Source organism: Candoia aspera, chromosome 5 (genome assembly GCF_035149785.1).
Source record: "Candoia aspera isolate rCanAsp1 chromosome 5, rCanAsp1.hap2, whole genome shotgun sequence".
NCBI classification, from domain to species: domain Eukaryota; kingdom Metazoa; phylum Chordata; class Lepidosauria; order Squamata; family Boidae; genus Candoia; species Candoia aspera.
This window is the reverse complement of record NC_086157.1, coordinates 86,257,830-86,466,087: the sequence shown is the minus strand read 5'-3', so window position 1 is coordinate 86,466,087 and position 208,258 is coordinate 86,257,830. Positions and strand designations below refer to the sequence as shown.

At 38.6% G+C, this 208,258-nt stretch overlaps 4 protein-coding genes across 5 annotated transcripts; 1 reads left to right on the top strand and 3 right to left on the bottom strand.

Moving 5' to 3' along the window:
- Positions 1-2,974: 2,974 nt before the first annotated feature.
- Positions 2,975-8,659, bottom strand: LOC134499112 (apovitellenin-1-like). Its single transcript, XM_063305667.1, has 4 exons — positions 8,077-8,659; positions 6,497-6,604; positions 4,516-4,678; positions 2,975-3,406 (listed from the first exon to the last, which is right to left on the bottom strand). Exons 2-4 carry the CDS (start codon positions 6,555-6,557, stop codon positions 3,298-3,300), a joined length of 333 nt encoding a protein of 110 aa, XP_063161737.1. The 5' UTR covers positions 6,558-6,604; positions 8,077-8,659; the 3' UTR covers positions 2,975-3,297.
- Positions 8,660-13,064: 4,405 nt separating this feature from the next.
- Positions 13,065-31,374, bottom strand: ILDR1 (immunoglobulin like domain containing receptor 1). The gene is made up of 8 exons (XM_063305666.1): positions 31,015-31,374; positions 28,048-28,218; positions 24,638-24,787; positions 23,940-24,059; positions 22,368-22,514; positions 17,650-17,754; positions 15,473-16,296; positions 13,065-14,855 (listed from the first exon to the last, which is right to left on the bottom strand). Exons 1-8 carry the CDS (start codon positions 31,070-31,072, stop codon positions 14,814-14,816), a joined length of 1,617 nt encoding a protein of 538 aa, XP_063161736.1. The 5' UTR covers positions 31,073-31,374; the 3' UTR covers positions 13,065-14,813.
- A 1,625-nt stretch (positions 31,375-32,999) lies between these two features.
- Positions 33,000-101,038, top strand: CFAP44 (cilia and flagella associated protein 44). Its single transcript, XM_063304722.1, has 35 exons — positions 33,000-33,039; positions 37,048-37,146; positions 38,185-38,268; positions 38,889-39,060; positions 45,550-45,712; positions 48,415-48,517; positions 49,836-50,052; positions 51,986-52,100; positions 53,539-53,703; positions 54,585-54,740; positions 55,824-55,871; positions 57,108-57,207; positions 58,296-58,390; positions 60,337-60,546; positions 60,938-61,048; positions 69,807-69,959; positions 70,689-70,916; positions 71,675-71,820; positions 73,258-73,528; positions 73,844-73,899; positions 74,842-75,004; positions 77,254-77,384; positions 78,035-78,237; positions 79,581-79,773; positions 82,292-82,469; positions 84,304-84,819; positions 85,651-85,854; positions 88,905-89,100; positions 89,646-89,756; positions 94,860-94,990; positions 95,682-95,798; positions 96,114-96,315; positions 97,124-97,284; positions 99,355-99,489; positions 99,968-101,038. Exons 1-35 carry the CDS (start codon positions 33,000-33,002, stop codon positions 100,151-100,153), a joined length of 5,559 nt encoding a protein of 1,852 aa, XP_063160792.1. The 3' UTR covers positions 100,154-101,038.
- Positions 101,039-102,461: 1,423 nt separating this feature from the next.
- Positions 102,462-177,459, bottom strand: BOC (BOC cell adhesion associated, oncogene regulated). 2 transcript variants are annotated; one of them, XM_063305663.1, is made up of 19 exons: positions 177,253-177,459; positions 144,159-144,339; positions 143,358-143,636; positions 132,172-132,318; positions 129,600-129,743; positions 128,537-128,830; positions 127,699-127,971; positions 126,808-127,106; positions 123,916-124,075; positions 121,520-121,630; positions 119,775-119,981; positions 118,617-118,798; positions 117,832-117,937; positions 117,150-117,272; positions 114,951-115,172; positions 105,722-105,924; positions 105,107-105,177; positions 103,844-104,052; positions 102,462-103,108 (listed from the first exon to the last, which is right to left on the bottom strand). In XM_063305663.1, exons 2-19 carry the CDS (start codon positions 144,241-144,243, stop codon positions 102,927-102,929), a joined length of 3,297 nt encoding a protein of 1,098 aa, XP_063161733.1. In that variant the 5' UTR covers positions 144,244-144,339; positions 177,253-177,459; the 3' UTR covers positions 102,462-102,926. The 2 variants fall into 2 exon arrangements, with proteins under 2 accessions (XP_063161733.1, XP_063161734.1); XM_063305664.1 differs by lacking the exon at positions 102,462-103,108 and having other exon boundaries at positions 103,915-104,002.
- Between the last annotated feature and the right edge of the window lie 30,799 nt (positions 177,460-208,258).

Below are 208,258 nucleotides of genomic sequence, written 5' to 3'. Positions count from 1 at the left end.
CTTGGTATGTCCATGTGATACCACTGCTTAATGAGCTTCACTGAATGCTCATGTGCAATTCAAGGTGTTGGTTATCACCTATAAAGCCCAACATGGCATAGGGCCAGGTTATTTGAGGGACTGCCTGTCTCCCATGGTTTCTGCCTGTCCAGTAAGAGCTGGCAGAATTGCTGCATTTTTTGTTACCTTGATTAAACCATGCCATACAGGAGGACCCAGGAAGTGTACCTTCTCAGTCACGGTGCCTGCCCTCTAGAATGAGATTCCCCGAGATTCTACCATGGGAGACAAGCAATGAAAAAAATGAACATTCCAGACAAATGCTAGTTTGAGCTTTCTGAAGGAAAATAAAAACAAAAACCATTAAACACCTGCATGTAAACATTTAACTACAGGTCTGCAACTGAGAAGAGGCATACTTTCACAATTGCAGAGCATATCTACACAAGGAGGTCAGTTACATGTCACTTAGCAGAGGGGGCATTGGTTGTATGTCCTGAGATGTCTGGACATTTGATTTTGGCATTTGATTTTGACTTTTAAAGTTCTGGGCTTTTGAAAAATGAAAGCCTGTGACTTCGAAGAATGCAACCTCAGATACCAAAGAGGACCTGAAAGATTCTACAACTCTTTTCACAAGATTGGAGATACCTTCCAGTATCAAGAGCAACTCAAAGTTATGCATCACAGGGCTTCTGAGGCACGGCATCTGCAGACAGAGAGACTGCTGACAAACTGCTATAAAATCTGTTGGAGTTTTAATGAAGAAAACAGTTTCTTCAGACCAATTATTTCTGGGCCGTTGTAATGATTTTGCAGTTCTGAAGAAGCTAATGAGGAACAGAAGAAAACTGAGGGCATAGCATGTAACACATACCAGGCAGCCTGTGAAATGGTGAATGGCCATTTTGATCCCTGTAAAGTACTCCTGGAGGATAAGTAATTGATTTTTATTTCTTGTTATCTAAATACCAGTGGTTGGACATCACCCTAAAGGATTTTATTTATATTTTGCAGTCTCTGAATTAACTGCAGTTAGAGCAGTTCAAGGAAAGCCATATTTATATTACTGTGATGACTGTTGCTGTCACACATCTTCTAACGATTTTTCTGATCTGCCTTAACAAGTGGGCAGTCTCTAATCTGAATAAATTGGAGAAGATGGTTCTTCTATTCTTGTCATAAAGCAATTAGGGCATTTCAGATCAACCCAATGTTTTGGATTCAGTCCATAAATACCTACTGATTTGGGAAAAAGAAACCTAAGTAATGACTAAAATTCTAACTAAAATACATGGCATATAAAGGAATTAAACGCTTGTTTTCCTACATTAGATGCAGTGGTTTTATTTTGCTGCGAAAAAGAACTTATACAGTAGCCTTAAACCCCAACAGCACATATTAAACATCCTTTAAAAGACATTTCATCAACAAAGCAGTCTTTGGATGAAGGGTGGAATATAAATGTAACAAATAAATGAACTTCTGAAAGTGTTTTTTGAGTTGCAGTGGCCCTTCCACACCTCCAACCTACTGAGCACAAAGGACAGGGAGGTTTCAATGGAAATTTCCTGTTCCCTCTTTATCTCTTACTCTGGCTGATCCACATGTCCTCTTTGCCCCACAAAGACAGCCCACTAGTTCTTTCTCAAAGACCATCGTGTGTAATATAAGGCTCCACCTGCCTAGCCCACTGCAAAGGCAACTTCTGGTCTTTTCTTGCTCTGCATCCAAAGTAAGCTTTCTGACTTCTGCTGGCACAAGTGATACTATGTAGTTTGCCACTGCACTTCATTTCAAACACTTCTGCTCCAACGGGCCAATGTGTGCTGTGGCAAGAATGTCTCTGATCCTCTGGTCATTGCATGCCGCCCTCCATGACTGTTTATGGACAGCCTGCCCCCTTGTGAAGGAATCTTCCCCCACTGGACCAATGAAACACTGCACTTTAAAAAAAAAAAAAAAAGGTTCACCAGTGGATTGGTGAATGGCTGAATCATTTTTAACAAGTTCACTGGTGGACTGGTGAAATGAGTGTGTTCTTTCTTAGCTAAAGTTGACGAGAGTTTTGCCAGTTTCTCCTTCTAACCTAAATGACAAGAAAAGTAAAATAGTAGGTTCTTTCCACCACTGGCTCACTGAGGGGCATGCTAGACAGGAAAGCATCAAGTACAAGGGGGAGTCAACAGAGCGAGACTCATACAGGTAGTCCTCACTTAATGATCATTTGTTTCGTGATGGTTCAGACTTACAACAGTGCTGAAAAAAACAACTTACAACCGGTGTTCACACTTATGACCGTCACAGCATCCCTGTGGTCATGTGATCACAATTTGGGCGCTTGGCAACTGGTTCACATTTATGACAACTGCAGCATTGTTGTCACATGATCACCATTTTCGACCTTCCTGGCCAGCTTCTGGCAAGTAAAATCAATGGGGAACTGTGTGATTTGCTTAACAACCACGGTGATTCACTTAATGACCGCCACAAAAAAGGTCATAAAATCAGGTCAGTTTTGCTGAATGACCGCGTGGCTTAGCAGCCAAAATTCTGGTCTCAGTTGTTGTCATTAAGTGAGGACTATCTGTACAAAAGTCTATCAATAGAAATCGCATGCCCTTAGTAACCTGCCCTTGGATAGAAAAGTGATTGGTGCTTGCTTTCTTGTCAAGGACAGGAGGAATTGACCAATTGGGGGCCGTGATAACCTACATCTGGACAGTCCTGTTGCCAAAGCTGGGATACAAATAGAAATCTGGACAGCAATTTCTTAATTGTTTAGCATGAGAGACAAGTATGTTAAGGCTGGTGTGCAGAAGACAGGAAGCTGTGTTTCCAATTCACTTACACTCTGAATCCCTGCCTGACAGGATGTAATTGGCTAGGAACTAGGCACTGCCTATTTTCTCTTTGTATTTCCAGAGGGTTAGCCATTTGTTCTTTTGCAACGAAGTCAATAAAAGATTGATAGTATCTTAAAGCTGACAGATTTATTTAGCATGGCCATGGATAAGCTTTCATGAACCACAATCATTCAAATGCATGAAATGTTTGCCATAACTGGAAAGGATGTGCACATACATACACACACAAACACAGGAGTCAAGAGTTAATGAAATGAGTTAAGTGTTCTATTGTGATTATTCCCAATATTTGTAATGAAAAAAAAAGCTTTATAATTTATTCTTGCTGAGCATAGGATATTCACCAAAACCTAGCTTTACAGTACTGATTTTTTAAAATCTCTTGTACATGCAAAAAAAGAAGGAAATAATTCACAGATTCATGAAGGGGTTATTGTTCTGATGATTCTTTCAATCCTTCTTTCCATAATCCAGATAACTTTGCTGCCAGTTGTTCGACCAGTATATTGATTTTAGCGGTTTCTTTTATCAGGAAGTTCCTGCCATAAAGAGATACCTACGTTAGTGAGTATAGAATGACTGTGGCATATCTACTGGCAAAATGGCTGTATGAAAGATGTTTTAAAACTGCCCTGTACAATAAACTTCCATTGTCTGGTACCCTCCAGATGTGCTAATTTACATACAGTATATGTATTTCTTCTTTGGCTGATTGAGCAGCACACTGAAATCTAAAAAGGGAAGGGACTCCGAAACATGGAGGTGCAGCAGCAACAAGATTGCAAAAGGATCAATAGCAAGATCACTATAAATATTTAAGTCCGCTATTGCGACTGAAGCATGCAATGGTAGCGGTGATCTTCCTGACATGGCTGCTGCTTCTCCTCCATCCAGTGGCTGTCTCTATATAAGCACAAACCAAATTGTAAGGGATGGTAGCAGAGCCCAGTGACTGAGAGGGGATGGTTATGTTGTTGCAGAAATAGGAGTCAATAGAAGGTGGGCACATCCTATTCCCCAATACAACCTGCCATGGTCACTGCCAAAGTGCCACATGCTGTGAAAATAGCAAGGTCTGTGTTGGGAAAAGATGGAAAGCAGAGATAAATCCAAAGTTAGATGGCCTTGGATGGAGACGAGATGAGGGCTACATCATGAGGATGGAAGCTTAAACAATGGTTAATGAAGTGTCTTCAAGCCAAAATTAGGGGGATGTGTGGATGTGCCCTAAGAAAAGTAATTGGTTAATAAGAGGGGCAATGAAGACCATTTGCTGCTTGAGTTGAGGTCAATATAGTTCACAGAACACCCATAGTTCTATGTGCAGAAATTGATCAGCTGATTTTTATTGAATAAATATTGTTTCAGTATTGAGAAAAGGACTTTTTTATCACATCTTTGGGCTGCAGGCTTAATCAGGCAAAGCAGAACAGGCTATGTGGCACCCACAACTCTGCCATTCAATGTCTCACTGCCACTTATGGCTTCTCAGTATCCACCAACTGTGACAAGCAGTTTTCTCTGCCAAATGGTTTATTGGCCCTGGAGCTAGTTTACTCCCTTACTCTCAATCTTGCCTTTCATACCAATCCATGCACCTCCACAAATGATCTAGGAAGCTGAGGATGGCAATTATCACCTGACATACCTCGTTTCAAGAATAATTGGTGTCTGGACAACATTATACAAATACTCAGCAGTTTTAGGTGACACTTCATTTACTAACTCAAATATCTTTAACGCAAATGCATCAGGAATAATCATCCAATCATGACGAACATGCCTCTTTGAGATGGCTTTGGCATCAGTTTCTGGAAAAGAGAAAATTAAAAACTCATCTGAATTCTTGTGTATAATTTAGCATCCATTAGAAAGCTAATATTTTCCACTAAGGTATATAACTTCTGATATATTTAGGCAAATGCATGCACGCTTATCTTTCTACAGCTTTGATTTGACCCTTATGCAGTATGGATTGAGAGAATTATATATCCATTTTGCTACTACAGTACTGTAACAACTGGGAAGCAGTTTGGTGGCATGCATGTATCTATTTTTAAAACCCATCCTTCTGATGAACTGACAATGCAGAAATTGGTCTAAGTTTGATTACATTAGTGGCAGAAACTTGATTATTTGTCTGTAAAATGGGATGAAAACGGCTTATTTCACAAGGCTTCTCTGGCTAACAATTTGCAAATTTTACTGATACACAAATTAATACAACATTTAATTAGGGCTGTAAGCAACTGAGCAAACTTTTACTGCAAACTAAAAATTGCATCCCATAAAGTTCTCCAAATCAATCAAGTGTATCAGTCAATCAAATAAGAAAGCATTAACCGTGCAACAAAATCTTGACCAGGACTAAACTTTCATTGTGAATCCTTCATTCTGTGCAAGTTTGCAGCAATAATCAACATCATTCTTCATACTCAATATTTATTGGAAAAAAAAATGAAATGTGTCCCATTTTTCAAGACATTAAATTCTTCAAAGATATAATACAATAAACTTAAAATAAAAACAAGTGAAATGGTCTTTATCTGACTATTGAAAAGCTATCTATCAGGATAAGTGCATTTTCCTAATAAGAAACTGTCTTCCAAGCAGCGTGATATAGGATTTAACAGCAGGAAATGAGAAAAGAAGCTCAAGATGTGTGGACTTCCTGAAAAGTAGATGATAAAATTACAGTTGCAAACAATTCCAAGAAAAAGGAAAAGAAAGAGGGGGAGGAAGATAACAGACACATTTGTCTTATGAGAAGCACACTTCAAATCTAACATTCCCAGCTGGCCAATCCAAATGACAGAAACCTAGCATGTGATATGAATATACACATTTATCTCAGGAGCTTTGGCATATACAGTAGATGCAGCCAAATTCCCCAAAATCCCCCAGAGAGGAAGCTTTGTTCCAGTGAAAACCAGAAACAGAGCACAAAGCTGTCTGCCAACATGGAAAGAAAGGTAAACAGCTACTTTTTTCCTCCAACATCTGATGGAAGTGGAATTTCCAGGTAACAGTTGGAACAGACATAGCTTCTGTTCCTGGGTTGTCTACTCTCTACAGCAGTGTTTCTCAACCTGCAGGCTGGGGAATTCTGGGAGCTGAAGTCCATACATCTTAGTTGCCAAGGCTGAGAAACTGCTCTACAAGAACAGGAACAAACATTCCAGGAAGAACTTTTTTAGCAACTTTTATTTACTTTTATTTATTTTTAACTTTCTCTGAGTGGTACTATTATCTCTAATTTTTCTCTACAATTTAAGGAAAATATTATTTTGTTTACTGAGAATTTTCAGAGAATGTACTAATTTTGGATCCTGTTCTACCCTTTTTACAGCAAGTTTCCTTTTATTCTGTAACAGATTGGTGCCATCTTGTGGTCTGCAGAATCCTTATATTTACGTTTATATGTTATTTTCTTGTTCCATTTGTTTGCAGTTACTGAATTCCCAGATTGGAACAGCATTGTAATTAGTTCATCAGTAACTAGGAATAGCAACAACAATAAATCACATACATTCCACACTTAATACTAGGACTAAACTTTAGCTGAAAGCTGGGGCAAGCATACATTCAGCAAGCAAAACAACTATGAATGGAAGGATCCTAGATCTTACCAGTCATCATATTTCCAAGAAAAAGGGTAAGAGCAACGGATAAAGGTTTGAGCTGGAGCATGATTTCAATCTGTTTCGGTAGAGGCTGATAAATAGTTTTGCAGAGTTCTGGAAAAAACGGTTTTAATGCTTTGCTATTTTGTAAGGATAATATAACATCCATAGGCAATATAGAGGCCAGTACTTTACTGAAACAAGACAGTATGATTTTGTATTATCTTCTCCTCATTCAAATTATATCCACCGATGGATTTTGTTTCCTCACAATTTATACTGGAACCTAGTGCTTCTCCCCATTTGCACTAGCTGATATATACCACTATCATAACATACATTGGAGGAAAATGGACTTTCAGTTTGTTTACGTTCTATGCTGCTTAGGGTTAAGGCTATCTACCAATTCTGCTAGAGCAGCCTTTCTCAACCTCTTGACCCTGCAGGAACCCTTGAAATATTTTTCAGGCCTCGGGGAACCCCTGCACATTCAGGCTCAAATATAGGCCAGAAGTTACAAAATTATTCAATTTGTTTCATGTGTAGGCCTGTATATATGCATTAATGGTGTTCTTAAACTACAGAATAAAACTTACCTCTTTCATGTGAAGTTGCCTGAATTTGAAATAGTTTTTTAAATAAATCATGATCTCCCAGGGAACCCCTAATGACCTCTCGCAGAACCCTTGGGGTTCCACAGAACCCTGGTTGAGAAACCCTGTGCTAGAGTATAGGAAGTAATGTTCTCTAAACATCTACAGCATTTAGGAGGTTAAATCCTAAGGTATAATGCAAATTGGCAAGACTTCCACTATTCTTTGTTGATTTCACAACTACTATAATAATTAAAGGCGGGCTCCCATAATTCAGCACTGTGAAATAAGAGATGACATCTCTACCATATAAATTTAAATTCATACTGTAGTTAAATTAGCTCTGTTACATATATTTTGAAAAACACCAGCAAATAAAATTCTGTGAAGCACTTGAAAGCCTAGTACACTTACAATGCTAAAAGCTTTAATTTTTTTTTTACAAGAATCTATTTTATCAGATACATGAACTATTTCAACTTTTTCTCCTGTAAAATCATGATTCTGGAAGGGCAAAAAGTTGGTAGCAATAAAGGTTAAGGGAAGTAAAATGTAAAACTCATAGATGGCAATACATGTTTGGTATTCAACTAAGATTACTGTATCTTTCTTATTTCTCCAAGTAAGTCAAAGACTATATAGGCTGTTCCCCAATTTTATCCTCTGAATAATTCTGTGAGGTGTTTTAGAGAAGAACTGTTGGCTTGAGATCAATACCCTGGGATAACAATGTCTGGGATTGAAAGATTATCTGAACCTAGATCATCCTAGTTCCAATTTAAGTGCTACATCCCAGGATGCAGATATATCATAATTCAAACTGAGTATTTGGGATTGTTACCATTCTGTTCACTCCCTCTCTCACCCAATGTGAACAAGAATGGGGCATCCACGTAAAGAGAATTGAATGTTAAGAGTTCAGTTTAAAGTTCCCTTTGTTAAGTCTACTCATTTGACGTATTCCATTTACTCAGAGCTAGAATTGTCACCTACCTCTTCACGGGCTGCTGTCACTTCTGATTCTGAAATATCAGCAGTCTCCCAGTCCTAATATAGTTGCACTCAAGAGGACGTAGGTCTTGGTTTGTTTCTCATCTGCTGTTTCACAATAGACAGAGATAGTTAAGCTTCAACAAAAGTACTGTTGGACTTAATATGGTGCCAAAAAGCTTAACCAAATTAGGGTATTAGAACATCTTCCCTTTGCAAAAAGTACAAAAGTAACTCCCCTATGAGCAGGGGGAAGTTTTCAGGCTACAAAAAGGGTAAGAAGGGACATGATAGAGGTAAATAAATTTTTGTCTGGTGTAGGAAGAACAGGGAGAAGATTATTACCTCGATTATTACCCCCTTCTCTTTCTTAATATTAAAATCAAGTTATATCTAGTAAACAAATTTTTAAAATATAGTGGATAGTTAAGTTATGGAGTAAGATTTCTTAACATAAAGTGGTTGAACCAAACCTAAGTGGCTTAAAGGAACAGGAAGACGTCAGGAAATGTGGGAGATCAATGACTTCTAATCATAAGTGTATAATACTTTAGTAATGGAAATTTACATGCTGAGAAAAAGATTGAGAAAGTACTATGTTGCTATGGGGGGGACCAGTTCAGATTTTTAAATTTTTAAAATCATTTTTATATAATGATTTATGTTTATACAGTTAAATTACCTCACTACAAATGGAGTATTTACTTTCCCTTTTAAATTTAGTGAATTAGAACATGAATTAGTTCTAAGTATGTACTTATTTTGTTTATTCACACCATATTTGTACACCTGATTTCTTGACCTTTTTTTTTCTCCTTTTAAGCCAGTCTCTGAAATTAATAAAATCTAATCTAATCTACAGTGGGAACCAAATCTTGGACTGGATAGGTCTTTGGGCTGTTCCCCCACAGGTCTTATGTTACATAAAGCTCAAGGTCTGCCTTGTCCATTTATTTCCCTAATATATGTTTTGAGAGCAGAGGCTATACTTGCCCTGCACACTAAGATTTGGCTAATGGCTATTTCTGAGCAGATCCCCATAACACTAACTTTGTTAATGTTTCAATGCTACATAAAGCCATATTCTTGGAATAAGGACACTGTGACTTGCATACATCTTAAAACTGTATGTTAGAACTGTTTTATCCCTGAGGATTAAAAAAAATGGTTTTTGGTATTTTAAACTGCAGTTGTGGTTATGTATTTGTGTGTCATCCCAATCACTTTACTTATAAGGTGAAATAAAAGTTAAATAATTAAAATATCCCTTTACTTAATAATCCTTGTGTTCATAATTGAATGTAACAAAGATAGCACTCACCAATCTAGCATCCTCCTGAAGTCCTGAAATTGCAATTCTAAAAATTATAGAATTTTGAAAGGCTTAGCCTAAGATTTAGGTTTTCTATGCTGTTTTCAACAAAGGCACGTGGGGATTTGAGATGATATGAATTGTTTTGCAAAGAAATTTGAAGCTGATCATTTCAAAGAGGTAGATTTGCCTTTACAAGGCTGATATAATGAATCACATCTCAGATAAGGCTATTTCCCCCAAGTTCAGAAAGTTGTTTTCATGAGGTGGGGGGGGGGACTGTAGAAACAAAAATGGAGAACTTTATGGAATTATATGAAACAGTATTATGTAAAAACTGATTCAGTGGATTACAATGAACTCCATCTAATCCAATATTGTTTTCAAGCCACTGCAACCCAGATGTTTTTGAATTTCATTAACATTTAACCATTTATAGAACTTACATGGCCACCTATCTCACAGTGATTTTGGGTGGCTCACAACTGATTAAAAACTAGATTAAAAAGCATGGCATTAAAAGCAGAGCAGGCTTCTGTAGTGTCTCCTGGTAGTCTCATTGCTGTGCTGATGCCTTTACCTGGAGATGACTGCCAAATTGGCAGGAGCAGCAGCACTCAAAGGGGGGCTAGAAGCTACTGTCAGCCTACAAATATTCCCAGGGCACATGGAACTTTTCAATTGTCACTCTGAACTTAAATGGCAAGCAGCACTACCAACCTCTCTAAAATACCAAATGGTAGTGTTTCCAGATATATTCTTTATTACCCTTGAATGGGAAGATTTAATAGATGAAATATCACTCTTGTGCGCTAGACAGAAATTATGCATATGTACAAGATGGTGACTTCAATGCTCTTTAAAAAACTGTTTCATATCTAGATCTGCTTTATGCAGATGTTTCAAAACCTAATCCAAACACATTTGGATTTTGTTAGCTATATTTTACATTTCCTTAACACACCAGTTAGCTAGCAATGTCAAAATGTGGGCTTTTTATGATGTGAGATCAAAACAAAATTGGCTGTGTGAAAGCTAATTCTGTTGGTATACAGAAATATATGAAGCAGGCAATGCTTCATTCTGATATATATCTGAGAAGAGGCAGCTTTTATGATAAAGATGGAAGATTTTTTTCTATATATTCATTATAAACAAGATTCAAAATGTCTTTTTGCTTGTTCAGGGCTGCCTCATATATGTTGTTCATTATGCCTATCATCTTAATCAATAGCATACATATGAGGTAAACACACACACCCTTTCCTAGAAGCGACCCAGGACAGTGTAGCTGAGTACACACTTTTTAACTACAAAACTTTATTAGCCAGAGAGAGATAGTGACTGACATAATTTTGCCTCTTGGACAGAACTTCCACATCTCCTGATGCCAAATTAAACTGAACTGTTTCTAGACTGCATGCTAATGATCAAGTGATACATACAGTACATAAGACACATGTGAACCAATTTCCAACAAATAGTGATGAAACTGCAAAATCTTTTATTTGGTTAAATTGAATTTGAAAACTTCCATCATTATTGTACCGTTTTACATAGTTCATTTAATAACTGCTTATACAGATATTACTTGGAAGGTGTCCAGCAATCCAGCACTGCTTTTACCAGGTTATATGCCAAAGAAATTCAGTACATATTAACTTTGAGTGCATAGTTCATTTGTAGTATTTGCTTTTTACAGAGGACTTGTATTAAACTGCTCTTTCCTAGTTGTCTTGCAGCAGAGAGAATTAATGATTCATACTCGTAAAATTGTTTCCCACAAGAATTGTACATTACTCCCATTATAATGTAGATATCCAGAGTTCAATTCATTTATGCAAAAATCTTCAAGTGAAGACTTAGTACTGGACCTAAGTCACTCTGAAGCTATCCACCCTTAAGTAGTATTAAGTAGTAATATTCCATTAATAAGATAAGTAGGTGCATATGAACATGCTGGGCCAGTTTCATTTTTGTGACATAGAGCCTGCAGTCAGCCCCCCACATCATCTTTTGAAGCCCACAACAGTAAGTAGAGCATAGAGTAAGCCCTGTGGGACATGCATCTCCTAGCTGGCAAGCTAAAAGGCACTGCTCCCTACCCATTTCAGTGGATATAACACATGAAGCAAGAGCAAACTAGATGGATGGACTAATGGAAAAGGAGGGTGCTGGCACATTCCTGCCCCAGAATAGAAAGCTCCTCACTCATCGCACCCAGCAGGAGACAACTAACAGAAATAGGCCGCAGCTTCTGGATTCTCCCCAGGGCCACAGCTGAACACCAGGTGACTGGTGATGTACAATGCTGTAGCATTCACTGGGTTCACCATGAATGTTGAGCTAAAAAGGTACACTTCTGTTTGGGAATGGGAGGGGCAGCTTCACTTCCAGCCACTGCATTGAGGTGCTGTAATAAGGTCTGCTCTTCCTCATTTGCCTACTCATCTCCAACCACTGACATACCTTTGCCTTGCTAACAGCACAGGGACAACTCTATTGACAAGAGACTTTTTTATATTAATGTACACAAATGGCTTTAGTGTTAACAGCCTTCAGGCTAATGAACTAGTTCTTATGTGGCACTTGTGACAATCTGAGTTAGACTAACCATGTCAGATATTGCAGAGAGGGGCTATTTCTATATCAGGAACTCATCATTTCAGCTCAAATGCTTGTCCTCATGTGGCCAAAATGGATCTATGCACAGACAAAAGAGAAGCATCAACAGTCTTAAGAAAACCCTAGATTTGCAGACATAAAATATTTTAGGGGGAGAAAACAAAATGACATTTTTCCAGGCTTATTTTTTCTGCCTTTTATTTTGTACTGAAGTTCTGAACAGACAGCTCCTAAATGAAATAATTACATAGTAGGCTTTTGTTATGCAGGGTGATTAGAAAGATTAGACTACCATTTGTAGAGACCTCCTAAAGGTAAAGGTAAAGGTTTCCCTTGACATTAAGTCCAGTCGTGTCTGACTCTAGGGGGCGGTGCTCATCTCAATTTCAAAGCCGAAGAGCCGGCGTTTGTCCATAGACACTTCTGTGGTCATGTGGCCGGCATGATTAAACGGAACACCGTTACCTGCCCACAGAAGCGGTACCTATTAACCTACTCACATTTGCATGTTTTCAAACTGCTACTAGGTAAAAAAAAAATCTCCAGGTAACCAAATAGCCACCAATATTCTTCTGGTAGGCCTACTCTGCTCACCAAAATGAAAAAGGAAAGGGAAATTCCAGTTGCATCTCCTTGACAGCCTACACACACTTGCAAGGATCAGATCCCTGCTCCCCTCTGGGGACCGATCAAGAGGCCAGCAAGACCGGACAACGATATTGGTGAAATTATTTATGAGATTCTTCCCACAAATAGTTAGCCTGATGCAGCCAACTCTCAAGTGTTGTCACACCAGCCTCTGTCTTTGCTTCCTGGCTGAAACACCATCCCAGCTAACTAACCAAGAACAGAGTCACTGCCACCACCAGAACCAGAACCAGCTTCAGGAGTGAGAGGGAGGGAGGTAAAGGTAAGGTGAAAGTTCCCTTTCAGTGGACACACAATGAGCAAAAAATGTCGCATCCCCTATTTATTAAAAAGTTCATTCAAAATCCACATGAAAAACAGTCACCTCAACACTAGGTGTCACTAAATACAAGCCTTCTAGACACCATATTTCAGATGGTTTATTTAATCCTCCTTTCAAACATGGCTGTGTTTAAATTGACAAATGATAAAAGCCAATTTCCACAGTGCAGAATGTTACAATACTGTACATCTGTTTATAACCCCAGATAGATGTTACATCTATAATTAAGATAAATTAATACAAGAGGGATGAGGCCCTATATGTTCTCTAACCCCCCCCCCCATTCTTGACTCCCCTTTCCCATTGTAAATTTTATTGTGATTAGAGACCTCCACATAATCAGGAATCCTGCTTTATCAAGACCCCTGACTTCATAAACTACTTCCTACTGTCTTGCTGACTTTCCTGCTCAATCTAGAGAAGGTAGGGATATCAAAGGAGGCATGGTGGATGCAAAGATCTTGAGAGCAGAGTGTTAATCACATTCATGTACTCTGTCCAGGTACAACAGCCTAGGACCCAAGTTCTTTGGCCCCTCTTTGTAAGACTTAGTTTCTAGACCCCTCATCACCCTCATTGACTTTCTCTGGTCCTATTTCAGCTTCTCTGAATCTTTTGTAAAACACAGTGCCCAAACTGAACAGAGCAATCAAGATGGAGTCTGATCAATGCAATGTAACAAAATAAGTAAATCTCGTGATTTGGAAACTATACTTCCCTTAATGAAGCTTAAAATCAGTTTTGCAACTGAATCACACTGCTGACTCATAATTAGATTTTAATCAACTACTACTCCAAGATCTTTTGCACAAGTATTTCTATCAACCTCAGTATCACCTATCTTATACTCATGCATTTGATTTGTTTCATAATAACTTTGCATTTACCATCATTCAGTTTCATTGTTCTCTAGCTTTACATTACTATAAAAATAATTTTGAGTTTTCACTTTTAGCATATTAGCAATCCCCACCTAGTTTTGTATCATTTGCAAATCTGATAAGCATTCTCATCTTCTCATGTAAATCATTAATAAAAAAGTTGAAGTATCAATCCAACAATTATACCCAGCAATATCCCACTTTATACCTTATTTCCAAGTAGTTCGAGCAGTTCTGAGTATCTGCCTCAGACTGAAAATGATTCAGTCTGAGTGTGAGTGGACATGCTTGATGCTCATTAGAAGAGAGTCCAACACTGTCCTTCAAGCTGCTTTCCTTGATGTACTAGAAGTACCCTACAATTGTTATTTTTATTGCCTATTGCCCAACATTGTTTCCAACATTACAGTAAAAATATTTTTTTCACTTATCAACTTTTTAATTTCGTTGAATGTTCAAACCTCATGAAATAGGCTAGATTTAATGCTTTTTGACATCAAATAATGTAGCTCAAAGACTTGTGCAGACTATGGATACTAGATAAATACACTAGTATCTGAAGGTTTTCTGACTCAAAATTTTCTAGAAATCTTTTGACTCAATATGTATAATAAGCAAGATTGAATTCTGTAATTCATTATCCAAGGTTAAAAGTTTTATCTTTTGGAGTAACAGAAACTACCCCACCAATTAATGAACTGCTGCAGATTTGTACTCTTATTAATACCTCAAGATCCAGATTAGGAAATCATCTACACAACGTTCCAGTATTTAGTTTGTAAAATAAAAAATCTTACTGCGTTTTTCAAAGTGCAAAAACGGTTAGAAACTTTTAACACAACAAACTGCAGGCTGCTGTTGATGATCTGCTTTGCTTAGTGAGTAATATTGAAAGCCAGAATGCAAATCTGTTCAGGCAGACACAGAAATCTCATATGCAGTGGCAGAGTGGCTAAATGACAACACTCATCCCACTGCGAGAACTGCCTTTTTCCTAGAAGGAAAAAAAAAGAAAAAGAAAACTGCTATTAGTAAGAGGCCAGAAAAGATGACAGGGCAACAGCCATTTGTAGTTCACTTCATTATTTAGGACTATTAATTTTAAATACATTTTACACTAGCATGATTTGAGGCTGTCCAATCCTTGGCACATTGGCGTGAAGGGTGCTATTCAAAAGTTGCTGAATTCTGAGCTTTAATACAAGCTGTTTGAATTGACAGCATCAAAGAGCCTCTCTTTGATTCAGACGTAACGTATTATAGAACTTTACAATATGGCATGCACTGCCAGTTCTCTTGAAGGTGCGGGTTATTACTTGTAAAGCCCTACATGGTATAGGGTCAGTCTATTTGTGGGATCGCCTTTCTCCCCTGTTTCTGCTTGTCCCACAGTATCTAGTAGAGAGGTCATGCTCTGGGTCCCTTCTATCAAACAATACCATCTTGTTGGACCCTGTAGTTGTGCCCTCTCAGTGGCAGCACCTCCCCAATGAAACAGCATCCCCCCATCTAGTATATCCCATTCTCTATTTCCTGTCTCTAAACCAGCACATGTATATCAGGACAGAATAATGCATGCAATCATGAAAGCTAGGTTTAATCACAATTTACCGACTGTTGCTCTGTTGACTTTTTGGGTTTCTTGTTCTTGGCTGGGATAACTTCAACAGAGCAATAACTAGGTGGTTTCTCATCTGGCCAGTCCGGGGAATGGTGCTTACGATGTGGCCTGTTGTTTCTCCGGGAGCACTCTTGTTCTCCAGATGAGCTCCATGACTCCCAGGAGGATGGTGGAGAATAGCTGCGATGTCGTCGATGGTCCTGGCGACCAAAGTTATTGTTCTGTTGATATGTTCGCCGTTGTGAATGGAGGTTCTTTCTCTCAGAGTGGCACTGTCCAGAATACCCTCTTCTGGACTCAAGATAGGAATCAAGACTATTTCTGCCATGTGAGATGGGTACTACATCTGTTGTAGAGCTCCGGTACCTATCATGATGGCTGCCATCCCTCTGTGATTCAATTCTGTGATCTCTATACCTATCCCATAGCTCCTGATCATAGCTGGAAGGGGAATCATCATCCAAAGATGAACGACATCTCCATCTCCTCTCCTCTCTCTCGTCTTCATTTCTGCTGTTCCGAGGTCTTGAAGTACGTGTAGACCTCCCCAGCTGTGATGAACTGCTAGTTCTCTGAGAGGATGGGATACGCTCAATGATAGGAGGCAACTGGATTACTCTCCGTTCCACAATCTCTGAACCCAGAGAAGAAAGGATGCTAGGATGCTGACTGCTTCCAACATGATGTGAAGGTAGTACAGGCTGAGAAATATTAAGGTTCCTGATCTCAGACTCAAGATGGTCCAAGATCTTGTTGTTAGAGGGCACTTGGGCAAGTGGTGGCATCAATGGCTGGCTGCTTTGGAGAGATACATCTACATAACAAATTATAGAAAACATAATATAAAATGTTCCAATTAATTACTACAGGGAGTGCCTTTGGATAGAAAAGCAAGATAGAGTATTTGAAAAATCAAATCATCTTTCTCCTGTTTTGATAGTTGGTGTGCTCTTGAATACAACACACTTAAGTAAGGAATTACTTTCACAAAGAGCACAAAGGACCTTTACAATACAAGGCACTTTTATAACACAAACTGAAAAGGGCAGCTTCTCTCAACTGATTCAGCATTGGGCTACTTATTACGGTGTATGGCCAAGTCTCAAAGGAAACAAATTTTCAAAAAATTTATATAAAACACAAGAACATGTGGTATTGGTGCGCAGTAAGCCAATACCAAGATCACTGGCTGGAGAGGAATACTTAACCAACCACCAGAAAAAGTTGCATCCTCACTGGTAGAGACAGGGCTTCCATAGCCAAATACAGAAAGCTACTGAAAACTGTGGACTATTGATTCAGTGTGTCCTTTCTGATGCAATCATTATTATTTAAATCTTTTGCCAGGGGGTGCGGTGGGGGAATTTTTGACTTTGAGATGACTTCAGGAACATTAGTAACTCATAATAAATCAGAGATTGAGAAAAGCTTGTGAGAGAATGGAATGCAGGTTTGGCTGCGGAGGCATTTGCCCAAACCAACCAACTGCCACTGATTATTACTAATATTGAGAATGCTTTATGCTAGCCCTGCCAACAAAGTAAAAAAATTCCTACAACTGAAAATAAAGAAGCGAATAAGTATATATTTACATTTTGCATAATATATTCAGTAGGAATATGCAATGTTTCAAAATTAACACTGCGGTCTGTTTCAAGCCTGGAACACTTCCAAAATGATTGGAAGAACCCATTTTGAATGTGAAATGATTGAATTTGAACCATTTTGTATAAAGAACATTTTGCAGTTCCCCAACAGTACATGACCATTTTTAATCAGGATCAAGGAACAATGTAGAGCATACACACATCTCCCACCTCCTGCCAAGATCCAGTTCTTTGGCTGGATATTTTCTGGTCATATTCAAGCTTAATAGTCATAAAAGCTAGAAATTTAGTTCAGGAAAAAGAAAGCCAATGCTCAAGGCAATGATAAGCTGTCCCAGATAGCAAACTGATGTTTAGCATTATCTGATTCCCAATAGCCCCAAACGATAAAAACAATGCAAACTTCTGAATGATTAGTTCTCCATCATTGTATTCTTTTGTGCCTCTGGGAAAATCAGCTTCATGAAGTCCTAGAGCAAACACTCTAAGTCAAGTGAAGAACCAAATGCTACACTAAAGGGGCAGCCTCCTATCCCTTGGACCTCTGACCACAGTCCTACCTCTCTGTAATAGTGGGTTTAGTTGGTATGAAGATGACTGGGAGTGGTGTGTCATCCATGGAAGAAGTTGTTGAGCCTGTTTCATGAAGCGGTGTCGTTCCAGGACTAGAGAATAGAAAAATAATCAATATTATACCTGAAGTACGTTTAAATGCCCTCACCTACCCGTCAAGTTGATTGAATTGTTTTGTATTTTGTAGAGTTACAATAATAAACCACTGCATGTCAAACTTAATGACGATCAGGTTCCTTCTCACTTATTTTAAAGTAGATTTAAGAATCGTTTGTAATGTTCATTTTATCAACAGGAAGGTGACATGTCCTTCAATCTTTGCATTCCAGCCGAAGTCCCTTACATTCGTTTTCACAGAAATCCACCTAACTGAAGGAACAAAGCAATTATTCTTATGTGATAGGAACGCCAGAAAATACAGTCTAGGGTTCTGTGAGAGGTTGGTAGGGGTTCCATGAGAGTTAGTGATTGAACCCAACCCCCAACATCACTTTTTGAACGTCATCTGCTGTGCAATGCTAGTGCTCGCAGTGGCGAGAATTTTTACATGCTGCAACTCAGCCACCGGCCTTTCACTTTCTTGTTATTGCAAATGGTATAAAGCATGGACGGTGTAGGTTGAAGTACATTGTACTGTGAAGTTTTCATGTTTTTTGCAACTTTTATGTGGAGGTTCCTGAGGCCTGAAAAGTATTTCAAGGATTCCTCCAGGGTAAAAAGGTTGAGAAAGGCTGTCCCATACATGTCAGGATTGAGGGAAGTGCAGGTGTCACGTTACAGGATCTCTGAGGCTTTGGCAACCGTTTCTTCTGAGATTCTCAGTGTGTCCATATAATAACCTTGGTTACCCTGCTGTGTTTCTTCTATGCTAATACTGAAAACTCACTCACCACCAAGCAAGTTTAGGAAAAATTATAACAGCAACGGTAAAGCAGCCTCACAGCTGAGGAAACTCATCCTGAACTGGCTCTGGCTTACATCTGTAAATGGCATAAATATATGGAGAAAGGGAATAGCAAACGAAAGCATGGATTCTAGGTATAGGGATCAAGTCACTGAAAAACTGCCTTCATTTCACTTGTCTACACTTTAAAATCTGTAGAAATCCTCTTCACGTGCCTGTCTGACTTAGATTGGTGGACGCAGAGATTAAAGCCTTTTCTGGAGTGGCCAAACTTTTATTATACGAAGTTTATTGTTACTGGTATTTTTATGGGGGATACTTTTTAAAAAAAACACTTAAGGGTGTTCTGTTCTAAATTGTCGCTTATTCGTTTAGTCGCTTCCAACTCTTCGTGACTTCATGGACCAGCCCACACCAGAGCTTCCTGTCGGTCGTCAACACCCCCAGCTCCCCCAGGGACGAATCCATCACCTCTAGAATATCATCTATCCATCTTGCCCTTGGTTGGCCCCTCTTCCTTTTGTCTTCCACTCTCCCTAGCATCAGCATCTTCTCCAGGGTGTCCTGTCTTCTCATTATGTGGCCAAAGTATTTCAGTTTGGCCTTTAATATCATTCCCTCAAGTGAGCAGTCTGGCTTTATGTCCTGGAGTAAGGACTGGTTTGATCTTCTTGCAGTCCAAGGCACTCTCAGAATTTTCCTCCAACACCACAGTTCAAAAGCATCTATTTTCCTTCTCTCAGTCTTCCTTATGGTCCAGCTCTCGCAGCCATATGTTACTACGGGGAACACCATTGCTTTAACTATGCGGACCTTTGTTGTCAGTGTGATGTCTCTGCTCTTAACTATTTTATCAAGATTTGTCATTGCTCTTCTCCCAAGGATTAAGCATCTTCTGATTTCCTGACTGCAGTCAGCATGCGCAGTAATCTTCGCACCTAGAAATACAAAGTCTTTCACTGCTTCTACATTTTCTCCCTCTATTTGCCAGTTATCAATCCAGCTGGTTGCCATAATCTTGTTTTTTTTGAGGTTTATCTGCAAGCCAGCTTTTGCACATTCTTCTTCCACCTTCATCATAAGGCTCCTCAGTTCCTCTTCACTTTCAGCCATCAAATGGTATCATCTGCATATCTGAGATTGTTAATGTTTCTTCTAGAGATTTTAACTCCAGCCTTGGATTCCTCAAGGCCAGCTTGTCGCATGATGTGTTCTGCATACAAGTTGAATAGGTAGGATATACAGCCCTGCCATACTCCTTTCCCAGTCTTAAACCAGTCCGTTGTTCCATGGTCTGTTCTTACTGTTGCTACTTGGTCGTTATACAGATTCTTCATGAGGCATACAAGGTGACTTGGTATCCCCATACCGCTAAGAACTTGCCACAATTTGTTATGGTCCACACAGTCAAAGGCTTTAGAATAGTCAATAAAACAGAAATAGATGTTTTTCTGAAACTCCCTGGCTTTTTCCATTATCCAGCAGATATTGGCAATTTGGTCCCTAGTTCCTCTGCCTTTTCTAAACCCAGCTTGTACATCTGGCAATTCTCGCTCCATGAATTGAAGTCTACCTTGCAGGATCTTGAGCATTACCTTATTGGCATGTGAAATGAGTGCCACTGTTCGATAGTTTGAACATTCTTTAGTGTTTCCCTTTTTTGGTATGGGGATATAAGTTGATTTTTTCCGATCTGATGGCCATTCTTGTGTTTTCCAAATTTGCTGGCATATAGCATGCATTACCTTGACAGCATCATCTCGCAAGATTTTGAACAGTTCAGCTGGGATGCCGTCTCCTGCTGCCTTGTTATTAGCAATGCTTCTCAAGGCCCATTCAACCTCACTCTTCAGGATGTCTGGCTCTAGCTCCCTGACCACACCGTCAAAGCTATCCCCAATATTGTTGTCCTTCCTATACAGGTCTTCCGTATATTCTTGCCACCTTTTCTTGATCTCTTCTTCTTCTGTTAGGTCCTCGCCATCTTTGTTTTTGATCATACCCATTTTGGCCTGGAATTTACCTCCAATGTTTCTAATTTTCTGGAAGAGGTCTCTTGTCCTTCCTATTCTATTGTCTTCTTCCACTTCCACGCATTGCTTGTTTAAAAATAAGTCCTTATCTCTTCTGGCTAGCCTCTGGAATTTTGCATTTAATTGGGCATATCTCCCCCTATCACTGTTGCCTTTTGCTTTCCTTCTTTCTTGGGCTACTTCTAGCGTCTCAGCAGACAGCCATTTTGCCTTCTTGGTTTTCTCTTTCTTTGGGATGTATTTTGTTGCCGCCTCCTGAACAATGTTGCAAACTTCTGTCCATAGTTCTTCCGGGACCGTATCTACTAAGTCCAGTCCCTTAAATCTATTCTTCGCCTCCACTGCATATTCCTTAGGAATATTAGTGAGCTCATATCTAGCTGATCTGTGGGTCTTCCCTAATCTCTTGAGTCTGATCCTAAATTGTGCAATAAGAAGTTCGTGATCGGAACTACAGTCAGCTCCAGGTCTTGTTTTTACCGACTGTATAGATGTCCGCCACCTTTGGCTGCAAAGGATGTAGTCAATCTGATGTCAGTGTTGTCCATCTGGGGAAATCCATGTATAAAGCCGTCTCTTAGCTTGTTGGAAGAGAGTGTTTGTTATGCAGAGTGAGTTGTCTTGGCAAAATTCTATCAGCCTATGTCCTGCTTCGTTTTGTTCTCCCAGGCCATACTTACCTGTAATTCCAGGTGTCATTTGACTGCCCACCTTAGCATTCCAGTCTCCTGTGATGAAAATAACATCTCTTTTAGGCGTGCTGTCCAGTAGGTGCTGCAGATCCTCATAGAACTGCTCTACTTCAGCTTCTTCAGCATTTGTGGTTGGGGCGTATATTTGGATCACTGTGATGTTAGATGGCTTGCCCTGAATTCGAATTGAGATCATTCTATCGTTTTTTGGAGTGTATCCAAGCACTGCTTTAGCCACTTTACTATTAATTATGAAAGCTACTCCATTTCTTCTGTGGTCCTCTTGTCCACAGTAGTAGATCTGGTGGTCATTTGATGTGAAGTGGCCCATTCCAGTCCATTTCAGTTCACTGACAACCAAAATGTCTATCTTTAATCTTGACATCTCACCAATAACCACATCCAATTTGCCCTGGCTCATAGATCTTACATTCCAGGTTCCAGTGGTCCGTTGATCCTTAGAACATCGGATTCGCCGTTCACCACCAGCACCGTCGGCCGCTAGCCATCCTTTCGGCTTTGAGCTAGCTGCGTCATCACATCTGGGGCTAGTTGAACTCATCCTCTGTCCCTCCCCAGTAGCATTTTGACCACCTTCCGACCTGGGGGTCTCATCTTCCGATGGTATACCGACATATCTCTGGTTGTACTGATCCATTTAGTTTTTATGGCAAGAATACTGGGGTGGGTTGCCATTACCTTCCCCAGGGATCGCATTTAGTCTGACCTCTCTGTCATGACCTTCCCGTCTTGGGTGGCCCTTCACGGTTTAGCTCATGGCATCATTGAGGTGCTCAAGCTCCAGCACCACGACAAGGTAACGATCCTTTGCTGCAGTCTGTTCTAAATACCTTTTTAAAAAAACACAAAACAACTAGACAAATTAAACATTGAGGGACACTAAATTTGGAATAATTTATGTTCTTATCATGCTTAATATTGGGTTGTATTTCTTTTGGCTCTGACATCCTGAAGTCAATGAAGTACATATGGAAACAGCCTACATTTAGTACACCTCTTTTGTTGATTATGTACAGTATCAATGCCCAGGACAGAAATCTTGTTTTCTGGATTACCTTTTTCATTGCAGCAGCAACGAGTTGGGCAGCAGGCACAGCGCACATGGCAGCAACAATGTTGAGGACAGCACTGGCACCAGCATATTCCAATTAACATGAAGAGGAGGAGGCCGCCAAGAATGATGAAGATTACCGTCAGCCAGTCTGCATCAAGTAGAAGAGGGACCATTCAAATTATTATTCAGTATTTGTTGGTTTTTCCATTCCTAGGTATCTGCAGATCATCTTGCAGTCGAAGATAAACTTTTTCCCAATTTTTCCTGATGTTGTCTTTGATATCAAGTTTTTTTTTTAATCGTATGGCATAGCAGTTTGGGGTTCATGCTGCTTTTTCTTGCTGGGAAATCCTTGTGAGGCCCAGCAGCCAGATGTGTCGACTATTTAGCCGTGACAAGTCACGTTACCAAGGGTGCACCACAAGGAGGCTAGTCTACATGCACTGAGTTGTGCTGAAAGAAAGTGACTGCCCAAGGCCACCCAGCCGGCTTTCATGCCTAAGGTGGGACTAGAACTCACAGACTCCTGGTTTCTAGTCCAGAACCTTAACCACTAGACCAAACTGGCTCTCTGATAAGTAATTGAAAAAGGAAGGAAAAGCTTTCATTATCTTCCTTATAGCCACACTGAAAGATATGAACTAGATTTGTGCACAGTCTAGTAAACAAGAATTAATCATATGTAAGCACCTGATATCAAGTGCTTACATATGATTAATTCTGGTTTACTAGACTGTGCACAAATCCAGTTCATTCATATCTTTCAGTGTGACTGTAAGGAAGAGAATGAAAGCTTTTCCTTCCTTTTTCAATTACATACAGTTTAGTATTATTGAAATTAGCTAGTTTGATAAACCAACATTTGAAGTTACAAATGTTTAAGACAAACTACAAATGGGGTATGATGCTAATAGCAACATATATAGGATATTAGAAACAAAAAACTCTTGTAATTATATAGAAGAAAAGAGGAAGGAAGGTGTTTGAGGGGAAGGAAAATATTGTCACACTTTCAAGTTTTTGTCATTACAGCCTTTATCAATGAAGTAGAGTTCCAGTATTTCTTGGGGAGTCCACTTCCTGACCTGGCCTCAAAGGGCTGACAAGAGTTTTGTTGACTAACAGACATACATTGATTACATCAGAATTATAATATAGAGGAATTGTGACATAAACTGTGGAAAGGAGGGAAGTTTGCGATCCTATCTGCACACTATTTTTAACATCAGAGAATCCACCCATAGTTATTCTTTCTCTGTGTTTGGAAAAAGTACATGGTAAAACACATTATTGCTGCTATCACTTCTATTTGGGATCATTTTCACACATATACATACACACACACACACACATACATACATTCACACAAACACATACATACACACACAGTTAATCTAATGCTGCAGTCCAACTGTACTCATCAGGAATTTCTAGCTGAACTCAGTAGCATGCATCTTGAGGATCAGTGTACAATCCTCTTGTTACTTCCATTATTTATTCCAAAACACCATAGTTGGCACTGAAAAAAAGAAAATTATCCTAAAATTTGACCCCCAGAAATGATGCTACATACTCAAAACAATGAGCTTGACCTCTTTGTCTGGATCACCAGTTGTGTCACCTGGAGCTTCAACAGTACAATAATAGACTCCATGGTCCCACCACATCACCTCATTAATCACAAGATCTGCTCCTATAAATGGAAAACACCATAACGAAACCTTACCAATGCTGATATCAGACAATGACATAAATTTCTGAATAACAAAAATAATTATTTTGAATAATAGGAAGTCAGTAACTGTAATCTTCCATGGTGCTTAGGCATGGCAAGACTCAATGCAATTGGATGTTTATCTTACACTGTGCTAGTCCCCCAAAGTGAGATTAATGCAGACAAAGAAAACAATCCTAAGGACAGTCTATTGGACAATGCATGATTGGAGACATAATGGTGCTACAGAATTCTCCTGAACCGCATAAATTCTGATTTGGTACATTCTTACTGGTAACAATCATTCAAACATAGCTTATTCTTTTTTTAACCTGGTGCCCTTCAGATTTATTAGACTAGAAATTCAAATATCCCTATACATCATGGTATGATGACAGAATCAAATCTGGACTGCAATTCAAGTTCATAAAGCATTAGACAGAAGGAATGTCAAAAACATACTGTACTATATAATATGCACAATTTGTTACACTATGTTGGAAGGGATTTTTGAGAATGCTAACATATCTTCCCCTAGTATCCCAAAGATCACTTACTATTCTGAATTGTGATCTTTCGCTGCCTGTAATCGACACCCAGCACTGGTTCATTCTGACCTCTTTTCTGAGCAACAATGCGTACTTCCCGTTGGTTGTCATTGCAGTCATTGGAAGGATCCTGGCCAAGATCTAGGTTTGCCTGATAGGCTGCAAATAAAATGTCAAATTGTTTAAAATCCTTGGGAACCAACTTCCCCATTCTCCCTGTACTACTGTATAATTTCCTTTAATAGGGGAAGCAATAAAAATGGATTACATTACATAACAAAAACTTCTGAAGAAGTTTTGATAGTTTGTGTCCTTTAGGGTTTTTTTAGTTTTGATTTTTAGTTCTGATTGCAGCAAGTTCTAATATTTAGATTTAGAACAGAGACAAACTGGTTTTTGTTCCTTTTCTGCCCATACTAGCATTAAAATCTGACATCCAAAACATTTTTGCCCACTGTGGAAGTAATTAGTTGGTGCAATATCCTTGTGATTATGATATAGGTACATATGTTTTCAGAGAAAACAGTCAACCAATGATTGATATCCCTAACCCTAACCCATTTGTCAGGAAAAAAAAGCACAAGACAGCTGAAAAAGCAGATGTAATCAACTAGTGAGCCAAACTGACTGGTAGGCAAAACAGGAACAAGAGCAGGCAAACTCATAACAAAATAACTAAGTCCTATGTATCACAATAAGTCATACATTTAAACCATGACTTACTGAATAAACAAGTGATGGGTTCGCAGAGCAAATCAAACCACAATCAAGCAAATACATTATGGTACAGTGTGTTACGGTATGTTAACCAGGCCAATATCTGAATAAAGGCATAGCTCTTGGGATTTGTCAATAAATGGGAATGGAAAATGATAGATCCTAGGCTCTTTAACAGAAATAAACAATGACAAAAACAATTCTAAGTAATAATATACAATGAGTTCCATTTTAATTTTAATCCGTTACCCGTGAAGTTCAGATTTCTGACTTGGAAATTTTGGATAGAGATGGGATCCTACACCCTGCATGCGAGTTGGCAGAGTTTGGAGGGGGAGTGATTTGTTGTGGGGGGGATGTAGCATTCTGGTTATGACAGGCAGACACAGATGTAATGGGAGATCCCCTGTGCACAGGCTGCTCTGAAGAAAGGCACTCTTGGTGTCTCCTACGATTCTACCTTCTAGCCCCCTATTCTCAACTCCAAGGAATAGCCATTAGATTCTTGGCAGCCCTGGCCTCAGGCTGCTGCTGCTTAATGTCAGGCAGGCTTGTAATAAAGCTGTCCTCATTCAAGATCTCATTCTGAAGGACAGAGACAATCTGGCTTGTATTACCAAAACCTGGCTGGATGCAGAATGGCGACTTCTTAATCTCAATCCAGGAAAGGGGTGGGGAAGTGGCTATTCTTTTTTAACAGTTAGCAATAATACAGCAAAGACAGATAGACATATATTCATTTCCCTCTTTTAAAGAAAAAGTGCATCAACAGTACTCTGCGCTTACTATTTTTAAAATCTTATAATTCTTTTATTTAAAACATAGGTGTGTTTTCCAAAAAAGATATCATCTGTGAATAAACACATAATTACTGGTTATACAATTGCTCAATGTAACTTTAGTAAAAGATACCAAGCAGAGTGTATTGTTTTTATGATATAAAAAAGTATAAATTTTTGAACTTAATGCCAAAATTCTACTATATTGTTTATAAATGTTAAAAAAGAAAAAAAACACTCCTAAAAATAATATACGGTAGTTAATTTCTGACATCTCCCTTCTTTGTACTCCAGCTGATTTGCAGTAACTGTTGGCATAAGCTTTAGAAACCATATTCTAAATGTTTGTATTTACTTTGCTGTGTAATATGTAATATATATATATACACACACACACACAAACATATGTAGAACCCATTCTTGCTTAAATTTAAATTTCTATTATGTATATATACTGTTAATTTTGCCATTGCTGCATATTCTCCAAAATTAAATCCCCGATCTGATATTGCCGGTACTATGTTTTCTTTCCAGTGTTGTGCAAAGTTTGTCCTTACAGCCATAAGCATGCATTTTAATAAATTATTTTTTTATTGATGTGTTCTGGAATTATACCTAATAAAAAAAAATTGTGGTTTCATTTTGAATTTGATCCCTAAAATTCTCTGAATAGTGCTGTGTATATCTTTCTAATACTTTTGGGATTTTTTACATATCCATCACATACAGCAGAATGTTCTTTGTTTCGTGGCATTTCCAACATTTATTACTGTATGATTCCTCTATTTTGGCAATTATTGACAGAGTTGTATACCATCTGTAAAGCATTTTATACCAGTTCTCTCTCAAACCATAGCTTGGAGTGAATTTTATTTTATAGATTTGTTCCACAGTTCTTCCCATCACTGTATTAGCACTGTGACTTTGAAGTTTTGCATCCAATTTATCATACAAGTTTTATTTGTTCTGTCTCCATATCATATCCAATCAGTTTACATCAGTGGCCTAACAGGTGATTGATTCTGTCATTTCAATTTTTTTCATTTTTCTTAATTTCTCCTCATTTTTGAGGTCAGATTTTATTCTTCCAGCAATCTGTATATACATCACCATGGTATGTTCCGGCCCTGAGAAGCAGCTGTTGGCGACTGTCGCCTATGAGACTTTGACAGTTTTCAGAGGCTCTGCCCCACAGATAACTGGATGTGAGACCCTATTTGTGAGGCTGTGCTCTAGGAAACAGATGGGATTGCTGCTTCTGGACTGACTTCCTGCTGTGGAGTGGCATCCTTGCCTGGCCTGTTTGATTTGGTTACCAGGCTGGCAGCAGAGTTTTCTGTGCTAATGATCCTGGGGAACTTTAATCTGCCATCCTTGGGTGCTGAGTATGGGATGGCTCAGGAGTTCATGACCACCACTGCAACTGTGGATCTGTTCTAAGTCACTGAGGCCTGATACATGTTGGACCTGGGTTTTGTCTTGGGGCAATGGTGACGTAATCTGGAGTTAGTGGATGTTTCTGTTTGGTTACATCTCTTTTTGATTGCTTTGGAGTTCTCTCTACCTACTACCCACTGCAGGGAGACAGAACCTATTAACCTGGTCTGAAGGAATATATCTTGCACAATAGAAGGCTCCCTTCATAAAATTACAAAGATACCTTCTCAAGGTTCTGTGTTTAAGAAATGCAGGATGTGTAGGATAGAAGCTAAATAGTCAGCAAAAGCATAGATAACTATTTGCACAATTTACTAGATTGGACTAGAATCCAACGGTTGTTATTTCAGAGACTGAAGAAACACAGTACCACTGTTTGGAAGTTTTGTGAAGGGGAAAAAAAAATCTATTGCCTTCCCTACATCATGCTGCCTTTCTTAGTTTGTAGATAGTAATTCCTGGCAGATCCTTAGCAGAAGTACTCACCAATAGTATAGTAATCAAGAATGGGGTCCTTGCAAAAAGATTTATAGCGCCAGGTAACAACTACATCCTGCAGTGGTGCTGAAGTGCTATAGTCACATCGGAGGGTCACAGAAGCAAATAAAGTTGTGTATCGCTCAGTATCTGGCACAGTCACCAGAACAGAGAAGCAACCTGCAAGGACAAACAAAAACCCCACATGGTACTCTAGGACATTAATTGAATATTATAGTTCCAGTATAGGAAATAGGTGGGAAGAAGAGAAAGTGGAGATGAGGTCAGAGTTTTAGTGAGTGTCTGCAAAAAAAAAGATTCAAATATTTGTCTCCATATATTGCCCACAACGTATTTAACAAGGGCAGTGGAACAGTTGTTAAACCTTTGATCTACCACTTGATCTCCCCCTATATATTTTTTTGTTACACTGCATATGCTTCCAACAGTAACTATGTGATCTGTTCTGATGGCTTGTAATGGATGCATAGACTGACACTACAATCAATCTTTCTGGAACTTTCTAACCTCATGACAATCCAAAAATTACATGCATATAACCATTACTGCTGGCCAAATTTCATGATTTAGTATGGAAAAAGCTGTTACATGTATAATTTATTTAAGGAATTTATATTCTATATATCTAGCACAAATACTTTCATGGCAACAATTAAAAAACAAATAACACAGAAAGAAAATAACATACAGCAGTAGTTAAAATATTTTCACTTTCAAGAAATAATGTAAAAAAGGGAATGCTTTAAACTTGCAATGTCTTAAAAGATCTTAAAATCCCAGCACAGCCTTTTTTTTTTGGTTTTATTGATGCATACCACCCAGAGTCCTAAAGTATGAGTTTGGTGGTCTTATAAATTCTTTAAATAAGTGAAATTATTAATACTTGTACAGTTATGATATACTGTACCTGTTACATTAACTATAATCCTGTGATTTCATTATCATGTAGGTATACAAGATAACATAGAAGAAATATTCTAGTGTGAAAGATATCACAGTACTTGTGATAATGTAACATAAATATACACTGCCTTAGATAGAATAACTCAAATACTACCTACTACCCAGAGTGGAATGAAGGAAGAGAATTTCATTTTATTTCAGCAGTTTTGCTCCTTTGAATTCCAAACAGTGCTTAGAGTAATTATTTGTGAGAAATATTAAAGCAGTTCTGCAGTATGCTTCCTCTATGGACTATACCACCCTTCTCCAATGGAATGGGTGTCCATTACATCAGTTGCACTGGAACATCTGCATATCTCAATAGCCTGGTCTTTGCATATGACTGAGTCTAATACATTTGGAGAGTACCTGATCTAAGTATTACACTTGCAGGGAAATTTTAGTGAATTAGGGAAAAAAAACAAATTGTTTTTCAAGGTGGAGCTAAAAAATTTAATCATTTTGAAGAGATTATCTGTGTCAAATATATATTATTGTGGTAGACTGGAACATGATTTGAAAAACTGAGGCTCCCAAATAGGAAACCTGCACCTTCCAGACACTGTTGATCTACCAGCATCCTTCACTACTGGAACTACAGCTGTTGGAACTTACAATTCTGTAGCCTCAAGCCCCCAGATCTGATCTAAGAAATCAATCCCACAGAGGATATCCCTGAAAGAATAGAATATAGTGATACTCTAGGCTGAGATGGAAGTCCATCCATGGACTGTTTATTCTCATTTAGGTAACTTTCCCATTTTCTACACTTAAGACGTTAATCTTGAATTGGCAATCCTTGGCATCTAGGATTAACCAACTATGGGGCCAAAGGAGGAACACCAGGGCAACGATACAAAAGGTAACTTTCCTGCTTTCTGCACTTAAGATGTCAATCTTGGAATTGACCTCCCTTAACCTTGGAATAGAACTTACTGCATCACTCAACCATTGCTATGGTAACAAATCACTAACAAACATAGATTTTATATCACAATAGCAATAGGCCAGTGACACTGTAAGACATTATTGAGGAAATGGCCCCAGAGACCTCTTTGTGGCAACTCTGAAAAAATTGGTAGCTTTTAGTCCTCCAACAAGATAATAGTCAGAAAGAAGTCATTTCTCAAAGCTTTCCTGTTTTATTGATATTCCTCTCAGAATGGAAGAAAGACGTACAGTACAGCAGCTTTGGAACTGACATACTGTACTTTGTTTTCCTACTACTTGGCAAGGCATGATACCCTGAAACATAAACTAGTCGCACTAACCACAATGAAACTTTAACCTATGTTTTATATGAACCCTTTTGCATGTTATGTTTGCAAATGGGGTGTATGTGTAAGCATGAATTTGTGAAAGAGAGGAAATATAAAATTGATGCATGTGAATTAGAAGGATATGTGACTTTGGTTATTTTACTATTGAGTGAAGCACAGAGTTTTCCTTAAACAAACTACTGTATAGTCCTCAAGGTGAAAAAAGGTTTCACCCATGAGTAATAAACTACAGTTGGATTCACACAACAAAATAAACTGCAGACAAGCAAACTATTTTCTGTGAAACTAGAGTTATGCATTCAGATAAATCACAATTTTCATCCAATGAAAAGTAACTATATGTGAATTTCTAACAATTCTGACCTGGACAATACTGCTACATATGTGTACAAATCTCTACATACATGCAAGTTTACAAATAAAATATAGGAAGGTGAGACTAAACATTCCTAGCTAAACATCTTCCTGCCCTAAAACTGTGATTTCACATCAGAAACATTTCCCTTCTCCCAAGGAAAGTTTAATAATTTAATAATTTAAAACAGCTGAGAAACATCTGAATATGGTTGATCAGCTGCACAGCCTCGAGGCTGTCTGATCAGGAAATTGCTTTAAAAAAAAAGCGAGAAAGAACCAGGTGAGGGGGCACCAATTTACTAGGTAAAAGCAAGAGAAGATCTAGGTTACTCCGTTCTCTCTAGCTACCAGCTTCTCTCCCCTCTTGCCGACTCACCTGTCGCGGTAAGGCCGATGAAGAGCGCTTGGAGTTGCCACTGCCAGATCCAGGCCATGGCGTCTCCTCCCACTGTCCGGAGCCTCTAGGTAAACCTCAGTCCGCACTTCCCTAACTCTTAATTGCACGCGGCGTTTCCTTCTCTGTTTTTCTGCAGCCGAGGAAGGGAGCCTAGAGCCTTTCCCCCCGGGAGAGGAGCGGCCGAGCTCAAGCAAGCGCTCACTTCCTCCGCTTAGTCTCCGCAGGCACCTGTTGCTGAGGCACTTTCCCATTTCCTCTAGGAGTACTCCGCGGCGAATACCTGCAGGTGCCGCGCTTGCCTTTCCCTCCCTCCAGCTCGCTACCGAACCGCGCGCGGAGACCTCTGCTGAACCAGACCAAAGGCCGCCGTCCATAAGTCTGTCCCAGCCACGTCTAGCCAGATGCCGAAAAAGAAGCTAGCAAGCAAGATTTGAATAGTACCGTCCTCGCTTGCTTTCCCTGTAACTGGAATTCATGCCGGCGGTGTTCTCACGACATACTACGATGAACTGGACCGCGGTTATTAAATTAGCTCGATTGCCGCGACCCAATACACCGTTAAGGTAATCACACTGGTTAGATTCACATAAGGTAATGAGTCGCAAACTGTATGGATACAGCCATTATTTCTGGTACTGCTCAATATGTCAGCTCTGATCACGCCATTCCTCCTATCCACCTTCCTAATGCCGTCTTATTACAAAGGGTATACACGAAGCAGTCCTAGGAGTTTGATGGAACTGGATGCTAAGTGCGCAAAGAGCTGCATCCTTAGCAAGCGTTCAATAAAATGGTGTCGCTTTGAAAATTTATTCCACACTGACGTTTTAACAAAAGGTAGATAGGCACACGCTCACTTTCCCCTTACTGTGCCTGATGGGACAATTTACAAATTGAGCACGTATTTGCAAGATTGTGGCCCGATCCTATCTAGACTAGGTGTGTTCAATTCAGAAACACTAAACGAAGTATTACTGATTTTTTGAAAACTCGATAATTAACACCAAACTGGGCAGTTTGTGACTCTACTGCGGCGCATATGACTCCGCTTAAGAACCTATTAGTATTTTCTCAACTACCATAAAGCCGTAACTAGTACAGTTAAAAACACACAATTAGCAACGCAGTTGCAGCGGCCACGCCTTTGGCAACTGTAGAAGAGATGAGTAAGTTGTTTTATTTGATCCTCCCGCCCTGCTTTTAAGTTTCCAGCATGTATAACTCAGTGAAGAAATCAACAGGTGCGGCTGTTTTTCCCATCACTGCATTTGCATTGCTGAATATCGCACAGCTCTTGAAAGCTTACGAGCCTGTCGACTGGAAAATGGCGGCAACCCTCGTGACAGGCGGGAATTAATAAGGGAGGCGGGTCTTTCTTAGGAATGGGTTGGGACTTTTCTTCCAGTTCGGCAACTGTTAAAACCGGGAGACTTCGGTTGTCGGCGGTATATCGCAAGAGTAATAAACACCCTCTTTTAACACGACGTTAAGAGGAAACTCATTGAACGCGGAAGCATTTTCGGATTAATGAAACAATTTAGTCTCCGCCCTTCCGTAATTCTCAATGAATGAGAGCAGCGGCTCGCGACTACGCCAGTTGCAGTTCAGCAAAGCTAAAAAATAAACAAGAACGACCTCAACCTACAAACTGATTCCTACTTGCTCCGTATCGCTCAATCTTCAATAATTTATCCACACCACTCCAAACCTGCTTATTTTAAGAACACATTTCTTTCGTCTCCTTCCTGTACAAAATAACTTCCAATACCCGCCCTTTAATACAGAAACAAAGTTTACGGGGACAGAATCACTACAGGAAAATACCAACTACTGTACTATAAAGCCACCACCAGGATCCTATTACTCCACGCAGGCGCCGTAAGCACGCGCAGTTTTGAAACTCAATTTCCCAGACCTCTTCGCGCGCCTGTCTTTGGTTGCTGGGCGACCAGGACCAACCAACTATGGAGCCGAAGGAGGAACATGAGGGTGAAGATGCAAAAGGTAACTTTCCCGCTTTCTGCTCTTAAGACTTGGAATTGACCTTTCTTAATCTTGGAATACCTCCCCCCGAAACTGTCCTTTTCTCAGAGCAACACTTCAGTACGAGTTGCTCACTGTTACATTAAGAGCACGCAGATGCTTTTATTGGAATGGTAAATGGCTTCAGACTCATTGGAGTATACTGTTCAAACTGGAAGGGGGGAGAATGCTAAATATGATCAAGTACCATCGATTTGCAACCCCTTCCTCCCATTTTGGGGGCACAGATTCCAGAAAGAAGCATGTTTCTCAGATTTGCTGTAAAAAGCAAGGTGGTGTTAACTGTTAAATTTCTTGCTCTTGCTTTTCGACTTTCCCTGAATGCAACACTTGGTACTTCCACTTTTTATTATAATTTTTAATTTTTAATTTTTAATATATATATGAATGCCATTTCAAGGAAGTAACTGCAGTTGCTGTCCTGAGGTGTACCACTCCATTCACTAGCCTTTTAAAATTTTGATTTTTATTGCTATAATGTGCAAGGAAGGAAAGAAAAAGATAAAACATACAACAAAATACAGAATACAAAACGCAAAGTATAAAGTATAAAAAAGAAAAACATAATGTGTAAAAGCAACTCAGTTTTTAAACTACAAGTTAAGCATTGCCCACATAGAATCATATTAACCTGTCTTTCCATTTTGTCTATGGACAGCTAATTCAATGGCTGAAATGTGAACACATTTCTTCAATATAGGATTTTAAGTCCATAATGATAATTTTCCTCCTGTGCAGAATTTTTTTGTGTGTATTCCAAGCACACAATAAATCCACAGAGGTCTTCATAAATTTTTGGTGTATAATTCAATGTCACTCTTACATCTTGAAATCTCATTTTTGCTTCCCAAATCTTTTAACAGGATGAATATTGAACCAGTGAGACAGCCAAAGAACACCCAAATCTTGTGTGTCAGAGTCCCCTCAAATATATTACATCTCCAGCATAAAAACATTGATACCTAAGCCTTCCTAAATATCCACTGAGGTGGGCAATACATATGCAAATAATTCAATGAATTCATCTCATGATCATAAGAAATGTATTTTACATTTTTAAAAGACAAGACTATAAATTTGTCATTTTGACCCTATATTCTAAAGTTCTTGCAAGTTACCAATATTTGTAATTACTATATTATTCAACCTGCCATTAAATTCAATTCATACGTGACTATAGTAGAAATCCCTTTAATGGAGAGTAGTATACAGAACAGTGGAAAAAATTGCGAATGAAAGTTCCTGCATTTTCCCCAAGTTAAACAACCCAGTGAGTTCAAACCCCCTCTGTTTCTCAGGCATGCCAGCCCCCCTCTTTGTGCCAGTCAGTTCAGCTCCAACAGCTTCAGATGTCTCCAACAGCTTGGCAGCTTGACCTTGGATACCAGAGACAGTCCAAATAAGATGCTTTCACACTCCTGGCATGTTCCCCCTCCCAATTCTAGTGACCCACAAGTCCCAACACATGTTAACTCCATTCATGCACGCGAATCCAATCAGATGTTCTGGGAACGTTTGATCGGGGAGCATGACATATAACTCTATAAAAATAAATAAACTGTCTATAAAAATAAAGTGGACACTTAGACTCTTTCAAAGCAGTTTCCAACATAACAAGTAATTTGGGACTTTCAGAAATTGTTGTTACACCACATCCAAGTCAGGAAGTCAAAAGTCTAGCCATCAAGATTTTACAGTAAAAATAACAGCATGCAGAAGAGTTTCTTTGGAGTTTCTGCACTTTGTGACTAATTTTGATTAATATTGTTCCTATAGTTAGGAACCCATTGTTGTAAAATTTTAAAGATTGAAATTACATACTGTACATGCAAAACTATACAACAACAGCCTGCTTAGAAATAAGTATACAAGTAGTCCAATTTAACCCAAGAAAAAGCAATTCAGTAGTTTTTCATTCAAAAGAAAATTTACAGTTTGTGTTTGAAATTTTATGATTAACCACTCTAATTCCCTAGCTCCCTGAGATGCTGAATACATACCCTTCTGCTGACAAGCAACAGTGCAATGTAGCAATAACTAGCTTATAAATTGTAGCTTGAAGGTCATATCACTGTACAGTACAGTAAGAACAATGTAAATGTACAAATGTAGCAAAATCTCATGATACAATAATTTATTAATTCAGTCAGTTAATTTATATGGCTGCCCATCTCAAACAAGTGACTTTGAGGAACTAACAATTAAAAAAAACAGCAAAAATGAAAGACAATTGGCAACAGATTTTTTTTTAAAGCATCAGTACAGATATAAAACAAATATTTCAATAAAGCAAATTTGCAGGCTCCAACAGACACTCTGACCCCCAGGCTCCAACAGACACTTTGATCCCCATGTCTTCAGGGTCTTGTGAAAGGCCAACAGGGTTGAGGCCAATCTGATATCTGAGGGGTGATGTTCCACAGGCCAGGTGCAGTGACAGAAAAGGTTCTTTTCTTGGGTCCGGCTAGGTGCACTCTTTAATGATTGGGACCTCTTCTCCTGCTGGACCTGATGAAACAGGTAGACATGATTGGGCAGAGGTGGTCCTTCAAATAACCTGGCCCATGCCATGGAGAGCTTTATAGGTAACCACTAGCACCTTGGATGGAACCCAGAAGCATAATGACACTAATTCAGCTCACAGAGCAGAAGTGTAATAAGCAAATCAAGAAGCATTCATAACTGCCAGTACTACTTTTTGCATCAACTGCAGCTTCTGGATGCCCTTCAAAGGCAGCCTCATGTAGAGTGCATTGCAATAGTCCATCCATGAGGTAACTAAGGCGTGAGTGACAGTGAGAAGATCCTCCTGATCCAGGAGAGCGCAATTAGCACACAACATGAAGCTATGCAAAGTCTCTTCTGGTCATGTCTGCTACCAGTTCTTCAAACAGAAGCCGTGAGTTAAGGAGGACTCCCAAATTGTGTACTGGTTCTATTTGGGGTAGTGCAAAACCCCATCCAGAACAAGAGATGGACATCCACCCCAGCCTCCAGACACCACACCTCCATAGCACCATTTGGATGGCCTGGGGTGGAAATGCAAAGCTGGGTATCATCAGCATAGTGATTATACCTCACCCCGTGGCTTCATGTAGATGCCAGCGGATGACCTCACCTAGTGGCTTCATGTAGATGTTAAACAGAAGTGGGAAGAGTGTCAAGTCCTGCTTTACCCTGCAAAGCAAGGGCCATGGGCAGGACTGAATAGAACCATCCCTGGAGGAAGGAAGAAAACCAGCATGACATTAGCACCACCCGCTCCCAACCCCTGGAGTTGATCTAGAAGGATGCCATGTTTGATAGTATCAAAAGCTATTGAGAGTTCAAGAAGAGCAAAGGTGGATTCCCCCACCCCCATCCTGCTTCCACCAGAGATCATCTACTAGTGTGATCAATGCAGTTTGGTCTCATGCCCTGAAAATTGGAAGGGGGCCAGATAATCTACCTCATCCAGAGTTTTTCACTGAAACTATTAAAAATAAATTTTCTCCCAGGTTTTATGTATGGAAATAATTTCCTATGTCTTCAAATGTTTGTCTATTTATGTCTGAAAAACCTTGGGCAAGAAATGCTGAGTGGATTTAACCATTACTGTAATTATACAAAACCTTAGTCTAAAAACATACTTCTGGGTTTCATAGAATTGAAAGTACAAAGCTATGAATTTCTATCAATAAAGCAGTGAATATATGTAAATTTCAAGTTATGCAACTAGAATCACATTGTGAATGAAAAAATACATAAATTGTTAATGCAAATATATTAATATTCCTTCAACTTGATTGAAAAGTGATTTTAAAAGGTTCCACATTAACATAACTAATAACTTGTAAATACAGTAAAATTGTCATATATCATACATATATTTCTCAGCTCCCTAGGAGAAATTGGAAAGTTAAATGTGGAATTCATGCATTAGATTATCAAAATATTTCTTATTGAAGGAGTTTGTGATGTTGCTTACAGGCAAAACTGTGGTAAAAGAAGAACCAGAAGAAAAAGCACCAGAAGAAGAGGTATCAGCTGTAGCAGAACAGCAGAAAGACATCAAACAAGTATCAGTTGGTGAGCACTGCTTACCAATTAATACTGGCAAGTGCCATTTTAAGTGACATTTGCTACTAAGACATACTACTTGATAGATAGAAAAAGCAATAATTTCTGTGCTTTAGGAATAATTTGTAAACAGATGACAGATAATAGAGCTTGCTTGTTTAAATGTGTCTTTATCTTGTAAGTCTATTTAGTCTCCTAGAAAAATTCAGAAAGCTGAACTGTATTGCTTTTATCATTGTTTTTAAACAAAATAATTGTGATTTTGGTGTAGGTGCAGGTATTTGTGTGCATACTGATTCAGTAATAGGAATCAGTAGAATTTTACTTGCTGTACTGTAGTTCTTATGAATATGCTTTGGGGTCACCAACCTTCTCAAATTATCATTCAGTTTATAAAGACATACTTGCAATGTTATTTAATTTAGCCAGAATATATCTGGAATGTGGTACCAATTGCTGCAGATTTTGTTTGGATGGAAAAGCTTAGGCACAAATATTTTTTTAAAGAAAAATTAACCCAGGATTTGATTTTTCAGCTAAGTATATGTCATAGACAGCCTATACTAGGATCATGTGGATTTTTTTTAGTGTGATGTCTATTATTTGCTCTATTATTTTCTCATATGTGCATTGACTATGTCCATAAATTAGGCATAGGTATTTTTTTTTTATTTTCAAGCAAAGCAGATAAAACGTTCTAGCGTTGCTGTTCCTATATCCTACCACCAAGTAAAGCTGGATTGCTATAAGTATGGGGCAGAACTTTTTCTATGATGGTACCTTGGTTGGTAGAATAAATTTTCTAAAGAAAGTGAACCAGGACCTACTACTTAACCACTGAATGACTTCAAATGCACTGAGCCTTCTCTGGGTGTTTTTTAAAAGTATTTTGCCACTCATGCTTTTCTGAATGTGAAAATTGTTTTAATTTTTTGCATTGTTTAATGTTTTACAATATAAGGCACTTTAGGACCCCATTTGGGCTGAAAGGTGACTGAAAAATCTTTGTGTGTCTGTGTATATATAACATAATTTTCTTATTTGCAGAAAAGAAATCATCTCCTGAAGGTGAGGAAGAAGAAAAGCCAGCTGAAGATGATTATGGGGATGTGGGAAGCTCTGCAAGTGAAGGTAAGTGTTGTTAGCAATCTGTGGATTTGAAATGTGTATTTTTACATCACTCTCTGTTTGGCTCTCTTGTGCGATTACTTTCATAAGCTAAGTAATGAAAAAAAAAGTAATGAAATTAACATCTGGGATTTGGGCATGTATTCCTGATAATCTGCCTGGTATCTGCCCATCCTACTAGTTTAGATAGGGTGAGTGTGCTCCAGGTCTCCTCCCTTAAATGTTGCCACCTGCTGGGACCTTGAAGATATGTCTCAGCCCTTTGGAATAGCATCTCATCTGAGATCCAAGGGATCACTACCCTTTTAGCCTTCTGGAGAGCTGTGAAGACCTGGCTTTTCCCCCAAGCATTGGGATGGGATGGGGGTTAAACTGGCAGGCTGTTTGATCTGGCACCTGGGGGGAAGGTTATTTTTGTTTTTAGCTATAGATAGTTCTTGTTTAGTGACTGCCTCGTTTAGCAAACATTCACAGTTACAATGGTAATGACATAGTAACTTTACAACCAATCTAAGTAACTTTACAACCAAACCAAGCAAATACATATATCCATTGTCACACATTTCTAGCATTGTTTTGAAGTATACATGCTGTTTTTTTATGATGGCATATTTGAAATCCAGAAGAAGAAGAACCACCACCAGAACCTGAAAAACCACCAGAACCAGTGAAGAAGAAAAAAGTAGTAGTAGAGAAGAAGATCTCTGAAAATTTCTACTATAACTATGAAGAACTTTGCTCATATCCATATGTGACTCCAGATTCTGGCATACCAGTGAACCTGCTCTCTCTTATGTATCCATTTTTGCCAGAGCTCCATGTATTTAGGATTTGAATTTCCTATCATAAAGCAAAGTAAGAAACAAATATATTTGTTTTTTTAAATCAATATTGGAAATAATACATTCAGTACATTAATGATGGAATGGTTTAGTGATTTAGTAAATAAGGTGTTGGATTTGTTTTGAAGGAACGGGGGTTCAATTTATTCCATAGCCTTGGAAGGCTTTAAAAGGTGATCTTTTCCAGCCAAATTTATTTCACTGAGTTGTGCAAGTAAAAAGAAAGAAAAACAAATGTATAGTAATCTTCATTGAGATGCAATGAGAGACAATAACTGTGTTCCTTTCTTTCATATTTAGCTGCTTTAAATATGGATATGCTTTTAAATGTAGGCACAATAAATTCTTCATAAAGTAGTAGCTGGATGCTAAATCTCAAGTCATAAGTTATAGACCACAACATAGAAACCAGTGTTTAAGGTGCTAAGACTTAAGTCATGGCTAATAAACCACAATGGCTGGATTTAACAAATACACAAATTCAAAACAAAGCAATCATAACTTAGAACAATCTATGAACATTATCAATGGCTGCACTTCCATATAAGAAAATTATTTGCAAATATTTGAGTTTGAAGGAAAGTGAAACAAATTTTGTTTACTTAGGGAAGGACATTTTTTTCCAAGTGTTTTAATTCATGACACATAGACTTTACATATTTGCCTTTGTTCAGATTTTTAAAAATTATTACTTCACTACATGCAAAACCATTTTGGCCAGAGATGACTGTAAAATGAACTTTTACATGAACACTGTTGATTAGTGAAACCTTGATTAAATTGCTTCCCGGGTTCAGATGTCTTGTGAACTACTTGGTAGTCCTTGGGTTTTGATGGCAATTGGGGCCAGAATTTCCATTGCTAAGTGATGCAGTCTGCCATGCACGGTTTTTTAAGGAAAACCTGTCTTCTTGGCAACTTTCTCCTTTGGAGAGTAAAGAAGGACACACAAGGAAAGGCTGTTCTATTCCTGAGTAAGTCAAGGAAGTAGTAATAGCATGAACATTGGAGGAAACTGACCCTATAATGCTGAAATTCTAATTTTGTAAGGAAAATATATCTGAATGTAGTTGGATGCACAACTTTGGTTTAAAAAAAAAGATTTTAACAGACTCAGAATAATGATAATAAAAGGAGAAGCCAGTGGGAACAGGAGGTCAAGATCAGTGGAATTTCCTAAAAAAAAAGAGATTCTAAAGGACAATTGGAAACAATCCCAATGAGAAGAAGGAAGGTAGCAGATGAAACTATTGCACAAAAACTTAATGAAGAATGGAAAACTGAGGACACACACAGTGGAAAGAGGAAACGTTTGCCAAAGGATGCTAAGGAAAGGGCTTCTTTAGATATGTTTCACATAAAAGGAAGAGAAAAAAAATCAGTATATTAACTGCTTCATAGAAATGGCAAAACACTAATGGAGAACAAAGAAGAGCAGAGCTTTTCAATTCCTATTTTGTCTGTCTTCAACAGGAAAGTAAGTGTTCCACCAGGCAACTGCAAAGAGAAGAATGAAGTAGCAGGATTAATGCTTCAGATTGGTCAGGGAATATCTGCTTACAGTACTTTGAATGAGTTTGAATCTCCAGGGTGATACAAATTGCATCGTAGATTACAGAAGGAATTTGCTGATATTTTGGGCAAACCTTTATCTATTATCTTTAAGAAATCCTTGAGAATGAGTGAAGTGGCAGATGATTTTGTTGCTTATTCGTTCAGTCGCTTCCAACTCTTCGTGACTTCATGGACCAGCCCACACCAGAGCTTCCTGTCAGTCATCAACAGCCCCAGCTCCCCCAGGGACGAGTCTGTCACCTCTAGAATATCATCCATCCATCCTGCCCTTGGTCGGCCCCTCTTCCTTTTGCCTTCCACTCTCTCTAGCATCAGCATCTTCTCCAGGGTGTCCTGTCTTCTCATTATGTGGCCAAAGTATTTCAGTTTTGCCTTTCATATCATTCCCTCAAATGAGCGGTCTGGCTTTATTTCCTGGAGGACGGACTGGTTTGATCTTCTTGTAGTCCAAGGCACTCTCAGAATTTTCCTCCAACACCACAGTTCAAAAGCATCTATCTTCCTTCTCTCAGCCTTCCGTACGGTCCAGCTCTCGCAGGCATATGTTACTACGGGGAACACCATTGCTTTAACTATGTGGACCTTTGTTGTCAGTGTGATGTCTCTGCTCTTAACTATTTTATCGAGATTTGTCATTGCTCTTCTCCCAAGGATTAAACATCTTCTGATTTCCTGACTGCAATCAGCATCTGCAGTAATCTTCGCACCTAGAAATACAAAGTCCTTCACTGCTTCTACATTTTCTCCTTCTATTTGCCAGTTATCAATCAGGCAGGTTGCCATAATCTTGTTTTTTTTGAGGTTTAGCTGCAAGCCAGCTTTTGCACTTTCTTCTTTCACCTTCATCATAAGGCTCCTCAGTTCCTCTTTGCTTTCAGCCATCAAAGTGGTATCATCTGCATATCTGAGATTGTTAATGTTTCTTCTAGCAATTTTAACTCCAGCCTTTGATTCCTCAAGCCCAGCATGTCACATGATGTGTTCTGCGTACAACTTGAATAGGTAGGGTGAGAGTATACAACCCTGCCGTACTCCTTTCCCAATCTTAAACCAGTCCGTTCCGTGGTCTGTTCTTACTGTTGCTACTTGGTCATTATACAGATTCTTCAGGAGGCATACAAGATAACTTGGTATCCCCATACCTCTAAGAACTTGCCACAATTTGTTATGGTCCACACAATCAAAGGCTTTAGAATAGTCAATAAAATAGAAATAGATGTTTTTCTGAAACTCCCTGGCTTTTTCCATTATCCATCGGATATTGGCAATTTGGTCCCTAGTTCCTCTGCCTTTTCTAAACCCAGCTTGTACATCTGGCAATTCTCGCTCCATGAATTGCTGAAGTCTACCTTGCAGGATCTTGAGCATTACCTTACTGGCATGTGAAATGAGTGCCACTGTTCGATACTTTGAACATTCTTAATGTTTCTCATTTTTGATATGGGGATATAAGTTGATTTTTTCCAATCTGATGGCCATTCTTGTGTTTTCCAAATTTGCTGGCATATAGCATGCATTACCTTGACAGCATCATCTTGCAAGATTTTGAACAGTTCAGCTGGGATGCCGTCGTCTCCTGCTGCCTTCTTATTAGCAATGCTTCTTAAGGCCCATTAAACCTCACTCTTCAGGATGTCTGGCTCTAGTTCACTAACCACACCATCAAAGCTATCCCCGATATTGTTATCCTTCCTATACAGGTCTTCCGTATATTCTTGCCACCTTTTCTTGATCTCTTCTTCTTCTGTTAGGTCCCTGCCATCTTTGTTTTTGATCATACCCATTTTTGCCTGGAATTTACCTCCAATGTTTCCAATTTTCTGGAAGAGGTCTCTTGTCCTTCCTATTCTATTGTCTTCTTCCACTTCCGCGCATTGCTTGTTTAAAAATAAGTCCTTCTCTCTTCTGGCTAACCTCTGGAATTTTGCATTTAATTGGGCACATCTCCCCCTATCACTGTTGCCTTTTGCTTTCCTTCTTTCTTGGGCTACTTCTAGCGTCTCAGCAGACAGCCATTTTGCCTTCTTGGTTTTCTCTTTCTTTGGGATGTATTTTGTTGCCGCCTCCTGAACAATGTTGCGAACTTCTGTCCATAGTTCTTCTGGGACCCTATCTACTAAGTCCAGTCCCTTAAATCGATTCTTCACCTCCACTGCATATTCCTTAGGAATATTAGTGAGCTCATATCTAGCTGATCTGTGGGTCTTCCGTAATCTCTTGAGTCTGATCCTAAATTGTGCAATAAGAAGTTCGTGATCTGAACTACAGTCAGCTCCAGGTCTTGTTTTTACCGACTGTACAGATGTCCGCCACCTTTGGCTGCAAAGGATGTAGTCAATCTGATTTCGGTGTTGTCCATCTGGTGAAGTCCATTTATAAAGCCATCTCTTAGGTTGTTGGAAGAGAGTGTTTGTTATGCAGAGTGAGTTGTCTTGGCAAAATTCTATCAGCCTATGTCCTGCTTCGTTTTGTTCTCCCAGGCCATGCTTACCTGTAATTCCAGGTGTCATTTGACTGCCCACCTTAGCATTCCAGTCTCCTGTGATGAAAATAACATCTCTTTTAAGCGTGCTGTCCAGTAGGTGCTGCAGATCCTCATAGAACTGCTCTACTTCAGCTTCTTCAGCATCTGTGGTTGGGGCGTATATTTGGATCATTGTGATGTTAGATGGCTTGCCCTGAATTCGAATTGAGATCATTCTATCGTTTTTTGGAGTGTATCCAAGCTCTGCTTTAATTATGAAGGCTACTCCATTTCTTCTGTGGTCCTCTTGTCCACAGTAGTAGATCTGGTGGTCATTTGATGTGAAGTGGCCCATTCCAGTCCATTTCAGTTCACTGACGCCCAAAATGTCTATCTTTAATCTTGACATCTCACCAATAACCATATCCAATTTGCCTTGGCTCATAGATCTTACATTCCAGGTTCCAATGGTGTGTAGATCCTTAGAACATCAGATTCGCCGTTCACCACCAGCACCGTCGGCCGCTAGCCGTCCTTTCGGCTTTGAGCTAGCTGTGTCATCACGTCTGGGGCTAGTTGAGCTCATCCTCTGTTCCTCCCCAGTAGCATTTTGACCATCTTCTGACCTGGGAGCCTCATCTTCCGATGGTGTACCGACATATCTCTGGTTGTACTGATCCATTTAGTTTTCACGGCAAGAATACTGGGGTGGGTTGCCATTACCTTCCCCAGGGATCGCATTTAGTCTGACCTCTCTGTCATGACCTTCCCGTCTTGGGTGGCCCTTCATGGTTTAGCTCATGGCATCATTGAGGTGCTCAAGCTCTAGCACCACGACAAGGTAATGATCCTTTGCTGAAGGGCAGATGATTGGAAGAAAACAAATGTTATATTTATGTTCAAAAAGGAGAAAAAGGAGGATCCAGGGAGCTACAGAATAGTATTCTGACATTAGCACCAGGGACATTTGTAATGACATCCATTTGTAAGCAATTTGAAGAAATTAGCAGAAGACAATATAGATTTGTCAAAAACAAGTCTTGCCATGCTAACACTGTCTCATTTTTAGTGAGTAGCTTCCTTCAGTATATGCTATAGATGTAATGTATCAAAGCATTTAACAAAAATACCCCATGCAATTCTGATTAGCAAGCTAATTAAGTGTGGGCTTAATGATAGGACAATTAGCTGGATAGGTAATTGGCTCAAAAATCATACAGCATGAGTGCTCATATAGGTGTCTTTATCAAATTGGAATGAGATACTGAGCACGGTGCCCCAGTGGTCAAGCTTTGGCCCAGTGCTCTAACATTTTTATTAATGACTGCATTAATAAATGGAGGGAATGCTTATCAAATTTGGAGATGACACAAAATTGGATGGGATAAAATAGAATTTAGAGCAATAGGTTATAAAAATGGGGTGAAAAGAATAGAAATATGTGTCAGGCAGAGGAGGGAATACCTTGCTTGGTGATAATAATTGCAGGAAAGGTCTTGGAATAGTAGTTGATTGTTTAATTGAATATGAGTGAGCAGTGTAATCTGCAAAAAAAAAAGCAATTATAAGCTGCAGGAATGCAAGCATCGTTTCCAAGCATAGTGCTCAAGGTGAAGGCTGACAAAGCAGTATAGAGTAGAACAAATTGCTTACAATTCGTTCCATTCTATTCTGCTTTGTCAGCCTCCACCTTGAGTACTTTGTGATCAGAGGACTAGAATCTAAGTCCTATAAAAAGAGAAAGAATTGGGAATGTTTAGCTTTGAGAAAAGATTATTGAGGGAGGATATTATAATTTCAAATATGTGAAAGTACATAATGCCCTTCAGATGTCTGAATAGATTTGAAGAAGGCAAAACCTATTCCCCGTGGTTTTAAAGTATTTGAAGAAAAGAATTTAAGTGATCAGAAAACAACTATATGTTAGGGGGAAAAAAACTAGTAGTAAGAGCATTTCAGTGGTGGAACAATTACCACGAGAAGTATTGAGGTCCCCTTCATTGGATGTATTTAGGTAGAGGCTAAGCAACCATCTGGGAGATTATTTAATTTGGATTCTTGCACTGAGCTACTGGATCGGATTGAATGATCCATTCAAACTCTATGACTCTAGAACATAGCATTCCCTTACTCAGCTTTTGCCAAGTACAACAACCCTATACTGCAGACTGAGCTAAAAGTGAGTGACCAGCTGAAATTCACCAAGTGAATTTTCCAGATTATGGTGAACTAGAGCTTGGAATTTCCCTATCGTAATCTAGTCCTTTAACCAGCACACTACGCTGTCTTTTCTCATTATGCAAAGTATATTGCTGTCTTTCATTAATGGTACATTTATTATTATACGGAGGAAATAAACCTAGGTCACATCATCATTTATTTTCCTTAGTGAGCATTCCTCAGGCATTCTTTTGGATATGACTGTACTAGACGGGCAAACCTCCAGATGCTGGATAGTCAGATTCTCCTCTACATAGCTGGCAATCAGCTAGTTATTCTGGATTTGAAATTGAGCTATCAGAGATACCTTCGAAGCACAGGTGGTGGAGGGATTGGCATAATCACGGTATGTCATATATGTTATAAGGATTTTTGCTTAAGTTCTTACTGGCAGAAAAATATGCAGCATTTTTAATGGGGTTTGCTCCCTTTTTATTTTTGCTTTTGTTTAACAGAACAAACAAAAAAGGAAAAATATATAATAGCATCTCATGCATGTATATGTAGGTAGAGTTTTACACAACAGTTTCAGTAGAGGATGGCTATATTTCAATAAAATCTTCCATATGTATCCTTTACTTCTGTAAGGATATCATTCAAAAGTTACAAGTAACATCAGATTGATTACTTATCTTTCTGCTGGAGAATAAGTTCTTAACAGTAAGAAGGACACGGAGAACCCAGTTCTGTTGTCCAGCTATCAATTTCTATGTAGTAAGAATGTAATTCAAAAGAATGCAGACATCCAAAAATATTAAAAACTGTTTCAAAGTCAATATATGTATATATTTTTTCCAGAATATAATGATTTTAGGACATCTGTTTGAATGAAGCATTAGTCTTAATGCATTTACAACAACATGATTTACTCATTCCCTTTTTTGTACCAACAGGTCCAGTAAGTCCAAAATACTACTTTTTGGTTGAATAAGTTGTAGCCACTAAAATCTTTGTTATAGACATTAAGATATTGTCCCATTTTTAAGACAAAAGGGGATCTCCAATTGCTTATTTAATTCAGTCTTTAAACTTTGCATATTTATTAATAACAAGTATTTAGAAGCCTAATTGTGGGATTTTTAGTCTCATAAGATTGGTAATTATTTCTCAAATAATTACATTAAGTATGAATGAGATATATAAAGAGTTTTATTTGGATTTTGTTTGATTAGAGTTTAAATTTTACTCTTCGGATAGATAAACACTGTTATAATGAATATAATTCCTAGAATATATTTTGCATAGAATTCAAAATATTTACAGGAAACATTCTGAGTTTTTGAAAACTTACACACAAACATGGAAGACATTTTCAAAAATTCAGTACATTGTCTGTAAATGTCTGTGGGGTTCTTGAGTTCCAAATTTATGTTTGAAAAAATGCAATTGCCATTTAAAGATAGGAATTTGATTTTCTGAATGTTGCATTATACTATTATGCATATATCCTGGCTAGTATCAAAGTTTGGATGCCCTTACTCAGCATAGATTTTCCTTCCTGAGCTCTTTGGGAATATACACACATAGCATCTTTAGTTAAGTAGCTTGTTTTGAGTTCGATATAATTGTATAGTAACTAACTCCTGACCCTGTTATATCAATTTGAATAGTGGTACATTTTTAGAAAATTGCATTTTATTCATTTGTTTCATGATAAATTAATACTATGGGATAGTGAACACCTTAAAATTTATTTAAAAACTGCTATATGGGAGATTTGGATAGACACTGAGATTTTAACTTTAGGCTAATTATTGAATGATGATGAGTTTTTATCATTTTATTTGTTTGTTTATTTCAAATTTCGTCACCACCCATCTCCCTCAAAAGAGGGACTCTAGGTGGTTTTCAATAAAACTAAAACTAAATACAGATTAAAATACAATTAAAACAGTACCTCTTCAATAAAAACATAAATATAAATATATTTTGTTTGTTAAAGGACAAATATTTGTATTTTGCTGTCCACTGGCAATATTTACAAGTACCACCTCTATTGACATCTCAGTTTTGACCAGCATTTTCAATTGTAGAGACATATAAATTATTAGAAGGATTTTCTTCCTTTTTAAGAAGTATTTTGGCCTGCAATGCTCATACTTTGGACAGCTGTATGTTCTACTTCCCTGTTTGAATCTATTTGTGTGGAGTGAAATGATTTCTTTTTCATGAGTTTTCCTGTTTATCCAGATACCCTATTGATCTGTCTTCCTTTTCCAACATTTCTAGCATTCCCCTTCCCCTCCCTCCCTCCCTTCCTTCCTCCCTTCCTTCCTTCCTTTTTGTTATACACTGCCTCAAACCAATCCATCTATAGGCAGTTTATAATATGTCTACTAAAATATTGTAATTATTCAATATATATATTTTTGGTGCCTTCCAGTCAGTGTTGACTCCTGGCAACTGCCTGGCCTAGGTCCTACAGTTTTCTTGGCAAGATTTTGGAAGTGGTTTGCCATTGCCTTCTTCCTAGGGCTGAGAGAGAGTGACTGGCCCAGGGTCACCCAGTTGGCTTCGTGCCAGAGATGGTACTAGAACTCATGCTTTCCTGGTTTCTAGCCTGGTGCCTTAACCACTACACCAAACTGGCTCTCTAATTATACAGTAGAAGAGAAGAGAAGGCCAAAACCATTGGTGTTTTTATGTGTACACTGAGGTTTGATCTCTAATTGCCAATCATGGATATGTGATAACTAGGATCACCTCTATTTCTAAATGCTGCTGGTATCCAGAATTCATTTCATAATTGTACAGTACCTATTTTAGAATGAGGCACAGTAGAAGGCCAAGTGTTTTTGGGGGTTTTTTGTCCTTGGGATTGCAGGTCCTGGAGGGAAGAAGTTTGTGCTTAATGGTAGTTCAGGATTGTACTGGTTTCTGAAGGAATAAAGGCACAGTTTGGTTTTGTTGGTTTTATTGTTGTAAATAAGCTACATATGAGACCCTTTCAGACTGAAAGATGGGAAACAAATCAAAACAGCTAAGTATGTACTTCAGTGGAGGACTTCTAATAAGATTATTATTAAGTGAAAAAATATCTTTTATTAGGCACATCCTGACAGAACTCATTTTGCAGTAGGAGAAAAAGGTTGGAAGCCCAACATGGTTATCTATGAGTATCCTTCTTTAAGGCCATACAGAATATTACGAGGTAGGTTAAAATGTATTGGCTTTCACAGTTTCATATGATACAGAAAAATTAAATGTCTTAGAACTGAAAGCAATATTATATTTTATTTTTTTCTGTAAATATATGTTCTGTTGCAAAGAGCAGCCATCTTTCTTTTCAAGGCACATAACATAATTTCATTTTTAAAAAATCATTTGCCCCAAACTCTTCTTTCTTTGTGCTAAAGTAAAAAAAATGGAGATTGGGTAAAAAACTAAATACTGAAAGAATGGCAATAAATTAAGAAATAGCCCTATGTTTTCAAAGTATATTTTCTGTTATTTGAGCTGCCTATTACCATAAAGAGAGAGAGAGAGTACATGTGTGTAATTTCATTTCATTTCATTTTTCTGGTGTGTTCTAAATTTAGAATATAAGAATGTTACAGCTGATTTGTTCCAGCTGACAAATCATGTTTTGTAGCATCTTCTACAAATTATTACATTTACTTTTATTTAAATATTTGTATTCTACAATTATATTAGTATATAGAACCAAACACAAATTATATCACGTTGCATAATTTGTGTTCAGTTCTATATACTAATAGTGAACTCATTTTCCAAGTGCTGGTCTTTATGTAATAAAGATGGCACCAACTCTGTGCAGGAACCAAAGGCTTCTAGACCTACAGAGAAAGCTCAGAAAGTAAACCCAACACACACAATTCAGTAATGACTGAGCATTCTCCATTGCTACAGAAAGCTGAGTCTGTCGGGGAGATCTGGGTAGGAGGAAGGAGGATGGGAATAGATTGTATTATTGTGGGAAAAATCATAGCTAAAACTTCTGGCAAGAACTTTGAGCAAGAGTGCTCTTATTGCCAACAGTTAATTGAAGGTTCTTCTCGTAACTCTTCTAATCTGTATAGCATGAATTCACAAATAACTGGAAGGAGTTTTAATTTAAAATAGAGTTCTGTGGGATATCCTTTGAATGTTGATTCTGTTAAGAAGTGTAAAAACCAGGCCATGCCAAGGCTTCAAGCTATACTTGCTTTATAGCATCAAGGGACCAAGGGTAGATCATTTGCATGGCTCTAATAAAAACACATGCTTTTAATTCATATGCATATGTATGTATATATGAATGGACATGTGTGGATGCATGCATGCATGCCTTGGAAGCAAGCGACACTTTTCATTTTATGGCTTATTTGTATTTTAAAAATTCTTATTTCAAGATTGTATCTGCCATTTATAAAGCCTAGTTGCTGATAGGGCTAATGGGTGGAAAATTGGGATGTTTTCTTGGTTATGCACACTGCACTGAGAAACTGGTTATCTTGCCTTATTTCCAGGTGGAACAGAAGAGGCATATGCATTTGCTGACTTTAACCGTTCTGGCACCCTGATAGCTACTGTAGGGAGTAGCCCTGACTATACATTGACAGTCTGGGACTGGAAACAGGAAAAGATTATATTGAGATCAAAAGCATTTTCACAAGATGTTTATAAAGTCACTTTTTCTCCAGAAAATGAAGAACAACTTACCACATCTGGTTCAGGCCACATCAAGTAAGCCAAGTACCATTGGTTTATTTTTAAAAAAAAGATTATCAAAAGGGTATCGATATGAGGAAAGTACTAATAGGGAACTGATTCAGTGGCTGCAGGCTTTGTCCCTCCAGCATAATACTTTTTGCACTGCTGCACAGTTACCCCAAATGACCCCACAAACCACCAATTACTAGCAGTGGTCAGTAGTTCTTTTACCAAGCCAGTCAGCAAAAGCCAAAACAGAATCTCACACTAGTCACTGCTTTTTATCTTGTCATGTTACTGTTTTGCACTCAGGGTTGGGGAGGAGAGAAAAAAATAAAGCCTGCTGACAAGCAACTGCCAGGGAAATGGAAGAACCGTTCTGCTGTTCACTGAGAAGGAGGGGGGACAGAAAGTGCTGTGGGGAAGTGAAGATGCAGTATAATTATCTTCAGGAAGTGGGAATCCCAGAAGTAGTACAAAGCAGGAATGCTTGCTAACAGGAAGCCTTAGTCCACCCACCCAACTCCAAAGGAAACTTTGCACAATTATTGTTTTAGTGCTTCCTCTGTAGCAGGAATATAGCTAATTAACGGTGTATGTTAATCAGCTGGGCTTTCTAAGATGACTGGAAACCCATTGGTTTTGTGGAGATATTCAAGGACAGTGTCAGCATCAGATCAAATTATCTTTTGTGTATAGAATAAGCTGGACTGTTTCCTGATTTTTTAAAGAAATCGCTTTGCCTATTCAGTGCAGATCATGGCAAAAAAATTTGTGCAGATGTGTGAGTGGCAGTATCATGAATATAAAGCATCCTGAATCATGACAAAATGATAACCTATGATTTAAAATAATATAAAGTGTTTAAATCCATAAAGACATTACAATTTTGATCCATTTTGAAAACATTTCCAGATGTCCTGTGTTTCCCTGACGTAGGCCCTGTTGGAGACCTGAGTGAAGCTAGGTTTTGGTTTAGTTTGAGATAGTGTGGCTCATGGAAAAGAGCTTGTGCCTCAGTCTTCCAACTCCTGAGCTTCATGTACTGTGAATAAAATGCTCCCTTGCAGCTCTCTCTCAGTAGCCCAAAGGAAAAAGCAGAAGTGGAATTGAGAAGAATTTTGTCAGTTTCCTTGCTGTTTTCTTGCTGGTAGTAAAGAGTGCAAAATGCCACACTGCTTAGCTTTTTTGTTTTTAACTTTCTTAGACCTTGTCAGCAGTGAGAATTGGCAGGTGAGGAGATTTTTATTTCTGTGGAATTTGCAGTAACTGGGGTAGACAGTGATTTTGCTCTTTGTTCTTAGCATCTCAAATTGGCAAAAGTGAGGACAATCGTAGACTGCCTTCAAACTGCTTCTGAGAGCAGTTTCTGGGAGTGAAAATGATGGTGGTATGGCACTACCCATAGGTATAAGTTACACGCATTGTACTCAATCAGCACTAAAATATAAGATGCAAATGAAAATGCTCTTAATTCCAATTGATTGGTGACAAACATATGCAATAGGTTATATTCATTTTTTTTGTGTGTACAGTGGTAAAGATCAGTTCTGAACTTGTGCTCTTAAGCTCTCTTTTCACTTATTTGTTTTAGTTTTAATTAACTGTGGTTGCTTGTTAGTCTGATCCTAGACACACTGTAGTTATCTTTAGCAATAATTTGGAAAAACAAAGCTACTTTAGTAGTTTAAAATTTTGGATTGTTTTCCCAAATCAGATTTTAACCACATTTAACCACTAACCACATTTATTGATTTGGCTTGAAAGAATATAGTGGTTGGCTAAAACCTAAAAACTTTTATCACTCCTCACAACTGTATTGAAGTATTTGGAAGAGACAGGAACAGTTAGGGTTGTTCTGTAAACAGTGATCTATCTTTACGGTTGTTTTGGTGCCTATGAAAAGGCTGACATAATTCTACTGGAAAAACTAATTAGAACATAATTTTGATGGTTGTGTATCCAGGTTTTGGAGGATGGCTCTCACTTTTACTGGCTTGAAATTACAAGGGGCATTGGGTAGGTTTGGAAAAACATCTCTGACAGATATTGAAGGATATGTGGAGCTTCCCGATGGTAAGGTGAGAAGCATTTTCCACCCTTAAACTTTTCCACATGATAAAATGAATCCCTTAGAGCTCTATTAATGTTTAGTCTGTTCCAGATTTATGTGAAGTTATAACATTTCTGTTTTCTGGCATTGCTAAAAATTAGATTTAAACAATGTAAGCTTTAAAAAAAAGTCCTATAGTATAATTTTTGGGTGAGGAATCATTTATTTTATTTATTTAAATGATTTATGTACCACTTGAAACCTAGTGGACTCCAGTCAGAAATTATGTTGCCTGGTACTACTGATGGCACTCCCATAATACAGTATTTATTTTATTGTTAATTTTCTCCCATTTACTATTGCTTTCCAAAGCAAGGGCTGCTGAAGTTCATTCAATATCACAGAAGTGGCTGCAGTAAGTAAGGAGGATTGACACCACATTGCATGGTGTACCTTGCATGACTGGATGTACTGTCTGATATGGTAATGCCACTGTTGGATACAGCCGCATATTTATACAATATGCTTGTTTTCAGTGCAGACATTTTCATGCAGAAACAATAAAAATGACACTAAATAATAGTATTCCAGTCCATCAGCAGTAATACAGTAACTTCCCAGGAAATGAAAACTAGTTTGCCTAATTAGTTTGCCTAATAAGCCTTCCTAGTGAAAAGAATCCTTTTTAGGGCTCTACAATAGAAGAGGTTATTGCCACATTCATCAACACCCATTCCATTTCTGAAGGTAGGAACACCTATAGAAGAAACTCAGATAATAATCTCAGGTCATTAGTAGAGTGCCGTGGAGGTTCATATTACTGCAGGTATTCTTTCTCCCATATAATATCAGATTGCATAGCAGATACGGGGCACCTTCAGTCCATAGACCAGATCTGCCCCTTGGAGTTTCCCCATATATCCTCCTTTAGAATGATGTATTTGACAAATCATATTTACAAAATGCTGATAGTAATGCAATATGAAGTTCTTCTGTTTATATTTCCAGCTATTTCCTTCCAACCTTCAGACCTGTGGGGAAGACTGCTATTACATATACTTTTGTAGAAATGCAGCAACTTAAACCAAATAAATATATTCTAAAACTGGGGGAATTTCCAAAGCAGGTTGTCTTATGATATGGGGTGAACAAATCATGGGGAAAAATTGAAAATATTCCACTGGGTATATCCAAGGTCTTTGATATACTTGGCAGCTGTTTGCATCATGGCCGATATCAGCTATTCATGGTATTGAACAGGACATATCTGTGGTGCTTTGCCAGGTATGCTCTTCATCAGCACAAAATTGTCGTCTTAGAATTTCTCAGTAGCACACAAAGACAGAATTCCTATTTATAGGAAAAGTGGTTCAGCTATTATAGAAAGTATGTTGTTTACTGGGTCCCTACTGGTAAACACATTTGCATTTATGATACCAATTAATATTGTTTCATCTGCATTCAAGGTACTTTCAGGTTCAGAATGGGGTAATTTGCTTCTTTGGGAAGGGGGACTCATAAAAGTGGAACTCTGTCGACCTGGCCATAAAAATTGTCACAATGGCTCTATTAATCAGTTAATTCTGGATGAGGGAGAGGTGATTACTGTTGGATCAGATGGATACATCCGGGTGAGTTTTCTTTTCAAAACAAGTGTACTAAATTTGCAAATAAATCTTGCACCCTAGCTTATTCATGACTTAAAGGCAGTATTTATTATTCTACATGCTGAATAGAGGTATTTATAGTGACTGCTGTTTATTAATAAATTCTATGGAAATATTGTTCATTAATCTGGTACCTGGGAGTTAATAACACTGATCCCAAGTGTTTCTTGGAGAAGTATTTTACAGGGTAGATGCCACCATAGAAAAGATCCTTGTTCCAATTTCAGTAATAGTTAGGACTAACTCTGAGGGGTGAGAAGGCAGATCTTAATTGTTTCTCTGCCAGTATTCTGGCAAAATATGACATCTCAAAAGCTGTTATTAGCATATTAAGGATATGCATTTTAACATTTTTGTTACTGTCCCTGATAGCTTCCCTTGAAATACAAATAGCTGCAGAGAGATTTATTTGTCAGACTGTACCATGGAGAAAGCTGAGTTTCAAGGCTGCTCATATTTTCTCAGGGCCTTATTTAAAACTGCATGTTATTTACCTGAATGCAAATAATATTGCTGTTTTAAATCAGTAGTCATATCAATAACATTTATTTGTCTGTTGGTTTGCTTATTTTATTTCTGTACAGCAGGCCCACAACTAGGGTCTGTGTCAGCCGGGGCAAACATGGATTCTGCGCCCATTTTGGCGCCCACCCAGCACTCATTTTGGTGCCCCTCCAGCGTGGTGCCCGGGGCACATGCCCCACTTGCCCTCCCCCAGTTGCGGCCCTGCTGTACAGCTTTTCATAGTAGAAAAAAGTCCTTTTGAAATGTCCATTTTTCTCTCATGATGCTTTAGCATTTTGAAACAATAACAAACCTCTTTCCCCCCCTAAACTTTTGTGAAGGTTTGGGATTTTGAAACAATAGACACGGCTGATATTGTGGATGATACTGGACTTGTGGAGATGGAACACATAAATGAACTTTTAGTTGGTAAAAATGTCAATCTGAATTTTATGATGAAAATTCATGAACGGGGAGAACCATATTGGTATGCCCAGGTGAGAGCTATTCTAATCATTAGTGAATATGGTAATTATCATCAGTATTCATTCTCATATGAAGTATGAAAAATGGTTCTGTATTCTGTATCTTAGAAAGGAAATGCTAAATTGGAAGGACGAGGTATAAGACAAGATTTTTTACTCTCACTTTAATAACTTTAATAATAAGCTTAAATGCTGCTTCAGTGTTTGTGAGATGATATTTCTGTATTTTCCTATAGTTTAAATTGCTAATACTGTTTAAGTATACAGTATGGTAAAATTCTTAAAACCTTACATGCTTCTAAAATTTAAAATATAGTCCACTCACCTGAGTTTCGCAGGAAATGACAGCTGAGTCAGTGTTCAGTTTATAGAAGTTAATGTGTTTTTTCCTCTTGTGAATTCAAGATAAATAGTTGTTCACCCATGCTTGAGGGATATTTTTTATATTGTAGAAGGGAAACTTGATTTTCATCCTTGTTCAAGTGTCAGATCAAAAAAACCCCACACTTCAAAACTCTATGTCATCTGTTGTTTGGAGTGATTATATTAACTAAATACAAATAGAGCAATACCAACTTCCTTATTACAATAGTGTTACAGTATATTGGAAAAATCCCTCTTATAATCAAACAATATATTTGTCAATGAGTACTTAAAATGATCATTATTCGGATTCAGGATTGCGCAGATGGAGATGCGGTTTATTCATTTTTGTGTTACAGTCTTGGAAAATCCTGAAATGCTGCTGTTAGCCTCAAGAGGAAAGCTCCCATTGGTGCCAAGGGGAATTTCCCCTTTTGGGCCAATGGAGGGAAGGGTTAATGATTTTTGTTGGAAGAGGAATTTACTAAGTTCTGCACATAGCATGATTCTGATCCTTGTCCTTTCTGTTTAATCTGTAAAAAAATTTAAAGTTATGCAGCACTTCTAATGTCTTTAGCATTATATGCACCTTGGCATTTAAGTCCAAATAAAATTGGACAAATTGTTGATTTTGGTGGAAAAGGCATAGCTAATTTTCTCTAAATCAGAGCTATGGTTTTAAGACAGAAAAAAATGGATTAATAACCAAGTATTATAATTATTCTGTTTTAGGATTCCAATGGAGCTATATGGAAGCTTGATTTGAGTTTCTCAAATGTTGTAAGTTTTATTTACTTCATATTCCCTTTTTCTGCTGTACCCTTCCATTATATGATATATGTGATGAATAAACAGAAACTACTTTTACAGAATCACTAGTAACTAGTGATAATTCAAACTATACTTAAAATGTCACTAGTGATTTTAAGTGACCTGACTAGTATTTCATATTTCTATTTATAGTATAAAGAGGGAAAAAAGTAATAGAAGTTAGGAGTGCCAGATTTGAACCTATGCACTGTCAAGTACATTACAATGTGCCATGAAAAGGACAAAATTAAAAGAAAAATCAGGGTTCTTTGTAGAGCAACTATATTGTAACATGAACATAGATTCTTAGTGCCCTCTGGGTACAAAGGTAAGATGTAAATAGTAATAAATAGATACTATTTTATAATTGATATTTTTACTTTAACAGTATAGAATAAATATCAAACCAGCCAAAGCTCCAGTTGCAATAATTATATGCAATGTGGAATTCAGTAAGAATAGTAATTTATGAGATATTTAATGACAGAAATACATGTTTAGCTATACAAACATGGAACATGTTTCTGGCTATATGAAGAATGAATCTACAGTTGAAGTATTTGACAGGGCATTAACTAATTGAGTGAAGATAAAATGACTTAAGATAAAATGTATATGTTTTAAGAGACTGTATAACTTTGAATACATGCATGCCCATATGTGCATAGTACATGCAATATGTAATGCCTCAATATGTAAGAAGTATGAATAATCTTTTATTTATTTGATTTTTATCCAACCTTTATTTTTGGTCAACTTGAGGTGGTATACATACTTAAAGATCCAGCCTCTTATTTTCTCCACAAGAGCCCTATGAGGTGAGTTGGGCTAAGAGAAACAACTCACCCAAAGTCACCCAGCTGGCTTCCATGCCTAAGGGAGAATGGAACTCAGGGTCTCTTGGTTTCTAGCTCAGCATCTTAGCCACTATACGAAAACAAATTAAGAATTCTAGGTTACAATAGACTCATGATATGGGAAATATAATAATTCTTGAGAAAATCTTGTTCTAATTGTCACAGTGTTTGTGTGTAATGAAAACGTGGGGGGAAATATGTCCAGACAGTAAACAAATAGAAACTTTGATAATAAATACTAAAAGTTCAGTATCTGATAGACCAAAACAACTGAAAGAGAATACATGTACCTTGTTAAATCATTTTATCAGTAGCCCTTTGACAGGCTTTTTAATGATTTCCATTATAGACTCACGATCCAGAATGCCTGTTTACTTTTCATTCCGGAAAGATAGAAGCCATAAGTGTCTCTCCAGTCACATATATCTTGGCAACTACTGCTCTTGACCGTAAGTATACCTTTCTCCTTCTATTTTTGCTTTTAGTTCCTCTTCTCATGGATTTAAAGGTAAAGATTAGTTATATGAATTAGTTGTGTTGAGGAGGACCGTTCCCTGTTTAATAGTGTAATTAAATTCCACCTTCTCCAATTCTTCAACACCTAAATGTGTTGGATTACAATTTTCATTATCCCCAGGCAGACTGACCACTGTCTAAAAAGCATAGAACTGGAGAAGGAAGGCTACAAACCCACAAGAGCCAGGTTAATTTTTTTTTTCATATCCAACTTCGTAGTATTCGAAGCAGTAGTTTATGTTTGCTCTGCAGTGTGTACTCTTTATGGGAATATATAATTGTAATGACCAGATTTATTTAACTTTGGAAAAAAAAGTCAAATTTTTAATATCAGTATGTTTGACCAAAGAGTGTTTCTAAATAAACCTTGAAATTTATTAGGCATTTAATAGTAATAATAATTTCTACAAGCACTTAAAAGGCAACAAGTTAAACAGTCTTTGAGTTTTACGATCCATGTGACACATATTTCTGTAACTCTCTTTTTGTTCATGAGAAAATTGAGTGGATTTGAACCAAAGATTCCTTTCTGTGAATGGCAGAAATCTTTCTGCAGTAGAAAGATTCCTCCCCTAGAAGCAAAAGATAGCAATTGTACCTTCTAGAGGGATATAGATGATATACTATAAATATACTCAGGTTTTCTGGAACTACCTTTCTGAGTAAGCTGTCTTGACTTCTGAATCAGGCTATCTCTAGAAATTATTCTGAACAGTTTTAAAAATGTGAAATTAGGATATTATGAGAATTTTAATGGAGAAAAAAACAGGAAAGAAAGATGATGTGTGGCAATGTATTACTATTGTAATTGTACATAAGTACTGCACTTAGTATTACTATGTATTACTACTCTATTTTATTATTTTATTATTGTTTTAGTCCTAATGTGTAAGCCAACTATAGTTATTTTGATAATTGAGGCAACATATACTTTTATAGATAGATAATAAATAATTCAGATTTCACTCTAATGTTTAATCTTTCCTTCCTCTTTTCCTGATCTGTCAACTATCTAACTCAGGTTCAGTGCGCATCTATGATTTCATTGGCAAAGTGCAGTTGGCTGAGATGAAGTTTAAACAGGGAGGAACAGCACTTACCTGGGCTCCAACAGTGGTAAGTACAAACAAGAAAAAGGAGTACATGAATTAAATCTGGTTGATGTAAAGTGTCAAAAATGAATTGTTTATAGTGATGATGCTCAATGAAATCGAAAAAGCGACTGCTTGAGTTTTTCTCCGATCCATGTTCTTCTTATTGACTGGGTCTAGGAACTTTTGTACCTTGATTTTAGATAAATGTGCACACTTTCAGACAATGAATGAATAAATTTATTAGTGACTGGAAACCTTTTATGGACTTTTTGCTGAAAATGGAAAAAAAATGAACTGGTGATTTATGGATTTGATGATTAGAAAGGGAACAATATGGGAAGAAAGGAATTATGATATAACCTGAAAGAGGGAGGATAGATGATAAATTTGTTTGTAACTCTGTAAAGAAGTTGGAAGCCGATCGTTTATATATTTTCTTTTTTCTTCTTTTTCTCTTCTTTTCTTTCCTCTATTTTATACTTATCCACTTCCTTTGTTTTCCTTTTCTTTAAATGTATATTGTATGGTTGCTTTTACTATTGCATGAAATCTCTCTCTCTCTCTCTCCATCTATGTATGTATGTATGTGAGACTAAGTATGTCTTTGAAGAAGAAAAAGGGTGGTGCTTGAAAAAGTAAAAATGAAGATCAACATACAAGTGTCACAGTTGTGACATGCAGTGCTGTTGTAAGTTTGTATTCCAACCTGAGGAGAACCTTCATATCTTTGCAATAGATACAAACTCATAGCAGTCCTTAAAGGAAAAAGTCGAAGGAAAACAGGAAATCAGGAAAAAGTGAAAGACTGGAGTACAGAGTAGCCACACCTCAGCTGCTGAGAGGATCAAGATTTATTAGTTCCAAGAAAAGAGGCTCTACAAGAGAAACTGACAATGAAATCAACTTTCCTAAGGAAGACGTCAAACAAAAGAGCAAATCCAAGAGACTAGAATAACAAGGAGAAGAAAAGATAATAGGAGATAGTTTGCATAAATGGAACTCAGAAACAGTTTTCAGGCCTTTGCCGAAGAAACTAGCTCTGCAAATTCTCAGAGAAGAAACTGTAGAACAGGAGATAGTGGATCCTCAAAGGGCAGAGAGGATGCATCTGCATACTATACTAAGACAAAGAGAAGAGTTGTAATAGTTGGTGATGCATGGTAACAACAAATAAAACTCCAATTCACAAGTATAGAATAAAGCTAGGTGATAGTACTGGCTAAGTAATAATGCTTTTAAAAATCTTGGAACAGTAATTGATCACAAACTGAATAAGAGTCAACAGTCTGATGTGTCTGCTGAAGAACTGAACATGTTTTTAGGTTACATCAGTATTTGGAAGCTAGAAGTATAGCTTCTAAATTACAGAAAGTAATTGTTTCTCCCTGTTCTCTGTTGCTGGGTATCACGTTTTGAGAAAGATTCTGTAATGAGGATGATCACGAAACTAGTTTCTATAAAGAGAGGTTGAAGGAATTGGAGATGTTTAGTTTTGAGAAGACTGTCGGAGAATAGGATGACACGCATCAAATACCTGAAAGGATGTTGCATAGAAGAGGTTCAAGATCTGTTTTCTGTATAGAACTATAGAATGCAGGACATGGAATAATGGATTTAAGTTGCAGGAAAGCAGATTCCATTTGAATGTTTTTAAAAAATGATATTAAGAGCAATTTGATAACAGAACCAATGATCCAGAGAAGGAGTGGACTCCCATCCACTGAATGTATTCGAACAGAGGCTACCTAGCCATTTGTCAGGAGTGCTTTGATTTATATTTCTGCAGAGTAGAGCTTGTATTCCACATTATATTTCAATATAATACTGCCTTTGGAAATAAAATGTCAATCACAATTATGTGAAATTGTTCTTTATGCATATCAGCTAGCTTTATGTATCATAAATTTGTCACAGATTTAGGAGACGTCTGTAGGTATCTTATATTAATGCAATTTTTTTTTGTCTAAGGTGAATCCCAAAGGAGGTATAATTGCTGTAGGTTTTCAGGATGGCATTGTTCGCATAATTGAACTTTATAATCCAAAAGGACTCCCTGTCATTGCTGGACGGGAAAATGTAGGAGATGCAGCCTTGCGTCTGAAACAGGCTTTTAAACCTCATGTATCTGTAGTTACAGCTTTGGCCTATGAACGTAATGGCGAAGTGCTAGCCACAGGGGTATGTATTGACTTTTCTATGATTACTTGTTAATAGGCCACATGAATTCAAAAAGAACATGAAGAGAGCAGCAGGACTTGGTATCTTTGCCTTACAACCAAGTTCTAGAAGTAGGATCAGTACCCTTGGACCTAATCTAAGTTGATTATTTGGTGGATCCAAGACTTCAGGTGATAAAACGTTTGGCCTGAAATGAATTTGAGGGAAGCAGTGAGTTCCTATGTATTACTTTAAAGTTTGATAAAGATGGTGGATGCATATTTCTGATGACCCTCTGTTGCAAAACAAATTGGGTAATGGTTGAAAAGGATCCTGTGTCTGTGGACATACAGTACATGTGGCTACCTTTGCAATGCATGACTTTGCTAATACCCCATTTTTTCTCTTTCAGAGTAAAGATAAAACTGTTTTCTTCTTTACTGTTGAAGACAAATATGATCCTATTGGATTCATTAGTGTTCCAGGACCAGTGCAGGCATTGCAGTGGTCTCCCCATTCTCATGTGAGTAGCTAATTTGTTTTTGTAGTCCATGTACTTCATGTTTGTTTAATTTTGCTCTGTACAATTATCTAGTGTTGTAGGATTTAAGTTATATTATTTAAATAAGCATGTATTTAAATATTGATCTAAATAATATATTCTAAGTGATTTGATGAACATTTTAATAGTAGTAAAGAGTATAATTTTTGGACTAATGTGCATTTATTTCCATGTGCTTTTATATCTCATCTGCCTTTTTTTCCCATTTACTTAATTGTGAGAGATCTGTTTCTTTTTAATTTCACTATCATTGTCATGCTAAAAAAAGACTGTGCCTGGAAACTGCACCTATGAAGATACAGAAATAAACATAATCAAAAGTTGTTATTTCAGATCCAAGAAATAGGAAAATTCTGTCAGATCTAATGTCTTACATGTCATATTATTAAGTAAGAAACAAAACAGTATATTGATGGACAGAACAAAGTGGAAAGTAAGACTGGAAAGGGTTTGGGTAAAAATTGTGATGATGTGGAAGTGCTTGTGTAAGTTAATCATAGTGCTTTGAGATAAAGACTATTTTAAAAAATTGAACATTCTGTAATGTATTTATTAGTGCATTGTTTTAATTTGTAAATGAATTACATTGATACAATTCATTTTTAATCATTCTGAAAGACTATTATATTGCCAGTAAGTTTGTCGAGTCTATATTTGAAGTATACATTCTGTTTTCTACAGCAAACAAACTTTATTATTAACATTTCAAACAATCTGACCCTGGACATTCTTACATATAATTATCCACCTGTGAACATTGACATTTGTACATAAAGCATAACATTACTTAGGTTTGTTTTTATTTTTTATTATGTCATTCCCAATGCTGACTTTTTAGGAAACTGCCATCAGTACCTTTTAAAAACTGAAGCTGATTTTAAGGAAGCCCTCTTAGCATTTCTAGAATTATGGAATGTAACAACTGGAAGGGATCTTGTAGATCATCTAATTCAGGTCCCTGCCCACTGCAAATATTCTTTATTACAATTTTTTTTACTTGTGGCCGCTGTTCAAATACCTCTAAAGAAGGAGAGTCTACCATCTCCCAAGGCAGGCACGCATCTGTTGAATAACATAGCATTAGAACATTTTTCCTGATACCTAATTGAAATCTACCTCTTTGTAATTTAAATCCATTATTTCTTGCCATGTCTTCTGTACCAGTTTGAACAGTTCTGTCCAGTCTTCTAAGTTTTAAATAACACCCCTTCAGTTATTGAGGGATAACTATAATGTTTCCTGAAATCTTTCTTCAGGCTAATAATTCCCAGTGCCCATTTACAGTAACTGTAAAATGCTCTGAGTTGTTTTGTTTGGAATAGCATAGAAGCCTATGTAATATAACAATAATAATAAGCACAGTACAGAATAACTTTATTGATTAGTCAAATGACCATATCAGAAAGTTGGACATCAGCCACTATAAAATATAAAATATAATACCATAAAACAGCTAAAAACAGCAAAATTAACTAGAATATACTATGGTGAGATAAAATATGATAAAATACGGTAGGATAAAATAGAGATAAAATTGTAAGATAAGAATGCAGGATGTGATAAAACAAGTGATAAAATACAGAAATAATGTGAGTTTAAATGAATTCGTCACCTTTACATGCCACCCCAATGCGTTCTCAGTTGGACAGCCCTAACTATAAACTTAACAGTTCTATTGACCACATACGTGCCCTGGAGAAAGTAACATAGTCTTTTGTTACGATCCCAGTATGTGGTTCTGTTAATTAGTGTCTGAAGGTACTGAACCCTTGCTGGGGCATATAGTTGGCAGTTAAATAGGACATGTGCAATGTCTTCTACTTTGGGCGCTCCACAAACACATGTCCTCTCAAGGTAAGGCACTTGGTGAAATCGTCCGTATTTGACCATAGAATCTAACTGCTCAAATCTTGCTCTAGTAAGAGCTATCCTATGGTATTGCATCAGGTACTTTTCTATTTGAAAGGACAGTTTATGTTTGGCCAGCCATTTCGATGACCTATTGTGTGCAAATGACTCAATGTCTGTTTGGGCATTAACATCCAAGACTCTTTGTTTGAATATTGCTTTGGCCTGGTCTCTGGCTGAAAGTAAGTATTGTGATGAAAAGCCGAGGAATGCGATCGTTTGGAGGAGTTGGTTGATCCATGTGGAGGGTTGAGGTGTGCCCATCTATTCTTCAAGGCACATTTTTGGTAATTTATCATGTTCCATTGGGAGAATCCTCCACCAGTAGTTGAAGACTTTGGTTACTGATTGACTATAGATGGAATGGGTGCCTGTTTCAGCTCTTACTGCTGCTGCAGGTGTATTCCTGTCAGTCCCCAGAATAGTTCTTAAGAAGCGTGCTTGATTTTGTTCAAGTAAGGAGGCCTTTGATAGGCCCCAGAATTCGGCACCATTTGTTAGCACGGGTACAACTTTTGCCTTATGGACCTTCAGAATGGAGAGCAGAGAGCAAGGGTGATTGTAGCTAAGTAGTTTAATTAGTGTTTTAGAACTTGCTGTGGCCTTTGCAGAACTTTGCTTGTAATGATTAGCCCAAGGCCCTGTATCTGTAAAAACCACCCCTAAATATGAAAAAGAGTCTATTTGTTTTATAGGCTCCCCATCCAAGTGCCAATTGTATTTGGCCCGTCTTTCCCCAAAAACCACCACTTTGGATTTGGACTTGTTAATGTTAAAGAAGTTTGTAGCGCAGTAAGCACTAAATTTCCCCATCAATCTTCTCAGGCCTACTTGGGAATATGCCATCAAAACCATGTCATCTGCATACAAGAGGATATTGATATGTCTGTTGAGGATCTTTGGCATGTGAACATCCGTAGAACGGAGAAATCCTGGGATGTCGTTAACATAGGGATTAGACAACATCGGGGTCAAGATACATCCTTGTCTGACACCTTTGTGGGTGGGTATGCTCTGTGTAAGAGAGCCATTGACTCCGGTACGGACTTTCAAGTGTGTATTTGTGTAGAGGGCCTTTATCAAATATAAAAGTCTAGGTTCCATATTTAACTTGGCCAGCTTCTTCCATAAGATATCTCTATTTATGGAGTCAAATGCCGCGCTAAGATCAATAAAAGATGTAAACAGGTGCCTTCCATCAGTTGTATATTTAGTGATAAGATGGTGTAAAACAAAGCAATTGTCTGTTGTGGAGTGCCCATGTCTAAACCCAGCCTGTTCTTCCACTAGTATATTTTTCTCGATTGCCCAGTCCTCTATTTTTCTCAGGAGGTGTTTTGCATACATCTTAGCTGTTATGTCAGTAAGGCTTATGAGTCTGTAATTTTTAGGGTCTTCCTTGTCTCCTTTTTTGTGTATGGGGACTATGATGGAAAGTTCCCATCCTGCTGGAATATGACCGGTGTTGTCTATGTATGTAAAGAGTCCTGCCAATAGTGGAGCCCATCAGTCAGTGTGTGTCCTGAAAAGTTCTGGTGGTAGGAAGTCTTCGCCAGGTGCCTTATTGGGTTTCAGTGAGTGGATGATGTGTTTAATTTCTGTCACTGTCACTGGTAGCCGAGGAGGAAGATTATCAAGGGTCAGAGGCTCAGTAGTCATCTTTTCAGGATAGTCCTGCTTGGAGCTGGCAAATAGGGTAGTATAGAAATTCTCCCAGACTGAAGCTGAAATGGGGATATCAAGTAGAAGCTTACGCTGCTTCAAGATGCCAGATACGATATTCCAAAATATGACTGGATTAGACCCTTTTGCTGACTTTTCTAGATCAGACCAAACTGTAGCTGTATATTGAGCCTTCTTTTTGGCTGTTAGTTTCTTATAATTGCGTCTGAGCTTTAACATCTTGGCGTGGTTGTTTGGGGTGGGGTTTCTTTGAACCAGACGCATAGCTGCTCTTAGGGTCTTCCTTGAGTGAGAGCAATCAAGATCGAACAAATTAGATCTTATGGGCTATTGGTTCTTAACTGGCAGTTTATCTATTAAAAAGTTTCTTAATGTGCTGCACAAATTGGCATATCCAGTAAGGATTCTATTTTGGTCTTGAGTAGTTGCAACAACCATGTTCACCCAAGACTGGGCCCTCTCAGAGTTCATAAAATTAGAAATTGCCTTAGTATCCACCTTAGTCCATTTAAGCTTCCTGTCTTGCCTCACTTCAAGGTTAGTAAGTAACCTCTTGTGTGTTGTTGGCGATCATAAATCGGAGTTACCGTAGAATTTAACTGCAATTGGTTGATGATTGCTGTCCTCCCTCACGTGAACTTGAATGAGAATAAGTTTGTTTTGTCTGTTGAGACACATATGTAATCCAAAACACTGCTAGCATTCCCAGGATGGAAGGTAAAGGGATATGTGAAGCAGCTGCCTTTGCCTCCTAGGATGTGAAGGTTGCATGTATATATCAAAGAGATCAGTTTGGAGCCAGTCATGTTCCTTTTAGAGTCTCTGGAGTGCCAGGGTGGGTCGTTTGTTAAGTAGCTCTCAGGTATGATGCCCAAGTGTACGTAATCATACAAAGAAGCCTCCACCCTAGCATTGAAGTCTCCCAGTAGGATCACAGTGGCTTTGAGATGGACTGTCTTTTCTAATTGCACCCAAACAGAGAGGAGTATGGTGGTATGTATACATTTAGCAGCACCACTTCAAATAATTTGTATTTGAATTGGATAGCTAGGAGATAGAAGGGGTCTTCTCTGAGGACCAATTGCTGCCCTTGCCAACCCAGCTCTGCCTTAGCAAGTACACATAATCCCCCTGAGACCCGCCCTTTTGAATAAAATTTGCACACTGGTATAGACCAGGATCTGAAGCCTGTTAAGTGAGCTTCCTCATCACTGGTGGTTAGCCATGTCTCTTGGAGTGCTATGATGTCAAATTTGGAGAGGAATTCCAACAGATCTCCATCTGACATTCTATTCTTCCATCCAGCTATATTCCATGTCAATATCCGAATAGAACTTCCTTGTTTGATGTCAGGAGGGATAACTGGCATTGTGCTGAGATCTGTAGTTGGATGGTGTGGCTCATGCAGTTATTCTACAGGTAGGATAAGATCCAGCATTCCTTCAGTATCTAGAAAGACACACTGGTTGAGATTTAGCCTTCCTTCAACCCCCTCTTGCTGCTGTGTGGGTTCAGGTGAATTGTGTGGTGGCTTACACATAGGGTGGTAAGCATCAACAGGTTGTTGTTTCATATCTGTGTCAGTGGCCAGAGGGGTTGTCTCAGTCTCAGGTGGTGGTCTTCTACCTCAGGGACTGCCTTTACCATAATTTCCTCTGGTACCTGAGGCAGAGGTCTGCCTGGAGAGCTGGAAGAGGTGCCAATTTTTGAGTGAGCTAGACTGCTGTTATCTGTCTCAAATTCCTGGTGTGAGGGATTTGGATCTGCTCCAGGGGCCTCTGTATTGATGATCTGCATATTTGAGTTCCACCTGGTAAAGGAAGGGACACAAGTGCCAATAAGATCTTTCTCAAAGTTATTACAATTGCCTTGGGTAGTTGGCAAAATTAGATTAACAATCTCAGATATGCAGATGATACCACTTTGATGGCTGAAAGCGAAGAGGAACTGAGGAGCCTTATGATGAAGGTGAAAGAAGAAAGTGCAAAAGCTGGCTTGCAGCTAAACCTCAAAAAAACCAAGATTATGGCAACCAGCTTGATTGATAACTGGCAAATAGAGGGAGAAAATGTAGAAGCAGTGAAAGACTTTGTATTTCTAGGTGCAAAGATTACTGCAGATGCTGACTGCAGTCAGGAAATCAGAAGACGCTTAATCCTTGGGAGAAGAGCAATGACCAATCTCAATAAAATAGTTAAGAGCAGAGACATCACACTGACAACAAAGGTCCACATAGTTAAAGCAATGGTGTTCCCCGTAGTAACATATGGCTGCGAGAGCTGGACCATAAGGAAGGCTGAGAGAAGGAAGATCGATGCTTTTGAACTGTGGTGTTGGAGGAAAATTCTGAGAGTGCCTTGGACTGCAAGAAGATCAAACCAGTCCATCCTCCAGGAAATAAAGCCAGACTGCTCACTTGAGGGAATGATATTCAAGGCAAAACTGAAATACTTTGGCCACATAATGAGAAGACAGGACACCCTGGAGAAGATGCTGATGCTAGGGAGAGTGGAAGGCAAAAGGAAGAGGGGCCGACCAAGGGCAAGGTGGATGGATGATATTCTAGAGGTGACGGACTTGTCCCTGGGGGAGCTGGGGGTGTTGATGACCGACAGGAAGCTCTGGCGTGGGCTGGTCCATGAAGTCACGAAGAGTCAGAAGCGACTAAACGAATAAACAACAAACAGAGATTATGGGCTGCCTGAATGTAAGTAAAATTCGCTTGCAGCCTCTGCTGAATGGCAGCCATTCAGCTTTTTCCAAATCGACCAGCTACCTTTTGCATTGTAGTATCTGGCTTAAAGATAAAGTAATTGCTCTTTTGGATCTCCATCATCCTCTGTTTACACTGTTGTTTAATATTTTTAGGGTAATTTGATTAGGCTGTAAGTAATATTTACACTTTAACTGTCTCCTTCCCTTGTTTGCGTGGCCAATAGGCACTTGTTTCTTGCCCTTCTCCAGCTGTGTAATCATCTCTCTCGGATTGCTAGCTGTCTTTCTTTTTCTTAATATGGGGGAAGGGTTACCTGTGACTTCCCTGCTAACTGCCTTTGTGTCACACTTTGTATGGGAAATCTGTGCTTCAGCAATGTTGTCATTTGTTTGATTTTCATTAAACTTCTCAAAAGCTTCCCTCAAGGAAACCACCATGTTCTTAATTGTTGTCAGCAGCTTGAAGATGGAAATAATAGTTTGTGCTGTCAGCTGGCTTTGTCTGGTTAAAAAGTCAGTTATATTTTGGTTCTTTAAATTTATCAAGTTTGTATTCTCACTCCTATCCTGTAAAAGCTGTGCAGCTGCTGAACAGATAGCAGCAGTCTGTTCAAGTGGGGAGGGTGCGTCCTCTTCCATAGAGGAGGAGAAATCTATGAGTTGTTGGCTTTCAGTCTCTGCTTGTAAATCCCACTTTCGTGCATCATGTCAATCAGGGAGATTGGAGGGGATTAGATTACTTATAGGAGATGGCTGCCTGCTTGTTAGGTAGCTGTCGACTTTCAGCTGTTTCATGGGCTTGGGAGCAGCCTGTGTTCCGGAATGTGTGCGGCATCTCTTCGTTCTTTTTCCCATGATGATTAATAGTGTCCCAGAATTTTCCTCCACTCTGTCTGCACGTTGAGGGCTCCAATAAAACAGCACCAGGTTGTCGCACCAGCGGGTAAGTGTGGAAGATATTGAACAATAAAAAGTAATTCTTGGAGGAGCTCCTTACAGCAGTTGCTGCCTCATCGCCATCTTGGCTCCACCTCCTCACAATAATAATAACAACAACAACAACCCAAACCATTTCACATAAGTTACCTTCAAGGCCTCTTGTTACCTTGATTGTTCTCTTCTGGACATGCATCAGTTTGTCAATATACTTCCTAAAATGTGTTATCCTGAACTGGACATAATATTCTAGGATCTAACCGATGCAGAAAGGACAGTAATTACGAATTGAGAAGTTGTATTACAGTATATTTGACCAATAATACCCTCTGTAATTATTGTATGCACATAAAAATAGGGTTTTTAAAAAATAATTTTTATTAAAGAAGTTTTCAACAGAATAAAAACAATACAAATTTTGAATTGAAGAGAAAAAGAATAGGGAGAAGTAATAAGGTGAAAAAGAAAAAAAAGTAATAAAGAAGTGGCTTCTGATCTTCTTAACAGCAGTTACAAGTACATTTATATTTTACCCTCTTTCTCTTAAGTTACATCATAATTTCCTTCATTCCATAATCTACCCTTTCTAATAATGAAATCCATAAATCACCAGTTCATTTTTTTTTCAGCCAAAAGTCCATAAGGGATTTCCAATCACTAATAAATTTAGTCATTGATCTTTCTCTAAACAAGCAAGTTAATTTTGCCATCTTTGCTAGTTCTGTCATCTTTACCAACCATTCCTCTGTTGTGGGGGTTTCAGAATCTTTCCATTTTTGTGCATATAGTAATCTCACCGCAGTGATCATATATAAAAATAATATTCCATGGCTCTTTTCCAATTGTCCATTAGTTCCAGCAAAAAAAGTTCTGGATTCAGTTGAATATTAGTCTTTAAAATTCTTTGTATCATTGTATGTATTTGAATCTAAAATGTTTTGGCTTCTTCAGAGGTCCACCAGGCATGATAAAATGACCCTTCATGTTGTCCATATTTCCAACATAAATCTGAAGTACCTTTATACATTCTAAATAATTTTTATGGAATCATATACCAATGGTACATCATTTTATAAAAATTCTCTACAAAGAGCCAGCATGGTGTAGTGGTTAAGGTAGTGGGCTAGGAGTTGGGAAGCCCAGGTTCTAATTCTTCCTTAGGCACAGAAACCAGTTGGGTGACCTTGGGCCTGTCACTCCCTTTCAGCCCAAATCGGCATCAGGCTTTGCAACAACCCCACTAAAAAACAAACTCTGTTGTTGCATTGTGCACTGATAGCTTTGCTGTAAGAAGTAGGTAAACACAGTATAAAGACAAGTGGAACCTGCAGTGATGCAGACAAATGCAAAAAAGAACAACAACATAATGGTAGGTTTTCTTCGTTAAGTGAAGCCTATTTTTATTTTTTTTCCCTATTTTTCAAAATCTAGTACCATACATATGCATCCTATTTTTGTTTCATATTCTAATCTGCAGCCAGAGAGCAAGCTCCTTATCCTCTGTCAGAATGGCATTGTTGTCCAGGTTCCTGCTCCAAACCCTATGGCTTATAATGCAGTATCTACCTATAGAATCAAAGATCTACCTGCAGAATATTTTCGCTTCTGGAGCATCAAATCTCGGATTTTGGTAAAGTATGGTGCTAAAACTGTGGAAAAGCTTCCATGCTAGAGTAATCTGCTTTGGGAACATTCTGTTTGCCTTCCAGACAGTACCAGCTCAAAGGTATATGGTGCTCTTAGGACACATTGGCAGATGGCGCCACCTCCCACCAATGTGAAGACCTGCATATTTAGAATGATTCAGGAGGGATGGCATTGGCATCCCCTAAGCTTTGGCACCCTAGGGCAGTGCCTACTTAGCCTTCGCCTAAAGCCAGCCTTGCTTCCAGAACATTCTTTCCTACCCCATACATACATCAAAACAGACTGATTCAAGAATTCTGGAGGTGATTTATGTAGTTAAAATGTAGTGTAAAGACATAACTTTTTCAGTTTTGTCTAATAGATTGGGAACTTATTTTTTGAAATTATAACAGATTAAAAAATAGGACTATATAAAATATAAACAGGAGTTATATGTGGAATTAATATGGCTTAATCATTCTAAATATTTGGTTTTTGGCATAGACGCAATTTAAGATCCAAAGATTGTATTTCACATGAAGATGGGATCTTCCATTCAGAGGAGGAATATTTTATATTTTTTACCAAAGTAAACAAAGATGCTTATGCAACATCTTCCATAAGTGAAGTTCACTGTTATTTATTCTTTAAGTATATGTGGAACTGTAGTAGATATTACGTTTTTCCTTCTCTTGAGCCTAATCTTACACTGAATTTTATTGGTTCTATAAAGAGAGAAGAGGAAATTAAACGCAGAGAAAAAATTGAAGAACAGAAGGAGAAAGAAAAGCAGCAATGGATCAAACAGCAGCTGGATCAGGGGAAAACACTAGAAGAAATAGAACTGCCAGAAGAAGTACCTGTTGAAGAGGAACCACTTCCAGAAATCTACATCCCAGAAACCCCAAGTCCCATCCTTTGTGGATTTTACTCTGATTCAGGGAAATTTTGGTTATCTCTGGTAAATATATTTTTATTTCTCCTTTCATGGGAAGGCATAAATTATAAATTAAATAATGCCAAATCTATATTTGGTATTCAAGTATTTTTCTTAAGTAAACCCAAATATCACAAAATAGCATACAAGCTTATAAATTCTTCAGACCTCTTCAACAGGCTTGCATGTAAATTGAGAAGGGGTGGAAGATGTGGGAAAAAGCTGACTTGAAGCTCAAGCCAGCAAGTTTACCTAAATATCAACTATGTGGGATGAGACATTTACATTAATCTCAATTGGGTGCTGTAATTGCTTCATGCTGCACCCAGAACAATCTTGAGTTTTCTTAGCAGCATTATTTCCATTGCTGATTTGACACTGCACTTTTCCACACAACCTCCAATATAGGTTTAATATTTGAATGGAAAGATGCAAAAGGCAAAAGCCATTAAGTGTGAACATATGTTTCAGATATATAAGAGTTGCCCCATATCTTTCTATCCTATAGGGCCAACTCTCTTTTGGTTTTAGCAGAGCTGAAAAGTTCCTTTACAAAGAAAACATACTTTTTCTTTGCAGCTGGAATGGAAGAGTATTTATGTATTAGATAGTGTGAAATATTACCTTTGATGGAGCCCTTTTGTGAAAACGCAGAGAACTGGACTTAACTGTAGTAGGTTTATTCCCATCAGGGAATAGAATGAATGCATAAATATGAAACAATTGTACATATTTTCACAAAATTATTCCAATAACTTTTCACAATGTTGTCTTTTTTCCAGGGAGAATATGACACAGGATTTTTGTATCACTGTGCATTTTCTTCTGTGCAGCAGCAAAAAGATCCTGAGACTCGGCAGGATGAACCCTTTGATATTATCCCCATTGAAGATGCAGATGACAACCCCATTAAGTGCATCTCATTTTGGTAATAAGGCCTTTTCAGCCTGTAACACGAGAAGAAATTTTATGGCTGATGTTTAAAAACATGTTTGTTTTGGGGTTTATTTTAAGCATTATATATTCATTATAATGTTCAGTAGGGTATACACTGCTAAATAATGTAAAAATACATTAAAGTACAATGGAAGATACATTAACATAAAAACAAAACCATAACTGATTTTGGTGTGGGTATTTATATGTTTCCAAAAATGGACATTCTTGATACTCTGATTGGGTACTGTCCTTCTTTTCCCTTGCTCCCAAATTTTTTAAACCTCAGCAAAGTATAGTTATTATGAAATCACTAATTATTTTATCAGTTCTGCTTCTTTGACTGAGCCTACAGAAGGGCAAAATATACCTTTCCCCTTTTCATACTGTATATAAATCCAAGTCTCTTAGTTGTATATGATTCAAATTCATTTCATCTATTAAGAGCAAATATCAAAACTGGCTTCTGTTTTTTTTCCCACCCCAATTAATCTCTCTCTCTCGTGATGCATGTACTAACATGGAGGTGGTCTCATTGTTCCCCCCAAGATATATTTTTGCATGTATAGGTCTGTCTGTGGAACCCAGAGAAGATGTAGTGAAGTTCAGAATGGGTCTTGAATTGAAGAGGGGGCATGAGGGGATAGTACATTTTTGCATGCACATAGACATAAGAGAGACAGAGTGAATGAGTCCTCAGAAGAAGAGGAGTAATGAGACAGTAGGAACAGTCATTATTTTCTGTAAGCAGTGGGCTCCTTGCCATGTCACAGATTTTAAGTCTCTATTTGACCAACTATTTATACCAGGAGAGACAAATAAAAGTAGTGAATTAATAGTGTTTGTATACTTGATATCAATTGTATATGGGAATGAAGAGTTTTTGAAGGTTCCAGAAACTTCCAGTCTGCTCCTAAGTTACTCAAGTGACATCCCTAAAAAATGGCAACATGTTGCTTGGCAGAGAAATAATGTTCCTGTTTCCTATCAAGAGCCACAATGAAGTTCTCTGCCAGTTTTATCATCAAAAGGCCTATTAGGACATTTCTGTGTCCCATATGCTGTGGAGAGTAAGGAAGATGACTTTGATGGAAATATGCAAGAACTGTTACCTAGGCAAAGGGGGCTGAAACATTCTTAAGCCCTGAGAAACAACATTTGGAAGTGGCTCAGGCAGACATCTCTCTGATTCACTGGGTATAACAAGGTTGTGTGTTGGGGGGGGGAGCTACAACTCAATCAGACATACAAGATTCTGTTATTATAGGTAATCTAAATAAAGTAGTTCTAGTCTTCCTGTGAATTTCCTGATCCGGTCCCCCTAGTGGGGCTGACATATTCCTTCTGCTTTATCCCCAGCATAAACAGATTTAGATATCAGTAAAATATATGAAGAAAAACCATGTTCATGTTTTGATTACTTTTGCAGCTCCACAGGTTTACTGATGTTTTGTGGGATGCAGAAAGGAACAGTGAGGATTTACGCCCTACATAGTAAAAATCTCTGTGTGGACAACATAGCTGGATATTGGTCATTTAGTTTGCATGATAATGACTATGGACAAATTCAAGGGATATACTCAAGTTTTGATGATCGATTTCTAGTAACTTGTGGAGCAGATGGCAACATCTTTGCATATAACATCCTTTCTGCTGAGGATGTTCAGAAAGTCCTGAAGACTAAAGTGCCCTCTCCTAGAGTAAGTAACAATCAGTAATGCATTACTCTGTAAATTTTGTTGATTGGGAAATGCTCACAGCTTTCCTCCATAATCTTCCAAATATATATTACATATACATATACATACACACACACACACACACAAACTTATATCCATATCCATATCCATATCCATATCAGCCTCCTTTGAAAGTAGGAAGAGACAAGATTAGAAGAAAAATGCTATGAGTGATAAAACATTGTGAGAAGCTATGTGGAATTCCATCTTAGCTTTAGTGAAATCCATGCCAGCTATAGAGAGTGCCACTGATTATTTAATTTTATTCTTCTGCAGGGAGGACTTGACAAAGAGAAAGCAGCAGATGATATTGAAGATATTTATGCCTACAGGTAAGGCTGCTAAAAGTGAGACATTAAGCTTTATTTTTGGATACTTGGTTTTCTGTGCTGCTTTTTATAGATACATTTTTCATCATGCCCTTGAGAAAGCAATACATTTCCAAAATGATCTGACTTTAATAAAATCATTTTTACTGGCACTTGGGTTTCCTGCCTCTGTTTTTTATGTGCCTGGAACATTACATTTTCTTTTGCAATTTTCTTTGAAGATAGCATCTGGTGATTTCAGCAGCTCTGTACCTATAATTTCCAGCACTGAACATTTGCATTTTAATATTGAAAAGTTAAGATTTTTTTTTTACATTTTAGCTTTTTAATTTTTTTTTATTTGGGTCTATCTCCAAGAATGGAAAGGTAAGTGCTGAATCTTTTAGCCACACACCTATACACTATATGGCCAGGAACTAACATTATAAAACTTCTACTTTTGTCTTTTGACCATTTAATTACCAGAAATACAGTACAGGCTATGACAGTCCTATTTCTCTCAAATGCCAAGGTTAGTGAGTGGATGCCAAGTGAGATGCATCCCCAGGAGATTACCAAGCCACTGTCCCCAGAAGGAAGGACCAGGGTGTGAAGATCCAGAATGCTGCTGGGAGACCTCTGGCCTTCCGTTCTGTGGGCTAAGCGGTTTTCCACAATCACTTTTGATTATGTTAACTACGTTCATGTGTTAATGCCTAGCTAATGAACCAATACTATTAAAAAAACACATTTTTTTGTTTCTACATTGTTAATATATCTAATGCTTTATAGATATATTAATATATTAAATAAATAAATAAATAAATAAGTCTCTGTCCAAAAGATTCCCTTCAACATAATAATACTTTGCTTCTCTTCAGCCAAGCTTCATAATTTCACTGTATATTGGTTCTTGGAAAGGTTAATTGTTTTGTCTCCTCTTCATGTTTTTTCTCACATTCCTAGTATTGAGAATGCCAAGCAAAAAAAAGAATATGATCAGATAATGAGAGCTGCAGAACATAAGAAATATTTGAAGAGACAAGAACTGATTGCTCTGAGGCATGAGTTTCAGGAATTGCTCCAGATCAATAGTGAATTGCCTGAACACATGCAGCTCCTCAGAGAAGTATGTATGTTGATTTATTTCCTTCATGAGGCATAAGGGTTATTCCTTGAGTTTTACGATGGGTTCGTACTTATTTTTTATTACTGGGTTTATGTTCTAATTGCTTACATTGGTTTTCAGCACACATAAAACAACCAACCTTACTATTGTTGGACAAAGTTGCTCAGATTTGTTCCACACAGACAGAACTGGTATGCAGCTTGGATGTCCTAGATCCAGCCCTTGCTCAAAGGCAGCTGTGGCCAGGAGGCACAGCTGCCTTTGTACAATATGTACAAATATATATTGGGCACCAATTGTGCCTATTTCTAGTCCTTCTCATAGTAACTCATGCATTGGTCACTTCCTATCTGGATTATTGCAATGTGTTCACTATGGGGCAACCCTTAAAGACACTCAGAAACTGCAGCTGATCCAGAATGTGGTGGCATGGGTAGTCATGGGTGCACCTTAGTACACCATGTAACATTACTATTGTGAGAGCTGCATTGGCTTCCAATAAGTATCCAGGTACAATTCAGGGTGCTGGTCATCACCTATAAAGCCCTTCATAGCACAGGCAAGGTTATTCCAAGGATTGTCTGTCTCTATTTCTGCCTTCCCCAGGGGATCTGACATTGACATCTGGGTTCCTTCAGTTAAACAATGCTATCAGTTGGGATCTAGGAAAGTATGCTTCCTCTGTTGTTGTACCTGTCTCATGGAACAGCATACCTGAGATTCAGATGGCACCAATCCTGTTGGTCTTCCCTAAGGCATTAAAAATGTAGATTTTCCCCCAGGACACTGGGCCAGGAAGCTAAGGGAGACTGTTTATTTGTGGGTTTGATAAGGACATGTCTGGTGCCCAAGCATGATTTGTTTTGGTTTTTTATTGATGTTTTATTGCTGTTTTTAATTTGTTGTTCATTACACAGAACCTTCTTAAGAAGAAAAAGAATTTCTATTTGTGATTGCATAGTTAAATGCATTTTTGTCAAGCTTTGACAGATATATTTATTTGAATTGCTTTATCATATAACATATAATCTATCAAATTATTGGTTGCTTAAGCATTTAATGAAAGCAGGCCAAAGAATAGCTCTTTGGAAATACAAATACAAATATAAATATATCAGTATGTAATTCACAGTATGCAATTCACTTTCAGAGGAGCCTGATATAATTCAAGTCATCTGCATGATGACATAGTGACTTCCTTCCCCTGTGGATGCCCATGGTCTTTTTAACCATACTTGCAAAGCAAAATGTACATTATGAATTTTGAAAGATAATAATAGGGAAATAATGGGAGATAATAGGCTAGCTTGGCAGTCTGACTTGAATATTTAGTGAGATACTTCTAAAGCTTTGGAGAAGGTGATAATCTTGTTGAGGAAGGGAAACAGCAAAAGAAAGAAGAAGAAAAACACTAGCAGGTATAGTTTGATTAAATCAAGAGATGAGACAAGGCAGATAGTGAATAAGTCTCCCATAGTCTTTTGCCCAAATAAAACTAAATCCTGTAATAGAACACCTAAGAACATCTCAAGACTTGGGAAAATGGGAAGCACATAACAGTAATGCTGAAAGATTTCTGTTCAATTACTATGTATTAATGGACCTTTCATGTGAGCTTTTGAACTATAAAGCAGTCTTCCCTAGCATGGGTCTTTCAGAGGTTTGGATCACAACACCCATCTTCCATTACTATTGGCTTTTCTTGCTGGATGACAGAAAAACCATATAAGTACCAAATTGGGAAGATATCTCTAAAACAAAGCCTGACAAAAATATGTTAATACATTTTAAGGGTTTAAGGTGGCCAAAGAATATCTCTTTACTTTTTAACTTAAAACCCATCAAAGTTTTTAAGAGGATGACATACTTGATAGCTCCAGCTGTAGAAAAGGGGGACTGATATGCAGTGGGTGAATGAGACACAGAATATAAAAAGCAGTTTGAAATGTAGAATTACCTTCCCATAGTGTGAGATCCAAATGCTGGGATAAAGGATTTCTTTCTCTGAAAATCACATATGCAGTAACCAAAACCTTGTCTTCTGTGTATGCATGCACAGTAAAGCAAAAATTATAAAATTCTACAAGACTCCAGTTATTATTTATTTATTTAAATTTGTTATAGCTGCCTACTCTGGTAGACTCAGGGCAGCTTACAAAATCCAACGACAATAAAAACAGTGCATGCTTTCCACCAAGATAAACTAGGAAGTGGTAAACAAGTATGATTTTATCTTTTAAAATGTACAGCAGTTTGAAATGGACCACAGAATTCGTGCAGAAATGGACAGAAAGACTGCAAAAACTATCAGGCTAGTAATGAAAGAGCTGGCCTGGGAAGAGGAAAAACATCGCATTGGGCTGCGAAAAGTACAGGAACGGTAAGAGCCATTTTCTTTTTTTCCTTGAGATGTTTTTATTTCCTAAGCTTTTTCTGCTAAGGAAAAAGAAGGGGTGCTATGTACACTGCTTTGTACAAAAGGTGGGATATAAATCTTAACAATAACAACTTTAATAAATAAAGCAGAAATTTTCAACTTTTCCCAGTTTTGAAAGTCATTGGACAATACACTCCAAACGGTAGTAACGTGTTTTTGTTTTATTATTTGCTTTCTGCTATTCTGTAATCTCTGATTTCTACTGATATTTTAAGCTGTATTAGCAGCCAAGAGTTGCTGTGGCGAGATGGGCAACCATATATATAAAATGAAATAAATAATAAATAAATAAAATCTGATCAAAAATTAAATTAAACTTACATTTACTTAAAATTAAATACAATGTTATTACTTTTAAGTCGAGTATTTAATAATTGTATCTTTTCTCACATCAACACTGTAATAATTTGGTAACTAATTGGAGATCACTGGATATTGCAACTTGAGCTTTTGGGAAACACATGTGACCCAGGTCCTCTGTTTACGTACCTTTGCTATTTAGACTCTTGTTAAATTGATACAACCAAGACTGCTTAAAAATGTAAGGAGCACATAATAATGTTAAAATTGCTATCTTTGCTTTGATCCTACAGATTCCGGGGCAATTTGGAATATGACCACATTGTGGTCTGTGCCATGAGAAGTACTCATCGAATCTCCACGTACAGACTACTGGCAATCTCAGAGAGTTTCTACAAAGCCAAAAAAAAGGGTCAGGCAGGGAAAAGGAGAATGGGCAAATATGAATGGAAAGGAAAAGAAGGAGAGCAAAGAAAAGAGAGCCAAAGAGATCTCAGTAAGGGTTTACAAAACTTTGGCAGCAATACCGCCGTCATAATGCACGCATAGCCTTGCGTTCTTCTTTATGGTTCTGTATCATCAGAAGTTTTGTCAGATGGTACCTTTGCCCTGCCCTGCAACTTTTCTCTAACATTGCCCAGAACACAGTTTCCCATGCAGAAGTATTAACTACAAATCTTAACGTTTGGTATTTATTCAAACCTTGATTAATGTGTGCTGCTTCCTACAAATGTCTACTGAGATAACAAGTTGTGGTTCCTAATTATATTTTCCTAATCACATGCTTATCAATGCCTTCTTAATTTTTATTATGATGGGGAACTTTTAGCTTTTATTGCATTATAATTATTTTAATAATTGCCTGCATAAGATTTGCAAGGATAAATGGCAGTTTAAGGTGCATTAATCCATCATGGAATAGGTAATAATAAATTACTTCAAGAATTCTCTCTATAACAAAAGAAAGAAAGAGGGAGAGAGGGAAGGAAATTAATTTTGCTAATATAGAGGAATAGTATTTTTAAGCAAAATGATAAATGGATGTGGGGGGCTGTTTGTGTTGGGGGGATTGTTGCTATTTTTGAAGCTTTATTAGGTCTACCAGTTGGAAAGAAATTTATTTTTGGCAAACTATGAGCTGGAAATAACTTTTTGCTAAAATTAGTACATCTGTATTCAGGGTAAAAGTGGGAGGAACTTCTTGCCAAATCTCATCCATGGATGAATTTGTCAAAGCATTGTGGAATTGTACATTGCAGGCAGATTGATAATTATTGCTGCAGCAACTGTGTAACTTTATTTATTCAGGAAATGCCTTGTTTGGGAATGGGAGCTAAAGACTAAGTAATATTTTGAGATCTATACTAAGTGTATGAACTGGAGAGGGCATATGTTTATAAATATGTTCATATGTTTATAAAAAGAGTAGAGGTATTAGGTATGGGGCGTGCAAAAGGTTGAAAGGATTTGAGATGCTGAAGGCACTCAGAGGAGTACTTTTGGGCAGTAGATCTGCCTGGGAAGAAAGCATATTTGGTTTGCTTTCATTTAAATTATATATATTATAAAAACCCACATATCCTCCAGCGCTCTGTTCTATAAAGGAAACCAAACCAAACCCAGATAGTACTATCTCTGAAATAGGGAAGGCAGTAATGGACACCTAGTTATAATATTACTTTAGTTTGGTAGAACCAATAGACCTGCTTGGTTTTCTTTTTAAGATTAATTCTAAGAATAGCCCCTCTTAACCTTTAAAATAATACTAAATGGTCTCTTAAGTTTTGGGGGATGCCTACAAAAGCACCTTACATTACTTTTTAAAATGTATTTGTACAGGAACAATATTTTCAGCCCAGACTACCATTACTGAGGAAGAACCTGAAACTGAAAGAATAAGAAAAAAGTCCCATTCACATTCAGCAGCGAGCCGTATTGTTGAAAATCGAATGGAAAAACTTAGGAAAATCATTGAGAAAGCAGATAGAGCCAAAGCTAAAATCCAACAAAGAAAGATGGAGTGGGATGAATTGTGAGTCAACCAAGACATAAGCATAATCTTCTCTGTGAGGCATGATTAAAAACATTTTTTAAAGTAGGAATAGTTTCTGATTTACTTATTATATATAATTATATTGAAACACAATCATTGCCAATCTGGTAGTTTGTTCTGGAGTGATTTGATCTGGAGCACTTAATGACTTGCAAGTGCTCTGTTTCAACATACAGCTCTAAATATAGCTGAGCTCTGGTATTTATATTAATTTATTTTATTTGTATTTATTTAAGATTTTTTTATGTGACTCTGGGTGGTTCACAACAATTAAAAACAACAGCAATAAAACACAATAAAATATAAATAAATGCCCCAAACATAGAACCACATTAAAACCACCATTAAAAGCTCAGTTAAAGACAAAACATAATCACAGCAGGTGAATACAACCATGCATCCCACTCAGTACAACCATTGAAAAGACTCATCCCCACAACTGGATCTTAAAGCATGATGACATAGCCATGTTTTCAGGCCTTTCCTAAAGGCCAGAAGGCTAGGGGACAGTCTAAGTTCTGGGGGAATGATGTTCCAAAGGGCAGGTGCCACAGCAGAAAAGGCTGTCTTCCAGGGTCCTGTCAGATGACATTTCTTAGCGGACAGGACCTGTAACATGCTTCTCCTGCCAGATATGATGGGATGGGATGTAACCAGGAAGAAGTAGTCCCTGGTCCCATGCCATGTAGGGCATTATAGGTCATTGCCAGCACCATGAATTGCATCCAGAGGCATACTGGTAGCCAATGCAGTTCACGGAGCAGAGGTGTAAAGTGCATTGCTTGAGTGCACAAAACTGCCCATGCGGCTGCATTTTGCACCAGCTGCAGCTTCCAAGTGTTCTTCAAGAGCAGCCCAATATAGAGCACATGACAGTAATCCATTTGGGAGGTAACCTGGCCATGAGTGGCTGAGACCAGAGCCTTCAGTCCAAGAAAGGGCACGACTGGCACACAATACGAAGCTATGCAAAGGCCCTCCTAGCCAGAGCTGCCACCTGCTCTTAGAGCAGGAATCATGAGTCCAGGAGGCCTCCAGATTGTGCACAAGGTCTGTTTGGGGCAGTGCCATGTCATCCAGAACAAAAGATGGTAAATCCAGGAACCAGAAGGCCCCAAATCCAAAGCTACTCAGTCTTATCAGGGTTGAGCTGAATCCTGTGTTCCCCATCCAACCCCTCACAGCCTCCAGACACTGAGACAGGGCATCAGCAGCATTTAGTTAGCCAGGGGCAGAGATGTAAAGCAGGTATGGCAATGGATGATCTCACCCAGTGGCTTCATGTAGTTGAACAGGAGTGGAGAGAGTGCTGAACCCTACAGAACCCATAAAGCAGGGATTGAGGGTAGGACCTCTCACTTCCAGTCAATACCAATTGGAACAGGCCTTGGAGGAAGTAGGAGAACCAGCACAATGCAGTGCCGCCCACCTGCAACCCCCAAAGCCAATTCAGAAGGAGAATGTGGTTGGTGATATAGAAGGCTGCCAAGAGGTCAAGAAGAGCAAGGATGGATGTGCTACCCCAATACCACTCCTGTCAAAGGCCATCCAGAAGTTTGACCAATGCTGTTTCAGTCCTATACCCAGGTCTGAAACTGAACTGAAAGGGGTCCAGATAATCTGCTTCCTCCAGGAACCCCTGAAGCTATTGTGCAACCACCTTCTCAACAAGTTTAATGCCAATATTCACTAGTATATTCTCTAACTTATAACCTTTTACTAAGTTAACTGAAGAGCATTAACATTTCTTTCTGGGAAACAAAAGTTCCTGATTTTCTTACATATACACTCACATTGCTCACCCCACCTTATTGCTTCCAAATTCTGATTTATTAATGGAAATAATGTTTATATCTTGGTTGTCTTGTAGACATAGAAGTGATGGTATATTGTGTGAGCTGCTTAAGCACAGTGATAGGGACAGAGATGACCAAGTTACAAAGTGATAGCACCACATGCCTGATCCACTAAACCACACATGGTAATTGATCAGCTCCACACAACATTAACCAAGTTTGAAGAGTTCTTTATAGTTATTTCTGTCACTCAAATGCAGAATGGCCACCATTTTGGGTTAACATAAATTGAAAATAGTTTTACTGAGCATGGGAAATCATAGAGAAGCCTTTGGCTCTGGTTAAAGACCTGTATACTGTAGGGCTGGATATAGCATAGCAGTTAACCACCCTATGTGGTGTAGCATGTCAGACTGTGTATTTTGGATGGTAGTATATTTTGAGTGGGAACAGATAGTTCCAATAAATCAGAATTTGACCAACTGAGATGTTTGTCTGTACAGACTTCATTGGGATTTCTCTTTCATTTCCATGGGTCTGGCAGAAGAAGATTCAACTATTTTCTGCTTTGAGCATCAATATGGTTTCAATATGGACTTAAGGGAGAACTGGGTACTTATAATAGTTCCGTTTCTTTGCTGATTGAAAAATATCAGAACAGATGAATTATTGTTATGTAATATTTTATTGATACTTGGCAGATTCAAGAGCAAACCAAGTGATAACTATGAGGATCCTCAAGATGTAGCAAATATCAAAATAGCTCAAGAGAACATGGGGGACTTCAAATTAAAAACTGCCACTAACTACAAAATTCCTGAACATATGAGAATGAATGCTGATAAAAAAACAAATCAGCTGCAAGCTTTAGAAGTGGCCGTAAGTAAAAGGGTTGGCCTGAATCATATGATTACTCTTCTTCTCCCAGGAAGGCATTTACTGTCGCAAAATTAAGCTGTAGCACATGTTTGCTTATTGACTATTTTATAGTTCAAGTTTTGGCCCAGAAAACTTTGAAAGGTAATTTAACAATTGCCAGAACTGAATCTGTCCATCTGGTCTTTTAATTGAGAGAGGGGCTGCTGAAAATTCCCTTCTGTTATAAGGTTTGGGGGGCGGGGAGCAGGACTTCTCTGTACTTGCCCCCTCCTTCTGGAATATTCCTCCTCCACCAATATCTGCAGCCCTCTCCTTGCTGTAGTTCCATAAACAGGTTTAAGGTATTAAGTGCTTTTTCTCTCAACTGACTAACTCTGGGTGCCTATTTTGGGTTGTATTCGGGTTTTGTCTTTACTTTCTGAGAGAGTTCTTTGTTTTTGATACTGTTCTGGGTTTATTTATTTATTTTTTAATGTTGTATGGTCCCCCAAAGGCCTTTGGGATTGGGGTTGGTTATAAGTACTTAAAAAGAAAAAAGAATGAAGCAAATGCATTTAAAATAACTAAAGTAATAGAATTAAATAAATATAGTTGAAAAGGTGCCAAGAAGGTGCCTAGGGAACAATATGGTTTCAGTTAATAGCTGTCTTTTGATGACATGCTTAGTTAATAAGTATCATCACCTTAATATCCTGTACTTTAACCAACTCTAGCGACTTACCATTTTGTCTGAATCTGAAACAATTGTCATTCAGAAGTGCCAGATACCAAGATCTTAATTCAGAATACTGCACTCTATATTCCAAGTGTACATCTTACTAAGATCAACATATTTTCTGCCTGTAAGATGTCATAGCTCTTATAAAGGAAATCAGTACAAATATATCTGGTACATTAACTGTAGAGACATAGTTTGGTGTAGCGGTTAAGGCATCAGTCTAGAAACCGGGTGTCAGGCTCTGCCTGCTAACCAGTAAAGATACAGACGCTAGCGTAGGCTTAGGTTCTGGCTTTATTGAGAAAACAGCATGCATGCCTTTAAAAAGCTGAGAGTGAGGGGAGCGCACCGGAACGGGATTTAAATAGCCCGCGCCGGTCAGCGCTCCACCCCACCTTATTCCAGGTGCGTCCCACGAGTCCCACCGGTTTCGTCCTTGTCAGGTGAGAGGTCGTTCAGCCCCCCTGTGCCCCGGGCGTCGCCTCGATCGCCTTCCTGAATGGTAATGATTCATTGCTGGGCGATCAGGCTCTTAATCTCTTTTGACAGCTCGGGCACGCCTCTCCTGTTGTCTTGTCAATTACCTCCTTTTGGCAACTTTGTATCTTTGTCTTCCGAGCCACCGGCTTTGGTTGTTACTTAGTTTCCAGCACCTGTTGCTTTCTTTTTGTTTCATGGTTGCCTTTTGCCTTAATCCGCCAGGGACCCATTTCCCTGTATTGTCATGCGAGCCGTTGCGATGTCACAAGCATCGCAATGGTGATAATGACACCGGGAGAACGGAGCTGAGTGACCTTGGGCCAGTCTCTCATTCTCCGCCCTAGGAAGGAGGTAATGGCAAACCACTTCTGAAATCTTGTCAAGAAAACTGTATGAACTAGATCATGCAGTCATCAGGAGTGAAAAACTGACTTGAAGGCACCAACCCCCGCCCCCCACCATATTAAATGTAGCAGCTACGTACACGGACTTTCTGTGGTATCCAACAGCAACAGTGGTTTCATTTGCATAGTGTTTTGATTATTTAGGTTTAGATTACTGCATTTTGGAAAAACTATCCAATTATTAATAAAGCATTTGCTACCTAATGGAAGTGACCTGTTCTCTACTTTTCAGATGCATGAGAAAAAGCTGACGATGAACAAATGGATAGTGTCTCTCCGAGATCTTAAAGTTGCTATTATAGAAGAGATTCAATGTGTAGTACAAGAACTGAAAGATATACAATCATCTCTGGATCCATCCAAACATCTGCCTATACCTCCAGTTCCTCAACTTCTTCCAGAAGAGACACCAGAAAAAAATTTCCAGTATGACCATGACATGCTTTTGAAGTTCAAACAAGAAGCAGAAGACCAAGAGAAGCTCAAAAAAAGAATATCATTGATTCCTCCAGTAGTGTCTGCAAGTTCAGGGGGATTTGGAGGAAGATTTCTTCATGTCTCTTCAGTCAAGGAAATGGATACTGGTCGGACTACAGGTTTAAAACCAGGGAAATCACCATCTGGAGTTGCTACAGTATCACCTAAAATATTTGAGATTGTGCAGGTAGAACCAATGGATCTGGAACTGGAAATCATACAGAGGGAGGAGATAAGAAATGTTCAACTGCAGGAGACTTTGATCAAGAGGGTAAGAGGTGACAGAAATGGTTTTGAAGCTATTATGCAAGCAAAATTGTTTCCCATAATTTCTCATGTTTCTATATTCTTTCTGCTAATTAAAATATTAGAATAACAACACTTATTGTATACATTTTGAAGCAGAATTGCTTAAAACAATATTATAAAATAAAGACATCCCATAAATTATGTCAGCAATTGGTCCATTTCTAATAAGATTTTCTAATAAGAAAAACAAGATTCATATAGTATCTCATTCACATTCAACCTTTGTATGCAATATTCACATTTTTGCCGTTCAGTTTCTAACAGAAAGTAGGATTACATCAACAACACTAAATAGTTCTTAAATTTGGAATTAAGACCAAACTTCCCTAATTTGATGTCCTCCAGATGTATACAGTTGGAGCACCCATAATCATTATCAGATAGGCATGCTGGCAAGGGATTATAATAGCTGAAATTGTACAAATCTGGGTTTCATCTTATTGGGGAAGGCTGCCCTAGATCAATCTTGTCACTAGACCAGAGAGAATTTGTAATATTGCAGCAAACATCAATCAGATTGTGTTTTAGAATAATTTAAACCCTTATATTATTTTTCCTTGAGAAAAGCCAGATTGGAGTGAAATGTTTGCAGACAAAGTAAACAATTTAAACATAAATACAAGAAATAAATACAATACAAATTGATAAATACAAATAGTAAATACAAATAATAAATGTAATTAAGTTCAGATAATCCTGTTTGAAACTATTAGCTTCATAGAATGCAGTTTTTATGTTGCCTATTTTTTACTGTTAGTTTCTCCCATGATTTCTGTCTTAACTTGCTTTTCAGATTGATGAGCTTATGATCACCTTTGATGCTGAGCTTCGCCTTCTCCGTCATCAAAAGCTGAAGCTGGACATACTAATGAAAACTGCTGATCTGCGCCACATCACTTGGTTTGAAGAATTGCTTCTCCTGAAGAATTTTGAAAAACATGAGGACATTCTCCAGGAACGTGTCAACAGCCTTGTCAGTGAAGAGGAGGAAATGCAAGTATGTAACCTACATCCATATAGGCCTTCTTCCTATCCTATTGGTAAGATAGCTAATTTCTGCAAAAAATGTGTATATTGTTGAGATAATATTGTTGGAACACTTCTTTTAAACCGATGGTCGTAATTGGACTGGGGATTTTCCTCAAACGAGGGTGAGAGGTGCTTTACCTGGGAACACAATAAAGTAAGGAGTTGTGCTTACTAGCAATCCAGCATGAACTGTTTTTATTTTTTAAACTATATCATAGAATCATAGCACCATAGAATTGTAGAGGTGGAAGGGATCACAAAAGTTATGTAGTCGAACTCTCTGTAATTTTTAGGAAAACCAGTTAAAGAATCCATGTTGGGTGACTCTCCAGCCTCTTCTTTAAAACCTCCAGAGACGGGGAACCCATAACCTCCATAGGCAGACAGTTTCAGTATCATACAATCATTACAATTAAACAAAATCTAGGTAGCTACAACTTATATCTGTTATTTCTGCTCCTGGGGGGAGGTGACAGCTTAGACTCCTCATCTTTGGAGATGGCAGCTGCTCCTATTGATGACCCTGCCTCAACCTTCTGCAGATCCTCAGGTGGTAGTTCATCCAGCAACTCTGGAGCAGGCTGCTCATTGTCAGTCTCCTTGTCTGAGTCCGAGCTCACCATGACACTTCTAGCAACTGACTGACATTGCTCACTCGTGTTCAGCTTGTTGTCAATGACTACACCTTTCCCTCATCTTGTATGTGTGTCCTATGTATTTTTTTCTTGTTAAAGGACATATTGTTCCTCTCAGCCCAGTCTTCCAACCTGTCCAGATTAGACTACAGTCTTGTTCTGTCATTCTGGGTGTTGGCCAGACATCCCAATTTTGTGTTGTTCACAAATTTGATAAGCAGCTGATCAATTCCATCATCAAGGCTATGAATAAAATATTGAATAATACTAGCTTCAGACTGATCCCTGTGAAACCTTACTAGTTACTTTCTTCAACTTGATGTAAAACCATTAATGCTGACTCTCTGAGTGTGGTTAGCTAGCCTGTTGGAGACCTACTTTACTGTAGTGCCATCCAAACCACAATGTGTCAGTAAGAATGACATGTGGAACTGTGTCAAAAATGTTGCTGAAATCAAGGTTGATTATATCCACAATATTCCCTTTGTCACCTAGACTTGTCTAATTAGACCTGTTTGTAAAATGTTTACAAATGGCCTGGGATCCCAAATCCTGGCAACAAAAATATTATAGTACCTAAACAACTAACGATTCACTACTCTTTTGTGGCTCTCAAAGCCTGCGGTTTATGGTGACTACGTCACTCTGCCTGAGAGTAGGGCTTCCCTGTTTTATTGGGTTTGACAGTCTATGTGTTTTTTTTAAGTTATCTTTTAATTTCTGCTTTTCCAAACATAAGTTAATTACTGGCTGTCTACAGCTGGCCCAAATCAGCTAGATAACACCTCTGTTTGGAAACAGATAAAAAAGGCTAAACATGGAGCATCCACCATAGTGAATGGAATTAAAAATAAAAGTAATGAAATTCTTTAAGATGAAACCGAAGGGAGGATATACTGGGAAATCTACTTTAAAGCTCTCCATGGGTATGATTATGTCTAAGAATGGAATTGAAATTAATGCTTTTGGGAAAGGGCAGCCTTGCCTGTGTCTCACTTGTGATCATCTTTCTGCATGTAGGAAGTGGAGCTGATGGTTATTAAATAGAATATGGAACAGTTAGGATGGAGTTAAGCTGTTTGTTAAAGAATGGGCTGCTGTTTGTTTAATAAACATTGCTTTTTAATAAAAGTCATATGTCCAGCTGGGTTGCCACCATTCCTTAAGAAAGGAACTATGGCCTTGGTGTGTGAGTCTTTATGTGTATATAATGCAATAAGGATCTGAAAATAAATGTATCAGAGACCAAGGTAGTTGTGTTAGGAAAAGTGGGAAGGAATGATTGCAAATTATATATACTGTACATAGTGAAAAACTAGAGCAAGTAGATGAGTCTATACCTTGCAAGACAGAAGAATGTTGATCAAATACAGTAGGTAGTTTGTGGTCAGTTGTAAGGAACAGATGTTTGTTGGAAAAGGTGAAAGTGGCTATGTACTCTGCCCCTTTTGTTATATGAATGTGACAAGGGTATGTCAGGAAAAAGTAAAACTAAATTGAACACAATGGGAATGGAATACTTGAGAAATGTGTTTGATAAAACAAGAGCTAGGGTTCTGGGATGAGTGGGTGTTGAATGAATGTAGATTGAATACAAAAGTGAATTATCAGTAGAAAGAAATACTTTGCAATAGTTTGGTCATTTAGAGAGGATTGATTGATTGATTGATTTGATTTTGGTGCTGGCCAACTCCAGACCAACTCTGGGCAGCTGAATAAGGATTGCATTCCAAAATATATATGAAGGAATAGTGAAAAGGTAGACAGGAAGATTTGATGGAGTTGATGAGTTTCTCAAAAAGAGATAGGTGAGAAGTTTAAAGAACAAAAATTGATGTATAAATTGGTGTATGGGCATGCTAGAAGCAAGAATGGTTTGGAAGGATAGGAAGGGATACAGAAGTATGGCATTTATATAAACTAAATTTAGCTTTTTTTTCTTTTTCTTTTCTCTTTTGTTTAATTTCTTTTGCTTACTACTTTTTACTCTTTTTATGGGCTTGTATAACATTGCTTATCCCAAAAGATAATTACGTGATTGGCATGTATGTATGTATATGTTGCATCATTGTGGTTTACATACAGAAGACTGAATGTACAGAGGCTGTTCTTACATGGGCAGAAAAGATGGGGATAGTATACTGGTGGTAGTGATGTCCAGCACTGTCTGGATTTATTTCCTTAATGCATTCTGAGTAGAATTCTCACACTGTAATTCAAGGTTGGAGGACTTGTTCCAGGTCCCCACTCCTTGTGTTAATATTTTTGGGTAGAGAATAGTAGTGACATTTTCACTTTAAGTATTTAAATCAAGTTCTGTGTATATCATATTGTTAATATTAACATCAATATTAATTATTTTTATGTTTTTATGTTTTTAAAGAATAAATTAAATAGCTGGCTTGCACTAATAGAGGATAAAAAAGCAGAAATTGCAAAGCTCCAAGAGAGAGAGAAAGTCCTCTATGCCACTTTTCAAGCATCCTTGGGAGAAAATAACAAGTTTGCTGTATTCCTCACTAAAGTTCTCAAGAAGAAGATCAAACGTGTTAAGAAGAAAGAAGTAGAAGGTGAAGGAGGTAAGTCAGAAGCATTGTTTCTTGATTATTTTTTTACTTTTTAGAAAATTCTATATTATAGTGCAGGTGAAAGTAAACACTGCATGTTTCACCTAGTAACTCTACTATGTATCTTAAGTTACTAGGAAAGAGAGTCTGTACTGGTCTTTTTTCCAGAGGAAAGTTAGAGAAATTATAGTAAGTAATATTATTAAAACATTACTTTTTATTATTTTCTCTCACACACATCCACTTAGACACATCACTAATACAAGTTAATATGATCCATGATATACCACATCGTGTATGTGGATCCTGTTGCTCGTCTTGCTTCCAGCTCCCTATGTAAAGTGAAAGCAAATTCTTTGGTAAGTGGCATGAAAAAGGAAGCAAATGACAAGCTCCAAGTTTTGCAAGAATCTGTTACTTATTGTTTTTTTCTTTCATATTCTTGGTAATATTTGCCATGTTTTTGAACTTTTCTTAATTGAAAAGTTAATCCAACTATCACCAATAAATTAGATTCTGTGGATTTTCTGTGCCATGAACACACTTCTTCATTCCAGATGAAGACGAAGAAAGTGAGGAAGAGAGTGAAGAGGAGTCTAGTCTAGAGAGTGATGAAGGGGAATCCGGATCTGAGGATGAAGTCTTTGATGATTCTGTTTGTCCGAAAAGTAAGTAGCGCAATATCTTCTGCAAGTCAGTAATTTCAGACAACTTTTGGAAACAATATACTTTTTTCCAAAAACTGAAACTTCAAATTTTAGATGTTGATAATATGTAAGCCAGCTTCATCTGTATTATCAGAATGTGCTTGTGTATCAGGAGCACATAACATTCCCAAAGTTTAGTTTCATTCATCTTTACCTTTGCAATACAGATGTAAGGAAATAGGGCAAAGAACCACACTGAGTCAGGAATTGTACTCTAGTATGTCTTGTTCTACCCTAATAAACAGAACCCTGCTAAACTGAAACAGAACTAGCAAACTCTAAAGGAAAAACCCCAGGACACTCAGGCGGTTCTTTTCTGATTTTCTTGGCTGGGAGCCCAAGGGTTTCCACACTGTGCCTGCACTTTTTTTCCCTGGAGAGGGCCCGCTCCTTCTTCGCCAGTGATCCCCATGACATCAGATTACAGCCCTACTTGCTTAGATATGTATACTGCCCAGAGTCCCCCTTTTGGGGGGAGATGGGCGGTGATAGCAATTTGAAAATAAATAAATAAATAATAAATAATGTTGTGCTGATACAGTTGTGCTAATAAATATTCTTATTAATTATGTGGAGCAATTAATGCAGAACAAGTATCAGCCTTACCAGGTAGACCAGACAGGAAACATGATCCTAACCCCACCCACTATCCAGCTGCAGAGTATACTGTCTCTTACCTGCCATTCCGTAGGCAGCATCTCGACCCAATCTCCCAAGGCCATTCACACATACCATTAGAACAAGTACCAAGCTATCTGTGATATGAAGCCTTGATGTCTTTTCCTAAGAGAACAGAAAAGCCCCTAGGAAGAATTCCATATTGTTCTGGATTTTAATCTTCTAAATGTTACCAGAATAGAACCCCCTTTGGGGTCAAAGTTTGAGACAAGCTTTTTGCTGCCATCTTTTTTGCAATACAGATTACTGCTATAGTGAAATCTAGTGATTTCAATCAATAACATCCCATTAACAGACTTAATTTTAGTTTCTAGGAACAGATTTAGAAATCTCCATAATGAGGGCTAATGCACTGAGGCACATATCTATTTCAGAACTATGTTCTGTAGAATAATTTTTAAAAATGAACCAGAGAGAACTATGAGCTCTTACAAATACTTCTCTGTGACATTCTGCTGTGATTTGCATTTGCAATTTTCAGTTTATAGCAGTGTGTGAGGAATGCCTAAGCTAAATAGAAGACTCAGACTATAAGCAAAGTTAAGTTCTGGCTTTTATTCAGAATAGAGTGCACACCAGTAGAAAGCTGAGAGTGAGAGAAGCGCGCCAAAAGTTGAATTAAATAGCCTTGCGCCAATTAGCGCTCCACCCCCACATTCCCCGGGTGTGCCCCACGAGTTCCACGGGGTGACCGGCCATCCATGCTTGCTAGGTGAGGGGTCGTCCAGCCCCAATCGCCTCAGGCATTGCTTCGTCTTTCTTTCTGCGGCATAATGGCTCGTTACTGGGCAATTAGGCTTTGGAATTCCTCGAAAGCGTCCGGACGCGCCCTTCCGATCTTCGCCCTGATTTTCCCCTTGCTAATGGTGTTAATTGCCGATTACCGGGCGATGAGGGCTTGTAGATCTCCTAGACCCATTACTGTCTTTGTCCTGTTTTATCACCCATCCCTCTCCAGTCATTAGCAAGCCTCCGTGCTTTGTCATGCGAGCCGTTGCGATGTCGCCAACATCACACCGGCGATCATGACACAGTGTTTTTCAACCCTAGCAATTTTAAGACATGTGGACTTCAACTCCCAGAATTCCCCAGCATGCCACAAGAATTCTGGGAGCTGAAGTCCATATAGCTTAAAGTTGCCCAGGTTAAAAAACACTGGTTTATAGACAGAATGAGCCTATTGAACTTTCCCTGGAACCAAAGTGATAGTGAGAATTCCCAATATTAAACTACAGTATTTCATTATAGGTGGGTGCCCGTATGTCTACCTTGTCACACAGGGTTTGATAGCTTAATATCTTGAATTAATATTTAGGAAACTTGCAAATAGGGTACTAGTTTCATCAGGGAGGCTACACTAAATTTGGGAGAGAGGATGCTTTTGGAGGAATTTTGCAGATTAGCCTGATAATGTAATAACCTCAAAAGTACAGTAGAACAGATGCACTTGTGTTTGCAGATAAGGATCTTTCAAGGAATCTAAGCGAAAGCCTGAAGAATCAAAGCTAGGCTAGTGTCAGGGCAAGAATCTCCTCTCATTGTTGTTCCCCATATTTGGTTCTCAGCAACAGACTGCCTCTGATTCCAGAAGCAACATCTTGACTAGAAGTCAATGACAGCATTATCCTCTATATAGATGCCCAATCCCTGTCTGAAGCCATCTAATTAGGTGGCCATTGTATGGTGTATGAAGAAATGAGAGTGCTACAATAAGGCTTGATTGGATTCACACAATCGATTTGGGATTACTATTTTAGAACATTTCCATACTGAGTACTTTTTCTATTTGCCTGGGATTTGTCTTTTCTTCAAATATAAGAAAGCAGTCCATTTATTATTATTCTTGTGGTGATACCAAGGAATAATACAATAATTATATTAATTCATGATGTGTTGAATGTTATTGACATGTTCAATTTCAATTAAAAGGTCAGCAAATAACAGAGGAAAATCCCTGAAAAAAGTATAACTGCGGCAAAAACCCTCTGCTGGTGGATCTTGTATATCAGTTATTTGGGGATTTTTCCTTTGTAGATTAGGTTCTAAAACAGTAGTACAAGAACTCAAAGCATTATGATTTGTCAGCATTGCAATGTCTTGCACCTCAAATGATCCTCAAGATTGTTGGCCTTATTTTCTATCTGCTTCATAGAGTTACTAATTTCCACAGCAGCTGTCTGAAGTGATGAAATAGATTCTTAAATAGGCTTCAGAACCTTTAATTTGGAAAGAAAGTATTTCAATATAGCCATTGTAGACTCCTTGTACAGAGAAGGAGATGAAACTGAGATTTTCTTGGTTTGAGCAGATATATTTAAAGCAAAAGTCGCAAATGTAATGAAAATTATAGTTGCCAGATTAATGAAGCATTGATCCCACAGCACAGATTGCAGTGTAGCTTAAGCAGATAATTAGTAGAGCCTCCAGAAAGATATTTTCAATATGATTGCTCCCTCTCTTTCTCTCTCTCTCTCTCTCCATCCATCTTTAATTGTTTTTGTCCTGTTATATAATAATAGCAATAAGGATGGTGATAATTATTATTACTGATGGAACATGCAGAATATTTTACTATGTGAAAAAAGAATAGATTGTAGATGAAAATAATTTCTGTCCTTTTATTCCTTTCTTTTTCATATATTACCCAATGTGGAATTTGAGATGTATTTATTTATTTGCAATATCTATAGGCTCTGAGCAGTGTACAACACAGCAAGAAAAATAAAACAATCAAAATAAAACAGAACAAGACAAACACACTAAGACAGAATGTGCACAGTCAGTTAGGACTAACTGTGTAGTGGAATAACAATGATTCATTGCCTTGTAGTATGTGAGGAGGAAGAGCACTATAAGTAGTTCTACTACTCTGTAAGTACTATGTTCCAGGGCATGGGACCACTACAGAGAACCAACACCATATTGAGGACTTTACTCCATTTACAGTAATTACCAGAATTACTGTATACTATCCAATCATTCTGATGTTTATTGATGGAATGCAATTCAGTCTTGGTTGAATTTAGTCTGATCTTGATCCATCCCATCTAGGTCCTGATAGACTCTAGATACCAATTCAAGCTTTCTACAGCATCTCCAGCTTGGCCTAGCACGGCAATGTACACTGATGAGATCTCACCCCATACCAATGGATGACTTCTCCTAGTGACTTCTTACAGGTGTTAAATAACCTAGGGGAGAACACTGACTCCTGTAGCCTCTCACACTAGGGCAACTATGAACTCAAGCACTGCTCCCCCGTGTTTACTGACTGGAAAGGATAGGAGTAGAGCCACTGTAAAATGATGCCCCCAGCTCTCAACCTTTAAAGACAACGTGTCAGCCCCACTGGGTACATCAGAGCAGAAAATCAGCCTATGTCAGCATTACTTGGATCTCATCTAAGTAACATGCTTCCATTAATCCCAATCAGTCCAGTCCAGTCCTCCTCAGTGTTTTTCCAGGAGTCCCAAAGTAACCTCTAGCACAATCTGTTACAAGTATCTGCAAGGCACTGCTTCTCCATTATCCTGCTCTAGTGCCAGCGGTTGCTATGTTCTCTCTGTGTATGCAATTCTGGGTACTTTGAGGCACTTCTCACTGATCTCATCCAGAGCCAAACGATCAGCAACCAGGGGCCACACTTTAGTCCCTTCATATCACTGCCCAGCTCATAAGAGCTATGGTGATGGTTCTCTCCTGAAATTTCACACTGTCACCAATGCAGCTCAGATCTAGCTGTGCTAGCAGTCACTTTTTGGGGATACAGCTCTCTGTACAGTAGAGCACAGAAAGGGATGAAGGTTGACCCCAGTATTGGGTCTTTTTAGTTCCTCCATTAGTATCATCCCACCATCAGTATGTTCTACTCCCTTCTTCTTTGTCATAAGACTTCCAATTCCACAACCATCACAGCCTCTGCAATCAGCTTTGATTGTTGCTGATTTCTACTTCCACTCTACCACTTTCACGCACACTGTCACTTTCTCTTTCCTTCTTAATCCTAACAAACTGCTTTTTCCCAATTTACTAACTAGGACTCCAGGGATTTCCAAATCCACCCTTCCTAGGTGAGAGAGTAGGATTTCATTTTTCTGTCATTTCTCTTGATACTTTTATTTCAGAGCAGGAACTGTAAAACGTATAATTAAAGTAATATTGATCCACATGGCTGGTATTTGTGCAGTTCAAAAATATGCGTATTTATTTACTGTAGAAGTGTATTCCAGAATCTGTGGAAGTATTCGTAGCAGGACAGTTCTAAATAACTGTGCACAAGATACATCTTTAAGCTGTCTAATTCTTAGGTTGCCCTTTTAAAATAACTGAAGTCCAAACCAGTTAAAATTGTAGCAGTTATTTAACTTGAATTCTTTCTTGTGTCAGACTGTGATGAGGCACTCTTTGAGAGCACACTGCAGCTCCGAGAGAAGCGACTAGATATTGAGGAGGCTTTAGCTGAGGAGAAAAAAGCTATTGAAAATGCCAGGAAAGAATATGAAGCATTGACAAAGAAGGTACAATGACTTTTTCAACTTGTCCCCAGGAATCAAGCTTGAGCTAGTAATACATTTCTGAAAGCCTACCTTTGCTGTTTACTTAGGTGTGGGTTAGAATATCAATGTGCTCAGAGGATGGAACAGTTACTTCGTTGGAGCAGCAGTTCTATAAAACCCTGGACAAATTTTGGACATAATTACTGTAATTCTTCTACTCACTGAAGTTTAGAATCATAATCTGAAATAACAGATGAGATGTACAGTGGTGACTTAATGTTATGCTTTGATATCTTTATTGCATAAATTAACTTTTCTTAATATGGACTATATTGGACATATAGTAGACATCCAACTGGCTGCATGACAACATATTTGTTCCTAGTCAGAAAATGGCTCTTGAAAACAAAAGTAGCAATGAAGAGGCTTGTTTTGGACTACTGTTGCTGACAGGGAGGGCAAGGTCCTCCGACTGTATCTTGGGAGCAGGGGACATGTTGCCTGGTAATGTTCTCTGCTTTGCAGATACTATCATTCTCTTATCCACTCACCGGAAAAACTGACAAAAAGAAAAAAAATGGTTTTGTATAACAAAAAAAAATTAATAGATCACTTCCTCTTGTTTTACCTTAATCTAATAAACTGTTTTGTGTTGGTCAGGCCTGCCTGCATTATAAGATCTCTCTTTTGTAATATGGCTGTTTTTTAACAGGTGAAAGTAGTCGCAGCCAGCCTAGATACTGCAGATTGGGAACTTGAGGCCTATCAGAGAGAAAAGCAGCAGAGGCTGAATGAGCTGCACGTCGTAGTGCCTCTAAAACTTCACCAGGTGATGACTCAGCCAGATTTTACTGTTGCTGATTTTGGTTTCTTGGTTCCTAAAATTGGAGTTTTGAATGATCTTTGTTATTATATAACATGGCTTTTCCTTTATTGCTGCTAGGATACAGCTGAAGTATTTTTCTACCCATCTTCATAACTGATCCATTTGAAACATTTTGGACAACATTATTTTATTTCTCTAGGCTCACTATGCATCTAGAGGCATAGGAACACCTCTTGGATACTCTGGAACAAATTCAGTGAGAATTAGCAAAGCAATACACTGTTTTCCAGATTTAAGTACATTCTACTTTTTTTGCAGGTAGAATATATGTTGAATGGAGAAATTCCCTCTGACTTCTCACAAGCTTTGGTATTTACCAGTCTGTCTTTGGTGAGCTTGCAGCAAAGAATTATGACCTTGCAGCAGGAAAAATTAGAACAGAGGGAACTTTATAAGAAGGCCCGGGAACAGCATAAACAACTAATTCGAGACAGGAGAGAAATAGCACATAAGATTGAGCGTGAGTTGCTAAATTTCAACTTAATTTGTATGTGAAGGTGTCTCATATTGATCCAGGGCGAACATATGATGGCTACTATTTCCTGCAGGTGTATATTTTGTACTCTACCTACTTTCTAGAAATGCTGACGCTGACACAGAAAGGTGGAAATGTCTTACAATGTTGCTTCTACAATTCAATACACTCTTAGATATTGTATGGCTTTGGAAGCACCTAAGCCAGACTTAGCATTAGGAATGTGAGGTAACAAATACTAACAATATTTAACAAATAGTGATGCTAAGAAGATATTGGAGCACAGTGCTATGTATCCTCTGGCCTGCCTTGCACCTTCTAATCAAGCATGTTGACCTCACTTATCACATTTGCTTAGGTCTAGTGAGAGCTTGTCTGGTCCTGCCCTGTCTACTGCGCTTTAAAGGAATGAAAGCTGTTGGGTGATTTTGGGCCAATCACTGTGACTCAACCTAACTTAAGCCTCTCATCAAACTTGCTGATCTCACTTCTTCAAAGTAAGATATAGCTGCCTGTCTGGTTCAATTTCTATACTAGGCTTAGGAAGAGATGCAATGTTGTACTTAGCCTCTGGCAATAAAATGCTACAGCATATAGTAAGCTGTAGGTGTCCTTTTCTACTTTTTTACAATGAGAACTGCAGTTTGAGGCATGATATGTTAGTGTGCACCTTGCAGTATTTACTGAAAATGTAATATTGGGCTTTGGTATTTCAAGACAATATAGTTTTTGCTAAAAAGTGGTAAAAACAGAATGCACAAATGGCTTCAATCCAAAGCTTCCATCTTTTCAGAACTGGAAGAGAAATGCAATCAGCTGATGATGATGAAATTTGGCCGGATTGTTGACTTGGAAGCCCTTCAGACTCTTTCTGTTAACACAAACCTGGAAGAACTCAGGATGAAAGTAATGGAGAAAGAGCAAGTTCAAGCCATAGAATTAAAAAAGTGGGAGGTAAGGCTTGATACTGAAGCAATACTGATACTGAAGCAATCAGCCTATGTAAGTGTCATCTGGGTTGACCTTGGGAGCAGCTAGGGGCATGGTTAGATAAAACAGAAAAGCCAAAAATTGCTTGGAGCCAGAAAACAGTTCAAACTCTGTATTATATGCAATCTATTCATGCAGTCTATTTCCTTATTTTGTAGAAATTATCTGCAAAGTTCAGAAACAATGTTAGCAATATTTTTAGTGGTGAACTACTGGCCCAGAGAAAATGCTAGAACTGCTGTTAGGAAAGTGAGAGACAATATATACATACTGTATACCTCAGGAATAGCAACTTTGAAAATTTTTACTTTTTGCTGACATTGCATATTGCAAAAATGGAGAGAAACTTAATTAACCTTGACTATTCCTCATTTTAGTCACATCATGCCTCCTTTGCTTTTATAGTTTTCTAAAAAGGAAACAACTCAGAGACCTGTCTATAGTTTGTACCCTCTCTCGGCCTAAAGAAACTGTTCATGAGTACTCTTTTGTAGCTGAAGTTCATGTTCCACATTCATACTATAAATAGAACATGCTGGGAACCTTCATAAACTCTTTGGAGCTGACATACAGGTAGACCTCATTTAGTGACTGCCTTGTACAACAACCATTCGCAGTTGGGATGGTGATGAAAAAGTAACTTTGTGACCAATCCTTGCATTTATGACTGCAGGTCTGTAAAGCAAAGGAAAGCTGAAGTAAGATTGTAAGCACAGTTGCGGTTCCACTTAGCAACCACTTCACCTACTGACCAAGTTGCTGGTCCCAATTCTAATTGCTAAACGAGGACTACCTGTACTGTTATCATCTTCTTGACTGACTATACATTTCATAGATCCACTTCTGAACAGCTACAAAATAATTTGCCTTGTCCTCTGTGGGTAATTTTTCTTGAACTGGATGCTTCCCACATCCTGTTGGCTTTCTCCCTAAAAATAGTTAAAAACTGCTCTAGCATATTCTTGATTTATGCATCATATGACTGGTATTCTGGTCTGTGTGCCACCCAATCCTTTTATATAGACTTGACTTGTTCCAAGAACTATCCTGGTGCCCCACAAATCTGAACCCATGGCACTATTACTTAATCCCTGCAATGTGACTACTCACTGCCTGACATGGAACAGATAGCATTTCCCAGAAAGATACCTCTGTGGTCCTGGATTTTAATATCCTGCCTAAACCTGAAATTTGGCTTCTGGGACCACTTTTTCCCCATGTCATTAATTCCAACATGCTGCATGACCAGTGGCTCCTCTGTAGCACTACCTACTAGAATCTAGATGGCAAGTATGGTCTACAACCTATGCATCTGGCACACCTGTAATACACTGAGCATATGGTGCTTCTAATAATATTCCCCTCCTCTTAGAAACGTATCTTTAATATGAAAATATATCATACTATTCATCCTCCCAGGATAGGGGCAATTTCTCTCTTCCTTGGTGTGATGTCCCCCTGCCCTGACAGCTTAGTCTCTGTGACTGCCAAGGTGTCACAATTGGACTAAGACTGTTATCTCATTCTCAGAGTTTTGTGTCCTCTCTGTCTCACACAGCTTCTATACTTCAGCTACCTTGGCCTTAAGGAGATATTTCCTTCCTGAAAACTAGAGACTTATTGCATCAACAGCATATCTGTGGCTTCTGCCCAGTCATACATATGATGCCTTCTCACATTTCTCCCGATTATTTGACTGCATATCTGTATTGATTTATTACAGTTTATTTCAAAAGATAAATTCCTTGAAGTATCAAGAGGGTCAAATGCCCTGGCCTTTGCCCTGTTGCCAAAATCACATGAATGCTTAACTCTCAAGTCGACTTCATTGTAATTTATAAGTATAGACACTTTGTTGTTGAGCGTATGGTGCTTCATCACATCCCTATCTAAGCAGTGGTGCTCACTGGTTGAGTTCTCAGTCAAAACTAAATTGGTTGTTAGGATAAATGAGAGGAAATGAGCTCTCAAGTGGAAATATGAGATACAAATGCAATTATTAATAAATTCATTAATATCCTGGCTCTCTTCTAGGATAAGATCCTTGAGATGCGTCAGCAGCTGATGATGGTAACAAAAGAAAATACTAGTAAACTGAAGCAAATGAATGCATTTTGCATAGAAAAGATGAAACTTGAAACTAAATTGGATGCACTGCAGAACAACCTGGTATGTGTAGATTCAGTTAGTGGTTCATGATTAGTAAGCCCAAAAGCATTTACTTTTATCTTTTAAGGTCTCTATGGAGGTTGTAACACTAGGCTGATCATTACTAGTTATGCTGTATATGCAGCTACTATACAGGTCTCTCAATTTAAGTTATGACCTTTATTGAATATGAGACCACAGTTCAATCACCATATTTAATTAAGAGATTTAATCCAGTTATGCATTGTACTTTTTATCTAGGTTGCAAGCAAACAAGAACATAATTTTCATCAAACCAAGAAGGGAATAGTATCCCTGGATAGTTTTGTTCTGAAGAGTGTGTATTTATCTCATTATTATTATGGTTGGTCGCACAGTCAACCAGATGTTTAGACTGGATTTGGCATTTTTATCCACCTACTGAATCCTTCCCAAGGACCTAAGATAGGCATATTACTACTACTGTGATTAAGGAAAGTTTCTGGCTTGTGTTTTACAGGGAGCAGAATTCCAAGGACCTCGTAAAGCAGATATTGAGGAAAAGGAGAAATTAATTGCACTTGTTCAGCTGCAAGCCCAAGAAGCTGAAGTCTTGAAAGAGGAAATAACTCTCCTGAGTAGAAAGGATGGTCGTATCTTCCCACCCTCTCAAGGTCTTTTCCAGACAGAGGAGATTATAGATTAAACAGTTCCCTTTTCCTGCGTTTATAAAGATCAGTCTCACTTCATGTGTATAAGCAGCAAAGTGGCTCTTGAAAGTTAACCTTTATTTTATTTCCAGAAGAAATTCTCTGCTTTGAACTGTGGTTTAGGTTGAACTTTTAAGAGTATAACTTCTCCTGAGGTAGAGATGCATTGATTGACTGTTTCCTACAGTTATTAAAGGTATAGAACCATTCTTGAGCAAATACACTGTATCTCCCATTCTCTTAATCAGTCCAGTTGCCTTGGATATATGAAGGGTCTCTTTTTAAAAATCTTTGAAAATCTTCTATGTTCTATTTCCTAACCCAACATACATGCTTGTACATGCCAAAACAGGCAATAGTGTGCAAACGGGAGCTTGTTCTCCTAGCATGCTGGTACATCTGCACCTGTTCACAATATGAAATAATAATGTACTACTACCTGGTGGCATGTGCATGATGCTGCACATGAGGAACTTTGGCCCAAGCCAGATTCAAAGTAGCCACCAGTAACCTGGAAAATTTGGGCAAACCTTTGCACCTTGTCAAGAATGCAGTTGGCTGAGAAAATTTTTTTAAACAGGGTTCTCATGTCCTCACTGTTCCTTTGGCAAAGCTACAGACTTTGAAATTGGCAGTGTCACTCTCTGGCTGCTGAGCTATCTCAACTGCTTATAATTTTCATGGCTAACGTGGACATATTTTCAGATTGTAATTTAACTTTCATACTATGTGAATAATTAAATTTGAAACACACTATTGAGCCTAAGTCTCACCATATTCCTTGCTTCTTTATAGTAATCTGACTTTGAAACAGCAGATTCTTGTAGTACTCTATAAAGCTGGTGTAAGTGGGCTGTGGGCATACTTGGTGCTCACTAAAGTTTACCATTTAAAAAAAATTAAAACTCTTTTTTTTGAGTGACTGGAAAGCAGTGACAGACTACAGTAGCTACTTTCCGCATTTCTTCCCCTTCTCCTTTCTGATTATGAATGGTCCCATGTTGGTCCAGAATATTTTTCAGAAAAACAGGACAGGTGGAAGTCAGAGCTCTGTTTCTCTCGAGGCCCTTATCTTACAAACTGAAAGGAAGAAAGAGAAACCAATGTTGGGTAAGCTTGGAAAGGAGAGCAGATAGCTTAGAGAACCAGAGTTGCACAGCGATTGAGATGGAATAGGTCTAGCAAACTGAGCAAGTATTGGAGGTGGGGGACAGCAAGAGGGAGCAACTTTGGCATGGTGAGAGATTAGAGACGTCAGCTGGCCCCAAAATAAGACTCTTAGATGGGAGCCCCTAAGCGAGAGAGCCTCAGGTGCCAACCCCTTCCCCCCTCCAACTTGAGCAGATAGGAGAAAGGAAGGAAGACTGGGCCATTTGTTCCCCACTGCTGGTACAACACAAACCTGAGCCCTATAAGGGTCCTTATAATGGTTCCTAGACTGACAAAGACTCGGGAGGCAGCTAGCTGCATTCTTCTGTTAGTAAAAGGTCCTGCTTCCTCACTAAAGCCTCCACCTGACTATTTTAGGAAATAAATTGGTTCTAAATAGGAAAGAGTTTAGTTGTTGAATTAATGTAACTCCATCTCCATAAGTCTTGCTAAAGAACACTCTAAAAATTTTGCTGGGAAAGAATTACTTGCAGTTTGCGACGGCTGCAAAAGAGCCTGACAAGTGCTCTGGAGGAGAGGGAGGAGGGAGGGGAGGGAGGGAGAAAAAGCACCCAGTAATGGGCATGGGGAGCACTTCTATCATGTGGCTTGGTCCTTCCTTTCCCCATTTCTGGCCTATCCTTTGCAACAGCAGTTGCCTCCTGGCCTTCACATTACTGTATGCGATTGCAGAATGGGGCACGAGTTTATTATTTGACTGGATTGGGTGCATGTGTTTAGGGTAATCTAGAGGAAGAGGAATTTATGTTTGGGGGCAATATACTAAGGAAGAAGCTGTGAATGCTAGCAATATGATATTTTTGTAAGTTTGAGGCAAAATGATATGGGATATTAATTTTAAAAGAAATTATTTGGACATAATAAAGAGAAATTTGCTTGCCTTTCTGTGAAAAGCCTTTTTGGGAGTAGAAAACTCTGGATTCAGCAATAATGCATTTGTGTTCTAGTCAGTGTGTTGCCATGCAGTATACCTATAAAATACAGTGGCTTCCTTTTCTTGAACGACTCTACATCTTGTTGGTTCCTAATTGAAACAGTTCAGTGAACTTTTTAAATTAAAAGAATGGTAGGGATCATTTTGCAGTTGTCAAGATTTAAAAAGCAAACAAATATTTCCAAAGACAAGTTCAGTAAAAAAAAAGGAGAAATGCTTTATTTACTTCTGAAGCATGGCATTTTTTTTCATTACTGGCACATAACCTATATATTGTTTTTAATGCAGGTAAATTGTCCATTAACTTTTGTATTTGGCATTCTGCAGTGAAATTCCTCCAACAGGATTATAGAAAAAAGATTTTCCCATATTTTCACCATTAGAAACACAACTCTAGTAACTGGAGAATGAAGCAAGCTCCAATGCCTTTTTAAGACATAAAGCAGAAATCTGTTTTTTCGAGTCCATGAACTGATGAAAATATATGTGGTCGACTTGGTCTTGGTTTATTCCCTGCTGTATTTTTCACATGATATCATCTTCTCTGTAATTAGAAGGCACATGTACATCTATTTACAAGTGCATAAATATATAAATAAAAATGTAATACAAAAATAAATAACCTTTTCTCTGTTTAGAATAATCTTTGTAAGGCAGCTTGTTCCTTATCTGATGCTGGAACAAGTATCTGAGGAAATATGCACCGGCAGGCTATTCAAATACTTCTCTGAGCTTTCTCCTGAAGAAACATCCACTGGATTTGTGGGCCATACATGTCTTCTATTTTGGCAGAAATCTGTTCTCTCTATGTGTTCAACAGGTACTAGACCAAGGCAGCAAGTGGAATCTGACAATACAAAGAATAAGAATCAAACTGCATCCTGTATCAGAACCTTCTATTCAAAACATTTTGAAGGGAAATCACAAAAACATAGAGAGCTCTGAGGACCTGCATAATTTTTCAGGAAACTAGATAGAAATATATATTTATACTATTATACATGAGAAGACATAAGCTAAAAATTTTAAGAATTACTGGTAAACGTAGATAAATTTCAGTAATTTCCACTGATATTTGATTAATAAACCAATTTCATCTACATTTCTATATCTTACTAAGGAGATGCATATTAGTAAAAGCTTCCTGACAATCACTGTTGACATTTCAGTCTTTTCAGAGCTATACCAATCCATCCACATGTTTTTGGAGGCCAAACAGATGGTGTAAGAATCAAAGAAGCCTTCACTGGTAGTCTGCTTTTAGCATTTTCTAAACACAATTTAACAGGAAAATCCATTGTCTGACATTTTGTGGTACTGATAAAGTATACAGATTTTAGCTAGCAATAGAGAAATAATACAAGAAAGATGAATGTGCTGTATCTAATGACCAAGTCTGATTATTAATACATATTATCTCTAGCAAATGCTTAACATTTAATAAATATGTAACACAGAACTCTGAGTGAATAGAAGTGTCCTGTGAATACCGATCTTCCCTTATTCTGGTTTATATTGCTTCTTCAAAGCAATACTTTTTCTCCTGATTTTAAAGAATACCTAAGGTCTCTTTGGTACTGACCTGTATGGAAGGCAGGATTCCTCATGTCTTCTTCCATAGTGGAATTTCCCATCTTGCTTTGTGATGTTGAGTGACACAGGCTAAGGAGTTGTTCATGGTGGTGGTGGTGGTGGTGGTGGTGGTTGTCATGCTGCTGTAACAGTTGGCTTGTGGAGTCATCTGGAAGACCACAAAGTAAAGAACTGTGTTCTAGTCCAGGGCTGGTAAGCCTAAATATAAGAGACAGAAGCAGTTTGAGGCCATCAATGTTCCAATTACTGAATTTCTTATATATGCAGTTTGCAGAAATAAGACAGAATTTGTCAACTGCTTAATTTTCTTTTCACATTTGAGGTTCCAAATGGAATGTAATCTTATGTACTAATATAAGATAGGGATATTCATTAAGTATTAAAATGCCAAAGAGGACCAGATTCTATGCACTGTAGAGCAGATGATTTGAGTAGTATACGTGAATGCTCTCTATATAATTAAATATACTCTAAATATTCAGATGCCAGGATGTGTCTATATCTACAAAGATCAGAATCATGCAGAAAATGGTTTTCTTTGTGATACTCTATGGAAGCAAAAGTTGGAGAAGCTGGATACAAACAGTATTAATGCTTTTGAACTTTGGTGTTTAAGAAGACCCACTGAGAATATCATGGTTAGCCAGGAAGACAAAGACAGGTCAGTCCACAGTTCTCACTTGAGGCACAAATGACCAGACTCAAATTATCATATTTTGAACACATTATATGAAGATGTAGCTCTCTAGAGAAGTCTATAATTCTGGGAAAGATGGAAGGAAAGAGAAGAGGATGACCAGTAGCAAGGTGGATGGACATAATTATAGCAGAAATGGATGTACCACTGGAAGAGCTGAAGGGTCAGGTTGGGACAGATCATCCTGGAGAAAAATCTATGTAGTTGCCAAGAGTTGACACCGACTTGATGGCACATAATCAAATAAGTTCTATTTATATTCAGAATCCACTTAATTATTATTTTTTGCTTTGTTGTGAAATAAATCTTATAGATAACCAAAACCTAACACTATGCATTGGTTATTTTGCTGCTGTATTTTACTGATACTACTTGTGGTTGCATACCTTCATGTTAAAATCTGAGAAGAATCAAATGATGTTTCAAGAATTTAATTTTTCCGTCTAGATTTTAAAAAAAGACTTCACAGAAAGAGGATGCCAAATAAAGTATAGAATAGCATCCTGTTCTCCATCAAACTAAAGGGGGAAAATATCTCACAGAAATAAACCCTACCTTTGAGGTTCAGGTGGAGTGCTTCCATTTTGTAGTGCCCTCCTTTGCAGAAAAGCATTGGTTTCATTTTGCTGAGAACAGAAAAAAAAAGCACATTAAAAAATAAACATCAGAGGTTAAGGGTTAGATGCCTAGTCAGTTCAAGAAGTGATGCAGCAGGCACTCAGTTTTAAGAATTTAGCATCAAGACTGGATCCAGCATTACAAAAATTAAGCTGATTTGGATAGCTGGACTCAGTATCCATTCAAAACACTGAAATTTTGTGTCTCTGAGTCTTGGCGTATAAATACATAGCCCTTTTATTATTTACAGTATAGAAAGAGTGAATTTGGGGCTTGTTTCTCCAGCTATATACTCCAAGATTCTATTTTAATCACCCAGTCAGAATTTTTAAGTACAAAACTTACTTGCTTAGTGAAAATACCACTGAATCCCCCTTTAGTTTCACACCCTAAGTAGGAAATTGGTATTTCTAGCAAACATTTCCCTTCCACTTCTATCCTGTAAGGTAAACTAGTTGTAGAAACATCCCACAAGGAATGCTAGCCACAGTGTTATGAGAGCTATGAGAAGTAAGTTACCTAACAGTTTCCAAAGTTGCACGAACAGTTTACCTGATGAGCCTCCTCTGAGTGGCAATCATACGGCTTTGCACAAGAATATCCAACTGTAGCTGAGGGGAAATGACCACTGCCACCATTTGTATAATGTAGCCCATTAACTTGAGGAGTAGAAACACCTTGCAAAGGCACCATGGTATACTGGCAAGATGGTACTAGCAGTCCTGCTCCAGGAAAGCCCAAATCTACGGTCTGCTCTGAAAGAAAGAAATATATACACTAGACTGGGAATACAGGATAAATGTTAACTAGCACAATTGGGAGCAAAAGATTTGGACTGGATCTAGATTTTGTGTTTGTTCCCACAGTTAGATTTCCTTCTTTCCTCCTCACAGTATGCTCTCTAACTCTTCAAGTATGCAGTTAGGAGATCGGGGGCTATGTTGCAGAGATTACAAAGAATTTGCAACAGCTAAATCCTACCTTTCTGCTCATACCACACCTTGCCCCATTCAATACTCCTACCCATTGGAGTTGGCACATAATATCTTTGGGTCTTAGAGTACAATTCAAACAATTTCACAGGTAGTCCCTGCTTACTGACTGCCCTGTTTAGCAACTGTTTGAAGTTACGACAGTGATGAAAAAGTAACTTTATGACTGGTCCTTGCACTTATGACTGTTGCAGCGTCCCTGTGGTCATGTGATTGAGATTCGGGCACTACACAACCGATGGGCATTTACACCATTTGCACACTCTACAGCTGGCTTCTGACAAGCACAGTCAATGGAAAAGCCGACAGTAAAATCGCAAGTCATGGTCATGTGATGTCTTGCTTAATGACTGTGTTGCTTAGTAAAGGAGGTGCCGGTCCCAATTGTGGTTGTTAAGCTAAGACTACCTGTATTGCCATACAAGAACACTGTGTTAGACCCTGATCATATATGTATGCAGTCATGCAGTTGAAAGTTTAATCAATCACATTACTTGTGATATGAAAAAGTGTGACGAACCTGACTCCATTACTGCACAGCTAGATTGCATGTCTCTCACGTAGCCTCAGAATGCTGTATATTCCCTTATAAGGGCATGACTTGTATTTCCCTATTCTCTTTGTACTCACTCCCCCGCCCTGATAGAACTGCGGAATAAAAGGAGGTGGGGGCGTGGCACCAGGAGGCAGTACCAGCAATCTCCTGAGGTGTAGCGTCTCTCGCCACAAAAGAATCCTGTGCCTGCCGTTGTCTTTTCGACCTCACCCTTGCGAGGGCATCGTTGGCTCATTCCCCCCCAGGGAATCCCATAGACCGAAGGGCGAAGGACTGGTCGCGCGACGCGACAACTGGGGGCTCGTCCGGGATCCCTTCGGTCTCACAGTGTGATCTCTGTCTAGAGGTGCACTGCCTTCACTCTCGTTACTACGCACCTGGAAAAGGCTCTGCAATCGTAAGTAATGGGCTCCCCACTCTCCAAAGTTTCGTCAGTTCATAGGGACGAACTTTATGATTTAGTGAAGAAGGCTAACTCTTGTCAAAAGGCTAACGGTACGACCATCTTTCCCATTTCAAAAAATTCGGTGACTCAACTCCTACTGTACATGGAGAGACACTGCCCTGTCTATCCTTCAGAGGGGTCGCTCAAAGCATCCACTTGGGAAAGGATAGGAAAATATTTTCATGATACCCCACGAGCACCCGTGCCTATTCTGACTGCCTGGAAGGCTGTTATGGCGGCCATCAACACTCTTTACCCTCCCCCGTCTTCCCCGGAAACTTGCCCTTCTCCTCCCGGCCCAAAAACCCCACCCCCTCTTGCCGCCCATCTCGATGCTGCCTCACCACCACCCCCTCCATACCCAGCCGTTCCTCCTCCCCCTTCAGCTCCAACCCCCGACTCCCCTCGACACCACCCCCTAGGAGGCGCCATCACTGAACTCCTCTCCTCCCCCCTCTCATTGGAAATGGAGAGTCCCTCTGCCTTTCCCATGACCATCGGCCTAGGGGCGGCGGGAGGAAATTTGTATAACAATATTGAACTTAAGGTTTTGAAACAAATCAAAGATGCTGTAACCACCTACGGCTTGCACTCTCCTTTTACTAGGGGAGTTTTAGACTCTTTAGTTACTGCTAACACTGTTATGTTATTGTATGATTGGAAAATGCTTTTTTCTATGCTTATGACCCCGGCGCAATACGTTGTGTGGCAATCTGAATACGACAAAGGGGTGGAAGTAGAAATTAGAAGAGGTCTTCCCGCAGGGGTGACCGCAGATCAATTATTAGGAAAGGGACAATTCGCAACCTTAGTCCAGCAACAGAACTCCCCCCGTCGTTGTTTTGCTATTATTCACATGTGCGCCATGAATGCTCTCAAAAGAGTGGATGATTCCGACTCTCAATCCACCCAAACGTTTTTGAAAATAATGCAAGAACCAAATGAACCATATGCTTCCTTCATAAGTCGCCTTCAGATTGCTTTAGACCGACAAATTGATAATGCCACGGCTAAACAAGAGCTGCTAATGAAACTTGCTTTCTCTAACGCTAATCATGACTGCCAGACCATTCTGCAACCCGCAGTCAATCAACCGGGTGTAAAGCTTGCAGACTTCCTGCAACTCTGCAGAATCGTTGGTACCACCTCTCATAAAGTGAGCGCTCTCGCTGCCGCCATTACCACCTCGCTACCTTCTACTAACCCCTCCCCTCAGCTCCATTCCCCGGAAGCCCTCGCAGTCACTCGTCATGGAAATTGCTTCAATTGTGGGAAGCCGGGCCACTTTAAGAATCAATGCCGTGCACCCGGGGGAGGTGGGGCGCCCCCTTCCACTCAAAGGGGGCCGCCCCCCCCCTCCAAACCTAAAACTCCTTGTCCCAGGTGCCGCAAAGGCTATCATTGGGCCTCGCAATGTCGCAACAACTCCTCCCCTCACCAGCCTTCGGAAAACTAGATCGGGGGTTGTCAGCTAACCCCGCCCCAAAGGCTGAATTACCCATCACCAGCTTCCCTGTGGAGTTGGCAGAGGATCTTTTGTATGACGATCCGGGGGCTGTCCTTTCCCTTCCTCTTGTTGTCACGCTGCATAAACCCCTCCCTCCTCTTACCCCTGCTTTGCTTATTCCCAACTCCTCGCTCACGCTTGAGGGAATGGTTGCTGCTCCCTATTTGTATGACTCGTCAGATTTGACACAAATTGCTCTGGCAGGAGTGGGAGATAGGTGCTTTTCCTTAGATAAAGGAACAGTTGTCGCCACGCTCATACTTCTCCCTTCTCCTGATATGCCATCATTGTTTGCCTTGCAGCAACCAGTCCAAACCTCTAAACCCACCCTCCTTGTCACACTAAATGGTCGCTCTTTCGAAGGCTTGATTGACACCGGCGCCGACGTCTCTGTCATTCGTTCCGCTGAATGGCCCTCTTCCTGGCCTATCGCCGAAGCCTCCTCGGTGCAAGGAGTAGGCGGAGCACAGGCCGCTAAGGTCAGCTCTCATTGGCTTTCTGCTGTGACTGCTCATTCTCATATTACAGCTTATCTAAAGCCTTATATCTTGCCTTTGCACTGTAACCTATGGGGCCGTGACTTGCTTTCACAGTTCCACGCTTTTATTCAACTTCCCTAATGGCTTTACAGGACCCTTTAGGGTCTCTCTCTCTCTCTCTCAAAACCTCTGTGCCGGTATGGGTTGATCAATGGCCACTCACCAAAGAGAAACTGGACGCCTTACATATCTTGGTCCAACAGCAGTTAATTGAAGGCCATATCGAAACCTCCACCAGCCCATACAATACTCCGGTATTTGTCATCAAAAAGAAGTCTGGCAAATGGCGCCTCCTACAGGATCTTAGGGCTATCAACACCATCCTTCAGCCCATGGGACCTTTGCAGTGTGGACTTCCCAACCCCAACTTGATTCCGGAAGGACACGACCTTATTATAATAGACCTCAAGGATTGTTTTTTTTCCATACCTTTGGCACAAAAGGACAGAATTATTTTCGCATTTACGGTACCGGAACTTAACAATTCAAAGCCTACTGCTCGGTACCAGTGGAAGGTCCTCCCACAAGGCATGTTGAACTCACCCACAATGTGCCAATTTTTTGTTGATAAAGCATTGCAACCCTATAGATCCCAATTTCCGCATTTTCTTGTGTATCATTATATGGATGACATTTTAGTCGCTGCTGAGGGCCCGAAAGGGACAGTTCAAAAAACTTTTCCTACTCTTTTAGCCACCCTAGCAACGGCAGGGTTACACGTTGCACCAGAAAAGGTCCAGTCTCGTTACCCAATGCAATATCTAGGCCACAAAGTTTTAGCCTCCACAGCTGCCCCACTTCTACCTATGCTCACGCTTCCCCAGCCGACCACTTTGGTCCAATTACAACAATGTCTGGGGGTCATTAACTGGGCCCGCGCATACCTCGCTTTAACTACACCCATGTTATCACCTTTATTCCAAGCGTTAGTGGGTTTGACAAACCCAGCTGACAAGGTGTACCTTACAGAACAACAATTGCATGCCTTACAACAGGTCAATGCCGTCCTTACGACCCAATGGGTGGACCGTGCGCTCACTGACAAACCACACTCTCTTGCCATTCTTTCAACACATCAATTATTAACTGCCATCATTGTCCAAACGTCTGATAACAAACATCTACATATTTTAGAATGGCTACACTTGCCACACACACCTAAGACATCCATCATCACCAGAGCAGCACAAATGGCCTCTCTTGTTGAGAAAGGCCGGAAGAGGATTAGAGCCCTAATGGGACTGGATGTTTCCACCCTGTACATTCCCCTTAAGGTTACTCAATGGGAACCCCTCCTACAAAACTCCACTGCACTGCAGGATGCCTTGGAGGACTGGTGTGGCCAGGTGTCATGCCATCTTCCCCCTGATCCTCGATTGCAACTGTTGCGAACAGTACCCTTCACACTAACCTCGCCGTTCGTTCAGCAGCCACTCAAGGAAGCCCTCACTGTTTTTACAGACGGCTCCAAAACCATAGGGGCTTGTACATGGCAAAATAATTGCAAATGGCATAAACGCCTAACAGGCCCACAAGCATCCGCCCAACAGGCTGAGTTAGCCGCTTTTCTGTTAGCCTTGTCCCTTTTCCCAGAACAGCCTTTGAATGTTATATTAGATAGTATGTATGTCACTCAAATGGCTGTGGCCATGTTTGATGCATATATTTCCCCTGTTACCCCCCCCTCTCTCATGACGCTTTTTTTGCAGCTTCAAACTCTCCTGAAGGACAGAACATCCCCTTTATTTGTAGCGCATATTAGAAGCCACCAACAGCTACCCGGTTTCCTGTCCGAAGGCAACCACATGGCAGATGAGGCTTGCAAAATTATGGCCTCTTCCCCTCTTCCTCCGCAGCTTTTAGCAGGGGACAGCCATGCTTATTTCCACCAAAATAAAAAAGCATTGGTGCGCCAATTTGGCATTACATATCAAGAAGCTACCGCCATTCTTCAACAATGTCCAACCTGCAGTTTGCAGGCAAAGTGCATCCCTGAGGGAGTTAATCCCAGGGGTATCCAAGCTTGTGACACATGGCAGATGGATGTCACTCATTATCCCTCTTTTGCACCTTGGAAGTATATCCATGTATCTGTGGATACTTATTCGGGATTCATCCTGGCAACTTTGCAAAGAGGAGAAGCCACGAAAAACGTAATCAATCATTGTATTCGCACTTTCGTCACATCGGGATGTCCCAAAACTTTGAAAACTGACAATGGCCCTGCTTACGTCAGCACTCCCTTTGCTGAGTTTTGCCGTAAGTGGTCCATTACCCACAGATTCGGTATACCATTCAACAGCCAAGGTCAGGCTATTGTGGAAAGGGCTAACCAGACCCTAAAGAATGCCCTTGATCGGCAAACGGGGAAAAAGGCCTTAGGCCCCCCAAGCCTCCCGATGTTACAAAATATCCTTAATCTCACCTTGTTTACCTTGAATTTCCTTAATCTTACCGGTACCCCCCCTGCTACGGCTGCATCTCGACACTTTTCTAAGCCAGTAGTTCCCTCTTCCCGTCCCCTTGTTTATTTTAGGCAACTGCCCAGCCCTGAGTGGAAAGGCCCTGCGCAACTCGTCACCTGGGGAAAAGGCTACGCTGCTGTGCAACTTCCTGATCGAGTGCTCTGGGTTCCTGCTCGCTGTATCCGGCCATATCATGGGCAGTCTCCTGACAAGCACCTCCTTGACCCTCCTTCTCTGTTATCTCTCTTCCATCTCTGCTCCCCTCACAACGAACCCTAAAACAACCTCTCTCATTCGAACCCATCGTTTACGCTACCCTGCCACCGTCGGCCGCAGCTCAGCATCCAACGCCATGGAATGTCTTCAACGCTCTCCCATCAAAAGAAAAGGCACCTTCTGGCGCTGGTTTCGCAACAACACTCTTCTCCAAGATGGCGATTCCTACTCCATCACTTATCACTTTCGCCAAACTACCCTTGCTATCACCAACGTACAGTTGACCGATCTAGGACAATATCACTGTGAAATAACAAAATTAATTAAGGGGTTCGCCACCTCATCTCGCCTTACGCTCACCTTGTTTCAACTCTCCCTTCCTGAGCCCGCCCGTTGGCAGGGACGACGCCTGCTGGCATCTGACGCCCAGGGATCGCATCGCCCTTACAATATCACCTGGACAATCCGCGATGCCTTGGGACAGATCCTGAATACCTCCTTTTGTTATAGCCCAATTGTATCTTGTTTCCCTAACCTGTATTTTGACTTTTCAGAAATGCTTTTAGGAGTGACAGCCTACAGGAAGCTAGACGGCTTCCCACAGCCCACCCACTCCATCGTTAAAAGCCATCCCCTCTACGTATGCCCAGGACATGACACCCGCCCTGACCACGTGCACGACTGCGGAGGCTTAGCAGATTACTTTTGCAAGTCTTGGTCCTGCGTTTCCACCGGCCACATCTACTGGACCCCTCCGTATAAGACCGATTACATCACTCTCACTCGGTTGAGAGAGGACATTGAGTGCACCGCGACCAGAAAGGGTGCGGCAGGACAGGGGGGCTGGAATAAATGTAATCCGGTTATTGTACAATTCACTGCTGCAGGAAAAGCTCAGGGGAATGCCTGGGACTCAGGTGTAAAATGGGGAGGTCGCATATATCCCGGATGGCCCGCATATCATTACGGCAACATATTCTATATTCAACGACAGGTCACTCTCCCTCGGTCCCCACCTGTTGGGCCCAATGCCGACGACATTCACTCCACCTTTCTTAAACCCCTCACCAAACAAAAAAAACCCCTTGTCTCTCTTCTTAACTCCTCCTTTTCCCTTGTTCACACCGCTTCTAACACATCTCGATGTTGGCTTTGTTTGTCTTCCTCTCCACCATTCTATGAAGCAGTCGGTTCTCCTGACCCTATCCGAAACTCTACCTCAGCCTCCTCCTGCCGCTGGCAAAACACCACGTTGACTATCACCTCTATAATAGGGCAGGGCTGCTGCCTTGGCCGTGTTCCTGCTAACTATACTCAATATTGCCTTAATTCTTCTCATGATCACTGTGCCCTCTATCTTCCAAAAACTCGCTTGAACATCAACGGTTACACCGGCCATGGTGGCTACGGTGTACTCTACACTACCTCTGGTAATATCTCTGCCCGATTGACAGGGCAATACTTTATCCCTGGGAACAACTCTGTTTGGGCATGTTCTTCTGGCCTCACCGCATGTGTATACGGTGATACTTTGTTACGAACTAACGCCTTTTGTATTCAGGTGCTCCTACTCCCCAAGATCTCTATCTATTCCCCTGACGAACTTCTCTCCATTTTAGAGCCCCCTCATTACCCCCTCAAGGCTAAGCGCGAAGTAGTGACTGCTGTAACTTTATCAGTCCTACTGGGCTTAGGTGCGGCCGGAGCCGCCACCGGTGTGTCAGCCCTTGTTGTCAATGATCAGAACCTGCGTCACCTTAGTGCTATCATTGACACTGACCTTCGCGCCATCGAACAATCTATTGTGGCGCTACAAGATTCCCTTACCTCTCTATCCGAAGTGGTTTTGCAAAATCGTAGGGGTCTCGACCTTCTGTTCCTCAAACAAGGGGGACTGTGTGTTGCTCTAAAGGAAGACTGCTGTTTTTATGCCGACAACTCAGGAGTAGTATTGGACTCTATGAAAGAGCTCAATTCCCGTTTAAAAACAAGGGAATTGGAGCGCCAACAATCCATGTCATGGTATCAAAATATGTTTAGCATTTCTCCATGGCTAACCACACTGTTGTCCACTCTGTTGGGGCCCCTCCTGTTATTGATTCTCGTATGCACCATAGGCCCCTGTGTGCTGGGTCGCGTTCTCCGCTTCTTAAAGCAGAGACTTCATACATTGGACTCAGAGGTATCCGAGACAAAGCTTGCTGTTCAACACCTGGTCACTGCTGTAGGTATGGAGAAAACACCACTCTTGGGATGGTCCTCTGATAGTGAATCGGAAATGGACAAGGACCCCCAGTCACACTACCCCCCGAGAGAGGACGCTGGGATGGGTCTCCTTGGACTGAAGAGTCCCTGGCTCCCCAACTCAGACCCTCTGGGGGGAGGACAAAATTAAATAAAAAAGGTGGAAATGTGACGAACCTGACTCCATTACTGCACAGCTAGATTGCATGTCTCTCACGTAGCCTCAGAATGCTGTATATTCCCTTATAAGGGCATGACTTGTATTTCCCTATTCTCTTTGTACTCACTCCCCCGCCCTGATAGAACTGCGGAATAAAAGGAGGTGGGGGCGTGGCACCAGGAGGCAGTACCAGCAATCTCCTGAGGTGTAGCGTCTCTCGCCACAAAAGAATCCTGTGCCTGCCGTTGTCTTTTCGACCTCACCCTTGCGAGGGCATCGTTGGCTCATTCCCCCCCAGGGAATCCCATAGACCGAAGGGCGAAGGACTGGTCGCGCGACGCGACAAAAAAGAATATGAAATCCCCTTATTACAAACTAGTGGAGGACACCTTGGTGTCCTCAGGATATATCAGTCCCTCCAGTGGGAGGAGACAGGCGGTGACAAATTTGATAGATGATAGATAGATAAATTTTGGATTATCACTGCCATAAGTTCCAGGCAATCAAATTTGGGAACTGGATATGGCTCAAAACATTTTAACCTGCTGCCTTTTCCTGTTACGAGTCCATAAATTTTAAATCAAACATGTTCAGTACAAGCAGAAAGAAACCCCTCTGTGGAAAAAGTTAGACCCTTTGGCTCTTGGAGGTACTTACTTTGCTTAGACCAAGCTCTCCAAAGGCAAAATGGAATGAAAACCACAATAATGAGAACGATGGAGCACAGTACCACACCTACAATCAAATATGATAGATCACTGGAGCGGGCCACCATGGCCCCTGCCCCTAAGACAGTATGGCCACTATTGAGTGGTGGGTGCTGTATTGTAGATACTGTAGATTGTGGAAGACGACCAGGCAGTCCTGCTGATTTTCGAGCTTCAGGAAAAGGAAAAGCATTGTTAGAGTCTCATGTTACATAAGGCCTTCTACACTCCTCAATTTCTCCCTGCCCAATCCTTCTATCTCAGCCTCTCTTTCTATTTGTGTAATATGTTATTTTATATTATAGCGACAAAATGTCCATTCCCTCCTAGCACAAACACTGACGATTGGGATGATGGGAGTTATAGTCAACTTCCCATAATGCTATATTACTATCTATAGTGATTGATTCTTTCCAAGTGTGGCAGGTCGAGTTGCCCTGATGGATTCTGGATGATGCAATGGTCTCAAGATTAGAGGTTTTTTCCTTTGGACCAAAGTCAGGCTCAGCGTCATGCAAACCCCAAGAAGCTTTGTGCCTGATTAAAACACTTGCCTCATAGCTGTAAGCATACAGAAGGACAAAAGCCTTAAGTAATGGAGAGGGAGGTTGTTGGGTATTCCTAGTGAACTGGCTGGTGGAAGGGACTGCACTTTTCGAAGAAAAGACCAGAGGTCAACAAAGACAGCTTGAAAAAAGTGCTGGAATCCCAAAAGCCAAGAAAAGGGTTATTTTTCCCTTTATCCCTCTCCTCCCTCTACAGAACCGAGCCTTGCAGTGACAACACAGAAGTAGCTGCAGGAGAGAGGGAGGGAAACAGATAAGAAACTGTATGGAGTTCCATTTGAAATTTTATAGAACTATACATGTATAGTTTGCTAAGCTAAAGCCACTGTATACTGTATATTTAATATCACTGTAAATCAAGAAGAATTGTGTGTACATGTCTGGACATTTCTGTCTGCCTTTCCCACTCTTTGAAACCAAGCTTCTAGTCAAGTCCAAGCTGTCATCTTTCTTGCTGCTCCCTTTCATTGTATGCCCAGATCATGAAAACTTTGTTTTGAGTATTCAGATCACAATCCTCAAAGAGCTCTGTAGTCTTGTTATTTTAACCATTTCTGCTATTCATTACTAAGGTCAACAACAAGAAATCATCTCTAACTTAATAAACTGCTTCTCTTTCTCAGATTCTACATCTGCATTACAGATTTAATCTTAACTGTTCTGTAGGCAAATCTGTTAATATTAGTGCTGATCACTTAACAGTTACCTTCTACTTAGGTAAAGGTAAAGGTTTCCCTTGACATTAAGTCCAGTCGTGTCCGACTCTAGGGGGTGGTGCTCATCTCCGTTTCAAAGCCGAAGAGCCGGCGTTTGTCCGTAGACACTTCCGTGGTCATGTGGCCAGCATGACTACATGGAACGCCGTTACCTGCCTGCCGAAGTGGTACCTATTAATCTACTCACATTTGCATGTTTTCGAACTGCTAGGTTGGCAGGAGCTGGGACTAGCACAGGGAGCTCACCCCGTCACGTGGATTCGAACCGCTGACCTTCCAATCAGCAAGCTCAGCAGCTCAGCAGTTTAACTTCTACTTACAATGATATTAAACTGTAAGTCTGTTTACTACAGAAGTGGGAATCTGTGGCTTGCCAGATGTTGCTAAAACCTATTCCCAAAAGCTCTAGCCAGCATGGCTAATACTAGGACTGCTGGAACCTGGACTTCAGGCAGATCAGTAAGGCCACAAATCCTACAAACCATATTTATTCAATGGGACCTCTATGAGGTCACTTGGAAAAAAAACCAAACATCATCTATTCCATTAAGCCATCTTTGTGATCCGTAATATATATTTTAAAAACTTTGCTTTTGGGTTTTATACTGCTATTTCCATCAACTAGGCAGAAATGTCTAGATATTTCCTCTCTTGCTTGCTTTTCTGTCATCTGGTATCAGTAGAGGCTTATTCCTGATCCTCAAGTTGTGCACATAATACGTTTATACTTGAACTCTTGTCTCTGTTAGTTTTATACCATTTGCTCAGCAGCACAGTGTATTTTGGGACTTTTCTATTAAAAAATTATTAGTGTTACAGATTAATCAGTGATTACAGATTCTCTGAAGGTACTTGAGCACTAATTACCTTTAGTTTCACACATCATAACATTACTAAATTCACTCTCTCCACCTTCATTGAAGCACTGCATTTTAATGTCATATGAAGTCTCTGGCTGGAGGTGGCTGATAGAATGCCAGTACCGATCACCTGAACAACAGCAACATACACAACTGTTACTTTTCTGTCTGCTCATCCATCCTAAAACTATACAGTAAATGGGTGTTTATATTATCAAAGGCTAACATAACCATTATATTCTACAGTAATCAGTGAAAACAACAGAATTTTTCTTCCTCACTTATTTGAACCTACATACCCACCACACTATTCCCTTTCAGGGTAAGCAATTTCACTCAGATTGCAATAAAGGAGTAACAAATACGAAGACAACGAAATTAAGCTTGAGATAAAAGAAATAAAAAGAAACATAGATAACAGTAGTTTACATCAATGCTATTCCCTGCATCTCTGCATAGCTTTCTATCGCTAAAATATTCTTGTTTTCACCATATCTACACATTGTTTCACATCTACACATAGTTTCATGTTCTCTTATTTGAAAACTGGCTCTTTTATATCAGCTGATTTTATTTTATGCTACTTTCTATTTTATTATTTTAAACAGATCTTCTCCTTAGTGAATGACAAAATAAAGGCATCTTGTAGAAAGTAATCAATAAAATCTAATCCACTGATAATTCCTTACCTTCTACCACATCTTTCTTATAATCACTATCATTATCACTGTCAGTTGGTCGATAATAGATGTAAAATCCATGAATTGGTGTATTGTTATTGCTGGCTGAGATATACTGCAAAAAACAGCAAAATGCAGAAATGAATAAAAACAGAGGTAGTGATCAAAGCTACTCTTGTAATAGAATAACTATAAGGAAAAGATGATAAGACTGTTAATTCGGGGGGATATTTTCTTGTTTTTCTAGAACTTGCCTATCAAATAGTCAATGCAAAATAGCTGCCATGGTGAAACCAGAAAGAAAGTGGGGACTTTGTTGTGGATCTAATTGGCATCCCTATGCCAAATGCTGAGATGAGACTACCTCCACATGCAAGTGCAAATTTACCCCTGACTTACCAGCTAACCTGCAGAAAGTTCTGATAAAAGATAATCAATTGATAGGTGTGGAAGGCTGAGGGATAAGTTATTAGCACAGAAGATTACTTTCCTTTACATATTCTGTTTTGATATATTTTCATATTCAGTTCATTTTGCTTATTTTTATATTTTTCATCCCAATTAATCTTGTCAGAATGTTGACTTGCAATTTTTTTAATGAATTGGACATAATTCAAAAAATGAGAGAAATTTAAGGTGCTACTAGTAATACAATATGCATTAACCATATTAATAATGTCATAGGAATTATCTTCTGAGAAATATTGTGCAATTTTAATTAGATAAAGTCTACTGCAGCTTTAAAAAAGTCCCATCTTTGCATGCTAATTCTACATCTTCCGTCTCATGCTTACCATCCACTTTAGCATGATGGTTGTCTCATTAATGGCATCAGTGAAAGTGATATATGGACCTGCAACAGGACGCTCATATGCACGATTACTATAACCTGATACAACATATGGTTTAGATGCAGCACTAGGTTCACTCTCCCCCAGTATGTTCAACGCTCGCACCCGGAATTTGTAAGATGTGCCTAAAGGATTAGATAAAAAGCAATAGAGAAAAATGAAGAGCAGAGGAATGACATCTGACCAAGGTAATACTTTCGTTAATTTCCTCCAGAAACCTGGGCATTTTATTCTATTGGCATTTCTTTAATTCACTGACCTAACAACATAGCAAAAAATCTATTTTTCAATATTTTTTCCTTCAGGCAATGAAGAAAAATTCTCTGTCCTAATACTCAGATAATCACAGTTGATATCTCCTACAGTATTAGAGAAACGAAAAAGACCGTATCTTACATGCCATTGAAGTGTCAAAGGTACTTCAGTGACTATTTTATTTTTTGCCCAAAAACCAGGTTCTTGAAGAAATATTTAGAAGTAAGGGGAAAAAAAACACAAGTGGGGAATATGTTTGCTTGTAGGAGAAGAAACAAAAGGTTCATTCTTCCAAACAGGGATGTATATCCTTCAATAGAGAGAAATAACCCATCTTTCATGTTTCTACACCACCACCAGATGCTCATGATATCACTAGGTGCCAGCTTTTTCCCACTTTATCCACAGCTTTGGAGAAGACAGAGAACTTCCATTTGCCCAACACCATGTGACTAATGGAGGAAAAAGCTGGAAGGTGCAATCACATATGACTGATAGCAGTATTTAAAGGATGTTGGGGGGGGCAGTGTCATCTCACTTAATTGAGGGATTTAAACCCTCTCCTGCTCTGAAGAGCCACTGTAGTGAAAAAGGAGCAGACTGGCAATTCTTAGGTTTTTATACGAAAAAGAGATTGGGCTATCCTTACATGTAGCACACAGTTTAAGGAAGCTATTCAAGAGCAGCCTTAGGCAGAATAAAATGATTGCAGAAATTTACATCTCTCTAGAAAATGAATTATTACCTTTCTCCTTGGTATGGATAATGAAATGTTCTGTTTTAAGCATATTATAAGCCACTACAGAATGCACAGAAAAGTATGCATGTTGCGAAGGGTAAATCTACCTTTTTCTAGGTCTCTAATTTCCACAGAGAGACGAGAAGGGGGGATGTCACTTCTGGCTAGCACCCAGTCACCAGGTTTCTTCAGTTTCTTATACTCCACTCTGAATGACTGAATAGGGAACCCACCATTCCCACGTGGGATCCAAGTCACATAGGCAGATGTCTCAGATGCTACTGAAATAGTGGGACGATCTGGAGCCTCAGGAGCTGTAAAGAATAGGAAGATTATGTAACAGATATGAAATTAATCTCAATTTCAGACTGGAAGAATAAAGCTGAAGCCACCTTTGTTTCTTCTGGTGTTTAAAATCTCTAAATGGGATTCAACATTTATTAATGGAAAATCAATAATTTCCTCATAAAAATCAGACATATCCTCAACTGTTTCTCTGCTTTGTTGGATTTCACCAACTTACTATTTTATTTTACTTTTTTAAATATTATTGTTTCTTTCTACTACCACCCATAAAAAGAAGATTGTTTCCCTCCAATAGTTACCAATGAATGGAGGGAGAAGGGAATTCAGCCAGTCCAGTTCATGGAAACCAGTTGTTAAAAAAATGAAGTCCTAAATCCTAAGCAGAGGAGGGCAGTGATCCAGTATCTAGCCACATCCAGACTCGGGCTCTCTGCAAATGATGGCTTCTCTGCTCAGCCTTTAGTGGATGTGGTGGTTATCATGCTTAGAAGGGGGAAAGGGCAGTTGCACAGCCCACAAAAGATCCCTGACATTGCCAACCCAGAAACAGTGGTGATTAAGTGTGAGCAGAAGCACTAGGTCCCACCACCCAGAGAGCTGAGTGGGAAGGGGAGTTGAGCCTTGTGCTGCATCTCTGAGCTCACATGTTCCATACCTGCTCAAGAAGTGCTTGTTACCTAAATCAGAGAACACCTGGAGGGAAAGGGCATCTTATACTGGCTGAAAAATATACAAAAGCTATTGAAAACTAACAAATGCAGAGGACTTGCAAATGTCTTTGTATATTAGTAAATACCTCTTTTTGACACTGCCCTCCTTTGAAGCATGGTATCTACCAAGGACTTAGATAATCACATGTGCCTTCTTACACACACACACAAACAGATCTTTATTTGGGGGGCAGCGAGAGAATCTCCAGGTTTGGTTTTAGCTGGAATTTACAAACTTAGATTGACAAGATGGAAAGCTGGACATTGTGCAGGATTTTTATCTGTATTTATATATTTTTTCTGTTTATCTTTTTTGGGCAAGATTGTCTTAAATGTAGAGTTCTCTTCCTTTGGAGGAAATATGGTATATTAGTAACAAGGGATTGTTAGGGTCAGAAATGTGTATGCTGAATAAGAATTGTTTTTAAAGTTTCCACTTATAGCCAATATTTGCCCTAAATTCATAAAATGCTCAATCAGCCCATGTAAACAGAACTGGTGTGCTCACGGAACAGCTTGAAATCCTCATTGTTGATTTTATTTTAAAATATCCTTTTAATTAAAAACAATATATTAATTTTTTAAATATCAAAACATTGTTCCTAAAGACTATATATTGTTGGCATTTCTATGGCAGGTACTTGATGCCAAAAAAACACTCTGGAGAGAGATGTGACCTAATAAGGACTTGAGAGAAGTGAGGGATAAATAACACCTCTTTTGCTATTTGTATAGTCTTGTCTTTAAAATCAGCTCTCTGATCATTTCTCATTCTTCAAATAAACTGGCTTCTAGACCACAAAAAACTTTGTTGCTACAATTCTGAGATGACCTACGGGATAGGCGATTGTGTTCTGATTGGTTGCTACTTCGAGATCCAGTGCCTGGGTCATCCTTCTGGAACTGCTGTTCTTTACTGGCAACAATATCTGGTTTTGGTCGTCGTCCTGAGCAAGACAAAAATAATTAGTTAATGAGGATTCTATTAATTGGCTATTGCTGTTAAATAAATTCACCACTCTGCGGGAGTTTGCATTCCAAGGAATTATGTACATTGCTTTAGTTAACATGAATATAGCAAACTGCATGCTTTTTTTGTGAGAAAATGTTTTTCAGTTAACTTTTCCATTTTAAATTTTTCTAAGAATATGACTGCTTTGATGAATTCCATTCTAGACAGAAAGTTTGCATATGAAATGGGCATGACATTACAAGAATCAAGACCATCTTGGGAATTCTAACCACCCAGAATTTGGTTTCATAATACGTGTACTCTAAAACACATTATTAAGTACCTACCAAAAGGTACATTATTGATCACTAGAAAAGCAACTATTTATAGAAAGAAAGCACAGATAACTAAATGTAAAAGGTAGGGCAAGTAACACAGCTTTTTCCAATATGGAATCACTAGCATGGTTGTTGAGGAATTGCAGTCCATCACATCAGGAGAGCACCAGCCTAGAGCTTCCAGTGGGGAATGGCAGACTGTGCAACTGTGCCCGTGGGTTAAGTGGGTGGAACTGACAATGCGGCAACTTTTTTCGGGCTCAGACAGGTTTTCCTAAAGCCCAGAAACGTTCTCCAGATAAAGGAGAATGCCTGGAATCATCCCATTTGTCCTCCGGACAGCTGCTGGAAGCCAGAAGATTGCAAACAGTGTTTCACGTTCGACTGGTAAGAGCTTTTAGCTAGGAGGTGGGGCCGTCATCATTCTCCAAGCTGCTGTAGCTTTAAAGGAACACTAAGACCGGCCACCCCATTTCTAAATCACACACACACACGTACATACATACATACATAAAGTATGTGTACCCTAAGAGAGGCTTTCTATAGCAAGGAGAAGCTGGCTCTCTTGGTGCTTATTGTTATTTTTGGGATTACTTTTTAAAAATTCCTTTTTAAGTTTTGGACTTCGTTTTCCTTCCAAATACAAAGGAGGATTTAGAGTAACAATTGTCTTCCTGTTATTATTTTTGCATTAAAGTTGAAGATATTAGCATTATCCTAAACGGTGAATCGGCTGATTTGAACCTTCAGCTTTCTGTTTTTACTTTCCCTTGGGAACTGTCTGCTTATCTCACTTTCACTTGCGTAAATACATTTCGGAACTTTTCCATGTCTTCAACTTTCACTGGTTAAGTTCTTAGAGGGCGCCATAATCTACTGCGTGAGACATGGAAGGTTTTAAACAATTTTTTTCTTACTTCCACCAAGATTTTAAACAGATTTCTTCTGACTTCTTCCAAGCTTTGATGCAAGATATTCAGGACATTGTGGAAAATATGAGATCTAAAATGTGCTATCAGGTTGGGGATGTGGTGGATGAAATCAAGGAATTCAAAAGTGATAGAAATGTTTCTTCTAAGAGTGAGATTGGGATTTCTACTGAGATGCTGGATGAAGATTGGATAGTGGAGTTAGAGAAATTTAAGGGAGAGAGAGATCTGCAAGCAATAAATGAAATTGACTTTCTGATGGAATGCCATGAAGAAGAAGGGGTTATTATGTATGGGAGGGTTTTTGAGGAGAAGCTGGAATTTTTGAGGGGGGCAGTTAGGCTGTTTGATTTTTTAAAGAGAAAAGCTCTGTGCACATTGTGGGGATATGAAAATACTCTAGTTTATTTTGAAGATGGGTAAGGGTTAAAGAATGTTTATTTGGTTTGCTTTAAGGGTTTGACTGATGTTAATTATTAAGTATAATGGCAGACAAGTTAAGTGCTTTTTAATTTGATTTTTATTATAGTGGACAGAAATGTATAGAGTAGTAGTAGGAAGGGAATAATTAAGTATGTGTTATCCTTGGGGGGGGAGTTGTTTAAGAGGTCGATATGAATTTTTTTTTAATATACTGTAAGGGGGAGGAGTAACTGTACTTTTATTTATGTGCTAAAGTGGAATGACTTATAGAAATAATGTGGTTTTGATTTAATATAGAGTAAGAGATTATGGAAATTTTTGTATATCCTTGCTGTTAAAAGTTGGAAGCCACGTCTTTTTGTAATTTTGAAAAAAAAATTCTCTCTTGTGTTTTCACACCTTTTTAGTTTCTTTTTTTTTGTAGTCGTTTGTTTTTTCATAGCTTTTATCTTTGTCTTGAAACTAAATAAAATTTTATTAAAAAAAAAAGAGAGCACGCACGTGCACCAGCCCGGTGAAGGTGACCTTAGCACCAGGACAAGCCAACCACTTTCCATGCAATTGTATCCTAAAAGACAGTTATTCATTACCAGTTCTGAAGGTCACCATGGCTGTCTGGCCCTCTCCAGCACAGTTATAAGCAGCCATCTCCACTTCATATAAGCTTCCTGGATCCAGTTTAGTTAGACTCAAATGATACTGGCTGGCAGGGACATCTCGGATTATCCAGCTTTCTGAAGAATTCATTACCTGTTAAAAAAAAGATGAACACAATGATCAGTGGATACAATGTGCTTAATGAAGGGTAAAAGGCTATAAAAAGATTGTGGCTAAAGATGAATATATAGATTGTGGCTAAAGATGAATATATAGCACATACTTCAATCTTTGACTATGCTATCTAGCAATTATGGGCTTTATAATCCAACATATCTGGAGGGCACCAAGTTGTGGAAGTCCAATCTAAAAGTAACAAAGTTTAAATTGATCTCTGAAAAGTTAAAGAAGCTTGTCTTAATGCAGATAAATCTCAGTATTTACAAGCCCATGTATATAAAAAATAAAATATCAGTGGAAAAACAGATCAAGAGAAGCAGAAATGTTGGTAGTTAAAATTACTACTACTAATATTATGTTACTATTACAATATTAATAATATTGTAATATAATAGTACTATCAATATACATTAATATTGATAATAGTAATATTGATAGCCAATATTATTCTATGTATTCAAGGTGTAACACTATGTTTAAAAACTAAGCTTTTATATGCATTATAATACAGGTAGTCCTCATTTAGTGACTGCCTCAGACAGCCACCGTTCACAGTTATGACAGTGATGAAAAAGTAACTTCGTGACCAATGCCTGCATTTATGACCTTGGCAGTGTCTCCCTCTCTCTCTCAGTCATGTATTTGCCATTATAGTTAGTTAGTACACGTCCTGTGCCTGACCCATTTTTTTGTCTTTTTTCTCCTCCTTGCAGAGCAGAGAGATTACCTAAACAAGCTATCTCTTCCTGAGCTGCTTTTCTCCCCAGCTTAGCGCATCCCTAAAAAGTGCACACAGGAAGTTAACAAGCTCAGCTCTGTGACCTTTATTAGTTGATTAGAACCCTCCAGTTGGTCTGCAGCTGCTGCCTGACACTGAAAAGACCCTAATCAATTTCACACTGAAGGATTTTTTGCCTCCCAAGCAGGAGTACACTAGGCAAACAGCCAGTGCTAGTGCATTCATTTCAATGTGTATTCCCCATTGTGGGCCTGCTGATTGTCTTGTAATCCCTTCCTCTCCAAATGTAAACATTAATTCCCTTCTTGCTAATTATCCCAGCACTGGGGTGAGCGTTCCAAAGGGCAGAGGCATGGGGGGAAAGGGCTTTAAGATTTGCTCTTTTACCCAGCTTCCTCGTGAGTCGAGGTACAGAAACCTTCCCTGCCATTTGGGGCATATCCTTCTGAGGCTGTAAAGCAAAGGAAAGCTGAAGTAAAATTGTAAGCAGTTGCGGTCATGTGATTTTTCACTTAGCAATCACTTTGCTTAACAACTAAATTGTTGCTCCTAATTGTGGTCACTAAATGAGGACTACCTGTATTGTCATCATGTTTGTGTTTGTTCTCCTTATTTCCATTTCCCCTTCCTTTTGTGTATTAAGGCAATAAACTAAAAAAGATAGTCATAACTCAGAAAAGGTTTAGACAAAGTTTCACATAGCAAAATAATATTCATTTTTCTTTTTCCTCATCTCTGTGGATAACCCACAGCTCCTAATACGTCATCTTTCTTTGTCTTACATTAATTTTGTGGACTTCTTCTGTTTTAATTTGAGCTTTTTGTCTTTTTCTCATAAGATGGAAAAAATTAGTGATTCTAAATTCCTTGTAGTTTAGCAGCTTATACCTACATTTGTAACAAAAATTAGACACATATAAAAGTACAGTTGATTAATGTAATTGTTTGCTATATACACTATATTTTTAAATTCAGGATACTAAACTTGAAAAGTTATGGGTATACCAAATTGTGCATAATGTATTTTACATGAACTTATATTCATTATGTAAAAATGCTAAAAATTAAGTGCTGACATTGTTAAAAATACAGTTATGTTTGTGGAGAAAAGAGGCGAGATGGAAAGGCTCTGTTCACAACATGAACATTTCTGCAAGAAATGTGTTCTGTGAACATATATAAGTGGGAGTTCAAGCTGCTTTGATATAAATCAATGTCTAAAAGTATTCACTTCACATACCAAACTGCATAAGCTTAACAAGCTTTTCAGTGCGATCGTTCATCAAATGATAACAAACCAGTCCACATTATTTTGATAGCATTCCTGGATATTCCCTAAACTGTGACACCAAACCCTGTCTCAAGTGAACACACAAGCTCTGGGATGAGCTCTGATGAAGTTATGACAATTGCAGGCTTGCTATAACCAGTTTCTGTATTACATGAAAACCTTAGTTCAAGGCATTGGGTTACCAATCAAAGAAATGGAGGAATTAACAGGAAGAACTCTCCCACCCCTATGTATAAAGGGCTTTAATATACAAATATTTCCAGTCAAAAATTTGTCCTGTACTAAAGTTGTGTTAATGCTAAGTGCAAAGGCCAGTGGTGACTTCTTCTGACCTAAGAATTTTCAAGAAGCGTTTGAAAAACAGACTGTTCCAATCAACCAGAACCACAAAGAAATGACAAGCTGCAAGCAGAGATTGTGTGCAAATTACCCCTTGGCATGTGATTGGAGGCTGCAGTCTGCCTCCCTGAGAAGAATAAATGCAATGTAAAAGCAATGCACTAATTCTGAATTCTTTGCTCTTAAGAGACAAAATCTAGTGTCTCTCTCATTTTATCTCTTTTTATTAATTTACAGTTTCCATATATATGTGGAACTTTCCATGGAAACTGTAGATTAATATTGCTGTTAGTACAGATGGAACATAAGTAAAAAAAATAATTGGAATATGCTAACCTTGCGATACTTCACAATATAGTAGAGGATAGGTGTTTTGTTATCCTGCCGTGGTCGCCACAACAGTTCATATCCATCAGTTTTGGTAGTTCGAGGAGAACTAAGGATGACTGGGGCCTCAGCTGGAGAAACCAGTTCTTTTGAGGTACACTGGACAGATGCTGCTGGAACTGTAGGTTTTGATTTTAAAAGGACAGCTTTCTCTTTCAGCATTTTTTCACTACTGGTAAACCTAGTAGGTGAGGTGGCAGACTGTGCTGAATCACCAACAGGTCTCTGCTGTGACATCTGACTCGTTGCTGGAAGATAAGAGGAAGACAACTGCCCTGTTTAATACTTGCACAAACACAAATATTGGCACATCCAACCAATTTTTATAATGGACATCTCATCACTCCCAATGATCAAGAAGAATTAAACTTCAATATCCCATGAAACGTCAGCATGCATTAGAATATTTCTCCTTAATTTGATATCCAAAATCAGGGAGACAGCAAGGAGCTTAACACTGAAAAGATAAAGAATCATAGGATTGGGACACTCGAGGTCTCCACCCCTTGTTCAGAAATCCTCAGACCATCCTAGACAAATGGTCCAACATTTGATTGAAAAACTCCAGTGATGGAGCACCCACAACTCCGGGAGGCAGGCTGTTTTACTGCCTAACAGCTCTCACAGTCAGGAAATCCCTTTATATTTTGAGTTTGGAACTCCCTCTGTAAAGCTTCCACCCACTGGCCCTTGTCCTTCCCCTATGGAGGATAAAGCCACACCCACTTCCCTATGACAGCCCAAGTATTGGAAGACTGTTAAATCTACTCTTAGTCTTATGGAAGAGACAGATCTCAAACATGATTGTTCTGTTATCTGAACTTCACTAACAAGACTTACCTGGTTGGGAAATTCTCAGCTGTATCATAGCTTGTGCACTCCCAACTTCATTTTCTGCCATGCACTGGTATATTCCTTCATCCTCAGGCCCTACGCTAGAAACACGAAGAGCCTTACGAGAGAGCTGCATTCGATGGCTGGAAAAGAGAGGAACTGCATTGCGTAGCCACACCACTGAAGGCTGGGGATTCCCTCGAACTCTGCAGGTAAACTTTGCACTCTGTCCCCAAGCAATGATCTGCTGGGATAGTTCCATACTAACCTCTGGAGGTTCTGAAAAGGGGATAGAATTATACTGCCAGTCATTTGGAGATTGGTATAAGAAAGGCTGTCTCTGAAACAGAGATCTCTGTAATCTCTGTGAAATATTTATAGCTATCCTTACTAATGTTATAAACACAGGGATATGACGACAGCTATAACTGAAACTATACTTGCATATTTGTGCATTTTACTGAAGTTAGAGTCTCTCAAGAGATAGGGAGTAGCTTTATACTAGGAGATCAAAGGAACGAAGGAACACTATATTCAGCTCCAGCACAGCCACAGAAACACTTCCTTCCCTCTTTAATCCTCTCCAGCCAACAGACTCAGAAGTCAGAACTCCTCTGAAAATTACAGTAGCCAATAAGGTGAAAGACTGCATGTTCAAGACTAGAATCACAGATTATGGAGAGGATGTTGTGTCCAATGCCCTGCTCTGTACAAAAATCCAAATTAAGGTGTCACAGACAAGCGGTTGTCCGGCTTTTGTCTGAAATATACTATCATATACAATCTATACAACCATATATAATATAATAGAACAAAACAGAAAAGAAATTGCAACTGTCCGCACCAAATACTTGAACATTGTAGAGAATGACAGCTGCTGCAGCTTTCCTCACACCATTGTCAGCCATGCAGCTGTAAGTGCCTGAGTCTTCCTCACTGATTGCATCTATCAGAAGATTGCTGAGAAGGAACCGAGTTTTATTGTAGCCAAAGACATTGGAGCCATCCTTAGTCCATGTAACACGTGGAGGTGGAATCCCACTAGCTACACATTCAAGGATGAGGCTTTGGCCCTTGGTGATAATGATGGTCTGGGCCTCTGTGGGATAAATTATACGAGCAGCCTCAGCTGTTGAGCCTAATGCAAAAAGAAGTCAGATAAAGGAAGTAATTCTGATAAAATAGGAATAGCCACAAGAAATGGTTGCCTCTTAAAAATGTACTACATAAAATGTTATACCATGATTACGGAGTTTCAGCATCTTACTCTTTAAAACTTTATCACTAAAGATCTAAAAATTGGAAAATGTATCTTGGGATCATTTGCCTCAATAAATCAATGATCAAGTATGTTTTTGACTCATTTGTTTAACTGGGTTCTCTTTATTTAGTTTTACCCCTGCAGCCAAATGGTTTAGAAATTAGGACTGCTTCTGTTAGTTACTTTTTCCAGCAATAACTAGTCTAGGAATATTTGCTTAAAACTGGTAAAAAGAAATGCAGAAGCATCTTTATAGTTTCTCTTTTCCCTGAGGCATGGAGACTGTATTGTGACAGTCCAGGAATGCACAGTGAAAAGCAGGAAGCATATGTAAAAATAAGAGGTCTCTTGAGACAACTTGATGTGATACTACAAGGAGCAACAGAAAAGGAGAGGAATGGCTGTAACTTGGAGAAATACAAAAATAAAGCTCTTTATTTAGCATGACTCTTTATAAATAAGTCATACTAAATGCAACAGTCTTGCACAAAAAACCCCATGAAAACAAGATCTCAAAAGAAGGTGCTGTGCATAAAGCAAGATAGCTTACACTGAATGCTACTGGAAACATTCATTACAGATTAGAAATGCCATCATTCAACAGTTTCGAGCCAAAGAACCCAAATATTCAGAAGTTGTGTCTTACGTCTCACACGGAGTCTCTCACTAGACACAGATGTTTTCACTTCCTGGGTGACAGGGTTGTAGGCTGCACATTTGTAAGTTCCTTCATCATCCTGGCTGGCATTGACTATCTGAAGATTCCCAGATGGCATGATCAAGTAGTTGTCTATTAAAATAAATAAATGACTCAGAACTATTTTCTGAGAAAAGAAACATTTCTACTGTGCAGCTTTACCATGTTATGGATAGAAAATGAAACTTTTTGGCTGAGCTTACACAACATACTTAACTGACTCATTTCTATTTCAAACATATGTTCTAAATCCAAAAAGCTGGTTAATTCAGAATGAGACCATTCTTTTATCACAAAATACTATAGATAAACTTCTAATCAGAGAACCTTCCCTGAATCAGGCCACATTGTGCAAACCAAGATTTGATTTAATTTAATATAATTATTTGATTTAGGTGCTACCCAACTTCAAATAACTTCAGTAGTCCTCTACTGCCCAATCAATTTTCCAAAGTGCTTCATAACAAGCTCTCTACTCAGGATTGGCATTCATATAACACTTTACAAACCTTGAGTGGCTTCTGTATCTAGGCCATGCCTGTTACTTGCCTAGCTAATGGAGAAGGAAGGGGACACTGAAGAAGTGAAGCTTTTACAATGCTTTGCCAACACAAGAGCTCATGGGATAAAGGATAGGACTATAAATATGAATGGGGTTCTGTATTCTCCAAAATGGTGGCCACTGACCAGTTAGGGTAATTGTATGTTGTCAGATCCAGATCCAGCAGGAAGGATCTGTGAATAGGTTAGCAGCTGTCAGGGTTTAAGTATGTTGTAACAATGTACATTATAATATTAAAAGTAGATTTTAACCAAGTTTATCAGAAGAGAAAAAAATAGTGAACAGTTGGAAGAGAAGAATAAAAGTAACTGAGGTAAATTTTAAAAAAGTAACAGCTGCAGTTAGACATATGAGTTTGGATATGATAATTAAAACCTATGTTTGTTTAATCGGGATTAAATTCTAATGTATATAATGAAAGTTACTCCACAGTACAGGTAGTCCTTGAGTTAAAACCATTCGTTCAGCATCCATTCAAAGTTAATGTCATGTGATTGCAATCTTGGTGCTCAGCATCCAGCTCACAATTATGTCATTGCAGGGTCCCACGGTCATGTGACTGCAATTTGTAACCTTCCCTGCCAGCGTCCCACAAGCAAAGTCACTGGGGAAACTGGCAGGAAGCTGGAAATCATGGTCATGTGAGGTCCTTGTTTTAATGATCTGCATGGTCCTCGCTTAATAATGGCAACTGGGACTGCCATAATTGCCATTGCTAAGTGGCATGGTCACATAACATCAGGCTTTATGGCCGCATTGCTTAGTGATAGCAATTCCCATCCCAAATGCCACTGTAAGCTGAAGACTACCTGTAAATGTCTTTAGGACTGCAGCTGAAGACCCAAAGTCAAAGCAGACTCTTTGATATTAAAAACTGCGGCAAAAGATATGTTGTTTGAAAATTCTTAACTTGAAAATCTCAGGAAAACAAGCAGCAGAGAAATATGGCTTAGAACTGGAACACTGCAGTCTATCTCAAATCAATTTATCCTTATTTTAAAATGGACCAAGGTGGAGCAGTTCTCATGCTATTGTGGAAGTGTATAACTTTTGCCTCAAAGATAATTAAAAGGAAAAGAAAATGGGGGAAATGCACAGAAACTTCCTAAAGCCTTGAACTCCATAAAGTAAGAAGGTTTAGAAGGTTTATCTAATGTACATGTAATGTACAGCCACTTGCAAATTTGAGACACTACATGTCTTTTTCGAAAATCAGTGTCGTTAGGGTATCTAAATACATTTTTAATTGGAATTATACTGATCTTTCCACCAGCCCTTGTATCTGGCTGTGTGCATGTATTTGTGCAGTTCAGCCAAGAAATGATTGGAACAGCTGTCATATTCCCAACTTAGTATTTTCATATACACTTATTTCCAACTAAAATATTCCCTCCCATTACTTGATATATCTGCTGTAGATTGGTAGAATGGAAGAAATCTTGGCTTAAAAATGACTCAATAAACAATCACAATGATCTAACATCTCTTAAGATTCCTTATGCTTCTCCTGACACCAGACATATGTATGACATGATCCACTCATTCCCAAAGGTTTCTGGTATTCATGTCTACTTTTTACAGGCTATGTTTAACAAGAGAATGTGATAAATCTAACAGTAAAGTTATGAAATGGCTACTGGATAATAGACAAAAATGTGTAGCCATGGAATCTTGTGTATAACATCTAGAATATCCTTTTAAGACCTCAGAACAACTGCACAGATAAACAAGAAAACATAGGGACATGCTAAAATTGATCAGAAGATAAGAACAGAACAATCTTCCCTAATTTGGATGCCTTCTAAATGTGTAGACCTCCAGAATTCTATAGCCAGCATGTCACTGCTTAGAATTTTGAAAACTGAAATCCACTTATTTGCAAGTCACCTGGGCTGAAATAGGACAAAACAAAAAGCATTAATTCAGTTGCTTCTCTTTCCACCATCAATCACAGCTCACCTCTAGAGGCCTCCAGCCATTCTTGCTTCACGCTGTAGCGAACCTGGGCTTTTGGATGGCTTTCAGGAAGGTCACATGCAATCACAGCTGTATTTCCCTCATCAACTTCTATTACATGCTGACCATCATGCTTAAAGTCTTTGAGTTCTATTAAAATTACAGTAAAAAGTATTATCAATTAATAGTTTACACCTAACAGCAGTAATATGTTTATTTGGTATGCACTTATACCTAAGTGCACTACAAGCAAAGCAATAAAAATATAACAGTACAGACCAGTGTCAGTAGTAGAACAATGTAATCATTTTAAAACATTTACTAATAGCAGCACAACCATAATTTGAAATGATCCAATGGATTTATATTTTTTATTTAAGGCTAGCCAGTTAAACTATAAATCCAAGAGTTATATCAGTCTTTTGGGTGTCTGATACATTCCTTTCTGGACACATACCCCGCAGAAAAGGAAAACACACATTCACACATCTCCCTCTCCCTCTCCATGCCTTCCTATGTAGTGAGAACAATGTAAGGTGGCCCAAATAGACATTTTGTCTCTCATGTTCAAAGTCTTAAAATGGTCCTGATAAGAACATAACAAAAATTTGGTCAAGCCAAAAGCTCATACAGTTGACTAGATGTATCTGAAAAGACTGCAAGCAAAACATAATGATATGTTCATTTCTTGCTTCCTAGCAACCTGTATATCAGGGCAACTCATGCTGTCTTTGATTCTGGGTGTAGTATGCAGGCTTCAAAAAGAGCACCTATTGATTGCAAGAAGAGAACTCTACTCTGCACCTTATACAGTAGGTGCCAACCCAAAAATTTGCTAAGAAAGCTACCTCAAATAATTTGTCCTCAAAGGTGCTTTGTCAAACTCCAACCAAACGTGTGACACTGTATGCATTAAGTTTAAAATTTAGTCTCAATACCACTAATAATTTTTTTCAGTTTATTAGAGTATAGCCAAATAATAGAATTAGAAGGAACAACAAGATATTCTAAAAGTGGGACAAATGAATATTACAGCAAGTGTTGCTGTTACTTTACTCTGCCATTCTTTAAATGCAGATTCACTTCAACCTAAAGACTGCCATTTTGCAACCAATTTTCTAAAATATACCTAACTATATTCATTTCAAAATTATAACATTATACTCTTCCAGAAGAATTTTATTAATTTAGGAGTAAGAGGAGGTTTTAAACTATGACACAAATGCCTAGTAGTATGTATAGAAGAATGCAACAAAATAAAGCAATGTAACTATAACTATTGAATAAACATTCCCAAATATATACTTAATTTAATCCAGGGAATCTTGAAAGCCATTTGGCTAGACATACTGTTCTAATAAAACAGATACATATTTTTGGATGCTGTAGACTCTCAGTTAACCAGAACTCAAGCAACCAGCACAAAAATCGAACCAGAAAAAACCCGGCACTCTCAAGCAACCAGCAAAAAAATCTGTATCTCTCTGTTGCTATCTAGTGGATATTAGGGTTTAATAGTAACTCTCAAGCAACCAGAAACTACATTTATCTGGCATCCACCAATCCCCATGGGTGCCGGTTAACCGAGAGTCTATGGTTGGTGCATTTTTTGTTTAGAAAACCTTAGTGGAACACCTTCTTTTTCTAGGAACTGATCAACTAGAGTATGCAAAGCATTTTGAAATGCTTCAACCATACAGTTTAGTGAAATGACTTGTTTAGGATATTTAATACATTTTTAAAGTATTTTGAGCTAAAGCTTCAAATGCTGAAAATAGCCTATTTTGCAGTTAGGGTAAGATATTTCAAGTTCCAGATTTCATGAAACATTTCAAGATAAAGGCAAACCTCTACCATAAATCATGACTGCAGTCATAATATATGCTCCAATGAAGTAGGTTAGCAAGATCTTAAAAATCTGGCTTTTCACTTTCCACATAATTTATAAAGAATTAACTTCTATTGGTAGGTTTCAACAGTATTCCTTGTGGAGTTCTCTTCCCCAACAGCCAAGTCTTCGGTTAAGATTCACTAGCTCACATTGGTTTTGTCTGGGTAACAGCACTTTTCTGAATATGAATAAAAACAAGAGTTCAAAAAGAGATGCTATTCCTGTGTGAGGGCCAAAGATTCCCTGTACTGGCCTTCTTCTGATGTCTGTGTGGAATTTTTAGATTTTATCCAAATTCCCAGATCTTTGCCTGCAGCTGTAGGGTTTATGCATACAAGCATGTGCATAGAAAACTGAACATTGATCTGAAGATTAGATGATAATTTTTTGGTTGAGAGTTGCCACATGCTAGTTACATGTTTAGAAGGGGAGAATGCAAGTTCAAAAAAGCTTGAGAGATGATGCTATAAACAGAACTTCATGCAAAAGGACTATTTCCCCATGTCTCAATTTGAAATCATAGGATTACCAGCTTCAAAGCCTGAGTGGGGCACTTTATATTTGAGCATAAGTTACACTGAAAGATAAATTCCGTATCAGTTGTTTCCTTACTGTAGCACTGTGAAAATAAAAACTCATCCAATATTATTTTAGGTTTCTGTTTCTAAATCACAACTTCTCATCTCCAATCCATATTCTGAAAACAAAGAATTCCTTCCAAAAATTAGACAATTTTAAAATTGGTATTTTCTCCTTGTTTTTATAGTTGGGAGAATCTGGAACATTTGCTTGGAAATTTTATAACGATGAATGAACTCCCTTCATATTCCTGGAGTAAGACGATGTTACTATCCCGAGATGGACTAGCTCAGGGCAAGTTTCTAGGGAGTTTGGACAGCAGAAACCAGAAAAGACTGCAAACTAGGAATTACAGCCAAGTCTCTATTGGCAGAATGGGAGAGTGGAAAAATATGTTTTCATTCTCTGGGATTTATATCAGCTCTCCAACAGTAAAAGACAGATCTGGCTCCAAGGTTCTCCCACCCACGCTCATGGAAAAGTGACATGAAATTTCTCAAACAGGCTAATTAAAGCAAGATTGCTTCAAAAACATTTTAAAATAAAAAACAGCTCCCTTGGCAGCATAGCAAAAAGCCTTCCAAAATGTAAAACGTATTAGCTGTCAGGAGACTATTTCAGTGCTAGTGCCTGGATTCAAGAAAAGAGGGAGGGGAAAGGCTTAACAAAGACAAAAAAAATGATTTGGAACGAACGTGTTTAATACTTTAGGAATGTCTTGGCATCATACAACTGAAAATAATTAATATATGCAAAAGAAGAGAAGATGTTATGGGTAAACTTCAGTTAAAGTAATTAATCCTTTAAAGACAAATTTAGGAGTGAAAGACATGTTTCCATGGGATACCACAGATAGATTAAGGTTAATTCTTTTCTTGCAAGATCTCTAAAGAACTTTCCATTCCTCCTAATATGAAAATTGTGTTTGGGAAGAGAAGGCTGCTGGAATTATTCTCTCATTTCCCTCTTTTCATGACATAAAGTATTAAAAAAGGCTAAGAGAAGAGACTAAAAAGTAATGATAGAGCTTAGCTGCTCACAGCACACATTTCTCCGATCAACAACATGTGAGCTGGAATCAGAATAAAATAATGTGAATCCTGGTGGTCCAAATTCATCACAGCAGTAGTTGAACCCTGCAACTATTATGAAGGCTTCAGAATTACTGGCAAAAAAAGTTTATGTCCACAAAAATAGATAAATTTCTTTCTTCTTAAGCATTTGAATCCATGAGCAAAAGAGAATAGTCCCACAGTTCTGCAATCCAATTTCTTGAGAATTTTCTTTGTAGAAGAAAAATTGTATTTTTTGCAATTAGAAGACATTTGTAGGTCTAGAGAGAGAAAATACAGTTTCACGATAATAAAACAGTCTTGTAACTATAAAATAGTTCCTGGAATGAAATCATGTCTTTGTTCTTTGTTCTCCTTTCCCCCTCCAAATAGTTCATCAGTACAATAGAGATTTTTTTTTCATCAAGTCCATAAAAAGATGTGGAGTCCCTGGTGCTCTCTGAGCCTTGTTGTTTTCTTGTAGATATTTCATTGCCAGACTAGGCAACATCTTCAGTCTAACTCAACCCTAGTTTCAACTGGGAAACGATGAGCATCCTAAGCCAAGCCAAATCCAAAAACACCAGAGAATTCCTGGAAGCCTGGCACTCAGACAAAGCAGCCATCAGCAGACACATAGAGGTAAACAACATTTACATACCATTCAAAAGAGACAACAGAAAAGCCAAAAGACCAGTACACTCCCTTGCCAGCAATCAACACCCATATATGCAAAAATCAACACTAGGATTAACACCAGATGAACAATACACCTTAATCAAGGAACTATTAACTCAGGCAATCAACCAAGCAGCAAACAACAGCCCAATCAAAGAACTCCCAAGGAGAGAACAACACCCTACCAACACAAACAGGGCAAGCCATGGTATATAAACTGAGAGCAAGGCCCTCTCCCTCTTTGCACTGAAGATGTTGCCAAGTCTGGCAATGAAACGTCTGCAAGAAAACAACAAGGCTCATAGAGCACCAAGGGCTCCACAGTTCAACCTTGAGCTACAAATATTAGCTTCGATTGGTACCATAAAAAGATATCTGGCTAAGCCACTACTAAGCATACAAAAAGATCCTAGAGGAGATTAAAGGAATCCTAGCATAATTCAGATCCCAAAGAAAACCATCTGGAGAAGCATCACAGATTAGTAATTTTAAAGGTAAACTTTTCCAGAAGTAGCAGCACATGAAGCAGCCTTTAAATCACACAACTGGAAAGAACCAGTTAAGTCACTGAGCCCTATTTCTTGCCCATGCAGGAATCCAAATTAAAGCATGCAGAATAGATGGCTGTCTAGCCTTTACCTGTACATATCCAGTAAAGGGAAACCTACCACCTATCTGGGTAATTGGTTCTACAGTTGCATATTGTTCATTGTTTGGAAATTTTTCTGATCATTCAATTGGAATTAGCTTTCCTATAACTGCAATCCATTATTCTATGACCTGACTCCTGGGGTAAGAGAGAACATACATCACATCCTTTCAGATATTTGAAGAGTGCTAACATATCTTTCTCAACAGCAACATCTGTAACAAACAACAAAAGCTGCAATTACCTACTTTAGTCACAACATCTGACCCAAGTATATAAGTCACAGCATTTGTGTGATCTCATCACATTATTTGCTCTCTTTTGCCATCTCATGGACACCTATGGCCTCAGTCTTCTCTTCTCATGTTCCCAGTTTCTTCAATCTCTCCTTATAGGACTTAGTTTATAACCACTTGATCATTCTCACTGCCCTTCTCTAATCCTCTTCCAGTTTCTCTGAATCCTTCTTAGCATGTGGTGTCCAAAACTGGATACCATCCTAGATATGGAGTCTAACCCACACTGTTCTGCTTCTTCTGGAGCTTTCAGCCACATCTTTGAAAGTAAGGTGTAATTCCATACTGACCCAGAAAAAAACAATTTTTGGGGACAGAACCCAGTTTTCAACACACATGTGAAACTTGAAAGGAGATGCACCTACTTGAATTTCTGCTACCTATTGATAAGAAATGTGAAAAGTGGGTGACAGGTAGCAATCTTGCTCACCCTTCTTCTGATAGGTATTTTATGACTATGTCTACCACGGTAGCTTTTTGTGAATAGGAAAGATTCTAATGACAGCCATTTTATGAGACTAGTTTTGATATGAACTTCACAATTCCAACCAGTGACTACTGGTTCAAAAAGCTACCATCCCTGAACTAGAGTCTTAAAGAGCTGACTTGAAAGAAAGTGGACTACAGCAAAGAAAGCCTGCCAACTTTTACATGAGTTTCAGAGATCAATAGTCTAGAACCATCTAGGAGGCATTCTTAAGTGTTATGTCATTGGAAATGGCAGGAATAGAATTTCTTTTCAATTTCAGTTAACTTACACTGACACTGTTAATTCATCTCACTAAAAATATGGGATTTTTCCAAATTTCTTTTTAAATTGCTTTATTTCATCATGGACTCAACTTGTAAGAGTGGAAAGTAACATCAGATGGAAGAATATGAATTGGACTGAGAGAACTGCTCCTAAAGAAATAAAGTCACCAGATTTCCAAATATATCACAACACTGAGAACAGTAAAAGGCCACTTTGGAAAGGTAAAGCTTACAAGAATGGGAACTGAAAAAGATTTAAGAGCAGGATATGAGATATTCCACTATAATCTCCATCCAAACAGCATTTAAACAGTATGGGGAAACTTTCTGCCTGGCTTCCATTAAACTTTGTCTTAGTTGTTGTCTTCACATAATTAAATCTCAAGTTGAAATGGCTGCAAAGCTTCGGCACAGGATATTTATTTATAAACATGAATTTGAGTAAACTCTGGGAGACAGTAGAAGACAGGAAGGCCTGGCATGCTATGGTCCATGGGGTCAAGAAGGGTCAGACACGACTTAACGACTGAACAACAACAACAAAAGTTATGATACTAACTGAAACAGGAAGCCTGAAGAAAGAAATACTTCCTATTGCACCTTTCTAAACCTTTCATTGCTGTTTCGGCCTAAGAGTTCTTATATAACAATACTGATTCTATAACTTTTGTAGGCTAACTGCAGCTTATTTATTTATTTATTTATTCAATTTATATGGCTGACCATCTCAAACTCTTGCACAGAGATCAGTCTCTGAACATGAGGATTATAGGTGACCATTATCTTGATATACCATAAAATACTGTGACTGGAAGCCCGTCCCGATTTTGCATATTTCTCCTATACCTCCATCCAGTTATTTTTGCTCTGTTCTGTTGAAGTGTCAAGTATCCAAACTGAACTTTATCAGAGTACATAATTTTCCTTGTATTCACACATACATACTAAATGAAAAAAAGTTATATAGCCACAGTTATTTCATACGTATTTCTTCACCTTGCATATGCACCTCTTCATTCTACACTGGAAATACCTGATTTATTGTAGCATCTACTTGATAAGAATAACACACCTTTGTTTTGATTTCCATCTCTCCTCATTATAATTCTATTCTGAAACTTCTTAGGGGATGAAAATGGCTTTTCAACATGGAACCAAAACCTGCATCAAGGGACTGATTAGAGGCCCTGACAGAAGCAAAATGAAGAATGAGGCATTTTGTTGTCATTGAAAAGACAGCTGCAAATACACATAGGTCCCCAAAGGTATCCCTGAGTAAGGGTCACTGCCCATTGGCATTTTGCAAAAGAAAAAAAAAAGTTGAATTGAATATTGCTTTGTAGGTATGTTTTTGAATCTGAGCACCAGAATGTAGAACTTCGCTATCATATTGTAACTGTGCACATAATTAAAAACAATAGATGATGGGTGATTACAAATGTAATATTTTAGGTTAACATTAAAGATAGCTGGCAACATTTTTTAACCATACAAATACAATGCTATTTCCCTTGGTATGAATTAAAGTGGTTTATTGTCTTCAAAATCAGCTGTTCTTACTTATGCTGTAACTGGTCTGTTTTAAGCGGAGTGATAAATATGTCAATTACATACTTACTGAGTTCATTTAAGTTTTACCATAGATTTCTTGCCTGAACTTGTATTAATATCAGGCAGTTTTGAGATGCAACAGCTTTCAAAAAAAATTTGAAATGGGATTTTCCTATACTAGTTAGCTAAAGGCAATAAAATGCATCCTGGGAAAGAGGAATGTTACTGACGAATATATAATGTTTACTTCAACAAATATTTATCATATTTTGAATGCATCAGGTAACATAATTTCTCTAAGCAGATTACAAAACTATTAAAAGGATTTAAAATAACAATATATACATACATACATACATACATACATATATATATAATAAAATACACTAAATATAAAAGCCACAATTCCAGTATAAAATAGGGACTTAAAATTCCAAATCCTATTGATTGATTGATTGATTGATTGAATTTTGCTACCGCCCATCTCCCCCAAAAGAGGGACTCTGGGCAGTTTACAATAAAGTTAAAACTATAATAATAAACAATTAAAATTCTATAAAAATAAAACAATTTACAAATATAAAATACAATATACATAAATGTAAAATCCAAGAGGCTAGAAAATTTTTGTTAAAATTTTTATTTAAAAATTTGAAATGAAAATAAAGATTGACAGTAAGATAGCAGCATAGGTGCTCTCTCTATTGTCTGAGGAAGAGGGACATCAGCAAGGACACCTGGAGGAAGGTCTCCAAAGATCACTGACGGACTCAGATGGATAGATTCGTAGCTGCAGTCTGTACAATTTGAAAGCTTTCATTCATTCCATTTTGGTCAAAGACTGAACAATATTGAGACTTAACTGTGAATACTTCCATGGATTGAATTCTGCCAGTCTGAAAACAGCTCTACACCTCTGTGCAACTAGCCCCAGTCCTAAATATTATGCAATGGGAGGGAGTATACAATAGAGAGAAGGAAGATAGTGTAGAGAGAGGTAGAGATAGTGAAGGAATGCAAAAGCTGTCAACAGATAAGAGATAGGAAACAAAATCTCAGCCCTAGGAAAGAACTAAATGTAAGAGACTCAAAAGAAACCTACCTTGATTCTGCGTGGTCTAAGAGGGGACAAACCATAGCAGCTCTCAAGATTCTGTTCTAATACCCTGCAACAATATAGTTCTAACAGTCCTTGTGGTGTCTGCTTCCTGACCTGGACTACCTTAAAGGGCTAACATTAGTCTTGAAAGCCTCCCTAGTCTCAGAAAGGCATCAAAATCTTGCCTTTGATCCAGAGGTGGCATCACATCCTCAGGGCACCCCACTGTTTGCCAGACAGCTTGCTGCCTGTTGCAGCATCAACAAGGGGATTTACAAATATCAAACTTGTACAGTGCCATAGTATAACTAACACAGCAGTTGGGACAAGGCTTGTATCAGCCAGTAACAGCTCAGTTGCCTGCAGTCCAACCAGTATTTCTTTGCTGTCATGGGAGTTTGCTAGAAAAGTTTAGAGGAGCTCAGGATTAGTTTCTTATTGTAAATTGTTTATGACAAGTCAGCTAGCAGAATTTCTTACAGATTGCTCCAGGGTGAGTTTTCTGAAAGAAGGGCAGAAAGAATTTAGGGCAATGATCAGTTGTTGGATTATTATCATAATTTCAATGCAAAGATTTAGAATTGCATTTTGGAATTCTAGGAAAGCAATGGTAAACTGAGAAATTTGGAAGCTGAAAGAAGGCAACCAAATGTCAGTACATACTGGATTTTCAGTTATATGTGGGGCGAAATTATCTTGCGTGACTGACCAGTTTTCAGGCTTTGCTGATGAACTGAGAGATGAAACAAGGGACACTAGAATATTTGGAAGAACTGTTCTAACTCTGCATGTTAATCAATGGGTAATTGAAGGAGTTGAGACCTCTCTTCACCCCTGCCCTCCACATGGCCTCCTTAGATGCCTGTACCAGAGAACCCAAGCAAATAGGAGCAGAAAAAGATTCCTGTCAAGAGCAAAGAAGAGACCTAAGTATATGTTTCTACTGTGGAGCCCCAGGACACCAAGCCAAGACTTGCACCACTGAAGTTCAGAGCTCTGAGTCAACTACAAATTGCTGTACCTGTGGAACTGCAGGGTATATAGTAACAAAGTGCCCAAATCACTTCAAAGTCTTGTCTTTGGGAAACTTCACAACTCCCCTCCAAGAGCTTGGCAGGAGTGCCCTCAGACAATTAAGCTGACATCAGATTACAGGCAAATGTATTTCATTATCCTTGTTACTCTTCATTCAATCTCTGGTTTTCAAACACTACTCCCAGCTCTTGTAGATTTGGGTGCATTAGCCAATTTCATAGATGAGACACAGTGCAATGTTTAAATTGCCTACATAGTAATTAGAGAAACCAATGCTTGTGGAAACGATTTACAGGCAAGTGCTCTGAGCTGGGAAAGTGGAAGGCAAAAGGAAGAGGGGCCAACCAAGGGCAAGATGGATGGATGATATTCTAGAGGTGACGGACTCGACCTTGGGGATGCTGGGGGTGGTGACGACTGACAAGAAGCTCTGGCGTGGGCTGGTCCATGAAGTCTCAGAGTCGGAAGTGACTGAATGAACAACAAAGCTCTGAGCTGGTCTTGTTTTGCAACACACAACATATCTGAAACTGACAATAAATGATCATACAGAATTCTTGCCACTCTGTGTCACAGCTTCTTTACTTGTTTCCAAGCCAGGTAGGCTAAACAATTACTGTTTTTCCAAATTAAAAAGCCACTGACTACTAAGGAGACCCATAAGCAAAACAACTGTATTAAGAGGAAAGGCAAGCAGCACTTTCTACATCTCTCTTAAATAAAAACCATGTTCTCTGAAACTTAACGTAGCTGCAGAGCTCAGTCCAAATCCCCCAAAGGCTTCAATCCAATAGTGGGCCTCTCCCACAGAGCTTTAGAGCTGCTCTTTCACTCTTTTCTGTTTCTCCTTTTCTATCCCAGCCCAGCCTAAACATTTCATTTCTGATTAATATTTTGATAGCAAGCCAATATTTTTTGGCTTTGCAACAAAACCAGGCCCATTTTATAAACATATTTCCTTCAAACTTTTTAAAAGTAAATCTTCTTTCTGTATTCCCAGTTTATCCTCTGTTACCCTAAAGACCTCCTCCTGTTTCTAACTGAGACATGGAAACTTTGTCAGCTCACTAATGCAGGTAATAGCACTTACCCCACGGGTCTGTTCTCTCAGAACTCTTGACCCTTGAACCATGTCCATAACCCAATTTGATTACATAATTTAATCAATAGGAAGCATACCCTAATTTGGAAGTGTTGATGTAAGCTAAATTCTAGGTCCCGTCTTCGTTACAAGCAGGTGTTTTCATAAAATCCTAAAATTGGAAGAGGCTATTTAGGTCAACAAATTCAACACCCTGCTCAGTACAGGAGTTGCCCATGTTATGAAGTTTTTCCTAATATTCAACTGGAATATTTCCATAAATAAGATTATCATTGTTACATTACTATTGGCAGTGAAGTTATTCCTATGGTCAAAGTGATAAGCATCTCTGACAGAAGCCATACTCTGGCATGAATATCAATCCAGCAGAAGGACAGAATTCAAATACCTCCTCCATGTACAAGAGATACCTATTTCACCTAACTAACTTGAGCATATAACTATGCTGCCTTGTAGAGGCAAAGTAATGTAGTTTGAGAAGAAAAAAAAATCAAAGCTACTTACTGGCTAATGTTACCATGGCAGGAACACTGGCAACAACACCTTCAGACATGCGGGCTATGCACTGGTATCGACCCACTGTGTGATTGTTTAAGGCAGCAATGGTGAGTAGTCTTTGATCAATATGGATCCCCAGAATATAATCTGATTGGAGCAGCTCCCTTCCATTCAGTCTCCAGGTGACATTTATTTCCAAAGGCTCAACCACACATCCCAGAGTAACCAAGCCACCATGCTTTTGGACAATAGAATCAGGTTGGACAGAGACATGAAGAGATTCACCTACAAAGGAAGACAGTCCCAAAATCTTCATAAATCCATAAAGTAGACGGCCAGCTTCTTCCACTTTAAATACTTAATTGACTTAACTACTTGACTTCCATATACATGAAATTACATGTTGAAGGCTTATGGCATTCAAGAGCTACTTATCTCTCGGCAAGAAAATGTGAATGTATTCTATTTAAATACTATACTTTCAGATATATATGATCCTAATCTAAATAAGACTGTAATGCTGAATGTCTCTGCAAGTAAATAATGGTGTGTTCAGCTATCTCCTGTTCCATTGTTCTGTCTCTCTGTCCTGACTTAACCAACCATCTTTGCATGTGAGTCCACTCTAAATATTTAGGAAGAGAAAGAACATGATGCTCCACAATAATCACATTTGTTTCCATGTCAAGTCAAGCAAACATGGAGTAATAGAGGTCATAAAAGGCAAATAAAGAATTGCAAATAAAATCAAGAAACTGAAAATGCATCAGCTACATAGATAAAAAGTAGCGGAAACAAATTACTCACCCAAATTTATAATGCAGTTAGCAGATGCCAAAAGCAAACAAGCAATAGCAGTCATTGGTCTTTTCCCCTCTGATATCATTGTCATCCCATGCAGAGAAATATGGAGCAAAAAATACCAACCGGAGTTCCCATAAGCTACCCCAGAGCACTTAAGAATGGAAATTCAACTTCATGGATCAACCTGAATAACAGTGGAAAAGAGAAAATAAAGCAATATATTATATAAAATGTAGGAGAATAGTATAGCTGATCTATATCCATATGTGCCCATACAAATTGGGTGCGGTCTTCCAGGATCCTTCCAAGATGTGCTGCCAATTTGAAATAGGATTTAGAATATAATGAAAGGAAACAGTAGTTAAGAATGTAAGAATAATGAACCACAATTATTTAATTATTTAATCATTACAAATATAATGTGATAATTATGCATAAGTCAAATTTCACTTTTGTCCTGCCTCACCTCACTTCTTTGCCCTTTCTCTCCTGCTTTTTGAAGTGTAGCATCCAACATGTCATATAAAGACACATCCCTGCTCCATCAGATGTCTACTAAGATCATAAGAATGTTATGTTTCTATGTTTCTCATAGTGGCCAACCAAGTGCCTTTGGGGTGCCCACAAGCCAGAGATGGAAACATATCTTAATGGTGTTCTCCTGCAACTGGTATTTGGAATTGTGTTACCTGAAAGCAAGAAGTGCCACTGACTTTTCAAGACAAAAACCCTTGATAGGGAGGATTTATTCAATCTTTCTCTGAAGCCATCCAATTAGTAGCCAAGACCACATCTTGCAGCAATGAATTCTATAGATAAGTTATGCATTGTGCAAGTGTGCATTCTTTTGACAGTTCTAAATCTCCTTCCACTCAACTTTGTTAAATGATCCTTCCCTGTGTTTACTTTGTCCATGCCATACATGATTTTGCATACCTTGATCATATCCTACACAGCTGTTTTTACACCCTAGAGAGATCTTGTAATAGCTGCATCCTCAATTCAAATCTGTATTTTCTTGGAATGTGTGTAGCTTATATGTCAGCCCAAGAATAGGAATGGCTTCTTCAAGGAGTTGTTGACATGAGCAGAAAGCATGCCTTTACCCACTCCAAAATACTTTTTCCATTTCAGTACAAACAGCTGCACATCTCTGGTTGAGGTAATTAACAAGTTAAAAAAGTAGTGGTCCCAACCAGGGACAACAGCAAGCTGACCATATGACAAAACACGCATCACTATGTCATAAATAAACTCCACTACTTACATACTTGTATAAAATGTTATGACACACATTTTGTCATTTGCTCCTTGTCCTCCTGCAGATACTCATGGTCCAGTACAGATCCTTGAGGAATTCTACTTCTCTCCACTAAGAAAACTGCTCTTTTATTCCTATTTTTTTTTTGGTTTCTCTTAGCAATCCATTAAAAAATTAGGTCCTGTTATCCCACAGTTGCTAAATATACTTAAGACTCTTTAATAAAGAACTCTGTCAAAGATTTAAGATTTATTGTGAAGCAATATTTATCTTTGCAGAATCCATGCCGATTTTCCTTCAGCAAGGCTTATTCTTCTACATGCTTAGTTCAAGTTCTTTGATGGGCAAGCTGACTGGCCTCTAATTTCTTGAATCTCCCCTCAGTCCTTTTTTTTTTAGGAATTGTTGTTACATTGGCTATCTTCCAGTCCTCCAGCACCAAGCCTGATTTGAGGGTTAGATATTTTTTGCTAAGAGAATTAGCAATTTCATGTCTGAGTTCTTTAAGAACTGTTGAGTGGATGCCAACAGGGCTTGGTGATTTGTAACTATGTAGTATTTCAAGTTGTCTTGCAATATCTTCTCTTGTAAACTTAACTTGCTTTGACTGTTCTAATTCCCTCCCTGAGAAAGTCAGTACAGGCCAGATATCACTCCTTTATCTTCTGTAGTAAAGGCAAAAAACAAATTATTTATTCAATTTCTCTGAAATCATCTTATCCCAACTCCTTTGTTGTCTAATTGCTTCCCTGTCTGATTTGGGAGTATGACAGAAGAAATACAGAATTGAATTTAGTGGGATTATATGTGGTAAAATAACATGGGCAGGGTCTAGAATGAGTGTATGATGAATAAGACTGAATAAAAATGTGAGGACCTGGTATAAAAGAGATACAGTGAGGTGGTTTGGTCATACAGAAAGAATGAAGAAAGATCTGTAAAAGGAAATATATGAAGGAAAACTGAATGGGTTGAAAAGAAGAGAAAGGCCAAGAAAGTTGTGATGGGATCTTCAAAAACAGCTCAGAAGTTTAAAGAATAAAGTCAGGACCTGAATTGGTGTATCAATGTGATGGAAGCAAAGGCGGTCTGAAGAATAGAAAAGTATGGAAAGGCATAGTGAATGATATTGGTGTAAAGTAGTTCTAGTTAAATTTCCTTATCTCTTCCTCTATCTCCTGCGTTTAATTTATTTTGCATAATGCTGCTTACCCTGAGAAGAATAGCATGATGGATATTGTATAATTGTATGTATAATCCTTAAACATCTAGAAATAGCTATAGTAGTATTTCGTTAATTTAACAAATGTTTATTACATGCATACATGTACATGTATGTATGTAAATGTTTATCACGTATGTATGTATGTATGTATGTAATAAACAGTTGTTAATATTTGTTAAATTAACAAAGTACCGCTATAGCTATTTCCAGATATTTAAGAATTATACAATAGTACAAGATATTTGGAAAATACATTTTGATGTTTTGAGCATTCTAAGTCACAACTTAACTTTGATCACTAACAGTAAATATGGTATTGTTCTTGACTTCTGCTCATTTATTTAAGTCTTTTTAAATCAACTTTATCTTATATGCTCTGCTTTTAGCAATTTTCCAAAAATCAGTCCAGTGCTATATAAAAAAAGATATTCACTTTTCCTCACATTATTTCACAATGAGTATGTGGATAGATATGATACCATATATTTATTACTTATATAATATACTACCTATGTATCACAAATGAAATATCCTACTGAACAAATATGTAAATAAGGATATTTTCAGACTATGAATGAGAACATGTCTAATCAAGCACAGTATAACAATGTTTGCCAAGTTTTGTTACCTTTTTATTTGGCTGTGGTTATAAAAAACACAGAAAGACAAATGAAAATATTTCCTCAGCCCTTAAGCTCTTTTTTTATTCAGAGAGGAGGAGGAAAAAAGAAAAAATAGAATCCTGGAGAGAAGAGTACTTGAAATTAGAATAGAATCCTGGAGAGAAGAGTACTTAAAGGGACCAGAAAAGAGTGACCTAAGGACTAAACCTTCTCCAACAGGAGCACCCTTAGTGACAGTCAGTGTGGGCATGACCAGGCAATGTGCTACCCCTTTTTAACAATTGCATGCATGTAAAAAGGTGAGGCTTTGCTCACCCAGGTGTGCCCAAAATTTTGAAGTCAGTGATTATTCCTGCAGGTGCCCTTGTGTCTCCAACCAGGTGCTCTACAGGTATGTTGAACTATTCTCATAAATCCTAGGCAGCTACTGGAAAAGGCCACATTAAACAGACCATCACTGTTTGTTTACCAATGTACATACCAAACTATAATATGATTGACATGTACTGGATTTAACTAAGTTAGTTTTATACACACACAGACACACACACACACACACTGTATACAGTATGTATGTATAAAATCATTGGGGCAAGTTAGTTGCAATTTAAATCCCACTTATATCAACAAATATACAATGCCAATAAACTGCATATTTACATTTACATTTATTTACAGATGTAAGTTGTTCATTGGAGCTTATTCCTAGTACACAACCAAAGGCTGGTAATCTTAGTTTCAATCCATGTCTTTTCCAGATATCTCACTGTATTTATTACCATGTAACATATTGGTGGCGCTGCGGGTTAAACCGCTGAGCTGTCGATCGGAAGGTCGGCGGTTCGAAACCGCACGGCGGGGTGAGCTCCCGTTGCTCGTCCCAGCTCCTGCACACCAAGCAGTTCGAAAACATGCAAATGTGAGTAGATTAATTGGTACCGCTTCGGCGGGAAGGTAACGGCGTTCCGTGAGTCATGCTGGCCACATGACCCGGAAGTGTCCTATGGACAACGCCGGCTCCAAGGCTTTGAAACGGAGATGAGCACCGCCCCCTAGAGTCGGACACGACTGGACTTTACGTCAAGGGAAACCTTTACCTTTACCTAACATATTGGTTACCTAACGTTGGCTACCTATATAACCCTGCTACATTCCTTCATTAGATTTTAACCTTCCCACCCCTTTGACATGTGTTCTGAGGTATCTGGGTGTGGCTATTTTCCCAGATAAAGAATTTCCACCTGGAGTGATGGTTAAATTGCCATCACCTTAACCAGGATTTTGAATGGGGCAGAACAAGAGATCCCTCTTAGAACTAAATAAATGGCACCACTTTTTCCTTTTAATCAGGAATATCATGTCAAGGGGCTTAGAGTGTGTGGTGCTAGTATAAACCAAACCTTGAAATAAAAAAGAATATAAGGATCTTCATGTTTAACAAATCCAGCAAATTAAGTACTCAAGGAATAGGATAGCTGTACCACATTAAAAGAACTACACTGATATCCAAAACCCAATAATTCATCAACCAGCAAATAAAATAATGAAGAAACAGTCAGAAAATACAAATTACAGTAAAATCACTATAATTAATTGTTATAATATTCCATTGTGTATGAATTTACATTTTGAACTCAGAAGGAGGTTCCAACGTGGAATTGGTATGCTAAAGGAGGCCAATGGACAGACAGTGATTCAAAGAAGATCAAAGATCGAAGGTGTATACTGAAATACTGTAAAGATGTCAACATCCAAGATAACTTAGTAGATTTTCCCTAAGGCAATTTATCATAGTGTACAAACTATCATACGATATCCTTAACTTCATATGCTAGCAAAATGCTTAAGTTCATTCAAAGCAGATTAGAGCCCTACATGGAAAAGGAGATGCAGGATGTTCAAGCTGGCTTTATAAAAGGACAAGGAACACAAGGGATTGTTGCTGATGCATGTTAGATAACTGAAAAAGCCAAAGAATACCAAAAAGTCAGTATATGCATCATTGATTATAGAAAGAGCTTTGATTGTATTGATCATGTCAAGCTGTAGAATATGCTTAGAAAAATGGGAATCCCAGAATATCTCACTGTCCTCATATGAAACCTACATGAAGGTCAGGAAGCCACAGTATGGACAGAACATAGTGAAACTTGCTCCAGGTTGGCAAAGGAGTGAGACAAGGCTGTATTCTCTCCCCTTATTTATTCAATATATATGCTGAATTAGTAAGGGAAGCTAAACTGGAAGATGATGAGTATATTTTTAAAACTGGAGGAAGAAACATCAATAACCTGTGCTAGGCTAATGACACTACTCTGATATCTGAAAATGCAAAGGATCTGCAAGCTCCAGTAACGATCTGCAAGCTCTAGTAACAAAAGTCAAGGAGCACAGTGGAAAAAAAAGGGACTAATGTTAAATATAAAGAAGACCAAACTAATGACCACAGATAGACCAACCAGCCTTAGAATTGACAATGAAGATATTGAAGTGATAGTTTCTGCCTTTTAGGGTCAACCAACAACAGTAAACCTTTGTATACCTACAAAGATCAGACTCATGGAGGCAAAGGTATTCCGTGTGACACTCTATGGAAGCTTGAAATTTGGACTTGGAAGAAGCAGGATAGAAAGAGTACTGATGCTTTTGAAATTTGGTGTTGGAGAAGACTCCTGAGAATACTATGGAGAGCCAGGAAAACAAACAAACAAATTATCAAACAAATCAACCCAGAGTTCTCACTTGATGCACAAATGATCAGGCTCAAATTATCTTACTTCAGACACATTATGCAAAGACTTCTCTCTGGAGAAGTTTCTAATGCTGGGAAAGGTAGAGCGAAAGAGATGAAGAGGACAATCAGCACCAAGGTGGATGGACTCTGTTACAGTGGTATTGGGTGCACTGTTGAGACTCGAAGGACCAGGTTAGGAACAGATTGTCATGGCAAAAATCTATGTGACTGCTAAGAATCAACACCAACTTGACAGCACATAATAAAAAAATTTACAGGACAATTCAAAGGATTCTGGGAGTGTCATATATAATTATTAAATATACACCTTGATTTTTGCTCCATCATTTTAAGTCTCATCTTTTCCAAAGAAACATGTTTAGCACATTCTTAAAATTTCCATTCAAATCAACAGACTTTTAAAATGTTTAACTGGTTGGGGTGTGTCTTTCTTTAATTATTATCAGTAGAAATCTGAAGTTAAGCCTTAATGTGATAGCTTTTTGATTTAGCGCCCAGTGTAATTTAATCCATTATGGTTTAGGATTATCTGCAAATCAGATTATGTCTTATTCAAAATATCATGGTTAAAAAAAATTGGTGCAGTGATATATGTAGACATAGATTGAGAGTTTTTCATCAAAATTTATAAAGGCTGGTTGATAAAAATGAAGAATTTATGAAAAGTCTAGATACTTGCAATCAAATGGAATGTTTCAATGAATTCCTACATGAACAGAAGCTGACACAATATCTACATGTAACAAAGTTAAACATGGTATCTTTCTGCAAATTTGAATGCATGCTTACTATTTATGTGCAGCTGTTTACAGATTCAGAATAAGATAGCAGTAAAATAGCAAGTGCAAACAGTTGGACAGTTGTCAGGCACTACTTTAGCAGAAAGTAACATCTTCTATTCTTAGATTTCCTTGCATGCATGGCATGTTTGAGATCTTCCCATAGATCTTCAATAATATTCAAATCTGGGAACTCTGAAGGCCATTCCAAAACCTTTATCTTTCTTTCTTATATGGACATCATGGTTGATTTTGGATGTTTCAGATGTTTCAGTTTGTTATTTTGCTGAAACATTCAACCTCTTTTCAGCTTCAGTTCTTCACTGTCAACAAGGAAGAGTGGGAAAAATTCCGAAAGCAGAAATAGACTCTTGTGAATCATATAAATAAAATGTAAAAGAGCAAAGTTGCTCAATCTCGTTAAGAACAAATGTCTGCAAGAAAACAAGTTGAACAAAATGGAATACAAAAAGGAAGATGGAAGGAATCCTGTGATTTGGACAGTGATACCAGGTGAGATGTTGGTTTATCAGAAGCTGAAGATTTTATTGAGGAAATGAGGTCTGCAGCTCCAGACTTCCTAGATTAACCATGCAATTGTTATTACTACACTATCTGAATGAAACAGCCCTTGTTTCAGCTGCTAACTACCACCAGGTCCTTTTATTCACTGAGAGAAAATTATGAAAGTAAGTAGAGAGAGTGAAAGGAGAAATGAAAGGAGTCTCAGTGGGGCAGGTCTGTCAAAACTTCTAAGAGTAAGGCTACCAGATCTGGGCTGCAAAAATCTGGGTAACTACCATAGGACAACAAAGAGAAACAGAAATCTCTTTTCTGCCATCTAGTGACCCTTCACCTCTTTGAACTACGGATCCTGCAGCCCTTATAAGAGGGCTTCCTGTCTAAGGGGAAACCTTACGTCTGGCAGGTCTTCAGTCAAATGGATTTAGCAATTAAATCTCAGCAGTTCCACTAAATTCTTGTGGGGGAGGGGAGAAGCATTCAGTTACACAGGACCAGACACAATACACTAATAGATTTAGCATTTCTGTATTTTTTATACGTGCTCTTATAAATGTTGTTTTATACCTGCTCTTATCAATAAATTTTTAAAGACAGTTCTAGGCAAGGACAATATCATGCACTATGGCTCTTCTGACATCTTGCTTCCCATTTGTACAAGCTGAAAAAAGATGGAAAAGACTATGAGTATATCTTAGTTCACAAATAATGCTAAACTGCAAAATGATGTATCTGCTTTGCTTCAGCATTCTAAGTGAACTAGGGCATTGTATTTCCTCATGTACAGAAAATGTAGCCTAGTAAGACTTCCATAGTAATTAGCCAGATTAGCAGTGGAAATATGAGATGGATACAGTATCAAACTAACTGAAGATAAAGTGAAGGTTTAAACTGAACTATCAATCAATCAATGCTTATTTTGTCAGATTTGCTGTTGCTAGGGTAGGTTGGTGGGTTGGTTGATATGGTTGTATGGTTACCCAAGATGTAGATGCTCTGCACATAAAGCTAAGCCAAAAATAAATTAACTACCATATGATTAGTCTGTGTGAACAAGGCCAATGTCTCACTATGGCTATTTATTTACTGGAATTATATGGCTGCCAATCTCACAATAATCACTCTGGGCTGCTTACAACATTTACAAACAATACAAAACATAATACAGTATAGTATTAAAGTATGCATTCATAACACTGCAATTTTTTAAACCATTTTGATAGTTTTCATCAGCCATTTCCAAGCCAATATCCTTTAAATGTATCAATGCATTAGAATCCCCATCAGCTCCTGCTATGATAGTTAATGTTTAGGCTAATTTCCATGATATTAACTTGTCAGATGTTATTTGCTACTATTGAAAAAATACCGTTTTCAGAATCACCACTTAATTCAACCATGAGTACCTTTACTGGTAGATCTAGCACAATGCAATCAAGAAATCTGTAAGAATGATGGATCGTCTCAACCATAATCTAACATATAGCCCCAAATCTACCACAATATTCTCCAGATACAAAAAGACCTTAATTGAAAGCAATGTCAACCCATTTCCTGTCCTGTCCTATCCTACCCTGAGAGATCATTGCACTAAACATGGGATATTTGACTCATCCCTCATCCTGCCCAGCTCCCCTGGAATCTGAAGCTCCCCTGGAATCTGAAGCTCTGCAAAGGGTAAGTTCTCCTTACGTACCTTTTTCTTCTATATATTGCTACCCTCACAACCTCACACACTTAATTTTCACTCCTCTTCCCCCTTAAATTCTGTATAAATTCAATTTGACAACCCTGCTAATTGGATAAACGTCATTCCCTGTCTCCTTTAAAGCAGTTCTCTTTTCTTTTCTTGTTTCTGGAGGGCGATTGAGACTGTTCTTTAACATGAATTCCATCTGCTTTATTTCTCGTCTCCCTATTCAATATCCTTCTTGAATATTTATGAAGGGTTTGCTGCTGCCACCACCTCCATCCCAACTTTCTCTCTTTCTTGCCTCCTTCTGCAACCTCTCACCTCCGTCTTTCCCGCCCCCTCCCAGGTCCCTCCTTCGTCCCCCGCCTGGCTCAGATATTCTCCCCTCCTATCTCTCATTGCCCTGCACAATAACCTTCCAAATGCCCCCCTTCCACACCGCTTTAGATAAACACAGGCAGTGTCAAGTGTGAGGAGAAGGGGGGAGGGAGTTCAACTGCCAGTCAAGCCCCATGTCTTCAATGAGACCCAGAGGCCTACCCTAATCTGCTGCATGCTTGCCATATGGGAGCTCTGTTGCCCTGGGAAACGCTAACAGGCAGAACGGAGCTTAATAGAGTCCATATTCATTGTAATGCAGTGAGATGGCTCGAGGGACTATTGCCCCTGGGGTCTGTTTTTATTCTTCTGTTCCTTCTCTTTCTTTCTTGCCCTCCCTTTTTTCATTCTTTCCTCCTTTCAAAAGACAAGGTCCCTGGAGAGCTCTAATCTGGAGAGGCTGAGGCTCAGTGAAGGGCCAAGGTTTGGAGCTGGCAGAGGAAGAAAGAGCTAGGAAGGTGAGGGAGATGAAGAAGTGGACTGGACAGTAAAGGAGCAACTAATAAGCATGCTGTAGGGCAGCTGTCAAGATGTTTCCTTGTCCTGGGTAGACCTATGCGCAGCAGTTGCAGAAGTCTTTCACCTTCAGAATTATTGTCCTACATTGGAAAGCTGGAGGGTGTGGAGATCACCTAGACAGAGTGTGAATAAGGACATCAATTTGCTCCGTAGTACTACTTGGATGAATGCAGGAAGGCAAAAGGAAAGTCTGATCTCAGCAAAACTCAGCCAAATGAAATGTGCTAGTCCCAGGAAGCAATTGCTTTCCGGAGGAATGCAGGGGTTTGCTAAAAGTTCTTTCGCCATTTGGCAGGATATAATGTTCATTCTATCCATTATCTCTTTGATAAATAAATAAACATGGCAATGATCTTGAATGGATAAGGAAATCTCTTCAGGAAGCTTGAAAAAGCAGTAGTCTTTAAAAACAAAAAATTCTCCTGCAACTCAAAATATCATGGGGAAAGAGAGTCTTAGCTGACAACGGTTTGAATGAACTGCCAGATTACTTCCTTCTAGCAGTAATACTCATTGGAACCAAAGCAATCAAAGCATTTCCGGCCACTACTCCATATCACAAGGGAATTCTATAACAATTCTGTAATGATTTTCTTTCTTTTCAGCTCTAATGTTCATATTGTTCAGTTACTTCAAAGAGAACACACTACCTTCAAATGGGTAGATGAACTGGGAAAAGTGTTTGTGTATCACCAAGAAATTCACAATACTGTAAATGCTACAATATCTACAATGAAAGTCAGCGTTCTGTGTCCACAATAATTTTCAAGAAAATAGAATACTCTTCCCATAAAATAAATGAAAATTGCTATGCTTTTACATCTTTTAAAAAATGACTTAATATGTTATTCCTAAATTTTATGCCTAGATTTTGTGATATTTTATAATGTTTTATAACGTTATAAAATATCATGTTAGAGAACCATATTTTTTGAATGTAGATTTAGAAACTGATTTGGCATTTGATGAATATGTGAGATATTCATGTAGATAGTTTCCCCCTTTTGTTGTTTTTGTTTCATTTTGTTGTTGATTGTTTCTCTTGTTTTTCATATATTACTTTTTCTGTTTTAGGTAGGTAGGTAGGTAGGTAGGTAGGTAAGTAAATAAACCTTTAACAACTTTCAAATAGCACCCCTAGTGGAAGACTTAGATAGCTGCATTATTCTGGCCTTCCTCTAACTTCACACACCCTGATGCCCACATACGTTTATCTATGACAAATTCATTTAATGTATGCATTTATATGTTATATTTAAACTATAAATTTATTTTATACTATAACCTATACAACTGGCTTGCAATGGCACAGGAAACCACATATATTGGTGAGACCACCAATCAAACCACAACATGCATTGACAATAGACATTTAATAAAGGAATATATGTCTTTTAATTTAGGATCTTTGTTCCTCTGACTATCTTCACTTACAGTGATCCACAAACCACCCAACATACCAATTAGCAATGATTTATAGTCATCTATAAATTTCCTTCAAACGCCCTCTATATGCCAGACAAGGGGCATAATCTAGGTTTACCACAATATTAATGTTTTTAAAAATCCTCTTATTTCAGCTGGAGTCTGAGCACCTTTTGCAAGTGTTCCCAAATTTATCTGAGTCACTGCACTTATCTAAATTATTATACTTACCTCTCACTTATCCTTGGTTGAGTTATTAGCTGGTGCTAATCTCTTCCATTCAAGCAAGAGGTTAGTGAAGGTAGTGACATGTACTGACATGCTGTATGAAGTAAATTATCTAGACCCATTTTAATCTGAATTTAGAAGAGCTTTTGGCATTGGCAGAGTTTTGTTCAGTCTGATACATTATTTTTATTAGTTATAGACTTTGTTAATTCTTCATGTCTCTGTGGCTTTTTATACATCTATTAGGGAATCTTGTTAGAACCAACCCAGATACTTTGTTTTAAAGATATATTGATACATTTATTCTGTTCTTATCTGCAGGGTCTGCTCCAAAATGTACCTTTTTTGGCAGGAAGAACATTGCTTGGCTCTTGGGCTACAGAGACTTGCCTTGGTCTATTTTAACTTCAACGCTCTTTAAAATCTCTGGGGGATTCATCATGAGATTTGGAATGAGATGTATTTAATATGCTGATATTCTATTTCTTCTGTATTTATTTATTAACATTTCTGGGTTGGCAGCTTTTATTATTAAAAACAATCCAAAAGCAGTGATCTTTTATATTCTACTCTTTATAATAACAATGATGCCATGATGATAATTTTTCAAATACATAATATTGCTCAGTGAAAAAAATTACTACTACTACAACAAACCTCCAATCTTCATACTCTATTAAGTCCAATTATTGAATTGGGAAGAAAATAATCATCCTCAGCAGGTACCCAAAACCAGCTAAGAGTGGCATCAATTTGAAGAGAAATATGTTCTATAACTAGTGTGCCACCATTTAGAAAGGCCTATTATTATGAATTCCAGTCTGTGTGTGATGATGGTACATCCAAAAGGACTTAGCAGAAGATCTGAAGACATGAGCAGGATGCTATTTGGAGAGTTGATCACTTAGATAACCAATATTGTAAAGCATTTAGAGATTAACATGTCAAAGTAATAAATTTGATTAGCCAAGTGACAAATAGGCAACTAGTGCAGATCTTTAAAGATTGACATTACATGGTCTCACAATACCATGCCTCTCGTGGCAACATGCCCTACATTTTGTACAACCTACAGTCTCAAAAACTGTATTTTAGGACAGCACTAGAGTGCATATAATTCATTGCAATACTCTAATCAGCAGGTTAGTAGAGTATGCAGATAGGCTACCTTTATCCAGACAGAGCTGCAGTCAGAAATACTGCTGTACTTGAGTCTCCAGTGTTAAGACAAAAGCAAGGAGTGCTTCCAGAATAGATACCTGTTCTTTTTGAGAAAGTGGAATTCTACCCAGAACCACCTGTCTCCCGAGTCCCAGTCCCAGAAACCACCGATCAAGAACTCCACCATTTTGTTAGAACTCAGTATCACTGTACTCCTCCATATTCTCTAACCCATTCTTGTCATTTGAATCATGGAAGGTTGCGCAGTGTGAATAATGTCTGGATATATTTATACTGGGCTGGGTAAAAATAAATCTGAAGCTGAATCCAGACAAGACAGAGCCCTATGAGCATGTGATTTAGGTTCAGGAACTGGTTGCATGTTCCAGACAGGGATGCACTTCAGTTGAAAGAGCAGTAGCGTAACTTGAGATATTCCTTGATCCAGCATTTTTACTTAAGCCAAGTGGATTTTGTATGTCAGAGTACCTTTCATCATTTTGGCCTGGATCTGCAAGTACAGCTGTTCCTCAATAGAAATAAATCCAACCCAAATGGTTCATGCTGTAAGAACCTCCTGAATAGACCATTATGCCATTGTATATAGAGCTGTAGAATTCCTTAAGACAGTTTTCAATCTGCAGAATCAGACTTCCAGAATATTAACTGTGGAGGAATAAAGGAATCACAGTATGCCAGCATTTTGAGAGAGCTGATAGTCTATTTGCTTTTATGATTTTCAGATGATGGTTTTCATCTTTCAATCTCTTGGGTTGCAAACATTTGAAAGAGAACCTTTCCATGAACGAGCCTTTCAGGTTTTAAGATCTTCTGAGGAAGTTGTTTTTCCAGTTACATTTCTCCATTAAAGTACAACCCAGTTACATTCTTGTCATCAGGAAAAAAAAACTTGTTTTTTGCTTCAGCTTCTTAGTGTATTTTATCTCCTTTTAAAAACTGTTTTATGTCTATTGTATTTTATATGACATAATCATTTGGTCTTCTTTTATATGACACCTTAGTATTTAGTTATGAACAGCAGCCTAAAAATAAGAAAACAACTAAACCAGTTTTGAATATCTTAGTTGCTTTTTGATCTATCCATTTATCTCCAGGATCAGATTATACCAGCCTTTCTCAACCTTTTGACCCTGGAGGAACCCTTGAAATATTTTTCAGGCGTTGGGGAATCCCTGCACATTCAGGCTCAAATATAGGACAGAAGTTACAAAACTATTATACTCGGCTCCAGGTTCAGGCCTGTATATATGCATTCTTAAACTAAAAATAAAGAATGAGACTTACCTCTTTAATGTGAAGTTGCCCAAATTTGAAATAATATTTTAAATAAATCATGATCTCCCAGGGAACCCCTAGTGACCTCTTGCAGAACCCTAGGGTTCCATGGAACTCTGGTTGAAAAACCCTGGATTATACAGATCAAATTTCTGGCATTACATATTTGAAGTATGTATTTAACATCCTGCCTAATATAAAGACCTGACATTAGCCTCGTTCACATGTAATGAATGTTAAGTCATAATATCTTTTGGTTTTGACTTCATTCATTCACAGACACATGAACCTATCCACTGTGTTTACAAAACATAATTTCATTCTTGGGATGGATTTGAATGTCATGTTATGCTAGAAGTATACAGTCAGAATCCCACAGAGTCTAATATGACTCTTCATAAATAGCCATTGAAGATAAAAATTACTAAATACTTGGTGTATAATGCTATTAATTATATTTAAACAATTTAATTTTAAAAAATCATTTTTGTCTTGATCCTGTCTACTTTTGTCCTGGCCTGACTAACTTTTTTGAGTAGAATCCCTAGTGCACTACTCAAAGATCAATTCTTTGGCCAAAAAAAGCAATAAACTCATGCACCTCACATTATGATTCTCTATAAGAACCGGGACAGTCTCACTTATATAATTAATATTGTGTCACCTCTAAATTATCTGAGGCCTAAACTCATCTCCTCTATAAAAGTTTGGTCAATTAACTAAGGTTATACAACTGATTATAGTATTTGAATTAGGTGATCACTGTTACTACTGGAGTAAATAAGCCTTTTATTTACATATGCAGTGTTTTCCTTCCTAATACAGACAAACAAACTAGGAAACCTTTAATCAACCAGTCTCCATTTTGTCATGAAATTATGGTTACTGCTTCAGAAGAAATTAAGATGTTAAACCACAGCTTGCAATTCTTTAATATCCTAACTTGTTTTGAATTTGGTAAATATAAATTCTAATTTCAGCTGAAAGAATTTTTTTTAAATGGTATTTTAGAGACTTCTTGATTTTATTTCGGTTCATTCAAACTGGCTTTATGGGGTAGTTCATATGACACAATGACTCATGTTAAGGCTCAGCAATAAATGGGTATAGCACTACTATACTAGTTCGTTTAGTGAATCATCTGACTCAGGGAATCTGAAGCTAACATCTTTTCTCTTGGAATAAGCCGTGCTAACTTAAATGCCATGCTAAATAAACCACAATCTGTAATTGATTAGCTGACTCAGTTAGGAGCTAGTAAATGCAGTCAGCATAATATATTCTAATTTGATAAGGAGGACTGTTATGCCATATGAACTTTCAATGTGTGCAAAAAAAGGGGGGATTATATCTTGGCACTAGATATACTTATTTGATTCTGTTCTCTGATTAATGCTCACCCATTTGTTCTCAAGTACAATTTTATTCCCAATTTTATTGAGCTTAAAGAGTGAATGCCAATAGAGATAGACTCCAAATGGGGCAACTTAAAAAATAGAAGGATGTATCAGTATGCTTGGCTTATAACAAAGTACTACAATCGGGGTGAGTGGATCTTGAGGAGAAGCTACAACATACACACACACACAACAGCTCAATGAAGACTTGGCATGGCCAGTAATTACTGAATGGTTTACTTTAGTTGGAAAAAACAAAAAATCAGGCATATGGAGAAAATGGGTGATTATCACCATGAACAATCGCACTCCTGTTGGGAGAAAAACATATATAACATTTTGTTGGAAGTCCAAGATTCTCTCCCCCCTAACCTCCCATGCTTCTCTTCTCCAAACTCCTCAAAGAGGAAGCAGGAGAAGGTCCAGCTGGAAAGCTTGCTTGCACTGACACAGTTTACATTCTACATTTCCCCATTCCCTCCACACCACTTTCCCCACACTCCAGAAGTTCTCTCAAGCAGCCTTTAAGCTTTAAACAAATATGAGTTTGTAAAGAAACAGTCTGTTCCTGTTTCTCTCTGCCACCCCTCTATCCTGCTTTTCTCCTCACAGCCAAAGCTCAACAGAGATGGCATGAACAGCACGTGTTCAGAAAACAAACATGTGGAGCATAGCCAACAATGAAGCTGGATTTGGCATGCCCTGTTTACCAAACGAATAAGGAATGGGAAGAAAGGAAAACAGCAAAGTCAATTGGAATTATATACCAGTCAGAAAAACATATATGTATAAATAGAGAGAACAATGCCTTCAGTTCTCATGAACTCAACTTCTTCTGTTTCCAAGTAATTCTACTCTCTGTGGGTTCCTACCCACATCTTAAATTAAAAACACAATTCTATCTACTTATTATCCTCAAAAAAGGGGGGGAGGGGGAAGAATTCAATTTTCTCAAGTTGTCCAAAAGTATGTCTGACTGCAAACAAGACCATTGTCGGTTGCAATATATTCTGCCTTTTTCTCTAGAATCCTGCACTAATTTTCTTGGCTTAAATCCATGTGGCAACTTGCATTCCTTCTGACCTTCTCCCCCCAGCTCTTTCAATGTCTTTTGTTGGGTTCAGGATAAAAATGTTGTGGAGTGGCTTAGTTCCATGAGGTTTCTACCCAAACCATAATGCATCAAATCTCACTCAGAAGATTTTCAGCTATGTTTGGGATAGTTGTAAAACCAGGTGAGATCTGCCTCCTATCAAACTCTATATGAAAATTCCAACTTTTTAAAAAAGAACTGCTCATGTTAATATTTAGAGGAAAATCTCCAATACAGGTTCCAAAGCACCTTTCATAAATATCTTCATAATTCTGTGGGATAAGTAATAAGCAAACTGAAATGTAAACATTTATGATACACATTTATACATCCAATAAAATACCTAGTGAATTTTTCTTTGATTTTTATATAGTTGTGATATTATACTTTAAATATGAATATTAATTTTCATATGGTCAAAGAGAATGCATTATTGCTCCACCCACTGCACCTATTGGACTTCCCAAAATATTACATGTGGCCATTGGCAAACAAAAAAGTAGCCATTCTTGGTCTAGGCTCAAACCACAATAAGGTTCATTTCAGTTTATCATTCTATCTACTGCACTTTACCTCCACAGACCGAAAACTTTAAACATGGCAGAAATTACAAGATAGTTAAGATTGCACTGTGATCTCTTATAATGTTGGCTAAGGACCAAAGATGCGGGGCAGAGTTCATAAATATTAAGTGAAAGACCCATCCCTGTATTTTCCACCAAGGCATATAATTTTCTCAGTGCAGCACCAAAGGTCTATATGAGTGTGCTGAATTTGGGTGAATTCACCAAATCCAGATTCCCTATACCAGACTGTGATTCCCCAATGTGGTGCCTAAGGACAACAGTGTGCCTGTCTATCAACATGTGTGTGCTTAGATGCAGCCTTGTTCTCTACTTTTTGTAAATGGATGGTTTCTGATTGGCCACACCCTCTATGGCAACCATTTTGTGAGAGTATCAGATATGCCAGTTTATACTTTTTCCCAGTTATATTTACCCACAGTATCATTCCATCCTTCACATATTCATTTTTTATTAATCTGGAAAAAATTAATCAGGCATAATCCAATAAAACCCGCCATGATTAAAGCAACAAAAGTTTTATATTAATCATCTTTCTTCTGTTTTCTTACAACCTCACCACTTAGCTCCGTTTTTCAGTTAAAATAGAAATTTGGCAGTGAAAAACTAGATTCTTGTCAATTTTATTCTTGGCATGGTATAAGAAAGTTTGCTGTCCAAACATTCACGTTAAGCAAGGAATATTGTTTTATCCAGAGAAAGGAGGAGGAAATTTAAAGCTCTTTCAGAGACAGGGAACTGATTTAAGGAACATGTGGTACCTTGGGTAATATTCGGCCTCTAATCTGTAATCTCTGATTATTTAAAATATAACTAAAAATGGATACATTGGCAGATACATTGGCAGATCTTTCTTGACCTTTAATCAAGGAAGATCTGCCAATGTATCTGAGGAGTGCTGCTGGTTGTGAATTCTCATAAAAACTTTAGCCTATCCTACATAATAGGAAGGCATGTTAAAGTTTTTACAGGACACTTGTGGGGGCAGCAACAAGTTTGTTGCTGTACTGAACATTTCATCTACTTCAGTTAATAAAGGGGTTAATGCTAGGATAATGTCAAAACGTTTGCTTCCTTTTCCAAGCAAAACACATTTTTGGCAGCGTTCCCCATCTGGGGAGAGTCATTCCACTCCTTCTCTTTTCCTCCGCCTTCTCTGCTCAACAAATGAATCTCATTGCCCAACACACTCCACAACTAGTTTCATCTTAGTCCAAACTCATGGTATGTTTCAACTTCTGCCAAAAAGATTAAAAAAAAAAAAAGCAGCAGCAGCAGCTTCTATGTAAAGGGAGAAGTAAAAAGAACAGAGGAGGGCAGCTTACTGTGTGATGATTATCCTATAGAAAGGAGTGTGAAGTAGCAATGAGCAGAGATTTTACTCAGATGATCAGAGACTGTCTTGAAGCCAGCATCAAATAGGCCACAAGAGACCATTCACTACCCATATGATCTTTCATTCCCCTACAGCTATAGTTTAAGACATTTATATTCTCTACTCTAGCACCAACCCACTCCTGTTTTTTCTACTTATTTGCATCCTAGTTCCAGCCACTGTCATCCAAGAGCAGAGCAAAACTGGCACACATCCTCTTCCACACCCAAATGCAAGGAACCAGACAACTGTCTCCGAAGATCATTCCTGTGGCCAAAAACAAGAGGGCTGACTTTCCCACAAACCCAGGATGATTCAGGAGTCATCAGACAAAATCAACTTTCTGGGGACTCAAACTGCCCTCTCCAGCCAACAGACTTAGAGGTACTGTCAAGGCAAAACAGGGATAACTAACATGAGCCCGTTCTTTGTATACTTTCTTACCACTTCAAGTCTGTCTAAGACTTTCAGAATTACTAATGTATGGTTATGTGTTCTCATTCTCTAAATATTCTATGCTTTTGTCTTCACTTAAGATCTTTGCTTTACTTAAGATCTCACTTAAGGTGCATTGCAGTAACTCTACCACAACTATCTTTTGAGGAATACAAGAATGAAAGAAACTAAAACAACAGATAAAGTAAAAGAAAATGTAATTTAGAAGAGAAAAATAAGTATTAAAAGTTCATTACATGTTGCAAATTGAGCTTAAATGAGATCCCAGGTCTGTAATGAGTGAAAACAACAGTCCTAAATATAGGCTGTCTAAAACTGTGGTGGGATCATCTGGAGTTTCAGGAAATACAAGTGGTCAAAATAAAATTCAAGCCTCACATATGGAAATAGCATGGGGCCAGACAGCCCCTGGCATATGTACTTCTGTCATTATATCAGTGCCAACAGAGCAAACAGTACACCAATATATTGAAAAAACTTTAGTTGCCACTAGTGCATATTCCACCTGTAAGTTGTACAGGCACTTGCTCATGGCTTTTATTTGCTGTAATAGGCTACCCTTTCCACAATCAGTACACTCCATATGTATTGGGCTGCAACTCCTATATATATCACCAGCATGACCGATGTCTGTTTCCTGGGGTAATAAGAGTTGTAGTCTACCATATCTGGAGGGAATCAAACTGAAAAAAGTTGTATTAGATCAAGCAATTTGTCCCAGTGCACTGTTTACAGTCTTTATTTCTATCTCAAAGTTTCCCTTTCACTTAACTGCAATATGATGCAATTCCACTGCCTCAATATCTGAATATCAGTCACTAAAATTCCATCCGTGGTTTGTGGAATTCCTCACTGCTGTCCTTCAACAGTTTCAATGCCAAGCATAGCCTATAATGTAGTTGACATAAAGGTATCATAACATGTCACACTTGGTTTGGAATTGTGGTGGCTAGGACACAACCACATTTTTCCTTCTCATCGTCTAATTTTGCACAATTTAATTAATGTTTACTGAATTATTTCTTCTAGATGTGTAAGATATATTAAGTTGTAAACTAACCAAACCATCTGGGTACCCATAACTTTCTAAGCAACCAAAAAAAAAAACCCTAAGGTTAAAACAAGCCAAGCTTAACTTGTTGTATGAATGCAGTGCTAGGTTTTTATCTGATCTGGTTAAGAATGTTTTGCAAACCCAGCCATACTGCCTTGCAGTATTACTACAATGTGTCTAATACTCATAGGTCTCTTAAAACTGAAGTAAGAAAGCTCTGACACTTCATCTGCTTTTAGTTCCAAGTAATAGTTTTCTGCAAGCCTCATCCTTCCATACACATCATTTCTTCAGAGTAAGAAGCAGAATCATTTCCTATCTTCTCACAGAGATGTTTCTTTCTTCTGTGTAGATTGGAATACAGCCGGCAACAAATCTTTGGACAGGATTTTCTTCCCCTCTCCCCCCATGTCATCTGATCTGCCTCCCTCAATTTTTCAACCTTGTCTTAAAGATCTGTGATAATATAAAAAAAAGTAGGCAGGTACTAGGTAAGCAACTGGCTTTAAATATATTTTGAGAACTGCTGAAAAGACTATCTGCTGGTACATGATCAAACTATCAATGCAAAAATTATTCTTAAACTAGGCAGTAGAATGGTTCAAAACAACAATAAACATTAGTCGATTAAACTGAGGATGGTATCCTTGATTACAGAGGTCTGAAATATAAAGTGATATACATGATTTTTCACAAATAATTGGGTTTAATTGTAAAAAATAATTAGGGTCAATCCAACAGAGACATGATCTTCCTCAGGTTATAATAACCTGAAAAGATTATCTGCACATATAAAAGAGCCCTTAAAAATCAAACCTTTTTACCTCCTCATTTGATTGCAATTTTAAAGGGAGGCAATACTCATATTCAAACATAATTCACTGCTTTATTGAATTTTACGGAATCAACAGAACACCCCTGGCTGCTGCTACTGTGTCCCCCCCCCCCTCCACCTTTTGTGTTTTCTTATTTCTTATTATATTTATTCTTATTTCTTATTTTTTTAAAAAAAATATGCATTTTCCTTTCCATACTGGTATACATCCCACAGCCATATTGGAAGCCCATGAGAACTATGAAGTCACTCTACCAGGAAGTGCAGAGACTGTCCACCAGTTCGAGAAACTATATTTGGAAAAAGCTTCAACTTTCTTGCTTCCTTATAAAGAAGATAATGAATGGAAGAACGCCAATCTAAGACCTGAGATGATGCATTATTATAAAGCTATATCTGAAATCATAAGGAAATAGCATTGGCTCACTTTAATTATCCCGATATATATTGGAAAAGTATAGTCTTTCCAGACAACTCTCCTATTTGCAACATACTTCTTCAGAGAATGGAGGAAAGCACAAAATGACAGCTATCACTAATTCTAACCAACAGGAAGATTTAGGTGATGACGCAGGAATAGCAGAAACATTGAGAAAATGTTGTGTAATAATGGTTTCCTTCCTTCCTTCCTTCCTTCCTTCCTTCCTTCCTTCCTTCCTTCCTTCCTTCCTCTTTCTTTTTTTAAGGATAAGTAAAGCAGGGTATAGTTAAATGTATTTCTTGGATTTCCAGAAAATGGATTCAGTAATGATAAAAAATAGGATCCTGTGGTATGAGAAACTAATGAGCAGAGGAGCTCAAGATAAATAGTTTGAACAAAAGATATTAAAGTCATAATTACAAATATTCCAACAATAAGAAAAAAGGAAGACAACATAGGATACCAGTATAGCTGCAAAAAGTAGTCTGGAGCCATAGAGAAGTGTCAGAAAGGCTGGAGCTTGAAGAATAAGGTGAAGTTGGCAAGGGAAGATCAACAAAACTGATTCTTCACATGTGTTTAAAGTAAAAAACACAAAGAATCAGCATATTCAATTGTAAATTGTTCAGCTGAGACCTTAGTCACTGCCTGGAATGAGCAAGTGGTGGGGGCATTGGACCACATTGTCCCTATGTGACCTCTCTTTGTGCACTGATCTCATCATGCACCTTGATCTTCTGAAGAGCTCAGGGAGATGAGGTGTCAGAAGAGATGCCTGGAGCACTTTTGAAGGAGGATAAAGAGTGAATCTGATGGAACGCAGTTAAAGAGCCCATATTTGGGATTATCTCATGGTGATAAATTCAGCAAAATGTCAATATTTCTCTGCCCTTACTGTCATCTGATGGCCCTGTTTAAAATGACCGGACTGTGCTGGGGAGGGTTGGGCTGCAGGAATTTCTGCAGGACTGTGAAAAATATTGTAATTATTTGGCAGATAAAATTATTGAGATATGTTCAGAGTTGGACTCCAACTCGGCAAGTCCTGTTGAGGCATGGTCTTGTGAAGTTATCTGAGATTAATTTGAGTTTGTGACTCTTGATGAGGTGGACAGCATTCAGCCACCTATGCCTAGGTCCGTCCTGGCTAACCAGGAACAAGGCTAATCAGGAGGTGACCTGTAGTTGGGTCCATGAAGTGGTGTCAGCCCCTCCCACCCTAATGATGTTCTGGAAGTCTTTAAAAATGTGTCTGTTTTCCCAGGCCTTGGGATAGGGTGGCTGTTGGTGTGTGTGTGGGTCTGTGTATTAACATATGGGATATGGTTGTCTGGACACTTCAGATTCTTCCTCTATTGTTTTTCTGTTTTTAAATTGTAAGCTGCAGACAGCCAGACTAGAGTCTGGCAGCCTCCAATTCTAATGAAAAAATAAAATAAAATAAATAAAATCCCAACAGGTTACCCTGACTGATGTAGAAAGCTAAGGAGGGATGTCCTGTTTAGTACTTAGATAAGAAGGCAACTGGGAAGACCCGGACTATGGGCTAAAAAGTCCTGGAAGAGAACAATGGCGAGCAACTTCAATGTCATGTCAAAAAAACTGCATGGATGTGTCCATGTAATTCATCAGGAACTGAGCTCAGGGAAAGGGCAATTCTACCTTAAATAAGAGACAGAGTTACTCAACTTCTATGAGAAGGAAGATCCAGGGAGGTACAGGTCAGTCAGACATCAACACCTAAGAAAATTCTAGAGCAAAGCAAAAAATGATTGATCTATACGTACCTTGAACACAATACAGATAGTCCTCGAGTTATGATGGCAGTTGGACCAGAATTACCATCACTAAGCAATGTGGTCATAAAGCATGACATCACGTGACAGCATTGCTTAGCAAGGGTAATCCCTGCAGTCCCCATTACTGTCATTAACGAGGATCATGAGTGCATAAGCAAGCACCTCCTTGCAACTTCCTGTTGGCTTCCAACAACCAAAGTCAGTGGGGAAGCTGGAAGGAAGTTGCAAGTCCCAAGTGGCTCACAAGCACGCCAGCAGGCAGGAAGTGGCTGCTGCCACATAGGAGAGGGAGTGAGGGGGAGCATGGGTGGCCAAGGAGGTGCGGTATGAGTGCGATGGGGCTTGGGGAGAGTGTGAGAGTGGCTGGGGAGGTGTGGCATGAGCACAGCAAGACTCAGGGAGGGCGCGCAAGGGTGTGTGGGTGACTGGTGAGGCACGGTATGAGTGCAGAGGGGCTGGGGAGGGTGCGCAGGTGGGGGAGACATACCTGAGCAACTTGTGACCTTCCCTGATTGCTTCCTCATTTGACTTTGCTTGTGGGAAGCCAGCAGGGAAGGTCAAAAATTGCAATTATGTGACTGCAAGATGCAACTGTCATAAGTGGGAGCAGGTTGCCAAGTGGACAGATCGCGATCACGTGACTGCAGGGACACTGCAACAGCCACAATTTCAAGGACCGGTTGTAACTACTACTCGTTCAGTACTGTTGTAACTTCAAACAGTCGCTGAATGAGTGGTCGTTAACCAAGGGCTACCTGTATGATGATAATCAGAAGACAGTACAAATTTGTTAAGAATGAGCCTCGCAGATTAATCTTATCTCATTTTTAAATCAAACACCTTCCTTAGTAGATTGTGGCTGTAGGCAGTATATATCTTGATTTCTCTAAAGCATTTGATAAAATAGTTCACTGCATCATAATTAGTAAGCTAGTTAAATGTAGATTGGATGACTTGACAATTAAGTGGGTTCACAGCTCTCTCAAAAATCTTATTCAAAGAATACTCATCAGTGGTTCTTCATCATGCTGAAGAGAAGTATCAAATAGGATGCCACAAGGTTCAACAATTTAATTAACAACTTAGCTGAGAAGCTAAACAAGTATCCAATACAGCAGGAACAACCAACTCCCTAAAGCAGTTCTATCTGGCTTCTAGCAACTTTACCACATTATTTTAATTTCACCCTTAAGAATTGCTTTTAGGAAATAGGTCATTTTACACTTTAAGGTTATATCACTCTTCATGATCAGCTACAATGACTTTGCCTGCAAGTGCCCCTCTGGGTAGATGGTGGATACTGCAAACTTTATTACAGATACCTATGAAGAAGCTTATGCATCAAAATATATTTCTGATTCCCACTTCCAGCTGCCATTCAATGAAACAAACAGGGAAATTTAACACAAGAAACACTCAGTTCATGCAATGGTTCGATTTGTACATACTTAATCAAGTTACTCAAGACACAGTGGATATACAGTATTAGCAACATGCTAGGCTGTTTTAACCTGGGCAACATTTTTTCCTCTGTGACTTGGTATGTTGAATAAACTTCCCCCATTTCATTATTTTATGATTCAGTGTATTGTGGAACCCAGAGAATGAGTTGATATAGTAACCAAGGTGTGTGAACACAGTTAATGAGTCCCACATAGAGCCCATATACCTGGGCTCTATGTGGAAAAACTGTCACAGGGCTGCTGGTCTGTTGTTAATTTACAGGCAGTGCAATGTAATTTGTTGTGAAAAAAGCTGCAGTTTCTCTGCATTATTCTGTATTTTGAGGTGGCATCACAACTCCCTGGAAAGATCCTCACTGGAAGATCATTTTGAATGCTCAGACTCAGATATTCCTGGGGAATGACCCGCTCTGTGATTCTGGGTACCTGCTATAGTTCTGGAACTTCAGGTTGCCAAGGCTCTTCTCCTGAATCAGAGGAAGAATCCAAATCATCAAGCAGCACCATAGAAGGTGAGGTATTAAGCTTAACAGCAAATGGTCAACTGAAAAACAGAAACCCGTTTACATACATGTGTAACTGGAAAAAAGAACCACAGTCTTGAGGGAGATTAATGAAGTGCCTGCATTAATTTCATCTACAGATGGATTTATCACACATAATTTTGTTCAGATATATTAGAAATCTTTTCTTTGGCAATTGTACTGAAAATATACGGATGGATCTGACATCATTTCCTTTGCCTGCATCCTTTCAGCTTTGCACTTCTTTAAAGGGTACATTTAGGGTGCCAATTTTGCCTCTGAGGATGGGAAGGTCTGAAGGAAGGCTATGGAGAATGGAGAGCGGAGAACGGAGAAGCAGGAATCACTTAGTTGGAAGTATTTACTATAAAAATTGTAATGGTTTCTCTGTATCGCTATTAACTAAGATAATTATTAACTATTAATTAAAAGTAGCTCACCTGCAGAGCTACTACCCTCTGCAGATTGTCAGCTGACAACCTTCAAGGTTAATTCAAACATTCATAATCTTATCATGCTTTACTGCCAGTTCAGTTTTTACATCAGGAATCAATTATTTGACTCTGAGGTGACAATCTTTTACTAAGGTGTAATTTTCAAATGGATTTGGCTTCTATCTAATGATTCCAATTTCCTGTATGAAGCTGAAATAAATGCTTGTGGGAAGACAATGCGAAGTTCACACATTGTGCTAGGTCATAAACCATAGATGAATTTTACAATGGCTAAGTCCATACAATACATTAAACTAAAGCCAAACAAATTGTATTATAGTTAAATGAGATATATGAACCCTGCCTTTGTCTACAACTCCACCCTAACACATTTATTTCTGATGTAAAACTAAACTATAGCTTAGTATTAATGTGAGCATCAAATACATGTTCCATCTTCTCTGATGTAGTTATGAGAAAACGGAAATGTATGTTTCGACTTTTAACTAACCAGAGTTGTCTATTATATCTGAACATATGGAAACTTATGGAAGTTTCAACCGCAATTAATTCAGAGAAGCCTGGGGCCCACTGTAAATTTTCTGTCTTGACTTGTTCACTAACCATCAGATATGGTCTCAGTTATATATTTAAATGTAACCATTAAAAAAGCCACTACTCACAATCACATCAAAAGAAGTAGCACATAAACCTAAGAGTTGAAACTGGTATATATATAATGCTGAATCATAATTGAATGTTATGTCTCAACCAGATCCCTATCTTTTTCCTAATCAATTCAAAACTCTATGGTACATCCTTTGGCTCACTCTTAAATTTTGTCCTGTATTGTAACAAAAGGTATATAAGTGTAACAATTTGCACACATCCATCCTATATTATCCTTCCCTCTCCCTTCTCTCACCCTACTACTCTATATATAAATATGACATTTGTTGGGACTACAACTGCGCATATCCCTAAAGATACCCTTGCAGAAAACCAGAACTTGCCACAATGTTTGTTTATTATGGCAACTGATCTCTTCTAGTAATTCCCACAATGATTACACCAGAGTTTTTACTACCATAGTTTTATTATATTATTTAGCTCTATATAACACTTTGGAATATTTAAAACAATTTTCATTATATTTAATGAAGAGTATTAGTATCAAATCAAAATCAAGTAACTGTATTACAGCTATAAGGCCAGGAAATGATATAAACATAAAAGTAAGTGAATATAAATATACATTTATATCGGTTGACAAGTATGTATAAATATAAGATATATAGAAAGGAATAAGAATGAAATATAGAATATATCAGTTCAAAGATAAAAGCACAATAATAATAAAACAAAATAACATAAAATACAGGTAAGTAAATGAATCAATCTTCAACTACAAGTAAGATAACTAAGACACACAGAGGGACAAAACTGGGCAACCTGGGAGAATATACAGAGAAGAGGAGTGACCAATTAAAGTTGTGCACTCTGCCTGGAAATGTCTTTAGGGTGGGGTAGATGAGTCATTCTGGAGTCCCTGTAAAAAAACAACAGAGGAATGGGCTCCAAGACTCTACTGAGCCATCCCCACATAGGCATAGATGCTGGCATGCTGGAGTATTCTTATAGTGTCTGAAGAGGACTGATGAGGACAGCGTGTCTAGCCTGATTCAGGTAAATGCCCTACGAGATTTCAGTATTGTAATAGATGATACATAGGAGTCTGGCACAAACCCTTTTGAAAGAATCTCCTGAATTATAGGACTAGACCGTAGGCTTAGATTAGATTGCAGGTCCATGTCTATTGCTTGAGAGTGCATCTGGCATTTTCAAAGCCTAAAGAGCAGAGGCTCTCCATTGGAAAACCCAATAACTAGTTTTTAGTGATAGCGTTCTAAAGCCATGTTGATTTAAAGCAGTCCCTAAGGGCCAAAGGGGCCAGACCCATAAGGAAGAAAATTAATTTTAACCAAAAGTTGAAAAGTAAAAACCAAACTCTAGCCTCCACAGAAACTAAAGCCATCTCCAAACATAAAACAGCATTCTTAATTTTGGGACTGCAAGAATGGCTCTAATAAACTTAGTCTGAACAACTCCAAGAACGCTGAACTTGGTAAGAGTGCAGATTTAGTATTGTAGAGAAGTTAAGGGGCAGCCTTGGCCAAGAGCACTTTACAGGCTACAGGGATATAATGTGCTCCCTTTGAATGAAAAAAATCTCAGAATAGCTATGGAGATGCTGAGCAACGCTAGCATGGTAGGAAAGATGTGCATTCGAAGATAGAGAGGCACTCCAGTACTGTATTTATATGTACACACCTGTTCAACTGGAGTCCCATAAATTTGCCATTTATAGATACTATTATGGTATCAAGCAAATACTAGAACTTTGTTTTCTGATAATTTATTAACAATCTTCTAGACAGAAAAAGGCCAGTGCCCTTAGTGCCCTTCTCATTCCTACCTGAGGAATGGACTTGATAACTACATCTTCTGCATATAAAGGTGCCAGAATCATTTATTTTCTTAGAAGAGGAGGAGGAGGAGGAGCAAGGACTATGAGTCCCTGTATTATTGGATTGATGTAGATATTGAAAAGTAAGGGGCCTAGTATACAGACTTGCCTTGCCCCTCTATGTGTTGGAACAGCTTCAGAGAGATGGGTATTAGTAAGGTGTTATATCTATTGGCCTAGCATCTTTTACTGTACATCTTTCTCCACGATTAAGCTCCTTATTTCAACTGATTATAAATTCTCCCACACCTTTTACATGAAAAGATTGCCTTTTACACAAATGACAGGCGCAGTGTACTTACTTAAGGTTCCCCTTTCCTTCCTGTGACACTGCATCAGGGGCTGCTTTTGTAGCTATCATAACTTTAAAAGGTGGTTTGACTATAGCTTGAAAGACACCTGTTGAAAACCTTACTGGATGCCCAGATTTTAGAGCACACACCTTTGATCATGATTTAAGGTTTTTCTGTTCAATGACTTTAATTTTTACATTGCATGCACAATGAGTCCTCCTCTATTAGGTATACGGTGATGTAGATGACTCACAAAACTCCATTTTTCAAAGTACTGTATGCTTCAGCTATTGTGTTCACATCATGCTAGTATACCCCAGGACACAAGTGGAAATCCCTGTTACAGAGACATGAACAGATGACACATCAAAAGTTGCATAGCTAATCTTTTTTATAATTCTTGCAGGGACATGAAAATTCAGAACTATCCATTTCACAGATCTGGGATTGACAGCAGCAATTAAATCTAACAATAAATTGTTCATCATTGAGGAATGTCATTTTAAGTTGCATGGCTATTCTTGTTCCATTTTGATTGAATCAGACAGCACAGCCAGATCCTTAATATTTGGTTTCTCTCCCATATATGGCATTTTACTGAAGCACCACTTCCAAGAATCAAGTGAGTACACATATCACGGATTATATGTTCTAAAAAGTTTCTGCAGAGAAATCCCCAGAAGCCACAAAGCACAAAATCACTAAATATTTCAGTCCTCTTCGAACATACATCAAAGAAAAAGGTTCTAGTCAATACAACAATCCATTTGGGTCTCCTCCACTTGTTTGGATTACAATTGGAGACTTGAATTAAGATCTCAAAGTGAGTTTATAAGCAGAGAGTGTTTAAGCACTGCTGAAGACTTTCACGGTCCAGAAAAGGTTCATGTCTTTAATAACTTTAAATGTTCCAGAGTTAAACTAGGCCTCTGCAACATGATACAAAAACAATGTTACCTAAGACTGCAATATTTAAAATTAACCTTACATATTTTAAATAAGGTTAACCATGACTAACAAAATCACAGCAGGCATGGAAGATAACCAAGCTTTAGCTATTTTCCAAAGGTACAGCCACAACATTCAGAATCTGAACTGTGTCTAGAACGTTATAAAAGCTCAATGGAGTGTTTGTGCATCTGAAAGCAAAGAGCTGTTTTTAGCCCAAGGGGTCACAAGCATCTTATCTCTGAATCACATGGCAGTGGTGAAGGACAGTTGTGTGATCCCAGGAGATAGCTCAGCTTTTTAAGAAGCTCACTCAGTTAAGTGTAATATTTATGCTGCCACAAGTCTGAAGCACCTTTTTGCCTTCAGAGCCAAAGTAATGCACCGCTTTATTCTACCATGCTTCCAGTGACCTGCTTTATTAAGAGGTCAACTCTTCTACTCCCCACTTGGAGAACTGGGAGCTTTGTTAAGTAGCACAACTGTGTGCAAAGTGAAATAAAGTGATCTTTTCTCAAACATGAACAGATCGAAATCCAAAATAGAACAGTAGACTAGATGGATCACTGACTTGACTCTGTATATGTCAAATATATACTGTATATAGTTTTATTTAAATTTATTTCAAATATTCTAACCCACTTTTCTACTTAAAAGCCCTTAAACAGACCATTTTGAGATTTATTTATACTAAGTCAAATATACCTATGTCATGGATTCAGGAGAGATTTCTAAGGGGTAGATGCTAGCTGCAGAGTCATTTATCAAAAACAGGCAGATACCACTTATTTTTAAGATAGTAACATTGTACTTTTGCAATGCTGAAACTTAACTTTTCATTTTATATTCTTTATTTAAAGCCAGCTTGGTCAATATCACACCGAGATGTCAGCGAGCTTGTATTTAACTCAAGTTCCCAAGTTCGCAGTATAGGCAAAACTTCCTACTACCCTTAGGTCATCCTTTGGATTCTCAGCTAGTCTGCAGTTTTGTAAACATAAATACACTGAACGAAGTGACTCCCAGAGATTCAGTATCAATAACCTGTAACGTTTTATTTAAAAGTTTGCAAGCTGGACTCATCAACTCTATTACTGATGGTGGAACCTCTAGAGTATGCTGGCTGGAGAATTCTGGGAGTTGAAGTCCACACATCTTAAATGCTCTGAGGCTGAGAAACAATGCTCTAGACTAATGCTAGACATATCATGGCTCTCATTATGATCACTGATATAGGTCTTCACACAGAGCAGAAACAGATATATGATTTTGCAAATCCAGTGCCACACACTGAAAGTAGTTTCAGCATACATGACCCTTCACAGAGTTATTGCAGACAGAACCCTAAGATGCTCCCTGTAAGGCAGTCCTAATGTTTAAAATGTAGGGGCAGTGTGCATTTTTACTATGAATATTATGCTTATTTTCTCTGGCTACATCCATAAATAATACTCCTATTCTCTAAAAATTAAGCATAGGTGAAAATCAGTAATGCAACAGATTCATCCCCTCTTAATGTATTTATTTTTCCTACATTTAGTTTTACCACAGAACCAACTTTAATTACTCTGATTGCTACTATCACTCCAAGTCTGATAAACGCATATACGCATTCATCTGTTAGAATGCATGCTATTACTTGTTTGTGGGTAAGAAATAATCATAGAAGTCAGTTTCAGCAAGAAATACCCTGTCTTTCCCTTTGTACCCAACTTATTCTTTCCCAATATACTTCATGGAAGAAATTACCACAATAAGGAACATTTGATCTCCAGAAATTGCTCAGGATGAAGCTGAAACTTCAATCACCCAGAATCACTGATCATATTGGTTGGGCGTGGTTATAGCTGAACTTGTATTCTTAAGTGTAGCAATACCAGGGTTCATAGATTCCTCACCTCTGGTTAGGGCCCACACATCTCACATTCTCTAAATATGTTGGGCCATACAATTCCTATTATCTCCACACGTCAGAGTTTTATAAGAACTTTCTCCAACATGATGCTCTCCAGTTAGGGTGATGGAAAAATGCAATTCAGTTCACATTTAGGAATGCTGTTTTGGAGAATATGTGGGTCTTTCCAGTAGAATTGCTGGACTGGAAACTAAGTATCCCATGAATCTTAAATGATGATAAAAGCCAAGTACTGTACTCTGTACAATACACACACACACACACAAAATAATGGCGTTTAAGGAAGATGATCATTTATATAAAGAAGATGAATTATTTTGTGGGGATCAGGATAAAAGATAAAAATTAAAATTTCAAAATAATGTTTCTGCTAAAAGCTGAAACTTCTTCAGAAAGAGTTATAGGTTTATTCAGAGAGCATGTGCAGATTTTAGACCAATAAAAACTTACTCTACCTTGTGAATCAATTTCTTTACCAACAAGACAGTGATAATACTAACAGCCATTTCAGCACACACAAATCCTTTCCCTACCTCCTCCCCTGAAGAAGCTGACAAAGCAAAGTAATTGGGGGAAAAAACTGCAATGTTATAACAATACATTGAAACCAAAGATTATGATGTTCAGATCCAAACTTACAGACCACATAAATTCAAATTGGAATAGACATAGAAATATCACCAAGATATCTTAGTCCTTGTTAGAAATAGCCACCTGTAATTTAGACACTTTGCTTTTCATTCACAAGAGAAGACATGGTGCCTGAGCATACTCATATTTCAAAGCTCTCATTAAGAAAACAATTGGGAAGCCTAATGAAACAGGAAGTAAAACTGCACTTAGTTCCCAGCTATGCAAATCACCCTTGTATACTTTTATGAAAACATTAGCTTAGTCTTACTTTGCTTAAAAAAGGATAAGGACTATATAATACCAATATTCCAAATATTAATACTGAGTTTTGCATCTAAGATGAGCTGTGGACTTGTATTCTTAAGTGTAGCAGTGATGAGATCAAGACACAAGAAATCTGTAATAAGGTTTATTTTGTTTAAGTTATATTACTCATAAAAGAACTCAGAGAAAAATAACACCTGCCCTAGAATTTGTACAAATTTTACACAATAGTGCACTTCTGTTCAATCTCCTACAGAAATCACTAGATCTTAACTTTGGTGCTTAAATCAACTTGACTGAGATGCTCCTGTAGATAACTCTTCTCTTCCATCCTGTTAGGCAACACAGCTAGACATCTAGTTACAAAACCTTCTAAAATTCTTCTGTACAAAACACTTCCAATTTCTGATGTATTTAAAAATGTCTCCCAAGACTAAGCAGCTACAAGGGGAAAGGCAAGCAATAAAAGTGTTTACTCACAGCAAACCTATCCATGCATTTTGCGTAGCAGCAGCCCTTGAGAACAGTACAAGCAAAAGATGCTGCTGCATTTAGATGCTTCACCTCTCCACCCCCAGTCAAAACCCAGAATCTGCACATTCCTAGAAGCTCTCAAATAGATAAATAGATAGGTGCGTCCATGTCTGTTGATGGTACAGGCTCGTTATTTCCAAGGCACATTAGTTCAGAAAAAAAGACGCGGTTCTTTGGAGTTTAGTCAAGTGCTGGAGCCCAAACGCCAGGCCTTCTATTTCCATCAAGATACTGTGAAAGAGTAGGAGAACCACACTACAAATCCCACCTGTCTACCAGGGGAAACAAGCGTGCATAAATACAGTTGAGAGAATCACTGGAGAAGTCTACCCCCTCTTTTCTCACAAATTATCGAATTCTCTCATAGTATCCGACCAAATATTCCCATTCCCTTTCCCTAAATTTTCAGGGCAACGAAGTACCAAACCGCAGCTGACTTAGAAAAGCAACGAAGTAAAATAGAAGATCAATCGGGGATTGTTTTGCTGTTATTGGGGGGGCGGGAGTATGCTTCGGATTCACCTAAGATCTCTGCTGATGCTAACGGGAGACCCAATTAAGGAACGGGGAGGAACGGCACAAGGGCCCGGGGGAAGCGCGAGGAAAAATAAAACAGCAACAAAGAACGTGAAATCCCAAGGCTGAAAAAGGTTTCAGGCCGGACAGATCTGCGAAGCACTCACCAAGTAAAGCTGGAGCGGAGGATCTGGATGGAGAGGCTTTTAAGGAAAAAAAGGAGACTGTTGTAACTTGGGTGCTGGTGGCTTTTAGGAAGAGTTGCAGCTCTCCTAAAAAGCCTAGCGAGATAGCAAGAAGACACTGCGGAAAGGCATTGGAATCGAGGCAGCCAGACCCTCCATATGGGAGAAGGTTTTTGGATGACTGAACTCTCAAACAATTCCCTTCTTTTTGCTCGCCCAGTTCTGGAACCTCCCATTCCTCCTCCCCCTCCCTTTCGGAGGAGGGGAGAAAAGGGGGAGGAGCTGAAGCAGTGAAAAGGGGGGAAACCGAGCTCTCTCCAAAGGGGGTCCCAACAATGCCCTTCCCGTTCGCGCTGTGTCGGCGGCGAGAGAGGGGAGCCCTCCATTTGCACCTGACATTTCAAAGAACGGGAAAGGGCGACGTTTTAAAGACTGCTTGTAAAATCGAGTAGTGACGACCACCATCACCACCCCTTTTCCAAATGTGAGAGACGGGTAGGGTGGGAAAGTTAAATGCAAAAGTTTGGGGGAAAAGGAAGGGGAGTCTTTTACGGCCAGCCCTTTGCTTTGCAACTTGATATGCAACGATGTTTAGTCCTAGCTACTGATCCGTATTGACCAGCAACAGGCAGAAGAATAGGGAGAGTTAGGAGCAAATTTACTACAGTGAATGATTTCCTTTAACATAATGAAAAAGCTCATTAAAAAAAAAAAACCAAACCAACCAGGCCACGGATCACAAAGATTATTTAAGTGTGAAGATGGAGGGACAGATCATTTCGAACAGGCTTATGACAGGGAAAAGCAATGAGCAGAAGATGAAAAACTAAATCCTATGAAAAGAGATTGCAGAAATTGGGAACATTTAGTCTTGATAAGGGATGACAGGATCCTCTTCATACCAGAAAGGCTGACACACAGAGAAGGATCAAGACGTACTCATCATCATTCCAAAGTACAAGATACAAAATAATAGATTTAAGTCACAGGAAGGCAGATGCCTAATGAATGTTAGAGCAAACTTCCTAACAGTAAGAGCGATTTGATAATGGAATCAATTAACCAGAGAGGATGGCCAAATGCATCACAGTGCAAAAGTGAGGAGGGGGAGGATTTTATCTAAGAAATTTGTACGGATGCCCAATTTGAGCTATTGCAACTCTGGGCAGTGTATGGTCAACAATCAAGTAAACAATACAGTTAAAAAGTAGTGGTAATAGTATTTGTACTATAAACATCTGGTGGGGAAGTAGTAGGACTAGCTGAGGAAATGCAGTGGAAATACTGTATTGTTCTAGAAGAAAGCTAATAGACATGAAATCAGAACTCTAAAGATTTCCCTATTTTTCCCCATGCCTTTCCATTATTTAAAAAAAAAACCACAGAGGCAAAGTGTAAGATAAGCCAAGTCACTGCAATTCATCACTTTGCACTTAGTCTACTATAATGTGCTCTATCTGGGACTGTCCTTAAAAACTACTTAGAAGCTGCAGTTGGTCCAAATTGCAGTACCCTGGTTACTAACCTTGAGAAGTCAGTTCCATAGCATTACATCTGTCCTTCAGTCACTGCACTGATTGCCAGTAGGCTTCCAGGTCTCATTCAAAGAGTTTGTTATCATCTATACAGCTATACATGGATTGACACCCCAATACTTACAGATAAATCTCTCCAGCCAGCTTTAGCTTGGCGTATGTATGCATCCCAGAGAAAGTGGTTAGAACCCCACTGTTTGTTTATTCATTTAGTTGCTTCCGACTCCTCGTGACTTCATGGACCAGCCCACGCCAGAGCTTCCTGTCGGTCGTCAACACCCCCAGCTCCCCCAGGGATGAGTCCGTCACCTCTAGAATATCATCCATCCACCAATGCCCTTGGTCAGCCCCTCTTCCTTTTGCCCTCCACTCTCCCTAGCGTCAGCATCTTCTCCAGGCTGTCCTGTCTTCTCATTATGTGGCCAAAGTATTTCAGTTTTGCCTTGAATATCATTCCCTCAAGTGAGCAGTATGGCTTTATTTCCTGGAGCATGGACTGGTTTGATCTTCTTGCAGTCCAAGGCACTCTCAGAATTTTCCTCCAACACCACAGTTCAAAAGCATCTATCTTCCTTCTCTCAGCCTTCCTTATGGTCCAGCTCTCGCAGCCATATGTTACTACGGGGAACACCATTGCTTTAACTATGCGGACCTTTGTTGTCAGTGAGATGTCTCTGCTCTTAACTATTTTATCGAGATTTGTCATTGCTGTTCTCCCAAGGATTAAACGTCTTCTGATTTCCTGACTGCAGTCAGCATCTGCAGTAATCTTTGCACCTAGAAATACAAAGTCTTTCACTGCTTCTACATTTTCTCCCTCTATTTGCCAGTTATCAATCAAGCTGGTTGCCATAATCTTGGTTTCTTTGAGGTTTAACTGCAAGCCAGCTTTCTTCTTTCACCTTCATCATAAGGCTCCTCAGTTCCTCTTCACTTTCAGCCATCAAAGTGGTATCATCTGCATATCTGAGATTGTTAATGTTTCCTCCAGCGATTTTAACTCCAGCCTTGGATTCCTCAAGCCCAGCATGTCGCATGATGTGTTCTGCGTACAAGTTGAATAGGTAGGGTGAGAGTATACAGCCCTGCCGTACTCCTTTCCCAATCTTAAACCAGTCCGTTGTTCCGTGGTCTGTTCTTACTGTTGCTACTTGGTTGTTATACAGATTCCTCAGGAGGCAGACAAGATGAGTTGGTATCCCCATACCACTAAGAACTTGCCATAATTTGTTATGGTCCACACAGTCAAAGGCTTTAGAATAGTCAATAAAACAGAAATAGAATCCCACTGTAGGGGAGGTGAAAAGAAGGAGGCACCAGGGCAGGCCTTCTTGGTTGCATCCCCATGTTACAGAATTCCTTGCCAGCTGAGGTCTGCACTCACCTAGCTTCCACTAACCTTTCGTAAGGCTTTAAAAGCAATATTATTGTAATGAGTTTCTGAGGTGGACAGTGGACTTTAGTAGGTAGGTTGTTGTTCACTTTGGTATTTTTATTCTTTGTGATTTTCTTCTTTTTGTTTGTAAACCATCCTGAGTCATTGGAAGTGAACAGAACATCAGTGACAATATTAATAAATAAAGAAGCAATGCACAAAGAGGGACTGATTGTGCAGGTAGTATACAGACCTGATGACTCAGGTAGATTCTTTTGTTTTTGCTCTGTAGCAAATAATGTGAAATAGTGTCTAATCTCTGGAAGAGAAAAAGATGAGCAAAGTAATAACATGTTTAGAACACGCCATTGAACAAAGTGGGACTTATTTATAAATAAACAGGCATAGATTTAGAAAATAAGCAGTATTTGGACAAGATGCACAAGGACCCTTCCACCCACCCATCTATCTACTTCCATGCATTTACCTCATAAAGCTTGGGCTTACCTGTTTTAATCAGTACTCAAAGGGAAGGACAAAAGAAAAGAGAAAAAGAGAATGACAATCACCTAGGAGGGTTGACTCAATTAGTGTGGTGATGTGCGATTTGAAGATATGAAGGACCAGCTTGAGAACAGATCATCCTAGAGAAATAAATCTTTGGGGTTGATACTGGCTTGATGGCAAATAATCATCATCTATCAGGACTGATGACAGAAGTAATTCATTTGATTAGATGTTCTTATTTGTTTTCATAGCTCACAGTTAACTCACACAATTCAGTGTTAGTGCGGCAAAGGCTATGGATTTCTGTAGCTTTGAAAGGGTTTAGAGGTGGATAACCTATCAGTCAATATTCGCTAAACTATCTCTGTGTTTGTACCAGTTGGTGACAGGGGGACAGTTTAGAAGGCTTCAAGGCCATTGTATGGCCACTGTGCTGATCAATTTTTGGTCTGATCCAGCCTGGCTTAACCTCCACATCATAGCAAAACCAAAATCCTGCAGATCTGAAAACTGGATAAGCCAATTAGGCTGTAGTATACAATGCAAACTTATCTTATAGAACTAAAAAGTAGCTGTCCATATCACCACTTGCAAACACTAATGCCTTAAGAAAATCAGAACTTGACAAAATCTTAGGAGAAAAATTTCTTTGAGATTTATGAATGCCAATTTCCCCAATCAATCCTAACCAGTGTGGAATTATGAGAAGTGTAGTCCAATATATCTGGTTAACACCTGCATAGGGGAAGATTAAAGCTCACCTTGCAGAATCCTACTTAAATTACCCAATCAGTTAATTTAAACAATCTTCTGACCATAACAAAATAACTATTATTTTTAAAATATCCAAAATTATATAATTTTCTTAATTACAACTCTCAGTGTTCCTATATAAATTGCTTCCTTATCCTAATAGCACCAATTAGGAACTTTAAGCAAGGATCTCATGTGATCATGACTTCCAACTTCCTGCTGGCTTCTCCATTGATTTGCTTGTGGGAAGCCAGCAGGGAACATCAGAAATTGTGATCACATGACCACGGGATGCTGCAATGTTGTAATTGTGAGCCAGGCACTCAGCTCCCGGATCACAATCACATGACTGTGAGGACACTGTGATGGCCAGGACTCCAAAGACCCATCATAAGTCCCCCTCATTCAATACTGTCTTAACTTTAAATGGTCACTGAACTAATGGTTGTAAACCTGTAAAGGGTATCATGTAATCATGTAAAGGTATCATGTAAAGCGACTAGGATCAATAGGCCAGCAGATATCCTAAAAATATATAATTTCAACAAAAAATTAATAGTAACTCACCAGGCTGAAATTGAAAAAGGACGTAAACCTGTTTCTAGTAATAAGACTGAATGGGGACACAACTTGGGATGTGAAGCAAAGCATGAAGGAACTGGGTTTATAATGAATGATGATCATCTTTAATTCCTTTAACCCAGATTTCTGCCCTGTATAAAAATTAAGCCATGTTTTGGCCTTAAAAACTTGAATTACTGTTGAATTTGTTGTTGGTTTTCCTTGGAATGGAAGAATTAAAAAAAAAATCATTCAACCATCTCTGATTCTTGAGACTGCCTGAACAAGTCCCTGCATATTTTTTGGCAAAGTTTTTTCAGAAGTGGTTTGCCATTGCCTCCTTCCTAGGGCTGAGAGAAAGTGACTTGCCCAAGGTCACTCAGATGGCTCTGTGCCTAAGGCGGAAACTCATGGTCTGTAGCCTGGTGCCTTAACCACTACACCAAACTGGCTCTCAGGGAAGAATCTAAGAATTGCTGAACTAGAGGCAGATGTCTTCTTAGTTACTCCTACTTAAGTAGTTCTATATAAAGCCACCCAACTGTTTTATCAGGCTTTAGTAGGCTGATGTTTCCTTCTTAAACACAAATAGAGATTATTGATCTAAAACTAAAAAATTAATATTTTGACTACCACATATTAATTGGTCTATTACCTGTTTATCCATAAAACTGGTCACAATGCACATTTAACTTCAAAGTAATTGCGATTGGGAAGAAAAAAAATAGCTTGTAATTATATGAGAGAAGGTCTATATTATATTATTTAAAAATAGGATATGATTTCCTTTTTATCAGGAGACAAAGAAGGTAAGCTATGCTTTAAAAACAGCTTTATTCATTATGCCACTGGGAACATTATTACCATGGTCATGCAGATTTTCTGTCTGACTGATTGGAGATTATGTAGATGCTAAAAATTAGATGCTAGAAATTCAATATCCACTTACAGTAAGGCTTCTCCAATTCTATACCTGTACTGAAGCTTTTTTTTTTCCAGATGCATAACTATACTTCTTCCTGTTAAATTTTGTTCTGTTTGCTTTGCCCTGCTGCTTAAGCCTGCTAGATCTTCATCATTTTTCACTATATTTTTTGAAATGTTAGACATTACTACAAATTTTAGGAATCTGCAGATTTGATCATCATCCCTCAAGCCTTTTCATTCAGATCATAAATAAAAAATTTGAAAAGTACATGGCCAAGGACAAAGTCCTTGGCACTCAGAACTACTCTCCAGTTGATTGTGAACCCATTTATGAGCACTATCTGGATGTGATCATTCAAACAATTATGATTCCATCCGTTGTATCATCCAGCCCAAATTTTATTAATATGGATTTACTGAATGCTTTGTTGAGGTCTAGGTACACTATATCCACTCAATTTTCCTATCTATTAAGCTAATAATGCTGTCAAAAGTAGATTTAAGACTAATCTGAAATGGCTTATTTGTGGCAAACCCAAACTGACTGTTTTTAATCGTTGCATTCCTATCCAAGTACTCAAAATATGCTGTTTAATAGTCTGCTCAAGGACCTTGCCCAGTAGAGGTATCAAGCTACAGAAGAATATCTGTAATTTCCCAGGTTCTCCTTCTCTCCTTTCTTGAAAATAAGGACAAACATTTGTTTTTCTTTGGTCTTTAGACACCTTACTAGTTCTCTTTCTCAAAGGTTACTCAAAATTCCTTCAGTACCTAAGATGTAACAAATTGGATCCTGAAGATTTGAATTTATCTAAATTAGCTACATGTTCTTTTACCTTTCCTTCTCAGTCCTGAGCTGCAACTCCCTTTTTCTGCTAGTGGCACAATGACTAGTTAGGACTTTGTTGCCCTTCTGAGAGAAGACAGACATAAAATACAAGTTGAGACATTCTGCTTTCTTGCCACATATTACCAATCCAATCTTTTCTCCTTGCAATAGACCATAGCCACTTTGCCTTACATTTTTTACAAACCTAGAAAAGTCTGTTTGGGGCATTTCTCAGAAATTTTAGCTCATTCTGTGCTTTAGCCTGACATAGTGCCTACCATTTCTGGAGAGTGCCTTGTATTCTTCTTTAGTTGTAAGTGCCTCCTTCCATTTTATGCATGTTCCTTTTTAGTAGGTGGAATATCACCCAACATAATGTTAAAATAAGGAGAAGAGCATTACTTTCCCAAGCAGCTATCAAAGACATAGAAGCATTCCCAGAATCAGGCATTTAAGTCCTAAGTTGTTTGGCATCCAATGGGATTGCTATTTCTGGTAAGGAGGATAAAATGAACTTGATTTGGGTTTTATCTATTAGTACTACACTGGGATGGTTTGTAAAGAATGATGCTATTTGTATGATTTACATCTTTTTAGCTAAACATTTCCGTTGTATTATTGGTTGGAAATTCGTATTTTCACGTGGGCATTTTAGTATTTGGATTACAATGAAACACCAGATAATAGGAAAGTGACCTTTAAAGACTGGGGTTAGGTGGGAAAAATATTGCATCACATATAAAACAAGATGATACCAGACAGTCTGCCTAGGTCTTGATGACAGCTTTGTTCGTATTTCTTATAGCTAATTTAATGTCTAGTAATGGGAATGAAGGGATGCGGTGGCGCTGCGGTTAAACCACTGAGCTGCTGAGCTTGCCAACTGGAAGGTCGGCAGTTCGAATCCGTGTGACAGGGTGAGCTCCCGTTGCTAGTCCCAGCTCCTGCCAACCTAGCAGTTCAAAAACATGCAAATGTGAGTAGATTAATAGGTACCTCTTCGGCGGGCAGGTAACAGCGTTCCGTGTAGTCATGCCGGCCACATGGCCACGGAAGTGTCTACAGACAAAAGCCGGCTCTTCGACTTTGAAATGGAGATGAGCACCACCCCCTAGAGTCGGACGCGACTGGACTTAATGTCAAGGGAAACCTTTATCTTTACCTTAATGGGAATGAAGCATAGTTTCTGCTATAACAGAACTGGTTATATTTCAAAACTGTATTTTAGCAACACAGTTCCACAATACAATTTCAGCAAAACATCATTTCAGATTTTGAGACTGGAGAACTTAGCTGTGCTGGAAGGCCTGAATGGTTTATTTTCTCTTATTTTCTTTCTTCTAGTATTCATGTGTTGGTTTTCCTGGAGGAGTAGAATAATGAAATCATTAGCAAATCCTCCCCTCATGTTATCATTCATTTAACAATACTGACTGGTGAACAAACCTTGAGTCTTAAGATTTTTCAACTAAGTGCTCAAAAAATGGATGGCTGCTCTGTGCTGCTAGCTCAGTTACTTCAGAATTCTCAGTCCTCAGAGCTGCTGAAACTCCAGCTGTTTGATATTGTGCTCTTTGATGTAGGGGCCATAAGGATATTCCAGGTGAAAGACAGGATTGAAAAGAAATTGAAAAGTGGTATTTTAGTAAGTCCTTCAGTGGGTTACTAGCTCTATTAAATTTGTCATGCTGGTTGTTATGCAAGTGAGCCTTCTCAGATATCCTGCTATGGTGAATTTACTGATTGTCACAAGCCATCTCCATTATAATTGAGTATATAAACAAAAAATAATGATATGGAGAAGAAATAAGGGACTGTTCCCAACAGCAGAGTTCTTGATACAATTTTTGACAAAGTTAGACGCTGCTTTGAATGTTGTGGCTTATTTTCTTATTTAATAATGCAGCCTAAATCAACAAGGTAAGTGGATTCAACTTGTAAAAGTTCATTAAGAAAATGTATAATTTTCATCAAACCTAAAGGTGTGGGGTTTTTTCCGTATACTTATTAGTTATTAAATTGTTAAACTGTGTAAAAGTCTGCAGTCTGAAGAATCATAATGAAGTGAAATAGAACTGAGGAAGTATTTTGGCTGGAGAATAATTACTGCCAGTTAGAGAATTTCTAATGTGGATTAGGGAATATTCTTCTTTGCTTTTTTTTTTTTTAATTACGTGGTTGACTTGTTTGAGTCTCCAGAGCATGTTGATCATGAAAGGATTAAAAATATTTCAGATTTCATCCTGAAGACAAGCTAATCTGAGAGAAGCAGCCTGCATTATATGTAATAAGAAGTCATTGCCGCTTCTATAAGAGAGGCAGGATCACATTGAAAAAGAATTGAATAGGGACCCCTCAGCTAGGGGATGTTACAAGCTTCTAAGATTTTAGAAGCTGGTTTTACTTGTTTACTTTTGTGATAAAGCTATTTATTGGTTTGATAATCCATAGGAAATGGGATCGTTACTTTCTGGAATTAAATAAATAATACTGGTCAGTGAGAAGATTAGAAAAGTGTTTTGGAGCAGGGACTAAGGAGCTAGACATATTTTGACATAACCAACAGGAAAGGAAACATTATAGACAAAGATAGGGAAGGGAACAACTAGTAATTGAAACAGTGTGAGCTAAAGTTAATGTTTTGTGAAAAAGTTATCTTCCATTTATATACATCCCAAATCTTTCACTGGCGAGAGTGTTGTATCTAATCATTTTTACCTGCATTCATATGAAAAGCAAGCAAAATCATAGATTTTAGGAAACAGCATAAAGCATGGCATTTAAGTGCTTTTGCTTTATATTGTAGAAACCTGACATATAGATTGCTTTAAAAATAATTCGATTGGAAAACTCATTTAGGGTTTCTAAGCTTCAGTGAAGAAATCAAAGCCTTTGATCTATTCTGTCTAGTTAAATATGTCAATAAATACATACATGTTCTGTGTCTATATAAATTTTAAAAGGGCGAACAGTGTATGAAACATTTAAAGAAGCACAGTGAGGTGCACAAGTTATAGAAGGAAAGGCAAATAAGTCTCTTACATAATTATGTTGAGTTATGATCAAATCAGCCTTTTACGCTCGCCCCCTCCCCAACAGCAGCTTAAAACGGTAGCTGTAAGAGGCCTGTAAGAAAGATCTCCAATCCCTTCTTCCTTTGAATACTGCATAAAATCTTGACAGTAATGGTTCACTCAGTGGGGATAGGAAACTCTAGGCCATACATACTTGAAGTGTCATATAGATTGTTAATGTTTAACCAAAAGAGTATCCTCAGAATATCCGTATGTACACTGCACACACCATGCATGTTGGCTTGCAAGGTAATCTTTAGATTAGTGGTAGTAGCTTGCTTAGATTAGCATTAGCATTCTTGGAGTAAAACTGAGCTTTAGTTGTGCATGTGGAATACTGGCCAAAATGTGCCCCAAACTGACTCATATTGTCATCTTAATGTTAGCAAGAAATACCGCAATTGACATGATACCACTTAGGTGGGTAACCTCATTTACTTTTTCTTTACCTTTCTAAAAAGCATTATGTGAATACCTTGATGACCATAGCCATGATAGGTGACTGAGATCCATATTTATGGACCCTGTCAGGATGACCACAGTGTATGGAAGATTGTTACTTGAAACATAGTATAGCATGAATGAACAAATTAAATGTAAGAAAAATAGATCTGTGTTTGTGAAACCAAGAAAAAGGGGAGGCTTGTAACAAATCTGAATGAAGATGGCCTGCTCTTGTGGAATGGAGTTGATAAATACAGGTACAAAAGTAAAGTTGTAGGTTTAATTATGAACAAAGGTGCCAAAATATATGTTAGAAACCATGAATTGGGACCATATTAAGGATGCGTATTAAAGTACAGATTCAAAGGTGGATGATAGTTGCATGTTATGTTCCAGTGTTTGGTGATAATGAAAGAACCAGGAAAGAGTTTTGGGAAAAATTATGGAATATTATTAATGTAATCCAGGGGGAAAAGTTAGTCTATTAGGTGACATGAATGGATGAGTGGGAACAACATGAAACAGTTAAAAAGGGAGGGGGGGCAATCAAACCCTCCAAAATGAATGATAATGGTAATTATTTGGTGGATATCTGCTTCGTCAGAGGTATCTTTCTTTCAAATTTGTGGTTTAAGCACAGATGTATACATGAATACACTACATCTGTCTATAGCAGAGGCAAACAGCCTGACCTCAGAATAATCTATTACCAGAAGAAAACACAGGGATGGCCACCTCTCCTTCTGCCGCATGAAGCTCGACTGCATGGATGGGAGAAAAAAGTACTAACTTTGAATCTTGCTTCAGTTATAAATATGGTTTGAATTTTACGCCCGGCAGTTGTAGGTCTGTTCTTCTAACATATTTCTTAGTTCTTGCGCTATTAAGGCCTGAATCCTTAAACTACTGCCTGCACGTCTAGTCTGGTATCAGCTGAGAGAAGCCTGACAGTACACATAGTGAAGGAATGAATGTAAATCTAAAAAGTGATTGAATTATTCAAGATGAGAGATTGAGAAAATTAGTGAGGGGTACATGGGTAATGAGGGGTTCTGAATATTGGACAAAACATTTTTAGGTAATATCGAGACTGAATCTTGGGGAAAATGGACATGGGAAAAAATAAGTGAAATAAATTAGAGTGAAAATAGAATAAATGCAGAAAAAGGAAGTATGAGATCTGTATGAAAAAGTATTAGAAGTTAGAGTAATCTTTCAATTGAATAGAAGGAAGTGGGTGTAAGAAAAGAGGATGTGGGAAGCTGCTTGGAAAAGAGTGAAAATAATGACATAATAGATGTAGGTGTGTAAGATATTACACTAAAGTCAAGTATGGGGAAAATGCATAGCGAAATGATAAAGTAAAAGAAGATGCAGATGAGAAAAAAAATCCCATAAGAAAATAATTACTGCAGAAATGAGGACAACAGAGATATTTTATAATGTCTATGGAAAGAAATTTTAAGATTAAAAGGGGGGGAGAAATATTGATGGAAATATATGATGGAATTTTTTAAAAATGTTGTTTGGGGACTGGGTGAAAAGGGATAAATAAAAAGCCTCTATCAGAGTGAATAAAATTAAGAATAAAAGTGGTGAGATTATCAGAGATCAAATTGAAGTGAGGAAATGCTGGAATGAGTATTTTAGAGATCATTATGGGAATGATAGTGACATATTGAAGAATGGAATTGAAGTGAATGCTATTAATGTTACTCTCTGACAAAAATTGATGGAAAAGAAGTCATTAACACTGTGAGATCGTTGAAAAATGATAAGGTTGTAGGTATAGTTGGTATAAATGGAAAATATCAAAATATGGATGTGATTGTTTAAGAATTGGCTGTACAACTTGTTTAACATTTATGTGAAGCCTGCATCTGTGTCTGATGATTGGAAGAATGCTGTTATAATCCCCTTATAGAGGTAGTCCTTGTTTGGTGACCACAGTTGGGACCAGCAACTTAGTTGTTAAGTGAAGCAGTTGCTAAGTGAAGCTGTGAGTGTGCTTATGACCTTATTTTGGCTTTCTTTTGCTTTACAGACTTGCAAAGGAAGTCTTGTAAATACAAAGACTGGTCATAAAGTTATATTTTTCATCACTGTCGTAACTGCAAATGTTTGCTAAATGAGGCAGTCACTAAATGAAGATTACCCATACAAGAATTATTGCAAAATTACCATGGGATTAGTTGGGGATGGTATTTGGATGCATTGTGTCTGAAAAGGTACGAGAGGTGACAGTGAACAAACTTTGGGAAATACTGTGCAGCTTTAGGTTGGGCAGAAGATGTACAGACCAGGTTTTTGCTCTTCAGCAGGTCATTGAGGAATGCATGAATGTGCAGAAGGAAGTTTATTGTACATTTATTAATTCAGAAAAGGTGTTTGATAATCTGAAAAGGCTTGAAGTATGGAATGTTTTTTACCAACGTGGAGTTGAAGGTTGATTTCTGAATGCAGCAAGAGTGATACATGATGAAAGTAAAATGTGAGAAAATGAATGCTTAGGGAAAGGTTCAACTTTGTGGAGGGAGTAAAACATGTACATTGATTTATAGATCAATGTATAAGAGATGCTTATGATGACATTAGAAATATGTTTAATGGGGACATGTATGCCTGTGTACTTTCTTATGAAAGTAATGCTATGTTGTTGGCTGAGTACTGTGAATAGATTTCAGGGAGTCCATGAACTTGGATTGGGAAAAAAAAATCTTTATTTTCATGAACCTCTAAATGAAATTTAGCTTTTCATTCAGTAATGTTATGTAGGCAACAACATAATTTATGGCCCCCCAAAATGTTTAACTTCAATAAACCTCATTATGTAAAAATACTATATACTAAAAAGAATATTCTCTTGTTGTTGATTTAATGGATTAATAAAGGTGCACATATATCACTATATTATATATTTGTTATTTTAAAATGTTTTTATAACTGTATTTGAGCATAATTGGTTTTCTTTGTAATTCAGTACATATCTATGTATTTTATTTTATGCATTTAAATACAGTAAATTTTATACATTTAAATTCAATAATTTATGAGACATATCACAAAAAAATTAAGAACCCATGACCAGTATTTGTAGCAAATGACTGATTGAATGTATGTTGCAACAAGAGTGTGGCTCTAACTATGCATGTATCAAAGACAAAGGTAGTTGTGTGTGATGGAGAAAATGGAGTGAACATTTGCACATTATGCATAAATAGTGAAAAACAGGAGAAAGTAGACTAATTTGTATAGTTTGGAAGAATATGAAAAAATGGATGGAAAAAAATTAAGAGATAGGAAGGTAGTGATATTACAAAATCTATTGTGATAAGTGTTTTTCAAAAGAAGCAAAATATTGTGTATATCTGCATTTCTGCCAACTTTGTTACATGGAAGTAACAGTTGAATAAGTCAGCAGAAAACATAAAAGTAGATTTTGTGTTGTGGGAATGGGTTACATAAGAATTGATGTGGTAAAACAAGAAGAGATAGAATGAACGGGTGCTTAATAATGTGGGTGACCAGTACAAAAGAAGTACATTGTGGTGGCAGCTTGATTATATAGAGAGATGGAATGAAAATTGAGTTGTGGAACAAACTTTTGAGGAACAGTCAAGAAGAATGGGAAGACTGGGAAAGTTGTAGTTTGACGGAATTGATGAGGTCCTCAAAAGTTGTTGTTGTTTATTCGTTTAGTCGCTTCTGACTCTTCGTGACTTCAGGGACCAGCCCACGCCAGAGCTTCCTGTCGGTCGTCAACACCCCCAGCTCCCCCAGGGATGAGTCCGTCACCTCTAGAATATCATCTATCCATCTTGCCCTTGGTCGGCCCTCTTCCTTTTGCCTTCCACTCTCCCTAGCATCAGCATCTTCTCCAGGGTGTCCTGTCTTCTCATTATGTGGCCAAAGTATTTCAGTTTTGCCTTTAATATCATTCCCTCAAGTGAGCAGTCTGGCTTTATTTCCTGGAGGACGGACTGGTTTGATCTTCTTGCAGTCCAAGGCACTCTCAGAATTTTCCTCCAACACCACAATTCCAAAGCAACTATCTTCCTTCGCTCAGCCTTCCTTATGGTCCAGCTCTCGCAGCCATATGTTACTACTGGGAATACCATTGCTTTAACTATGCGGACCTTTGTTGTCAGTGTGATGTCTCTGCTCTTGACTATTTTATCGAGATTTGTCATTGCTCTTCTCCCAAGGATTAAATGTCTTCTGATTTCCTGACTGCAGTCAGCATCTGCGGTAATCTTTGCACCTAGAAATACAAAGTCTTTCACTGTGTCTACATTTTCTCCCTCTATTTGCCAGTTATCAATCAAGTTGGTTGCCATAATCTTGGTTTTTTTGAGGTTTAGCTGCAAGCCAGCTTTTGCACTTTCTTCTTTCACCACCATCATAAGGCTCCTCAGTTCCTCTTCGCTTTCAGCCATCAAAGTGGTATCATCTGCATATCTGAGATTGTTAATGTTTCTTCCAGAGATTTTAACTCCAGCCTTGGATTCCTCAAGCCCAGCATGTCGCATGATGTGTTCTGCGTACAACTTGAATAGGTAGGGTGAGAGTATACAGCCCTGCCGTACCCCTTTCCCAATCTTAAACCAGTCCGTTGTTCCATGGTCTGTTCTTACTGTTGCTACTTGGTTGTTATACAGATTCCTCAGGAAGCAGACAAGATGACTTGGTATCCCCATACCACTAAGAACTTGCCACAATTTGTTATGGTCCACACTTTTTTTTCCCCTCAAAAGTACAAAGTACAAAATACGGTGTATGAATTTGTGTATGTGGAATGTTGTGGGAACAAAGATGTTGGGCAAGGCCAGAAATGTGCAAGAAGTATAGAACATGGTGTTTTGTTTACATTTAGTGAGATTTCTTTTCTCTTGACTCCTGCCTTTAATTTACTGTATGTCATTCATTATTCCTTATACTTCTTCTATACTTTGCATAATGCTGCTTACCTCAAAAGAGAATAGCATGATGTGTATTTATGTAGATATATCTAAAAGAGACTAAAGATACACTTATACCTTGAATATCTATGGCATGACAGTCTTTACAAAATAATGTTTAAAGTCTGCTATTTGCACTAGAGTTTCAGGGAAAACCAGAACTGATACATGTATGTCATTAACTATCCTCTACTTCTCCCTGAAATCCTACACTGTATGCTTTCAAGCAAAAGCATTTTTAAATGTCTTGCAACACTGAAGAAGGAAGATTACTAAAACTCCCCGTATGGGGGAGATGGGCGGTGATAAAAATATGATAAATAAAAATAAATAAAATAAACTGTGACTAATAATAAAGTCCTAACTCTGCAATCTCAAATTGCAAATGCTTTTTCAGAAGAAAGGATGTATCAGGATCCTGTGAGCTGCTAGAAAAGAAGTAGTAGTCAGAGACCACACTGAACTTTCTGGAGGGCCAGGGACCACATTGGGCAGGGCAGTGATACAGATGTATGAGACCGTGTCACATTATTAGGCAGAGCTTATTCTGGGTTTGGAGTGTGTGTGTTGTTTTTAAAATGCTGTTTAGGCTATTATAGTGTTTGTGTTTGCCATGTCAAAATGGAATCTATAGCTCATTGTTTTCAGCAATTATGTTCAAAGGCAGTCCAATGGCTGCAGAAAAGAGCTTAGGGATGATTGCCACCAGATTTTCCTCCACAGAACTCAGATCATGCTTACATATGGTTTCAACATGATATGCCTGTTAGACATGGACAACATGGTATTTTGGGAATTAGTGTTTTGATGGACATGTTTCATGTCCTGCTACATAACCTAAGTTTCTTTTACGAAATTGAAGCTGGTGTACTGCAGAAGTCCAGGATCTTTGTTTATAAGAATGTCTCTGGGCCCTTTATAAAATGATGGCCAGTGTAGCCCAATACTTTGTATGGAAGTGGCCCCATTTACATGGAGTGGTGGAATGGTTAAAGTGTTGGAGCATGATTAGAGAAACACCTCGTCATCCATGGAAGCTTCCTGGGTCACTATTAGCCCAACTACCCATTGTCTTATATTGGGTAAATTTAATTTAAAAAATGAGAAGAGGGTGATGTATGCTATACCTTAAGTTTCTAAATGAAAGGTAGGATATACTGTATATCTAACAAAGCAACACAAATTAATAAACAAAAATATTGTTTCCAGGAGGCCCAGCAGCAAAAACTCAGACTGTCACTGTTTAATCCTAGCCCTTTAGCATTATTTTTAGAGTGCCAAAAGCAGTGTTACAGCTTTGTCCTCAAACTCCACCCTTTGTGGGCATGTGTGTGTTGTTTCAGTTCACACAAAAAAGGTGAAGGTTGGGCACCATGATGCCACAAGGTTGCTTGTATCACTGTGATGCCCCCTAACTTCACAGATGCCACTGAGTGGGTCTAAAGAGGGTGATGGAGGAAACCTTGTGAATTTGTCTTGTGGTAAATCTATGCTTTGTGAGTGGCTCCACCCCACAGGACAGCCACTTTGTGAGAGCATCCAAAACATGCTGTCAAATGGACTTCTATTATTGCCCCAAGTTGTAGAGCTTTTAGACTTATTTTTAATATGTTTCAGAGTTTGGGTTTGGGTTTGGGTTGTTGTTGTTGTTGTTGTTTTGTGCCTTCAAGTCAGTGTTGACCTGGTGACTGCCTGGACAAGTCCATGCAATTTTCTTGGCAAGATTTCAGAAGTGGTTTGCCATTGCTTGCTTTTAGGACTGAGAGAGAGTGACTGGCCCAAGGTCACCCAGATAGCTTTGTGCCTAGGTGGGATTGGAATTCACAGTCTCCTGGTTTCTAGCCTGCTGCCTTAACCACCATACCAGACTCTTTGTTCCACTTGAATGTGAATCATAGCTGGATTAATCCATCAGGGAGCACATTGTGCACGATGATAGCAGACTCAGTAAATTGTAGAATTCTGATAAAAACTACCTTGTTGTTTTCTGTCAGGCATCCTGCAGAAATCATGTGGAAAAACTCCCATCACTTCATGTGCTGTATTGCTGTGGCAGTCTCCTAGAAAACATGAGAAGGGGAGAGAACAAGGGCAATAAAAGCGATAAAAAATCACCTCCTTATAAGGCCCCTCAGTTTACCTCAAAGAAGGGAAAAAAATTCTTTGGAAAAACACCTGTCTTTTTCTTTCCAAGTAATCCAAAACATTCCAAAGACTGCAGAATGACCTGCACAATTGCTAGGTCAGATCAAATTCCATCACTTCTCAACCAGATGTATTGCCTGAGCAAAGCTGCCCTAAATGGTCTCTTTTCTATGTTGTGACTAGGGAGGAAGCTATACAGGGATGTTAATAGGTTTTCCAATCCCTCAGAATAGGAGGTGAAACAGACATCCCAGGTCTCTTAATTCATCTTGAAGTGGGAAATATTTTCTTTGCATTTTCTGGTTCTGCTTCAGTGCATCAGCTTTGCCAGATCTCCCTATACAAGGGAGGCTGCTTCAGTTACCGCACTTAGAAGAGATATGGGCTGTTCATTTGAATGTGGTTGCTTTGCAACGGGGGTGGTCAACCTATTTTAGATCAATGATTACAGTCAACCAAAAAAACCATTCAGAGAGTGTCTACTCCCAGAAGTGGGTGGGGTCAAAGTGGACAAGGCCAAACATGCCCCTTGTAAACTACTGTATCCATTACAGTGCACAGCTATGCAAGTTAAGAAGAAAGGCCCACTGAAGTAAATGGAATTTAATTTCCAGATTATGTGTGCATAGGGTTTGGAGCCTTAGTGATTCTCATTTCTGTTGTAATTGAAATGGTGAACAGTGGAAATTGCCTTACAGGTAGTTTTCACTTAACGACCGCAATAGGGACCAGAAAATTGGTTGTTAGGTGGTACAGTTGTTACGTGAGTCATCACGTGACCAGATCCAATTTTATGATCATTTTTACAATGGTTGTTAAGCAAATCACAGGTCGTTAAGTGAATAACCATGGTTGTTAAGTGAATCCAGCTTCCTCAATGGATGTTTTTTGCTGGAAACCAAAAAAGGTCGCAAATTGCAATCACATGACTGCTGGATGCTACAACTGGTCGTAAATGTGAGCTGGCTGCCAAGTGCCCAAATTGCAGTCATGTGACCGTGGGGGTGGTGTGACAGTTTGTGACAGTCATAAGCGTGAGTACAGGTCATGAAACAGTTTTTCCGAGGCTGTTGTATCATTGGACTGTTGTTAAATGAATGGTCGTTAAGTGAGGACTACCTGTATACCTTATTTTTCCATCTCTTCCAGGACTGTCTACCTGGCACTAGCTCTCAAGCAGACTGTTTTCTACCACCTGCTTATCATAATCCATTTAAATCAGTGTTTTTCAACCTTGGCAACTTTAAGGTGTGTGGGCTTCAACTCCCATGCTGGCTGGCTGGGGAATTCTGGGAGTTGAAGTCCATACATCTTAAATTGCCAAGGTTAAAAAACACTGATTTAAATGGAGGTCCTAGGGATTAAATCTGGGATTTTCTCTTCTCCAATGTGAAGGGTATTAACTTCATTCTGTTGTTAGCGATTGACTTATTGTATCATGGCGTTCTAATTGTCAAAATTCACAACCATTTTGAAAGAGCAAGGTCAACATTCTTGGGTAGTGTCTGGATAACCCACCCCAATACAAGCTAGTATGTAATACATTAAATAGATGAGTGAATAAAATAAACATTCTTTCTCCAGCAGTTACCTAACAGCTACTTCAGAAGAAACACTGCTCTATTTGATCATCAAGTGAGGGATTTGAAAAAATTTTAAGATAAATCAATCAATTCAAAATATTTTAGAAGTTTAATTTCCTATAAAAGTCATTCATATTTGCTGTAATTCATCCACAACCTCCAATATACAATGTACTGAATATTTTTGCTGCTAAGACTAAGCTGAAGCAGGCACCAACAGACCCGTAAGTATTTACCAGTGAAACCTCAGTGCTACACTTAGCTGCCCAATTTTGACAGCAAACTGCTCCTCCAAATGTTGGTTCTGGAGGCAGCACCAAAGCTATATGGAAGGTTGCTGGGGATTTGTGGGTACCTATCTATGATTTCACTTTTATAATGTTGCTGCTACCAGGCTTGATTCTATTTCTTTTCTTAGAACCACCAAACTCAGCACCCAGGGTCGAATTCTCCCCATAATATTGGAACACTCACCTTCTTATTTTTTTTAGTTTTTCCTCAGTTTAATGCACAAAAAATAAAAGAGCAAGAAAAATAAAAGAGAAAAACATATTATTAGGTGGGTATAAAATAGCTCAGTTTTCAAATGCAGTGTTAAAGCTAGATCACACAAAGTAGCATTGGCCAGAATTTCCATTATGCTGATAGAAAACCTGAATGACCTCAGTTGTGAGATTCCTTGCTTCTGCCAATGACAGCTATTACATAATTGAACTGTGGAGAAGAGCATCCACATACAGTACAAGATGACAACTTAGTGACACCATGCAAAAATACACCTTCTTGCTCTGGAATTATTGTTGTATATATTCCCATTCTTACTTCTCAACTACTATAGAAATCAGAACTTAAATCCCATTTTACTGAGGGTGGAAAAAAAAAGATAGAACAGCTGAACCACTGTACGCTGTGGCAGAAAACTTTGAATAATTTTTTTCCTTGGAGCTCTTTAAAATGCTTGTACTGTACCAGAACTGAATGCGGACACAGGGCATTCACTTCACTTATCATTTAAGCTGCTTCTGCCCAGTGTTCATGCCAGCTTAAGAAAACCCTGTCATGACTGAGGTCAGACTTACCTCTTACCGTGTTGTCAGAACTGGCTGGCAAATGTTTCTGGAAGGCAGAAACAGACATTACCCTCTCTCATTTCCAATTCACCCTCAAAGCCATGTCCATGGACATTTTCCTGCTCCGCTATGTTTTCTGTTTAAAAGCGTACATTTCTCCCCTATGTCAGCTCACATGCTCCTGTCGGTCTGGGCTGGAGTGCTTAAGTTTGCTGCCGGCCAGCCCCAGCAGTTCCTTGGCTATTTTGCAGCAACAGACTGCCCCTTCAATTGAGCCACTGCTTACCATGCAGTGTAATAAGTTCTGTGCCTCCCCTTACTCCCTATACCAGCTGCAGACAGGAGCACTCAGTCTCTACAGGATAGGATTACCTGAGGCAGCATCATAGTGTAGTTTGGGAGTACAGTACAACAGAGAAATGCACCAGAGGTTGCTTTGAGGGTGAGTGGATGATCAATAAAGGGTGATGTCATTCATTTCGGCCCTCCAGAAACAGTTGCTGCCCATTCTAGTAATGGGGCAACCAGGCAGTGTAGAAAACCCTTACTTGATGAAGGTGGGGTCCACAAACAATATGATCCACAAATGCTTAGAAAAGCTTAATCCACTGGAGTCAACTGCACTGCTTGTTGTGCTGATTGTTCTCAGTTTGAAGCGGCAGCTGATGTTCTTCCCACAAAGTGAGAATACTGTATAGAGAAAGGAGAAGCTGTTATGTTTCTACTGCCACTTCATTCTGTTATAGGAGTCAGAGATACCAAGTAGCTGCTATTTACGAACATTTCAGCAGCAATGTGATCTAATTCCCGGCCAAAGCATTGTGTGGGCAGAGCAGGATTACATCTAACAGTACTAGCAAGAATCAGAGAAGGGGAAGGGTGCATGCTAAGAAATATCGCTGGGGCTGCAGTCTAGCTCATACTTTCTTGGGAATAAGCCCGCTGAACTCTGCAGGCCTAAGTCTGGATAAACATACATAGAATGGTACTGTTAACCTTATCTTGGAAGATGAAACTTGGTATTTCTAAAGTCTGTATATTACTAATGAGGTGTCTGCCTGTTGAAAAGAGTGACTATTTTATGCCACATGCATCATGCATAACACCTTTGCTACGTGAGCTTCATTGGATACCAGTTTGCTTCCGGGTCCAATTCAAGGTGTTGGTTATCACCTTTAAAGCCCTACATGGCATGGGACTGGGTTACCTGAGGGACCGCCTCTTCCCCGTATCATCAGCCCGCCCCACCAGCTCATGCAGAGAGGGCATGCTGCAGACCCCGTCAATAAGAAAATTCCATCTGGCGGGGTCCAGGAGGCGGGCCTTCTCTGCAGTGGCGCCCACCCTTTGGAACATCTTGCCCCTGGAGGTGAGATTAGCCCCATCGCTCCTAGCCTTCTAGAGGAGGTTGAAGACCTGGCTCTGCCACCAGGCTTGGGGCAGGGAGGAGAATCGCCATACTTGGGATTGGCTAGTGCCTTGAAGTGCCCCTCCTACATAATGACTGAAGGAGATCACAGCCATCTGGATTTTATGAGCTGGGGTAGTTAAGAAATCATTGTAGTTTTAGTTTTAATGGGATTTTATTCAAATTTTATTGTATATTTATTCTGTATTGTAAACTGCCCAGAGTCCCTCCGGTTGGAGGAGATGGGCGGTGACAAATTTGATAAGTAAGTAAATAAATAAATAAATCTCATATCTGTTGATGCTGTAGACATGAAGTGCATATGCCTAGAGAAGCATGCATCAAAATACACACAAATTTTAGTGCAGACTTTTAAAAACGTTTGTCAAATTCAGAAAGATGCAAATCTGAAAACCTGGGAAACCCAAATTTAACCATTTGGCAAAAATGAGAGAGCAAAGTTAACATATTCTCCCATTCCTAGCAACCAATAAAATCTTAAACCAACTTCAAAGCCCAGCAGATCTGAAGACACAACGTTGGGAAATCTACCTTAAGTAAGTCCATTATATCCACTCTCGGACAATGAAGAATAAATCAGCTTAGAGCTTTTAGGGATACAAGATGTTTTGTTGAAGGATATTAAAAGAAGTATGTTTCTCCATGCCACCCACTAGGCTGAACGCTAAAATACCTTTCAGGTCTCCCTTTCAAAGCAGCTAAGAGCATCAAATTTCTTCAGAACTTCAACAAATATTTCTGTCTTGGATCTAATTCTAAGGAACTTCTGATATTCTGCCTACATTTTCCTTTGCTTCATTTCATTTCATCATATTGCTCCAAGTTCTTACCAATATGGGCCACCCAAAGCAAATGCTTTTTCTTCTTGATGTTTACAGTTGCTCAGTCACCTATGCTTATTTAGGCATTACATCTTCAAAATGTTGGAATGATGTCTGTTTGGATTGGCGTCAGTATAAAAAAATATAGGAGAAGGGAGAATAAGATCCTACCTTACAATGCTTTTTCATAAATAACTTCTTTCTCTGGTACTTTAGACATCTTTGCAAGCCAAAATGTAACACCAGAACAATTCAGCCAAGCAATGGGAATCAAATGTCACTTGAAGTTTCAAAATGGTTAGTACAGTGGCATGTTACTGCCTTGAATCACTGAGTTCCAAGTGAATGTTGTACAAGGATGTCTAATGGACTTTATTTTCAGAATTTAAGTCAGTGTGAAGAAAATCTCTTTATTTCATCAGACACCACTGGGGGGAGGGAACAGATTGGGCCCATTTTTCACAACCAACCAACCTACTGTTTGTAGGAACCATGATCAGCTGACACTTCAAGTATCTTCATCTTGAGTAAGGACATGTATCATCTGATAATGCATGCAAAACTGTATGTGTGCTGATTTTTAGAAAATAGTGAGAAAGCCCTATTATGGGTTAATATTAAAATTTCAGCGTACCTGGATGCTGTGTATGCAGCCTGCTTTGTTCACGCTTCTAGGCAGTGTAAGAATTGATTTCCATACTAGAGATAAACATAAAAACTAAAAAAAACATGTTGAAATACATGAAATAGGGTTTTGTGGATGTCATGTGAGATCCAGGAATATTAGATTGCTTTTAAAATCACAGTTTCAATGCTTCATTACTGTTATGTAGAACAGTATATTGAACAGTAGAAATATTGCTTTCTATGCTGAAAAGAGATGTCACTCACTCTTTCCTTGTCTTATATGCATCCAACAGCCATCTTCTTTTTAATGAGTGTTGTTGCATTGATCAAAAATTCATATATTTCCAAATATTTAACCAGTTACAAAACTATTCTAGGGATTGCAATTGTTATTATAATTCTTTTTGATTAAAGATAGCTCCTAATCAGGATAATTTTTCATGTATACATTAGTAGCTGCAGTAGGAGTACCTCCAAATTTTTAGCTGGTATCCATCTTGCCACCAGGCTTCCTAGATAAGCTTATTTTGAATTGTATTTCTTAGACCATTGTCCTAAATTCAGTAGGCTTTTCTCAGATTAGGCATGCATAGGAGTGAACTAGGGAAACCTTCCCCAATATGGAGATGCTGGGAAATGTAGTCCAACACATCTGCAGTTTCTGAGTTAAGGAAGACAGCTCTGGAAATATTTTTTTCTGGTGCTTCCAGATAGGCATGTATTGTTTCTTCAGCATAGAAGGCCTGAAGGTTCACATCTGGAAATATTTTAGCAAAGTTTGGCTAATATTTGCCACTCCAGAATCATGCTGTTCGTTCTTTGACCAAAGCACACTGCTTTAATGATGGTTACTGTATGTCAACACTGTATGTAAATATAAATTTAGGATTGTACAGAGTCTAAAAAGAACTTATGAGCAGCACAGGAATGTCTCCTGCACTGACTGTTTCCATCTCTACCTGCTAATACTAAAGTGAGTCACTGACAACTAGAATATAATGTTCTAAGGTATAGTAAAATAAGCTCTCATTTATCCTGTTTGGTATCTTCAGTCATTCCCCTTTTTCTTTCTTCTCTTCACCCTTAATCCAAGCTAATGCCTTCCAGATGAGGTGCTAGCAGCTGGTAATTGCACTTGGATCCATCTTCATTTGTGCTTCAGTCAGCATGGCACCTCACTAATGGATCTGAGTTCTGGCAGAGGTCCCTGGGACCTGTGTCAAAGAAAACACATGGGAGAGGGAGAGAGGAGAATATTGAAAAAAGAGGGAAGGGATCTAGCACAACTAGAATCTCAATCCCAATAAGGTCTGTGGCTCCTGCAAGTGAAAAGGTATGTGTGGGATTTCAGACAGCACAACTTCATTTCTTTCTCCAGGCAGAAACCCGACACCTGCTTTAACTGGCTCTCCATGGCTCTTTCCAATCACTTGGCAAGAAATGCTTTACTCTGAGGGAGGCTCATGTTCTAAAGCTGACAGCCACACAGAGCTATAACACACCTGGATGTTATGAACACCAGTCCCATGCAGGGCCTCTGCTGTCTTGACCTACTGGAGATGGTTTTTTTGGAGCTAAGCTAAAAAAGAGGCCTTTTCAGGGGTTGGGGGGTGGTGAGCTGCAAACCTGAACCTAAAGCACTTCTCCTTTTATCAATTGCTTGCTTTCATTGCTGTTTGTAAGCTCAGCAGAAAAAGAGAAAGTCAGATCAGTCCAATGGGATTTTAAATCCTTTTAAGGAAGGATTCTGTTCTCCCAGGACTTGGGGTAGGATGGACGTAGTCCCCTTGTTAAATGTGTTCCTGTATATACAGTGTGTTGTTTGGATGCCCGCTGATCTTGTATACTTTATATTGTATTTTTCATTTACTATATTGTTGCTTTTTAAAAAATTGTGAGCCATCTAGAGTTGTCTTGGAGTAGGGTGGCACATAAATCTAATAAAGTAAAATCATAATTAAAAGATTGTAAGGGGAGGACAAACAATAGATGGGATACAGTTGTAATCAAAATTATTCAACCCCCATTGCAAATCAGGTTGATTGTCAAAATGTACAGACTTTCAGCTGTTTGCAATGAACAAAACAAACAAAAGCAATTGAAATAGCTCAACACAACAAATGCTTCAAGTGGTGCCCCCAAAGTCAACTGAAAATGCAACTTATAATGACTTCTCCAGTCTCAAAATTATTCAACCACTTCATGGCAAGCATCTTCAGTACTTAGTAGAGCACCCTTTTGCTCTTAGGACCTGCTGCAATGAGATGCATAGCCAGACACCAGCTTCTGGCAGCGTTCCTGAGGAATCAGCCCATTCCTCATGAGCAATGGTCTCCAGTTCAGTAATCTTCTTGGGTTTGTGTGTTGCATCCACCTTCTTCAAATCCCACCAGAGATTTTCTATGAGGTTCAAGTGAGATGACTGTGATGGCCACTAGAGAATCTTCCAGGACTTCTCATGCATCCAAGCCTTAGTGGAATTTGAGGTATGCTTGGGATCATTGTCCTGTTGGAAGGTCCAATGATGCTCAAGCTTCAGCTTCCTTACAGATGGCATGATGTTTTCTCCTAGGATTTCCTGATACTTCAATGAATCCATCTTGCTGTCCACACACTGCAGGTTTCCAGTGCCAGAGGATGCAAAACAACCCCAAGCATCACTGAGCCACCACCATGCTTAACTGTAGGCAGAGTGTTCTTTTCAGCATATGCTTCATTCTTCTTCCTCCAGACATACCGCTGACCCATCGGGCTGAAAAGTTCCAGTTTTGTTTCATCGCTTCACAGAACAGAATCCCAAAACTTCTGTGGCTTATTTATATGATTTTGAGCATATTGGAGCTGACTTTTCTTGTGCTTTTGGGTCAGTAGTGGTGTACGTCCTGGAGTTCTGGCATGGGAACCGTCTGTGTTTAGTACGCGCCTTACTGTGCTCACTGAAACCTCAGTGCCTGTTGCCACCAAGTCTTGCTGCAGGTCTTTTGCACTCACTCGAGGATTTCTCTCCACCTGCCTTCTCAGAAATCTGGTTGCAGCTGTTGACAGCTTCCTTTTTCTGCCCCGCCCAGGTAGTGTAACCATTGTTCCTTGAACTTTGAACTTGTGAACTATATTTTTAGAACATAAAGACTTCTCAGAAATAGAGAATACTAGTATCCTGAATCCATTCCTTGGTATCAGGAGGAAAAGTTTCTTTCTATTTATGCAAGATTATCTTCTTTGCTGAACCCCAGGGTTCAGCAGAACAAAATGACAAATTCCATATTTTAGAAATATATATTGTAGAAATATAGAAATATAGCTTCCAACGGTGTCTCTAGGAACATTCAGTGCCTTCACTACCTTTTTGTATCCTGTTCCTTGTTTGTGAAGGGCAATGATCTCTTCTCTTACCTTTTTGGACCATTCTTTTGACTTAGCCATACTGTATTTCAAACATGCAGTCAAAGGTGACACTCAGCAAACTCCTAGCCAGTTCAGCTATTTCCTGTGTTCCAGCTCAAGCACACCTGGTACAACTAATGAAGCCCTTGATTAGGGTGTGCTTGAGACAACATCTGTTTTGCATACTGTATGTGTGCTGTTGTGATAGATTCTATTCAGGGGGGTGAATAATTTTGAGACTGGAGAAGTCATTATAAGTTGCATTTTCAGTTGACTTTGGGGGCACCACTTGAAGCATTCATTGTGTTGAGCTATTTCAATTGCTTTTGTTTGCTTTGTTCATTGCAAACAGCTGAAAGTCTGTACATTTTGACAATCAATCGGATTTGCAATGGGGGTTGAATAATTTTGATTACAATTGTATATAGGCAAAGGAAAGAAGTAAAGATATCCATGTTGGCCACAAAGAAAATTACAGAAATGCTTTTAAGAAGCCAGCTCAAGGTGATAAACTCAGATGCAAGCTTTTGCATGCTCGAAAATTCTTCATCAGACAGGATGTAAAGAAAGCAAAATGGGAGAGGGGAAGCAGGGGACAGTGGGAGCTTTCATTTAAGCCACAGATTAAACTAATATTTAGCTACAGTTTTCATTAAAAGGCAGGAAGAGGATGCCTCATTATAATGGGGATAGCAGCAGTGAGTTTGAGAGAAAGAAAAAAGAACTGCTATAGCTCCTGAATCTTGCTGTTTATTTTAGAGCATTGTTTCTCAACCTTGGCAACTTGAAGATGTGTGGACTCAACTCCCAGAATTTCCCAGCCAGCCTTTCTGGCTGAGGAATTCTGGGAGTTGAAGTCCACACATCTTCAAGCTGCCAAGGTTGAGAAACACTGTTTTAGAGGAATCAGATAGGCAACGTACTACACAGTATTCCATCAATTACTTAAATTACAGTACTTAAACATCCATAATACATTGCATTGGGAGACTCCAATCCATCAGGGTTACAGAGAGAATAATGGTGGTTCTAGTGAAGCTAGGAAACAGGCTTTCTCAGATACTGAGATTTCAGGTTGTAACTGTAACTGTCCTAGTAACTCCTGGGATGAAGAACAACAGTAAGAACATTTTTTAACAATAGAATCAAATTGTTATTCAAAAGTGTGAATACTATAATTTGGTCTTGTCCATCAATAGGCAAAAGAATGTCAAGGACATGCAGAATTTCAGGAAAATACTTTTTCACAGAATAGTATAGATATGGTATTCTTATTTTCTGAACTTATAAATATTGAAAACAGGCCAGATCGGTCTTAGAGATGCATTTTAAGCTAAGAGAAGGATTTCAAGACAAGCTAGTCATATGGAACACTTAATAGTCACAAGATAGATGTGAATAGTTAGAATAATATACGGTATTGTCCCTTCCCACAGAATAACTCTAAACAGTTCAAATTCTTAAGGTCAAAGAAGGTATTGTTGCTTTTGAATTCTGATTTATATTTTATGAGATATTTATTTTAGAGCAATGGTATAGATTTTCTTTCTTGTGATCCACCTAGAATGTTATGGAAGATAGGCAAATACAGATGGCTTTCATTATTTTGGGGGGTTTCATTTGAGCATTAAACCATGGATAATGAAAGCATAAATAATGAGACTTATAATATTTCAAGGGTTCCTCTAGGGCCAAGAGGCTGAGAAAGGCTGCATTAAAGTATTCTAAATTAGCTTTCAGAAAACTATGAAGGGACAAGGGAATACAATCTATAAAATATTGCACTAGATGATAACTTTTAAATTAAGTATGTGGCCAACCTATAAGTAAGGTTAACTTTAAAAATGAATTAGTATTTGATTTTTTGTACTTTTAATAGCAAGCATAGGTGAATTATAAAGCAATCTAGTAGTTGGTCATTCTAGAATTGAACAACAGTAACTGAAAATTATTGAGATATTGGAAGAGAATATACATATATTTATATTTTGCTAAATCAAAGTACTTCAGCAAAGGATCGTTACCTTGTTGTGGTGCTGGAGCTTGAGCACCTCAATGATGCCATGAGCTAAACTGTGAAGGGCCACCCAAGACGGGAAGGTCATGACAGAGAGGTCAGACTAAATGCGATCCCTGGGGAAGGTAATGGCAACCCACCCCAGTATTCTTGCCGTGAAAACTAAATGGATCAGTACAACCAGAGATATGTCGGTATACCATCGGAAGATGAGACCCCCAGGTCGGAAGATGGTCAAAATGCTACTGGGGAGGAACAGAGGATGAGTTCAACTAGCCCCAGACGTGATGACGCAGCTAGCTCAAAGCCGAAAGGATGGCTAGCGGCCGACGGTGCTGGTGGTGAACGGCGAATCCGATGTTCTAAGGATCTACACACCATTGGAACCTGGAATGTAAGATCTATGAGCCAGGGCAAATTGGATGTGGTTATTGGTGAGATGTCAAGATTAAAGATAGACATTTTGGGTGTCAGTGAACTGAAATGGTCTGGAATGGGCCACTTCACATCAAATGACCACCAGATCTACTACTGTGGACAAGAGGACCATAGAAGAAATGGAGTAGCCTTCATAATTAATAGTAAAGTGGCTAAAGCAGTGCTTGGATACAATCCAAAAAACGACAGAATGATCTCAATTCGAATTCAGGGCAAGCCATCTAACATCACAGTGATCCAAATATACGCCCCAACCACAGATGCTGAAGAAGCTGAAGTAGAGCAGTTCTATGAGGATCTGCAGCACCTACTGGACAACACACCTAAAAGAGATGTTATTTTCATCACAGGAGACTGGAATGCTAAGGTGGGCAGTCAAATGACACCTGGAATTACAGGTAAGTATGGCCTGGGAGAACAAAACGAAGCAGGGCATAGGCTGATAGAATTTTGCCAAGACAATTCACTCTGCATAACAAACACTCTCTTCCAACAACCTAAGAGACGGCTTTATACATGGACTTCACCAGATGGACTACACCGACATCAGATTGACTACATCCTTTGCAGCCAAAGGTGGCGGACATCTGTACAGTCGGTAAAAACAAGACCTGGAGCTGACTGTAGTTCAGATCACGAACTTCTTATTGCACAATTTAGGATCAGACTCAAGAGATTAGGGAAGACCCACAGATCAGCTAGATATGAGCTCACTAATATTCCTAAGGAATATGCAGTGGAGGTGAAGAATAGATTTAAGGGACTGGACTTAATAGATAGGGTCCCGGAAGAACTCTGGACAGAAGTTCTCAACATTGTTCAGGAGGCAGCAACAAAATACATCCCAAAGAAAGAGAAAACCAAGAAGGCAAAATGGCTGTCTGCTGAGACACTAGAAGTAGCCCAAGAAAGAAGGAAAGCAAATGGCAACAGTGATAGGGGGAGATATGCCCAATTAAATGCAAAATTCCAGAGGTTAGCCAGAAGAGATAAGAAATTATTTTTAAACAAGCAATGCGCGGAAGTGGAAGAAGACAATAGAATAGGAAGGACAAGAGACCTCTTCCAGAAAATTAGAAACATCGGAGGTAAATTCCAGGCCAAAATGGGTATGATCAAAAACAAAGATGGCAAGGACCTAACAGAAGAAGAAGAGATCAAGAAAAGGTGGCAAGAATATACAGAAGACCTGTATAGGAAGGATAACAATATCAGGGATAGCTTTGACGGTGTGGTCAGTGAGCTAGAGCCAGACATCCTGAAGAGTGAGATTGAGTGGGCCTTAAGAAGCATTGCTAATAAGAAGGCAGCAGGAGATGATGGCATCCCAGCTGAACTGTTCAAAATCTTACAAGATGATGCTGTCAAGGTAATGCATGCTATATGCCAGCAAATTTGGAAAAAACAAGAATGGCCATCAGACTGGAAAAAATCAACTTATATCCCCATACCAAAAAAGGGAAACACTAAAGAATGTTCAAACTATCGAACAGTGGCACTCATTTCACATGCCAGTAAGGTAATGCTCAAGATCCTTCAAGGTAGACTTCAGCAGTTCATGGAGCGAGAATTGCCAGATGTACAAGCTGGCTTTAGAAAAGGAACTAGAGACCAAATTGCCAATAACCGCTGGATAATGGAAAAAGCCAGGGAGTTTCAGAAAAACATCTATTTCTGTTTTATTGACTATTCTAAAGCCTTTGACTGTGTGGACCATAACAAATTGTGGCAAGTTCTTAGTGGTATGGGGACACCAAGTCATCTTGTATGCCTCCTGAAGAATCTGTATAACGACCAAGTAGCAACAGTAAGAACAGACCATGGAACAACGGACTGGTTTAAGATTGGGAAAGGAGTACGGCAGGGCTGTATACTCTCACCCTACCTATTCAACTTGTACGCCGAACACATCATGCGACAAGCTGGGCTTGAGGAATCCAAGGCTGGAGTTAAAATCTCTGGAAGAAACATTAACAATCTCAGATATGCAGATGATACCACTTTGATGGCTGAAAGCGAAGAGGAACTGAGGAGCCTTATGATGAAGGTGAAAGAAGAAAGTGCAAAAGCTGGCTTGCAGCTAAACCTCAAAAAAACCAAGATTATGGCAACCAGCTTGATTGATAACTGGCAAATAGAGGGAGAAAATGTAGAAGCAGTGAAAGACTTTGTATTCCTAGGTGCAAAGATTACTGCAGATGCTGACTGCAGTCAGGAAATCAGAAGATGCTTAATCCTTGGGAGAAGAGCAATGACAAATCTCGATAAGATAGTTAAGAGCAGACACACCACACTGACAACAAAGGCCTGCATAGTTAAAGCAATGGTGTTCCCCGTAGTAACATATGGCTGCGAGAGCTGGACCATAAGGAAGGCTGAGAGAAGGAAGATTGATGCTTTGGAACTGTGGTGTTGGAGGAAAATTCTGAGAGTGCCTTGGACTGCAAGAAGATCAAACCAGTCCATCCTCCAGGAAATAAAGCCAGACTGCTCACTTGAGGGAATGATATT

Coding starts and splice junctions, on each gene's coding strand:
- LOC134499112 (XM_063305667.1), bottom strand. CDS start 6,557: ATGCTCCAGCTCAAACCTTTATCCGTTGCTCTTACCCTTTTTCTTGGA. Junction 4,679..6,496: donor TCTTGGAAATATGATGACTG/GTAAGATCTAGG, acceptor TCTCTTTTCCAG/AAACTGATGCCAAAGCCATC. Junction 3,407..4,515: donor CCAATTATTCTTGAAACGAG/GTATGTCAGGTG, acceptor TCTTTATGGCAG/GAACTTCCTGATAAAAGAAA.
- ILDR1 (XM_063305666.1), bottom strand. CDS start 31,072: ATGGCCTGGATCTGGCAGTGGCAACTCCAAGCGCTCTTCATCGGCCTT. Junction 24,060..24,637: donor AAAGATCACAATTCAGAATA/GTAAGTGATCTT, acceptor TTCCATTTATAG/GAGCAGATCTTGTGATTAAT. Junction 22,515..23,939: donor GGTCAAGCTCATTGTTTTGA/GTATGTAGCATC, acceptor TACTTGATGCAG/ACTGGCTGACGGTAATCTTC.
- CFAP44 (XM_063304722.1), top strand. CDS start 33,000: ATGGAGCCGAAGGAGGAACATGAGGGTGAAGATGCAAAAG. Junction 54,741..55,823: donor AACCATATTGGTATGCCCAG/GTGAGAGCTATT, acceptor ATTCTGTTTTAG/GATTCCAATGGAGCTATATG. Junction 55,872..57,107: donor ATTTGAGTTTCTCAAATGTT/GTAAGTTTTATT, acceptor TTTCCATTATAG/ACTCACGATCCAGAATGCCT.
- BOC (XM_063305663.1), bottom strand. CDS start 144,243: ATGACAATGATATCAGAGGGGAAAAGACCAATGACTGCTATTGCTTGT. Junction 143,637..144,158: donor TAACTGCATTATAAATTTGG/GTGAGTAATTTG, acceptor CTTCCTTTGTAG/GTGAATCTCTTCATGTCTCT. Junction 117,938..118,616: donor CCATCATGCTAAAGTGGATG/GTAAGCATGAGA, acceptor TGTTTTTTGCAG/TATATCTCAGCCAGCAATAA.